This window comes from Adiantum capillus-veneris, chromosome 27, assembly GCF_014529385.1.
Source record: "Adiantum capillus-veneris isolate H3 chromosome 27, ASM1452938v2, whole genome shotgun sequence".
NCBI classification, from domain to species: Eukaryota; Viridiplantae; Streptophyta; class Polypodiopsida; order Polypodiales; family Pteridaceae; genus Adiantum; species Adiantum capillus-veneris.
This window is the reverse complement of record NC_140957.1, coordinates 138,272,800-138,561,157: the sequence shown is the minus strand read 5'-3', so window position 1 is coordinate 138,561,157 and position 288,358 is coordinate 138,272,800. Positions and strand designations below refer to the sequence as shown.

The window sequence follows — 288,358 nt, the reverse complement described above, 5'->3', positions numbered from 1 at the left end:
CAAACCATATGCAATGGAAAGAGATCAATAAAGAAGTGACAAAGGACATGATCAAGACAATATGTCCATGTGAGGACGCAGAGATCAAGAAAGGAAGGTGGAAGGTTTCAAAGTGCAACCATGATGCGATCAAAGATAACGCTGATAGGATTTATTTGGAGGTTTATGGCCATCCCCTGCACAATGCAGATTGTGTACTATATTTTGCAAAAATGTTATATGCTCACTTTGTGTGTTCAGCGACTAGTAGACTTCTCGTCAAAGGAGACAACTGTTGCCACTCATGATTTAAGGGAGAGTTGTGTCACATTCACACGAGATGAGCTAGCATTGATAGTGGAAGACGCCAATCTACAGTTAAAAAGAGAGGAGGATATTTACACAACACAGTTGGCAGAGAAAGATGCATAAATAACACTGCTTTCTATAGCCACCCAGACACCCCAACACTCACAAGTCCGGATGGAGAAAAGCATTCACCGCTTAAGTGAGGACGTTCAAACTCTGACACAGTGAGTGAATCCAACACCTGTACAAGGGACACACATCAGCCACCTTGTCATGCATCCGAAGTTGGTCCCCTCGTCTACTTCAGATGCATCCTCATCTTCCCAATGTCCAGTTTGCTACAAGAATTTTGATGGATGGAGTGGATATTATACATTGACATGTGATCATTATTATCATTTAGTTTGTCTTATTCGTTTGATGCAAAATAGTAGTCGATGTGTAATTTGTTCACAAGATATTCCACAAGGAATATATATTATGTTTGACATGGCAAACAAATATAAATTCAAGCAAGCATGCCCAGATAACCCTAGCACAATTAGAAATCTGTTTGATGAGCAAGATGCTGCTTCAGGGCAACACAATTGAGATCAACAAACTATGTACTATCGCGAATATAAAGCATTATAATTACTCAAAACACATTTGAATACAAGGTCTTTTACAATGGTTTTTGATATTTACTCGTTCTACTCTCAAGCTATATTGAATCACTTGAGTTGTTATCTGGTTCTAAGTCTGAGTGTTGTGGTTCTCCTTGTAATTCAACCTCCACATCTATTATCAAATTCTCTTTTATTTTGTCTACAGTGCATTGAGATACACCAACATTGAACTCTTCTTCATCTTCGTTTTGACAATCATACAACCAGGTTGGCATTTCCTCCTCGTAGCCAGCACTTCAGATGTGATTCAATATCTTTTAGTTGCAAAACATATACACTAATTTTTCTGCTCTGTCTGCTAATAGTCTGTTGCGAATAGTGTTGTGAACATACTTGTACATACTCCAGTTTCTCTCTGAACTTGAGTTTGTTGCACATTGTGCAAGTACTTTCATTGCAAGGGGACGTAAGGTGGATTAATGCTCTCCACCATTCATCATCCACCACTTCCATGCAGGTTGCTCTTTTGCCATTACCTGTACAAAATCATTTTCAAAAGGACCTTCTTTTAATGTAAATGCACTCATTTCTTTGATGAAATCAATTCGGTCCTGAACGTTGGAGTAGAGCGTGTTGACCACACGATAGAAATCGTTTACCACCTCTGTATTGGACATCATATCTAAATTCCAATACTCTGGATTGAGCATGTAAGCAACGCTATGGAGTGGACTATGAGCACTCTTCCACCTTGCATGAAAATACTTAGCCAAGGTTTTTCGCTGTTTGCCAAAGAATGGTAATCACCACTCCTTCTCTACTACAGACTCTTTCAGCTCTTCAGGATTTTCAAGACTCTGTTGGACTGACCACCATGTCATCCACACTTTGCCCAAGTTTGGCGCCCTTTGATCAAGATTGCGGATCGCGAACATAACGGACATCATTACATGGTATGCATCCATTACACTTCTCCACCAAGCAACCTTGTTTACATTGCCACGTAGACATGTAATTTTATCTTTCACTTTTTCTTTCTGCTCAAGCTGCCATTCATCAAAGGCCACGCAATTGAATGTGTCAATCACAACGCATTTATTACGGAGAAGTGATTCCAAGGCATAAAAGTGTGTGTAGAACTGAGTTTCAAAACTGAGTTTCAGCAGGAAGTTTCAACATCACTGACATGTACATCCTATATGAATTGAGCACTCTTTGTCATTTCAAGATAAATTTGTCAAGTTGATGTGCTGTATCAATTATTTTGGCAAACCATGTGGTTTCTTCGCTAGTGTACCAATCTTTCAGCACCAAGTTCAAGCTGTGCGTATTACAACCATTGGCAAAAATGTGTCGAAAGCACTTCTTTATTAATTTACTGGCGTTTTTACAATTCTTTGCGTTGTCCATGACTACTTGAACGACATGTTCATCACCAATTTATTTAATTACATTAATCAAGACCTCAGAAATGTATTTGTCAATTTTAATTGCACCATAACTATCAATCGCCTTTATAAACGTTTCTCACCAACATTACATTAATCAGCGGTCTTCTCTAAACATTTGACCAGCCATCACTCACAATCGTACATCCTGAAAGCGAAATATTCCCAAGTATTATTTTGCCAACACGCTCTTTGACTTCGATGTAACATTTGTCCAAGAAAACATTTCTTATCGTGTGATAAGGAGCTGAAAATCCTGGACCAAACTCATCGATTTTCTTCCAAGTAGCCTTCCAATGATTGTTGTCTACCATGACCAAAGCACTTCCAGTAAAGAATATTGCTTTGGCGAGTGCAATTTGTGCTTCTTCTAGAGACTGCACTCGAAAGCTTTGATGTAATGATTTTTGATGCATTTGACAAAGTCCACCTTCATTGTGACGTTTAAAAGGAACACTACTTGGAATTTCCTCTCCTTGCGCAGGTTGTTCTCCAAGGTTAGTTGGCATCACTACAGGATCTGTGGAGTTAATATCTGGCTCTGGGAACTCTTGACTCGAAGCCACATAGCTTTATCTGTTGTCCTTTGCCACCCTTTTGGCGAGCTCTTCTCTCAAACGCTTTGCAACTGCAGGTGCTTGAGGATGTTCACATTTCTTACAATTGTTTTTAGCGCTACCCAAAAAATGATCCCTAATAGTGGTGCACCACCTGATTTTGTTGTGTGACAAAATTTACATTGCCACTCTATATATCGGCCACATATGCTGTGAGCATAATCTCACTCTTTGCCAGGAGCTTTTTTATTCTTTGGCTTCTTCGTACCACTTGTGCCCACATTTTTCTCCCTTCCTTTTAAATTAAAACTGAAGACAAAAGAATAAGATGTTTAGTTTTTGAAACATTTTTCTTATTTTCAATATATATTATAATTTAAAAACCATTCAATATGAAAGTAACCATGATGCACAATATGAGATTTTCAATGCACGCTAGTCAATCCACATATCGATCACCTATATTGTGAGCAACCACACACATTGCAATGTAATCTATGCATGGCATACTAACTATAACAATGCTATGAATCTCTATATGCAATTATTATTATAATGATTATTTATATATCCACTTTGATTTGCAAACAATAAGACACATCTAATTTCAATTACTACAAAAAAACAAACGAAAGCAATAAAATATATGATTGGTCATATTATGCACTAATAATCTATCGTAATATAATGCACTCTCTGTATAAACCAATTCATGAACTAACGCAAATAAATCTTCAATATAATCACTCAATTGAGGACTACTTGTACTCAGTGAAGGATTGTAGTCCACCCATGCAACCAATCCAATATATAAAAGCTATTTTAACCCAATCAAGGATTATAGCTCTTATATTGTGGAGTGACAAGTGTAAATCAACTCAAATGCAAGACTTCAAGGATCTTTATATGCCCGGTACACTAGTACAGGACATCCGACCCTTGACTATCGACTCATCATTTACATATGCTCATCTTCTAAAACCAGTTACAGTCCTCATTTGGACCAATGGCTTCTTCACAATGAGCATGATTTTCCAAGTTTTTAGTTGTTTTGATTTTGTACCTTTATGTTGTTTAACGAATTAAATTTTTTAGAAGTGGTGACCGAATTAAGAATCACGTTTGGCCCAAAAAAAGGACCTATGACTTTGTAACCTTAGGTCAATTCACAAGGAGATGACTATACCCGGCACTTGGATACACTCCCCAAGGATTTGCCTAGCTAAAAGACCGCGGTTAGCACACTATTTACTATATATAATTACTCCTACTCGGCTTTTTCATTTTCCCGGCGGGCCCACCGGGCTATTGCGTATACCCGGCGGGCTCGCCGGGAAAATGAAAAAGCTCGGAAGGCTAACCGGCTCTATAGGTTTTTGCAGATCAAAATCAAAGTCACGTTAATAATTAACATGATCACGTGATTTTTTTGTGTAAATTCTAGAGTATTGACGTAATCACCCGATCGTGATTACGTCAATGAAATCCCTGGTACTATTCACTAGATATGGACTGCGAATAGAGATTGTCAGTGATCGAGGAACTCATTTCCCCAATGAGGTAATAGAGTATTTGCTTAATGAGTTTATGGTCATCCATAACAAATCAGCTCCCTATCACCCACAAGCAAGCGGACAAGCTAAGCATACGAATAAAATTCTTAGCTCAATGCTGACTAAAGTGGTTAGTTCAGGAAGGACGGACTGGGAAATGAATCTGCATGCTACTCTATGGGCTTATCGAGTTTCATTCAAAACAGCTCTAAATGCTACACCCTTTAACCTTGTTTATGGTCTTGATGCCATATTGCCAATAGAATGTCTATTGTCGACATTAAGGGTAGCACAGAATCTTGACTGGACTGGACATGAATTTTCAGAAAGACTTGAAGATTTGGAAAAGCTAGACGAGCAAAGGCTAACTGCTGTAGCTCACATCTATGCACAAAAGTGTAAACAAAAAACAGTTTTTTTATTCCCACTTAATCACAAAAATCTTCAAGAAAGGGGACTTAGTTTTAGTCTATTCCCTTAAGCAACACATTCCCAAGTTTAAGAAAAAGGGAAACGGACCGTTTATCATTGAAGATGTATCTCCAAGTGGAGCAGTAAAATTATCCACCCTAGATGGTGAACCAATGGCTAATTGGATTAGTGGATGTCATTTAAAGAAATACAATTTGCCACTAACCAATGAATTGCTAGAAAGAATGCATGCAGCCAGGCAAAGAAACATCAAACGAAAACAGCTTATTGATGAAGCCAAAGAGGAAGCTAGGCTTTGGGTAATCAAGCGGAAAGCTACTCTCAAGAATCAACAGATACCGATTCCCATCAACACTTTGGAAATAGATGATCGACAATGGGAATTACCTAAAGATGCAATTTCAATGGATGATGACTGGTTAGATGGAATGGACCTGCGCATCAAAGTACAGATCAACAATCATATCACCAGTGCTTTGGTCGACACATGAGCTAGAGTAAATCCAGTTAGTTATTCCACATACAAGAAGAAGGCAACAAGTCAAGCATTGACGACAGGAATAACGAAAATCAAAGGATGCAACAAGAACCCAACTCCAACATTGGGAGTAGTCAACTTGAACGTGATAGTACATGGATGTTCATGTTCTCATCAGTTTGTATGCTTACCAGATGAACACATGAATGAGACGATGATTCTTGGAATTCTCTGGATGCGCACATACAAAGCAATACCAGATCGGGATACAAATCAGCTAAAGCTATCACCTAGAGGAGGGCAACTAATTGTTCCAATTGCATCAAGCAAGGAGGAATGAAAAAGAACCAATCAACAAACCAAACCACAAAGTCAATCTTCTCCATCCCCTCGACAATCAAATGCTACAAGTAGCATGCAAGGAGTCAGGAAAATTTGGGTGCCAAAAGCACATCTTAAGGATAAGCTGATTCAAATCTGGGTACCTAAAACTTCACTGACAAAACAAAAGAGGGTTCCAAGGGTTAAAACACAGAGACGAGCATCTCTGAGCAAGGAACCTACCATGGAAATGGTTTGGAAGAAAAAGGAGAACTTATATTCTCCACAAACTGTAAAACCAATCAAGCAATGGCAAGTTAAGTCTCAAAAGACTCCACCACACCATGCAGCACCAAGCCGACCAAGCTACCATTGGCGAGAAAAAGCTCGACAACAGTTAAAAGTGCTACCAACAGCTCAAATAGTCATTGTGCTAAAGCATCATGATGGTACAATCAAACAGAGAGCACACAAGCTACAAGACTTGCTCTTTGGAAGCTATCAACAGTAAACCTTGACATCGAAAACCCTTGAGTTAATTACTCAAGACCCAGCTCTTGCACAGCATATTGGTTTGAATTGTATTGATCTTCATATCATGGTAGAGCCAATCACGGATATGCATAGACACAATTGTTCAGCCCATGCACACAATCGTTCCGGAGAACGTCATCTAGGAGGGGTGGAAGGGCATTAAGTACTAAGTAATTAAGGGAAATGTTTGAAGAGGGAGGAAAACGTTTGATGTTAATGTGTGATTTTTTTGCAAAATTACCTAATAATACCCTTATAATTCATCATCAAGGAAAAATTCACAGATAATATCTTCTCGATGAGTGTAAATAGTGTATATACTATCAGAAAATCATCAAAAATAGTCCTTTTTTGGGTATTTTTCATCATTTTTGTTGATAATTAGGCTTAAAGATAGAAAAATCCAACAAAAAACAATAAAGTTTTGGTTTTCAAGGGATTTTCTTAATTATTGGATTTTTACTTTATTTTTTTAGAGCATTTTGCTATTTTCTTTGATTTGTTCAAATAAACAGGTCAAAAATAGCAGGGAAGCTCAGATGGAAAAACGAAAGACACGATGGCAATCAGAAAGACAAGGTGGACAATCACAAATTTTTTTGAATGAAATCAGAAGACAGAAGCGGGAAGCCTAAATTAGGCGACCATGCCTACTTTTGCAAAATTCTTGCAGAATGAGCTACAGGAATCTGATCAGGGAAATTTTTGAGTCTAAATAGATTTCACAGCCTAGTAGGACTAACGGGGGAATCTGGGGAAATTTGGTTCGAGAAGTCCGGGTATAGATATCCAAGGTAGGCTAAAACCACCTCATTTCCACTTGGAGCCTTTGCAGAGAGAGATTTCAGTCTCTTTCGCGCGACTTTTCCGGAGCCCACAGTTGACCATTTTTAGTGCTGTCTCACACGAGACATGAGGGGTAAGTTTTTTACTCGACAATGATCCAATTTGTACGGCCAGTAGCTAGTCTAAAGCCCTGGAAAAAACCCTAGAAAGCGAGCAGTGTACGAAGACCTACGACCTAAAACTGACCATAGCGGCCTGCCAGCTTGACAGATTTGAACCATAGCATGCCCTAACATAATAAAACCTTTCTATACGATCAGATGACCATTCGACTGGAATCGAGGGGGTCCCCAATAGAAAAGTTAGGTTTTTGGCAAATGCCAGAATTGCGACCTGACTCCACAGATGGCTTGCTTATGAGGTCCATATACAATGTATATGATTGGTTTGGTGAAATCCATTAAGCAAAGCCCTCAAAAAGCAAAAAATGACTCGAAGGTTACAAAGCGTCAAATTCGACATACAAGGTCAAACTGACTCCAAATGAGCCAGAATTGGACAGATTGCTTCACGACTATGTTGCGGACAAGTCCAAAGCCTCAAAGTTGACCGATCGACCCAACAGATAGAGTAGTCACAAAAAGCAGGGATTTCAGAGTCATCAAAGCACAAAGTGATGCCGGCATGACCAAACTTGACCAAATTCAATTTAGGACTTGTATTAGGTGTAAGAAACATGTCTAGCTCAAAATTGGTAGGTTTTGCAAATATTTTGTCACTGTTGTAAATAATCGCGATTATTTACTTTTGCATCAGTTTTGCTTGGAAATTGTCACCTTATCTCACCTATCATGTATACACACCTATTATATGCCAAAAATCAAGTATGAGCCAAAATGACCACCCATTACTTGTAAAATTATCAAAAGACGCAAAGAAGTCTTTTCAAGCCAAAATGTGGGTTATGGACAACATATCTTGATCCAAAGCACTTCATGACCATACCCAAGGTCTATACAATGCCTAGAACCAGTTTGTACCAAAAAATGTCAATTTTGGAAGAAAAGTCAATAGTCACGATTATTTGCTTTCTGGTCAAAATTGGGGAATTTTGATATTTTGCCATCATACATCCAAAGTACATGATGTGTTAGGCCCACTAGCCAATTTTGAATCAATTTGGAGCTCAAAATCTCAAATTTCCTTTATATCTACTGTTTCAGAGACCTAAAGCCAAAATCTGGTACCATTTTCACCTTGTGCATCCAAATGAGTCCATATTTCACTCAAAGCATGTATTAGGCATATACTTCAAGCCTATAAAGCCAAGTTTGCAAAAAGTTAAAAATTTTCCTCAGCTGTAAATAATCGCGATTATTTACTTTGGTTGCAAATTTTTGTTTTGACCACACAGTTTTGTTCCTTGCATGATTTTATGCATCTTTGCTTGTTCAAAAATTGATTTGAAGCAAATTGGACCAAATTGTCAGCATTTCAGCCTAAAAGGACATTTCAGAGAAAATTCCAACAAATCTGCTATCTTTGCACTCTATTCACTAAACAGGAGCCATGCAAGCAGCGAAGAGGGCTAAAAAGAAGCTCAACCAAAAGGAGAAACTATAGGAACTGCCCGCTTATTAACTAGACTCCGAGTCAGTCAAAGCAGCAAAGGCATCCTACCTTTCTAGAGAATAGCTAGAAGAGCACCACACTACGGTCTTCACTGGCAGGTTCAAGAGTGAAGAGGGGCATCAGGTGGAGTTGCAACTCCTACCCAAAGAAGTCTATGACGTAGCTGCCAAGCCAAAGACAAAAGAGGCTAACCGCAGGCTGGGGCTCAGGGATTTCTACGAACAAGAGCTTTGCAGACTGGATTTTCAGAAGGCTTATGAGATTTTATCCACCATCAAAGAAGATGGAACCGCACAGGTATCCGACACCCAAGGGAACAAGGTCGAAGTAGTGATCACAAAAGAGATAGTGGCAGAGGCACTCAGACTGCCCACAGAAGGAATGACCATGCGAGTAAGAGACAAGAAAACCGCAGGCACATTTACCAAAGAGATAGCCACGGCTACATTCGCCGATCTTATCCACAAACAGGGGGAAGAGCCAGCCTGTTTGTACCACCAACACTTTCATTTTCTAGAAAAAAAGGCCACCAAGGTACACTACACCAAATCACGCCATGGCCACAACATTCACTCAGGTTCTCAAGTCCACGACAAGGCAACCAGTGGACCATGTGCAGTATGTCTTGACAACCTTGAAGGGCACCAAGAAGGAAGGTAAAATCACGTACTCGGGTGCGCCAGAGGTCTTGACTAGAATAGCATATCATGCCATTGGCATGGCCGACAACCTACTACCTGCCCCCTGATCAAAACACATGGATATTGCAACACAACCCTCTCCAAGAGCTACACGGTCAGGTAAAAGATCATATAAATATGATGAAGAGTCAGCTACTGATAGCTCGCCGGCACGACACAGCAGCGAGAGCTCTGACAATGAAGAAAAGAGAGCTCAGAGAGAAGAGATGAAAATAAAAGCTGTGGCCGCACACCAAGAAGAGCCAGCTCAAAAGCAAGCATGCTTTGAGAGAGAGAAACAGACATACCAGCGCAGTAGACAAGCACAAGGAAAGGACCCAAAAATTGGGTACCTGCTAGACTTCAAGACCCTCGAACAAAGCATCATACAAGAAAAGAGGCGGATGATCCAACAGAGCATTTAGAAAGAATGTACCAAGAGGCTGAAGCTCTAAAGCTGAAGGAGGTAGAAGAAGCTTCTGAGAAAGCCAAGGAGACGAAAGACCAAAGGCAAGCCGAGGAAACGGCTAGACAAGAACAAAGTCATGGATCTCTCCGACCCACCTCACCGCATACAGAACAACAAGACCATCCGATGCCTAGCCCACCACCATCACCTGCGGGCAAAGACACCATAGAATAAGCGAAGCCTAAGAAAGAGATAGAATTTGAGTCCACCAAACCCAACAGAATGTGCACAAGATGCTAACCACCCAGACAGACAAAAAGAAAAAGAAGCCGAGCCGGAACAGGAGAAGGCTACAGAAGATACTCAAAAGCGAGAAGAGGAAAAGGAAAGTGGATATGAACATGAGACTGATAAAGAAGCAGATGCAGAAAAAGAGTCTACCACTGCACATGAGAAAGAACCCAAGTCAGAGAAGGAAGAAAGGCCGGCACCTAAAGAGACAGCAAGGTCTGATCCAACACCATCTACTTCCACTCAACCAGAAACTGTCGAGACATCAAAGCCTCAAGATACCCAAGAAGAAGACCGACCATCTACCTTTACACAAGAACCACCAGCAGTTACGATGCAGCTAGAAGCCACACATGAGGCTGCAGGCACATCCCAGCTAGCAAGACAGGAGGAGTGGCAGTCAAACGACGAGGTAATCGTCCAAGTCTGAATATGCATGGCAGATGCAAGAAATGATGGAGAGACTCCGCTCAGCAGCACTAAACTGTAGCACGAAGGCCAAAGAACTTGAGAGGGTGATCGACGCTCTCCAAGGAGAGTTAGAAGATAGGATGACTGTCATCACTGATCTTCAAAGGTAGGTGAAAGAGCTGAAGGCAGAAGTGGAACATCATCAGTTAGCCAGAGATACGCAACAAAACGAAATGAAGGAGTTAGGTGATCTACTCACCAAATTATCTGATGCCAGCAAAGCAAAAGACGAGCAGCTGACAGAAGTTACGAATGAACTTCTTACAACATCTCTGTCAGCTCAGAAAATTCAGGTGCAATTAGATGTTCCCAATGCTTCTCTGCGGTATTCTAAACAGAGGATCAATGATCATGCAATTTTCTTATGACAAATCAGAGACAATCCAGCCGTGGCCTTAATAAAGGAACCGATAAAGTGTACAAAGCACTCGAGAAGAAAAATAAAGACCTTGAATTGGAATTAAAGCTAGAACAATCACAGCGCAGGGACTGGGCACTGATGCGGGTTCAGAGAGAGGAGGAGCTTCTAAAGGAGATAGCAGAACTAAAGCGAATTAATCAACTCCTGAGAGATGGGAAACCAGACACACAGGAAGAGATAGGAACTTCAGAGCCGCCATAGATAGACACACCCTCGGTCTCGTTTGCTGAGTTTGAGACACAGTCCATAGCAAAGCCGAGTGGTGATGAAGATTTTCAGATTAACATCATGGATGAAGACACAGTGCCAATGGTCCAACTGTCAAAAGCTGAGAAGACGAACTGAAGGAGAAGATCACCTTAGAGGTGGATGAGCAGTGGAAAGCGGAAATGGATTGGGAGTTGAGAGTTTTACACTCTGTCAACGTCACTCGACTCACTCCTAATCAGATCAATGCTCAATGACACCAACAATCCCTGCCGTACCCTCTCATCAAAGTGGAACTATTACAGATGAAATAAAGGCTCTACAAGGATATGCAAGAAGATGACGCAGATAAAGACCACCCAAAGTGGAGGGTAAGCTGGTTGAACAAGAATCCGAGATACCTGATTCTATTCACAAGAGCACCTACATCCCTTCAAAGAGATCCAACCTTCTGTCCTGTACCCAGACTAAGGACATGGCAAGCACATGAAGCACTGCAAAAGAAGAGGCCAACTTGGCTTAACTTCCCCAGGCTGCCAGCTCTAGAGAGAGGACAAGTGACAGAGGAATACATGGTGAAAACCCTAACAGGAACCATGTCTTTCTTTAAGAGTCTGCTAGATCTCTCTTGTGCCATGTTATATAAAATTTGCAGAATGCTTCTCACATGTACACAAGTTTTTAATGAGCATGAGCAAACAGGAGCCCCATGGCTATCATTTTTGGAAGGAAACAAAGGCTTATGCTATGATTTGAGTGGGCAGCCTTCAGAGGAAGTCCTTTACGGATTCTATGCCAGATGTATGTTATTGCCATCAAATAATATGTTGGACTTTGAAGAAGCTTTCTACACTGGATTCTTCACCTGGAGAACGAAGATATTTGCACCGGTGATCAGCAACCTAACATCCAGTTTGTAGGCTACTCAACGGTGGAGCTGAAGAATAAAGTAACAATGCAATTCCTGCAAGTGCCCAACAAAGAAAGAAGAATCAGATACCAGAAAACACTGGATGCACTAAAAGACTGCCTCGCCAGTCGTCAACCCGAAGACTATTTCAGCCCATAAAGATGTGTCAAGGGATGACACGGGCAAGGAGGGGGGGGAATGTTAGCAGCAAGCTAACACAGACAACATTTTTTGGAGTTTTCTTTGTAAAACAATTATCATTTTGATAAATTGGGAATATTGTAACTCCTATTTTCTCGGATAAACTATGTAATTAATGAGCTGGGGCTACAAGCTTCCAGATTGTATCAGCCAGTCATTACCCAGCTTTGGTAGAACTCTAGATTATTAGTTTTGATCACCCAAAAACCTTGGCTAAGGTATAAAATCCAATTTTGTAAGTTTAATACAAGTTTTTGGATAAGAAATACACAGCGTGAGCTAACGATGCTCACTTCTCTCCTTCTCGCACTTCCTACTCCCTCTCCGGTTGTCACATTGCGATTGTGTTTGTTGCATTGCAACCGCAGGTAAGAGCTCTACGCATTGACGCAAGCCATTCACAATATTTCGTAGCTTTTGGCGTCGCCGACCCGCTGCCTTATTTCATCATAACTAGGAATTTACACTTTTAAATCGAAAACTAAGCATAGGCGGGGTATTGGGGCACCATTGCTAAGCATTTAGATGCATTCTGGGTCAAAAACGACTAGGTCAAAAATCCACTGCTATTAATAATCAGGTTTTGGGAACTTGGGCTAAAGTGGGGTTTGAGACCATAGGCATATGTGCTTAGGTCTTATAAACTTTCCTAGAAGTTTCGTTACGTTTGGATGTCATTTGATGCTATAACGGATGTGATTTGCTTGCCGATGAGCGATTGGCTTTTGGTGAATTCAGTCACTTCAGTTGAGTGTAGGCTGAGTTAGATGCGAGTTGTTAGTTGTTTTCCGAGAGATTGACAACCTCTTGTAGCCTCTATGCACTAGCCGAGTCAGCTTCGTCCCATGGTTTGACAAATTAATTGTGGTTCTCGCTAATACTGCAATAAGATAGGATGGTAAGGTTAGACATGCGTCCCACATGACTTGTAGCTTTACCTATGACTATTTTTCTGTGCTGTTCACATTGAATAATCTTAAGTAATCTTTGAATTTTGTGCAAAACCACATTGCACTTTGCTTCTTTATCAAATAGAGCAATGCATCAGACAATTGTTCCATTTTCACTACTGAGTATTACAACAATCCTTGTTGGTGGTACGAGAGGATACTGTTTTTCTAATTGAGATTTTATGATGATCTAGCTAGGTCACTAGGGAAGGTGGTTCAAATGTTAGCATTAGACTAGGGGTTGCCACCTTCAATGTGTTGGCAACATTTTTTTAAAACCTGATATTCTCAAGCTTATCTAGAGTTTTGTTGGGTGGAGTTGAAACAATAGGATCTCATTGTGTATCAATCACCACTTGTGCTTTCGTTGCAACAATTCTTAATTCCACTAAGTTTCTATCATCTCTATCGCGTTCAAGTTAAGGTTAGCCAACTCTTAGTGGTTCAAAGAACAAGTCACTAACAAAAATTGCTTTTTGCATGAACAATTTTTCCACCCAAGCAAGAGAAAATTCCATCTAGAAACACCAAAATCTGATTGGAGAAAGTTTTGTAGACTAAGCACAACATGGACTCAACCCTAGCAAGGAGTTTAAGTCGTGTCAGATCACATCATGCCTGGTAGGAGCAACAGGAAACAAACTATAGCAATGTAACCAATATAGCAAATATTATAGCTGTATGGCTGCAATGGTGACAAGGTATTTTATGTTTATTCAAAAGGTCATAAATACTTGATGAGAACAATAAAAATAACAGTATAGGAGCCAAAATTTTATTAGTAAGAGTGAAGCTCAATCCAGATAATCCCCATATGTTTTAACTTTTAGTGAAGCAAAATATTACAGACTCAAAGGTGAGGTGCAAATAAAGGTTTAGAAAATTGATCTAAACTCTTATTTGGAAATTTGCACAGGTCAAAAAACCATACAGTTGATACAAATGTAGTTTGGTTCATTTTTTTGTGGACTACAGTGGGCAAATATTTAGGTGAGAGCCACAAATTTTAACCTAATGGGTTAATTTAATGCAGACCTTATAAAAAAACCAAGTCAAAGGCAGTATCAAGGTCAAGATATAGCAGTCTATAGCTCAATGTTAAGAATTTTCAACAATGATACCGACAACTTGGTGGACACAAGCTTTCTTCAGAATTCAGATGAGCATTCTGTGCAAGGAAAATTTGAACCTTACAAGGCTCGATATATTGTAATTTTTTATGCCATCACTATGGTTTGACCAGAATGGTTTTGAAAGCTAAAAATGGTTTTGAAAGTCTTTACAAGACAACAAAGGAGGTTTATATCAAAGGTTATGTAAGGAAGGCGGAGAGGAATAATGGTGGATTTCAAGCCCGGTACAAAAAAGCATTCTTTGAGGCAAATGTGGAGTATAAAAAAATGACAAGATATGCATTGGCAATTGTTGACCCTGCATTGGGAGATGAATGGTGGAGGTGGGTTGATCTTGGATCTTGTTCAAATCTATAACAAATGTTCAGAGTGCATGTCTCCATTGACCACTTTCAACTATTGTGCAAGACATTGCACGCAATCAAGTGGACCAATAGACCAAAGTGGATAATGGAGGAAAGATTATACGGGCTGGCTTTTGCACCTCTTCCAACATACAAAAAAAGATTCATCTTGCGCACGATGGCCTCTGGTGATCCAGCATATGTGAAGAGTTTGGACATTCCTCAAAGTGGTGAGTGCATTTGGATTGCCATGTGGATAAACAATCGAGTCATTGAGATAGATTGTTTCAATCTGACATATTCATTGTTTTCATTGTCATTGAGAGTGGTTGAGGATCAAAGTATTCTAGTCTTCCATTATTAAAGAGGCAGAGAATGTTTACAACTTTACCCACAGTATACATTTTCAATCAATGCCTAGGTGAGATGGGTGTGATGAAAAGGGAACACAGTCTGAGGTGAGCAAGGTAGTGGCAGATGCAGGAAAAAGATGTCTTTGAGGTATGTATATTTGATAATAGAGTTCCAATGAAGATCTAAAATGGTCAACTAACAATTTTCTTGCTTGTGTTAGATGGTTGCAGATGCACAAGTTTAACATAAAAGGGGTCAGGAGCTTATAGGCAGTGCTCAAAATTGAAAATCCAGGGAATGTTTTTTACCCAATGTAGATAGCATGCAACTTTAGAAGCGGAGTCTACTAGGATTTTCTAGGGTTCCTTGAGTACGGTGAGCGATACTTCCCTCCAAATGAGGAGAAGGCACACAGCGATGCGGTGAAGGATAGAGCATGTGGAGGTGCACATACATCTATCGTAGCAGAGTCTAGTGTCTAACAGCCTCACTCAAAGGGATTTGACACAACATCTCAGGTCTCAAAGTTATTACCTTCATAATTGCATAGTGCCTGCCTCCATTGTTCGAGTTGGGCTTAAATAACTTTTTTGATAATGCTTTGAAAATGGAGGGGTCTAGGGATGCATCAGGTTCGCCTCGGGTGGCTCATGTAAGAGAGAAATGTGAGTATGTTTGACCAGCATCCAAATCATAAACATTTTTTAATTCACTTAAAAATTAGTGCTTTTCTTAGTGATCAAGAAAGAGAAGTGCAATGTCAGCAAAGGAGGTGATAGACTTTGCAACGAGTTTAGAGATAGAAATATTGCATGTTTTGGACTTGCCTTTGGTTACATACCCGTCATCAAGTAAGAAACAAACCTGAATGAGAGTTGCAAATTGTTTTAGATTCTTGCTTGATTTGTCTGAGATTTTCTGTAGATGGGGTTGGTGACCATATTCAAATTATGCATTTCAGTTTAGACAAAATAGATGATGATTTGACGAATGCCTTGCTAAGCTCTATGAGGCCACACGTCATAGAGAAATGTCTTTGTTTGACGCGTGATGGTTTGGTCATGGATTCAACAATAAATGCTTCCATTCTATTTTTACCAACCAATGCACCTGTGTATGGGCTTTTTGAATCCATTGTGCCAGATTGGAATAGAATGGAAGCATGCAGGTTTGGACAGCTCGCTCGCCTAGCTTTGTCAACAGCAGATGATAAGGGTGTATTTGTGGTTGTGTTCCAGTTAGATAATTATGGAATGGTGTGTGATGTCATTGCTGCTGCTGGATGGCGTGAAGACCACGTAAATGTGGTTGTTTGTAAAACAACGATATGCAAGAATGAAAAAAGGATTGTGGGCAATGTTGGTTTCTGCAATGAGAAAAGAGAACACCTGGACATCCGAGGCAATTGACATACCATCTTACAATGCCTGGTTTGATTCGCTAGAGGAAAGTGATTGGATGAAAGAGGTGGATGGGGCACCTATGCTAGGTACACTTTGACACCATCTCTCTCTGGAAATAAATTTTTCCGTTGTCTTTTACATTCATTTGACATGTAGGTGGTATGGAATGTGAGCATTGGTTACTTTGGCAACTACTTCCACAATACAAAAATGAGAATGACATTGTTGTCCAGTATGGAGGAGACTGTGGAGCATTGGCTTTTGTTAGGAAGCCAGATGGGCCGATTGATGATGATGTTAGTGAGCAACGAGGAATTCGCGGCCAAACAACGCTATGTTCTTGAAATGCAAGCCCATTGGCTTAGAGAGATGCAAGAGCGAGAAAGAAGACCTGTAGATGAGGTAGATCATGCCCTAAAAGCAACATCTCTACTAGAGCCACATCCTAACATTGTGGAGCTAGATCCTCCAGTCATTGACCTAGAGTAGATATTCCAGAGAGCACCTCGCATGGTGTGTGGAGAACTCATTTTTGAGAATCATTGTAAACTGTCACTTTTGATATTCTTTTGAATATAGAAAAAAGGTTTTTCTCAGGTGTTTATACTTGTAATTAGTGAAGGAGCTATAATTTTTTGGTTCTTGTAAACTTATTTGCCTACTGTGCCTTCCATTGATAGACTTCTCTGTTTCTTTGACTCAGTGAAAATTTTGTATTCCAACAAGTCTTCACAATAACTTAGAAACACCTTACTTATCTTTTCTTGGTGATTGAGCATCAGTATTGTGATTCGTCCTGTCTCATCCAGTCTCTCTCTGCCTCTCTTTATCTTCACATTTGTCTTGACAAAACAGCAAGGACGATGTTATTGACACACAAAGGATGCAACATTGGCACTAGATGATGTGTATTTTGCTCGCTTAATTTGTTACGTACTTCTCGCCCCTGCCTCTACCACTCTATAATGATGTCTTGTAATGTGGCGACTCAATTGTAATTGCTGGCGGAGAATCTGGCAGGATTAGGTGGAGGGAGCTTTTTGCATAATATTAGAGAATCCAACAAAAAGTACATAGAGAGCTTTTTTGTTGGATTTTCCAAAACGCTCCTTTTTTATAAAAAAAAACTCCCTCAAAAGCTCACTCAATAAGCTCTCTCGGTTCCCCAACTCCCCTACGATGAGTGCAAGGTCTGGATCACATCATCACTCCCAAGGAGGATTTGTTACCATGAACTGGTGGTGATAATTGTGAGCACACTTGCGACCATGGGGGAAGTTTTCTCCCTCTCTACGAGGTTTTTCCCCTATCTTGTTTATATGCACATAGCCCTAGCACATCACTTATGTTTGTACTTGCACAAGTGATACTACTTCCTATGATGTGTGCCCTTCAAATTCTTCTTCTTCTCCAAGATTTATGCATATTCTTGCAACACTAATTTCAACACATCCATTCATGTAGCATAGATTAGTATGTAAGAAGGTTTTTTTTTTTTTTTTTTTGGGGGGGGGGGGGGTGAGAGAGAGAGAGAGAGAGAGAGAGAGAGAGAGAGATCAACTAATGTTGTGAAGTTATATTTTTGGTGCATTCATATCTCCAAAGGCATTTTCACACCAACTAGATCATATGATAAGAATGTATGGATTGCCTTTAGCTACAATCTTAGTTATTTAAAATAACTTCTTACAAAGGATGAGAGAGAGAGAGAGAGAGAGATGTTATGAGGATGGGCTTTAGCCTATATACCTAAATCAAGAATATAAAGAGATCCCTCTTGTACTCATCTTTTCTAATAGTTTGACAATCAATTTTTAGTTCATTCCACTCTCTTGTTATGTGTAATTATGCTACTCTAATCATGAATGTTGCTTTGCTTACCCTCCTTAACCGAAGAAGTGATATCAAAGCCACAAGAGGGTTAATAAGTTTCTAATATTGAGCTTCATTTATTAAATACAAGATTACCAAGTGCAACTATGTTCTTGTGTACTCGTCCCATGAGCCACTAATTGCCTGCAGAGTGTGTGGTGCATGCGGAGTGCGAGGGAAAAGAATAAAAGACACACAAAGTGGGTGGAGCACATTGAGCATAACAATACCTCACAAATTCTTATTGTATGACTATAAAAAATAAGGTTAGTGATGGATTAATAAGTTAGTGGGCGTCCTGCATGGACTTATCAAATTTATGGTACCACTACCTGGAGCCTTGCTTTAGGCCACCATACAATGCCTTACACAATCTACACACCATTCGACCCTTGTAGGCTTAAACCCTCAGGTTGTTCATGTAGACATCTTCTTCTAGATCCTCATGAAGGAAAGCTGTCTTCACATCCATCTAGACAAGTTCCATGTCCTCAATGGCTACTAGTTTAGGCACAAGATGCAATGTAGTCATCTTGACTACTGGAGAGAAAATCTCCATACCTTTATTCGGTTTGAATCTGTTGGCAACCAATCTAGCCTTAGGATTAGGATCTTTTGTTGTGTATTTCTTCTTATACACCCATTTGCAAGGCAAGGCTTGTTTGCCCTCTGGCAAATTTGTCAGTTCCTAAGTTTCATTTTCCATGATCAAGTCATACTCTGATTGCATTGCTCGCTCCCACTTCATGCTATCCTCCATCTCAATAGCCTCTTGGTAGCAAGCTCGTAGAGAAAATAGGCTCTCCACAGTCAGTGACCAACAAATAGTCTAAACTTGGTTCAAAACCCTAAGGGACACGAGAGACTCGCATAGATCTCTTCATTGCTTGAGTGTTGGACTCTACTTCTCTCTAGAGTACTACTAGTAGTAGGAATGTCATAACAACCTCTCCCTTAAACTCTGGAGGTAAGTTTGCCACAGACAACATGGTTGTGACTCTCTCTTGAGTTTTCATATTCATACGCTCACCAATGTCATTCAGAGCAAGTGTGTATGATGTAGTAAATTGTTGTCTTATGTAGAAATTTTGGAACTCACTGGAGACATACTCTCCCCCATTGTCAATGTGAAGAGCTTCCAATTTCTTCCGCGACGACTGGTTCTCAACCATTGCAATATATTTTTTGGAACGTAGCAAAAACTTTGTCTTTCATCTTAAAGAGGTAGACCCACAATTTTTTAGTAGAGTTATCTATGAATGTTAGGAATTATAATGCCCCCCCAGAGATTTTTGCGACATAGGCCCACATAGATCACTATGTACCATGTCTCGAGGATTCCCAATTAATCGCACAAAATTGTGCTAAAAGCTCTCAGGAATGCCCCACACAATCATACATGAGCACTACATGTGCCGCATAATCTGCACTACAAGGAATGCACAACCTGTCAACAAAACACCTAGAATCTCGCACACACTACTCATCGGTCAGGAAACAGGTCGACCAAAAACCATACACAAAGTGCAACCAGTCGCTTGTGGTCATAAACGCCATCCAAGAGACGAGCTTGATCAAGAGAAAACCACTCCAAAACGGTCCATTGGAGCCGTATGTGTGGCGAAAGCTGGAAAATACGAAACCATCGAAGCTAAAACGCTGTTGAGGGGGGGGGGGGGGGGGTCAAGGAGAAACTTTGGAACGAGTCACTCTGGATGGTGGCTAGAGGAGATGCTGATCTCACTCAATATGTCTCTTTCTAAGCCGGGTTAGGAACCCGGGGATGTTGGGGGTGTCCGTCGAAGCAGAAACGCTCCGAAATGGGCATGTCGGGGGGGGGGGGGGGGGGGGGGGGGGGAATCGATGACGAGGCTACGCTGTAGAAGAGCCAAACTACTCTCTCTTGCTCTTCCTATGTTGAAGCTGAGAAAATTTGCTTGATGTCAACTTCTATCACTGGATAGAAGCACACTAACCTAATAGCCGCCAAATTGGTGACAAAAGCGATGTTGATCCAAAATTTGTGAGCCTATGGTCGAGGCCAATGGTGGGGCCCCAATACCGAGACAATGCCAAAAGCCAATGCCAAGATGAAATCACCACTAGAGGATCGTGTGGATGCCAAGGGAAAACTCGGTCTTACTCGTCCGTGCTTGCACACGCTTGTGTGTGCTCTCTCTCTCTCTCTCTCTCTCTCTCTCTCTCTCTCTCTCTCTCTCTCTCTCTCTCTCTCTCTCTCTCTCTCTCTCTCTCTCTCTCTCTCTCTCTACAGAATGTTTTTATCAAAGAAGGTAGCCCTCACCTACACCCATGGCCACAAGAAAAAAATTCGCTAGCACGTGACTATACGCAGGTGATGATGGGCATACCAGTTGTTATCCATGTCGCAATGAAAAACAAACTGTTCTTCTATAAGTAATTTGTTTTTTTTTACAAACAAAACCATAATAATAATCCTTGGTTTTTAGCCAATCTAACCAGGAGAGTGAGAATCCCCCCATAGCTACTATATATTAAGCCCAGGGGATTCACCATGGAAAAATTACCGCACCATGTAAGTGCAGGGGAGGGGGGTTTGTTTACAAGTTACATAAGTGTATAAGTTAGGGGCAGGCCCCCAATAATTTTTCTCCCAAGCTTAAAAATAAGAGAGGGGGTATCATATTTATGGGGGGGGGGAGGGGGTGGAACCTGACTCGGGTTCATTACTTGTAACGATTGGTCACCGGTGTGCACTAGAACGCAAATTAATGTGGGAAAGTTTTTTATCAGGTCACACAATAAATTTTGCATCAAGATGATCATAGATAAGGGCTTATTTGGAGCACGTGAAGGGTTGATTTACACTAGCTTTGAATGGGTTAGAATTAGATGAGTAGCCAGAGTGCAAGCTGATCGAGCACATAATTTGAAAGTCAAACTAAGACACATTGAGGATACATCTATTTATCACAGTGAAAGTGGTTCCTTAGTACATTGCCACTCACTATGCTACACACTCTTTGACTAGTTTTACTTAGTTAGTTAATGTGAGACCTAAATTTTATATGTAAGATAGGGGTATGATAGTTTTCTGCATTGATTTTTGTATAAGCGTAGATAGGGGGATCATATTCATTAATATGATTCATATATAGGGGTTTTATCAAAGTTGTACGCTTGCACGTGGCGTCCCGTTTTGTATATAGAGTGAATCACCCGAGATATTAAGTTAGTTCCAGATTTCTTCGATGCTTAACCATAGTTTCAAGAGCTTTAAAACGATAATCAAAACTAAATAGGTTTTTAAAAGTACCGACCCTCAAGACATTCTTTAACGAGGTTGGGGAGATTTTACCCCATAGGCGCAAGTCCAAGTTAGCATGAGTCAAATATTCCTATACTAGACATTAGTTTATAAAGGGCTAAAACCCTCTTGAGGAGATAAAGTACCATCCGGTTTATGTTTGCATAAAGTTCAAGCTTGAACTTTATATCATGTACAACTCCTAAAAAGGACCTCTGTAGTATAATAGCGAAAGCAAAACCAATATACATCAGAGCGGCATAGTAATGAACATGATTAGTAGACCGGCCAGAGGAAAATGTTTGGATTTTGCAAACTACACTAATATTAGAATTAAGAAAATACTATTATTCATATTAACAGCACTACCAATATCATAGTCGATATATTTTTTCTAATCATCAGTACCAAATACTTGTTTTTAAGCTGGCTAGTCGAAAAACTAACTCACACCAGCCAATTTCCAACAATACACTCAGCCAATGCGGGTTTGTTCCCTTTATGATGAAAATACAAAAATCGGACAGATAAACAATTTCTTTTATAGTGTAGTCCAAACATGCCATTCTCAGAAAAAATACCTGCCCAGCAAGGCAGGTCATAACATCATCCTAATAATAGCCAGCCAGTATAAGCCAGAAAAACCAGAGACCAGCCGACACTTTTTCCGAGAGTAACCCACATATTCTTCAGAGAGTAACCATCCCATGCTTTTAGTTCCTAGTATGATCCAATCACAGTAAGACCAACTGGGAAGGTTTACTTCCCAGGGATAGGCAATCGGCCAAAACCAAAAAAAAAAGGGGGAGAGCCCATCATAGGCTTAGTAAAAAGGACCATCGAGTACAAAAAATACCATCAGCACTTCATCGAAGTCTACGCACTTATCTAGAGCTACCATTTTTATATTCTTCCACACATCCTCATGTAGGTTAGCAATCATTCCCCTACGCACTGATACAATGACAGTAAGTAAAGGTCAGTTTAGAAATAGCCATGCTTAGGATTTTATAAAGTTGGTGACCCAACCCATTAAAGGCAAGATGCATCAAATATCCATAAGTTACAACCTGTAAGTGGTGATCAACTGGGAAAATAATGTCTGCAAGCCAAAAGCATTCTAGTTTTAAACATCTTAACAAAAACATCACATTATTCGGATATGAGATGCTCAAAAAACCTCAGCCAATTTTCTCATAACTGGCTGTACCATATTAACCATCCAGTGAAACCATATTAATAGTCTCGAGATCTGGCAGCCCTTAGCAACAAAAAAGTTCCTCAATTTCTTCAAGTAAACCAACTAAAACCAACTACCCAGAACCATAGAGTTATTTTAAAGATTCTGTCCAATTAACCAGTGCTTAAACCATTACAATTTATCTAATTTCATTTTAGTCAAACAGTCCAGCTCATCATGTTTTTAAGGCCTCAAGAGAGCCGATTAGATAGTTAACATGTAGACTTGGTGATGAAGAAAACCTCTACAGCAAGGCAGGTCATCACATCAGGCTCATAGAAGCCCAACCAGTACAAGCCAGAAAAACCAGATAGAGATATCATTTTTATATTTTTCCACACATCCTCATGCAGATATGCAATCATTCCACTATGCACTGATAGAATGAGAGTAAGTAAAGGTAGGTATAGAAATAGCCATGCTTAGGTTTTTATAAAGTTGGTGACCAAACCCATTAAAGGCAAGATGCATCCAGTATACATAAGTTACAAACTGTGAGTGGTAATCAACCGGGCACATAATGTTTGCAGGCAAAAAGCATTCTAGTTTTAAATATCTTAACAAAAACATCACATTATTTGGATATGAAATGCTCAAACAAACCTCAACCAATTATTTCATAACCGGTTGTACCACGGTCACCAACCGGTGAAACCACATTAATATTCTCGAGATCTGGCAGCCCTTAGCAACAAGAAAACTTCCTCAATTTCTTCCGGTAAACTAGCTAAAACCAACTTCCCAGAACCATAGAGTTATTAAAAAGTCAGTCTAATTAACCAGTGCTTAAAACATCACAATTTATCTAATTTAAGCACTTTCATTTTAGCCAAACATTCCAGCTCACAATGTTTTTAAGGCTTCAAGAGAGTCGAATAGATAGTTAACCTGTAGACTTGGAGATGAAGACGATTCCACCACCACCTTCTCAATATTTTTCGGCATGTTGAAGTCACAACCGTAAACAAGATTTGAATGCACAAGCAGAAGTTACAGAACATGATGCTAAGAGAGTAAAGTACTCACCTTATGAGGGTTTAATAGATGATGATGCCACTCCGTAGTAGAAGGGACCCAGATTTGGTCAGGTTTTCCCATCATGGAGGTCGCCCTTAAAGAGCCCTATTTCCAAGGATTTCACTCAGCACAAGATCCGGAAGAGAAAAGCCAGCGTCGAGACACACTCGCTACAGCACTCGCCTGCAAACCCTCTCTCCGTATGCAGACGGTAACGTGGGATAGGCAAATACAGAAAAAGCATTGCAGAGGAATACTCAGACGCTACATAAATATCATGCATTTTTAAGGTAAACAATAGGTAAAGACACATTTGTGCCCAATGCAAAAACATAATATCAACAAAAAAAAACATCTCAAAAAAAATCTTTTTAATGAGCCCCACTTATCAATATGGCAGAAGATAGTAATTTTTTTGCAAGGTCGATACGCGGTCCATATAATTCCTTAAGAGGTATAGCCCCTAGCACTGGGTGGACATAAACTACCAATTACCCATAAGACCGATACATCAAATGAGACTATATCAGTAAGCTATCCAATTGGGCAAATTACGAGAGTGGACTTACGCCAATTACAAAGAGGTGAGTTAATGTAATAGAGATGTCAGTTAGTTTGGGTAATTCGTACCCATACCCATTTGGTTCAGGTATCAAAGTAGGTCTATAAAAGACGGGTGTTTTTTTAAAAAGAACTGAGTGCACAGTATCAGTCTTGAGTAACTTTCAAGGAGTTTACAGCCAACAGCTTACTCTGTCATAAGGTGTGTTATACACATTATATGTTATGACTTATAATCAAGATCAAGTTTTAGCCATAACCATTGCACATCTTCAGCAATCAAGTGAGTCTACTAGGAGAACCACACTAATCCATTATGAGGGTCATTTATTTCTGCAATTAGGAACATCTATTACTCAGACTAAGTGGTGGACATATCAGGACAGAGTGACGCGGGTGACCCTTTGGGGTTGAGAGCATTTTAGGAACAATATCCGTCTGACGATGGTAACTGAAGCCATGGGCATGGGGCCACAATATTATTATGTAGAACATTCAATGAAGCGAGGGTTTTCAAAACGGTTATACTTGCTAGCATAGTTTCTTCCACACCATAAGATTTTCTTAGTTATGGACAGCCCCTCAAAGGATACTTTAACAGTACACCACGCACCATGGATTATGGTGTAGTCTTGGCAAACTGTATCTTACCTTTGGCCGAGCGTCCAAACACATGTTATTAATGTGACACCTGGTTGTGTGATCATGTAATGGATGGTTTAATAGAGATGTAGAGGTGAAGAAAGAAAGGGATTTTTTTTAAAAAACCAGCCAGGCTCCAATTTAAGTTGTGAAGCATGAGAAAGGACTCATGTAATTTTGTGAGTGTGTGTGTGTGTGTGTGTGTGTGTGTGTGTGTGTGTGTGCCCACTCATTCCCACGCGCCATATTCTATGATGTAGTAGACCCATAGAATATGGGCCTACTACCTCAAGAAATATTTTTATTAATTTGAGACATTCAATACTCCAGTTAATGTTATTCTAGTTTAAAGAGACTATTCTGTAGGTCAAACTTAAGGCCGGACCAGTTGTGCTCTTTTAACGAATTGCAGATACAAGCAACAAGGTCTTCTCTAGAAAACCCATTATTAATGAACTTGGTAATAAGAGTATTGATTTCTTCATATGCTACAAAACTGTATGACGAGGCAAACATTATAAGAAAAAGCATTCGTAGATAGGTGTGTAATGAATTATTGAAGGGTCTATTGCTTTTCCTTTTTGTAAATTAAGAGGATATGAGTTTGAGATTTTCTCTTTTCCAAAAGAAACAAGTATAAAAATTACCCAAGAATGGGGGAGTCAGAGTAATCTCAATATTCAGGAAGTGAGTCCTAGAAATGACCCATTTATCATGCCATATTACTCTATCAGAGAACGTACGTTCAATATTAAGACAAGGTGGATATATATCTTTAAGTGTAACCTCGAACATGGGATTGTTAAGGCTACACAAGTCATCCATACCTAAACGAATGACCAAAGTGTGTGAGTAACAAAGTACTAGCAGGGTTACTTAACATTTTTAAGAGCCCTTGGTATTCGAAGTGATAAAGATAGAGATTACACATAAGCGGAGAGCACGAAAATCCCATTGGGATCCCTAAAATTTGTTTGTAGCAGGTAGCACCTACTTGGATACAACAATTATTAAGGAGCCAAAAGATATATTTATATAAATCATCCTCTTTAAAGATGAAAGGTGTAAACTTATTAGACTTTTTTACCCAACCTTTATTCATTTTTGTTGAGATACATGTATACCCTAATTTCGCTCTGTGAGAAAAGGCTAACTTTATAAGGATAGATAAAGTATCAAAAATCCCATAAGGTCCTTTTAGAGGAATATTCTCATAACATTGAGTTATGCATGCCGTAAAGATAGAGAAAATGTTTTCTGGGAGGTTAATAGAAACCTCAACAGCGTTTTTTATGATCCAAAATGGGCAACAATCTATATTTTTGAATCGTCTAAGCTCATTATGCTTGATGGTGCAAATTGCTTCAATTTCTAGCAGAATCAAATTTAAACAGTAGGTGATGTCATTCATAATACAAGAAACAGGATATTGGATGCGTCAAAAATCCATCTAAATTTATGCTTATGATTTTTATAAGTTGGGAAGAGTACAAGAATTTTCAGAGAGTTAGGGCAATAACCAAGTCCTGATTAGCCGTACTAAGTGGAGAGGTATTAATTTTAAAAAAATCCATACTATTGAGTCTGGAATAGGCAGACTCAAATGCTAATCTTTTACATATAAAGGAAGCAGTATTCGAGGCTTTATCAAGGCCAATAATGAACCATTTCTCCTTAACGTCAGAAATGGAAGTCTTAATTTTAGGAGTAAGCCAGGTAGTATCAGTACTTAGCCATACTTGCGGCATAAGACTGATCTTTTTCTTTGAGTGTTGAGGTAAGTAGAATGTGAACATCCACTTCCAGTTGGAGTTTTAAGGCCAAGTCGGCCAGGCATTCAAGAAGAGCCAATAAGGCAAGTTGAGGATTTAGTGGAAAAGGAGGAATATGATTCAAGCCTTTACTCAAGAGGCTCCTTACAGGAGAATCATATATGATTTCTAAGTTAGAAGTACAATCATGTAGGCCAAAGTTAGTGAAAATCTTACAAAACTTCGAAAATAGGTGACAAGAGCAGACAGGAACCTCTTCATTATGGAGGAAGTCATTAGAATAAAAAAGATTTTTGATAGGCGGCAAGTACTTCCATCCAAACATCACATCATTTAGTAACAGATTTGATCCAAACACATGTCTAAAACATTCTGTAAAAATAGCTTGGGGAGTAAAGAAATCCAAAATCTTGCTAGTAAACAAGCAATGTGAAAATACTCTATTACAAGCTTCTTCCTTTAGAGGTAGGTAAAGTCTACCCACAGGCGTTCCTTCGTACCTGCAAATTACATATCCAAAAGATTTCTGATTGGTAGGTTTCTACCCTGTCCTCTAACATAACTTCTACCTCTCCCTCTCCCAAAAATAGAATCACTCGAGGAGGGAGTCAAGAAAGAGGTGTAAGAAGCAGACGGAGAGACAAGAGTGTTGGGGTGTTTGGAAACTTGAGTTTCATCATAATCAATATTAGGCTTGATTTTCCCAACCATGCTCTTGATTCATTTATAGCCTCCATAAGTGGTTAGCAATGTGCCACACCCATCACAACCAAGCTCTTAGAGGGTGTAACACATAATCGATATGTACTGAATAAAGGTGATTTGAGCTAAGAGCAGATCCTTAGCTTGTCCACCAAGCCATGAGCAAACGAGGGAAAGATGAAACTCTTATGCTTTGTCAGGAAAGATACTTGGTGTATTGTTGAGGGCGTACCGAATAGCATGGTCAAACCAAATGATGCTCGACTCACAAGCAGCTTTAGGATCTAAAAATCTGCATGCACACTTAAGTTAAGGTCTGAACACATTCCATACTATTTCAGTGTAGTAATCAGCATAATTTTTACTAAAGGTCATCACACCTTTGGTTCTTGCATATAAACCTGTATTCAAACTGCATTTTTTATCATCAAGGAAATTCATATTGAACGGAGCTTTAATCAGATCTCCTTTATCCAAGAGCTGAATCCCTTTAAGAACTTTAAGTTTGCATTCTTTAATAGTGGCAGGTTCCAGGTTGGCAAGGAAGATCCAAGTTTCCATAGAAATGGGTGCAAGAAACCCTTTATTTCGGAACAACCAAATCCTGTGCTCTACACCCAAGGATTCTACTTCAATCTGTCGTGATGGTAAAAAAGGAAAGCCCCTGGAAACTTTTGGCACCATATCCAAAAGGGAAGCTTCACTGAGTGAACAAAGGTCCTTCTGAAATTCTTTTACAGCTTCCAATGCAGTAGCATCTCTACAAAAGAGGATGTTAGGTGGAGGAACTATAGGAGTAGAGGGAGCAGTAACAAAGATGGGACTAAGCCCGCAAAATTTTCTGAGGAGATTGGATAATTCAGAGCCTTTAGAAGAGAAGGAAGCTAAGTCCTGAATATGGGATTTGGAAAGACCAGCCCAATTAGAAGTAAATTCCAGCAGTAGGTTGATACCATCATATTTATTCTTAACGAGAAGAGCGAGAACCTTCACCCATTGGTCAAAAGAAATAAGTTGGACAAGAGACATACTAGAATCCTTCAAGGCATCAAAAATTAAAGCTGAAGCTTCTCTATCTTGTATACATTTCAGCACAAGTAGAGAAGCAAAGGAAAGGGGTTCCATAGGAAGAGTGAACCCTTGCGAAAGGGAAACAATCTGCAAAGACCGCAATTTGAAAGAGCTGAGTAGACCTGAAGATCTTATACATAGTGTAACTTCTTTTTGAATTTTACAGCCCTATGCAGATAAGGCCTAATCCTAACAGAGATATTAGGAAAGATGCTTTCTATCTCTTTAGCAAGTCATAATTTCTTCGAAATCGGATCTCTTTTCTCTGGGTCAGAAGAGACCTTTATTCTTGCAGTGAGAACGAGAATCTTTAGTATAGAATGGAATGGTCGTGCTAGCAACCTTTCACTAGTCAGGTCAAAGGGGACCACTGAGACTGTGTGATAGCACCGCAGCCTACTAGAATATAATAAATTATATTGTAATAGGCGTTTAGAACTAGAACTATGGTCTGAGAGAGAAAAACAAACAAGCCAATCTCTCTTTTGCAGTTATTGTGTGTGTAGCAATTCTAAATATACATATATATATATACTCAAACGAATACTACCTGTTCACATACCAACAATTCTAAGAAAATACAATGGATTTGTACAATAATTTATTTGCAGTTGAAAATAAATTGTGTACAAGGTAATGAAGATAACAAAGTATAACATGGGAAACAGTAATCCCAAAGTTTGGGGTGATGTTGCTTCAAGGTAAGAGATCCGCCCCAAGTTATGTACCATATAGAACAAAATGTTTTTATCAAAGAAGGTAGCCCTCACCTGCACCCATAGCCACAAGAAAACAATTCATTAGCACGTGACTGTACGCAGGTGATGTTGGGCATCCCAATTGTTATCCATGTCGCAATGAAAAAACAAACAGATCTTCTATAAGTAATTTGTTTTTTTTAAACAAACAAAACCATAATAACAATCCTTGGTTTTTAGCCAATCTAACCAGGAGAGTGAGAATCCCCCCATAGCTACTATATATTAAGTTAGTTCCAGATTTATTCGATGCTTAACCATAGTTTCAAGAGCTTTAAAACGATTATCAAAACTATATAGGTTTTTAAAGTACCGACCCTCAACACATTCTTTAACTAGGTTGGGGAGATTTTACCCCATAGGCGCAAATCCAAGTTAGCATGAGTCAAATATTCCTATATTATAGCTAGACATTAGTTTTTAAAGGGCTATAACCCTCTTGAGGAGATAAAGTACCATTCGGTTTATGTTTGCATAAAGTTCGAGCTTGAATTTTATGTCACTTATAACTCCTAAAAAGGACCTCTATAGTATAATAGCGAAAGCAAAACCAATATACATCAGAGGGGCACAGTAATGAACATGATTAGTAGACCAACCAGAGGAAAATGTTTGGATTTTACAAAATACACTAATATTAGAATTAAGAAAATACTATTATCCTTATTAAAAGCTGAATCGCTACCAATGTCATAGTCGACATATTTTTTCTAATCGCCAGTATCAAATACCTGCTTTTAAGCTGGCTAGTCGAAAAAATAACTAACACCAGCCGATTTCCAACAATATACCCAACCAATGCGGGTTTGTTCCCTTTATGATGAAAAAATAGAAATTGGACAGAAAAACAATTGCTTTTACAGACATGCCATTCTCAGAAAAAATACCTGCACAGCAGGGCAGGTCATAACATCATGCTAATAATAGCCAGCCAGTATAAGCCAGAAAAACCAGAGACCAGCTGACACTTTTTCCCATAGTAACCCAAATTTTCTCTAGAGAGTAACCATCCCATGCTTTTAGTTCCTAGTATGATCCAATCACAATAAGACCAGTCGGGAAGGTTTACTTCCCAGGGATAGGCAATCGGCAAAAACCAAAAAAAAGGGGGCAGAGCCCATCATAGTCTTAGTAAGAAGGACCATCGAGTACAAAAAATACCATCAGCACTTCATCGAAGTCTACACACTTAGCTAGAGCTACCATTTTTATATTCTTCCACACATCCTCATGTAGGTATGCAATCATTCCCCTACGCACTGATACAATGACAGTAAGTAAAGGTAAGTTTAGAAATAGCCATGCTTAGGATTTTATAAAGTTGGTGACCTAACCCATTAAAGGCAAGATGCATCAAGTATCCATAAGTTACAACCTGTGAGTGGTGATCAACCGGGCAAATAATGTCTGTAGGCAAAAAGCATTCTACTTTTAAACATCTTAAGAAAAACATCACATTATTCGAATATTAGATGATCAAAAAACCTCAGCCAATTTTTCCATATCTGGCTGTACCATATTAACCATCCAATGAAACCATATTAATAGTCTCGAGATCTGGTAGCCCTTAGCAAAAAAAAAGTTCCTCAATTTCTTCAAGTAAACCAGCTAAAACCAACTACCCAGAACCATAGAGTTATTTTAAAGATTCTATCCAATTAACCAGTGCTTAAACCATTACAATTTATCTAATTTCATTTTAGTCAAACAGTCCAGCTCATCATGTTTTTAAGGCCTCAAGAGAGCCGAATAGATAGTTAACATGTAGACTTGGAGATGAAGACAACCTGTACAGCAGGGCAGGTCATCACATCAGGCTAATAGTAGCCCAGCCAGTACAAGCCAGAAAAAACAGATACCAGTCGACACATTTTCCCAGAGTAACCCACATATTCTCCAAAGAGTAACTATCCCATGTTTCAAGTTCCTAGTATGTTCTAATCCAATCACAGCAAGACCAGTCGGGAAGTGTGCGCTCCTTGCCGCACTGTCGAAGCAAGGGACTTGCCAATACACCGTGTGCGAGCCACAAAAGGCTCCAAGCACACAACAAGCCTAAACTAGCAAGCTCAAGAGAACAAAGGGTGTGTCACTCACCGCTCTACGCTCGCCTTCGTGGTGGATTCCTCGCCGCGATGAAGAAGAAGCTGCAGCCGTGCCGCGCTCAACCGCTTCGCCGCCGTCGTGCCTTCGTAATGCTCGATCGCACACACACTCTCCCTCTCTCTCTCTCTCTCTCTCTCTCACACACACACACACAAGGAGGTGAAGAAGAAGAAGATGGAGATGGAGATGGAGCAAGAGCACTCTTCTATTGCACAAATGAGAGAATGAGTAAAAATTAGGTTTAGTTGGCTTTTATAGGAGCTCACCCCATTCACACTTGGGCGCCCATGCTTAGCCAACTAACCCTAGCATGTTCGTGTTAGAGTGCGCCTCTCATCGGCGATCACTCTTACCCTTTTCCTATTGGTCCGACAAGCCCGGTACCTGACTCTAAATAATACATAATATGGTTACAGTGTCCGTGTGCCGTGAGGGTTAACATGCCCCCCTTCCTGATGTAGATTCCGTCCTCGGAAGCTATTGAGTTGAAGCTTGGTGTGTCCAGGTGGAAGAGCATTTGAGATGAATGTCCTTAGCCTTCTTTAGTCACTGCAAAATCAAACAACATTGGCACAGTAATTGCATTCTCTTAAAAAGCATATGCAGTTTTAGGTAGAAAAATTGATTGGTAAAAGAATGTCAAACAATTTGTTAGCAATGAACATTAAATTGCAATGTAATCAAATGCATAAACAGATGTAAAGGTAGAAAATTAAACAAGTCTGGGGTCTCTAATTTGACGGTCGAAAGGTACTAGAGATCGAATATTAATACCATGGGTAAGCTTCTTAATTTTCTGTGGTCAATTAAGTTGTTTAATCGCGAGAGCCAAGTATTCATGTTCGAGGGCTGACTAGAGGCTATATCTAGAAGACCTTGTAGTTAAGCTACCATAAAAGGAATTTCTCATGAAATCATCGCCTGACTGATTACTTTTTCTTTGATCCCCCAAAGTCTTTTCACATTGATTCAATTATGATGTGTGTGCTTATTTTGTATGCCTTGGGTTTTTTGCTTTTCAAGGAAAAGCGCCCACACTGGGAACGTCTAGGGCTCTAGTACCATAGGCGATACATGTGAGTGAAGTACCAATTTAAGCAGGGATTTCTCTCCCAGCTTAAAATTTTACATTGTGGCACTTTGATTTTTGCTTGTTCATTTTCAGCATTTAAATTTTGTAACTTTGGGGGGTCATATAACACTGTTACCCTCCCCAGGCTCATCACATTAGTAAACTCCCTTTATAATACTTAAGCTAAAGGTCAATAGGGTTAAGCCCACTAGAAAGCCCTAGTACATTTCATACAATGCTGCCTAAATCGGATTAAGAACCTAAGTAACCATTGCTTATTAGGAAGGCATTCCCCATGGTATTAAGAGAAGATTTCTAATATCTAGCTTGGTCAAACTAGCTTAGTCGGACTGCTTGATTTTTACCCCTAAACAAGTGATTATGACAAAACATTACATTGAATTAAATGTTTGGTACTAAGCAAATGCGCTGAATATTATGCTATCAATCACAATCAAAGTAGACAAACATGGATGCAAAAGGATAAGGGCAATGCTAATGGACAAGAAACACCTGTTTGTGTCGATGGTCGCGCTTGATTTGAAGTGTGAACGAGAGAAAGGTTCCATGAAGGTCCAAATCCTATCAATAGCAACACGCTCTTGTACACACTAGGAAACAAAAGGAATACCTCCAGGAGGCACATTAGTGGGAAAAGATAACTTCGCTAATCTCTCAACTCTAAAACAGAAACACTCCTATCGTACTAATCTTACCTACCCTCCATCACTCAAGTGATGAGGATCAAAGGTGTTTTATGGCATAGGTTCTGTTTCACTGTACTAGATGTGACATGTGTAGGTCTGAGTCAATGTTTTGACTTTTAATGTGCATACTCATTTGCTAATTGCTCTTGCTCTTTATTTTATTTTTTTGTGAGTATAAAGCTTTATATGTACATTCCCTAAGATTAGGAGATATAGAGGTCAGGGAAAAAGGTTGAGAGGGAAGCAAGTGAATGATTACTGTCCGCAAACACTCCCCCCTTCCTTGGGTAGATCATACCGTTTGAAATGAGCTTGTCACCCTTTGAAACCAATTGTTCCAGTTGGTAATAGGTGAGGATTTTTTCCATTAGTTTTCTATTACCCTAGGTGCCTCGTCAAGTTGCAACGGTGGTAAGGTACTCTCCCAGGATCGAACTTGAAGTGGTTCATTAGGTGATTCTTGAACGCTGGGAGGTGTGGATTCTTTTGTAGCTTCATGGAGGTCCACTACTATAGATGGAGGCTGTGTAGAAGCTTTTACCTCTATGGATGTATTACATGAGGAGCTAGAAGCTTCATGGGACTCCCCCATTCCTGAGCTAGGTGGAACAAATCGTTCTTTCTTTGGTACCCAAACTAGCTTGGGAGCGGGTGTATAGCATTCTGTGATTTTTTTCTTTCCACGATCATTGATTCGTTTTGGAGCTACGGGATTGGGCTCACTTGGGTCAGGTGTTAGGTAAGAGCACAATCTACGTTTTGGCACCCAGATTTGATCATTTCCTTGATAGTAGCCTTGGGCTTCCAATAGTCGTTTAGGGATCCATCGCAACATTTTCTTACTTTTCTTGGAGCGAGTGGTACGTTTCTTACAAGGCTTCTGTTTTTTAGCACTAGATATGGTCGCTAAAGAAGCTTTAGGGACCCACTTGTATGTTTTCTTCGTTACATTAGGATGAGTCTTGTCGGAAGCGATATGCATTGCTTGTAGCATATTTAAGGGTACATGCATTTCATCCCCCTCAGGTGTTACCCAGGTCGTCCCCCTATTTCCCCAAGTGTCTATGGTTGATGCTAGGTGGACCCAATCCACATTGTCTGATTCCGTCATCCCAGGTAGGATATCCATATAAGGAGAATCTTGGCCAATGTCTGTATCCTTCTTACAAGTGTAACAATATTGTAGTGGGGCCGAGTGAACTGTGGTGTCAGAGCGATGATCAATAATGGTTTTACTCCCTAAGGGGTGTACCTTACCAGTCACCAAATCCACTCTAAGGACAGAGTCTTGGAATTGCAAATAGACATGATTTTTAGACCAATCATGAACCATTTGTGCTTCCCTCATGAATGGTCGTCCTAAAATCATTTCATATGACATAAGGTGTTTAGAGAAATCCATTACAATGAACGTATGTCGTACCTTGTGTTCTAGAACTTTGATCTTAAGATCCTTGAGCATCCCCATAGGTTTGGCTATGGTACCATTTGCCATCTTTACTACAATGTTAGTAACACTGAGGCAGGGTTTTCCCATGGATTCCCAACAATCTTTTGTAACGATGCTAACTCCCACACCACCATCAAGAATTCCCTTTATAGTTAATCCCTTGGTAGTGATGGGTAGGGTCGCATTAGACTCGTCGCCTTCAAAATACTACCCTAATTCGTTAATGGGTACCTCGATCACAGACTCGTGTCCATCTAAGTCAAGTGATTGCACATGATTTTCCTCATCAATCATAATCGAGTCACGCCTATTTGGTTGCGCAAAATGCGGTAATCCCGTTCGTAGCTCTCCGTTAAGGAATGCTCGAAGTGCAAGGAATAACTCAGGATCTCCATACAGCTTTGCTATGATCGTGGTTCGAACCTCAGAAGACATGAAGTCCACTAGTTTGGCAACATTCATTGGCGTTTTGCAGGGTGTAGGTCCTTGACTAGGAACTGGTGAGGATGGAATCTCATATTCCTCAATGGGATCAGGTATTCCTTCGTTAAACATCCTTTCCAACAAGAAGGGTGTATGCTCACTTTCTGATGTCCCGTCCTCACTCCCTTCTTGGATGATACTAGATATGGCTAACGGTCTATGGTTCATGTGGGGTGGATGAACTTGCGTGGGAAACACTGTGTCATGAATTTTGACATGCATGGGTTCTGGTTCTAGTTTCCTTTGAGTCTCCTCCACTAAACCTCTTAGATGTTCACCTGCTCAATCTCGTCTACTGGGTTTGGGTACGTCCCAATCTTCTTTTTACGATTTTTCCCTTTTTGCCCCTGCGGTTTATCTTGGGGGTCTTGGATTGGATTTGGAAACACTTGTGGTGTTTTCAGAGGCTCCTTATGGTTTTCTCTTATTCGGTTTTCATTTGGTTCCATGTTACGGTTTTCTTTGTCGGTCTTTCTCTTTGTGGTATTGGTTCTAGTCTCCATTGTCTCGACTGAATCTGAATCATCCTCGAGGTCATTCATATACACGGGGTCATCTCCTGTTCCTATGTTTGTTTTGGAACTTGGCTTTGAATTTTCCGTATTCTGCGACTTCTTCCTTCGTGTCTTCTTTTTCTTTGCTTGGATAACTGACGCGGTATCTCTCTCTTCGAGGATATGGCCTGGCCCTTGAAGCATGGACCGTGTAATCGCATAAGCGGGTGCGACGGGTGGTATTGGCGATGTCACACTAGCAATTTCGACCAAATTCAGGGGTGTGATTTTAGGCGCATTTGGGTTATAGGGGCATTGGGCAATCAAGTGATCTATGCCACAACGATTACATGTGAGTATTGGCATTGCAGACGTGCTCCCTTGATTCATTTGCATCTGTGCAGCATTCTTTTGCAGCCTAATAGGGCACTCCGCTGCTCGATGTGGTCCACCACACTCGTAGCATTGAAGAGGTGGCCTCCTAGCCTGGGTGTTGATATTTTGACCTCTGGATGCGAGAGCAGCAGCTTGATAAACCGGCTTGACTTGCCCCCAACAATCTTCCATGTAGTATATAGGACACTCTTCCAATGTATCAAGTCCGTAGGCAATACTAGTGTCTATTTCCTCCTCACAGCCATCTGGATAAGCATTTGATGGCTCGCAACCCACTTGGTTCATAGGGGCGACTCTTGGATGCGGGGGCTGCGGTCCTAGCACAGGAGGTGGTAGCGGTGTAGCTTGTACAACATTTTGAGATCTAGGGACCATGTGTTGCGGTAGTTGCTCAACAGGTGGAGTAGGCATCAATACAGGAGCTCGAGGCGCATCCGTCCAGGCTACAGGTGGTCTATTTGCCATCATACGTTTGATCATTAAACAATCCTTAGCTTGGTGACCATACCTACCACATGCGTTGCAAGTTCCATTAAATTTTACTCTAAACGTAGGGCACTCACTAGTGCTATGTGGACCTAAGCAAATGGAACACCATTGTTGCTCCCTTCTTGGATACATGTGACTATTTTGAGGGGGTCGATTATCCTTAAGAGACTCTTGGATTGCCTTGGTGAGGTCTGTCAAGAATGTCTCAAATACCTTTGGCTCATTGGCAATGGGCTTTGCAGTCATGGGTTCATACTCAATGGCTTGTGAGCTAGTGGATCTCGTGTCAGTAGACACCCTCATGCCTGCTATCATCAAGTTGTCCTTTAATTGGATTGCATTGGCAGTGACATCTTCCGAGGTTGTGATACCTCTAATCACTAGTCCATTATAGATTCCTTCATTCCTCAACCCTCGAATGAATCGATCAAGCAGTTGGTTATTGTTGAAGCGCTCATTTACAGGGCAACGAGAGTTTAAGTGCTTTAGACGACTAATGAAGTCTCTTACTGACTCTCCTTCCTTACGTTTGGCCTTCTGTAGCTGAGATGCTACACCCCAAAGCACACCTTCTCGTATGTACTCCTTTAGAAACAACCTTCGAAGGGTAGGGTAGATTGTTTTCTCGTCCACCCTTAGGGTTCTATACCAATCTCCAGCCTTCCCACTTAAGGTCAAGCTTAAGGCATTGCACTTATGTAGTTCGTTGCGTTCCCCTAAGGAATCACATACTTGTTCAAACACTTCAATGTGTTTCCTAGCATCTTCGTCCCCATTGAATTTTTGCGTGAGTTTGGCAATTTGTACTGCCTTACTTCTAGGCTCTCTATCAGATGCATGACGCATATTTTCCGCGATAGATCGACCTATGGTTTGAGCAAACGCTGCCAAGTCACCTATGTGAGGAGGCAGGGCCGGTGGAGGTACTCTTGGAATCATATGTGGGAGAGGAACAGGTACCGGTCTTGGCATATGTGTGGATGATGCAGGATATGGAACATAACCGGGCATAGGTCCACTCGGATAAGGGCTAGGGAGCAGCACTCGAGGAGCATAAACAAGTGGTACAATTGGAGGTGTGGGGGCCATGTGTGCATAAGGGGCTAGAGGCACATATGGTCGAGGCCCCATATTAGGTACTACAACACTAGGTAGTGGCACTGCGCTAACCGTAGATGTCATCGGTACATTCTCTGTCAGGCTTATCCCTGGAGTGAGCACTGTGTTTTCCTTGATAGAGGGTTGAGCCAAGTTAGGGAAGCTAAAGTTTTCGCTCGGAGGCTCAGATTGCATAGAGACCCCAGGTGAAATGAAGTAAGATGGGTCCATGGGGCTCATTAGAGGAGTCTCCATTTGTGATAGAGTAGGCTGTTGAGCCTTGCTCGTATCCAGAAATCTCATGGGGCCAGTTGAGAGTATATTTACCCCTCGGTTTTGCCTTTCTGATTGAATTATGCCATGGATAACATTACAGATCATTTTCTGTTGATCTTCGATGCTCGTGGCACTAGAGGTGGATTGTACAATCTCTATCCATCCTACATGGTAGGCGTGGCCAGAGTGTAGATCCGTCAACACCTCAGTGTGGAGGTCGTATGTCCAATGATCATTAATGAACAATCCTTCTAGAGTCGACGTGTTAACGGTTTCTTGTGAGGTAGAAGCAATGTTGCTCCCCATGGTTTTACTTGTCACCAACGGTACTCTAGAGGGAACTTCTGAAGGAGGCAGCTCAACAGGGCCTTCTTGGTAAGAAGTTGGCAGGATATCCACATGGACACTCTTTGGGGGTGTGGGGTCCACGTGCGATGTGAAAGGAGAGTCCACTTCCCCACCCCCTTCGTGTGCTTCATTTGCATCAGGTTCCGAGCGAGTAGCTCTACCTAATGTTTCCATGAAACGGCTAAACATACTAGTACTAGGCTGTGGAGCTTCGGGAGGTGCATGGCCTTCTCTCTCAGTGTTTTGGGTAGGGTATGCTTCCATGATTTCTGAGTCGGAGGAGGAATCACTAGCGGCTATTTTAGGGTCTTGGGTGGTGCTACCTTGTGTCCCCGCTGAGGGTCTAGAGCTTATCGTGGATGGGTAATGGGTGTCCGTATGAACAGAGGCACCCTCAATATGCTCGTGTTCTAGCACCCGCCCAGAGCGTAAGTGCATGTGCTTCTGATACCCTAAGGTGTCAAAAAGCTGCTCTAGGAGGCCTTGTGACTAGTTTTTAGCGTGTTTTTTGTTTGTTTTTTTGCTAGATTTTTTAGAGCGTGTCGTGGAATGGGCCGTGTGATAGCTCGAAACGAGCGTATCGGTCAGAGGGTCGTGCCGTGCTTTAGAGCCCTCCGTTTGGTCACTCTATGCCCTCGAAATCCCTAAAACTGTCAATTTCCAGTAGGGAACTAGGCCCAAACTAGAAAGTCTAAGGGTGCAAGTGGGAAGAGAAAGGAGGAGAGTGGAGGACTTGTCCCACATGCTCTCATTCTCTCTTGAGGGAGTAGGGTATATATATAAGAGTGAGTCTAGTATGTATCATAAGATTGAGGACTGAGGCCTGGGCTTGGGCCTGGGCTTGGGCTTGGGCAAATGATCCCGATCCCGATCTATCTTTTATACCAACCAACCCGTCCGTTTTAAGAGTCACGTTTTTTATTTTCGAAAAATTTCACCGCCCGCTCACTCGCGTTTTTAATTTCCTTTTTTTTTTCCAGAATTTTTTTTCCCCCAAAATAAATAAATTTTTTTATTTAAAAAAATCACTTTTTTTTCAGATTTTTTTTTTTTGATGCAGAAAATACAGAAATTGAAAGCGCAGAAATTGAAAATGCAGAAATGCAGAAAATTGAAAAAACGCAGAAATGCAAAAAATTGCAGAAATTGAAAACGCAGAAATTGAAAATGCAGAAATGCAGAAAATTGAAAAAACGCAGAAATGCAGAAAATTGCAGAAATTGAAAACGCCGAAATTGAAAATGCAGAAATTGCAGAAATTGCAGAAATTGAAAAAACGCAAGAAATGTAGAAAATTGCAGAAATTGAAAACGCAGAAATTGAAAATGCAGAAATGCAGAAAATTGCAGAAATTGAAAACGCCGAAATTAAAAATGCAGAAATTGCAGAAATTGAAAAAACGCAAGAAATGCAGAAAATTGAAAAAGCACAGACAATAGCAGAAATTGAAACTTGACAAAAAATGCAGAAAACGCAAAAAACAGAAATCTCCACACACTCCTTCCCTGCCTTTCCTATGATAGAAATTGCACCACAAGGAAGCGTAAAGTGCTAACCGAGCTTAGTGTAGGGCATATCCCCGGCAGCGGCGCCAAAAATGTGCGCTCCTTGCCGCACTGTCGAAGCAAGGGACTTGCCAATACATCGTGTGCGAGCCACAAAAGGCTCCAAGCACACAACAAGCCTAAACTAGCAAGCTCAAGAGAACAAAGGGTGTGTCACTCACCGCTCTACGCTCGCCTTCGTGGTGGATTCCTCGCCGCGATGAAGAAGAAGCTGCAGTCGTGCCGCGCTCAACCGCTTCGCCGCCGTCGTGCCTTCGTAATGCTCGATCGCACACACACTCTCCCTCTCTCTCTCTCTCTCTCTCTCTCTCTCACACACACACAAGGAGGTGAAGAAGAAGAAGATGGAGATGGAGATGGAGCAAGAGCACTCTTCTATTGCACAAATGAGAGAATGAGTAAAAATTAGGTTTAGTTGGCTTTTATAGGAGCTCACCCCATTCACACTTGGGCGCCCATGCTTAGCCAACTAACCCTAGCATGTTCGTGTTAGAGTGCGCCTCTCATCGGCGATCACTCTTACCCTTTTCCTATTGGTCCGACAAGCCCGGTACCTGACTCTAAATAATACATAATATGGTTACAGTGTCCGTGTGCCGTGAGGGTTAACAAGAAGGTCTACTTCCCAGGGATAGGCAATCAGCCAAAACCAAAAACAACCCCAGAGACCTTCACAGGCTTAGTAAAAGGACCATCACACATAATAGCGAGTACAAAATATACCATCAACACTTCATCGAAGTCTACACACTTAGCTGGAGATATCATTTTTATATTTTTCCACACATCCTCGTGCAGGTATGCAATCATTCCCCTATGCACTGATACAATGAGAGTAAGTAAAGGTAGGTTTAGAAATAGCCATGCTTAGGTTTTTATAAAGTTGGTGACCAAACCCGTTAATGGCAAGATGCATTCAGTATACATAAGTTACAAATTGTGAGTGGTAATCAACTGGGCACATAATGTTTGCAAGTAAAAAGCATTCTAGTTTTAAACATCTCAACAAAAACATCACATTATTCGGATATGAAATGCTCAAACAAACCTCAACCAATTTTTCCATAACCGACTGTACCACAGCCACCAACTGGCGAAACCACATTAATAGTCTCGAGATCATGTAGACCTTAGCAACAGCAAAAGTTCCTCAATTTCTTCCAGTAAACCAGCTAAAACCAACTTCCCAGAACCATAGAGTTATTAAAAAATCTGTCTAATTAACCAGTGCTTAAAACATTACAATTTATCTAATTTAAGCACTTTCATTTTAGCCAAACAGTCCAGCTCACAATGTTTTTAAGGCTTCAAGAGAGCCGAATAGATAGTTAACCTGTTGACTTGGAGACGAAGACGATTCCACCACCACCTTCTCAATATTTTTTGGCATGTTCAAGTCACAACTGTAAACAAGATTTGAACACACAAGCAGAAGTTACAGAACACGATGCTAAGTGAGTAAAGTACTCACCTTATGAGGGTTTTATAGATGATGATTCCACTCCGTAGTAGAAGGGACCAAGATTCCATCAGGATTTCCCGTCATCGAGGTCGCCCTTAAAGACCCTATTTCTAGGGATTTCACTCAGCACAAGATCCGAAAGAGAAAAGCCAGCGTTGAGACACACTCGCTATAGCACTCGCCTACAAACCCTCTCTCCATATGCAGACGGTAACGTGCGACAGGCAAATATAGAAAAATAATTGCAGAGGAATACTGAGACGCTACATAAGTGTCATGCATTTTTAAGGTAAACAATAGGTAAAGACACATTTGTGCCCAATGCAAAAAGAGGATATAAAAAAAAACATCTCAAAAAAAACCTTTTTAATGAGCCCACTTATCAATATGGCAAAAGATAATAATTCTTTTGCAAGGTCAATACGCAGTCCATATAATTCCTTAAGAGGTATTTCCCCTAGCACTGGGTGGACATAAACTAACAGTTACCCATAAGACCGATACATCAAATGAGACTATATCAGTAAGCTATCCAACTGGGCAAATTATGAGAATGGACATACGCATTGCCATCACAAAGAGGTGAGTTAATGTAATAGAGATGTCAGTTAGTTTGGGTAATTCGTACCCATACCCATTTGGTTCAGGTATCAAAGTAGGTCTATAAAAGACGAGCGTTTTTTTTAAAAAAAAACCGAGTTCACAGTATTAGTCTTGAGTAACATTCAAGGAGTTTACAGCCAATAGATTACTCTGTCATAAGGTGTGTCATACACATTATATATTATGACTTATAATCAAGATCAGGTTTTATCCATAACCATTGCACATCTTCAACAATCAAGTGAGTCTATTAGGAGAACTACACTACTCCGTTATGAGCGTTATTTATTTCCGCAATTAGGAACATATGTTACTCAGACTAAGTGGTGGACATATCACGATAGAGTGGCGCTGGTGACCCTTTGGGGTCGAGAGAACTTTAGGAACAATATCCGTCTGGCGACGGTAACTGAAGCCATGGGCATGGGGCCACAATATTATTATGTAGTACATTCAATGAAGAGAGGGTTTTTAGAATGGTTATACTTGCTAGTGCAGTGTCTTCTGTTGAGATGTCGAGGTCTACATCTTGAGCTGGCATCCACTACGGGTCTTGGCCGCTTACAACATTTACTCACTGGCGCGTTAGGTGACCGACACGGAGGATCTTTGCCAGTGATTCTACAGATGGACTACACTTATAGTGCCAGCCTAGTACGCTTCTAGCGAGTTCACACTTAGTGACCGCATGTACATATGTGCTACTTTTCAGTTTTAGCACTTAGTCATTTTGTACTCTCTTTTCTATGAGAAGAAGAAGAAGCTTTCCATCTCTGTGTGCTATGTGCTTGTCTTGTGTAGCTCTCTTGCATCCTCATTCTTTACATGGTATCAGAGCCTGGTGCAGGCAAGAGAGGCTAAGAGAGCAAGAGCATCACAATCCCTTCGTTCGCAATCCACGAACAGATGCAAGTTTCCGAACAGGTCTCCAAAGTGCAGTACACAGAGATTTACTATACAAGTACAGTGGTTGTATGTATGCTTGATGGTGGACACTCGTTGAGTGTAGAAAGCGTTACAGGTACCACGATAGCAGGTTTAGCAGATTTGCAGGTATTTGTAGATTGCAGTTTTATTGTCTTAGTGCTTCAAGATGTCTGACGGTTTCAGTCAGATTGTTACTGAGAAGCTTGAGAAAAATAACTACCCTGCATGGAAGTTCAGAATAACAAATTTCCTAAAAGGAAAAGGTTATTGGGACTATGTAGAAGGAGACAATGAAAAGGAACCAGAGATTCCCGAGGCAAATGCTACAGCAGAACAAAGGAAAGCTTTGAGGGACTGGCAACAAGGCCAGAGCAAAGTGATGTATTGGCTTTCTATGAGCATCACAGATGGCATGATGGGCTATCTACAGGATGCTGAAACCCCCGCCATTGCATGGAAAAACTTAGGCAGAGTGTTCAAGGTGAACACCAAGGCCAGGAAGCTTCAACTAAAGTCGGAGCTAAATCAGATTAAGAGGAACAACCTCTCCATCAATGATTATGCTTTGAAGATTAAGAGTATCATTGAGGCTCTTGGATCTATTAAAGTCTCAGTGGAAGACGATGACATTGTTCGTGCATGCTTGGATGGTCTAGGAGATGAGTATGTACATTTCAGGTCTTCCATGAATATAAGAGACGACATCCCCGTGTTCCAAGATTTGATTTCTATGCTTATTCTTGAGGAGAAGAACCTTGGTCTTGACACATCTTCTTCTCGTGGCAGAAATAGGTCTGAACAGGCCTTCTATTCTAACTCCAATAGAGGTAGAGGTAGAGGTCGTTTTCGAGGCCCAAGTGGTTGCAGGGGCCAATTTCAAGAAGGTCAATCAAATCAAAACAATACAGGTGGCAGGGGAAACTAGTCTCAAGGCAGGGGGAGTCAAAGAGGTCGTGGTGCAGGATCAAGCAAGCAGCAACATACTACAGATAGCAGAGAATGTTGGACTTGTGGTGAAAGAGGTCACATGTCACGTGACTGTCCAAAGGGAACAGCAAGTGGAAAGAGAGAACAGGGCAACTATGCATCTACTAGCAGAGATGCAGATGACAACAAAAACGAGCGCATGTTTGTTATGCAGCATGTAATGAATACAATGACTGCAGAGAATTCCACCCAAGATTATGTTTGGTATGTGGATTCAGGTGCCTCTAATCACATGACGTCTCGTGGAGAGTGGTTTAGAGATATGCGCAAACCAAATGTGTCAGGCTATGTGCAGACAGGAGATGACACAGCTCACCCCATTGCTCATGTAGGGGACATACCTCTAAATACGAAGAGTGGCAAATCAAAGTACTTAGCAGTTGTACTTCATGTCCCAAACATTACAAAGAATCTTGTTTCTGTTGGAAAAATGGTTGAGCAGGGTTTGCAAGTTCGCTTCAATCCGAATGGCTGTTATGTAGAAGATTTTCAGAATGGCTGTAAGCTGATCACAGAGGGAAAATGTGTGGGCAGAATGTTTACGCTGAATGTAGATATGCCTGAGGTAAAAGTTGCATTATTTGCACAGGGCACAAGTGTTGTGGCTGATGTTGACATTTGGCACAAACGCATTGGCCATGTCAATGAGCAGAGATTGCGCAGCACGCAATCAAAACAGATTGTAAAAGGTTTGCCCAAATTCAAGGTGGATGGTATGCATAAAGTGTGTGCAGCATGCCAGTTTGGAAAACAGTCAAAGGGCTCATTTCCACATGAACGCAATGTATGTAAAAAGCCACTTGAGGTGGTGCACACAGATGTTTGGGGTCCAACCGATACTGCAAGTATACATGGTTGCAGGTATTATGTCTCTTTCATTGATGACCATACAAAGAAAGTATGGGTCTACTTCATGCGTAACAAAAGTGAAGTGTTTGGTCACTTTCAGGACTTCAAAGTCATGATTGAGAAGGAGACAGATATGCAAATCAAGACATTGAGGTCAGATGGAGGGGGAGAGTACTTCTCCAACGATTTTTCAGATTTTCTGCGAATGCATGGTATACGCAGGCAGTTTACATGCAGATATACTCCACAGCAGAATGGGGTCGCAGAAAGGAAAAACAGGCACATTGCAGAGGTTGCACGTACATTGATGAATAAGAAAAACATGCCTCATCATTTCTGGGCTGAAGCTACAAATACAGCTGTGTACATTATGAACAGGACACCTACAGCTGCGGTGCATGATGTAACACCTGAGGAAAAGTTTATAGGTACAAAGCCTGATTTGGCACACTTGAAAGTGTTTGGATGCATAGCTTATGTGCATGTACCAGATGAGTTGCGTAGGAAATTGGATCCTAAAGCAGAGAAATGTATTCTTGTGGGATATTCCCTTGAACAAAAGGGGTACAGGTGCTACAATCCTACTACACGAGAATTACGAGTGAGCAGAGATGTAGTCTTTGATGAGATGAGCAACTGGTACAGTAATGCACATGGCACTATTGGGGCTGATGTAAAAGATGATGTGGTTGTACAAAATGTGAGGCCACAGTCATAGGTTTTGAGTGGACCACAAGAGTCCTCTTCTCGTGGCTCTGTTGAGAAGCCATGGAATGGTAGACTACGTACGCAGGTTACTCCACCAGCAGGTACAGGGAATGTATCACGAAAAGGAAAGGAAAAGGTTGATGAACCTCCCTTTATGGCTGATGCATCATCAGGTTTTTCACATGCAGATGGTTCTGAACAAAGTCTTGATGAGGAATTTGGAATTCCGGCTGTCAGGACACCTGGTGTAAGAAAAGTACAAGAAGATGCTAGAGGGCAAAGGAGTAACCCAGGACCGCGCAGATCTAACAGAGTCAAAAATCCAGTTCAGAAATTGACTTATGATGGGTATCTAGCACATCACCAAGCCTACATGGCTAAGGTGATACAGGATGTGGAGCCCACATGTTTTGAGGATGCAGTTGGAAATGTGCATTGGGATGATGCAATGAATGAAGAGATGGCTGCATTGGAAGCAAACGACACATGGGAGTTGGTGCCATTGCCAAGTGGCAAGAAAGTTATTGGTTGTAAATGGGTGTATAAAACCAAGCATAAGGCTGATGGGAACATTGAGCGTCACAAGGCAAGGCTGGTTGCAAAGGGTTATGCACAGACGTATGGCATAGACTATGAGGAGATCTTTGCTCCAGTGGCAAAGATGACGACTGTGAGAGCTGTCATAGCAGTGGCTGCATCTAGAGGATGGATTATGCATCAAATGGATGTAAAGAATGCCTTCTTGAATGGTGAGTTGCAAGAGGAAGTGTATATGGATCAGCCACTTGGTTATGTCGATCCAGGTTACCCAGATTATGTATGCAGACTTCTCAAAGCTTTGTATGGTTTGAAGCAGGGCTCTAGAGCATGGTATGACAGGATTGCCAAGTATCTTGTCAGTATTGGGTTTAGGAGAGCTCATGCTGATCATTCACTCTATGTACGTGAGAGTGATGTGGGGATTGTGTTCATTACCATATATGTAGATGACCTTATTATTGTGGGTGACAATGCTATGGAGATTGACCATGTGAAGAGTCTTCTCAAACAGGAGTTTGAAATGAAAGATTTGGGCGAGTTGCGCTACTTTCTTGGCATTGAGGTGATCAGGACTCCAGAGGGTGTATGGCTGTCACAGAGACAGTATGCTTTGGACATGTTGTCAAAGTATGGTATGGCTGATTGTAAGCCAATTTCTATTCCCTTGGATGTGAATGCAAAGCTGAGTGCAGAGAAGGGTGATGTTGTTGAGGATGTCAAGATGTACAGGAAGATTGTGGGTAGTCTAATCTACTTGACTATCACGAGGCCAGACTTGAGCTACACAGTAGGCTTGGAGAGTCAATTCATGCAGCTTCCGAGGAAAGCCACATTTGGATGGAGTACGACACACACTTCGGTATGTGCAAGGGACTCTTGACTACGCATTGTTCTATGCAGCAGATGTGCCATTAGCATTGTATGGGTATACAGATGCAGATTGGGCAGGTAGCATTGTTGATAGGAGATCTACAAGTGGCTTCATGTTCTCTTTTGGGAGTGCTTCTGTTACTTGGAGCAGCAAAAAGCAGCCTACGATTGCTTTATCGAGCACAGAGGCCGAGTACAAAGGTGCAGCAGTTGCGGCGTGTGAGGTAGCTTGGCTACGCACATTACTTGAGGACTTGGGAGTACAGGTGGACTAGCAGATTGTCATCCATTGTGACAACCTCAGCAGCATGTAGTTGGCTAGGAACCCAGTGTTCCATGCCAGGACCAAGCACATAGAGGTCCATTACCACTACGTTCGAGAGCAAGTGTTGGCGGGCGACATCGACTTGGTCCACGTCAGCACAGAGGAGCAGATAGCGGATATCTTTACCAAGGCCCTCGGAGTTGAGAAGCTTCGACGTTTTCGGACTATGCTTGGACTCTGCGACTTGTAGAGCTCGAGGGGGAGTGTTGAGATGTCGAGCTCTACATCTTGAGCTGGCATCCACTACGGGTCTTGGCCGCTTACGACATTTACTCATTGGCGCATTAGGTGACCGACACGGAGGATCTCTACCAGTGATTCTACAGCTGGACTACACTTATAGTGCCAGCCTAGTACGCTTCTAGCGAGTTCACACTTAGTGACCGCATGTACGTATGTGCTACTTTTCAGTTTTAGCACTTAGTCATTTTGTACTCTCTTTTTTGTGAGAAGAAGAAGAAGCTTTCCATCTCTGTGTGCTGTGTGCTTGTCTTGTGTAGCTCTCTTGCATCCTCATTCTTTACATCTTCCACACCATAATATTTTTTTGTATCGCAGTTATGGACAGCCCCTCAGAGGATACTTTAACAATACACCACGCACCAAGGAGTATGGTGTAGTCTTGGAAAATCGTATCTTACCTTTGACCGAGCGTTAGAACACATGTTATTATGTGATAGCTGCTTGTGTAATCATGTAATGGATGGTTTAATAGAGATGTAGAGGTGAAGAAAGAAAGGGATTTAAAAAAAAAACTAGCCAGGCTTTTTCTATCCAATTTAAGTGGTGAAGCATGAGAGAGGACTCATGTAATTTTGTGAGTGTGTGTGTGTGTGTGTGTGTGCGCGCGCGCATGTGCGTACACGTAGGCGTATCAATATCAGTACCAATATAGTCCAATAGTAACAGTAAGTACAAGTACTTATACCAGTGTATACATTACCAGTACAATTCCAGTGTTACCAATACTAGTATAGCAATATAGCAGTATCAATACCAGTATAGTCTAGTAGTACCAATAAGTATCAGTACCATTACCAATATATACAATACCAGTACTACTAGTACTAGTATAAGATTATGAGTACCATTAGTAGTAGTACCAATACCAGTACTGCAAGTACCATAGTACCAGTACTCTGTGTGTGTGTGTGTGTGTGTGTGTGTGTGTGTGTGTGTGTGTGTGTGTGTGTGTGTGTGTACCACCCTATCCCGGGCACCATACACAATGAGTTGGCAGTAGGCCCATTGTGTATGGGCCTACTGCCTTGTGAAGTAGATGAGAGTAACAAAAGCTGAGTATAAGGCATTAGCAGAGATGTGCCAAGTCAAAGTGTCCTTGAAGAGGGTAAAATCAGTCTCATCAACACAGTATTTGATATTGTCTTCAAGGAAGACATTACTCCTATAGGAGTTTTAAGGCTTTGGCAGCCAGTTTGAAAAAAGTATGGTTGTCATTCATAGTCTATCAATGATATATTTTATGCTTTTGCTCCTGATCCCAAAGGAATCCTCATATGTGTAGTTTGTTTAAAAGTAACATGTTCTTGAAATCATTAGAAGAGAACTTGTCTAACTCCCTTTGTGAGCAAGTGTCAAGGCGGGAATGTTTTCAATGAATTCAGATAATCCTGCCATGGTTAGGATTTGGACACATTTATCAAACGACATGGTTTGAACCAAAGAGTTGGCTCGATCAGTTAAAGCCCCTGCTAACAATACATATGCCATAGGGTCACGAATGCATCTAAGTACCTAAAGTGATGCTTTAAAAAGAGGCTTCGTAGGAAGCTCTATCCCTTGAGATAGTGCTAAGTTCTGCATAGTCCATAAAAAATTATTTAGAGAAATATACCACCAAAGGTAAGAACTGGTAGCGTCTTCAGCCTTCAACCGACCAGGCGAACCTATCAGGGCCGTGTGAAGAGAGCCCCACCCCTCAAGGATCAGTCCAAGGTAAAATTATCTAGGAAAAACATCTAGGGATTAAAATATAGTAACTAAGTCTTTGAATAGTATCACTACTATTCTTCGTGTTATGTGTGTTTGTGTTCCTATAACAATATAACATATACACCAAAGAATCCTTTCAAATTACAAAAGACACTAGTAACTATGTCAATGAAAAGGTGGTATAATTCCCATTCATAGTACAGAATACTCTTTATACACAAGTGTTGAAATAAAGAGCCAGAAGATATAATAGTCCGCCATCTCCAAGCCAAGGAACTTTGAAAATCATATTTGAGAAGGTAACCCTCACCTGCACCCATGCAAACAACACAACATTTACTTAGCATTGGCATTGTATGCAGGTGATGTATGGGTATCCCACATGTTATAGATGTCACCCAACTAGATTGGTTTCAAAGATAAAAAATAAGAAAGGTCAAGCTAATCATATATTCAGAGATGAAATCATTTACAAGGGGAAAAAACATATGAAGCCCCTTGTGCTTTACAAGCTCTCATGAGATAAAGTTTAGCAGAAGAAGCTATTCAAGTACCTCTACCGGCATATGCATGAGGAATACTCAAAACCATCAAACAATTTTGATAGCATTCCATTTCAATGCCAAAAGTCACTTGAGATTGAGTTGGAGCATCCACCTCCACAATAGCCTGCTTATCCTTGCCCTTTGCCATAGAACTGACACTTAACACTACCCCTTTGCAAGTAAAATCCTCACAGTCCTAATGTACAGACACTTCTCCCAAATACACACACCACCAATGCTAAGTGAGTGGTTAGCCGTGGCTAACACAGGTTACACCGATTATGCATCAAGCAGGAGATATGCTATGGTTGTGCATAATATTTCCTATCCACATTTGTATAAGGTCCTAGGCTCATTGAGAGTTCCAAAGTTGTATATACTAGCTAGAGGGCTCAAACATAAACCCATACTAGAAGGGATTGTGGTGAAAGCCTTTACAAGGAAGCCTTTATGGAAGGAGGCTTCATTCTTGCGTATCCACTCTTGAGGATCCACTTTTGAGAGCTCTCTCTCTCTCTCTCTAGTGTTTACTCTATGGATGGCCTATCCTTGAGCTTAATGACCATGCTTAAGAAGCTAGTACTAATCCATTGTAATTAGAGAAGTTATTCTTAATCTAATCTCTACTTTCTTATTAATCTACTTCTTCTAATCCATTATGTCATGAAGTAGTTTCACCTTTCTCATTATTCTAGATTTGAGTATGTGTGATGACTTCTTACTTATTAACCATTCCTATCCTTCTATGAGCATTTGATTTGCGATATTTAATATCTCTAATTAGGTTGATTAAGTTGGTTCTTAATCTTGTAATTATTGTATGTGTCGTATTGTTTGTTTGTGTGTGGATGGGTTTTATGAAACTCTAGCACCATTCACCTTGTGTGTGTAGCTTTTGATGAAGTGCCTTGATTGGCATGTGGTGATTGGAGAGGCCAACACCAATGCAATTGGTGTGTGTTTATCAACAGTGTGCTTAGAGATTTTAGTCTATGGTAAGGCGGACTTCGGTGGGCTTAATGTGTGCAGGTGATGCTTGATTGATGAAGTGATTAGAGTTAGTGATTAATGATTAATCTATTGCATTGGATGAGCATACTCTTGAATCCTCTCATTCGATACATCCGATGTTCGTGCTTCCATGCCCTAGCCAGGTTGTCAATCCTAGGATTGATTATTTTGTTGGTCTTGGGTTGATTAGGCTATGCTATGATTGCCCCAACATTTGGCACCGTTGCCGGGATAACCTAAGCTAGTGAGTATAGGATGTTTAGCATAGTAATTTCACTACTAATTTCATTGGTTTTGAGTGTGTGTGACTCAATTTTGGTTTGATTTGATGATGTTGTGCAAGTAATTGAAGCTAATTGTTGAGTTATGAATACCCCAAACCCCCAATTGTTGAGTTATGAATACACCAAACCAATGGTCCATTGGAGCCGCATGTGTGGCCAAAGCTGGAAAATGGGAAACCATCAAAGCCAAAACGTTGTCGGGGGGGGGGGGTCGAGGAGACACTTTGGAGCGAGTCACTTTGGATGGTGGCTAGAGGAGATGTTGCTCTTGCTCAATCTGTCTCTTTCTAAGCCGAGTTAGGAAGCTGAGGAGGTTGGGGGTGTTCGTCAAAGCAGAAACGCTCTGCAATGGGCACGTCGGGGGGGGGGAGGGGGGAATGGATGGCAAGGCTACGCTAGAGAAGAGCCAAACTACTCTCTCTTGCTCTGCCCATGTTGAACCTGAGAAAATTTGCACAATGTCAACTTCTATCGTTGGACAGAAGCACGCTAGCCGAATGGCCGACAAATCAATGACAAAAGCGACGCTGATCCAAAATATGTGAGCCGATGTCATAGCCACCTATGGTCGAGGCCGATGGTGGGGACCCAATGCCGAGATAATGCCAAAAGCCAATGCCAATATGAAATTTCCACTAGAGGATCGTATTGATGCCAAGGGAAAACTCCAGCTTACTCGTCCGTGCCTGCACACGCTTGTGTGTATGCACGTGCTCTGTCTCTTCTCTTTACGGCTACGAGAGTTGGCAAGCTCTCTCTCTCTCTCTCTCTCTCTCTCTCTCTCTCTCTCTCTCTCTCTCTCTCTCTCTCTCTATCTATCTATCTATCTATCTATCTATCTCCTCGAGAAGAGGAATCCCTCTTGCTCTCTCTATTATTCTCTGACTTAGAGAGCACTTTGAAAACACGTTTTTTTCTTTTTCTTTGTTAATCTACTCTGTTACATCTTGTGTGTGTGTGTGTGTGTGGGGGGGGGGGGGAGGGATCACACACACCCTTTCTTCTTGTGTTGCTTTTCCTTCTCCTTCCAACTTCCCTTGGAGGAATCCGTTGCTACCCGTGAGCACTTTCCTACTCAGTTGTTGCAGCTCACTCAAATTCTCCAATTTTTCCCAAGCTTTTAATCAACCTGCATATGTTGATTTACCTGGATGGTGTGTGTGTGTGTGTGTGTGTGTGTGTGTGTGTGTGTGTGTGTGTGTGTGTGTGTTCCAATAACAATATAACATATACACCAAAGAATCCTTTCAAATTACAAAAGACACTAGAAACTATGTCAATGAAAAGGTGGTATAATTCCCATTCATAGTACAGAACAGTCTTTATACACAAGTGTTGAAATCAAGAGCCAGAAGATATAATAGTCCACCATCTTCAAGCCGAGGAACTTTGAAAACCATAGTTGATAAGGTAACCCTCACCTGCACCCATGCAAACAACACAACATTTAGTTAGCATTGGCATCGTATGCAGGTGATGTATGGGTATCTCACATGTTATAGATGTCACCCAAGTAGATTGGTTTCAAAGATAAATAATAAGAAAGGTCAAGCTAATCATATATTCAAAGATGAAATCATTTACAAGGGGAAAAAACATATGAAGCCCCTTGTGCTTTACAAGCTCTCATGTGATAAAGTTTAGCAGAAGAAGCTATTCAAGTACCTCTATCGGCATATGCATGAGGAATACTCACAACCATCAAACAGTTCGGACAACAGTCCATTTCAATGCCAAAAGTCACGTGAGATTGAGTTGGAGCAGCCAACTCAACAATAGCCTGCTTATCCTTGCCCTTTGCCATAGATCTGACACTTAACACTACCCCTTTGCAGGTAAAATTCTCATAGTCCTAATGTACAGACACTTCTCCCAAATACACACACTACCAATGCTAAGTGAGTTGTTAGCAGCGGCTAACACATGCTACACCGATTATGCATCAAGCAGGAGATATGCTATGGTTGTGCATAATATTTCCTATCCACATTTGTATAAGGTCTTGGGCTCATTGGGAGTTCCAAAGTTGTATATGCTATCTAGAGGGCTCAAACTAAACCCATAGTAGAAGGGATTGTAGTGAAAACCTTTATAAGGAAGCCTTTATGGAAGGAGGCTTCATTCTTGCGTATCCACTCTTGAGGATCCACTTTTGAGAGCTCTCTCTCTCTCTCTCTCTCTCTCTCTCTCTCTCTCTCTCTCTCTTGAGTGTTCACTCTATGTATGGCCTAACCTTGAGCTTAATGCCCATGCTTAAGAGGCTACTGCTAATCCATTATAATTAGAGAAGTTATTCTTAATCTAATCTCTACTTTCTTCATTAGTCTACTTCTTCTATTCCATTATGTCATGAAGTAGTTTCACCTTTCTCATTATTCTAGATTTGAGTATGTGTGATGACTTCTTACTTATTAACCACTCATATCCTTCTATGAGCATTCGATTTGCGATATTTAATATCTCTAATTAGGTTGATTAAGTTGGTTCTTAATCTTGTAATTATTGTATGTTCCCTATTGTTTGCTTGTGTGTGGATGGGTTTTATGAAACTCTAGCACCATTCACCTTGTGTGTGTAGCTTTTGATGAGGTGTCTGATTGGCATGTGGTGATTGGAGAGACCAACACCAATGCAATTAGTGTGTGTTTATCAAGAGTGTGCTTAGAGATTCTATTCTATGGTAAGGCAAACTTAATGTGTGTAGGTGATGCTTGATTGATGATGTGATTAGAGTTAGTGGTTAATGATTAATCTCTATTGCATTGGATGAGCATACTCTTGAATCCTATCATTTGATACATCCAATGCTCATGCTTCCATGCCCTAGCCGGGTTGCCGATCCTAGGATTGATAATTTTTTTGGTCTTGGGTTGATTATGCTATGCTACGATTGCCCCCAACATTTGGCACCATTGCCACAGATCGATAACCTAAGATAGTGAGTATAGGATGTTTAGCATAGAGTAATTTCACTTCTAATTTCATTGGTTTTGAGTGTGTGTAACTCAATTTTGGTTTGATTTGATGATGTTGTGCAAGTAATTGAAGCTAATTGTTGAGTTATGAATACTCCAAACCCCCAATTTCACTAATTTCATACTAACCCTTACTAATTTTGCTTCATTTCCATGCTAATTGTACTAATTTCATGCTAATTTTTGACTAACTTTGCTAACCTAACCGCTAACATTTGATGTGTATTGTATGTTCAATCCCCTTGTAAGAGGTGGAATCATCTCTGTAATCAAGTTAATTGTGCTAATTTATGCCTAATTTGATGATTTGAATGTTTGATTTTTGGCCTACAATGGTCAATTTTGGAGCCGATTTGATGGTGCACACACTTGTGTGTGCAATGATGCGTCTTCAAGTGGAGCAAAGGAATAGCTTGGAGTGTGACTACGATGTAAGTGCACTCACTTGCTCATGTCAATTCTTGATTGATTAATGTGGTTCAATGTTGCTAATTATTTGCTAAAATAAGGTGTGTAAATCAATTGACCTACACTTTGCACCTAATTTGGTTCACTTGGAATGAAATTGATGTTCAAATTTTGACTAATGAACTTTGTGTGTGTCAAGATAATGCTTAATTCTTATAAAAAATTCATGTGTGTGCATAAAAATCATTGTGTGTGTAATGCACCAAAGAGAGAAAAAACCGTCTGATTTTGCCTGTACCCCTTACTAGATGAAGTGTGTAAAACTTGATATTTCTAGATTCACTCAAGAATAAGCCTATATGTGATTTGGTGGTTCGATTGATGACAATATGGATGAATTGTATGTTTCACCGACTGTACTAAGCATCCCATTGATTAAAGAACTGTAATTGTGAATATGGCCATATTAACCGGCATTAAAAAATTGGGTCTTGAGCTTTATGCCATTAAGGATTCCCAATTATTACCAGACATTTGAATGGTCGCATGTGTTATTGGTGTGCACTAGAATAGACTTATCTTGATTATTAAGTTGTCAAATACTTGAGATAATTCAAATGCGTCATTAATCAAGCTTGTTGAAAATGTAATTCTCCAACTGGTCGTTGGCCCACCAATCCATCCACATTTTTAACATGCCTAAAAATCACATTTCTTATTTGCCTGGCGACTCTACAAGCATTGAGAAGGCCCCCAAATTTTTGCAAGCTCACGCCCTTTGTTTATAACGAATGCAACACACACACACACACACATACTTTTTTCAAAAAGGCCAAGTTGGCTCTCAGGCGTCTCAACACACACACCCCACTTGCGCCATTCTACCCTGTTGACCCGGAGCCTTAAACGCTCTCATGTGAAATCGTGTTTTCCCTGGTCCCGCCATGGCCTCGGCCTTCAAGCAGAGACCCACACACACACAACCCCTTCAATGCGCGCATTTGGTCCAGCTGTCTCTGTCAACTTGCTACAGACCTGATGCTCGCCATTTGATACACACACACACATGAAATCTATTCTCGGCCCCTCCTACGGCCTGCCTTCAAGGCGCATCAAGCGTGTGGCCCCTCCTACGGCCTGCCTTCAAGGCGCATCAAGCGTGTGGCCCCTCCTACGGCCTGCCGATCGTGGCACATCAAGTCACGCACACACACACGTTCTCTCTGGTGCAACTCATGCCGGCTCCAATGCTGGCAGTTTTTCAGCTCTGCCTTGGCGCTTCACACAACCCACACAGACACGTTGTCCCCGTGTGCATACTCAAGCCGTTTTTGTTTCGCTGAGTCAGCGATCTGATTGCAAAATCTTGCCGGCTCCTGGCCCACCCTCTCTCGCTGGCTCTGCCAATGAACCCCTACAATCTCTCTTCATCTCTTGGATTCTTTCCCACTTTTCTCGGATCCCCTGAGCCCTCTCCCTTATTAGTAACCCTCGCTTCCTGCCGAGAGAGTCGTTGACTATCAATGACTCACAGGCAAATTTGTGAAGGCTCATCATACAGTTGCAGGTATATGCTGTTTGGTGTTGATTCTGCACTGTTACAGGTCACTAAACTCCGGGACACAGACACCTACTGCCTTCGATCGACTGAGCCCGACTCTGAATTCACACACATCATACACAAAAGTTTTGAGTCGCATTGAATTGTTGGATACACCGTAAAACAAAGCACACTGCAGTAGCGGATAATTGCACGCTGCAATAGCGCATAGTTGCAGGGCCTTGCATTCCGCTTGTGGTATGTACAAAATCACCCACACACACACTCTTGTCCAGACTGATCAGCCCGCCATTCATCTAGAAAACACATACAGGCACACAATTTACAAACTGGCCCGTTTTCTCGTAGATGCTGGCCCCGCTTTGGCTCGCAAAACACACACACACACACACACACACACACACCCATTCACACAATTCATGATCCCCTTCTACCCTCCGGCTCCATCACCTGTTTGCTATTCAAACTGTAGCCAGAGTAAGAGAAAAATGCATTTAAAAATATAAAAAATAAAAAATAAAAACCCCTTTGAGGAGGGCATTCCCACGTCATGTCCACTTTCAACCCCTAAACAGTGACTTAGCAAGGTATGCATCAATTGAGCCTTCGATCGATCAACAAAAAGTTTGCGTTAGCTCAAAGGAATGGGATTTTTTAGAATGTTGTAATTTTGAAAAAAAAAAAACATCTCAAGGGGGTGATTGCTTGTTTCAAATCTAAAAAATCTCCTTTATGCAAACCCAAATCAAATGTAGATGTTGAAACTCGTTTCTTGACACTCAATTGTGTTATTTTCTCCTTATGTTTTGTCAAAACCAAGTTCAAACATGAGAAAATTTTCCTTAAAAGTCGGAAGTTTGTTGAACGGGCTTGCAATGATCATCTTGCCTTTTGATGCTTGATGTATATGCTGCTTTCATGCTAATGAGCTATTTTGAAGGGAAATCGGTCTATGACTTGAAATCGGGTTGTGATTAACCATTTGAGAGAGTGCAAAATTTGCTTTATCCTAAAACTCTCTCTCTCTCTCTCTCTCTCTCTCTCTCTCTCTCATTTTCTATGTATGCCATATTTGCTAGTTTAAGAGCACGTATGTGGGCATTGATTGTGTGATAATTTCTATGCACAAATGATCGTATTTTGCACTAATGGTTGGCTTGTGCAGAACATGGTTTAGTGCTTGGCTTGATTGACATTATCATTGCATTAAATGAAAAAATATTCTGTGTGACATGCATGGGGTTATGGGGTTTGAGAGCTACATTGGAAGATAAAGTTGATGCCTGGTCGGGACTTTATGCTTGAAAATGACATTGCTTGTACATTTTAGTGCTTGAATTGAATGAAAATCATTGCAAAGCACTAAGATTGAGCTTTTTTGATGGCCAAGAGTGAGCATTAAACTTTTGGGGTTGTGGTTGATCGTGCACTTTTTAGTGCTTATGTTGAATTTCCAAATGCTTAAGAGCACTAATGATTTGAATTGTTTTGAAGAGTTTTGGCAAAGAGGGATTCCATTTGCAAATACATGATGTCACCATTGCAAAATTTGGCTATTTAGAGCCGTTCACTTTCATTCAAGTTGCAGCCATCTCTACCTCATAGATTGCTCTAAAAATTGTAAAATTTCATGTTAGCTAGTTGTTAGCAAACTTTTTTGGAGAGCTTTAAAAATGTAAAATTTGCTATCAAGAGCCACTTCACTTCATTAAAAAGTGCATTATTTCTAGCTCTTGGCTTGTTTTTAATTCCATATTTCAAGTGAGCTAGAAATTAATCAACTTTTGAGATGCATGAGAGGTTGTAAAAATTGTAAATTTGCTTATGTAGAAGAATTTTATCTTTCTCATTTTTGATACGTATGTATACACTTGCTATCAAAGAGCACCATGTGCATAACCAAAGGTACTTTTTTCCCTTTGGCATATTTGGGTATGCAAGACCCTAGCTTTAGGTTTTCATTAATGTTTTTTTGGTGTGCTTTTGGATTTCAATAAAAGGCCTTTGGAGCTTGTGTTTATACTTAGCTTCAATCAGCTTGGATTGAAATAAAAAGATCAAGATACTTCTCTATACAAAGGGGATGCTTGCTCAAGGATGCACAAAGAGCATGAATAGGTGAAATCCTTCCATGATTTTGCTCTTTTGTTTATCTCTCCATTCTCTATGCTTAGCTTAAGTAATTTTTGCTTCTAAGCTATGGTTCTTTCATTTTCAAAAGCTAGGCATCTTAAAGTTTCAACACTTCGCTTTGTGAATATTAACTCATCAAAAAATTACGTTTTATGTGTGCTAATCATAGGTAATTGGCCTTGACCTTAGGTTAATGTAGGTTCATTTCTCATTAGTCCTAGATTCTTAGTGATAGCCTTAATACTCCACTAATTTTTAACATGACCTAGGGCTATGATTAGGCTTTAGTCCCTTAGTCCATTTGCCATTAGCATCTCATGTTGAAAGCAATAAATAAGTGCTAAAAAAAATAAAACAATGAAGCAAAAAAGTGTCAAGAAAAAGTAGCAAAAATTCTACTAAACACATCAATAAAAAATTCCTATGTTATGTTGTGTTTTGTGAGGCCTAGCGCACTAGTGGCACTTGGTAGGCGAGGGGAATCACTTTGGCTCGCTTGGTCAAGGCCCTAAACTGATGCCTTGCTGATAGGGGTTAGTCGTCGCCTTGGTAGGCTAGTAGATTCTTGGAAGACCTTCTTGAGCGTTCAAGAAGCCAAGAGTTGTACCTAGACTTGCCTTGGGGTGGTAGCCTTGTATTGTGCTTTACTTTTTCAATGAATGAACAAACACAAAACTTCCATGAGCTTCAAAAAGCTATAATGTACTAATATATTAGGAGCTTTTAATAGCCCGTAGACATGATAGGATTGAATGATTTATTAAGATTGGTCACATAGTTTTTAGGCTAGTAGGTTTATGAACTTGCAATAGCATAGGGTCATAATTGATTGCTTGTGTTTCATGCATAAAACTGAAATTTCAAGTGGTTTAATCTTCACGATAGTCTAGGTGTTTTTTTTGCTTTGGGTTGTTTAGTTTTTTACTATGATTCACCCATCTTTTAGAAGCAAAAAATTCACTTGGCATGATTGTTCATTGTACTTCATGTTTTTCATCCTTGTTGGTCTTTGATGCTCATTACTTGTTCTTATGTTTTGCAACTCAACCTTTCTTCCATGGACTTGCTTTCTACCATGTCACCGTGTTTTGTTTCACCGACACACGAGGACGTGCACCAAATTAGGAAGGGGGGAATGTTAGCAGCGGCTAACACATGCTACACCGATTATGCATCAAGGAGGAGATATGCTATGGTTGTGCATAATATTTCCTATCCACATTTGTATAAGGTCTTGGACTCATTGGGAGTTCCAAAGTTGTATATACTAGCTAGAGGGCTCAAACTTAAACCCATAGTAGAAGGGATTGTGGTGAAATCCTTTATAAGGAAGCCTTTATGCAAGGAGGTTTCATTCTTGAGTATCCACTCTTGAGGATCCACTTTTGAGAGCTCTCTTTCTCTCTCTTGAGTGTTCACTCTATGGATGGCATAGCCTTGAGCTTAATGCCCATGCTTAAGAGGCTAGTGCTAATCCATTGTAATTAGAGAAGTTATTCTTAATCTAATCTCTACTTTCTTCATTAGTCTACTTCTTCTATTCCATTATGTCATGAAGTAGTTTCACCTTTCTCATTATTCTAGATTTGAGTATGTGTGATGACTTCTTACTTATTAACCACTCCTATCCTTCTATGAGCATTCGGTTTGTGATATTTAACATCTCTAATTAGGTTGATTAAGTTGGTTCTTAATCTTGTAATTAGTGTATGTGCCCTATTGTTTGCTTGTGTGGAGATGGGTTTTATGAAACTCTAGCACCATTCACCTTGTGTGTGTAGCTTTTGATGAAGTGCCTTGATTGGCATGTGGTGATTGGAGAGGCCAACACCAATGCAATTAGTGTGTGCTTAGAGATTATAGGCTATGGTAAGTCAGACTTTAGTGGGCTTAATGTGTGTAGGTGATGCTTGATTGATGATGTGCTTAGAGTTAGTGATTAATTACTAATCTCTATTGCATTGGATGAGCATACTCTTGAATCCTTTCATTTGATACATCCAATGCTCGTGCTTCCATGCCCTAGCCGGGTTGTCGATCCTAGGATTGATAATTTTGTTCATCTTGGGTTGATTAGGCTATTCTACAATTGTCCCCAACATGAGCATGTAAAGCTCACCTTTTATTCGGGTTTGGAGCAAGTGGCCACCTTCCTTCTTAGCCGTATGGCAGGCCCGGCTTCAAGAGGGGGATGGTGCAGCAGCGCCGCCATGGAGAGAGAGAGAGAGAGAGAGAGAGAGAGAGAGAGAGAGAGAGAGAGAGAGAGAGAGAGAGAGAGAGAGAGAGAGAGAGAGAGCAGTATCACAGACCCGTCAGGAGGGAGCCACCTTGCTATTAAGTAGAAGACGACATCATTTATAGAGCCGGGTAACTTGCCCATAACCTATTTAGTATCTAAGGGTTAGGTACCATTAAGGTACTAGCTTACAAAAATTATGTAGTGGATTTAAGCGAGTTATTTACTAAAGGTACCCCAAGCCAACAATCCCAACAAAAATATACCACGGAAATAGAAACACGCTATAAACAACCATATGTACACATGTGTGTGTGTGTGTGTGTGTGCGTACCAATACCAGTATCAGTATAGTCCAGTAGTACCAGTAACAGTACTAATATATACAGTACCAGTACAACTCTAGTATTACCAGTACTAATATAGCAATATCAGTACCAGTAGTGTATAGTGCAGTATCAGTACCAGTATAGTTTAGCAGTATCGATAAGTACCAGTATATAAAGTACCAATACAACACCATTACTACCAATACTAGTATAGCAGTATCAATACGAGTAGTAGTAGTATCAGTACCAATACTCTGTGTGTGTGTGTGTATGTGTGTGTGTGTGTGTGTACCCGCTCTATTGCAGTATTGCAGACTGTCAAGAGGGAGCCACCACACTACTAAGCAGAAGATGACATCATTTACAGAGCTGGGTAACCTGCCCATAACCCATTTAGTATCTAAGGGTTGAGTACCATTAAGGTACTACTTCACAAAAATTACGTAGTGAATTTAAGCGAGTTATTCACTAAAGCAATACGCTATAAACAGCCATATGTGTGTGTATGTGTGCGTGCACGCGTGCGTACCAATATCAGTACCAGTATAGTCCAGTAGTAACAATAAATACGAGTACATGTACCAGTATATATAGTACTAGTACAACTCCAGTGTTACCAGTACTAGTATAGCAGTATTAGTATCAATAGTGTATAGTGTTAGTATCAGTACCAGTATAGTTTAGTAGTACCAATAAGTATCAACCAGTACTATACAGTACTAGTACAACACCAATACTACCAGTACTAGTATAGCAGTATAACAGTATCAGTACTAGTAGTGGTACTACCAATACCATTACTTTGTGTGTGTGTGTGTGTGTGTGTGTGTGTGTGTGTGTGTGTGTGTGTGTGTGTGTGTGTGTGTGTGTGTGTGTGCTACACACACACACGCTTGGTCACCTCTTCTGGCTGTGATTGCTTCACCCATCTACAAATACCTACACCTGAGCTACTAACATAGCTAATGACTAGTTTTGTCTTATAGGGGGCTTTCAAAGACAAATAATAAGAAAAGTAAAGCTAACCATAACATATATTCAGAGATGGTTTCGTTTACAAGGGGTTGCAGGGAAACCATATGGAGCCCCTTTTGATTTTCAAGGTCTCATGAGATAAGACCGAAGACGAGTTTTATGGGGCATTTTAGCCCCAAAGTTTTAATTGAACTCATCCTTTCAAATTACAAAGGACACTAGAAACTATGTCAATGAAAAGGTGGTATAATTCCCATTCATAGTATAGAACAGTCTTTATACACAGGTATTAAAATCAAGAGCCGAAAGATATAAAAGTCCCCCATCTTCAAGGAACATTGAAAACCATAGTTGAGAAGGTAACCTGAAGGGGATCGGGGAGCACCACAGACGGAGAGTAAGAGAGAGAGAAGGAGACACACGCACGATGTGGGTGGGGAGACTCAAAAGAGTGAGCAGCCCCCTATACACTTATGCTATGTATAAGGTATACAAGTCAGTGGGCGCCCAAACTCTGGGCGGCCGGGCAAGGCACAGACGCCTATACCCCAACAACCTCCCACTTAAAGGCGACTGTGCCTTTAAGCAAGGGAACCTAGTCTAAAGACTACAAAAGGCGAGAGAAAACAGCTCTCAACCGATGCCCACTGGCTGGCTGTGATCATGTGCATCCGGCTGTCCTGCTCCCGTGTAAGTCCATACACCACCAGACATACCGCACACGTACTGCAAGTATGTACGCAATACCTGCATATCTCCCTCGTGCACTATGCCATCATCAGTCAACAAACGACTGACAACCCCAACTGCAAATGCTCCCACTGCAGCTGCGATATCCGGTCTCAAGATCAACATCTCATACATGAGACCACCGAATGCCGATGCAATGCTAGCGGGCCCTGCTAGCTCTACGGAGCATGCATCAACATATATATCCCTGGCAATAGGCATCTCTGACTGACAAGGCGTGTCAGCCACATGCATCTCCTGACTGTCCGCAAAAGACGCATCAACCTGTCGTGCAACCTCAGAGCAAACCAGCTGCTCTAGGTGTCTGCTGGAAGACATATCCTGCACAACTATATCCCCATGCTCACTGTCGAGCATAGAAAGGAATGACTGCATAATCGCTGACATCTCAGTCTCCTCTGCAATCATCCACTGCAAACATGACCACTCAATCTGCTGTGACTCACTAGAGCTCTCATGCTCTAACTCCGTATGCATAGACTCTTGCACAACGATTTCCTGTCGTGACTCACTAGAGCAAGACCGCTCTACCTGTCTATCCTGCATAGAAGCATCTCGCACAACTGACTCTCTGCTTTGCTCAGTCACTAGCAAAGCATGCATGTCTGACTCTGTCACCTCTCTGTGTGACTGCTCAAGTCGTGCCCCAACTGTGTGCACAACGAGCTCACTACTCTGCACTCCATGCAAAGCATCCTGCAACCCACAAGCAAAAGAGACTCACCTGCTCTTTCGCTCTCTACCTGGTTGCGTGATCACACAGACAACACCGTCTCTCTCGTGATCCACATGCAATGGGTAACCTGTACCACTCCTGGCACCTCTCGCAATCACTAGCGAACCCAAATGCATCACAAAATCTTGCTCTCGTAGCGAAATCTGACATCCACTATCCCGTAACTGTCTGACTGAGATCAAATCCCGTCTCAGATCTGGCACATAACGCACATGACGCAGGGTAAATCTCATACCACTGGGCAAGGACAAACATACGTCTCCTGCACCCTCAATGTCATACACAACACCATCAGCCATGTGCACACAACCAAGTCTCCCACTAGAAAACATGCTAAACCACTCATGATGCAACGTGACATGGAAAGTAGCATCTGAATCTAGTAACCACTGTGAAGACAATGTGCAATCCGATATGCAATCCGTAGACATAAGATCGTCTGAAGATAAGCTAGATGTAAATGTGACATCGCCGTCACAAGCATACTCAGTAACCACCGTACTGATCTCACTAGCATCTGTCATGCCCAAATCTGCATCACGCATCTGTCGCCTCCGTTGTCTCAAACGCCTGAAACATCGACGCCTAATGTGCCCTCTATGTCCACAATGCCAACATGTCAAGTCTCTATGCCGTCGAGACTTGCGTGTGGGACCAATCTCTCCCATGGACATAGAAGTGGGACTAGACTCCCCTGTAGACATGGATGTCGCGTACATAGCATGTAAACTCTGTCATAAAGCATGAGTTGTAGTCTCCCTTGAGACCTGCCATTAAACAGACTCAACCAGATGCAAACAAATCGTAGACATGGCTAACTCATCAAGATCCTGCCAATCATCATCACGCATAGAATTGGGCTTCGCCGATAAACCATGCAAGGGTTTATCCTGCCCCAAATCCGCCAATGCAACAAGCATATGTTCCTTCCAAGCAACAAATCTACACCATCAAACTGTGTCAGACCATAACGTTGGAAGTCAAATGAAAAATCAGCCATAATGCTCGCAAAAGAGCAATCAACAATGAGTAGCAAATGTCAACCAAATCAGCCCTAAACTGGCTCGAATCGCATCAACAAAAGTCTGCAAATATGGCTCAAAACCTGATGCAAAGTTGCACCAATAACCGTGCAAAACCTTGCACAAAATCACAAGTCAATATGACTCAATCGCGCATAAATATCTGACAAAATTTTGGCAGAGTCTCCTTTGTAACTGGAGCAAAATCTCAACAGTAAACCTCAAAGAGACAATAATATATGCCACAATGGCCAATCCGGGAATAAACTCGACCGGAATCACCTCACAAAGTCATACATATGAGCATACCCGCTCTTGTCGGAGTACCACTCAAATAATCTTAGCCATATACAAATACACAAATCCATATATGGCATACATAAACCGCCAAGACCATGGCAACATAGCTCACTCTCGCATGAGTGGCTCTCTGGACAAATGCATATCCAAAAACCTATGTACACCTATGAATTTGCTGGTTGCTGTAGAAAATACTTCGTGTGTGTGAGATATACCAAAAACAGTGTTTTTGGGACCCGAAAGTGCACAAATAAACCTGCTGCTATACCTGCTGTAATTCAAAGCATAATTTCAGCAAATAGACATCACCATCGCATCCGGAGCGTGTGAAAACCCTGACCTAGACTCCTGGATCATGTAGATCTGACTCTCTATGACGGAGCTACGCAAAAAACTGCGTTTTAGAGCCCGATATGGCAAAAACGAGCTGCACACAATCTTGAACCTGCTCCTGCTCCACTCTGCATGATGCAAGGTCCTCTCAATGCAAGATCCAACGCAAGAGCTCTGCCACAACAGCATCCAAGCACTCGAATGTCAAGCTCTCCTCCGCCGAGCACTTCTCTAACGAGCTCCATTGAGCTCAAAAGCTCCTCTCACCAAGGAAGCGGCAACCGCCTCCTCGACCAAGCTTGACCACACCAAGCTCCTAAGCTCCAAAGACAATTCTCCTCAAGCTAAAATCGCTCTCCGTGAAACTCCGCGATCGAACTCCACCGTCGAGAGCGAGCGAGCTATCGCCTCGAAGCTCTCAAAGCCATCGTGCTCTCCGCCGTCACCATAGCTCTGATACCAATTGAAGGGGATCGGGAAGCACCACAGACGGAGAGTGAGAGAGAGAGAAGGAGACACACGCACGATGTGGGTGGGGAGACTCAAAAGAGTGAGCAGCCCCCTATACACTTATGCTATGTATAAGGTATACAAGTCAGTGGGCGCCCAGACTCTAGGCGGCCGGGCAAGGCACAGACGCCTATACCCCAACATAACCCTCACCTAAAGGTCAGAAGAAGTAGCCAACTATTCCCATAACAGTCATATATCGACTTAGTATAGTCAAGAACATGCATGAGTTCTATACTGCTTTAGTGTTAGTACTAGTATTGGCAGTACTAGTACTGGTAGCAATGGAACTGGTAGTATTGGTATACTGGTACTGATACACCAAAGAATCCTTTCAAATTACAAAATGTTGGGGTATAAAGCCCAATGTGGTCGCCCAGGTAAGTGGGCGGACCGCCAGGTATGTACACATATTCTTTTGTAAAAACCTAATAAGAACTCACTATGCTCTACACATTACAGTAGAGCGAGTTCACCATATCGTCATGCTCTTCTTCTCGCACTCTCTCTCTCGCGTCGCACTTCCGCTCGTACTCCTTCAACTGGTATCAGAGCTCAGATCGAGGCTCGGGGCAGCGCTGTAGGAGGCTAGAGTCACCAACTCAGATCGGAGTGAAATTCGACAGGCGAAGACACGGCCCCAAATCTCGTGGACGTACCTAAAGGGCTCGGTGTTGTCAGAATTTCATTCTGAAGTCATCTCGGCCACCGTTTGGCTTCGACAAAGGTCTACGCAGGTCATTTTCGACTACGTGGTCTCGGCGGGTGCAGATCCGACTCTGCAAATTTGGGGTTTTCGGCCTACGACTGCAGGTGCTGAGGATATCGACACTCCCAGAGTGTTGATTTGTGGCTGTCTACACATCGAAGGACGGCTCACAGTTCTTGGAGGCGTGTCACATACGACACGGGCGCATCTACACACAGACTGTAGGCGACATCCACTAGTTCATCAGGTAGCTTGTGTTTGCTGCTTGATATTCCAGATTTCATCCTAACATTGCAGGTACTTCCACATGGGATGTATTGTCAGAGATGATGTATGTTTGTTGAGGGTTTGTTGGCTGTGAGTCACGCAGCAAACAACCGCCGCAGCGGTTACAGCAGACAGTGGGAAATTTGTGGATGTATGACTTTGTGGGAAGTCTATGTACTGTCAGATTTACTGCAGCCTTTGTTGAGGGTCGAGTGAGGTTTTATTGAGCTGGGGGATTCTCGAATGTTGAGATCCTTTCGATGATACAAGTCTTGGAGCGATCCCTCGAGCACCCTTAGATAGGCAGCTAGGATGTATTGACTGTGAGTTAGACAGTTGGGATTGCATCTTTGCTTTACTGCCGTTGAGGCATTGTCACAGTCTATGCTTACAGGACAGTGAGAGACAGTATAGGTGCAGGACAGGTTTACCCGTAGCTTACAGAGACAGTGTTTTTTGAGCTGTTTTTTGGTTTGTTTTTAGTACACCAGACCCATTTTACAAAGGAGACTCTGCCGAAATTTATGCAGAATCTGAAGCTTTCTTGGTTCATTTGACAGGTTGATATTGGTTCAGAGGTCAGTTTACAGGGGAAACTCTGCCGAATTTTTCCCAGGAAAGTAAACCACTGTGAAGCGTAGCTATGGCTGGATCACAGGACACTGCTCTTTACAATATCAAGAAGCTGGATGCAACCAATTTCCCATTGTGGAAGAAGCAGATTTGGCACGTGTTGGTACAAAAGAAGCAGATAAAACCTATAAAGCTCAAGGGGATAAAACCAAAAGATATGGACGAAGATGAATGGAGCGAAATGGATGAATTGGCACTTTCTACCATTATGCTGACTTTGGCAGAAAGCGTTTACTTCAATGTAGCAGACGAGATGTTGGCTTATCAAGCATGGTTAAAGCTGAGTGATCTTTATGAGAAGCAAAGTGCAGCTTCACAGGTATACTGGCTTAAGAAGCTTGTTGACTTGAAGATGAAAGAAGGGACACCTATGTCCAATCATCTGAATGAATTCAACACAATCTATAGTTAGTTGTCAGCTCAAGGTGTCAAGTTTGATGAACCTGTTAGAGCTATGTTCCTGTTGATCACATTGCCGGAAAGTTGGGACACTTTTTGCACAGCTTTGAGTAATTCTGCACCTCCAGATGGTTTGAACATAGCAGGTGTAGAAGGAAGTCTGCTTACTGAAGAAACCAATAGAAAGACAATGGACAAAGGCAAAGGAGCAGCCTTAGTTGTCAGGGGAAGGACCAATGAAAAGTACAAAGGTGGAAAGAGGAATCAGTCTCGTAGCAAGTCCCGCAGTGCTAAAGGCAAGAGTGACATAGAATGCTACCATTGTGGCAAGAAGGGTCACATGAAAAGAGACTGCAGAGAATGGAAAGCAGAAAAAGGCAAAGAGAAAGCTGAAGACCATGGTGAGAAGAACAAGTCCTCAGTGAAGATTCAAGAAATAAATGTGACAAACACTGTTGCAGAGGATGACAGTCTAGTGTCAGGAGACATCTACTTCTTGAAGAATACAATGGACTCAGCTCTTCTTACAGCATCTGATGGAAATGCACTGAGTGACTGCATTATAGACTCAGGGGCATCACTTCATGTGTCTCCAAACAAGGAGTGGTTTACCTCTTATGTGACCACTAAAGATCATGTTCGGCTAGGCAATGGGCAGACATGTGAGATCTTAGGTGTTGGAGATATTCAATTGAAGTTTCAGAATGGCTCTTCTTTCACGCTGAAGAATGTGAGACATGTTCCCGCAATTACAAAGATCTTGATCAGCACAGGTTTACTTGATGATGATGGCTACGTCACCACTTTTGGACATAACATGTGGAAGATATCCAAGGGTTCTATGACAGTAGCACATGGAGTAAAGTCTGGAGGACTTTACATGATTTATGTATCAAATGTCTCTAAAAATGTAATCAATGTAACCGAGCAGCCGAACGTTTCTTTGTGGCATAGCCGGTTAGGACATATGTCCAAGAAGGGAATGGAAATCTTGTCTCGTTCTGGTTATTTGCCTGGCTTTTCATTTAATGATTTTGAATTTTGTGAACATTGTCTGTATGGTAAGCAAACACAGCAGCCACATAAGCATAGAAGCAGTAGAAGAGATACACAGTTGGCACTTGTTCATAGTGATTTGTGTGGACCTATGCCTAACCTATCTCTAGGGGGAGCTTCTTACTTTATGACATTTATAGATGATTACTCGAGGAAAGTATGGGTTTACTTTCTCAAGCACAAGGATGAAGCGTTTAGTGTTTTCAAAACGTTTGTGACACTTGTGGAGAATCAGAGTGGCAAGAAGCTTAAATGCTTACGCACTGACAATGGTGGAGAGTATGTTTCAAAGGCCTTTCAGGACTTTTGTGAGTCAAAAGGTATAAAACGTGAACTTACTACTCCTTACAATCCTCCTCAAAATGGTGTTGCTGAGAGGATGAATAGGACCATACAAGAGAAGGTCAGAAGTATGTTGTCTAATGCACAGCTGCCAAATGGGTTTTGGGCTGAAGCTGTATCAACAGCTGTTCATCTTGTAAATAGATCTCCTAGCAAGGTTTTGCAGAAGGATTCAGTGCCAGAGATGGTATGGTCAGGCAAGGTGCCCTCATAAAAGCATCTCAGAGTCTTTGGCTATGAGGCATATACTCACGTTCCAAAGGAATTTAGGAACAAACTTGAGCCAAAGAGTAGAAAGTGCATCTTTCTAGGCTATGGTAATTCTGGTGAGATGGGGTACAAACTTTGGGATCCCGAATCCAGAAAGGTTGTCCACAGCAATGATGTTCACTTTAATGAATCCAAATATCATTCTAAACCAGAGAGGGTTGAGGAGATTAGAAGAGTTGTCTTCCAAGAAGATGGACCTGCACGTGCAAGACAAAATGTCAGGGCTCAAGAGGAGCAAGGACAGGATAGAGTGGAACCACATGTTGTGGTTGAGCCTGAGCCACCTATTGTGCGTAGATCTGGACGTGTCATGCGACCTCCTGATAGGTTTGTTCCATCTATAAACTATGTCATGTTGACTGATTGCAATGAGCCTTCATGTTACAAGGAAGCAGTGCAAATGAAGGACTCCGGGAATTGGCAATTGGCCATGCAGTCAGAGATGACAGCTCTGCATAAAAACAAGACATGGAAGCTAGTTAAATTACCACAGGGCAAAAAGGCTCTACCTTGTAAATGGGTTTACAGGTATAAGATCACCGCTCATGATAATCAGCCAAAGTACAAAGCAAGGCTTGTTGCCAAGGGCTTTAAGCAAGAACAAGGCATTGACTTTGATGAAGTCTTCTCTCCGGTGGTCAAGATGACTACATTGAGATGCTTTCTTGCATTGGTTGCCATATTAGATTTGGTGTTGCACCAAATGGATGTCAAGACAGCGTTCTTGCATGGTGATTTAGATGTGGAAATTTACATGCAGCAGCCAGAAGGGTTTGTTGAGAAAGGCAAGGAAGATTGGGTATGCTAGTTGTTAAAGAGTCTTTATGGCTTAAAACAATCACCGAGGGCATGGTACCATAAATTCCACAAGTTTATGCTTTCTCAAGGCTACAAACGTAGTGAGTTCGATCACTGTCTATATACAAAGAAGGATCAGGATGGCAGTTGGATGATCCTTATTTTGTATGTGGATGACATGTTGATTGCTGGCAAGCACTTGGAAGAAATTTCAGCTTTGAAGTCAAAGATGGCAAAATCGTTTGACATGAAAGACATGGGTGAGGCAAGTCATATACTTGGTATGCGCATTGAGAGAGACAGATCAAAGAAGTTGATTTGGTTATCTCAAACAGAGTATATTGACAAGGTTTTGCAACGTTTCAATATGGAGAAGGGAAAGGCATTGAGTGTTCCATTGCCACCATATGTGAAACTTAGCAAACAAGATTGTCCTGTGTCTGAGGAAGAACAGGCTGAAATGGATAAGATTCCATATGCGTCTGCAGTGGGTAGTTTGATGTATGCAATGATTGCTACTCGCCCAGACATTGCATTTGCAGTGGGAGTAGTAGGTCGATACATGTCAAACCCAGGCAAGAAACATTGGGAGGCAGTGAAAGGAATATTGAGATACCTGAAAGCTACAAAGAGTATGCGTATATGCTATGGGAGTCAGGAGCTAAGTGTAAAGGGTTTTACAGACTCAGATTATGCAGGTGACTTAGACAACCGAAGGTCTACATCAGGGTATGTCTTTACATTGGCTGGTGGAGCAGTATCGTGGCGTTCTAGATTACAAGATTGTGTTACTCAGTCTACTATAGAGGCTGAATATGTTGCAGCATCAGAGGCATGCAAAGAATCAATTTGGCTTAATCGACTAGTAACAGATTTGGGAATATTGTTATATTGTGATAGTCAAAGTGCTATACAATTGGCTCGCAATCCAGTTTATCACTCAAAGACAAAGCATGTGGATGTGAAGTATCATTTCATCAGGGAAATGCTCGAGGATAAGCAACTTCAGCTTGTCAAAGTTCACACCACAGAAAATCCTGCTGATCTACTTACAAAAGGACTTCCCTCAGAGAGCTTTGCGCATTTTCGCAAGCAGTTAGGTGTAGGGTAGTACATCACTTCTCTACATCTCTTGTATATTAGCTTGTATAGTAGCTTCTCTCACACTTAAAGTACCACATTGGACTTTAAGTGGGAGGTTGTTGGGGTATAAAGCCCAATGTGGTCGCCCAGGTAAGTGGGCGGACCGCCAGGTATGTACACATATTCTTTTGTAAAAACCTAATAAGAACTCACTATGCTCTACACATTACAGTAGAGCGAGTTCACCATATCGTCGTGCTCTTCTTCTCGCACTCTCTCTCTCCCATCGCACTTCCTCTCGTACTCCTTCACAAAAGACACTAGAAACTATGTCAATGAAAAGGTGTTATAATTCCCATTCATAGTACAAAACCGTCACAAGTACTAAAATCAAGAGCCTGAAGATATAAAAGTCTGTCCTCTTCAAGCCAAGGAGCATTGAAAACCATAGTTGAGAAGGTAACCCTTACCTAAGGGTCAGAAGAAGTAGCCAACTACTCCCATAACAGTCATACATCAACTTAGTATATTCAAGAACATGCATGAGTTTTACTACCATATCAAAGGTGAATCACAACACAACCAAGCAGCTCAGACAGTAATCCATATTGGAGACAAATTCACATGAGATTGAGTCGGAGCAGCTAGCTCCACAATAGCTTGCTTGTCTTTGCCTTTTGCCATAGAGCCAACAACACACACTCTTGCGAGTTAAATCCTCACACTCTCAAGTTACGGACAGCCTTTCACTAGTATACACACACACACACACACACACACACACACACACACACACACACACACACACACACACACACACACACACACACACACACACACACCATAGACGCACACCTGTACCAATGCTAAGTGAGCATGGAAGCTCACCTTTTATAGACTTTGGTGCCAATAGCCACATTCCATTCATAGCAGCAAGGCGGGTCCGTCTTCAAGAGGGGGAGAACCAATAGTGCCGCCCTCGTACACACACACACACACACACACACACACACACACACACAGAAAGATATGTTGTAGAGCATATGCCGCAGGAGGGAGCCACCGCATCATCAAGCATATGAGGACACATTATACAGAGTCAGTCCACAGCTCGTCAAAAACCCATTATCTTCCTTAACTCACTAGGTGTTAGGTACAATGTATTACTCAACCACCACAAATTTTCTATGAATAATTTCACCTTGTAAATACAAACCCCCTTTTTTTAACAAGAGATTTCCTAGGTCAATACAAGATATCGAGGCTAATCCCCAGTTAATTACACTGAGGCCATGGCAACAAGCCACTTATATCCAGAAGGATTTTAATCCTTGTATTAACAACATCATGTGTGCGTGCGTGCGTGTGCGTGTGTGTGTGTGTGTGTGTGTGTGTGCACGCGCTACACACACATATACACACACACACTTGGTCATCTCTTCTAGCTATGATTGCTTCATCCAGTTATAAATACCTACACTTGAGCTATTGATATAGCTAATGACTAGTTTTGTCGTATAGGGGGCTACTGTATGTCTATGTCTTGGAATAATTATGTTGGAAGTATAATAAATATGATGAGTATATGGCCTTACCTCCCTTGTGTTTAACCTCTTCCTATACTGACTTTGCTTAGTTGGAAGGTTTAGAAAAATATGCCTATTAGTGATTGATGGTTACATTGTGTGGAGTAACATATACACATATCTTTTGGCAGTATACCTTACTGATCTCATTATCCTCAATTGGGAAAATGTGGCTTAATAATGGCCTACTCTTTACCTGGAAACTCCTGCCTCAAACCTCTAAATAACAATACCTCTAGATTACAGTACTAATTATACTTTATCTCTTATTATTAAACTACAATGCTTAGTTTTATGCATACCCTCCCAATAGCTATTACCCTTCCTACAATGGCTTGGCTTTAGTAGGGATTGGGTGTCACGGTGACTTGGTTTGATCTACCCAGACATTTCTTGGTCACTCCATCTAGCTATGAATGTTTCACCCAGCTACAAACACTTGCACCTGAGGGGGATGTCAACTTGACTTGGTTTGTATCTCAACAATACATTTTTTGTGTTATTTAACTTTTAGCCTAGATTATCTAGCCTATATGCACCTGATGGAAATCCCTAAACTATATTGGATGATATTACCAGTAGGCCTAAATATATCATACTGATGTACACTAGGTGGAACTCTTTATACATGAACCTTGGAGCTTATTGGCAGGTGGGAAATAACCCCTTTGATGGTTTAAAATGATGTGGTATGGTGGGTACATAACCCTAAAAAAATGGGTTATTTAAAATCGGGGGCGTTTTGGGTACACTCTCTTAAGAGTTGGTTCTAATCCCTAGTGTGAAATGAATGGCACTATTGTTTGTCTTGCTATTGCTCTGCATCGTTTCCTATTCTCACTTTCTCTATCTCCCCTACACCTTGGCCTTAGAGACAGGCTGGCGTGGTGATGGTGTGGCACGGCCTGACCACCGGGCTGCTTTGCGGATTTTATGTGCTGGAAACGTCGCCTTCCATATTCGACCGATGGAACTGCTATATTAAGGTGAGGGTGGCTCATCCCCCTCACTTAGAATTGCTTTAAAAGTAAGTGTGTGTGTGTGTGTGTGTGTGTGTGTGTGTGTGATGGAGAGGTTTAGCTATGTGTTCTCTTACCGCTTTACTATTACACTGCAAGTTCTGGTGGGTTGTGGGTGTGCATTGCTTCTTGATCTTAAAACATTACACCTTGGTGATTAAAGAGCAAGGCTCTTCTTCTTAGGTCGGTACCATATCTTTTGATTAATCATCTGTACTCTGTCGTAACTGGTTTATTTTCAATACATAGAAGTTTTGAACTATGGCAATTACTGTTATTTATATAGATATATATATATATATATATTATTGTGCTTGGTATGAGCGGGCTGTCACCTGATTTTTCTGTTAAAATAGGTTTTTTACCTCTTCCACGAGACTGATTAAGCAAATTGCTAGCTCCTTCTCATTGGTTCTGATTGAAGGATCGTTGCTCACCAAATTGTATGCTCAATGTGGTTGCTCTATTTAATCAAACATTTTGTATATATACTAGTATAAACCTCTGAAATGTTGGCACTTAAAAGTACCTAGTGCTAGGAAAAGCATGACATGATTAATGATGGGCGGCTGGCCGTCCAGTCGTGGGTAGAGGTGTAATGCCTTTACCCCAACACTGGACTCAAGTCAACAATGACCATCAAGACATTTGATGGTTATGACGTCAAGAACAATCTCAACTAATGGAGACTCAACTAGATTGAGCTCCTCAATCTTCATACTGCTCTTAGGACGGTCAGATTTCACAATGGATTTATTCTTTTCACGTTGCTATATGCAACAATCTTTCTTTAAATGGCCTTTCTTGTGGCAATGATAGCATTCCACATTTTGCAGGTCACGCCCATGACTCTTGCTACGCGCATTCTTGCGATCTTATGATTGATGGCGACTATGACCATGACCTCTTTGCCTTTGATGACCACCACTAGCCATACATGCATCACCATGCCCACTAGTATCAAGAGTCTAACGTATAATCTCTTTCTTGAGCAGAGAATTAGTAACATCACAAAAAACAAAATTGCTCTTAATGGCAGTGTTAACCATCTCCCACGATGCAGGCAAAAAACATAGCAAGAAAATGGCTATTTCATCACCAAAATTGAGTCCCTTAAATGTAAGCTGCGAAAACAAGCTATTGAACTCATTCAAGTGTGAACTGACACTACTATTGCCCACTTTCACATTCATACGCATGAGATTTTTCATAAGAAAAACTTTGTTCGAGGCATTCTTCCCATCCCAAGGTGAGCATAACGACTCCCATAATTCCTTTGCAGTAGTGGTTGTATCCATAATTGTAAAGAAGATAGACTCACCAAGATGCAAGCGAATGGTCAACATAAGCATCAAGCTCCTCCCACTAATCATCAGTGTAAACACCCTTTTTGTGGTCTTTCAATGGCGCTATAAGGTCCTTATTGACCAAGATATCAAAAGCATACACTGCTTCCAATTCATGATGTTTGTGTCATCAAAATTCTTGATATATTACCCTTCTTTCTAAGAAGGTTTATCTATAAGTGACAAGAGAAAATGCAAGAGAGTGATAATAGGAAATTTATGGTGAAATTTCTACAAAAATTTTGAGACAGTCTCCTCTATATTGAAATCAAAATCTCAAGTAAAACTCAATAAATCAATGCATGAACCACAAAAAGGAGTGATGACAGCTCATCAACTGGCATATATTTCTCAAAAGAATTCTTGAAAGACTACCAACTTGGCATCCAAGCACCTATACTCTTCTATACTTATCCTATGGCGAGGCCACGAGGGGGGATCGTAGCAACCTAATCCATCTTGCATTGGGTAACCCAACCTCGAGTGTTTGGCTTCAAAAAACCTTGAAATTATGGAGTAAAACTCTCTCAATAGAGTCCACAACACAAACTTTGTGCTAATATACACATAATCCATACGCATAAAACTCCCAAAATGATGCAAAACCTGTGTCAATTTCCGTAGACCCTGTGAGTGTAAGAGAACTATGGATCTGGAGATATGGAGAACATAATCTCAAAAGTAAGCCACAAGTGTATACATCATTCCCAAAACGCATATGACACAACCAAATTTGCTCTCAAAACGCATAGAGAGTGCAATACATTTGTGTATGCAAAAAGTAACTATCCCTGATAAGTAAACTCCACCTATAAAGTTGTCCACAAAATCTATGCCTTGACTAGAATAAAGATCTCATTTGAAACTCCAACGCTAAAACCACCTTTGATGTTGATGCAGAAAAATCCGCCTCCAAGCAATGTGCTCAAGAAAATAGTCCCTCAAGAGACTTTGTAAGAGAAAAAGGTACACTCACAATGCAATATTGCATCGTGGTAGCCCTCAAACATACCCTGGCACTCTCTCACTGCTGTCAAAGAGCGTGTGTGTATGTCAAAACAGAGCGTAGGGGTGTCGATACGAAGAATACCTACAAGTGTGATGTTGATGTTGTATGATGATTGTGAGTGGTAGATAGTAAATGGCGAGGACAAGAGAGATGTTGAAGATCAATGGGGTGCAAGGAGATTGATTGCCAAAAAACCAAATCGATATTGTAAGTTGAAAAGCATCGAGAGTCGAATCCAATATTGAAAATGTCAATTGAAAACTACCTTTTGTTGTGCTGCTCAATTGTTGTGCTGCTCAAATGGAGATTTTGAGACATAAATAGCTTCGAAAGGGGGGTAAAATCGCAAGACGTCTGCTAGAAATACTCCCGGCATGACACAGAAGCTATAGCAACAATTGGAATCAAAATTCGGTCCAAAATTGCATGCACGCGGACCAAAATTTTAGCTCTCTCTCTCTCTCTCTCACACACACACACACACACACACATGCATGCTTTGAGCTCTCCACACGCTGCTCTGAGCTATGATACCATTTGTAGAGTGCGTGGTGCATGTGGAGTGCGAGGGAGAAGAAGAGCAGACATAGAGATTGGGTGGAGCACAGTGAGGATAACGATACCTCATAGCTCCTTATTCTATTGACTAAAAAGAATAGGGTTAGTGAAGTTAGTGGGCATCAGGCCAGGTGGCCCAAACTCCAACATTGCCTTGGTTAGATTTGATAAGTACATGATTTGGTGTTCCTTAGTGTGTGAGTGCGAGTGTGTGTGTGTGTGTGTGTGTGTGTGTAGCCCTTCATCACTTTTGCACAATACATCCTTGATTAATCCATTGAATTCTCTTCTAATAATGCTACTGGATGCATTTCAATTGTCAATGAGTGGATTACAAGTTGGATTAATCAAGGGGTAATTAGCTCTTGATTAGATGTGGTTTACGCTTTTTTGGTAATTTTTTCGATCATCTTTCCCTTCACAACAAATCAACTATCCTTGAGCCACAATTTGTGTTCATTTGCCTAACCAAGAACTCTTTGATTTTCACTTGTTTTTGAGCTAATAAGCTCTAAAACAATAGATCATTTGCCTAATTACACTTGCTTATTTTAGGTGTGTTTATGCTTGTGTTAGAGAAAAATCCTAGAGCTACAACTAAACAAAGCAAAGTAAGCCTAAACATTCAATTATACAAGTTAACCATGGACAAGAAAGAAGACATTGCTAGCTTTGTCAATAGGCTCAAGAGCACTGCCACTCAGCTTACATACATAAAATGTGATGCGTTGGGCGATGACAAAGTTGCGATTCTTCTAGGAGCTCTACCCAACCAACATCACACATTCCTCTTCAAGGGGAGGAGTCTATCTAGTCGCCTCATCCAAAACAATGGAGTGGAAAGGTAGGACACATTTCCAAAGACTCTTACAAGAGTAACTATTATACCACTGTGGAAAGACAAGTCATCAATCTATTAGATGTTTCTACAAAAATCAACCAAAGAAGATCACCAAACACAACAAGAAGCACGTTCCACTATGTTCGTAAACCTATATCCTATTGCATTATGTAGACCTTGAATTTGTAGGAGTTCCATCTCTTGCCTTAATTTTGTTGGCTTAAATAAAACTTTGAACTCCTCTCAAACCCCCCCTTATTTTGCGAAAAAAGAAATTACAAATTCATGTCTTTACCTTTTCAATCTCCTTGTACAAAATGTTGAAATAATTCCAAGGCTATTTATGAAAATGGAAGCTTTGTTTCTTTTAAAGCAAAAAACAAGGGGCACTTCCACTAATGCAAATTCCATTCTCTATTAGGGTGCCCTAGTGAATGAGTGTGGAAGGACTTTTACAACCAATTGAGGTTTCTTTTTTATCTACATTTTACCCATTTTGGGGTAATTGCCCATTTTTTACGAGCCAAAATGTGAGTTATCCTTCAAAAACTTAAGGCCAAAAAGCTAATAAAATCTCACGAATTTGTAGGGATAGGGAATGGTCCTGAAGTGATTATTCCCCGTAATAAGTTTGGCCTCATGGTGACAGACAGAGGTCGGGAGCCATGTGGGAGCACTTATTACAGGGAATGGTCACTTCAGGACCTCACGACCGTTAATGATCTAGGGTGAGGGGGACATGCTTGTTTTGAAATTCCGTGTGCTGATGTGTCAGGCACCCGCTAAATTTCCTTTGGTGATGTGTACATAGGTTTAAATTCTTTGAGCTACTGTAGCAAGCTCAAATAGATTTTCCATTGCTGATGTGTCAAGCCTATAGTTGATGTGTTTGAATCTGATTTTTTGTTAACGAGTTAGCAGGTGTTCAGGTCAGAACAATGAAACCAGTGGCATGCTAGATCATCTCTGCAAACTTCTAACCACGGTTCTGGGCATAATCTTGCTGCCTCTGTCTAATCGAGGAGCATTAAAGGTAAGAGACATCGATGGCGGAACATCAATACATGAGGACCAAAGTAGGTGGGCTACTTGGACTTGGGTGGCACGTTGGGTTGGCAGATACGACAGGCTGTGGAATCGTCCTTTACTGAATCCTCTCTCTCTCTCTCTCTCTCTCATGCGCACACACACACACAACACTACTGGTCCGCATACCTTGTGCTCCTCCTACCTTGCACGTAAACGCTTTGCTGCTTGCTCCTGCTCTTGTTCTCGCGATGGCAGAGGTTTTCTTCAGCAAGCGCACAAACTAGCGCTAATTTTAACAACCATGGCTATTTTTATCACAGGTCGAAAGAGAATATGAAAATAGCCCCAAAAAGCCTAAAAAATGTGTACCCAATTTCATGTTGAGATAGGCACATCCTTCTTCAGTGACTATGGGAAACACCTCTAGATGTGCATACTATTTGCTATTGGCATTTGTCCTATGAATTGTAAGCTTCTAAGAAGGGCTATATGGAGAGTTATCAGTCGGATAGTCACTCTAGCTTTATGCATAAATAAAGCCCAAGCCTTTGCTGTACATACACTATGCAAAAGTATTATTACTAGTCTTTTTGTGTATTGAGTCCACTTTTTCAAAAGTGTGTGTATTCTCTCTCTAACTGTCTAAACTATGGCTGCCTTCACCTTCAAGCCACCTTGAGCTTATTGCCTTCAAGCCCAACATTTCATAGGTAGCACGCCTATACTTCCTGCAAGCAGGCAGTGCCAACAATGTGCTCCTTGACATTCTGATTGATGATGTGTCATGCATCCAAGGGTTGGACGCTTTATTCCTCCATGTAATATCTAGAAGATGGACGACTAAGATCTCCCTTGGAATAATCAACCAATAATCAACCTTGCAATAGGTTTGTTTCCTCCATGAAAACAACTCAATAATATGAATGCGGAATTTTAGTTACCCCAAAATGGTTAAGCAATGTTATGGCCAGGTTGAATCACGATAATCAACCTTGCAATAGGTTTGTTTCCTCCATTGAAACAACTCAATAATATGAATTTGGAATTTTAGTTACCCAAAATGGTTAAGCAATGTTATGGCCAGGTTGAATCACGATATGATGTCTTCAACATTAGGATACGTTACCAGCTGACTTTAAGCAAGCTGCCAGACGTAGTTGCCTGGCGAACAGATCAATCGCAGAGCAATCATGGTGGTTCATGACGTGGTGGTAGAGCACGAAAACACTGCTCATCAGCTAGAGTTTGATTCTGACGATGGCCTCGAGGTGCTCAAGTTCCAGTTGTTCTCTCTCACCATGGTTTCACCAGAGAATCAGATCGTAAGCTGACTCATCCTTTGTGCACGCGGAGAGAGAGAGAGAGAGAGAGAGAGAGAGAAAGAAAGAAAGAAAGAAAGATTTTTAACGTCTATGTCAGGCCGAAATCGGCCTATGAGACAAATCAAATGTACATTGTGTGTATGTCATCCGTCTATCGGAAAGACAAATGAAACAAAATTGATTCAAAACTGAGCTGAAAGTAGGTAGTGGAGTATCTGAGGAGGGATGGAGCTCTATCTCTAGGGGTATATGCATGTCTGTATGCTCAAGGTAGTACAATCATGAGAATGCATCAAGCTATCTAGCTCCATCCTGTACTAATGGGGGGGTGTAAGATGTGGTACATGGGTGGGTCTGGTGCCAAGGCTACCCGGATGAAAGCTGTCGGGTCAGCCCTCATCTGAGCCACTCGCTCCTCAGTGGCACGGCGCTCCCGGGCTCGGATCTCCTCGATCTGTCGGTGGTGGGAGCTCGCGCCCCTGTAGCCTGTGACTCGTGGTCGTCGTCTAGCTCGGTTCACCTCCACCTGTGGGAGTGTCACTCCCCTCTGAGTGTCTGGTGAGGGGGGGGCGGAAATCCTCTGAAAGAAGTCTGTGAGCTGCGACTGTCTCCCCTCTGTCTGTGTAGCTGTGTGTGGCTGTAGTAGTGTGTCCCGATGGCTCTGTATCTCTAGTAAGAAACGTCCGAGCTGTCTCTGATCTCGAGATTCCATGATCTCTCGAAGAGTGGGCTGTCCTCTAAATAGGGCCTCATACCTGCCTCTGATCTCAGTGTATGCTCTGCATCTACATACAAAGTGCTCCTCACTCTCCACCTCCTCTGTGCAGGCTCTGCAGATTCGCTCCCCCCTCGGAACACCAGTATGTCTCCCGATCTCAATCTCTAACCTGTGTGAAGCCACTCTCAGCTGACCAATCGCCACCCGTGAGCTATGTGGCATATATGTGTCCATGTAGCGTGGTCTCTGTATGAACCCCCCAGACAATATGGTGAGAAACTGGTCTCTGTAATCTGACATCCTCGTCCCCAAGCTAGGTGCCGCCCAGACTCTCCTAGTGTATAGCTGCCACAGATCCTGTCTCAGTACCAAGTTCCTCTCACTGCGAGAGAGGTGAACATATGGTGAGTGGGGGTCGTACTGGAATGGTGGTAGGCTCTCCATGTCAAGACCGTGTCCCTCAAACCATGCTCTGACCTGTGAGTACCATGCTCTCTCATGTCCACTCTCTGATAGCTGTATAGCTGCCTCAAATGCTCTACGGGTAAGTCTGTCAGGAGGTAGCTCTCTCATCCTCTGGATGAAGCAAACTGTCTGGAATAGTGCCTCTACAACCATAGGTGGTGTGGCGAGCTCGGCTCTAATAATGTCGTGTGGCACTGTCTTCTTGCTGCGGAGCAAGCGTGAGATCATATATACCTGTGGTCTCTCAAGTTGTGTCCACTGGTCAGCTGTCAATCCTGGTGCCCATACTGCCGCCGAGTACATCAAGGCCGGGGTGACTAAGGTGTCGAAAAGCCACCCCTTCGTGCGGGGCTCCTGAAAGTGTGCCTGGTGGCACCTCCGCTCTAGCATGGCCAGAGCTGCATATCCTCGGGTGAGCCTGTCAACAGCAGCCTGCCTCATAGTGAAGGGTCCTGGTAGGCTGGTGAATGTGATGCCAAGGTAGACATAGGAGGTGACTACATCAACCTGTCCTCCTGCTGCTGTGAAGGTGGCGGCGCTCCTCACTGCACTGGATGTGTGAAAGATCATAACCTTGGTTTTGCCAAGGTTCACAGTCAACCCCCTGTGTGTGCTGAATTCGTCCAAGGCCTCAAGATGGCGTTGCAAGCCCTCGGGTGACTCTGAAATCAACACAATATCATCAGCATATAACATGATGTGGACCGGAGTACCTGCCAAGTCGCTCCCCTCTCCCCCTGCTCGTAGTATGTAGTCGGAGATCTCGTCGATGTATAGCCCAAAGAGTGTCGGGGAGAGTGGGCATCCTTGCTTAACACCAATGGTGCTAGCAATGGTCTCTGAAAAACCGCCTGGGCAACGAACCCGACCCGTCACCCTCTCATATAGAGCATATATGGCCCAAATCATCTCTGTTGGTACCCCAATGCTGTGAAGGCGCTGGAAGAGTCTCTCGCGTGGGACTGTGTCAAAGGCCTTGCGGAAGTCCACAAAGCAGCAGTAAAGCCTCTTCTTCCGCGCCTTTGCCCCATCAATGAGGCAGCGCAGAACGAAGATGTGGTCAATGGTGGAGAAAGCTCGTCTGAAACCTGCTTGGCCTGGAGCTCGTAAACCCTCGATCTCTGCGTAGCAGCTGAGCTGTGCCTCAAGTACTGCTCCATATAGCTTGGCCATCGTGTGGCCAATCATGATAGTCCTGTAGTTCCCTGGGTCCAGGGTGTCGCCAGATTTGTGGATAGGCACTATGGTGTGCTGTGTCCACTCCTCTGGGAAGCCCTCCCCTATAGCCCGGTTGAAGACATGTGCAATCAACGGGGCTATAGTGGAGGCCGCATAAATGATGTGCTCACTCTGTAATCCAGTATGGTCAGCTGATCGTCTGTGCTGCATGCGGCGTATGGCCCTCTCTACCATCTCTGCCGTAAAGAAGGAGGAGCACGTGGGGCGAGGCTCGTGTGGTTGTGGAATAGGAGGCTGCCCTGGCACTTCATAAAGTCGCTCTGCATAATCATGCCATATCTGTGGATCCTCAATAGCTGTAGTCGGACGTGGCTCGCGTAGGGTGCGCCATGCCGTCGCGCTATCCATGCTCATGAATAGGCGGTATAGCTCAAGCTCCTGTGCCTCTTCGAATGCTCGCCGCTTTTGGCGTGTCAGCGTCTTCATATGCCGTCTGGCCTCTCTCTCTGTGATCTCTCCTAAGGCTCGTCGTGCCTGGAGGCGTCGGTATAGCTCTCTGCACTCATCATCATACCAGCGGTTCTGAGGCATAGCCCCGGGGGGGGGAGTGCGTCCTGTGTGAGTGGTGTGTGGAAAAGAGCTAATAGCTGAAGTGTGGAGAACGGAAGAGATATGTGATGTGAGAACTGAGAGTGGTGTGGATGGGTGGAGGAGACATAGGCCATGTTCGACCTTGGCCGAGTAAATAGAGGCTAACTCATGTGTGAAATGGATGGTGGTGTGTGGAGTGCGTGTTGTGGAGCTGTGTGTGATGGTATCTCCGGTGATAGAGAAAGAGAGGTATGTGTGGTCGGCTCCGATGGGTATGGGTGGAATGGTGAAGGATGTGATAAGGTGTGTAGCCTCCCTGGGTCCCAGAATATAGAGAGAGAGAGAGAGAGCGCTATGCAGGAAAAAGGTCAAAAGGCCAAAATGACCTATGAGACCAAGCTAATACAATCTTGGTGGATCTAATACAATGTCTGGGTACAAAAATAAAATGAAGTAAATTGAAAAACTAAAATCTTAACTGCTAGATGTGAACTAGGCAGCTAGCTGGAGTTGTGTAGGATATGGGGGAGGGGGGGGGGGGGTTGAAAGTAGTGACTGGGGGCTAATACAACACAATGTGGGTGTGTGTGTGGGAATATAATGGGTGAAAGCTGATACAAAGGCTGATACAAGATGAGCAGGATGTACAATCCTCAAAAGAGCTAAATCCTAGGAGATCCATCATCGGTCGTTGGCGGATCTCATCAATCTCCTCCATGGTGATTCAATACAATAGATGCCTAGTGAATAGAGAGAGAGAAGTTGGCAACTCAATAACTCCAGGTGGTGATTCAATACAATAGATGCCTAGTGAATGGAGAGAGAGAAGTTGGCAACTCAATAACTCCAGATGGTGATTCAATACAATAGATGCCTAGTGAATGGATCATGGCCACACATATAAAGTGTGTCAATCGTAGATCGGGCAAAACCTCTCAAAACACTCAACACAATGTATCCATAACGAGGAAATGGACAACCTAGGATTCCTATTAGGAGGGTTAAAGGGTGGCCCGCAACCAAGGGCATATGTGCACAAGTGAAAGTCGGTAAGCAAGAATGAACCCCCCCCCCCCCCAAAACACCAATAGATGTTGAGAATTTGTGGAGGAAAATACGAGAGTCTTAACAAATCTAAAGAACCAAAATGAGCACCAAGCCACAAAACAATGAACCATCCGGTGCCAAGTGAAGATGACCAAAGGGGAGGTTGTACTGATCAAGTCACACACGGAAGCGGGAAATAATTCTCAGAAAAAAGTAACAAGTCGTGAAATAGATGAAACGGAAGTGCAAAAGACTTTTCAGGTCTTTTGTACAGAAACAAGTAGAACCCTGTAACTTGTCCAATATATCATCGATCCTGGGTATTGGGAGCCTGTTCTTTATGGTGATTTTATTGAGAGCCCTGTAGTCATTGCACATTCTTCAAGATCCATCTTTCTTTAGAAGTAAAAGCACCGGCGAACAAAACGGTGAAGCACTAGGTTGAATCAATCCTTTTTCCAACAAATGTTTTACTTGGTTCATAATCTCTTCATTTTGGGCTCTGCTTACTCTGTAAGGTGCCCGATTCTGTGGCGTACTTCTTGGAATCAATCAATCGTGTGATCTTCAGGACGTCGAGGAGGGAACTCCCTTGGTAAGCCTTCTAAGAAGCAGTCAGCTTGAGCTTGCAAAAATTCTTGTCGTTCCTTCTCAAGGTCGGACAAATTTGACATTTTCTTGTCATCTATCTCATTTAAGAAGATCGAGTAAACTAACATACTGGATCTCATTAATTTAGAAATGGCTAAAGCCGATACAAGTGGGACTGACTCGCCCTTCAATTTTACATCAAGTACTATCTCTCTATCCTTTTCATTCTTCAAAGTTGCTTTCCTTGTCCTGTAGTCGACCACCACATTGTTCTTGTGGAACCAAGGGATTCCTAACAGGACGTCATGCTCTTCCAAAGGCATGATATAGAAGTCCTCGTGCCCCAAATACCCCTGACAATGCAACCGAAGTTTGCCTATGGCAGGTGTAATGGCAACATCCCGTCCGGGTGTCGCTAGAACTGCCTCAGCCAGTGGTCCCATTTCCTCTGGCGTAATCCCAAGTCGAGCCGCCAATTCAGGCGAAATGAAGTTGGCCTTGGCTCCTCCATCGAAGAAGATAAGTGCTTCTTGATCTCCTGCTTTGCCCCACGCTCTGTAGAGCTTTGTACTTTCATCCATTTGCTAAGGGTCGGTCCCCACAAAATCTGCTACTAGTCCAGCTTTTGTCTTTCCCTTCTTTGCTCGATCTTCTGCTGCTCTTTAACTCTCAGGCTTGTCCTCTGGCTGTTCTTTTGGTGCCTTGTTACTGCACCTGGCTAAAACATGCCCATGTTCTCCACAACTGTAACATTTACCCTCCTTAAAGGCTTCGGCTCGTTACTTTGTCGACAGTCGAGGGCTTGAAGGTTTCTTCTTTTGTTGTTTTCCCTCCCTTTTGTTACTGTTGTTTGTATCTTATCTGGTGCGAGCTGTAACTAATCTATCTGTGGGGTACGTAAGAGTGCCCCCATGCATTGCAAACCCTTGCTTTGCATGTCCCATCAATTGTTGCATGGACTCCGACTGCTGTAGCAGACAATAATCTTGTACCTCTTTTGGTAGACCACAACAAAATCACTCTATTTACTGCTTGAACCTATTTTTCTTGAAAGAAGAGGCCGGTAAGAAGGTGTCCCAAAATCTCTGACAGTATCGCTTGGTCATCCTTACATGATTCCAAGCGGTGATCACATCATGTTCGTATTCTTGAGTGAGCCATGAGGAAGTAAACACTCTCTTGAACTGAAGCCACTTTGTTGGTGCCTCCCTCCGTAGAAGTATGGTAGACCACCAAGTCTGAGTGTTCCCCTTGAGGTAGGATGCTGCCCTCCGGACCTTGAAGTGCTCAAAATAGTGTTCTCCGAAGTATGCAATATCAAACTGTTGAATGAAAGAGAGGGCTTTGTGGGTATTGTTGAAGCCAGAAAAAGTGTCAAACCTTATTGCTTGCCTGTCCTCCTTAAAGTCTTTAGGTTTCTTCTTCCTATCTACGAGAAAATCATATTGGTTCGCTTCGTAAAATTGCTTCCTCTTTGCAAACATTGGCTCATCAGACTCTGAACTGTTCTAGGGAGAGGAATCCTCGTCTGAACCGTCAAAGGGTTTTCTGGATCTTTTATGGGGTCGACTCTTCTTTGCCTTCTTCTTGCCTCTGCCATGTCTCTGGATCTTTCTCCTCTTCTGACTCTTTTTTCCCTCGTCATTGGACTCGGAGGTCGAAGAACTGTCAGAGCTATTAGAAGAAGAAGAGGAAGAATTGAAATCATCCTCAAATCGAATTTGTTTCTTCGCCTTCTTGGCGTTTTCAAAAGTAGATCTCTAACCCAAGTAGCCTGGATGGTCTGCTGCTCGACTCTGCTTTCTAGGCCACTTCTTGGTCTTCATGAGTCTGCTGACTCGTCGTTCAATTGCTTCTTCAAACTCATCCTTTGAATGCACCTTCTGGGCAGGAGACCTAGGTGCAGTCGACTTCTTCAGTGCCGAATTCAGAGGTGATATGATGACGGAACGCCATCTGGAATACTGTGGATCTTTGGATTACCGAAGCATCTGCTAGGCACAAACGTCAACCTGTTGCTGCCGCTGCGCAGCTAGTGTGGATGGAGTTTGTTGTTTATTGATTAGCGTGGGCATCCATGATGGGTTCGTGATATGTGGGGCAATTGCATGATTTCTGCAATTTCTAGGGTCACACCTTTTTTCAGGGCTTGCCGACAGATCCGGTCTTCCGCCTTACTCTCTTCGGTTAAAGACCAAGCACTCTAGAGACGATCCCAGAAGCAGATCACCATTGGATTTCTGCCAGCAAGAGATAGTTTTCACCACAATATGCAGCATCACGCTTTGGACCATGTGGAAGGCTCGATGTGCCCACATTCTGGGCTCACAGTCCTCCCCTATGTCCATCATTTTGACAGCCATCTGCACAGAGCTGCTCCATACTCTTCACAGTTAGAGGGATTCTTTAGCCGGCCCCTCTGCTATCGCCAACTCCCTCCTCCTTGATCGCCACCTGCTGCCCTTCCTCTTCTAAGGGTTTTTTTCAGCATCTGACTTTGCGTTTTTGCAGGAGGGCAGTCCCTTTGGATCTGCGTTTTTTCCCTGCATTAGCTTTTTCAGCCAGCAGAAGGCCTGGCGTTTTTCTTTTGCACGAGGCAGTCTTCTTTTGACCAGTGTTTTTAAAAAAAAACCTTCAGCCCTCTATTTGCTTGCCGATCTTGGACAGCCGGGCCCCGCTCCTTGCCCCTTGGTCTTCCCACAAAGAAGCTGAACAGTTGTGACTATTGCCGGCGATTTCCCGATCACTTACCTGCTGATTTTCAGCCTGTTTTGGTGCATTTACAGCCCTCACCTTACCTTCTCGGCATCCAATGTTCATCATGTGGTGTTTTTTGCTCAAACCCCTGCGTTCTCGCGGTGTTTCAAGCTCTCTTTTGCTGCGATTTCAGGTCTGGACAGCACCTCGACTTTGCTTCATCGGCATCCCTTCAGGTTTCCCTTGCCTCTCCCGTCACTTACCCTCTACTTCGCGGTCTTTTGGCGTTCTATCCGGTGTGTTTTTCCGATCCTATCCTCACCTTTGTTTCTGATTTTACACACGAGACTTCTCTGCTGATTTTTTTCCTGTATCTATGGCAACACTCCCAACCATGCCCATCTTTCCTCTCGGCGAAAAGCTTGACGACTCCAACTTTGTCGTCTGGAAGATGAAGATCATGATGATGCTTATGCAGTTTGACCTTTGGGACTGGCTTATCGATACTGCCAATGCCGCGTGTGTCCTGGCCTTGCTCCTGCATTTGGTGCTCCTACATTGACATCATCAGCTACCACTTCTTCTGTAGTTATGTGCTGGCTCCTCATCTACTTCTTCTCATGGTACTGCTTCTGGCGGATCAGGTACTGTGGTTACACAGGCTATGGGGATCAGTGGAATCTGAACCATTGCAGAGTTTACTCTTTCTTACTCATCAACTGTGCGGATAGCATGTTGATGTCTTTATGCTCTCACACCACTACACATGGGGTATGGGGTTTCCTTTGCAACATGTACGAGGCGAAGACACCCGAAAGGATCCTGGCTCTAGAAAAAACTTTGATGGACTTACAGGTCTCGTCATTTCCAACTATCCAGGACTTCATATCCCGCATGCTTTTGCTCCGTGATGAGCTAGCAGGAGTATTTTTAGAAAGCACACCGTACTTATTTAAACCATACGATATAATCAAATTACATTGTAGTTTCCGGTACGAAACTGTACCGTACTTTACCGTACGACCGTACAGGGACAATGCTGTGAATCTAGATACATGTCATCAGATAGACCTCTACTAGCGGGATAGAGTTTCTTCTACGATCTGTAGCATCAATCTTTGGACCATGTGGAAGTCTCGCTGTGCTCACATTTTGGGCTCACTTTTTGTCCTACATCTACCACTTTGCCACTATTTGGATTGAGCTGCTACATACTCTTTGCAGCCAGTGGGTCCTGGGATACTTCAACTGGCTTCTCCAGGGCAACGGAGTGGCATAGATACTCCTTTCTTACATGGGCGAGATCTTCTGTTCTTTTCAGTTTGGACCATGGTCATGTCACATGGCATTATGCATCCCCCAGTGCTTCATTTTGCATTCCTCATACAAGCCACCTTGATGCATACATAGCCCTGACATTGTTATCCTTGTTTTGTATATCCTCTAGATTATAGGCTATTGAGCATCTCGAGAGGACTCTTTTTATAGAGTAAACAACTACTTTTTGAGAGAGAGAGAGAGAAAGAAAGAAAGGAAGATTTTTTAACGTCCATAAAAGGCCGAAATCGGCCTATGAGACAAATCAAAGTACATGAGGTGGATGTCTGTGTATTCGTAAAGGATAAAAGGTACAAAAGTAAAAGTGACTATCCTGTATAATGACTGGGGGAGGAGGGAGGTGATACAAGGGTGGGGGTGGAGCTCCAAAACGGAGGAAAGGATGCAATCCTACATGCTGGGGTAGATACAATCATGAGAAGAAATGCTATCCTATCTCTAGCTCCATCCAGTACCATAATCAAGGTGTAATACATAATGCATGGGCGGGTAGGGTGTGAACAATCCGCCTAAGATGGCGGCTGGATCTGCAAAAGCCCGGATGCGTCTCTCCTCCAGAGATCTATAGTAGTGCTCCTAGATCTCTTGGATCTCTCTCTGGTGTAGGTGAGGTGCCCTACGTCCATGTGTTGGGCGTCTGCGAGCTCGGACCTCCTCAGCCTGTTGTAGAGTCACTCCTCTCTGGATGGTCGGAAGTGGTGATGCTGCTATGTTCCTCTGAAAAAATTCTGAGCTGTGTCTGGCGCTCATCTCTCACAGCTGATGTTGCCTGGAGGAGGGAGTCCCGATGCTGCTGTGCCTCTAGGAGGAAGCGACCGAACTGTCATTGGTCTCTGGACTAAAAAATCTGATGTAGAGTGGGCTGATCTGCAAACAAGGTCGGATATCTACCTCTCATCTCCTCATATGCTCTACATCTGCATGCATAATGCTCCTCGCTCTCAATCTCGGCTGTGCAAAGTTTGCATATCCTCTCTGCTCTGGGGAGATGTGAAGCTCTCCTTGCCTCAATCTCTAGCTGTTGTGATGATACTCTGAGCTGTCCGATGGCGACCCGTGCTCTATGTGGCATGTAGATATCCATGTATCTTGGTCTTTGGATGAACTGCTAGAATGGTCAGGAAGCAGTCTCTGTAGTACTACCTCTTCGTGGGAAGAGGCTCTCTGGGTGTGATCCATGTCTCCCTGATGTATAGTTGCCAGAGATCCTGTTTGAGAACTCGATTCCTCTCGGTGTGTGAGAGGCGTATATGAGGGAAGTCAGGATCATACAGAAAAGGAGGCGGATCTGTGATGTCCAAGCCATGGGATGTAAACCACTCTCTGACCTGTGAGTACCATGCCCTCGTGTCCCCCTCCTGATGAAGCTGTATTGATGCCTCAAAAGCTGTGCGGGTGAGTCTGCCTGGTGGGAGCTCTCGCATGCGCTGGATGAGGCAAACTGTCTGAAAGAGGTCCTCTACTAGCATCGGTGGTGCAACTAACTGTGCTCTGATGATGTCATGTGGTACTGAGGTTTTACTGTGGAGAAAACGAGAGATCATGATGATCTGTGGGCGCTCTATTTGTGCCCAGAGAGATGCTGATAGCCCTGGTGGAATAAAAGAAACTAACTTCAAAGCTCTCATGACTCATGAGAGTTACATGTTACAATGGTAGAATCACCATGTGCATAAACGTGACTAGATGTTCATAAGTATCAAGTTCATGTCTTTGAAAGAGAGGGTGGACCCTTGAAATCTCTGATGATAACTTTTCCTCCTCTATAGACTGCCCACTTGCCTTGCTTCTTTGCTTCCTTGCTTCCTTGCTTCTGAGCTTTGCCAGTTCCCCGGCTCTGTTCTTCAATTGTAGTGGTGTCAACTCATCAGAAATCCACAAGATGTGCCTTGTAGTGATTTAGTCTGCTTCATTACCTTGATCTTATCATCCATGTCATAATATCAAACTATGGCCTGTTTCCCCTTAATTTGGATGTCAGTGGGATCACCAAGGTCGATAAAAGGTACCACTTTTTCAAGTCTTTCCTTAATAATGTCTACATCCAAGATGTATCCCTCAAGCTGCTCGTCTGTGTTGGTACCTACTGACCAACCTTCTGGCAAAACCCCAATTCCAACATAATTTTCCAGGCTTTTGGCCCTTTCATTTTCTTTCAGAACTGATAGTACTTCGCCGACAAAATTCTCAGATTTTACGTGAGTTTTCTGTAATTTCTGAGTTGCTTCTTGGGACGCTTCTTGAATCTCGTGCTTGTTCTTGATGTCCTGCAATTGAGAGAGAGAGAGAGAGAGAGAGAGAGAGAGAGAGAGAGAGAGAGATCCACTTTTTGCCAAATTCTGAAACCTTTCTTATAATACTAGATCCTTGACAATGGTTCAAAGAGACCAATTGCGAATGATGTGGATTTGCTTGACAAGCTTGAATCCGGCAGCAGCATGTGCACACTCATGCTGATAGATGAGGCTGCAGAGGGGGCTCACAAAGCAGTCCTTACAGAAATGGAGAAGGCAGATGAAGAACTGGCTCGATTGTTGCAGGCATGTCTGTTCATATTGTAGGCTTGATTGATAATGGCTAGTTCCTAAAAGGGTTTGGAAGTAAAAAAAGTTGGAAGCTTTCTTTTAAATAAAAAATTTCTTGTAAGGATCAGTTGCTTGATAACGTGTGTGTGTGTGTGTGTGTTTTGTGCAATCGTGTGTATTATCTTGTACATAGCTTGAGAATATGCATGACCTTAATTCAAGAGAAAGACCATTGTATATGCCCTCACCATCTGTTCCAAGCCTCAATTGTAGAGAACCAAGGTAAACCATTTGCAATGTTGTCCCACATGCACCTTTGACCTTCCTAAAGGACCACCAAAAACAGATGAACACTAAGGGCTTTCAGCTTATAGGAAGGCCTGGCACAGAGCTGTGCCTTAAAGAGTAGTTGCCCTTGGGAAGCCCATGGGAGGGATCACCCTTGTGCTGGCGTATCAAATACTATTCCATTGGGTACAATCTGAAAACCTTTTACGTCTGGTCGTCACAGGCTGCCAAGAATCAGCACTGCTGAGGCTTGCAGCAGCATCAAGGCCCAAGGGATCGTTTCCTTGGGTGGGAAAAGTGACTGTATACTGTGTACAAAAGAGAGCTCTGAAGTCGGCCGATGCTCAATGGCCTATCACCTAGAGGATTGTTGACTGTTTGTGTCTTGGTCAGGGCTATTTTCAGCTCCTTACTATTTCCTATTGCATGCAATGGCATTGTCTCAATGCTAGAAAAAGAAGAACGGGTAGGTTTCTGTGTGAGCTTTCAAGACCCCTCGTTGCTTTTGCCACTGCCATGCTAGTACGTCGAGTGCGAGTCGATGCGCTGTCGGGTAATATGTGCCGTACTTAATTGCCGCTAATTGCTTTCATATGTTGCGCATAATTGCCTTTACCCTATCTGCGTAACTGCCTGCCCCTAATTTTATTTGCGGAACAGCGTGCTCCTAATTTGGTCCCTTAATTAGGTACTTTAGGGCTTCTATGTGCTGCGCATAAATTTTTTTAGGGTTATCTCCATAGTTGTAGTACAAGGGTTCTTCTCTTGCAGCCAACAATGCAGCCATTTGCACTTGGAACAACCACGGGTAAATTTCTACCCACACAGAGAGAGAGAGAGAGAGAGAGAGAGAGAGAGAGAGAGAGAGAGAGAGAGAGAGAGAGAGAGAGAGAGAGAGAGTATCGTTGCACTAAAACTTGATCACAAAGCAAACATGACCTAGAAAAATGAGATTAGAGTTTCGTTCAATGTAGCTTGGATAATCCACCACAACACATCACAATATAAGCCAGCCCCCAATCAGTGTCTTAAGGCCAAGGGAGTCCTGTCTACCTTCTCAAACTCTTAAGAGAGAGAGAGAGAGAGAGAGAGAGAGAGAGAGAGAGAGAGAGAGAAATGAAATGTTATATTAACGTCTTCAAAAGGCCAAAGTGACCTATGAGACCAGAAAGTTACAATGTGGTGGATCTGATACAAAGTCAGAGTAACAAGATGACAAAATGACACAGAGAGAGAGAGAGAGAGAGAGAGAGAGAGAGAGAGAGAGAGAGAGAGAGAGAGAGAGAGAGAGAGAGAGAGAGAGAGAAATGAAATGAAATGTTATATTAACGTCTTCAAAAGGCCAAAGTGACCTATGAGACCAGAAAGTTACAATGCGGTGTATCTGATACAAAGTCAGAATAACAAAATAAATTAAACTAGGATAACAAAATATAAATACTGCGGGACCCTAAACTAAGCAGTACAATGTGAAGACAATATGGGAGGGGAGTAGAGATCCATCTTCATCTGCACTCTGGACGACGAAAGAGTATGGCTTGAATCCTTTGCCGTAGCCTCCTTCGAAACTGTGTAGCTCCTCTTCTCCATCGGGGTCGTCTAGATCTCCCTAGCTCCAATGCTCGGTCTATGAGAATGCCAGTAGTGCGGGTAGACCTCTCCACCGTTGGCTGCTCCTCTGTCTGTTCTTCTGGGTGTAGAATATCTAGTGTAAAGAAATCTGTGATCTGTCTCTGGGGATGTCTCTCTTCAGCTCTCCTCAGTAAAGTTTCTCTATGCCTGTGTAACTCAAGTAGATATAGCCCAAGACATCTTTGATCCTCATAACTCATGACCCTAGATAGAGGCCCAAAACCTTCTCTGAATAGACAATGAAAACACATTGTGCAATGACATATGTAATGTACTTCTGTCTCTGGTTCTAGATGGCATAAGCGGCATATCCTGCTATCTGCTGGTGTCCCTCTGAATCTGCCAGTCTCAATCTCGAGCTGATGTGAGGACGTGCGTATCTGGCCAATGGCACAACGCAAACCATGCGAAAGATGCGTGTCCATATAGCTAGGTCGAATCACAAACCCATCCCCCGTGAGGTGGAGAAGATGCTCTCTATAGAAAGCCATCTTCGTGCCCAACTCCTGTAACGGCTCTATCCATGTCCTCCTCGTGTCCAGCTGGATCAGATCCTGACGAATGAATCTATTAATCTCTACCCATGTCAGAGACCTCAAGGGTGCCTGTAGAGAGTATTGAAAAGGAGGCAACCTGTCCATGGTGAAACCATGTGTCTGAAACCATGAGGCCATCTGTGCATACCAGCATGATGTATCCCCATTAAGAGCTAATTGTCTGGAGGACTCTAGAGCCACCTTGGCATATCTGTCTCTGGTAGTATCCCACAGACTGTGTACAAAGGAGACTGATCTGGTAAGCGCCTCAATCTCCATAGGGGGGGCAGCTAATTCCGCTCGAATGATATCATGCGGTACGGAAACCTTGGCTCTAATCAGCCGAGAGATCATAGATACCAGGGGATTCTCCATACGCCTCCAACCATCCTGGCCTATAGAAGGTCCCCAAACCTGCACCCCATATAACAAAGTAGAGGCAACCAAAGTATCAAAGAGCCATAACTTTGTCCTAGGTTCTTGGAACTAAACCTGCGAACACATCCTCTCCATTCCTCCCAGAGCCGCCCCAACTCTAGTTAGTCTAGTCTCTGTTGCTCTTCTCAAAGAAAATCTCGGCCCTGTAAAGATTATCCCCAGGTAGGTGTATGCATCTGTATACTTCACAATCTTCTGACCATATTTGAAAGTAGGTACTGATCTCCTGACCCTTTGCGGTGTGGTGTTAAACACCATAACCTTGGTTTTACCTAGGTTTACACACAGTCCACTATCCTCAGCAAAACTGCGTAGTGCATCCAAACGTCGTAGTGCATCCAAATGTCGTTGCATACCTTCTGGTGAGTCAGATATCAGCACAATATCATCAGCATATAGCAACAATGGGATCCGCGTCCCTGCCAACTGGGCACCTCTGTCACCCTCTCTGTCAATGTAATCGGATACCTCATCAACATACATACCAAATAGAGTAGGAGACAATGGGCAGCCCTGTTTCACTCCAATAGTAGAGTGAACTAAATCAGATACCCCTTCCGGAGTGCGTACATGTCCCACCATTGATTTGTACAAAGCCATAATCCCCCAAATCACCTCTATGGGCACCCCCATCTCTTGCAGTCTGCGCATCAATCGAGCTCTTGGTACCATGTCAAATGCTTTGCGAAAATCCACAAAGCTACAATAGATCCGTCTCCCATGTGCTCTGCCCTCCTCAATGATGGCCCTGAGTGTCAGAATATGATCAAGGGTGGAGAAACCCCTCCTGAAGCCGGCCTGACCCTTTGCTCGTACACCCTCGCCCTCTGCCCAATTACTCAAGTGTTGCTCCAGAATAGATGCATACAATCGTGCCAATGTGTGTCCAACCATAATAGTGCGGTAGTTCCCAGGCTCTATAGGGTCACCAGCCTTGAAGATGGGCACAATATTAGACAACCTCCAAGTCTTAGGTAATCCCTCACACATGGCACGATTGAACAACACTGCGAGAACCTCCATCAGCATATCCCTGGCATGTATAAAGTGCTCCGCTACTAGACCGTCATGATCATATGCCTTCCCGGTCCTCATCCTGTCAATGGCCCTTTGTACCATCTCAGGTGTAAAGAAAGTGCTCGTAGCTGGGCAAGGCTTGGTAGGGTCTGGAAGGGGTTCCTGTCCAGGAACCGTATTTAATGATGTCGCATATTGGCCCCACACATCAGGTGAAGTAATCACTGGTGGAGGGGAGTGCTCATGGAAGAGTCGCCATGCCTCTCCTGAGTCCCTACTCAAGAACATCTGATATAAGTCTCGCTCCATCTGAGCCAGGTATGCTCGCTTCTTCCGTCGCACAAGGCGTCGGAAAGCAATCCGAGATTGTCTGTAAGTGATGACTCCTAAAAGAAGATCCCTATGAAGCTGGGCTCTTATCTCTGTGCACTCCTCATCATACCAACTATTCTGGGGCATGCTCCCAGAATGTCGTCTCTTGCCCGGCTGAGTGTGTGGGTATGCCACTAATGCAGCCCCATGCAGTGTCTCAGTCAGTAGAGTGGTGCACTCCTCCACTGAGAGGCTTGTACCATTTGTGCCAGCTGTGCCTTCCAATAGACGGTCCCAGATCTCCTCTATATAAACGAAATCAGTCTCTGGTGTAAATGTATAGCGGGTGTGTGACCTGCCTCCCGATGTCTGGGTTGTACTATACTGAAATTTAACGGACAGTGTCAAGAGAGCATGATCCACTGCTATGCCCACTGGCCTGGCTCCCACTGTGAAATCCTGAATGCAAGGGACAAAGCTCGGTTGTGTCATAACATAATCCACTGTACTGGCCCCATGTCTGTGTGGAAAGCATGTGAAACCGGCTGCTTCCGGAAATTGCTGTAAGCCATTAAGTATGGCTAATCCATGTGTAGTCGTCATTTCCATGAGGTATCTCCCATACTCCGTTTGCTCTCTGTCATCTGAGCATCTGTCAAGTCCCAACTCACCCACATCCAGCTCCCTAAGCATCTCATCTGAAGTGGGGAGAGCTCTCATAGTACGCTTCCCCTCGTTGGAAGAAAAGAAGGAATTCTTGAGGAAGAGGCCTACTCTCAAAAAGACAGGTATTTTCCTCGGGGATGACCTGACTCTCTCACAGCTCGCACATATGAGAGAGGTAATGCCAGAGATTACAGCGGCAAGGGAGAAGGGAAAGATAGCCTTTTACAAAGATGGACGGGTGGTGATTTTAGAGCGGCACACTGCATGACGGTGCGAGACCTATGGGACCACACTGAAGATGGCTACCTGGAATTGTAATGGGTCTATGAGGTTGGACGTGGGTGCATTTGAGGACAGTTTCAAAGACAAGGATATTTATTGTATTCTTCTCAGAGACTCATCAAGCCCCTGGACAGGTAATGCCACCTGTGATGGGATACAGATGGGAGACAGCTCACAAGACAAATGCGAGATCTGAGCTTGGGAGTAGAGGTTCAGGAGGAGTAGCAGTGCTATTTAGAGAGGAACTACAACCATTACTGCATATTGTACGAAGAGATGATCATGCTAGATATATGTGGGTGAAACTGAGAGCTGACACAGGTTGATTCCTATATATTGCCATATGTTACTTTCCTCCCAATACATCCGTGTATGCTGCATCCAGAGGGCAGTTGCCTTTCTCTATTCTAGATGATGACATATGGGAGTTTTCTAGGGATGGTGATATCATTCTCCTAGGGGACTTCAATGCCCGAATGGGCAACTCGCAGACAGTCTTCCGTGCCGTCACTTTTCTTACCTACCCTCCATGCCTTTGTGTGCAAAGGCTTCTCCATCCCCATCATGGATGTAAGGCTTGTGACCTCTTTCTCCACATTGTTTATGTCCTTGAGACCGGCCACTCTCACATGTAGTGATCGCATCCGCCTTCTTTGTTCCTCTTCGAGGGTCATGTTGATAAGTGTCGGTGTACAAGGGGTTTCTTGACCTTTCCCTTTCTTGGCGACCTCAATCTATTTTTCGGCCTCGTCCGCCTTTTTTTGTGTCCTTGTTGTCATCTCCGCCCATGAAGATGTCTTTGCCACACTCAGTTTCTCTTCCTCTGTGATCATCCTAACCTGTTCCTTGATTTCCTTGATTTCATCTATTACCGAGGGCTGAAATTCTCCTTCCTCTAGTCCACTGCTTACTCTATCCGCAAGCTCCTGTTTAAGGGTAGAGACTTCTTTTTTGAGTGTCCGTATCTCGGCGTTTGGGTTCTCCTGTTTGAGGGCTGAGACTTCTTCTTTGAGTGTCTGTATTTCTGCGTTAAGGCTCTCTTTCTCCTTCTTCCATTGTGCGCCTTCATTGAAGACTATCTGAAGGAGGTTGACCTTCTCCTTCCACCATCCTTCCATCTCTGTTTTCCACTCCTTCATTTCCCTCTCCATCTGCGCCATCCGCTTGTTTGTGAGCATGAATGTTGCCTTTTCATGCGACTTGCAAACAGGTGAGACATTGACGGCTTCCGTGTCCTGTGCCGGGTCCTGTGCAGGGGAGATTGCTTCCATGTTTTGTTGTTCAAGAGATGTATCGGGCTCACTTACTCGCGGCCTATGCAACCAGTAAGTGGTAAATAGTCTACGAGAGAGGAGTAACTCACCTCAACTCGGGAGCCAACACCGCTCTACCAAAAAAGAGTACAATGGGGTTCGGAGCACCACGGCTCACCCTTCCACTGGTGTACAAAAGTGTGGGCTCGAGTCCCACTCGAGAGACCAACCGAATCCTCAAAATGGCTCGACACTCTGGCTCAGCTGAGGCCAGGTGGAGGATACAGTTAACCACAACCCCTTGAGGGTGCAATACACTATCAACCCGCTGCGGGCACTTGTCTCCGACATACAACGCGTAGCCCCACCAGGAGTGAGCAAGCTCGCGTATCCAATAGCTACCCCTCAGGGTGCGCAGCATAACCCACTGCTCAAAACAAGAGATGCAGCCCAGCCGGGTCTGCTCCCAACGCTGCCCCTATACTGGCAAAATAGACGCACGCGGCCCCCTGCAGGGTTAGCTCGCAGCCCTGATGTTCCAGCTGCTCACAGCCCCCACAGTGGGAAAGGCCTGCTGCCTGCGTACCTGCGACCTGTCTTGCTGAGAGAGAGAGAGAGAGAGAGAGAGAGAGAGAGAGAGAGAGAGAGAGAGAGAGAGAGAGAGAGAAGCAATACCTGCTGCTATTGTGCACAGTGGAGAGACCTGCTGCTGTTGGGCACAGGCGAAAAGACCTTTTTAGGACAGGTTTAGACTGTGCAGAGACAGCTGGTCCACGTCTGCGCCATTTCCACAGTCAATAGAGCCTGGGTGCTGTTGCTTGCTGCTGCATACGACCCTTGGTTGCTGCCTTGTATCTGCCCGCACAATTATTTGCTGCATTAGTGTAGGCTTTTTACGCACTTTAACAACAGGCGTACATGAGCAGGTGCAAGTGGGCAGCGCGCTGGTGAGCAGGTGCAGGTGAGTAGCAGAGGGTGAACGTGAGCAAGTGTAGAGGGCGAGCAGGTAGCAGCACGTCACGACCAGGTGATGGCTGGTAGCAGCACATCACGAGCAGGTACAATGTCACGAGCAGAGAGAGAGACTGCAGGTGCAAGTGGGCAGCGCGCTGGTGAGCAGGTGCAAGTGAGTAGCAGAGGGCGAACGTGAGCAAGTGTAGAGGGCGAGCAGGTAGCAGCACGTCACGACCAGGTGATGGCTGGTAGCAGCACATCACGAGCAGGTACAATGTCACGAGCAGAGAGAGAGACTGCAGGTGCTGTCAGAATCTTGTTCACCTTCTCTGCTGCAGGTCGCCTGGGCAGAATGGCAGCCAGAGCAGGTCGCGCAGAGGGTTGCACTCAGTAGCACGTCACAAGCAGAGCGAGAGAGAGAGATTTTATTATCGTCCTCTGAGGTCAAATATGACCTATGGGACCAAAGTTACATGTGATGTAGTATGTGTATGGCTGATGAGTGACTATGGATGCTCCAAAATTGTGGTGATGAGAGTCGCAATGGAGAGCCCACACTTTGGCTGGGAGAGGAAAGTGTGTAGGTCTAAGTTATGGCTGAAAATGTGAGAGACGCAAGTTCGGATGTGACCAAAAGCTGAGCACTCTAGTAGTGTGTGGTACTCAGACTCTCGAACTTGCAGTGAGCATAATGTGCACAGTCGATTTGACTCTTCTCCATTGCCCCAACGCCCTACCTCGCATCGAAGGAAATAGGAGCTAAGCCGAATGGCTGCAATAGTGCGTATCGCCGACAAGGGGATAGGCTCAAGCATGTAACTGTGAGTACGGTTTCCTCTTTCAGCGAAGAACATGGTTTTGTAGTTGGGGGCAATATGGGTGGTGTAATGTATGAAGCGTGACCCACCTGATTTCTCCCAAGCCGTAATACATTGGCGTTGTAGAAAAGCTTCATTCACTTGGGAGTCAATTGAAGCATCATGTACCAAGTGTAATGCATCCCATCTCCCAAACCACTTCTTTATGTCTTGCATCCATCCCGTGCTCAAGATCTCGCTTTTATGTGTCTTTTGAACTTTTTTGCTTGCTTCCCATGCAATTGTAGGAAGTCGATGTGAGGGGTTTTGACGCATCTTTATCATGTACTCCACAACCCTTTCCATACCCTTAACCTCAATTGGAAGACATCCTGACTCAAGAAGTAGGAGGATATATGGTGTTTGTGTCTTCCCTTGGAGAAAGTTTGTGAGAAAACGCTTTTGAACATTCTCAAACTCTTTCCAAGTAGACTTTGAGATGCTCCCGCCACACTTCAACTCCATAAAGAAGAACCGGTGTCACCAATGCATCAAAAAGATACTTCTTGAGAACCCAACACTTGATGTTTCCCCCATTACACATGTTCTCAAATGCATAATATGCTCTCTTTTCCGCTTCCAAACGACGCATAGCACATTCATGCCACTTGTGATTGGACGGAACCTCAAGGCGAAGGTACTTAAAGCTCTCAACAACTCCAAGTGTCTCATTGTTGTACACAATGCATGGCTTCTCCTTATGGTTGGTTTTCACAAGCATAACCTGTCTTGGATTCGTTCACAATCAGCCCACTATGGAAGCAAAAGTTCTCAAGGACAACCATAAGCTTTTGTGCATCTTCTAAAGTGTGTGCTAGAAGCACTACATCATCCGCATACAACAAAAGCATGATTACCTCATTGCAAATAGTGACCTCTTCAATGCCTTCTTCTTGCATACAGTCAAGTACCATTTGTTCCAGTTGATCGATGCATAGACCAAAGAGAGTTGGTGACAACGAACATCAATAGTGCTTACAAAAATTTCTGAAATTTTTCTTTGCATGCGCAATTGACAAATCACCTTCTCATAAATTCAAGAAACCACAAGTATAAACTCACTTGGCACTTGGAGTTCTTCCATCCTTCTCCACTAATTGTTACTTGGAATCATATAAAAGGCTTTTTTAAAGTCCACAAAACAACAATACAATCGCTTGCCTTTCAATTGACTTTCCTCCATGAGAACACGAAGAGTGACAAGATGATCAATGGTGCTATGGCATCGACGAAAACCCGCTTGTCCCAATGCACGCTTGTCATTATCTTCAGCCCAGTCACTCAATTTCATCTCCATTATGCACCCAAACAACTTTCCTATAAGAGACCCAATCATTATAGTCCGGTAGTTGTTTACATTCTTTACATCCCCTCCTTTATGCAAAGGCTTAACCCAATTAGTACTCTAATCATAAAGCATACCATGTTGAAGTGCAAGGTTGAACATCTGAGCACACCCTCGACCATGGTGAAAAAAGGCCCAGGACACCAGAGTCGAAGGAAAGCCTCTCTGCGCTCCCGCATGCGATCGGAGCTGCCTTGGAGTCTCTCGAAATGTCCTCTAAGAGTATGGATCAGCTCTAGCCAAGATCCCGAACAGTCTCTGCTGGTGGTACAGGGCGAGCTTCGAAGATGCGGTAGCAGCGGGCCCGCCAGACGAACCAGAGTGTCAGGCCGCTGATGAGCTCCCAACACTCCTCTCTCTCACTGCACCACCCTTGTGGAGTAAGCTCTATAGCAGGCTAGAGTGTAGGTCGACCCCCCCTGCATCACTATCATCCTGCTGGTGGAGGATAGCTCAAACTGAAGTGCCGGGCCCATGAGAGTAGACCAAGCAGTTGCCCCCTAAGTGTCCTGCGGAGCTGTGGAAAGAGCTGGCATCGATCGAAGAACACGAAGCCACACCTGCTGTGCCAAAGGACAGTCCCAAAGACAGTGACGCTGACTCTCCACAAGATGGTCAGCTGCACATGTGGCCGATAGACCAGTGTGTACAAGCCAGCTTCCAACTGCTGTAGCTCGGTGTGCAACCAGCCACTGGAACAAAGTGACTCACCTCGGCTGTCTGGAGTTCCACAACGTCTCCCAAAAAGTTGCCAAGAACTCAGTTGTGAGACCCTCCTCATGTCAATGAGGTGCTGCAGCAGGACGAGCCTCTCTCTGCATTGCTAGGATGTGACGTCCCAGTCGAACAATGTACTGAAAGAAAGGGACACCTGGATGGTCTACTGAGGAGAAAGGGTCCCTCCAAAGCCACTATCCAGGATCCCACTGTACTCGTGCCAGTGGACAACTCTCCCAAGCCCACAGTCTCCAGTGGCCAGTCTCAAAAACTGCTGGGTCGGGATCTATGACACAAGTCCTCCCACAGATGCCCACCAGTCGGATCCTCTGAAAACAACACTGTCACGTGTGGGGCTTCTACTGTAACTCGGTGTAAGCGTCCCTCACCTTGCAGCTCGAAGAACAGGGAGGGTACAGTCTCTGAGCAAGCCCGAACTGAGATGAGAACCTCCAGTCGTGTGAAGGCTCCCATCCATCTGGGCGCTGCTGACTCGAGACTTGAGAGGTGTGAGCCACTCAGCTGGTACTGCCTCTGAGATGTCCTGTCACATGCTCTGCACTCCTCTCATGCCATGTAGCTGAATGCCCCGAAGCTCCTCTAACAAGCCTGAAAATTGTAGCCAGTTACCTAAAGAGCGTGCTGGACCCTCTACCATGGGACCCTAGGAAACATGAGGCCGACTACCAACCAAGTGGCCTCTCTGAGTGCTAACCATGGGGTTCCAAACAAGGGGCTGTCTCAGGTGCTCCTCCGTGCAAATTGTCTTTCTCCAGTTGATGAGTGCACCTGATGCACAACAAAAAGTCTCAAGAGCCTGCTCACACCTGTGAAGGTTGGCCTCCTGGCCATCCAAGTACAAGGCTGAGTCATCTGCAAACTCAGCGTCCAGTAGCTCATCTCCCCGAATAGGGAGCGCTAAGCCACGTAAACCAATCTGCTGTGAAACCAAAAACGTGCTCATCGCCTCACCATAGAACAGAAAGAGAAAGGGGGCAAGAGGGCAGCCCTGTCTGATCGAACACGTGTGTAGCAGGCTACAATGTCACTTTCATAGGACACACAGTTAGTACAGTTGGCCAAGGCTGGTTCACATTGGACAGGACGGACTCTCTTGGCTGGGCAGTGACACGAGGCAGGGGATACGGACGGTGGTCTAGTGGACATCGCGGCCAAGTCACCACCACTCAGTTACCACTCAATTGGGGATAGATTTAGATGGCTGACATTTATGAGCCATTGGTGGCTCTTTATGGTTGTACATATGAGTAGCAGCTGTTGGGTCATCGGAGCATCTTCTAGAGATATGGTCCAGCGTCGTCGTCGTCTAGGGTAGTGAGTCTATACACAACACGTCTTCACCATCCCTGCACATCTGAGCCTCGACACCCCATTGTACCTGAGAGTCCTGAGCTGGAGCTGAGTGTGTTGCCACGCCAAAGTTTGTATCAGTTCATTGAGATAGTCGAGTCATTTGTTGTGGTTTGCTGCTGTTGTGTCTTTGTGAGCTCAGTTGTTGTCTATTGTTTCTTGTTTTCAGTTTGTTTTGAGTGAGATTGTCACACACATTGCACCGAGGAGCACCCACTATAGAGAGCACGACACACTCTGCGCTACAGGTGCTCTCATTTTGGCGATCACGGTGGGACCTCAACTGAAGTCTCACTCTCTGTTGAGAATACAAACAGTGAAGCTAGTGGTTTTTACCTAGCTTCATCTACCTTGCCTTGCACTATGTGGTCTGCTGGTCTGGTCTCCTCTCGCCTTGGTCCAACTGGTCTAGTCCTCTCTCGCCCTAGTCCTCTCTCACCTTGGTGCAACCAGCCCTCGTCCCTGGACTAGTCTTCCTCGACCCTCGTCTAGTCCTCCTCGACCCTGGTCTAGTCCTCCTCGTCCCTGGTCCAGCCTGGGTCTATAGTCACTTAACGTCTAGTAGAGTCTAGACATGTCTTTAGCCAGTTTAAGGTTTTCTTGCCCAAAGCTTGGTTGGATTGGTGGTCGCTGCATGACACATACAAGGCGGTCAGTCGAGCGTCAAAGCGAACTACTGAGTCCTCTGAAGTACTACAACAGAAGACGACCCTTGGTACCTAGTAGAAGTTCATCAACCTCATCTCCCATACCTCCACATACGACATCACCCATTCCTCCATCCGGTTCCACATCTTCCAGATCACCTTCCCTAGTAAAGCTCTCTCCTATTCTGTAACAGCAGGCTATTGAGCAACAAGCTCCTGAGCAAGGGGCCATGGAGGCGTTGGCTAGTGTTTTGGCCAAGGTAAAGATCAAGTTCCCTACCTTCAAAGGACTCTCTTCATAAGATGTTGACGACCATGCAAGGAGGTTTGTATCTCTCTGTAGGGGTCGTGGTCTTAATAGAGAAGATGCTTATTTGGTACTCTTTCCATCTACCTTGGATGGCTTAGCAGACAAATGGTACAGCCAGTTTGCAGAGAACCATTTTGCAACTTGGGCAGCCTTAAGACAATAGTTCTGTGCAGCATTTAGGCCAGGTGACTACCAGGAGAAGGTTTTGGATGAGTTGGCCAACATGGTGCTCCAGCCAGAGGAGACTTTTGCAGAACTTATGACTAAACCCAAGTCTCTGGTTGCCAAGCTTCCCCAGCAACCCGATGAATTTATGGTCAAGAAGTGGGTGGAGAAGGCGCTTCTCAGCAAAAACTCTGAGAGAGTCTCCGACCCGACACCACTTTGGAGGAGTTCATCGCAGCTGCTACTAGAATAGAGGGGGCTAGGAAGCTGTTCAACAACTCCCCTCACATAGAGACCCCCTCTGTGTTTTCGGAAAGTCCTGCTGATCCATTGACTTCTTTACGTAGAGAACTTGAAGCCGCTCTTCAAGAGGAGAAATCAATCTCTCTTTGACAGGAGAAACCACCACATCTTGAGGCTTTGGATCAAATCAAGAGAGAGCTAGAAGAGCTTTTGTCTCAGCAGGAGACTAAGGCTATGGTATGGTGCAGCTCGTGTCGCTCTCCAGGACATCCTCCACAGGACTGTCCCCTTCGGGCTTATTGCCACTTCTGCGAAAAGTCGGGGCATGAAGACAAGGATTGCTACTATATCAAGGGATTGCGGAAAATACAACAAAATCTAGGTCCTTCTCTTCAACAAGGGATAGCACCTGCATCCAACATGGTTTAACCCTATGGCCATCAAAACCGGATGCCACCTCTGCTGACAACACCTCCTATGCAAGCTATGCAAGGTATGCACAACAACTTTGCATCCCCCAGCTTTTATCATGCTAGTACTCCTTCAGTCCCCCAAAGCTTCTACACTTCAGCATTCGGCCCAATGCAGCAAGGGCCGAGACCACCTCGCCCCTCCAATAGGCCAATTTTGTGCTACAGGTGCGGGGAGTATGGACATTATCAAATCAAATGTCCGTTGCCTGAAGGGTCCCCTCCTTGCCGACACTGCCCTGAAGCTAAGGATCACTATAGTAAGGACTGCCCAAAACAATGTGCTTCCACATCTGCAACCACAAGCCAGAACCAGCAGGAGTTTACATTCCCAAAGGTTAACCTCATCACAGTAAGCACCATTCCATAGGCCCCGCCTGCCACTCTTGTAGTCGCCTCTCGCGACGGGTTGAAGTAGGTGGAAGAGCCGGCTGGGGTGCTCACACGGGCACAGAGAAGTTGCTCTTGGTCTCAGCCTCCCTGGCGGTCCAATTTTTTCATCTCCAGTCACACAAAGGAGTCAAACTCCATTAGTAGTTGACAAACCGGCAGGTAGTGCCAAGAGACAACCTACCTCTCTTCTATCAGATGTTGATGGTGCTTTCATGGAAGCAGTAGAGGACTTGCAGAAGCTTAAGATACCAGAGCAAGATCTGAGCAAAAGAGAGAAACCTATAGCAGAGTCTATCTTGAAAAACACCTTTTAGCAAGTGTCACAGTACGGCAGGCGTCGACTTGATGCAAATTTCCGAAGTGACACCCTTTCCACCATCCAGTCTCTGTATCCTGGTGCAGGACCTAGTGGCGGACACCTACCTGTGCAGCCCTTGGAGTCCTACATGATTTCATATCCAGCTGCTCCCCTCACCGACTACAAAAGTCCTCGTCTCACTGTGTCTATTCTTCGGCATCAATTCTCAGGTGTCATAGTGGATGGTGGATCTGGGGTCAATCTAATGCCAGAATTTACTATGTTGGCCTTAAGTCTGGCCTTACGTCTGCAGCCTACCCGTTCTGCTCCATTCACTGTTACATTGGTAGAACAGAGGACAGTCTATCCTGTGGGCATAGTAGAGAAGGTGCCTCTGATGGTACAAGACTTCACATTTAGCTTGGATTTTGTGGTGGTCAGTCTTCCTCAGGTGGAGGGAGGATTTCCTTTGCTTATTGGTAGACCATGGTTGCGGCATACTAAGGCACTTCATGATTGGGGAAACGACGCCATGTGGATACATACTCTTGGCTCCCCCATGCAACCAATTGGGCTCGAAGGGGTATGGATCCAGTGGTTCATCACAGCTCATTGTAAGTACAGTCCAACCTCGACCCTGAGCAACCCATCCCACCTGAGGGGTCTGACGAAGACCTGCTCTGCAGTGGTTGGAAGCTACCACCTCGATCCCATGCTATGTGGTCTCTATTCAAACCCCACCTGTGCCGGTAAGACTCTCTCTCCGAGCTCCTCAGGTGGACACCAGTGTCCCAAGCCCTACAACTGAAAATGTGTCAGTCGAAGAAGTAAGCGTGTTAGTCCCTGATTCCCATGATTCAAGTGTTCCTCTGATGGAAGCCGTCGGCCTTGGTGAACCTATAACATGTTGGAAAGAGGGCTATGGAGGGTGACGTTTGAGAGAGCCATGGCGAGCTTGGAGATGGATGCAGCTGCAAAGAACGAGAGAGAGAGAGAGAGCGACTCAGCTTGAACAAAATTTCACGACTGCTATTGTTATTAGCCTTACAAAGTATATAAAGCTACAAAAAGCCATGCAAACTTGAGTCTCTACTGCATGCCTATAAGAGGCTTTTCCCACGGGCTGACCGACAAGGGCTTGAACCCAACAATCCCCCCCTCAAGCCCGAACTAGACAAGCAACTCATGATACCTCGAGTTTTTGGTGTACTCGTCAACCGTGAGTTTTAGGTTCTCTCACAACCAAGGATTTACGGTGTATCCTTAACCTGGTGCTAAATCAGTAAACCCCACCCCCCCCCCCCCCCCCCCCCCCCCCCCCCCTTGAACAGATAGGGTGTAGGTCAAAATAAGTTAGCTACCAAAATGGAGTTTTTGGTTCACTTCCAAACCTTGGGTTTATGGTGTACCCAGTAACCTCATGAGAGTGCAACAAAAAAAAAGGGTTGAGAACTGATAAAAATTGGGAGGTCTTACCACTTATCTTTGCGGCATTGTCTATAACCCGTACAACTTATCATGGCAATAGTTGAAAATTTATAAGCTAAAATAAGGCTTTGATTGAAAAATGTGACGGTTTTGACAATAGACAAAATTTGACAAATTTGTGATAACATAAAGACAATCTGGTACTAGAGAACATTACTCTGTAATACTGCTTCAACAAATTCAAGCAGAAACTGGCATCTATTGTCCAAATAGCTTTCACGATGCACAGTCCATCTACACATTGTGAATCCACTTCATCCGAGCCACAACTTGATTGTACTGGCCAGCCACCAGCAAGCATAGGCAACCTATTGAAATAGTGCTCCACCATAGCCTCAGCCATCAAGACTGTATCAATTGATTCTTCCAAAACATTTTGGTCATACCCTTCGGAAAACCCCGATACACGTGAGTCACACAAACCTAAAGTAGAGGACATTTTCTTTCTTTGCTTGGATTCTGTTGGCATGATTGCATTGCAAGACAACTCACCTATAAAAGCAACCACTGATTTTGGCAGGCTACACACGGATGAGGCCGAGCGTGAATAGACTCGTGGGAACAATGGCTTGTAGAGGAAATAAGGTTAATTGGGTGTGAATCGGGTTTAAAAAAAACAATGACGAGCTCTTTGTTTGACTGCAGACGCCGACAACGCAGACGACAGAGGTTGGAGGATGCGCAACGGGTTGAGAAGGCGGAAAGAGCAAGTGTTTTAGTGTCGATGGCAAATTCTGCTTGCAGCGCCTGTAGGTATGCCGCTTAAGTGCTTGAAGATCCTCGCCTGCAACGCTTAGCAACACCACCAAGTTCCTCACGTTTTGAGAAGCGGCCTGTCTGCGAGAAGTGGCCTGTCTGCCTGCGAGCGCCAAGCCTATGCTGCCAAAATTCCCACAAGGCTCTGTCTTGCCTGTCGTAAGAAAAGCGCCGGCCCTGGGCTACCTATTGAGAAGTTGACCAAGTTAATTGGCTAATCATCCACGAGTTTCTATCTTCTTCACGATCTCCTTCTCACAGCAAGTCTCCCTAGAACGGAACCAGCAGCTCTGATACCAGTTGTTGGAAAGAGGGCTATGGAGGGTGACGTCTGAGAGAGCCATGGCGAGCTTGGAGATGGATGCAGCTGCAAAGAACGAGAGAGAGAGAGAGAGAGAGAGAGAGAGAGAGAGAGAGAGAGAGAGAGAGAGAGAGAGAGAGAGAGAGAGAGAGAGACTGAGCTTGAACAAAATTGCACGCATTGCTATTGTTATTAATCATTGTATATAAGCCTTACAAAGTATATAAAGCTACAAAAACTTAAAAGCCATGCAAACTTGAGTCTCTACTGCATGCCTATAAGAGGCTTTTCCCACGGGCTGACCGACAAGGGCTTGAACCCAACATAACACATCATCAAAGAGGGAAGAAATCTCCTCTGCATGAACTCGCCAATGATTCCCCCCTTCCTCTAACATCTCCCAGGTCAGACGTTCCGTCCCCTCAAAAGCACTCGGCTGTGTCTGTGTCTGAAGATTTACCCTTCGATGAGCTTCCACCAGGATGATTACAAGAAGAGTATGCAGAGTTTCCAATTGATCAAACACCAGCCCATGATGTCTCGAAGCTCCAAGAGGCAACTCGATTCTCAACTTCCGAAGTACCCTCCCGAGTTACATCTCCTGACCCGGTCAAAGAAGTCAACCCGGGTGACCCTGACAACCCTCAGCACGTCCTATTAGCAGCCTGGTTATGGGAGCATCTTGTATTACTTGATCAGGTAGTTTCTTTTATACACTCTTTTAAAGATGTTTTTGCTTGGTCCTACAAGGATTTGGAAGGGATCCCACGAGAATTGGGTGTCGACACTATCCCTCTGGTTGAACGGGCTAAGCCTGTAGAGGCCGAGCTTACAAGCTCAACCCAAAGTATGATAGAGGGTGTCCAGTCAAAGCTCGAAAAAATGCAAGAGGCAGGGATCATTGTACCTGTGGAGCACTCTGAGTGGTTATCACCCATGGTGATAGCGCCTAAGAGGTAGTCCAATAATCCGTGTGTGCGTAGATTACCGCGCTCTGAACAAGGTAACGGTTTCCCCACACCTTTCACTGAGCGTGTGCTAGAAGATGTAGCAGGGCATGTATTGTACAATTTCATGGATGGGTTCAGTGGATACAATCAATTGGGCATCTGTCCAGATGATCAGCTTAAAACGGCCTTCATGACTCCTTGGGGTATTTTTATCTACACTAGAATGTCGTTTGGATTGAAAAACGCTCCACCTTCCTTCAATCGAGCAGTATATCTCATATTCTGTCCTTTACTTACGAATCATCTTCGCATCTTCATGGACGATTTTTTGACCTTCTCATGTGCTCAATGTTCAACCCTAGTGGAAAATCTAGAGGAGCACCTCGCTCAGCTCGCTGCTGTTTTCCTCAGGTGCAGAGAGGCACGCCTAAAGCTCAATCCTAACAAATGTCATTTTTTGGCACTGAGGGCACACTGCTAGGCCATGTGGTGTCTGCTTAAGGTTTAGCACCTGACGCAAAGAAGATCGTGCCCATCTTGAAGTTACCACCTCCCATCAACCCGAAAGGTGTTCAAAGCTTTGTAGGCCAAAAAGCTATCATCGCAGGTTTATACGAATGTATGCACAGGTGGCTCAATCATTGACCCGACTCACTAGTGCTACTGTACCCTTTAAATGGTCAAACCCTGAGGCTGAAGCATTTGAATACCTCAAAAAGCGCTTAACTGAAGCACCTATTTTACTGGCTCCAGATTGGTCTGTCACGTGACACATCCCAACCCTATGTGTCCGTGGACAAGCTACACCATAGCAGGGTTTTCGTCAAAGTCCAGTCAAGTTAGATTAGGAGTGATCTGGCACTTTTGTGAGTATTCGTAGACCGTGCATGCCCAGTCACTCAGTGTAGGTGCATATCCTCTGGTTGCATAAGCACAAGCATAAGCATTTCCATCAGATTCCATCAGATTCCATCAGAGTCAGTTTGGGGATTTTTCAGATGACTTTATCCCATTTTTCTCTATTTTTGACATTTTTTCACTTATTTATTAAGCGACTTTTGTTGGGTAGTCAGTAGGGCAAATTGGGTAAGTTAATTTATAAGCAAACCCAAGTTAGCACAATTTGGCAGATGAGCAGAGAGCACAATAGGCTTTTCCCAAGCAGCAGGTGTTCCTTCCCTCTCAACACGAACCTCCCCATTCCCTTGGCGAGGCCAATCACTCATGCTAGCGTTTTTCATCCTAGAGCGCTTCCCCCTTGCCGGTGTTTACCAGATAGCCATCGCCATACTTGGTGCTGCCTAGCGTTTCCACCATTGCCAGGATCGCCAGCAAAGAGACCAGATCAGCGTTTTTGTCACAGTTCAGGCCAGCGTTTTTGCAGCCCTTACAAACCTGCTGAGTGGCAGCGTTTTCAGCAGCCTGTTGACACCCAAAACACAACCTAAGTGCAGTGAAAAGGCAGCGTTTTATTCTCAGAATTTCAGCCCTGAACCCGCAGCAGAAACCCAGATCCCCTTCAGCGTTTTTCATCCAGGATTCAGCCCGACAAAAACAGTCCAATTTCAGCCACAAGAAAGATCCCAGATTCAGCCTAAGTTGCCGCCGTCTTCATCGTCATCGGCATAGTCCATTGCATTAGCATTTGTACGCATTTGCACAATCAAATAGACCACTCTTGCCGACGAGAGTGGGGCCTTCGGAGGAGGGTTTTACAACCCCTCGGTGTCGTATCTCTTCTCTCTCCTTCTCTCAGTCTCATTCATTTGCACGCACTAGATCCACTCACTTTGTTCGTGATCACCACACTCTCTATAAGACGGAAAGCTCCCTCTTTCCCTAAGAACTAAAAGGAACCTTGAGCAATAAAGATCACTAATCTTGAGAAAATACAACATTCATTCCGCTGCACCTTACATTGGTATCAGAGCTTTGGAAGTGTTTTGCATTACTCAAGGAAAGAACCACAAGAATTTTTTTTGCTTGTTGCTATCGCACGAACCCAAGTTTACTTGGGCGTGGCGATTCTTAATCGTGTTTTGTTGAAGAGTGACAGGAATCCCAAGAAAGAAGGGCTTGTCCAGCCTCCCCTTGTGTCTCTTTTCACTCATTGAGAGCGGACCGTGCACTTAGCGGCTGGCCAATCGACGTGAGGTGGGAAAAAGCAACCTTGGTGTGAGCGCAAGGCCGCCAAGGGGTGCGCCCGCAGAAAAGGGTAGAACTCGGGTGAAGAGAAGATCTTTCTCCAACGTGATTTGCACGCACAAGAAACCCTCAAGAGCCTCAAGAACCCTCGATTCTCACGAATCAAGGACCTCAAGAACCTCAAGACCCTCAAGAACCAAGTTCCTCGCGAGCTTAAGACCCCAAGATCATAGTGCATGGTCGTCACCCGAAGCGGCATAGATACTTTGCCTTCAGGTGATGAGCATGAGAGAGGCGACGAAGGATTCTCCCGACCAGGAGGTTTTTCCAACCCTCCCCCTTCGCCATCTACGCCAGACCCTATGGAGGCAATGATGAAGCAAATGATGGCCATGATGGATCGACAAGACGACAAGCGCCTTGCTCAGGAGCGTGAGCGCATGGCTCTTGCCGCAAAACAAGAAGAAAATCGACTTGCTTTCGAACGCGAACGCGATGAACGCGAGGCTCAAAGGGAGATTTGTCATCAAGAGTTTATTTCCCACATCCTAGCCTCGAAGACCGAACCACCTAAAGATCGTGGAAGTTCGTCAAGTGGCGCAAGCCACGACGCGGATTCCAACCATTCAGTTACAGAAAAGTTGACTTTCAGTAAGTATGACGGTAAGATGGATGCTACAGTTATTCATTCTTGGTTGCATCAATTTAATGCTTATTTTACGACAACTAATAAAACAGGAAATAGCAAAGTTTTGACGGCAGCTATGTACCTTGCTGGTGATGCCATCAATTGGTACCGTGCATGGCAAGAGGCACAGCTAGCCGCGCACCTAGAGGCAGCCGACGATTTCACGCCCCTCTCTTTTAGTTGGGCTGATTTCCAAGACAAGCTCAAGGCGCGGTTTATGCCACCTCAGTATCTTGCACGCTTGAAAGAGGATTGACGTAATCTCAAGCAACACGGTATGCCGGTCATGTCTTTTTCTAACCGTGTTTTGCAGCTAGGCACTCAACTACGCAAGTTGGATGATGAGCGCAAAGAGGCTTTTCTCTTTGGGTTAGACGAATACATCAAGTTTGATGTTGAAGTCTTTGACCCCGCGGATCTCAACAAGGCGGTAGCAATCGCTCTCGCCCAGGAGATGAAGCACAACAAGGGAAAGCCTAAGGAGAACAAGTCTTCTCAAGGGACATCTCAGAATTCTCAGAACACACAGAATAGTAAGAACGGTAATTCTAGCCCTTCTTCCTCTAATTCCTCGGAAAAGAACTCTCTCAATGAATCTAAGGGTAAAGCTAAAGTACCTGCAAAACCTAAGCTAACCCCTGATGAAAAAGCTTCTCAAGGAATTGTAGGAGGATATATCACGGCTGAAGAACAAGTGATTTATGCTAAAGAAGGTAGATGTTTTCAATGTCACATTAAGGGTCACATTAAGAAAAACTGTCCTAAGACAGTCGCACCTAAAGAACCAAAGGCACCTGCCACTACCACAAACTCTGTCACAACACAACCTTCATCTTCGCATGACTCTGACACACACATTGATGAATCTCTCATGAAGTGTTATGGTCATGTAAAAGGACAACGTTTTATCATATTGTTTGATCCAGGTAGTATGCATGATGTGATTAGTCCCCCTCTTGTTGAGAGAGTCCGCCTAGAGGTTAGTCAGAAATCTCCTATCGAGGTTTCTGGCTTCGCTTCCGGTATGGACTCTCTCATTACGACGGAGTGTCTTGGTGTGATGTTTACCGTTCAGCAAGCTTCTTTTAGTCGGAAATTTCTTGTGTCTCCTCTCTCAGGATGTGATATGATTTTGGGCATGAAGTGGTTTCGTGAACTGAACCCTCTTGTTGATTGGGAGGCCCTAACTCTCACTTTGCATGCCAAAACAGATTCCCTCCTCATCATTCGTGCTGAGGAGGGCTTGCATTCTTTGCCTCTCATCTCGCATGTGCAGGTAAAGCGTGAATTACGACGAGGAGCACAAGCGGCATTCATATATGCTGCCCCGGTTTCCCAGAGCATTCAGGCTCCAGGTAAGTATTCGGAGTTGTTTACAAAATTTAAACATCTCTTTTTGCAGGATGATCTTCCACCTCGGCTTCCATTGGAGCGACCGGAGGACCATCGCATCGAGCTTGTGGAGAGAGTGCAGCCGGTCAGTAAGGCTCCCTACCGTTTGAACAAGTCATAGGAGGAAGAGTTAGAGCGACAACTCACGGAGTTGGTGGCCAGAGGATTCATACGTCCTAGTGTAAGTCCTTTTGCTGCCCCTATTTTGTTCGTTCGCAAGAAGGATGGTTCGTCTCGTTTGTGTGTTGATTACAGGGCATTGAACAAGATGACCGTCAAAAACAAGTTTCCGATGCCCCGCATTGAGTATATCTTGGATAGGCTCAATGGGGCAAAGGTTTTTAGCAAGGTCGATCTCAAAAGTGGATACCATCAGGTACGGGTATTCAAAGGCGACATTTTCAAGACCGCCTTTCGCACCGAGTGAGGGCAATGGGAGTATATTGTTATGTCTTTTGGATTGACAGGAGTCGTGGGTACATCCAACCGTCTCATGGTAGGTTGTTTCGGCGACATGGTGGGTGTATGTGTGTTCATCTTTTTAGATGATATTCTCATTTTTTCTGCATCGTGGGAACAACATGCAAGAAATGTTGAAAGGGTATTAACTCGTTTGGATGAGTGTCAGTTGTACATTGCAGCTAAGAAGTTTGAATTTTTTCTTACTGAAGTCACTTATCTGGGTTATATCATTTCTGCAGAAGGCGTCAAGCTAGACCCCACGAAAGTGGAACAGGTTCGTAATTGGGATTTGCCCAAAACTGCATATGATGTGCGTTCTTTTCTTGGTTTATGTCAAGCATATAGTTCGCACATAGAGAACTTCGCACGCATGGCAAGGGCGAAGCCCCAAAGACATGGAAAACTCTACGAGTTTCCAACATGAAGCAATTCCTTGTTGCAAGCGATGCAAAGGATATAGTGCTTACCAAATGGTGGAGTTTGAAGTTGCTCTCCAATGAGCCTATCCATAAATATGTTGACAAGTTTTGGGGTTTACATCTCAAGGCTACTGTCTTTCAAAAGATAGACTTTGCCGAGCAAAAGCAACAATTTTGTGTGGGATTACCTGAAGAAATGATCGAGTACATGTCTACCGCAACGGCCTGCTACTATCACCAAAGTAATCCACCACACTATGGTTACTTTGCGCATCAATTTCTAATAAGGGGCTAAAAGAAATGCCAAGCCCATGGAAAACAAAGATCAAAATGATGCAAAGGGGAAGAACAATGCTCAAAGTTCTTCCCAAGGAAATTCCAACAACAACAACAACAATCGGTCCAAGGAGAAGGGAGTTCACAAAGGTAAAAATAAACCTGCACCTACGACTGATGTTTTGAAAGGGGTAAACACTCGCCGTTAGCGCGTAGACTTGCCCGAGGCAGCCATTGAGGCTTTCGCAGCTCTCAAGGTTGCGGTGACAGAAGCACCGTGTCTTATCCTTGCCTCTTGGGATGACCCCTTTGAGGTATGGACGGATGCGAGCAATGTCGCCATAGGCGCTGTGCTCCAGCAGCATGGTCGCCCGGTAGCTTTCCTTAGCCGGAAGCTCGATAGTGCGGAAAAGAATTATTCAGTTTATGATAAAGAACTTTTGTCTGTCATTCACTCTCTTAAGCATTGGAAGCATTTTTTGTATGGTGGTTTGATTGAGTATGTGCCTGGAAAAGCTAACCCTGTTGCAGATGCGTTGAGTCGCAAAGGACAGATTTTGTCTCTTGAGTCAAGAACCACATTTTCTATACAGGGTGAGTCTTTCGACAGCATGAAGAATCAATATGCAGATTCGGAATTTGGTAAGTATTGGTTGCAGGCTCTTGCTTCCCAAGGGCCCAGTAACTATCTCATTCGTGATGGATTGTTATTTTTTCGTCAGCGTCTATGTGTGTTGCCCTCTCTTAGGCCAGCCATATTGCATGATGTACATGACTCTCTCACGGGTGGGCACAGGGATATGAACACCACATTGGAAAAGATTTGAACGATTTTTCTATTGGCCTAAAATGCGAAAAGATGTGTTTAGTTATGTCACACATTGCACTATTTGTCAAAAAGGGAAAGCTCCTCGGGGTAAGCAGCAAGGCCTCTTGCTTCCGCTGCCTATTTCTGAGGGACCTTTCCAGGATATCTCTATGGATTTTGTGACTAACTTACCACCAAGTCAGTATTCAAGGAACACTCAATGTTTAACTATTGTTGATCGTTTCAGCAAATTTTGCATGTTGATTCCTTGTAAGGCCACAATTACTGCACAGGATGTTGCACGATTGTTCATAAAGCATTGGTACCCCCTCTGTGGTTTGCCAAAGTCCATTGTTTCAGATAGAGATGTTAAGTTTACGTCCAACTTTTGGCGTGCACTTTTTGAAAATTTTGGCACAAAGTTGAATTTTTCATCCGCTTTTCATCCACAGTCAGATGGTCAAACGGAAATTTATAATCAGTTAGCTTTTGATGTGTTGAAGTCTTATGTTCATGATCAGTAGTCTCAATGGGAGCTCTATCTCCCATTGGTACAGGCTATTCTCAATGATTCCTTCTCTTCTGCTATTGGTCGAACTCCGTATGAGGCAGCTTTTGGCCGCCGATTCCAGTCATTGTTGACTCGATCGGTAAGTCAAATGCCTGATGCCAATGCTGAGAGTCAGTCATTGGATGAGATTTCTGAGAGTGTGAAGCTTCGGCTAAGCAAGGCTCAAGAATCTTATTCTCGACAGGCTAACAAGCATCGTCAGGAGGTCTCGATTAAGGAGGAGATTGGGTGTGTCTATGGATTATGAAACAGCGTCTTAAGCAAGTTGGAAAGAAATGTCCTAAATTATCTTTTCGTATGTACGGTCCTTTTCCAGTCATCAAAAAGGTTAATGAGGTTTCAATGAAATTAAAGTTGCCTAACTCATGGTCAATGCACAACGTTTTCCATGTTTCTTGGTTGAAAGTGTTTCAGGGGACACCTCCAAAGGACGTTTCGGAAGAAGAAGAGCCAGAGATCATCGATGAAGCAAAGGTCATGGAGCCGGAGCAAGTCTTGTTGCATCGGTTTCGCCATGGTTCGAAGAAACAAGTACGACAGTATTTTTTGAAGTTCAAAGATCGAGGAACCCATGAAGCGGTGTGGGTAGACGAGGAGTTCTTCAAGGATTATCCAGAGTTGTTGGCAGACTACAAGGAAGCCATGCAGCTTGGTACCAGTACCTCACTTTAAAAAGGAGGGGATGTCACGTGACACATCCCAACCCTATGTGTCCGTGGACAAGCTACACCATAGCAGGGTTTCTGTCAAAGTCCAGTCAAGTTAGATTAGGAGTGATCTGGCACTTTTGTGAGTCTATTCGTAGACCGTGCATGCCCAGTCACTCAGTGTAGGTGCATATCCTCTGGTTGCATAAGCACAAGCATAAGCATTTCCATCAGATTCCATCAGAGTCAGTTTGGGGATTTTTCAGATGACTTTATCCCATTTTTCCCTATTTTTGACATTTTTTCACTTATTTATTAAGTGACTTTTGTTGGGTAGTCAGTAGGGCAAATTGGGTAAGTTAATTTATAAGCAAACCCAAGTTAGCACAATTTGGCAGATGAGCAGAGCACAACAGGCTTTTCCCAAGCAGCAGGTGTTCCCTCCCTCTCAGCAAGAACCTCCCCATTCCCTTGGCGAGGCCAATCACTCATGCTAGCGTTTTTCATCCTAGAGCGCTTCCCCCTTGCCGGTGTTTACCAGATAGCCATCGCCATACTTGGTGCTGCCTAGCGTTTCCACCATTGCCAGGATCGCCAGCAAACAGACCAGATCAGCGTTTTTGTCACAGTTCAGGCCAGCGTTTTTGTAGCCCTTACAAACCTGCTATGTGGCAGCGTTTTCAGCAGCCTGTCGACACCCAAAACACAACCTAAGTGCAGTGAAAAGGCAGCGTTTTATTCTCAGAATTTCAGCCCCGCAGCAGAAACCCAGATCCCCTTCAACGTTTTTCATCCAGGATTCAGCCCGACAAAAACAGTCCAATTTCAGCCACAGAAAGATCCGAGATTCAGCCTAAGTTGCCGCCGTCTTCATCGTCATCGGCATAGTCCATTGCATTAGCATTTGTACGCATTTGCACAATCAAATAGACCACTCTCGTCGACGAGAGTGGGGCCTTCGGAGGAGGGTTTTACAACCCCTCGGTGTCGTATCTCTTCTCTCTCCATCTATCAGTCTCATTCATTTGCACGCACTAGATCCACTCACTTTGTTCGTGATCACCACACTCTCTATAAGACGGAAAGCTCCCTCTTTCCCTAAGAACTAAAAGGAACCTTGAGCAGTAAAGATCACTAATCTTGAGAAAATACAACATTCATTCTGCTGCACCTTACAGGTCTCTCCCTTTTCATGTGCATACTGATGCCAGTCAACTGGCTGTGTGGGCTGTGCTGACTCAGCCTAGTAAGGAGTACAACCTGGATCGCCCTGTTCATTATGCAAGTCGCCTGCTCACCAAAGCAAAGCGCAACTACGGCACCACAGAAAGGGAAGGTTTGGCTATGGTGTATTCTTTACAGAAGTTGTCATTACTTGCTAGGGGTTCACTTCACTATCATGACGGATCATTATGCGCTACACTATCTTTTGAATAAACCCCAAGTTGTAGGAAGAGTCTGGAGGTGGCTACTTATATTCCAGGAATTCGATTTCGAAGTAGTTCTTAGTCCAGGCAAGCGGACACTATCATCACGGATCATCATGCGCTACGCTATCTTTTGAATAAACCCCAAGTTGTAGGAAGAGTCTGGAGGTGGCTACTGATATTCCAGGAATTCGATTTTGAAGTAGTTCTTAGTACAGGCAAGCGGCATGTCATGGCCGACCATCTCTCTCGCATACATACAGGTGAGCCCGATACTGGGGTTGATGATGACTTTCCGGATAGTCATCTCTTTAAGGTCGACACGACCGAGAATGGTATGGAGATGTGTTACATCTGCTCTCTACTGGCCTATATCCTGAGAATGCTTCTCCCTTGCAAAAAAGAAGACTCTTGCTGAAATCTAGACCCTTCTCTTTGATTGGCGGACAACTCTACAAATCTGGGCCAGATGGTGTGCTGCGCAGGTGCGTCTCCCCTCATGAAGTAGAACACATTCTGGAGGATGAACACACTGGTCCTACAGGTGGCCACTACCCTGGTCACATCACAACGCAAAAAATCTTACAGACCGGCTTATGGTGGCCCTATATATTTAGAGATGCTATTGCTCATATCAAGATTTGTGATGTCTGTTAGGGATGTGTGCCCAAGCCTAGCAAGCAATACAATTGCCCTCTGCAGGTATTTATGGCGTGGTTGCCCTTTGAGCGATGGGACTTGGACTTTGCTGGTCCAGTTAATCCACTTGCTCAACCCGGCAATGGTAAGTATCTCCTGGTAGCAACGGATTATGCAACCAAGTGGGCCGAAGTGGTGGCTACCAACGACTATACAACCGCCACTGCCGCAAAATTTTTGTATAAAAATAGTTTTTGCAGGTTTGGGTGCCCTTTGGAAATCACCAGTGATTGAGGTAGTCATTTCGTCAACGACCTGATCTCCACACTCCTCAGGAACTACAAGATTTTTTATCGCAAATCTTGCTCTTACTATCCTAGAGCAAATGTGCAAGCTGAGAGCACTAACAAAGTGCTAATCGCGCTTCTCAGGAAAGCTTGTCACCTGCATCCAACTTGTTGGGCTCAGGCTATCCTCGGCACAGTTTGGGCGTATCGCACCTCCTTGAAGGCAACCACTAACTACACCCCATTCCAGCTAGCTTTCGGTCTAGAAGCAATTGCACCATATGAGTTCAACTCAGGTTCAACAAGAGTGGGAAGTGTTCACGTCACAGCGGGATTTGCTTCCGCAAACCTCTTTCGTCTCTCAATGTTGGAAGAAAGCAGGATGCTAGCTTCACATGCTCTCCAAGTTCAGCTCTCGTTGGATTGATCTTTAATTTTTGATATTGTTCCTAACACATGCAAACCTGCTCTGCTGTATCTCCCTTCCCCTCTATCTCTTGGTGATTTCTCACACACACATATCTAGTTCCTTGCCTTTCTGGTGCGATCTCTTTCGTAACACTCCTTCAATATTCACTTCTGTTGCCATACTCTTTTCTTTGCTCTTTCCCTCTCTCTCACACGTACATACAAGTTTGCTCGAAGGTGGGAATGGTTGCTCTAACCTTTCTGATCGACCAGATCCTAGATAAAGGAAGCAAGCAATTTTTTATGGGCAGCACATTACAACTTCCTTTCTCTCCTTTCCCTCTAGTGCACTATGCTGCAGTACATCACAACTTCCTTTCTCCTTTCTCACTGGCGCACTATGCCTTTTTCTCCTCACCACCCCTCTCTAATGCATCACTTCCTTTCTTCTCTCTCTCTGGTGCACTATGCCTTTTGCTCCTCACCACCCCTCTCTAGCCAAATCCCGTTGCCCCTACCCTCAACTCCCTTGCCTTATCCCCCTTCCATCGTTCCCTGTACTCTAGCCCTTCAACACCCCTACCTCGCCCACCCTCTAATTCCCCCCTCGCCCATATCCAACTAATCCCCCCTAATCCCCTCGCCCTACCCCGCCCTACTCTCTAAAATCCTCCTCGCCCCTACCCTATACTCCCTCGCCCCTACCCTCTTAAAAACCCCCCCTCGCCCCTACCCTCTAGACCCCCCCACGCCCCTATCCTAATCTCCCTCGCCCTACCCACTAAAAACCCCCTTGGCCCCTACCCTCTACTGCTCTCGCCCCTATCCACTAAAAACCCCCTCGCCCCTACCCTCTACCCCCCTCGCCCCTATCCACTACAAACCCCCCTCGCCCCTACCCTCTAGAACCCACCCTCGTCCCTACCCTCTAAACCCCTCTCGCCCCTGCCCACTAAAACCCTCTCACCCCTACCAACTAAAAACCCTCTCCCCTACCCAACTATTTCCCCTCTCGCCCCTGCCCACTAAAACCCTCTCGCCCCTACCCAATCTACGCAACTATTTCCCCTCCCCTCGCCCCTACCCAACTACCTCCCCCTCGCCCCTTCCCAACTATTCCCCCTCGCACCTACCCAACCTATTCCCCTCGCCCCTACTCAACTATTCCCCCCTAACCCTTCCCAATTTTTCCCTCTCGGCCCCTCTCTAATAACCCTCGCCCCTATCCTAAGGCCATCGCCCCTACCCTAACCAAACCCCCTTCGCCCCTCCCTCAGTCTATCATGCCTCTCTTCACCTACAGGTCTACAAAGTGATTCTATTCACGGACAGATCTCAACCTTCGCAGACAGACGTGTTTCAGCTTTTCATCTCAGGCTTTTCGGGCAGATTTTCATCTCACACTTTTCAGTCAGTCAGATCCTATTTCAGCACAAAAAGAAAAGCAAAGAAAATAGATCAATTCAATTCAAGATGGCCGGTACAAGCAAGAAGGCTCGGAAGAAAGCTTTGTCTCGACAGAGACCTACTGAAACACCTCGAAGTTCTATAGAAGAAGATATAGAAACTTCCAACCATGGCCTCACGGATCTATCTTCCATTGATCACAGTGATGAGAGTTACAGAGCTACTGACTCTGGCTCTACTTCTAACTCGAACTCAGAGTCTTCTAGCCAACAGGAAGATGATGAACAGGAAGATGATGTGAAAAAGAAAAAGAAGAAGGCAATCACGCAGGTGCTGAGCCATCAAATTCCTCGGCCTCCTTCTTCCAAAAACTCAAACCAAATTCACTTTGAACTTCCATCTGCAGCATCCTCATCCGTCTCTTCGAGAAGTTTTATCAAAAGATCAGCTACATACGCTAGGTCTGTCAGCATTAGCAGAGGCCGATCTGCCTTCTGATATTCCCATGGATATGGTGCATGAGGTTCTCAAGTTTTTTCCCAAAGTAAGAGGGCACCTGTCACAAGGCGGGCACCACGTGCCAATAGAAAAGAATAGACTGAACAGACTTCTAGCACTTCATTAACAACTGAACTGAAAGAGAGAGAGACGACACGCGACACGGAGTGGCGGAATTCCACCCCAGAGAGTATTGGTCCCAAACCTTGGCGCCCCTTTTGGTATTTCTTTATATTGTATCAACACAGTACAAGCCGGTACTCCAAACTCTGCACCTTCTCCAAGAAGCATGCCAGAGAATGAGCTCTAACCTCATATTTAAAGGCCCTTGGCCTAAAAAGCAATTACAGTGAAAAGCCTTCAAAACTCACAAGCTCCTGGTCCAAAAAGCAATGCCAAAAGCTGCCAGCTTTTCGTAAATTGCGCCGGTGTCCGTACAACAGCCATGTGTCAGTCCGCCACGTAAGCAAATGAGGGTTAGGGTTAGGGTTTTTGATTTTAGGGTTAGGGTTTCAACAAAATTAGGATTTTTGAGAGAATTAGTGTTTCTGATTTTAGGGTTAGGGTTTCAACAGAATTAGGGTTTCGGGCAACCACGTCATCACTTTGTGCCACTTGGGGCCCCATCGGACGGGTCCCCATAAGTTCGTAGGACTTCTTCTTTTGTTACTGATTCTTCTTAGGGTTTAGGCCCCTCGGCCGGCATCTGCAAGTTGACTCCATTCTTTAGGGCTTTGACACGACAGCAGTTTGTTGCATCTCCCATTCTTGAAAGAGAGTAATCGTCCGCGATTACAGCATATCTGCAAAACAACTCAAATTAGCTCAAAAAATTTTCGGAGGGACATTTCGAGGGACAATCAGTTTGTTCTTTTTATTAAGGAGTTAGCTTCTCCTTTCTGCTCTTTTGATCAAGGAGTTAGCTTCTCCTTTCTTCCAGATCGGAAGTCTTGATATTCTGGCGTAGTAAAATTAGCCATCACACCTAGACCGTACTGATCTTCCACGGGTGTCTTGATGCACTTAAAATTACATACCGAGGCAATCTCATCCAATTAGGAATATTCAGTGGTTGGCACATCACAATGCAACACAAATGCTTACATATGCAAGTTACAAGGCATAGAAACATAAAGCTGCCGATGAACACTCCTCCCGCATAACCTAACAAGGTCCGGGCCGGGAGATATTCAACGACTCCCTCATCACTCCTCCCGCATAACCTAAAAAGGTCCAGGTCGGGAGATATAGAATACTCCCCCTGCAAATAACCACAAGGGTCCGGGCCATGTATGAAGAAGCATTCTCAAAGATCATTTCTCACTTCTCCAGCCGGGAGTAAAATCACCAATCATTGAAACCAGTATCAAACCAGAGTCAAATAATTCAAATCGGCACCAAAACAGGTTCAAAACAGATACCATCCATTTCAAACAAATTCCAAATAGGATCACCAAACAAGATCAAACAGAACTCAAACTTAAAAAGGAATCTCGACATTAGTCGAGCTCGAAAAGTCGACTGACTTTCCATCGTGAAACCTGCACCAAAAATTAGGGTTAGGTTCCTTCCATGGGGTCGTAGCTGAGCACAGCATGGTTCATCAGCTCTTGGACAGACTGTGTTTCTTTGGCGGCGATGGTAGTCCCAAGAGATAGCAATCACACCGAACCTCCAAGGTCATCTGCTTGTGAAGAGACATCTACTGAGAGATGTCGAGAAATTTCAAGTTATAATCTGCTAGGGTTTCCATGGTAAGCATTTCAGGATACCCCACTCTGCCAGAAGTTGCACTCTGAAGGAAGATGTCAGAAACCATATAACTTGCAAATTTTTTTTTTTCCTCGAAAGCTTGCCAAGTACTTGGAGTATGCTGCTTGGTAGCTGTAGACATCAACATTTGCATGGCACTGCTTCTGAGAAAAACAGTGACTTGAAACAAATCTGGATCCTTCTCTTGCAAGTGATCTTAATTGGCTTATGCCCTGTAAGACATGAGCGGTGAAGACGGGAGCGCGCCTGATGCGCGTTGAAGTAAGGGTGGGAGTGGCTAATAAGTCCAGGTTGGAGGGCGAAGATACTTCGAATAAAATCTGTCTGCGCTTTTGTAGGACCGGTATGCTTTCAGAAAAGCACATGCCTGATGCTCTGATACCACTGTCACAAGGCGGGCACCACGTGCCAATAGAAAAGAACAGATTGAACAGACTTTTAGCACTTCATTAACAACTGAACTGAAAGAGAGAGACGACACGCGACACGGAGTGGCGGAATTCCACCCCAGAGAGTATTGGCCCCAAACCTTGGCGCCCCTTTTGGTATTTCTTTATATTGCATCAACATAGTACAAGCCGGTACTCCAAACTGTGCACCTTCTCCAGGAAGCATGCCAGAGAATGAGCCCTAACCTCATATTTAAAGGCCCTTGGCCTAAAAAGCAATTACAGTGAAAAGCCTTCAAACTCACAAGCTCCTGGTCCAAAAAGCAATGCCAAAAGCTGCCAGCTTTTCGTAAATCGTGCTGGTGTCCGTACAGCAGCCACGTGTCAGTCCACCACGTCGGCAAATCAGGGTTAGGGTTAAGGTTTCTGATTTTAGGGTTAGGGTTTCAGCAGAATTAGGGTTTTGGGCAGCCACGTCATCACTTTGTGACATTTGGGGCCCCATCGGACGGGTCCCCATAAGTTCGTAGGAGTTGTTCTTCTGTTACTGGTTCTTCTTAGGGTTTAGGCCCCTCGGCCGACATCTGCAAGTTGACTCCATTCTTCATGGCTTTGACACGTCAGCAGTTTGTTGCAGCACCCACTGACTGCTACACGCATTGGTCACGCTTTGGGGATGACAACTTTTCCTGCAGTAAAACCGGCTACGAGAACCTATTCACATCTTTCGAAAGATGCGACCATTGAGGCATGCAAAGAGCTACTTAGTACTAGTCATGCTGACTATGCAAGAAATAAAAAGCTCTATGCCATTTTCAAGTACTACTTTTTGGTCAGAGTTGCTAAAGTAAGCAAGGGCAGATGTGTCGTGCCTACTATATTCTCGCACTGCGAAGGCCTATTCTGCCTCATCCACACCATCCTATGTGGCTTTCATCAAATTCTATTTACCTCTTTACAGTCGTGGGCAAAAAGACTCAGAGCTCAGGTGCAATCTAGCTTTCAATGCTTTGCAGCTCCCATGTTGGCCTGGATCACTAACATACCTGTTAGTCCTATGGATGTGGGTGCGGATATGCGGCGTAAAAGCTCTAAGGCAAAAGCGAAAGATATTGAACAGACAATGGATCTACCTGGGAAGCCTAAGAAAAAGAGGGCGAAGGTAGTGAAGGACACAATAGAATCTTTAATATCACTGCCAGTTTCGGAAAGCCGGCAGCTTCGAGTGAAGCAACCTGTTCAACGTTTTTCGCATACTGCCGCTACTGGTTCGATGGTAAGTTCAGGCGCTGCAGATCACACTATGCATATCACAGCTGTGGCTTCTATAGTGTGTTCCTCTCTCTACTGCTGCTATTTTTAATCCTACCACAGTGACTAGCTCCCAAGCCCCAGTGGGAGTTGCTTCTTCTCTTATGCCTAGTCCTGCTGTAACCACTCCCACCGTCTCTACTCCGCCATAGAGGCATGCTCCCAGTACACCACCACGAGCAGTGTCACCAGCTGTACCACTTGCTAGCTCTCTTCACCCTGACACTGTTATAGGACATTCCACAATGTCGGACTCTACATCACTTTTTCGGCTATCTGAGGATATACTGTAGGAGCCCAGGCAAGCCATTGCCACCATTGAGCTTGGAACAGAGCGGTTGGCAGCTACACAACAGCGTCATGCAGCTACTTACGCAGCTGTGGAGGGATCTCTGCGAGTCGCTGACAGTGCCATCGCTGATCGGGATGCTACTATTTTCGCACTCCAACAGGCCTTGAAGTTAAAGTCTCAAGTGATTAATGACCTTCAAACTCAGGTACAAGGATTTAGAGAACTGCTCTTACATGAAAATAGGGCAACCCAACCTACTATAATGAGTATGGGGTATGGATGGACCGGAGAAGGTACACGAGTGCAAAATACAGCAACGGGTCCTTCTCAGCAATTTATGGGACTCTACCCACATACTCCAGTTCAGTACTACAATCAACAGTATCCTCAGGGGTTTCAGGTATCACCATTGCCTCAGATGCATAACGTTACTTGCTGCGACGGTATTGCTGGAGCACACTGCCATGGCTGTGTTACTCGACGTCCTCAATACACTACAGGACAGGTGCTACTCTCTGCCCAGCAGCAGGTGGCTGGTCCCTTCCCAGGTGGCCCAATTACAGAGAGCTCACATACAGTAGGGCCCCACCATTGATTCGATGACTCCACCTTCAAAGACTGATGCTTCGGGTGGTGTGGCGACTAATCTCTCTTGGGTGACTGGGCAGTTTTTTATAATGACAGTGATGGGCAGTAGGATTTCTTTGGGGTCGATTAGCAGTTTCAGTTGTTTCTCTCACTGAGACGGTGAGTGGTCTTGTGGCGGGCACTTGTAGCAGGCTACACTGTCACTTTCACAGAACACACAGTTAGTACAGTTGGTTGAGGCTGGTTCACACTGGACTGGACAGACTCTCTTGACTGGGTAGTGACACGTGGCAGGGGGATACGTACGGTGGTCTGATGGCCAGGTCACCACCACTCAGTTACCACTCAGTTGGGGATAGATTTAGATGGCTGACATTTATGAGCCGTTGGTGGCTCTTTATGGTTATACATATGAGTAGCAGTTGTTGGGTCATCGGAGCATCTTCTAGAGGTATGGTCCAGCGTCATCGTTGTCTAGGATAGTGAGTCTATACACAGCATGTCTTCACCATCCCTGCACATCTGAGCCTCGACACCCCATTGTACCTGATAGTCCTGGGCTGGAGCTGAGTGTGCTGCCATGCCAGAGTCTGTATCAGTTCTTTGAGATAGTCGAGTGATTTGTTGTGGTCTACTGCTGTTGTCTCTTTGTGAGCTCAGTTGTTGTCTATTGTTTCTTGTTTTCAGTCTGTTTTGAGTGAGATTGTCACGCACATTGCACTGAGGAGCACCCACTGTAGAGAGCACGACACACTATCTGCACTACAGTGTGAGCATGAAACGATCACCTCTACCTCCTGACAAAAGTACTTGACTATGTGCCCGTCTGTACAAAGCTGACACCCCTATGATCCAAGCATCTGAGAAGCCCATCCTGCGTAGAGTACCCTCCAAAAAGTCCCAGTCAACTCTGTCGTAGGCTTCACCAGATCCTCACCACGGAGCAGCGCAAGGGCAGAAGCCTCCCAAAAAGGAAAGATGTTGTCAAGGAGACTATGCTCCTTGATAAAACCTGCCTGTGTCCCATGTATAATGCTCTCTAGACGTGGGGCGCCACTGTCAAATCTCATCCAAGTAGCCACCCTCCTTTGGAATGAGGTAAATCAGGCTCTCACTCATGCTGTAAGGCATCTCTCCTGTGTGCAGGATGAACCGAAAAGCAGTGCAGAGATCTGAGCCAAGCAAGTCCCAGTACTCCAAGAAAAGGCTGGGAGTCAAGCCATCCTCATCTGGACAACTACCACGGGGGAGTGCCCTACGAGCCGTGTGTAGCTCCTCTAGCTTAAGAGGCAGCTCAAGCCTCTGGCGCATTTCCTCGGTCACTATACAAGGCATTTGTGCCCACACTTGCTCTCTGCATGCATCCTGATGCTCTGACTGAGGTTCTGACTGAGGCTCTGCAGACAGTAGATCACGGTAGAAGTCAGTAGCAACTGCACGCATGTCCTCTGGCTCTAAAGCAACTGACCCGTCGGGCCTCCTCAACTGGCTGACCTTGGCATGAGTATGCCCGAGTCCCACTGCCTCAAAGAAAGCGCCTGTCACTCTCTCACCCACCTAGGTCCACTGAGATGCCTGTCGATGGAAAGCAAACTCGTGGCGCCTCTCCTCTGTGCTCACGAGGTCCTACTAAGTATGCTGTAACTGCTCCTCCATCCAAGGACTGTCTGGATGCTGCTCCTGCATCCTCTACAAGGAAGCAACGCCCCGTCGGAGACGCTGATCCTCTCTCGCTGCAACCACAGGTGAGCCGAAGACTTCTGAAGAAAGAGTCGACTAAGCTGAGCAAGTCCTGAGGCCACTCTGTCAGCAGGAGAATCTTGCATGTCTAAGCTCTCTGTCCAAAGAGCCTCCACTCGCTCTCTAAGCGTTGAGTCCAGCAAGACCCTCTCTGGGATGCGTAACATTGTGCTCCCCCTCCTCTGCTTATCAGTCACTGTGAGGATCACTGGTGCATGGTCCGAAAAGGAAGTCCCTGCCAGAATGCCAACTGTCCCACCCAAGTCACAGAAGTGGTCACTAGTGTAGAAGCGATCTATCCGAGATAGATTCACGCCTCCCACTCTGCGGTCCGAACGAGATAAGGCCAGGCTGCCCGGGGGCCTCACAAAGCTAGAATGTTGCCACATTAGAAACCCGTAGTCATACAAAACCTCTCCCAAGCTGCCAGCTCAACTCCATGCACAGTAGTATGGCTACCACCAATCCTGTTAGAGGGTTCCTCCAACATGTTGAAGTCACCCCCTACGCACCATTGCTCTGCCTGCGGCAGAGACTCAACAATCTGAGACCAAAACTGTGCGCGTGCACTTGCCACATTGGGCGCATAGATGTGCAGGAAGCCCACGAGAAAACCCTGAACCTGCTTAGTGATCCACTGAGCCCTGCCTGGCACAATAATCCCTCTGCCCACAATGGCCTATTGCAAAGAATCCGCAATAGTCATACATACCCCACCCTGGATGCCTCTAGGTCCAAATGCAGCTGACCAAAAAGTCTCATATCGTTTACGCAAAAGCTGACCACAACGTCTAATGCGGCTCACACAGATGATGCTCCTGTAGCATAAGAATGTCAATCTCTCCTCCCACAAGGCATCAGTGAAGCTCCTGACGCAGTCGGCCCCTCTGACGCTGAAACTGAGGCCCACCTAATCCCTGTACGTTCCATGAGACGATCCTCATGGGGAGTGAGAGAGAACTGATGTTGCCGCAACAGCTAACCGTGCTATCTTCGAGGCAGGCTTGGATGGGGAGTAATCCGCATCCAAGCGCCCTCGAGATAGGCGTGACTGCAAAGAGTGTCTAGCCCAAGCCCAAGTAGACCGAGCCGTGCGTAAAGCAACCTTCTCTGTCCAGGAGTCCTCATGTATGTGTACATAGCATGGCGGGATCTGTGTGTCAGCAAAAAAGTGAACCACAATGTGTCTACATCCTGTTGCGTCTGGAGGTGTCACAATAAACTTGGCCAATGGCCAAAGAGTCTGAAGCAAGTCTGTAACCTCTAGGTCTCCCATGTGATGAGAGAACTCTAGGGCCTGTGTCTGCAACCACTCCAACACTGAGTCTATAGTCCACTCAACATGGTCCCTGCCGCATAGGGGAAAAGAGAAGCCAACTGCTGAGTCGAAGGCCTCTATCCCCCTAGCTGCAAGGAACAATACATGAACTTTGAAGCAGGCTGCCTCAAGGTTTGGTGATGGGTCACCGAGAAACCGTGTAAAGTCGTAGGCAAAGAAACCCAACGACGTTGAATGTCAAAGCTCGTGAGACCACGAGGAATTGCTGCAAAGGGAGACGTCTGCACTAGAAGAGGGGGTCTCAAGAAAGGTTGTCCCTCTCTCGCCAAGCGATTCGTGGCAAAGGTGTTGCCAAGAGATCTCCTAGCAGCCGAGGAAGGCCCAGCCCCCTGGGACGGCTACGGGACTGGAGGAGGTGAGAGAGCAGGGGGAGAAGGGGGGCGATGGGGATCGGCAAAGGTAGGAGGGTGAGATGGAGAGGCAGAGGGAGGAGGAGGAAGAGGGGGGGCCGGGGGCGGAAGAGGGGGGGAACTTGGGGTGAGGTGGAGGCTTGAGCAGGGACCTCGTCCTGCTGAAGAGGGTCGAATCGGTTCCCCGTGGGAACCCACTGTTGCTGGGCAAGAGCTTGAGGACCACTCTGAGTGCCAGGCTGGCGCGATGGCCCTTGCCGACATCGAACACGAACTTGCTGCCAGCCCTCCTTCGCTTTAGCCCCAGGCTTGGAGGGTGGCTCTGCCTGCATACTGTGAGACTCTGCTTGCTGTTGCTGGCCAGCCCTTGAGGGTTGGGGCTTGACCTGTGGTGTAGGTCGGGGTCTTCTCTTTGGACAGGCCTTCGCAAGATGGTCCATCTGTTGACAAATGAAACATTGATTCGGGAGGCCCGAATACTCCACGCTGTGTCGGAACCAACCTCCACTCACTCGAGGAAGTAGGATGACGTTCGGGGGAGAGTGGTTGTCCGTAACCAGAACACGTACTGAGGGAATGCCGGCCGCCTTGGCAGCTACTGAGGTTGCCGTGCGAGGTGTCTCCAGGATAGTTCCAATCTCTGAGCCTATCCTGGACAAAAGTGGTAGGTACTCCCTCGTCAAACCAGGAAAGCAGACGGAGATGGGAAGGTCTGCCTCCTCTACCGGAACATCTGAAGTTTGGTCAAAACCATGTCTCCATTGTCGAAAGTGGGCTTGAACTGCTCGGATGGTCAAGGGGCTCATCGCGATGACATTGGACGCCATCTCGGAGGTCTCAAACTCTATCTAATAGTAGCCGCGTCTGAGGAACTGAACGTCCAAGATCTTGCCCACCTTTGCGAGAAGGCGGGCCTTGAGAAGATCCTGCAGCTCTCCGTTGCTGGGTCTGGTGTCGAGAATCTTGCAGATGACTGAAGTCGCTTGCAGGCGTTCCACCTCTGCGGCTAGGCTCGCTTGCTTTGTCGGTGAGAGAGCAAGTCGAATGGTGGGCTCAACGGGGTCGGGCGAGGGAACTTCATTGGAGTCCCTCTGTGGCGGAGCTTGAGCCTCCATCTGTGTCTGCTGCTGTGAAGAAAAGGCGGAGAAGCGTCGACGAACTCGGAAACTCCTGCTACGTCGAGGGTGCTGGCGAGGCCTGACAAGCAAGAATGGAGAGGTGACGGCTAAAGGCAGTGTGCAGGCGGGCGGGCCAGTGGGCAAGCAGGCGGGCAGGGCAGTGGCTGGGGACGCGGGTGGGCAGCGGGCAGGGCGACAGGCGGGGTTGGGTAGTGGGCAGCGGGCAGGGCAGTGGCTGGGGACGGGCGGGCAGGGCGACGGGCGGGGTTGGGTAGCGGGCAGCGGGCTGTGGCTGCCCATGGACCACGCCCTCCCTTTACCATAGGACCACATTTTGTTACTTTCGTACTTGTGTACTTTTGTCCTTTCCCGATAGATGGAGGACACACGCATGTACATTTGATTTGTCTCATAGGCCGACTTTGGCCTCTAATAGACATAAAACGATCTTCTCTCTCTCTCTCTCTCTCTCTCTCTCTCTCTCTCTCTCTCTCTCTCGAAGAATCCTCCTCGGTTCATCTCTCTCGAGTCTCCCTACTATACATGGAGGGGACATTATTGGGCCTCCAGGACTGTGTTTTTGTGGGGTAAAGCATGACGTATGGAAGTTGGATGCTCTTGGAGAGTAGAGCATCTAGAGCATAGATAGCAGACAGATGGTTGTGAGAGGTAGGCATATGTACTAGAAGATCAGACGCAAAGAGAGCTAGGAGGTGGGAAGCAAAGTCAAGGAGGAGAGGCAATAGTGGCAGTCAAAGACTTCTTAGGTCTCATAGGTTTACACACGCTGGGATCCTGTTCCCCATGATCTACCTATCCAGACATCTTCTTCAGCAGCTATACCACCTACTTCACGAGGGCGTGATAAGGCTCCTGGGAGTGTCGTAAATACATGTATTTCAGACAGAGATGAGATTCCTCTTGGTGTGCTCAGGACATAGTACGGGAACATTTTAAACCTCTTGGACTTTCTGCAAATGTATATGTTATTGGGCTTTGATCGGCCAAAAAAGATTCAAATTGGGATTTGGAACCAACAAAGCTTCAAGAAACCAAGGGCAATTAATGGAAGTGAGCGGAGTCAAAATTCTTGAGATGTAAAAATTAAAATACCACAATTTTTAACTTCTCACCTGGCAAAACACATTTGTGCATTTGAGTAGACCTGAAAACAATTGTACTAGTGAAAAAGTGGTGGTGAAGTGCATAGACTTGTAGCAAGATTTAACAACTTCAAGACAAAATATGATCACCTGTACAGAGAGGGAGAGGAGCAGGGTTTACCTCAGGAGTGGTGGCCCCTAAGGTAGGCACCCTACCGGGATTTCTTTGATTATAAGTTCTTCCTTGGGTAACAACTATCCCTGCAAACTAGGAGAACTCAAATGAGTTGGGTCTGTTACATATTGAGTGCTAATCTCTCTTTTATCTCTTCATTGGTGACAAGCAATCTTTGAAAGACAGAATTCTACAAAAATGTTAGAAATCTAAAATGTATCTCCATGTAGGTGAAAGCTGGTGTATGCAATTCTGCAAAAAGCATCTGCGTAGGATTGCTGCCACATTAATTTCATTTTCTGTGTCAGCTCTGGCTGCCACATTACAACCTTCGCATCAGTGGAGTCAGCCACATCATCGCTGGCTGCCTTCATCTGACTTGCCACATCACACTGATAGTTCCTACTTTCCATTTACCCATCACCCACAGAGACATGGAGTTACAAGATAATCATCAGACCTCCTTTTTCTGTGACGTATATTTTATGGTTATGTAAGTGCTGAGGTTCAATTTAGTACTTCAGTATACCTAGTTGAGTTGTTATAGGCCCATTAACAGGCAAGGTCCCCAAACCTAATCGACTATTTACAGTCGATACTTCCGTCTTAATTTTTATCCAAGGTACAACTGTTTTGGCTTCAGCTGCCTTCATCTTCTTAACCTTGTATCCAGTTGCAAAGACTTCTTGGAAGGTCAAGGGTCATGGGACAAGGGTCAGACCATAGGTGGCCGAGTGGTTATAGACTCTAGGGCAAGGCCCTGCCAAATGGACGGCATGCATGCAAGGGAGCACTTTTTAAGTTCATGGCCGGGACGTTAGTTGTATGCAGGTCTCACCCTTGTACTATGACCCTTGTCCTGACACTTCTTTTGAAGGTTGTGTTGCAGATAAGTGAATTGGTTGCCGACTCTGTATAGACTGTGTCTTGAAGTTATGTGTTTGTTTTACTTATGCTGTAATCCAAGGCAGCTCTAGTATGTGAACTTCAAACCCTTGTGTTCAGTTAAAGATGCAAGGTTTAAAATTTGTCGTTATTGCATCTTTCTTTTTCCATTGTTGCAACAATCACATGGACTGCTGTGGCCATAGTCATTCACATTTTTCAGGTGTCAATTTATCTATCTGTTTAAAACATCACAAAGATGACACTTCTTACTTCTAAGAATTGTGACAGGCTGAGGAGGAGACTCTATTTTTACAGCAACAGTCAAATCAAGATGGTCAACGTGTGTTTGCTTCTAGATTAGAGGGGTACATGCGCCAAGTTCTACAGGTATTCCTTATTGAAATAAAAACTTTACTACTACTACTGTTTGCTACAGCTTGTTGATGGCCTCTTTTGTTGCACCAGTATGAGGATCCTTCACGTCAAGCAAAAGCTCGTGGGACAGTACGACTTGATGAACTTGAAGAAAAAGCTGTAGTAGCTCTTGCAAAGGTTTGTTTGAGATTGTATGTAAAAACCGAGAGTGGGTTTCATAGGGGTTTCAATCTGGCAAGTTCTTTTTTCTTTTGAACCAAAATTGAAGGGACTAAAATGTCTTTCGATCAACTGTTGGCCTATTCTAGAATTTGATTTTACTAGGCCCTAGTTTGTTATGCAAGTTCAAGAGCTGTCTCGTAACTTATTGTAGCAGGACAAGTATGTCGTGCTGTCTAATGTGGGTGCCCCTCAATGCTATGTGCAAGAAATCTCACTCCAAAAAGAATAAACACTATATAGCATAGTTACCCGGAACAGCAAATTGGAACGGGAAATGGGGAACGGCAACAGGCATGAAATGCCATTCCCTGTTTCGGATACTCACGTCTGAAACAGTCGGAACGGAGATTTGGAACGGGAAGTTGGAATGGGAACGGGGAACAGAGACCTGAAAATGGCCATCCCCCGTAACTATGCTATATAGCAATGGAACAACAGAGCAAACTCAAATGAGTCAACATTAGACTCCAAACACAATGGAACTTGACTAACTCATGAACCAGTACAGACGCTGGCTGGCAGCACACTCAGCTCCAAGCCCAGGACTCAAGGGTACAATGGGGGTGTCGAGGCCCTATCTGTGCAAGGAGAGTGCAAGTGTGCAAGTGCTAGACCGAACACAAGACTCGAGACTCTAGACTCATAAAGTATGATGCCTACGATGACTATAACCAACTAAGCATTTATACAACCATGAAGAGCAGAAAATGACTAACAAAATATCCTTGACAGTCCAACTACGTCTATCTCCGAACTGTGGTGGCAGTGAACTGGCCACGGTGTCTCCTAGACTACCACTCCGTGTTTGCCACGTGTCACTACCCATACGAGAGTCCACCCAATGTGAAGCCAAGACCAAGTGTAACTGCCTGTCTAGTGCAAGTGACATGCCTTTTCATTGGAAGAGTCTCCCCACATTGTGATGTAGCCCTCTCTAGCAAGGGCTTTTGTAGCTGTAGCGCGGATAATGTGTCGTGCTCTCTACAATGGGTGGTCCTCAGTGCAACGTGCGTGACAATCTCACTCAAACAGACTGAAAAGAAAGGAAACAATAGACATCAACCGAGCTCACAAAGACACAACAACAGTCCAGAACATATGACTCGACTATCTCAAAGAACTGATACAGACTCTGGCGTGGCAGCACACTTAGCTCCAGCCCAGGACTCACAGGCACAATGGGGGTGTCGAGGCTCAGATGTGCCCGGATGGTGAAGACGTGCTCTGTGTATAGACTCACTCTAGAAGACTATGTCCAAATAATCCTGACCAAAACGCTACTACTCATATATACAACCATAAAGAGCCACCAACAGCTCATAAATGACAGCACCTAAGTGTATCCCCACTGGGTGGCGGTGGTGACCTGGCCACGATGTCCACTAAACCACCGTATCCCTGCCACATGTCGCTGGTCAGCGAGTGCGTCTAGTGTGAACCGACCAGACCAAAGACCATCTGTAAAGTCCAAACTGTACTAACTGTCCTGTGAAAGTGACACTGTAGCCTGCTACAGGTTGCCCGCCACAAGACCGCTTCCCGTCCCGGAGAGCGGAACTGAAGAATTGAAAGATTGGCAATCTACTGTTGGTGGTCGGATGATGGAGGAGGAGGAGGAGGCTGGTAGAAAGGTGGGTAAGGAGATGGAGGCCATGTGTATGGTGGGGGGTAGTGGCCATGAGGAGGGTACATTGGATATGGAGTGGCCACCCCATGAGCAGCAGCAGACTGAGTAGGGTGAGTAGGTGGGATAGGTGGAAACCCAGGAAAAGACGAGTAGGTTGAGATGGTGGAACAGGTGGTTGGAATCCAGGGAAGCTGTAGAAGTGCTGAGGGAAAGAGGTGGAGTGGGAGGGGGAGGCCATAGAGGGACCATGAAACTGTGATGAAGCCGATCCTGCTGGCTTAGACTCCATAGTGGTAGGATTTGTTTTCTCAGCTGCTTGAGAATCCCCTGAATGGGCTTTGGAAACATCCGTCTGTATCTGTGTTGCCATAGCAGGAACTTGCGTAGAAACCGGGGCTGTAGCTGTAGCTGTCTGTGAATGGCTACAGCTTGGTATTTGGCTCATGAGGGACACACTGTATGTACCACAGGAGAGAGGTCCTGAAGTGTGGCCATATCATTTGCCTCTTTTAACTGTATATGTTGAGTGCGGACAATATGTTTGAGATCCACTACCTGTTGAGTGAGAACCTTTATGCCACAAAACGGGAGCGTACACGAGCACTTAGAAATCTGAAAAATAAAATACTTTGCAAATGTGAGAGAAGGGAGAAGATCGACACAGTATTGGGGACCAGAAGATGGGCTAGTCTCCCCCGTCAAGAGTATTCTTTATTCAGGGAGAGTTCATATACAAGCACAAGAATCCGAGGAAACCCCTCCGTTCGGTAATCTTAGATCCGAAGGTCGTTCTTTTCCCGTGAAGGACTTAGGCACGAAGCCGTACTTTCCCGTAAGGGACTTAGGCGCGAAGCCGTACTTCCCGTGAGGGACTTCCCGTGAGGGAGGATTCCTGCAAAAACAACCACACAAAGCAATAGCTCGCAATGTGTATCAACAAATTATACCTGTAGCTCCTTGCTCGGAAAAGCGACCTCCGTACTCCGTCGTCACACGAACACTCGCTGAATTTCCTTCGCAATGACTGCTCCAAATTCTAGCGCTAACTCCTCCTACTGCTCCTGGCGTGTGTAAAACTGGAACGCTAACTGCCCTTTTATAGGCCCTTGCACCCGGCGGGAATAGGAGCCGAAAAGCAAAAGCCTAGCGCCCCTAGCGAGAGGAGAGAGAGAGATCGCTGAATTCAGCCAGCCTTGCGTAGGCTTTTTTTTGTAGAGTTTTAAACTAGGGTTTTTAGAGCATTGCTTTTTTTTATTATAAGAGGGCTGGTCACTTAAAAGTGACCGGCCACTTTATAAAATAAAGTCTGAACTTGTTTAAACTTTAAAAACTCACTCAGTTAGTGAAAACAATGCTACACGAACACATTCCAGGCATCCCCGGGTGCAGAACACGGGCACAGATGCAATGCAGACACAGACTCCTCGCGGGAAAGCATTTGCCCTCCCGCGAAAGTTCGTGCTTTTCGTAAAAAGCTTCTTTGAACCCATCTTTATTCTTGTGCTTGCGTTCTTACGCGTATTTTCTTACTCAGTTCGGATTTCCTCCTCAGCCTACGGAATGCCCCCTTTTTGATGCACCCGTCACCCATCATGTGATGCATCAGGGGCACTCGTAACCCGACCCTTTCCACCGAACTTACGGAAACTCCTTCGCGATGTTTACCGTCACCCATCAAATGACACATCAGAGTTGTCCGTTCTTGATGGCGCTTCCTGTAGCTACAATCTTTTAACAGTTCTTAGTGTACACAATAAAATATCCTAGAGAAAGAAATTAATCATTAAAAATTAGAAAATAGTCCAATTAGCAACATCCCTCTGGCTGCTAAACAGTTGACCTCAACTGTAGTGCTTGAACATATACCTCCAGTATCTCGGGATAAGCTACTAATTCCTCCTGCGTCATCCACTAAGCATCTAGATTCGAATAGTTCTTAAACTTAACCAAATACTTCCGTGTTATTTTTCCGGACTTAAGGGACCGCTCCTGATGACTTACTATCTGTTCCGGTTGGAGTATTTCTTCTGTTTCCTCAACCTTAGGAGGTTCCTCAGCACTAGGCTGACTCGGAGGCGGTCCCACATACGGCCAGAGTAAACTCACATGGAAAGCATTATGGATCCTCCAATTAGGCGGTAGCTCTAATCGGAAGGTGACATCATTCACTTGCTCAGTGATCTTAAATGGCCCATAATAACGGGTAGAAAGTTTTACCACCTTCCCCTTATGAGACGCTTGTTTCTTAAGTCTTGCCTTCTCAAACTTGAGTAAGACTAACTGTCCGACTGTTAAGTCTAGATTCCTCCTGTGCTTGTCTGCAGCTTTCTTATGCTTTTCCTGAGAGCGTAGAATAGCTCTCCTAACTTGCCCGTAGGCTGTGTCCAAATCCCGGACAAATTTATATGCAAAGATCTTATCCTTAGTTAAAAGGATCGGTGGAAGCAAAGGCTTACCATAGAGAATCTCAAAAGGTGCTTTCCCCGTCGATGAGTGTATGGTATTGTTATACGCATACTCGACAAGAGGCAAATATTTCTCCCAGTCAGATTGCCGGTCTGACACATAAGCTTTTAACATATCCAATACTGTGGAATTGGCTATCTCACTTTGCCCGTCCGTTTGAGGATGGTAGGCAGATGAAAAATTCAACTTCGTACCAAGATTATCCATCAAGGCACGCCAAAAATTTCTGGTCATGCGAGGATCTCGATCACTCACAATAGACTTTGGCATTCCATGATGCTTAAAGATCTGTGCCAGAAAAACCCTAGACATATGATCTGCTTTGATCGTTTTCTTGACTGGTATAAAGTGTGCTTGCTTGCTAAACCTGTCCACAATGGTCCATATCGCGTCATTTCCAGTCTGAGTTCTAGGGAGGTCCATGATGAAGTCCATGGCAATACTTTCCCAAGGTTCATTAGGCACAGGCAATGGTTGTAGCAACCCAGGCGTCTTATGCCGATCATACTTCACTTTTTGGCAAACCAAGCATTCCCTGACATACTTATCAATGTCTGCTTTAAGGCTAGGCCAAAAGAAAGATCTTTCCATTGCTAAGTTCGTAGGGAGAATACCCCGATGACCCGCATAAGGCGAAGCGTGTGCTTCATCCATGATCTTCTTTCTTAATGGTTCCGCCACACATATGGCCTGATGGTGGTAGAGATAACCGTCCCGAATGGAATAGGGAAACTCATTCTCTCCACGATGTAGCTTTCCCCAAACGGTGGAGAAGTCTGGATCATTCGGATACAAATCCGGTAGTGCTTCTAATTCTTGGTGATACACCGAAGTGATAGCGTTCACCCTTGGCCGCCTAGACAATGCGTCCGCGACCACATTCTTACTCCCAGCCGTGTGAAGGATCTGGAAGTGAAACATAGACAAAAAGTTTGCCCATCTCATTTGCTTCTCAGATAGTTTCCTTTGCGTAAGAAAATACCGCAAACTCTGGTGATCAGTCTTGATCACAAAATCCGCTCCTAGAAGATAGTGCTTCTAGTTGGATAAGGCATGAATCACAGCCGTGAGTTCCTTTTCGTAGATTGATGCATTCAACTCTGTATCCTTGAGCCGTCTGCTTTCGTAGGCCACTGCATGGCCTTCTTGGTTTAACATTGCTCCGATGCAATCTCCTGACGCATCGCAGTGAACCTCAAATGGTTTCCTTAAGTCAGGCACTATCAAAATAGGTCCATGGCTTAGCAAGTACTTGAGCCGATCAAAAGCTCCTTGTTGTCTCGATCCCCATCTGAAAGGAATCTTCTTCTTTGTCAAATCATGAAGTGGTCCTGCTACATGGGCAAATCCTCGGACAAACCTTCGATAATACGAACATAATCCCAGGAAGCTACGTACATCATGTACCGTAGTGGGAATAGGCCAATCTTCTACCACTCGGATCTTGGCAGGATCCATACTCACTTGATTGTGAGAGACTATATGGCCGAGATAGTGTATCTCTGAGAGAAAGAACTCGCTCTTCTTTGCATTCACATGCAACTCATGCTTTCACAATTCTTGAAACACTAGGTCCAAGTGCTTCCGATGTTCCTCTTCTGACTTAGAGAAGATGAGTATGTCGTCAAAGAATACTCCCGTAAAAGCTCGATACGGGCTGGAAATGCGGTCCATCATGCGATTGAATGTCGCAGGAGCATTGGTCAAGCCGAAAGGCATTACCAAAAATTCATATAGTCCAAAGGTTGTGCGGAAAGCAGTCTTATGGACATCCTCATGGGCGATCCGTATCTGATGATACCCACTCTTTAAGTCTATGCGACTAAAGACACTTGCACCCTGCAACTTATCAAGTATAACATCAATCCGAGGGATCAGAAAGCGATTCTTGACCGTGATCTTGTTTAAAGACCTATAGTCTATGCACATTCAAAACGTGCCATCTTTCTTCTGCACCAGTAGAACTGGAGAGCAATAGGGTGAAGCACTTGGCCGTACTAACCCTTTCTCTAGAAGCTCGTTGACTTGCTTCAAAATTTCCTCTTGCTGAGCAAGACTCACCCGATAAGGGGGTTGATTGGGAGGCGAGCTACCCGGTATGAGATCTATGCGGTGATCTTCCGGGCGTACTGGAGGTAGTTCATCAGGGAGTGTTTCTGTGAAACAATCTTTGTACTTTTCAATAAATTGAAAACGCTTAATTTCCAGACTAGAGAGTGAATCCCCACTAGTTTTATCCTTCTCACGTGCAAAAATCAAGTAAGCAGAAACACACTTCTTCATTTCTTTCTTAATGGAGATATGACTTACAATTGGGAATTGCCAATCTCCTACATCAGCATGAATCTTTATTTTCTTACCCCCATGATCAAAAGTGAGGGTCTTTTCCACATAATCAGGGACAGGTGTCATGTGGAAGCGCCATGGCATACCCAAGATGATATCACATCCCTCGATGGGTGCCATCAGAAATGATTCGCGGTCCTTGTACTCGCCAATCCGAAGATTGAGCTGTGGCACAAACGTTCTGCAGTATCCAGGGAGATGAAGTTATCCATGGATCCTGGATCATAAAGAATCAGTACTCGCTGGTTGTTCAAAGACCCCCAGCCCTTCAGAAGCTGATGCTTCCCTTTCTCCGTTTCTGTGTTTCCTTGAACATCTGGAATTGAGTTCGAGCTTGGTGGAGCGGGTTCCTTGCTTGCTTTATCTTGCCTCGTAGAGGCTTGTTCTTGCCGTTGCTGCTTTAGAGGGCAGTCCGGCTTCATATGTCCTTTCTCTCCACAGTAGAAGCATCTTCCTTCCTCTCTGAAGGTTTGGAGTTGAGTAGGAGAGAGATACTTAGTTCGCTTGCCATTGCCCTCTGGCTTTTTAGAATGATCATGGTCCCTAGATGGAGGACGTTGTCTTCCTTGGCCCCCTTGGTCATCGTAGACCCCTCTGTCTCGCACGGTAAGTGCTATGCTCCATTTTTCTGGGCGTCCCAGTCGAGTGCAAATCCTCAGCAATGATTGCTGACTCCATCATCCTCTGAAGAGTGTCATGCGGATACACTTTCATACTCTTTCGAAGCTGCGGTTGGAGACCCGCTTCGAACTTTCGTTTCTTTTCCTCGTCGGCAATCTTCATGAAGGGAGTGACCTTCAGAAGAACCGACCAATACTTGTCCACATAGGTCGTGACTCTCTCATGTTCCTTCTGGGCGAGCCAGTCCCATTCCTTCCGTATGTCCTGGGGTGGAAGAAACTGTTCATAAAATTCAGATTTGAATCTCTCCCAAGTTCTGGCCTGAGAACCTTCCAGAATCTTGGCTAACCACCAATTACTGGCCATTTCCTTGAGGTGCATCCCCACATGGCGCAATTTGGATCTTTCTGTGAAGTGCCCATTTGTAAAGGTGACTTCAAACTGTTTGATGAAGGACAGTGCTTTGGATATATCTCTCCGTCCGTTGTAGGTTTCGAACTTGATGTCCTTGTCACCCGATTTGAAGACTCTCATGCGATGTTGAGACTTGCGACCATGCTTCTTGAATCGAGGCTTATCTTCAGGTTGATGTAGGGTAGTAGTAGTAGCGGCTTCCTTCTTCTGGCGAGAAGATTGAGAAGTAGAAGTATAATCAGGGGAGTAAGATGGAGATGAAATAGAGATGTCCTTGCTCTCGTCTAGCAAAGAGAGCGCTTTTTCCTGGCCTTTCCTTGGAGTAGGCCGTTCATTCCGATCGGAACATCCTTTGTGCACCTCGGCATGTTCTTCTTCTCTTTCTTCCTGTGGTCTGATGCCAACAGTGTGGTCTGGATGCCCGGCTGCATCGGTTCCATTCGTTCTCTTCATTCCGCCCAAGAGCTTTTGGACATCTGGCAATAGTAAGATTTGTTGCAAATCCGCAAGCTGAGCTCGCACTTGTTGAAGCTCCTCTTCAACGCTTCTCCCTTGGCTCGACATGGTTCTTCCCGTTCTTCCCGGAATGGTCCTTCTTTGCAGAGAAAGAGAGGAGTCCGAGCTTTGATACCACTGTCACAAAACGGGAGCGTACACGAGCACTTAGAAATCTGAAAAATAAAATACTTTGCAAATGTGAGAGAAGGGAGAAGATCGACACAGTATCGGGGACCAGAAGATGGGTGGTCCCCCCCCGTCAAGAGTATTCTTTATTCAGGGAGAGTTCATATACAAGCACAAGAATCCGAGGAAACCCCTCCGTTTGGTAATCTTAGACCCGAAGGTCGTTCTTTTCCCGTGAAGGACTTAGGCACGAAGCCGTACTTTCCCGTAAGGGACTTAGGCGCGAAGCCGTACTTCCCGTGAGGGAGGATTCCTGCAAAAACAACCACACAAAGCAATAGCTCGCAATGCGTATCAACAAATTATACCTGTAGCTCCTTGCTCGGAAAAGCGACCTCCGTACTCAGTCGTAACACGAACACTTGCTGAATTTCCTTCGCAATGACTGCTCCAAATTCTCAGCGCTAACTCCTCCTGCTGCTCCTGGCGTGTGTAAAACTGGAACGCTAACTGCCCTTTTATAGGCCCTTGCACCCGGCGGGAATAGGAGCCGAAAAGCAAAAGCCTAGCGCCCCTAGCGAGAGGAGAGAGAGAGATCGCTGAATTCAGCCAGCCTTGCGTAGGCTTTTTTTTGTAGAGTTTTAAACTAGGGTTTTTAGAGCATTGCTTTTTTTTATTATAAGAGGGCTGGTCACTTAAAAGTGACCGGCCACTTTATAAAATAAAGTCTGAACTTGTTTAAACTTTAAAAACTCACTCAGTTAGTGAAAACAATGCTACACGAACACATTCCAGGCATCCCCGGGTGCAGAACACGGGCACAGATGCAATGCAGACACAGACTCCTCGCGGGAAAGCATTTGCCCTCCCGCGAAAGTTCGTGCTTTTCGTAAAAAGCTTCTTTGAACCCATCTTTATTCTTGTGCTTGCGTTCTTACGCGTATTTTCTTACTCAGTTCGGATTTCCTCCTCAGCCTACGGAATGCCCCCTTTCTGATGCACCCGTCACCGATCATGTGACGCATCAGGGGCACTCGTAACCCGGCCCTTACCACCGAACTTACGGAAACTCCTTTGCGATGTTTACCGTCACCCATCAAATGACACATCAGAGTTGTCCATTCTTGATGGCGCTTCCTGTAGCTACAATCTTTTAATAGTTCTTAGTGTACACAATAAAATATCCTAGAGAAAGAAATTAATCAATAAAAAATAGAAAATAGTCCAATTAGCAACACTTTATGCGATCTTGAGCCTGAGCAATTAACATGTCCCTATCCATTGCTCGTTGAAGATGGCTGCGCACTTCCCTTTGCATACTGTCATAGACAGCGCGATGCAGACCGTTGGTACCTTGCAATGAGAGGGCTGCATCCATAATCGTCGAAATGGCTCTTTTGTCCGCATCTAAAAGTCTATTGGCTTGAGGCGCAAAATTGGCAAACATGTTAGGTTGCCCACATGTGGGTGTCCCAGAGCTAGATGCCCCTGCAGTATCAGTAGGTGCCCCTGCACTAAGAGTAGTACGTGGTGCTGCCGACACAAATGGAGGTTGTGTTTTGGTGCCTGCAACACTACTCACAAGAGGTGGTGTGAAAGTAGAGGTGGCCACATAAGTAGTCATGCCCACTCTTGGTGTTGCAGTATTGACGTCAGAGATTTTGACCTGTGATTCAGAGAAGGGTAGTATTGCTAGCTGCTCAGTCGAATCTTTTTGTACTTTTGCCCTCTTGCGCAAGGTGCCTTTCCCTTTGGCCATTTTGGAACGGCCTTATTCTTGTTCTTTGGCTTCATTTTGCAGGGTGAGAACAGCGGTTGCATCTCCCTTTTGCTGCATAATTTGCACTACCCAATACATAATAGGGGCTGCATAGCAATTGAACCTCTCCGCTTTCCGTTTACGTTGAGTCGGAAATTGCTTTGCCCTGTCCTGTAGCGCTCTAAACAGCAGACGGTGAAACGGATACGGCAGGCGGTGGTAGAGACAAAAAAAAGCATCGCATATGCCTGGAGAACCTGGAGAAGATGGAACTACTGCTCTTTCCAGTGCGCGTAGTAAAAAATAATACTGTAAAATTGAATACCGCTGCTGACTACTGTGATAGTCTGCATGTGAGTGCAGCAACAGTTCCTGGCATGCATTTGCAGTGTCTTCTGGGGAGAGATTCGAGAAGGTTTTGGTGGCGGGCAAAGGTGCCAACACATTCAATATTCCCATAGCCTGTCCGATATGCTCCACTGTAAGTGTAATTCCATTTAGCTTTGGAAAAGTAAGCAAGAGGGCACTTAGCTTGGCACTGGACCTTGTGCAGGACAAATGGGCCTGAGCCAAATTTTGGGGACCCAGGTGTATCATTTGCTGCTGAGAGAACACATCTTTGAGTGCCGGGTTTGGCGCCTGTAAATGATAGATCATTAGTAAGGGTACCTTCGAGATGGCACCAGAAGGGCGAGGCACCTGGAGAGTGGTGACCTTGCCAGCAGTGACTGATTGGGGTGAATCTTCCTCAGAAGATTCTCCTGAAAGTTGCTCTGAACTAGGAGTATAGTTTGATTTATTATCAGAGCTATCCCCAGAGGAGGCGGAGAACTCTTCCTCGGACTGTAGGTGCGGCTCTTGATTCCTAGTACGAACCGTCTTGATACAATATACCCGAGAATCTGCAACTGATGAATTCTTAAAAACCTGTATTCTTAAGTCCTCACTGTAGCAAGAGCAAGGTCGAGATCAAGCTGCCGTTATCAAGGAGCACGGAGAGATAGGAACGCCGGAGAGAGAGAGGAACACCTGGAGATGGATGAGGAACGCTTGGCGATGGCCAGAGATGTTGGCGATGGAAACTGACGGAAGGCAGAACCAACGCTTGAATTTATAGATGTTATCTGATTTTTCTTTTTGCTTTTCGCTGGGCAGTGCTTTTCGCAGGGAAAATTAAAGCATTTTAAGTATGCTTTAGCGCATTATTTGGCTTGCTTTAGGCGGTGGAAGCCACGGGCGAGGGTAGCGGGGAAAGGCGAGGCGAGATGGCCAGGCCCGGAGGGCGAGGGCGATGGGAAGAGGGCGAGAGTGAGGAGATAGGGGAGGGCGAGAGGCGAGGGCGAGGGAAGGTTCAAGGGCGAGGGGCGAGGGGAGAGGGTAAGGGCGAGGGCGAGGAGATAGGGGGAGGGCGAGAGGCTAGGGTGAGAGGAGGGGCAAGGGCGAGGACGAGGGGAGGGGCAAGGGCGAGGGGTGAGGGGAGAGGGTAAGGGCGAGGGCGAGGGCGAGGGGAGGGGCGAGGGGCGAGGGGAGAGGGTAAGGGAGAGGAGCGAGGGTTGAGAGGAGAGGGCAAGGGCGAGGGTTGGTGGCGAGGGTCAGGGAAGCAAGGCTTCAGGGCGAGGTCACATGAATATTTTCGAGGCAATCAGAAGCAAATTGAGTGAGTGAGAGGACATCAGAAGCACCAAACAGGCAAAGGGACTAGCAAAGCAAGAGCAGGGAAGATTCCCGGAATCGAAGATCATCTAACCCCTCTGAAAGAATCCGTGGTAGATAAAACGCGGAGTAATATTGCTAGTGACCATGGTACCTTCATAAATACCCAATTCAAGAACACTAAGGCTTACATGCATAGCAAAAGAACTTAGTGTCACTTGAGACACTATAGATCAACAGAATTTTGTGCTTTGTAAAAGGGCATGAGTCGGGTTGAGCTAGTGGGTAGGTTAAGCCCAAGACTAGAATCATTCTTACAGACAGAAGAGGGGTTACATAGGATACAGACAGAGAGTGAAGACGGAGAGTGAAGGAGAGGGTTTTCCCAATTCTAGAATCAAGCCCATTGAACACAACAGAGTCAGCAGAAGGAGAGCTGTATAAGGAGAGGGTGTATGAGATAGGATGAAAAAGAACAGCAGGGATGTCGAAGATAGTGATATAGAAGATATTTAAGGGTTCAGGAGTCGGCGAAGATCAACAGTTGATTTTAGACCGTTGATCGTCAGCTTCAGCATGATAGCATTTGATCCTAGATCCATTGACTAAAGGCAGCGGAACTCCTTCAAGGGTGGCTAATTGTACAGCCCCGTGGGGTAGAATCTCCATCACCTTATATGGTCCTTGCCATGCTGGGACCAACTTCTTTGCTTTTTTCAGATACTTAGCTTGATAAAGTAGCACCAGTGCTCCTTGTGTTATTTGCGGCTTTCTGAGATGGCGATCATGCCAGGCTTTGCGACGAAGCTGCTCTGCTTCAAGAGCCAAAGAAGCCAAACTTCAGCTTTCATCCAGAAGGAAAAGACGAGAGACAGATGCCGACCCCAAATCTCCATTGGCACGCAGACTGCCGACTCGTGGAGATCCTGAGTTGAATTCGAAGGGTGCTATCGCTTCCAAAGCGAAAGCTAATTGAAATGGGGTGTGATTGGTTGTGGCTTTGAAAGAAGTTCGATATGCCCAAAGGGTGCCGTGGATAGCTTGAGCCCAAGTCGAAGGATGAAGATGACATGCTTTCCGCAGAAGTGCTTTCAGAACCTTATTAGCGCTCTCGGCCTGCCCGTTTGCTCTAGGGTAATAGGAACAAGATTTTCGGTGAAAAATCTTGCAGTGGGCAAGCAAGGTTGAAATCGTTTCATTCACAAAGTGACTATTCCTATCACTGGTGATTTCCAAGGGACATCCAAACCTGCACAAAATATTTCCGTAGAGAAACTTGGCTACCGTAGTGCCAGTGCAATTCGTTGTTGCCAGTACCTCTGCTCCATTTGTTGCATAATCTGTAGCCACTAAGGGATACTTTCGATTACCTGGTTGGGCGGAGGGAGTAATTGGACCTACAAAATCAATGCCCCATCTCTCAAAGGGCTGCCATGCCATCGAGACCTGCAGAGGACGGTTTGACTGCTTGCTTGGTTTAGGGCCACAACGCTGACACACATCACATACTTTTACATAGGCAATTGCATCTCGAAAAATATAGGGCCACCATAAGCCACACTGGAGAATCTTCTGGGCATTAATATGACCAGGGTAATGGCCACCACTGGGACCACTGTGGGCATCCTCCAAAATATACTCGACTTCATTAGGGGAGACACACAGCCTCAGAACACCATCCTGTCCTGACTTGTATAGCTGGACCCCAATCAGAGTCAATGGCCTAGACTTCAACAACAGTCGTCTCTTCTGTAGTGGAGAAGTGTTCTCTGAGTACACGCCGGTAGAAAGCAGATGCAAAACATCGCCGTACCATTCCGGAGTGGTATCCACCTTAAAGAGACTGCTATCTGGGAAATCGTCAGCAACCCCCGTTGCTTCTTCACCCGTGTGAATGCGAGAGAGGTGGTCGGTAAGGACATGATGTTTGTCAGGCCTGAGTACCACTTCGAAATCAAATTCTTGAAATAAGAGTAGCCATCGCCATACTCGACCTGCAACTTGCGGCTTGTTGAGCAGATGGGCATGGTGATCAGTAATATTGTGAAGTGGACCCCTAATAAATAATGCCGAAATTTTTGCAGAGCATACACAATAGCCAAACCTTCCCTTTCTGTGGTGCTATAGTTGCGCTCTGCCTTGGTGAGTAGACGACTTGCATAGTGAACAGGGCGATCCAGGTTGTACTCCTTACTAGGCTGAGTCGGCACAACCCCCATAGCCAGTTGACTGGCATCAATATGCACATGAAAAGGGAGAGACCAATTTGGAGCCACTAGGATAGGCGCTTCAGTGAGGCGTTTTTTGAGGTATGCAAAAGCTTCAGTCTTTGCATTCGACCATTGAAAGGGAACAGTAGCACTGGTTAGGCGGGTTAGGGGTTGAGCCACCTGTGCATACATGCATATAAACTGGCGATGATAGCCTGTATGGCCTACAAAGCTTTGCACCCCTTTTGGGTTGATGGGAGGTTGTAACTTTAAGATTGCCACGATTTTCTCTGGGTCAGGCGCTAAGCCTTTAGCAGATACCACATGGCCTAGAAGTGTGCCCTCAGTGACCAAAAAATGACATTTGTTAGGATTTAGCTTTAGGCGTGCCTCTCGGCATCTGAGGAAGACAACAGAGAGTTGAGCGAGGTGTTCCTCTAGATTTTCCACTAGGGTTGAACATTGAGCACCTGAGAAGGTCGAAAAATCGTCCATGAAGATGCGAAGATGATATGTAAGCAGAGGACAAAAGATGAGATATACCGTCCAATTGAAAGGAGGTAGAGAGTTTTTCAACCCAAAGACATTCTAGTGTATATAAAAATACCCCAGGGAGTCACAAAGGCCGTTTTCAGCTCATCACCTGGATGGATGCCCAACTGATTGTATCCACTAAATCCATCCATGAAACTGTACAATACATGCCCTTCTACATCTTCAAGTACACGCTCAGTGAAAGGTGTGGGGAAACCATCTGGGATAGTTACCTTATTCAGAGCGCAGTAATCTACGCACACACGGATTTTATTGGACTGCTTCTTAGGAGCTATCACCATGGGTGATAACCACTCAGAGTGCTCCATAGGTACAATGATCCCTGCCTCTTGCATTTTTTCTAACTCTGACTTGACCGCCTCAGCATACTTCCGGTTGAGCTTGTAAGCTCGGCCTCTTACAGGCTTAGCCCCTTCAACCAGAGGTACAGTGTGGACACCCAATTCTGGTGGGATCCCCTCCAAATCCTTGTAGGACCAGGCAAAAACATCTTTAAAAGAGTGTATAAAAGAGACTACCTGATTGAGTAACGCGGGACGCTCCCATAACCAAGCTGCTAAGAGTAGGTGCTGAGGGTTGTTAGGATCTCTCAGGTTGACTTCTTTGACCGGGTCAGGAGGTGTAGCTGGAGAGGGTGCTTTTGAAGATGAGAAGTGAGTTGCCTCTTGGAGCTTCAAGACATCATGTGCTGGTGTTTGATCGATTGGAAACTCCGCATACTCTTCTTGTAACCATCCTGGTGGAAGCTCCTTGAAAGGTAAATCTTCAGACCCAGACATAACAGAGTGCTTTTGAAGGGGCGGGGTGTCCCACTTGGGAGATGTTAGAGGAAGGGGGAGATCTTTGGCGAGTTCATGCAGAGGAGATTTCTTCCCCCTTCGGTGATGTGTTATAGGTTCCCCGAGGCCGACGGCTTCCATCGGAGGATCATTTGAATCATGAGAATTTGGGGTAGACACACTTACTTCTTCGACTGGTCCACTGTCTGCTGTAGGACTTGGGACATTTGTGTCCGCCTGAGGAGTTGGGAGAGAGAGTGTTACCGGCATAGGTGAGTTTTGAATAGAGACCACATAGCATGGCAGCAGGTCTTCGTCAGACCCGTCAGGTGGATGGGCTGCTGAAGGTCGGGGTTGGACTTTACTGACAATGAGCTTTGATAAGCCACTGGATCCATCCCTCCTTCGAGCCGGATTGGTTGCATTGGGGAGCCAGGAGTATGTATCCACATGGCGTGTTTCCCTAATCATGAAGTGCCTTAGTATGCCGCAACCATGGTCTACCAATCAGCAAAGGAAATCCTAAGCTAAATGTGAAGTCTTGTACCCTCAAAGGCACCTTCTCTACTATGCCCACAGGGTAGACTGTCCTCGGTTCTGCCAATGTAACAGTGAATGGAGCAGGGCGGGTAGGCTGCAGACCTAAGGTCGACATAGTAAATTGTGGCAGTAGATTGATCCCAGATCCACCATCCACTATGATGCTGAGAATTGATGCCCAAGAATAGATACAGTGAGACGAGGACTTTTGTAGTCGGTGAGGGGAGCAGCTGGATATAAAATCATGTAGGACTCCAAGGGCTGCACAGGTAGGTGCCCGCCACTAGGCCCTATACCAGGGTACAGAGACTGAATTATTGAGAGGGTGTCACTTCTTTGGGTTGCATCTAGGTGGAGCATCTCATAAAGGGACAGTTGTTGAAAGGTGTTCTTCAAGATTGCTTCCGTTGTGGGGTTAGCTCTTAATATCTGGGCCTCCTCGGAAACTTTGACCCGTTGCAAGTCAGCCACTGCTGCGAGGAAGGCTCCATCAATGTCCGAAAGCATAGAGATTGGCCTATTCTTTTCACCACTTAAGGGTTCGACAGTTTGATCAGGTTGCGGTAGTGATGGACGAGATGGTCCTGTTGGCAAGCTTAAACCCAGGGCTGCTCTTTGTGCCCGAGTGAGCACGCCAGCGGGCTCTGCCACTTGTTGTGGCCGAACTGTATCTGTAGCAGGTGCTGGTTGAGGGGTGGTGTTCACTGTGATTAGATTGATCTTCGGGAATGTGAACTCTTGTTGGTTTTGAGTCGGGCATGAAGATGAGGATGCCCTTTGCTTAGGACAATCCTTACTGTAGTGGTTCTTAGACTCCGGACAATGTCTGCAAGGAGGAGACTCTTCAGATAAAGGGCACTTACTTTGGTAATGCTTATATTCACCGCATCTGTAGCATAAGATTGGCCGATTAGACGGACGAAACGGGGGACGAGGTAGTCGCTGCTGTTGTTGCTGCATGGAGCTGGAGACTGAGGCGTAGAAGCTTTGGGGAACCGAGGGAGTACTAGCATGATAAAAGCTGGGGGATGCAAAGTTGTTGTGCATACCTTGCTGCATAGGAGGTGTTGTCAGCAGAGGTGGCAACGGGTTTTGATGGCCATCGGGTGAGACCATGTTGGATGTAGGTGCTAGCCCTTGTTGAAGAGAAGGACCTAGACTTTGTTGTATTTGCCGCAATCCTTTGATATAGTAACAATCCTTGTCTTCGTGCCCGGATTTTTCGCAGAAGTGGCAATAAGCTCGAAGGGGACAATCTTGTGGAGGATGTCCTGGAGAGCGATAAGAGCTGCACCATACCATAGCTTTAGTCTCCTGCTGAGACCAAAGCTCTTCTAGCTCTCTCTTGATTTGATCCAAAGCCTCAAGATGCGATGGTTTCTCTTGTCTAAGAGAGATTGATTTCTCTTCTTGGAGAGCGCGTTGTAGTTTTAGGGCTTCAAGTTCTCTGCGCATAGAAGTCAATGGATCAACAGGACTACTTTCCGAGAACACAGAGGGAGTCTCTATGTGAGGGGAGTTGTTGAACAACTTCCTAGCCCCCTCTATCCTAGTAGCAGTTGCGATGAATTCCTCTATAGTGGCGTCGGGTCGGAGGCTCTCTCGGAGTTTTTGCTGAGAGGTTTTGGGGAGCGCCTTCTCCACCCACTTCTTAACCATGAATTCACCGGGTTGCTAGGGAAGCTTGGCAACCAGAGACTTGGTTCTAGTCATAAGCTTTGCAAAAGTCTCCTCTGGTTGGAGCACCATGTTGGCCAACTCATCCAACACTTTCTCTTGGTAGTCACTTGGCCTGAAAGCTGCATAGAACTGTTGTCTTAAGGCTGCCCAAGTTGCAAAATGGTTCTCTGCAAACTGGTTGTACCATTTGTCTGCTAAGCCGTCTAAGGTGGATGGAAAAAGTACCAAATAAGCATCTTCTCTGTTAAGACCATGACCCCTACAGAGAGATACGAACCTCCTTGCATAGTCGTCAACATCTTCTGAAGCGAGTCCTTTGAAGGTGAGGAACTTGATGTTTACATTGGCCAACACACTAGCCAACGCCTCCATGGCTCCTTGCTGAGCCTGTTGCTCAATAGCTTGGTGTAGCAGAATAGGGGAGAGCTTTACCGGAGAAGGTGATCTGGAAGATGTGGAACCCGATGAAGGGATGGGGGATGTCGTATGTGGAGGTATGGGTGATGAGGTTAATGGACTTCTACTAGGTACCAAAGGTCGTCTTCTCTTATAGTACTGCAGAGGGCTCAGTAGTGCGCTTTGACGCTCGACTGACCGCCTTGTATGTGTCCTGCAGTGACCACCAATCCAACCAAGCTTTGGGCAAGAAGACCCTTAACTGTGGGCTGAACAACACAGCTCTAGACCAGCACAAGTGAGGATAGTGACTAGACCACCTGGTCCAGGACCAGTGACTAGACCACCTAGTTGGACCACGACGAGGAGGACTCGACCAGCGCGAGGAGGACTGGACCAGGACAAGCAGGGACTAGACCAAGACCCGGGACGAGGACGAGGACTGGTTGGACCAGGGTGAGAGAGGACTAGACCAGCAGATTATCTACACAATGCAAGCAAGTGGGCGAAGCTAGGTAATAACCAACTAGCTTCACGATTTGTATCTCAACAAAGAGTGAGACTTCATTTGAGGTCCCATCGTGATCGCCAAAATTAGAGCACCTGTAGCGCGGATAATGTGTCGTGCTCTCTACAGTGGGTGGTCCTCAGTGCAATGTGCGTGACCATCTCACTCAAACAGACTGAAAAGAAAGGAAACAATAGACATCAACTGAGCTCACAAAGACACAACAACAGACCAGAACATATGACTCGACTATCTCAAAGAACTGATACAGACTCTGGCATGGCAGCACACTGAGCTCCAGCCCAGGACTCACAGGTACAATTGGGGTGTCGAGGCTCAGATGTGTCAGGATGGTGAAGACGTGTTTTGTGTATAGACTCACTCTAGACGACTACGTCCAGATAATCCTGACCAAAACGCTACTACTCATATATACAACCATATAGAGCCACCAACGGCTCATAAATGACAGCACCTAAGTCTATCCCCACTGGGTGGCGGTTGTGACCTGGCCACGATGTCTACTAAACCACCGTATCCCTGCCACGTGTGGCTGCCCAACGAGTCCGTCTAGTGTGAACCGACCAGACCAAAGACCAACTGTAAAGTCCAAACTGTACTAACTGTGCTGTGAAAGTGACACTGTAGCCTGCTACAGGAGCCCATTGGGCTGTTTTCTTAGCTAATGGAAGGATCTTTTTCTTTTAAGAAAAAAAAAAGAGTTCCTTGTGAGGGATTTGCTGGCGAACATCGCCATGGCTGTGTCAATCAACCGCCTCAGTACAGTTTGGGATAGGTGCTTCCATCTGCTGCTCAGCATGTGGCTGCTCCTTTCACATAGGGCCACTTTGTAGAGAGCAGGGTGCAACCGCCTATAGTCCAGCAGGCTCCCATGATGGATCTTATGGCTCCAATTGGTACCTGTCGCTTCGAGTGCGGTAAAGCGATCTCCGTACTCCAACATCACGTGATCACTTGCTGTTCTTTGGCGGCAATGCCTCCTCTTGCTTGCGTCGGAAAATCTGTCTCAAGAGTGAGGGTGTGTGGTGCTTTTATAGGCCGTGGACCTTGGCAGGAATAGCTGGTGACTATTCGGCAACAATAGTTGTCAGGTGCAGCGGAAGAGAATAAGGATTTTGCTTGGATCTAGTACTCCGCACACAAACACAAGGGACACTTTACTTCACTTGAAGGTGTCGTCGTCAAGATAGGGATTGCGATGACGATGACTGTCGATGACGACGATGGGTTGATTTGCAACTGCCGAGTCGTGCGAGGGTTGAGAATTCAAAACGCTGGCTGATCTGGGCTTGAATTGCAAAACGCTGCTGTCTTGGCTGAAAACTGAAAACGCCAGGTTGATCTACTGCTGGTTGGTCAATGCGGCGAGGAACTGCAACGGGGAGTTGCGGTCCGGCGAAGCTAAAGGCTGAAAACTGAAAACGCTGGGCTGAACTGCTGAGAAATGCTTAGGGATCCTACTGAGGTGCTGCGTATCTGTTGTGGTGCCTACCTCCGTTTGTCCTTGGCTCTTCTGCTTCTATTGAGTGCCCAATGGTTTCTTTTATGGATCTTTAGCAAATTGCCCCACTAACTTTTCCAACAAGTCACTTATTAATAAATAAGTGAAAAATGTGTACTTTGGCAAAAAGGGTTCTATGCTTTGGCAAATGCTCATGTTGAAATGATTGTACTGTGCAAGAGAGGGTATGCAACTATGACCGGCTTGGGCATGCACGTCCTGCTAGAGGCTCACAAAGTGCCAGGCTCAGTCCTAAGCTAGGCTATGATTGATGCTAAACCATGGGAGAAGCGTGTCCACGTGGCGCAAGTGAAGTGCGCACGTGACAATAGTTGTCAGTGGGGGCGCCAGAAAGGCAAGAGGAAGAGAGTGCTGGTGGAAGCCTGTAGAGAGAGGAGAGAGAGTTTGTGCTGCCAATAGAGAGATCGCTTCCTCTTTTTATTTCAGCCTGGTGAGTTAGCGCTGCCTTTTTTACTAATCCTTGCTTTATTTTTAAGTAACAAAGTGTGAACCTAGACAAAACTCAATAAAACTGAGAGAGCTGAAAATTGATGCTACAGAGTCACATGCTAGGCGTCCCCGACTGCAGTTCTCAGGCATAGTTTCAATGCAAACAAAGATTACGTGCAGGAAAACATCTGCACTTTCCGGAAAACCCTTAAAAGTATTCTGCTTTTTAGAAAAAGCTTCTCAGAACCCATCTTTATTCTTGTGCTTGCATCTTTACGTATATTCCTTTTTCCAGTTCGGATGTTTTTTTTTTCCCAAGAAAAAGATCCTTCCATTAGTTAAATAAAACTGCCCATAGGGCTACAACCACCTCGACTAGAGAGGCCTACATCAACAACAAGGGGAGACTCTCCAAGTGAGAAGACACAATATATATAATGGGGGCTAAATCACGAGATGGAAGGAGGAAAGAGCCACAGAGGTGGTCGGTAGTGCCAGTTAGGTGCACCCTCGACCATGTTGAAGAAAGGTCCTAGGCGCTAGAGTCATAGGAAAGGCTCTCTGCGCTTTCACATGCGGTCTGAGCTGTCGTGGAGTCTCTTGAACTGGTCCCTGAGAGTGTGAATCAACTCCAATCAAAAATCACGAACAGTCTATGTCGGTGGGACAGAGCGAGCCTTGAAGATGCGGAAACAGTGGGCTCCCCAAATGAACCAAAGTGTCAGGCCATAGACGAGCTCCCAACATACCTTTCTCTCACTGCACCACTTTTGGGTAAGCTCTGTGGCAAGCTGAAGTGTAGGTCGACTACCCTGGATCACTATCATCCTTTTGGTGGAAGCCAACTCAAAATGGAGCGCAGGGCCCGCGAGAGTGGTCCAGGCTGCAACACCCCAAGTGTACCGTCAAGTTGTGGAAAGAGCCGGCATTAGCCGAAGAACCCGAAGCCAAACGTGTTGTGCCATGGGGCAGTCCCACAGACAATGTCTTTGACTCTCCAAAGAATGGCCACAAGCTGCACAGGGTGCCGAAAAGCCACTGTGTACTAGCCAACTCCAAACTGGTGTAGCTCTGTGTGCAACTAACCATTGGAACAAAGTGACTCCCCTCGGCTTTCCGGAGTCCCACAGTCGCTCCCAGAAACTTGACAAGAACTCAACTGTGAGACCCTCCTCTTGCCAATGAAGTTTTGCAGCAGGGCGAGCCTCTCTCCGTGCTGCCAGCACGTGGTGCCCCAGACAAGTTGTGTTTGAAAGAAGGGGATCCCAGGGTGAACGGCTGAGGAGTGAAAGCGCGAAGCAGAAGGTACCGGTAGGTGCGAGTCGCAATGTAGTGCAGGATTGGGGCAAGAAGCAGGAGGCGGAGTGCAGGAGAGGGAGCGCTAGGGATCGAAGCAGGGAGAGAGAGAGAGAGCTCACGTTTTTGGGGAAACTCAATAAGTGAGTTTTGGGGAAAACTCCTCCAACCTCCTTCTCAGACCAACTTTGTGCATCTCTGTAAAATCCCCTTGATGGAAGGGCTCCAAGGGCCTCCTACATGAGGCACTCGAGCTCGAATCCAGTGAATCAACAACTCCTTCCAGGGCTCCTCCCCTGGAAGTAGTCCTTTGACCACAAACTTCCCAAGAAGGGCTCTGCTCTGCTGTGCTGAGTCGATGATCCCCAACCCCCCTGAGAACATGGTAAGGTGATGACCTGCCAAGCTGCTTTGGCCCGGGCTAGCTCGGTGTCACGCCCTGACCAAAGAAAATTCATGATCAACCTCTCAAGCTGGCTGATACAGGAGCTCGAGAAGATCCAACAAGAAGTGATGTACCACATAGTAGCCAACAGCACCTAGTTGGCCACTACAACTCTGCCTGCCAAAGAGAGCCCTGTCAAACTCCAATGCAACAAGTTCTTCCTAATGGACAGGAGGAGGGGAGCAGTCTGCTGCTCAGGGGACAAGTCGAGGCCAACCTGACAACCCAGACAGTGAACTGGAGTCCCTGGGGGTATCCACCTGAAACCCTCACCTCGCGACCAATCAGTCGTAGGAGCATTGCCAACCCAAAAAGCTACTGTCTTTCTCTAGTTGATCCTGGCTCTCCAAGTACAAGACTGAGTCGTCGGCAAACTCAGTGTCCAGTAGCTCGTCTCCCCTAATAGGAAGCTCTAAGCCACTCAAGCCAACCTGCTGTGAAGTCAAAAATCTACTCATCGCCTCAGCATAGAACAAAAAGTGGAAGGGGGCTAGAGGGCAACCCTGTCTGACCAAGTGTGTGAGCATGAAGCGCTCTCCTCTTCCCCTTGCCAAGAACACCTGACTCTGCGCACACCCTTGATCCAAGCATCTGAGAAACCCAGCTTGCGTAGAGTGCCCTCCAAGAAGTCCGAGTCAACTCCGTTGTAAGCCTTCTCAAAATCGAGGAGAGGAGCACTGCCAACCTAGAAAGCTACTGTCTTTCTCCAGTTGATCCTGGCCCTCCAAGTACAAGGCTGAGTCGTCGGCAAACTCAGCATCCAGTAGCTCGTCTCCCCTAATAGGAAGCTCTAAGCCTCGCAAGCCAACCTGCTGTGAAGTCAAAAATCTGCTCATCGCCTTAGCATAGAACAGAAAGAGGAAGGGGGCTAGAGGGCAACCTTGTTTGACCGAGCGTGTGAGCATGAAGCGCTTCCCTCTTCTCCCTGGCAAGAGCAAACCTGACTATGCGCACGCCTGTAGAGAGTTTACACACCTCTGATGCAAGCATCTGAGAAACCCATCCTGCGTAGAGTGCCCTCCTAGAAGTCCCGTGTCACGATTGTGACTTGTTACACTCTTCTTGATTCATTACAGATGCAGATGCGAAGTGTGACCAACCCGGGAGGACTCTTGTTCTCAAATGGTCACAACCCTTCGCTCAAAAGTGATACCTCTTCACCAACAGCCACACTCCTTCGACGACTAGTCATGCCCCTTGACCAATGGTTGCGGCTCTTCATCGAATGGATGTGTCCATTCGCCTAAAGACATGTCTATTCGCCTAAAGGATGTGTCTCTTCGTGAAAGGTCATACCTTTTCATATGTACCTGCTCGTCTCCTATATAAGGAGCCCTTGTATCACACTATCAATTAATCAAACACAGAGTCTTCTGAGTCTTGTTTCTGAGTTCAATTCGAGTTTTTTAAGTCTTAATCATGAGTTTAAGTTTTTAATTAAGGATTAGTACCTAGAATCCTTACAGTGGTATCAGAGCAAAATCTATTCCGGGACCCGAAGGTTGTGAGCCTCTCACCCTTGCCGCTACACGCTATCCTCTCCCGGAGTTGAATGGAAACAGCAGAAAGATGGAATACACATAGACAAGTATGAGGTAATCCGAAACCCTCTATTCTAAATACATAAATAAATAAAGAGAAGGAGATGTGTGTATGTGGCATACCATCTGAATTTCTCGACGTATGCGTCTTCATTGAGTGGTGTCTCTTCGCGTCAAAGGGTAGCACCTCTTCATCGGCTGGCACCCTTCCGAATCTCTGGACAGTGTAGATGAAAACAATACCTCTTCATGAATAGGTGCCAATTGTGGCATGCACCTCTCCGAAGGGTTGCACCTCTAGCGCTCACGTCTTGCCCGGTGTAGCATCCTGCGCTCACCTCTTGCTGATGAAGGGTTGTAGCCTTATGATTACGCAGCCAGCGATTGGGTTTTTTACGCTAGTGGTCAATTTATTAAGCCATTGTTAAATTGGACGGCCACTTTAAATTTGGCCGGACCAATTTAATCCAAAGTGTGAAAATCTCAAGGCGGGTACCCCTTCACAAAAAAATAAAAAAATGAAACCCAGCAGATGTTACGTAAGCTGCAAATGCAGCTTACGTAATGCTGCAAATGGCGCTGGCCATTTCTGTGCTCTCCCCTCTCACTCAGCATAAGCGTTGGCCATTTGGGTCCTCTCCCGCCCACTTCCCGCGCGCAGTATACCCTCTTGCTATGGCCGACGAGCACCAGTGGGCAGATTTCCCTTACATCTCGTACATAGACGAGATTCCCGAAGTGGTCTTGCCGGCGTACCCTTCCCGGCACCCGAAATCATCATCATTCCCGATACCCCGAAACCGGAACCGAAACCCGCACACGAACTGAAAGTGATCATAATTCGAAATTCCCCAAGTCCAGAACTTGCACCTGTTTTAGAAGAGATACCTGTTCGCGAACTTGTTTCGGCACCCACACCTGCTCCCGTTCCTGCACTACAGGCAGTAGTTTTGCCTCGGAACTATTTGGTGTATGTCACATATCGCCACAACTCTCGATTCCAGGTCTGGGTGATGTGGCACATATTTGTTACGTGCAACCTCTTCATTTGCCACATTTCGAGCACATTCTGGGGCGGTACCCTCACTTGGCCTATTCTTTGACGGAGTGCTGAGTCGATACAGTGAACGATATCATCTCACAGTAGCCTCTAGTTCGGGTTCACAGCGAACTGCAGCTTCCGGATTCTACACCTTTGACCCTAGACGACACACCTCCTATTGACGAGGTCAAAGATATAGAAGATTTTGACCTTGGAGCAGATTTGCTGGAGGAGTTCGACGCAGCATCAGCAATAGATTCCCCGTTTTACGGCCGCCACACTTCTCCAGCCTCTCCAAGATATTCCCTCTGAGCTGTCAAAATGTCAGAGGCATGCATTGCTCCTGTTCCACCCGACGATCAGATAGCCATTCTTAGAGAGCAGATGTTCGTCCTCCAGGAGGCCCTTTCCATTGGTCTTGCGTCGATGACATCCCGTTGGATGTCTTACAGGCATTTTCCTCTTGGAGGACCCAGCTAGCTACACATTCGGTAAACACATTAGTAGCTGTCTTTATTTCTGCTAATGGCGTTGCAATAGATCACAGGTCTTGTGTGAGTATTTGGTACCAAATACGTTCCTTGCATGGGAAACTTATGTGGGCGGTCAACCAAAATTTCGTATTGAATCTTCAACTAGCTTTTCTCAGAATATTCAATGGGCACAAGAACAAACTACTCAGGGGAATATTATAATAGGGCGTATCTCATTGCAAGAGAAGTACGTGAAAGACATTCAACAAGTCAGAGAGGAAGCCAATGAGAAGACGAAAGCAACTAAATGACGAGATGTCAAAGCTTATTAAAAAGGCAGTGCATCAAAAAATGGAGCAAGAGCATCGTTTAGACAATTATGTTCATCTGCAACGCACTGCACGTAATATGCGCCGGCGAATCGATCATCTCACACACATTCCATTGGGCTATCACATTCGCTATCCCAGATGTGCGTTTGTTTTTGGGACTTGCCAATTTCTATCATACCAAGATGCACAGGTTCTCGGATATTGCAGCTCCTTTGACTGAGCTTACCAAGCAAGATAAACTTCAATGGTCTGAAGAAGCAGAACAATCGTTCAAAGCTCTTAAACATGCCTTGACGACAACTCCAGTCTTGGCTATTGCAGATCCCACTCAACCTTTTGAGGTAATGACACATGCGTCAGATCGTGCTTTTGGAGTTGTTCTTATGTAGAATGAGGGTGTCATTGCTTTTGATAGCCGCAAATTTTCAGCCATTCAAATGAGATACCCAGTTTATGACAAGAAATTCTTGGCCATTGTTCATGCTTATCGCACTTGGAAACACTATCTTCTTGGCGCAGATTCCGTTGTTCAGACAGATCATCAATCATTAACATACATTTTTACTCAACCAGTGATGAATCCTTGTCAAGGATGATGGGTTGAGTTCTTGGCAAATTTTTATATGATTATTCAATATGTGCCAGGCCTTGCAAATGCAATTGTAGATGCCTTAAGCCACATGCCTCGCGCTACCAACTTTGCCATTTCTGGTGTGCAGATGGAAATACCTGCTTGTTTCAAGTATGAGTATTTGACAGATAGAGATTTTGGAGACGCATTTCAAGCTCTTAATCCTCTACTCCTACTACTGCAGAGATGAATATGTTTGCAGCTTACACCATTGTTGATGACTTGCTCTATTACAATAATCGCATTTGTGTTCCTCACAATGCGCCATTGAGGAAGATTTTGATCCAAGAACATCATAAAGTCCCTTTTGTTGCTCACCCAGGCATCAACAAGACATACAGATTGTTGTCCACAACATATTTTTGGCCACAGATGCAGCAAGATATTATCAAGTTTGTCAAAGCTTGTCGTTCTTGTCAAAAAACGAAGGCTTCTCGACAACTTCCTCAAGGTTTACTTCAACCTTTACGAGTACCTCTAGAAAGATAGGAAAGTATCAGCATGGATTTTATCACTACTTTGTCTCGTTCCCAAAAAGGCAATGCACAGATTCTCGTATTGTCACGTGACACATCCAACCCTATGTGTGCGTGGACAAGCTACAACATGACAAGGGTTCAGTCAGTCCAGTCAGCTAGCTTAGGAAGTGTTCTGTCACTTTTGTGAGTCTTTTTCGCAGATCCAGGGTTTACCTTTACGGTGAGGACCGGAAGTCTTCGGTCCCTCCACCCCTCCTTTTAAGGGTTGCGTAAGCGGAGCAACAACTTTGGAGTAATCGTTGTTAAACTTGCAAAAGAATCTAGTAAAGTCTTAAAAGGACTTTATTTGGCGCACATTCTTCCAAATGGGCCAATTTCGCACTTTATCGAACTTTTTAGGGTCAAAGCGAATTGCATCGCGAGTGATAATATGACCCAAATTCAGAAGCTCTTTCTTGAAGAATTCACAGTTAGAGCCCTAGCATAAAGCTTCTCTGTTCTCAGTACCTCGAGAACAGCTCGTAAATGCGCCAAATGCTTAGACAAACTCCGGCTGTAAATGAAGATGTCATCGAGAAATACAACAACGAAGTTGCCTAGAAACGGCCTCAGCAGATCGTTCATCATTTGTTGAAACGTAGCTGGAGCATTGGTCAATCCAAAAGGCAAGATCAAAAATTCATAGTGACTATAACGTGTATGGAAACTTGTTTTGGGAACATCCTCCAGTTTCATTCGTATTTGGTGATAGCCTGATCGCAGGTCTATCATCGTAAAATACAACGTCCCATGGAGCCGATCTATCAGATCGTCCATATGCGGGAGCGGATACTTGTTCTTGATAGTAGGCTCATTCAAGTCCTACAAATCCACGCAAAAGTGCATGGTGTTATCCTTCTTTCGAGAAAGTAGCACTGTCACTCCCCACGGGGATTTACTTTGCCGAACAAAACCTCCATCGAGATAATTTTTCAACTGCGGTTGAATCTCGTCCTCCTCGGTTTTACTAAACCGATAGGGTTGCTTTGAGAAAAAGCTGACTACCAGTCACCAACTCAATGCCATGATCTACTCCTCTCGAAGGCGGAGGTAGATCATCAGCAAAAACATCCTTGAAATCAATCATGATTTCTCAGGTAAGTTGGGATTCGTCGGAATCCCGAAGTTCAACAAAAGAACATGAAACGTTTTTACGAAATCCAGTGGCAGAAGTATCAAGTAATAATGAATCAAACCAAGGAGATGGTACATATTGATAAAAGTCAACATCAGAAGACTTTATATCCAAACATTTCCAAAGCAATGGCGAAACAATAAACATGGATCATATAGATAAAAGTCCACATCGGAAGACTTGATATCTTAAACATTGCAAGAGTAGTGACAATTGACATTACCAAAAGGATATGTACAAGCATTTACAAGAGAAATACGTAACTGTGGCATGTCTGTCCACATAAATAAAAAACTATGTACATAGTCTATGCACAAGGAAAACTATAAATTCTCTTTGTAAGTAGCTGCTCAAGCTCAAAATCCAAAAGTATTTGGTTCTATATCCATGTTCATATCACGAGCCACTTCAAGCGATTCTCACAGTCACTACCCCGCATCTGCAGGTGCAGCATCTGTAACAATTTTGCATCCACAAAATTGTATAAGTTTTTATTATCAAGGACGATAGTCGCATCGTGGCTGTCGCTCATGCAGAAGAGCTTACTTAAACAAAACACTTTGGTGTCACATTTGCAATTAGTGCATGGAATGTGCGCTAAAATAGTAAATTTCAAACTGAGCTTACCAAAAATCTTGATATTAGTTGTAGGAAAGGCTAGCAGTGGATGGGTGGGTATATTATTACTTTCTTCTCTTATCTTGTAGAGCATCGTGGCCTTAGCTACAACATCTTGGAGCTTTACCTTTGAGTAATGCCTAACGGTACTCCTCATGTTATACCTGTGGACAACATGTTCCGAGTCCAAGGCAGAGGGATTCCTTGAAGGCGGTAGTATATTGGTCAAATGACATTGTTTTCATCAACAGGCTTTGAAGCCTAGCGTATGGCTTCAACCGATCCTTTCTAGCGAAGTGATCGAAGAACTTCGCACTGAATTCAACCCACGTCGTAGGTTTTTCTGTCATGTTAAACCACCAAATGAGTGCGGCACCTCTCAAGTACCGAGGAAGCATCTGCATTCTTTATGCATCTGATTTTTCATGGAGATCAACATAAGTTGTCCATTGGCGAAGCCAATTATTGATTGCAAACTCTGTACTCTCTCTCCTCGCTAGAGAATTCAGTAATTCGTCCAACCTATGGACGCACATTATCGGCAATTTGCATCGGTAATTGTCGAATTTTAAATCCGCTCGCAAAAAATGGCACAGCCGTCGGCTGAGCTATGTTTTTGGGAGCAAAAATACAAGTATCAAAAGGCCATGTAAAGCCTCTTGAGATAACAAACATTAATGTTTATACTCCATGAAAATGGCGCACGAAAACAGAAAATAATTTCTTAGAATCAAAACCGGAGGACTCCATTGTGGGAAACCCAGAGAAATATCAAGATTCGACTAAATTCCGGTTTTTCGCATCGCAAAAGGATGAAATTCCACATTCGATCGTGTCAATGGGAGCGTGCTGAGGTGTGCAGGTGATGGCAGGGGCGTGTGAGCGCGAACAGATGAGAGAGAGGAGCGGTGGGAGAGAAGCAGGAGAGTTAAAAAAAAGAGTTCTCTGCAGATTTTTTCAATCTCTGTAAGTGACCTTATTAACAGATTCAGGCTTCACACCTTTGAAAAATAAAAACCCAAGGTGTCCTGCCACCCTTAATAAAAAGGGTCACTTAATTAAACAGAAAACACTTCATAACGTGAAAAGACCAGCGCAAGGCTGTTGCGTCCTCAGTGTACGGACGCGTAGAGAGGCGTAGAAAGAAAAAAATTGTCGAGCACGTGCTCTTTGGTGCCCAACACACACTACACAACCTACTTGAACGCCAGCGCAATCTTTTGTCTATGTTGGAAAGCCAACACTAGCTCTTTCTCTTTCTTGTCGTCCTCTGAACACTCAAAGCTACCACAGATCTCTCTCTCTCTCTCTCTCTCTCTCTCTCTCTCTCTCTCTCTCTCTCTCCGCGTGCTTCACTCAGAGGAAGAGGAGTTTACAGAGAAAGATCAAAGATGATACTGTATGCTGAATTTTAAACTAAAATCAGCAATTTAATAAGAAATTTACTGATTTCCGTCGAAAATCAACAAAATTAATGAAAAAGCTCTCATTTTTAGCATTTCCCCTTGCTAATTTGTTATAAAAAATCGGCAACCAAGCATTAATTTTCACCTGCAAACATGCTTTCGAGAAGAAAAATAAGTAATTTCAACAATTAATAATGAAAAATTAGACCAAATCAAGGTTATCCGACTGAAACCTATCCATAGGTGTGCACATGGTTCTTCTTGCAGCCAAGCCGGTTCTGATACCATGAAACAAACACGCGGAGTGGATTTCTTGACTACACGGACTGCCTACAGACAACCACCCGACCATAGCCACCATCTGGCAGCACCCCCTTGCTGGGGCTAGCGTCCAAGGACGTAGGCTTGCACCTGTAAGACTGAGCGTCCCATACTACCCGGCCTCACCTCCTCGAGGTGACCTCATGCACTCCTAGCCTCACGCGCTAACCACTGGCACTCTGCCACTGGGGGTTGGTAACTACAAATGAGAGCTCGGCCTCCCTTTTATAATAATGGCCGGCCACACTGGCTAGGCTCACACTACGTCCGCCCGACACTGAATGCCCATCCCGACGGCGTCTAGGCTAGATCCCTTCTCTTGTAAGCGGGACATAACATTTTGCTACTTGAGCAAAGCCTCGGCCGATAATAGGAACACAATCCCAAAAAGCTACGTACATCATGTACTGTAGTGGGAGTTGGCCAATCTTGTACCACCTGGATCTTTGCAGGATCCATACTCACTTGGTTGTGAGAGACTATATGGCCGAGATAGTGTATCTCTGTGAGACAGTACTCACTTTTCTTTGCATTCACATGCAACTCATGTTTTTGCAAATTTTCAAACACTATGCTCAAGTGGTTCCAATGTTCTTCCTCGGTCTTCGAAAAGACAAGTATGTCATCAAAGAATACTTCTGGAAAAGCTCAGTGTGGGCTGAAAATTTGATCCATCATTCGATTGAATTTTCAGGAGCATTGGTCAAGTCGAAAGGCATTACCAAAAAGGTAGTCTTATGGACATCGTCAGGGACTATGCGTATCTGATGATACCCGCTCTTTTAGTCGATGGGACTAAATATGCTTGCATCCTGCAACTTATGGAGAATATCATCAATCCGAGGAATTGGAATGTGATTCTTGATAGTGATCTTATATAGAGATCTGTAGTCTATGACATTCAAAGTGTGCCATCTTTCTTCTGCATTAGTATGACTTGAGAGAAGTAGGGCGAAGTACTTGGTTGTACTAGACCTTTTTCTAGAAGCTCGTTGACTTGCTTCAAAATTTCCTTTCATTGAGCAAGACTTACCCTATAAGGGGGTTGGTTTGGGAGAGAGCTGCCCCATATGAGATCAATGCGATGATCTTCCATACGTTCCGGAGGTAGCTTATCTGGCAGAGTATCCTTTTACTTTTCAAAAAATTGAAAACGTTTAATTTCCAAACTAGAGAGCAAACCCTCATTTGTTTCATCTTTTTCTCGTGTGAGAATCAAGTAAGCAGAAACGCACTTCTTTATTTCCCTTTTAATGGAGATATGGCTTACAAAAGGGAATAGCCAATCCCTTGCATCAACAAAAATTTTGAAGTTCTTTCTCTCATGCTCAAAAGCGAGGGTCTTTTCTACATAATCTGGGATTGGTTGCATATGGTAGTGCCATGGCATACCCAAGATGATATCACATCCCTGGATGGGTACCATCAGGAATGATTTGCGGTCCTTGTACTCACCAATCGGAAGTTTTAGCTGTCCTTACATGGGAGTTGCATTGGTGGTCAACCCCTCGAATGCCGATCCACAAGTGACCGGAGTCCCAAGCTGAGCCAGTGTGAGGCCCAAGCGTTCTGCAGATTCAAGTGAGATGAAGTTCTCCGTTGATCCAGGGTCATAGAGGATCAACACCCGCTGGTTATTCACAGATCCCCAACCTTTGAGGAGTTGACTCTTTTTCTATTTCCGTATTTCCCTGCATATCAGGAATAGAATTCGAGCTCGGTGGAGCAGGTTCTTTCTTCGATTGTTCCTTATTTGAAGATGCTTGTTCCTGCCGTTGCTGCTGACTAGGGCAGTTGCTCTTCATGTGTCGTTTCTCACCACAATAGAAGCACCTTCCTTGCTTTTTGAAGGTTTGTACTTGATTTGGAGTGAGATACTTGAGCCGTTTGCCGGTTAGCTCTAGCTTCTTAGGCTGATCCGAGTCCTCGGGGGGACACTTTGCCTAGCTCATCATAGCCATCATAAACCGCTCGCTGGGTTGCACGGTGCGTGCCATGTTCCATCCGTCCGGAGGTAACAGTGGAGTGTAGATCCTTGGCAATGATTGCCGACTCCATCATCCGCTTAAGGGTATCGTGGGGGTACACTCTCATGCTCTTCCGAAGTGGTGGTTGAAGCAGAGTTACCCGGAACGTGAAACGGGAATGGGGATGAGCCCCTCTCGGAACGGGGAATGGCCAAGGGCCCAGAACGGGGAACGACCAAGGGCCCAGAATGGGAGGCTTAAAAAACACCTAAATAATGGAATTTTTAACATGGTGTGGTTAAATAATAAATGCAGGTAATAATAGAGTCCTTTGACTACTACTACTAACAAATGACCCTATTTGAAGGTTGTTTCAACCTACTATAGCTGGAGAGGGAGAGAGCTTGGAAGTTGAGACTTGAGAGGGAGCTTGAGCCTTGAGAGGGAGAGACCTTGAGATCTTGAATGGAGACGTGAAGAGGTGGGGGAGCGTTGCTATAAGTGGAAAGGGGAGGGGGAAAGTAAGGGTCTTTTTAAAATGATGGTGTTTTTTGCCATATTGAGAAAAAATGGCCCCTACCGTTCTAGAACTGCTCTGCCCGTTTCGAAACGGACCGTTTTGGTGATAGACTGGCACCCGGAACGTATGGCCGTTTCGGAACGTTCCTTCCACCTTCGAGTGTCCTGAACGCTGTTCCGACGTTCCCTGGCCAATAAAGGACGTTCCCCGGTAACACTGGGTTGAAGGCCTGCTTCGAACTTCCGCATCCTTTCCTCCTCGGAAATCTTCATGAGAGACGTAACTTTCAGAAGAACTGACCAATACTTGTCAACATAAGCCGTGACTTTCTCATGTTCCTTCTGGGCAAGCTAGTCCCATTCCTTCTGAATGTCCTTCTCGAAGTCAAGCGGAAGAAGATGTTCATAAAATTCAGTTTTGAATTGAGCCCACGTTCTGGCTTGTGTACCTTCCAGAAGCTTGGCTAACCACGAGTTGCTTGCCGTCTCTTTGTGGTGCATCCCAACATGGATTTTTCGGTGAAGTTCATGTTGGCTAAAGCAACTATACCTGTCGTATGAAGTGGTACCGCATATCTATGTGTTTGGTACACGCATGAAACATGGCTTTTTTGGCTAAATGGACAGCACTCTGGCTATCACAACCCAACACGGGTGTATGAGCAGGCATGCCAAGTTCTTTTGTAAGTTTGCCCAACCAAATGGCCTCTTTTGAAGCCTCTGTGGCTGAAATATATTCAGCCTCAGTAGTACTCAATGCCACAATTTTCTGTAACCTAGAACACCAAGAGACTGCACTACCAGCAATGGCAAATACATATCTACTGGTAGATTTCCTGGTATCCATATCACCTGCCATGTCTGCATCACAATATCCCTGCAGCTTTAAGTCACTTTTGCCATAACAGATACACTTTGATTGTGTACCTTTCAAATATCTCAGAATGCATTTGATAGCTTCCCAATGCGCTTGGCCAGGATTCGACATGTATCGACTAACAACTGCCACTGCATAAGCAATGTCGGGACGAGTGGCAACCATAGCATACATAAGAGAACCACAAGCTGATGCATAAGGGATTCCCTTCATTGCGTTCAATGCCACCTCATCCTTTGGGCAATGTGCTTTGCTAAGCTTAGTGTATGGAGGTAAAGGTACCCCAAGAGACTTAGCATCAGCCATTTTAAATCTGTCAAGTACTTTTGCAACGTACCTTTCTTGAGATACAAACAACAATTTCATCTTTCTATCTCTTTTAATACGCATGCCCAAAATATGCTCTACATCACCCAAATCCTTCATAGCAAATGCTGAATTTAGCTTACGTTTCAGAGCATCAAGACTAGTCTTATGTTTCCCGGCAAGCAGCATGTCATCAACATAGAGAACAAGTATGATGGGACTACCATCTTCATCCCTTTTCGTATCCAAACAATGATCTGCATGGCTGCGCTTAAAGCCTTGAGACAGCATAAAAGTGTCAAACTTCTTATACCACTATCGTGATGATTGTCTCAAACCATACAGAGCCCTTTTCAGTTTGCATACAAGTTCCTCGCGTGTAGGAACTACAAAACCTTCAGGTTGTTTCATGTATATCTCCTCTTCAATGTCACCATGCAAAAACGCTGTCTTTACATCCATTTGATTCAATTCCAAATCAAGCACGACAACGAGAGCAAAAAGGACACGTAAAGTTGTAAGCTTTACAACAAGAGAAAATATTTCTTGAAAATCAATTCTTTCTTTCTGTGCATATCCTTTTGCAACCAATCTTGCCTTGTACTTGGGTTTTTCATCCACTATCTTAATCTTGTATACCCATTTGTTAGGAAGAGCCTTTCTCCCTTTAGGCAATGGCACAAGATCCCAAGTATCATTTGCATACAAGGATTTCATTTCCTCTTGCATCGCAAGCTCCCACTTACTGCTTGACTCACATGATTTGGCCTCTTTATATGTAAGAGGTTCACCCTCATCTGTCAACATTACATAATCCAAAGAGGGGTTAAATCTCTGCGGTTGCCTTCTCAAACAAGTTGACCTGCGTACCCAATGATCTACATTCTCAGGCAACGGTTCTACATCATAAGCCAACTCATTTTCAACTCTATCATGCTGCTGTCCATCTTCATTAGGAGCATCAAAATCATGTCCTTCCTCTTCCGGCTCAAGGTTAACCGATTGATTATCAATTTCAGCTTGGGGTAATGCATCATGAGGCTCTTTTTCAACATCAATGGGTGGCACGAAAGGCTGAAATCTGACTGTTTTCTTGTCAGCATTAGATTTTGTAGCATTCTTAAGCAATTTTGCCTCATTGAACACTACATCTCGGCTGGGTATTACCTTTCTAAACTGTGGTAACCACACTCTATAGCCCATTTCACCTTCTTCCCCATAACCTAGGAAGACTCCTTTAATGGACTTCATATCAAGCTTTGTTCTCAAGTCATTGCATACATGAACAAAAGCTCGCAGCCAAATACTCTCAAATGATCATAAGAGGCAGGTTTGCCAGACCAAACCTCCTCTGGAATGTCATTTTTCAGCGTACTATTAGGAGAGCGATTGCAAATTAGGAGAGCGATTGCAAATATGAACTGCAGTTTTCAATGCCTCCCCCTAAAACTCTTGGGAAAGATTAGCGGTGGACAACATGCAACGCACTCTCTCGCATAAAGTACGATTATACCTCTGAGCCACACCATTAGAAGACGGATTATAAGGGGCTGTCAACTCCCGTTTAATCCCATTTTCAGCACAAAAACGCTGAAATTCAGCAGATACATACTCTCCTCCATTATCAGACTTGAGACATTTAAGCTTAGTACTCTTTTGCGTAGTGACAAAAGCATGAAACTTCTTAAAAGCATTAAAAGTATCACTCTTACTTTTCAACAAATGCACCCATCCTTTCCAAGTATGGTCATCAATGAATGTAACAAAATACAATGGGTGAATCTGGGCTTATCCTGGATTCATCTAGGTATACAATGCACCACCAAAAAACTTAACATTATAGTTACACGGGGACAGGGATGGGTCTCGGGGACGGGGACGTGGCAAGACAAGGGACGGGGGACGGGTCAGGGGACGCACTTTGAAAAACACTCATTCTATACTAGACAACACTAGGAGCACAAGATTGCAAAGAAAAAGTGGGGTTTGTACTCATAAATACCAAAATATAATATGCGGTAAGAACGTGGCGAGCACGCGCCGCACATGTTGACGCGATGATCAATCATCATACTCAAAGGGGAAAAAGTAATGATGTACAAGTGAAGAGTGGGTTAGAAGAGTCTGGTGGGAGACATGGCATATAGCTCAAGACTCTAAAAAGCCTAAAAAAAGGGTGTAGGGTCCCCTGTCCGCGTCCCGCTTGCAAGTGTCACTGGGGACCCGCGTCCTAGGACGCGTCCTCTCTACGTCCCATGTGAGGGACCCGTCCCCATCGCGTCCCCCCGTCCCGTCCCGCGTCCTCGCGTCCCTCGTTGCGTCCCTACCAAAAAGAGCCACATCCCCGGGTCCCCTGTTTCTATGCTTAACAGGCATAGTGCATACATCGGAGTGAATAAGATCGAGAGGATTAGCTTTGCGAGAGACACCAGAGTAATAAGAAGATTTCTTTTGCTTTCCATAAAGACAATCGTTACAAAAATCCAAGTTTTTGCCTTTTACATCAACCCTCTTCAGAGAGGAAAGCACATCGATACCCTTTTGGCTCATATGGCCAAGTCTCTTATGCCACAATTCAGTGTGTGAAGCAACTTCAACATCAGCAAGAAACTTGCCAGGCAAAGCTTTGCATCGAAGATAGTATAAAGTATCTCTTTTAGACCCTTTTGCAACAAGCATACAGCCCTTAAGCAACTTCCATGAACCCCCAGTAAAGATGGTAGTATAACCATGTGCACCTAACTGGCCAACAGATAACAAACTTTTCTTAATGCCTGGTGCAAACTTGACATCATTTAACACAAGCTCTTGACCATTGTTAAGAGCCAAACGCAACGTACCCATTCCCTCAATATTGCAAGCAAAATTATCACCAAGGTACACCTTGCCATAATTGCCTGCAGCATATATAGCAAAACACTCCAAAGATGGAGTCACATGGAATGAAGCACCAGAATCCACTATCCATGATTGGGATAGGCCATCATTAGCACTGAGCAATGCATCAATGACATCTTTCTTCGAGATAAGCATGTCTTCTGCATTAAATATCACCAAATCTGAGCGGCATGAAGCTGCAACCAAAATTTCCTCAACGTCTAACAACTCCTCAATGACCACACTAGAGGATACATTTGCATTCTCAGCATCCCTGGAGGAATCACCTGCTGACTTTTCCCCTTTCTTCTCATCTTCCTTCTTCTTATCTTGCGTTTCCTTCTTCCTTTCCTGCTCTTTCTTGAAATACCTGCAATCGGGTTTCTTGTGACCCTCTCTGCCACCTTGATAACAAGTGACATCCTTATCCTTTGTCTTGCTCTTACTTCTATTTTGAGTCCTGTTGCCCGCATCACGCTTTTGATTTCTACCTCTTGTATTGTAGGCATAACTGCCACCTTCCCCACTAGACTTGCATCTAATCTCTTCATTGAGAATAGACCCTCTCACACCGTCATACGTGAGGGTGGGACTGTTGCTCAAGGAGACAACAAAGGTTTTCTAAGTATCTGGCAATGTCATAAGCAAGAAAATAGCTTTCAGCTTATTATCGAATCGCTGAAGCCCACTGTCCTGCAATTGACTCAACACACCTGTGAAAGCACTCAAATGCTCAGAAGCTGACTTCGAGTCATCGAGCTGCATATTCACCAACTTTCACATCAAATGCACCTGGTTCACAGGCGTTGTGTTTTCATAATTGGACTTTAGCTTTTGCCATATATTGCATAAGAAGAGTCCAAACGCTTGATGTCCGTCAAAATGTCATCATTGATAGCCATTTTGATGTAGGCCATAGCCTTCTCATTCAACCTGGCCCACTCTTCGTCAGACAAACCTGGCGGCTTATTCTCTTCCAATGCATCTTCATAATCCTTTAAGAAAAGGATACCTTGCATGCGTTCTTGCCAGAGGTCGAAGCCTTGACCATACCGTTTGATTTCCATCAAACTTTTCGTGTCAGATACGGAAGAGGAGGAAGCCATTTTAACTTGACCACAAGTGTGTATACAAGAGAGATGCAATAGGCTGAAAATTTCACAAATAGGAGCAACCACAAGACTTTGTATACGATAGACCACAATTTCTTTACATGAAACTGTCCAAATCTGAAATTTCAGCTGAAAAGTGCAATTTCAAGCACCTGTACTCAGCTTTTCACTCAATTTGTTGCGACAAACATCAATACATGTGATCCCACAACTTTGATACACCTGCGTATTGCTGTTTTGACATGTTATAACCTGTAAATCACCTGTTTTGACCTAAAAACAGTCTGTTTTGGCAGTTTTGGTGACCTTTTCAACTCCGGAAGCAAGGGGCTTCGCGATGGAAGCGAAATTGATCGCGGGAGAGCAATTTTAACTCGCTGTCCAGCAGACTGCGCAGGGCTGTTTTGAAACCCTAGGGCTTTGATGCCAGTTGAAAGCGCGAAGCAGAAGGTACCAGTAGGTGCGCGTTGCGATGTAGTGCAGGATTTGGGCAAGAAGCAGGAGGCGTAGTGCAGTAGAGAGGAAGCGCTAGGGATCGAAGCAGAGAGAGAGAGAGAGCTTACGTTTTTGGGGAAAACTCAATAAGTGAGTTTTGGGTTTTCCCACTTTTATTATAAGTGACTTTAAAAAAATGTGTCCAGGTTCAATATGAACTTGGTATTGAACCTGCACAAAGTATAAAAATGTACAAAAAGGGGTTATTTAGGCCTTTAACCCAACATCTATTGTGTGGGTTGTGCGATACTTGAACTTCATAAAGGTTTGCAACGCTTGCTTCTATGGGCCGCACCAAAGCGACAAAGTCATCTGTGGCTCTGTCAATGCTTCAACTTCGTGTATAGTTATGCGTCTACCTTCTTCAAGAATCACCGAGGATGAAAATTCTTGCAACCACTTCCAACACAACAACATGAACATACCCATGCTATGTAAAGTGACTAGAAAAATTCTAGTCTTCCTTAAAGACTATGCATGCAATGCATAGTTACAGGGGACGGGGGGGACGGGCCCTAGGGCCGGGGGACGGCCGTAACTGGGCCGGGGACGCCAAGGGACGGACGGAAAACGGGCCGGACGGGCGGGTCGCAGGGGGGATGGACCGGGGATGGCCGGGTCCGGACCAGGGTCGGACGGACCGGACGGGGACGGCAGGGGTCGGCCGGGGTCGGATTCAAAAAAATGGCCGTTTTTGACCGTTTGCAACGGCTCTGTGCAGCCCCAACTGCCATATTTTTTAAGCCTTGGCCCTTGGGAGGCTATAAAAGGCTCCCTTGGGCCTCTTAATACTCATAGTCTCAATGCTCAATGCTCATTCCATTTCCCTCAAGCTCAAGGCTCAAGCTCATTTCATTTCCCTCAAGCTCAAGGCTCAAGTTTGAACTTTGAAGCTCTCCTCTCCCTCTTCTACCCACTTTGAAGCTCTCCTTTACTCTCTCTCCACACAAGCTCTCCTCTAACCCTTCTAACTTCTAAGCTCTACTCTCTCGAGTCTCTCCACCATCATGTCATCTCAAGCCAACTCCACTTCTCAAGCCGCTTCTTCTCGAAGGAGGCCCGCCGTGCAAACGTGGTCGTGGTGGGATGAAGTCGACTTTAGCTCGCGTGGCAAAGGTGGCGGTGCAAGACCATGGTTGTGCAAGCTATGTCCATACAAGAGATCGGGTGGTTCAAACAAAGTGCGAGCCCATCTTCTTCATGAACCCGGTCACGAGGTGAAGTTTTGCCCTCATGTAGCTCCTGAGAAGAGGTTGGATCTTCTTGAGAAACTCACGGTGTATGAGGTTGCGGAAGCGGCCAAGAGGGGCCGTTTTGTTGCTGTTGATCCCTCCGCCACGGCGACACCGCGAGAGCAAAGGGAAGCCAACCTTGACGACATCTCTCGAACCTTCAAGAGCCATGGATCTACACCGTCCTCTTCCCTTCCGCATCGCCAAACCACTCTCAACGAAAATTGGAATCCTAAATTGAAGGAAGAGGTAGATAGGTCGGTTGCCCGATTCTTCTTCCACGACCACATTGCCTTCCATGCTTCGTGGTGAGTTTCCCTTGGCATATGCACATTGCTATCTTCCATTTTGTATTCATAATGGGTTATAATTTCTCGACTCTCCATACTAACGCAACATGCTCTATTTTGTATGGATAGGTCTCCATACTTTCGAACCATGGTTACGAAAATAGGGGAATATGGCTCCTCTTATGTGCCACCTTCATCGGAGAGGCTTCGCACCACCCTCCTTGACAAAGAGAAGCTTGCCGTGGAGCAAGCGGCCCAAGCAACAAAGGATTTGTGGGAGACCAATGGCGTCTCTCTTCTTGTAGATGGATTGAGCGACACCCGCAAGCGGTCCATCCACGGGGTGGTGGCCTACTCTCGGGGGGAGATGTACTTTGTGGAGTCACATGATGCATCCGATAGTGGCAAGGCCGCCGAGATGCTTGCTGCGGAGTGGACAAGCACCATAGAGATCACCGGCCCGGAGAATGTCCTTTGTATGGTTGCAGATGGAGAGGCGTCAAATAGGGCAGCCGGAGCTATCATTGAGGGCATGTATCCCAGCATCCATGTCACATTTTGCATGGCGCATTGCCTCAATAACCTCCTCAAGGACATATGGAACTTGTCATGGATTTCACCCACCATTGGTGACGCCTCTCGAATTGTCTCCTTTGTGCTCAACCATCAAAAAGTGCGCCATGAATTCTCAAAGAGGAGCCACTTGTCTTTGCTCAAATATTCAGAGACAAGATTTGCATTCAATTGGCTTATGCTAGGCCGCTTGTCTACATGTGGCGGAGCCTTAAGGGCCCTCTTTCTCAGTGATGAGTTCCAGGCCATGCCGGAGTCTACATCAGCAGTAGGATTGAAATGCCGAGAATGGGCCGACGACGCCGCTTGGTGGGAGGAGGTGAAGACTCTTGACGCCATGGTCAAGCCTATTCTACACCTACTTCGAGTGGTGGATGGCTTGCAGCCATGCATTGGCAAAGTCTACGAAGCCATGGATCGGATGATAGAGGCACTTGAGAAGCTTGTGCCTGACCCTTTTCAGTATGCGGAGATTCATGGCTTGTGTGAGTCGAGGTGGAATGGATACTACTCTCCACTTCATGCGGCAGCTTATGTGCTTGACCCTGAGTTTCAAGGAAGGCGTCAAGAGACCGACAAGGAGGTGAGCAAAGGATGGCGGCTTGCATTGGAGCGCCTTGAGCCTAGCAGTGACATTAGGCGCAAGATTAGAGACGAGCTACTCAACTACAAGCAAAAGAAGGGCTCCTATGGATGTGTAGATGCACAGCTTGATCGCAACAAGATTGGCTCGGTTTTGTGGTGGGAGGACTATGGAGGAGATGGCCCACATTTGCAGCGCTTGGCTGTTCGTGTCCTTAGCCAAGCATGTACCACTAGTTGCTTGGAGCAACTATGGAGTGTGTACAGCCACATTGCCTCTAAGAAGAGGAATCGCCTTGGCGTTCAGAGGGCCAATGATTTGGTGTTTGTGAGCGCTAACTTACGCATGCTTGCCAAGAGCGTCACACACAAGGTAGATCCTTTCACTGAGTGGGAGATGGCACAAGAGAATCCATCTATGGCCGATACTCTTTTGGAGGAGCTAGAGGAGGATTTCGAGCCTCAATGCGAGCCTCCCGAGCTGGAGCCCTCATACGTTGCTGACGACCTCGACTACGACGACGATGTGGAGATTCAGCAGGCGAGCACTTCTTGAGTTTGATGATCATTGATCACTCGACTCTCGAGTCTAGACTCTTGAGTATACGACTCTACCTACTACATAGCCCTTTGTACTTTTTGTTATCCTTGAGGCCTCAGGCTTGTCCTAAGTCCTTTAGGCTTTTTGACTCTTGAGCCCTTGTGGCATGCACTTCTCATTTTGTATCCATCGATCATCGATGTTTTATTAGCACATTTCAGCCTATATGACTCGTGTTCTTTGGTCTATTTAGTGTAAATTTATGGTCAAAGTGATGCTCTATGTGTGTGGCATGTGTGTAGGTCAAAAAATGCCAAAAAAACTCTTTTTTTTTTTTTGCCGTTCCGACCCCCGTCCCTGTTTCCTGACTTTTGCCGTCCCGACCCCGTTCCCGACCCCGACCCGCCGTCCCATGTAACTATGATGCAATGTAGATGAACATATAGACGGAGTGTCAAACCGTTCATCAAACACACACAAACAATGGAATTGAACTTGTCTTTCTGCTTTAAATCTATCAACTGTGGCAAATCACAATGGAAATGCTGATGCTTGATGCTCAATCCTTCTTGTGCTCTTTCAGATATTGTGTCATGCCAAGGAAGAGACATGGAATGTGAAATCCTTGGGTGCAAACATTTCATCTTTTCATGTGTGATCCGCATACATCCGTGCTCATTCATGAGTGAATCGTGTTTATCGTACCATATGGCATGCCTATGAAAAGGGATCACATAAGGACGGTGACTGAAATACAGGAAACCATCACGAATGAAACACTCGAACAATGCGTGCTGACTAATCATGCGTACACATAATACTTCTGTGGGGGTTCTTGGGATCTTGACTCGACAGCCAAGATCGGTTCTTTGTAATTGATCGAATGTGCAATGAGGTTAGCTTCACTAGAAAAAGCATCAACTAAATCATCATCCTTGTGAACAATCACATCTTTATCGTGCAATTCATCATGCTTGAACAATCACATCTTGATAATGCAAATCATGCGTATCATGCTTTGGAGAAGAAACGATGAGAGAGTCTCCTTCTCCTGATTCTTTTCAATCTTCGCCTGCACATTACAAATGAGAGATGAAGAATGAACAACTTGCTCCCCATGAATGACAATGGGAGAGTCACTTTTGGCATTGAAAGTGAAAGTATTGGCTACCCAATCAATGAGAGGGTTATGCTAACGAAACCATTGAATGCCTAAAAGCATATCACATCCTAAAAGACGAGATACTACAAATTTTCTGTGGAAGGATGCTTGTTGAACAATGAACAACACATCAAGGCATTCTTCTGTAATGAGAGAGTCCATACCGGGAGCGAAGCCCGACACCTCGAAAGGAGATGTCTTTGCGAACCTCCAAGCGAGCGCTTTCGACAAGAGAGGGACTAATCACATCATGCATACTACCAGAATCAAACAAGACCACCATGTGTTGACCATTCACATGACCATAACACTTCATGAGAGACTCATCAATGGGAGGATCATGAGAAACTTGGGACACACTCGTGTTCTCATTTATGGCATTAACAGAGGATGTGGTTTCTGTGGGTTCTTTAGATTCGCTAGATTCCATCTTAGGACATGTTCTTTTTATGTGACCCTTGATGTGACAATGATAACATCGACCTTCCTTAGAATAAATGCTTTGTTCTTTTGACGTGATGTATCCTCCTAAAATTCCTTATGTGGCTTTTTCATCTGGGGTGAGCTTAGGTTTAGCAATTGTGTTAGCTTTACCCTTAGATTCATTTTGTGAGTTCTTTTCTGAGAGACTAGATGAAGATTGGTTAGAAGACTTACCATTCTTATCGTTCTTACTGTTCTGAGGGTTGTGAGAAGTCTGAGTGGTACTTTGAGACGACTTGTTCTCCTTAGGCTTTCCCTTGTTGTGCTTCATCTCCTGTGCGAGAGCAATCACTACCGCCTTGTTGAGATCTACAGGGTCGAGGACTTCGACATCAAACCTGATATAGTCGTCCAACCCAAAAATAAAAGCTTCTTTGCGCTTCGTATCCGATTTCCCGTAATTGGGTGCAAGCTGCAAAACACGGTTAGAAAAAGACATGATTGGAGTACCATTTTGCTTAAGATTACGCCATTCTTCTTTTAATCACGCTAGGTACTGAGGTGGCAAGACGCGCCTTGAGCTTGTCTTGGAAGTCGGCCCGACTGAAAGAAAGGGGCACGCTGACCTCGGCTTCCTCTAGGTGGGCGGCCAATTGCTCCTCTTGCCATGCTTGATACCAATTAATGGCATCACCGGCAAGATACATGGCTGCCGTCCAAACTTTGCTATTCCTTGTCTTCTTAGTTGTCGCAAAATACGCACTAAATTGATGCAACCAAGAATGAATAACATTAGCATCCATCTTATCGTCATACTTACTGGATGTCAACTTCTCGGTGACGGGGTTGTTGGAGTGCGAATCTATAACAAACTGCTGACGTGTCAAAGCCTAAAGAATGGAGCCAACTTACAGATGTGGCCGAGGGGCCTAAATCCTAAGAAGGACAAGTAATAGAAGAAGTCCTACCAATTATGGGGACCCCATTCGATGGGGCCCCAAGTGACATAAAGGAAGAAAATAAAGCAGGATCCCGACACATGCCAAAAACTGATGATGTGGCAGATTTTCAAAAATTGCGCTGGCATGATGGCGTGGCAGGTTGTACGGATTTTCGCGTTTTGCACTGGCTGATGATGTGGTAGGCTATACGGATTTCCGTAAATTACGTTGGTAGTTGTTGGCATTGCTTTTTGGACCAGAAGCTTTTGAGTTTCAAAGGCTTTTTACTGTAACTGCTTTTCAGGCCAAGGGTCTTCAAATATGAGGTTAGGGCTCATTCTCTGGCATGCTTCCTGGAGAAGGTGCAGAGTCTGGAGTACCGGCTTGTACTATGTTGATGCAATAGAAAGAAATACCGAAAGGGGCGCCAAGGTTTGGGGCCAATACTCTCTCTGGTGGAATTCCGCCACTCCGTCTCGCGTGTCGTCTCTCTCTTTTTCAGTTCAGTTGTTATTGAAGTGCTAAAAGTTTGTTCAGTCTGTTCTTTTCTATTGGCACGTGGTGCCCGTCTTGTGACAGTGGTATCAGAGCATCAGGCGCGTGGTCTGTTCAGTCTGTTCTTTTCTATCGGCACGTAGTGCTCGTCTTGTGACAGAATCTCGGCTTGCGCCACTTGATGAACCACCAACTTCTTTGACCGGCTCCGGTTTCGAGGTGAATACCTGTAGGACCAACTCTTGCATGTGTTGGTCTCTCTGCACCTCATGCTCTAACTCCAAGGCGGCTCGTCTATCTTCGGCCGCCAAGCGTGGTTGCTCACGCTCACGCTCCGAAGGCTAACTGTCTTTCTTCGTGCTCGCGTTCCAATTGTGCCTTTCTTTCTTCGCGCTCCCGCTCCAAGGTGGCGCGTTGCGCTTCTTGTTGTAACATCATGTCGATCATCGTCTTGACCAAAGCCTCCATAGGATTTGGTACAATCCTTGGCGTAGATGGGGAAAGGGAAGGGTGAAACCGGCCCGTGGTGGGGCGGTAGGCGTTGGCTTTCACCCGAAATTCTTTACTTTAGACACACACACAGAGCACTTTGCAAAGGAGACCTGTAACGGGAATTAACACTTAATCACACACAGCTCGGAAGCTAGAATGCTCCGAGCAGACACCGACAACCTGTAGGCCCCAAAATTGGCGCCCCTTTCGGTATTTCTTTATTCTTTAAGAGGGTAAATTACAAAGTAGAGTCCTAGGAATTCTTTACCTGTATCCCTCTAGATACTACATGATTTGGCCAAATTTCGGTAGCATAACAACCCCAAAACTTGCGCGAAACCAATTCCCCTGCTGGATCTCACTTGCACTGGCATAAACCCTCCGATTCTTGCCCAAAAACAGTAAATTCAGCATGCTGTATTTACTGGCTTTTGCCGTGTTTTCAGCTCCAAACAGTCCCCTAACTGTCCTCTGCTAGTGGGGCACTATTCCCAATGGTTCTCGCATCCGTATGGCTGAAAAACAGTCAATTTACAGCGCATACACAGCGCTGAAAACGCACCTGTACGGTGAGGTTATGACCCTCACCGGTGCCTGTTTGGAGTAGCAGCTAGCTACCCCTGTTCCTGCTCAAGGAGGCTCTTGCCTCAGCATAAAAGCATGAACCCACACAGCTGTACATCAGTCAAATGAAGAGCCCTCTTGTGTGGCATCACATAACTGCAGGTAGGGGGGAGAGAGAGCAGTGTGTAGTGTGCAGGTCATCACTCCTAACACCACTGTACATGAGAGGGAAAGAAAGCACTCCATAGCTCTTAACCTGCGACGACAGGTTCTCAATGAAGCATCCCCCAAGCATAAATCGAGCGCCCCCTCTGCTGCCCTTGACTTGTAATGCATCTGTGAACAAATAGATGCAAAAAGGGGAAGATTTCCATGGCTGCCAAAACCTGCGTATCGTTGGAAACGTAGCAAAACAGCCCTGTAAACACACATCTGATGCCTTCCAATGCTGAAAATGAGCTCCTTGGACCTAGGCAAAGTCATGTGAAGCTCAAAAATGAAGAGAAATGGCTGAAAATCAGCGTTATCAGCCTCCAAAACTGCTCCAAAGAGTCAGTACGAGTTCTCTTCTCCCAAACTTGGTAATTGGCCAAAAAGTGGCACTTGGCACTCGTACATGCGATTTCCCGCATTGAGCTTCCTGCTTAAAAATCTCTCAACAAGTGCATCAGTTGACTTTGCAGCAGAGTAATAAAATGTTCCTCTTGTCATTCTGAAGCTAATGACGCGAACAAATTTCATGGCCCAAAATAGCAGTTCCCTAAATTTTAGGAGATGCTTCCGTTGGGCTCCCATTGGTCATCTGACCATCTAGCCTCATTGGGACTTCATCCAAAAGTGCAATGTGGCCCAAATGTCGGATACTTTCTGTTGGTGATCCCACCTTGACTTTATGCCTTTATTGAGTTCACTTCCTAAGTATCCACCAACTTGCTAAGTGCGACGGGGGGACCTGTATGATCTTGCTCTGAGCCTAGACATCCTCTTACTGTACGAATTTCAGTGCCGACCAACTTTCCATCTGCGGGTGAAACTACCGTTCACGTTGGCCATACAATGTTCGACCATTTGCAACTTAAAAAAAGAGGGTCTCAAAAATTAAACAAAAATCATTGGAAAGAAACCAACAACTAAGGTTAGCAGTTGCCACGTCCTCGTGACATACCCCCCTCTTGAAATCGCAAACGTCCTCGATTGCATACCATAAATACATGCCACTGATGATCTTGTGTTGTCAGCACTCTTTTATCATCGCATTTATCCGCAAGAAAGACTGTGAAAACATGTGTACAAATGACTTAATGAGACCTTCATACTTTTGTCAAACTGTACACTGCTATTGCACTGAATCCATGAGTACATTGATGTGCTAGCTCTATCATTACCCCTCCTTTACAGACATTGGGTTGGGGCATATGTAGGCTGTAACCCAAAGGCTCAAGGTAAAGCTGCAATATATCTGGTGACTCTGACAGTTCATGCTCTTCTATCCACTTTGCATCCATAGGTGGATAGTTCTTGAACTTCACCACATAGCATCTTGCAACCTATCCCTTAACTTTTTACCTGTGCAAGAGGCTCTTGCCTCTGCAAACGAGCATAATTCCACAACATTGACGTACCACCCACGACCATGCAAGCTCAAATTTCAAGATGATTTACCAATGCGTCATAGAATCCAAGCAATCGCCTCAGAGAATTCGCAAGCAGCATATCACCTGGCAGACCCACATCACTCCCGCAGGAGATCTAGTGGCCAATCTACCACCGTGAGACCTCTCCCTATCTCATCTTGGTTCATACTTGCAAACCATAAAAACGCAACAGAAAATCAGCCCCTATTTGACAACTTTTTGGTAGGGCGTACATGCGGAATTTCATGTGTGTCCTTTGAAGAGGAACCCTCTTCCACATTGTCCTTCCCTTTGTCGGCCATAGTGTAATCCCGCGTTCCTGTACTCTGTGTCTATACCCAAAACAACCGAGGCTCACTCTTTGGGGAAAAATTGATTGATATCCCGGCGATGGAACCATGAAACCGGTCCGTGCTGGGGCGGTAGGCGTTGGCTTTCACCCGAAATTCTTTACTTTAGACACACACACAGAGCACTTTGCAAAGGAGACCTGTAACGGGAATTAACACTTAATCACACAGCTCGGAAGCTAGAATGCTCCGAGCAGACACCGACAACCTGTAGGCCCCAAAATTGGCGCCCCTTTCGGTATTTCTTTATTCCTTAAGAGGGTAAATTACAAAGTAGAGTCCTGGGAATCCTTTACCTGTATCCCTCTAGATACTACATGATTTGGCCAAATTTCGGCAGCATAACAACCCCAAAACTTGTGCGAAACCAATTCCCGTGCTGGATCTCACTTGCACTGGCATAAACCCTCTGATTCCTACCCAAAAACAGTAAATTCAGCATGCTGTATTTACTGGTTTTTGCCCTGTTTTCAGCCCCAAACAGTCCCCTAACTGTCCTCTGCTAGTGGGGCACTATTCCCAATGGTTCTCGCATCCGTATGGCTGAAAAACAGTCAATTTACAGCGCATACACAGCGTTGAAAACGCACCTGTACGGTGAGGTTATGACCCTCACCGGTGCCTGCTTTGGAGTAGCAGCTAGTTACCCCTGTCCCTGCTCATGGAGGCTCTTGCCTCAGCACAAAAGCATGAACCCACACAGCTGTACATCAATCAAATGAAGAGCCCTCTTGTGGGGCATCACATAACTACACGTAGGGGGGAGAGAGAGAGCAGTGTGTAGCGTACAGGTCATTACTCCTAGCACCACACTGTACATGAGAGGGAAAGAAAGCACTCCATAGCTCTTAACCTGCGACGACAGGTTCTCAATGAAGCATCCCCCAAGCATAAATCGAGCGCCCCCTCTGCTGCCCTTGACCTGTAATGCATCTGTGAACAAATAGATGCATCTGTGAACAAATAGATGCAAAAAGGGGAAGATTTCCATAGCTGCCAAAACCTGCGTATCGCTGGAAACGTAGCAAAACAGCCTTGTAAACACGCATCTGATGCCTTCCAATGCTGAAAATGAGCTCCTTGGACCTAGGCAAAATCATGTGAAGCTCAAAAATGAAGAGAAATGGTTGAAAATCAGCGTTATCAGCCTCCAAAACTGCTCCAAAGAGTTAGTTACGAGTTCTCTTCTCCCAAACTGGGTAAATTGGCCAAAAAGTGGCACTTGGCACTCGTACATGCAATTTCCCGCATTGAGCGTCCTGCTTAAAAATCTCTCAACAAGTGCATCAGTTGACTTTGCAGCAGAGTAATAAAATGTTCCCCTTGTCATTCTGAAGCTAATGACACGAACAAATTTCATGGCCCAAAATAGCAGTTCCCTAAATTTTAGGAGATGCTTCCGTTGGGCTCCCATTGGTCATCTGACCATCTAGCCTCATTGGGACCGCATCCAAAAGTGCAATGTGGCCCAACTGTCGGATACTTTCTGTTGGTGATCCCACCTTGACTTTATGCCTTTATTGACTTCACTTCCTAGTATCCACAACTTGCTAAGTGCGACGGGGGGACCTGTATGATCTTGCTCTGAGCCTAGACATCCTCTTACTGTACGAATTTCAGTGCCGACCAACTTTCCATCTGCGGGTGAAACTACCGTTCACATTGTCCATACAATGTCCGACCATTTGGAACTTAAAAAAAGAGGGTCTCAAAAATTAAACAAAAATCATTGGAAAGAAACCAACAACTAAGGTTAGCAGTTGCCAGGTCCTCGTGACAAAGGGTCGGAAAAACCTCCTGGTGGGGAAAATTCTTCTTCGCCACTTCCATGCTCACCACCTCCATGCGAAGTATCCATTCCGCTTCGGGTGATGACCATACACTGAAGCCTTGGGTTCTTAAGTTCACGAGGAACTTGGGTTCTTCAGGTTCTTGAGGTTCTTTCTTTAGCTTGCAATCTGTGTGAGAGAAGAATCGTCTCTTACCCGAGCTCTTCTCTTTCCCGCGGGCGCATCCCTTGGTGGCCTTGCGGTCACACCAAGGTTGTTTTTTCCCACCTCACGTCGATTGGCCGGCCGCGAAGTGCACAGTCTGCTCTCAATGAGTGAAAAGAGAAACAAGGGGAGGTTGGACAAGCCCTTCTTTCTTGGGTTTCTTGTCACTCTTCAAAAACACGATTAGGAATCGACACGCCCAAGTGGACTTGGGTTACGTGTGACCGCAACAAGCAAAAATAATTTCTTGTGGCTCTTTTCTTGAGTGATACAAAACACTGCCAAAGCTCTAATGCCAATGTAAGGAGCGGATGTGAATGTTGAACTTTGCTTAAGATGAGTGCTCCGAACTGTGGTCAAGGGTTCCTTTTCACTACGGAAGGGAGAACATTCTGTTTCTTTAGTGAGAGAGTGCAAATAATCACAAACAAAGTGGTAAACACTGTGAATGAAGGTGCTGAGACTGAGAGATAGAGAGAGAAGAATACGACACCAGAATGTTGTCAAACCCTCCTCCTAAGGCCCCACTCTCTATGGCAAGAGCGGTCTACTATTGATTGCACAAATCTCTACAATGCAATGGACTTGCCGATGATGTCGACGACGATGAGGACGACGACGAGATGGGTTGAAATCTGAAAACGCTATGAGCTGAAATCTGCAAATCTTGTATCTGCTGAATTTAGACTCTATATTGGTGACGACGGCAATGATGATGATGCGACGACGATGCGCTGAAAATGCAGATGCTGAAATCTGCGAATAGCGGGTTGAATCTGCAAACTCTGGCTGATTTGACTGTGCTGCGAGGATCTGTTGCAGGAAGGTGGGATCTGCGAGGTTTGGGGCTGCGGTATGGAGTCTTAAGTGCTGAAAAATGTAAAATGCTGATGCAATGAATGGTTCCGTCGTCGGAAACTGCAAACACTAGGGCTGATCTGTTGTTCCCAAACGCTAGGGCGGAAATCGGTATCTGCTGTAGCAAACGCTAGGAGATGTGCAAACGCCAGGCTGATCTGCAACTTGCAAAACACTGGGGCTGATCTGCAGTTGATGAAAACGCCAAGCTGATTCTGATGGCTGAAAACGCTAGGAGTTCCGCTTTGGGGGGGGTCTTGGTGAGAAGGTGCACTCTTAGACTTGTGGTTTCTGTTGCCTCTTATGCCAGAAAACATTAGCGCTAGCTTTTCTTATATAGCTGCTTGGTCCAGTTTCCCAACAAAGTCACTTATTAATAATAAAGGAAAAATGGCTAAAATAGGGAAAAAGGATCTGTGCACTGTAAAAATGCTCATGCTGGCTACTGACTGTAATCTGATGATCATGCTGTGTGCAACCAGAGGATATGCATCTACTCTAAGTGTCTGGACATGCATGGTCTGCGAACAGACGCACAAAAGTGCCAGAACACTTCCTAAGCTAGGCTGATTGAACCCTTGTCATTAAGTAGCTTGTCCACATGCACATAGGGTTAGATGTGCACGTGACAGAAATACAACAACGAAGTTGCCTAGAAATGGTCTTAGCAGATCATTCATCTTTTGCTGAAACGTAGTCGGAGCATTGGTTAAAGCAAAAGGCAAGACCAAAAACTCATAACGACGATAATGCGTATGAAAGCATGTTTTAGGAACATCTTCCTGTTTGATCCGTATCTGGTGATAGCTTGATTGCAAGTCTATCTTCGTAAAATACAGCGATCCATGGAGCCGATCTATAAGATCGTCCATGCGTGAGAGCAGATACTTATTCTTGACGGTGAGCTTATTTAACCCCTTGTAATCCACGCAAAAGCGCATAGTGTTATCCTTCTTTCGAGAAAGTAACACTGGCGCTCCCCATAAGGATTTACTTGGCCGAACAAAACCCCTGTCGAGGTAATCTTTCAGTTGCCGTTGAATCTCGTCCTCCTCGGTTTTACTAAACCGATAGGGTTGCTTTGAGAAGGGCTGACTACCAGCCACCAACTCACTGCCATGATCTACTCCTATCGATGGTGGCAAGCCAGGAGGTAGATTATTAGGAAAAACATCCTTGAAATCAGTCATGATTTCTCGGATAAGATTGGATTCGTTGGAATTTCCAAGTTCAATAGAAGAACATGAAACATTTTTACGAAATTCAGTGACAAGTACCAAGCACTAATGAATCAAACCAAGCAGATGGTACACATTGATAAAAGTCAACAACAGAAGACTTTGTATCTATATACATTTTCAAAGCAGTAACAATTGGTATTGCAAAACCATTATTTATAGAAATCTGATTAAAAAGCGAAACAGATACATGAGGCATGTCTTGTTTAACAAAAACAAGAGAGTGATGTACATATTCTACATACAATGAATCCTGTCTATCATAAAACCATGGAATTCCTAAAATAACATTTGCTCTATTGAGGTTCATGATGTGGAAATCCAGGTTCTCTTTGTAATCAGCTAGCTTGAGCGACAAATCTGGAACCATCTGATTCCGTATATCCGTTTCCTCGCCATCTTCACGCGATGCTCATGGTCACTGTCCCGCATCCGCAGGCCCAGTTTCTGCACCAATTTTGCATCCACAAAATTCTGTGAGCTTCCATTATCAAGGAGCACCGTTACGTCGTGACCATTGATCTTTCTAGGGAAACGGAGAAGATCGTGCTTATCAAACACTGTGGTGCTAAAAGTACAGTTAGTGCATGAACTGTGCGCTAAATGATGGATTTCAACTAGAATGACACTAGAGTTACATGAGATCTCGTGAATCCGAAGGACGACCCTGCGGTTTCTTGGTCTTCTTTTTGGGGCAATCCTTGATTTGGTGACCTGTCTGGACACATCCGAAGCAAGCCCCCTTCTTCACTGCATCAGCAATTGAAGCATTTTCGGCTTTCTTCTTCCCCTGAGAAGGTCTCGGCGGTGATTTGGACTTTTGTTGGAATCGAGCTCGCTTCCTCGAAGTGCCCTCACCGGATTGATGGTATGAACTTCTTTTCTTCTCATAATTCGCTCCGTTTTTCAAATGGAACGTCCTAGCCTTTGCCACTGCATCCTCGACGCCAGTCGGGGCTTTGTCCTTGATTAAGGGTCCTTGATTAAGGCCCAATGGTAATCTTCATGTAATCCCAGCAATTACATGTGCACAGCAAGCCACATCCGAAGCAAGCTCCCTTCTTCACTGCATCAACAATTGAAGCATTTTTGGCTTTCTTCTTCCCGTGAGAAGGTCTTGGCGGTGATTTGGACTTTTGCTGGGATCGAGGTCGCTTCCTCGAAGCGCTCTCACCGGATTGATGGTATGAACTTCTTTTCTTCTCATAATTCGCTCTGTTTTTCAAATGGAACGTCCTAGCCTTTGCCAGTGCATCCTCGATGCTAGTCGGGGCTTTGTCCTTGATTAAGGGTCCTTGATCAAGGCCCAACGGTAATCTTCATGTAATCCCAGCAGGTACATGTGCACAGCGTGCATGGAATCCACCTTGCAAAAAGTGAGCGCTTCTTTGAAAGCCGTTGTGTACTTATCAAAAGACAGAGCTTTCATCGAAGGACTTTGCAATTTGGTGTAAGATTTTAAGGATCCATTTTGGCGAAACCCTTCTTGAATTTCACACAAAAGTCCACCCATGTCGTAGGCTTCTCTGTCACATCACGAGACGAGGTAAGCGCCTAGCTGCGCAAATAAAGAGGAATCGTATGAATCCTCTGTTCGTCTTGCTCCCCATGGAGGTCAAAATACGTGGTCCACTGTTGAAGCCAGTTATTTACTGCCAGTTCCGTGCATTCCTTCTCTTCTCCTGAGAAATTTGTGCTTTTGTACGGAATCGTGGTAGTTGGACCACCTTGTGAACGCCCAAAAGCAGCAACCTGCGTCCGCAGTTGCTAGAGATGGGTTTCGCCCTCGGAAATACGCGCGGTCGTCGACTGAGCCATGTTTTCCAAATCGGTACGCCGGGAATTAAGCCCTTACACGGCCCCTTCAAGAGAGGCCAAGCGAATGTTCGTCTGAATGTTGGCTTTTTCCAGAGCGGTAACACGTTGGTCGAAGCTCTCAAAAGTGCTTGTGATTCATGTGTATAGAGCATGCGTGAACGGAATTTGAATGTTACCTACCGCATCATCACGTTGCGCATCCGAGCTGGAGGAATCCATGGCGAAATGTGTGAAAAACTGAAAATTTCACGCGAAACTGAACCTTTTTTGCACTTTTCGGTCGTGAAAAGTTGAACTTCGAGGATCTCTACGCGTGAGCGTTAGTGTCCAAAGGCAAGCAGACGATGGTGGGAGCGTGGGAGCGCGAGCAGGTGAGAGAGGGAGGGCTCGGGAGAGAAGCAGAGAACATTAAAAGTGAATTCTTTGTAAAAAACTTACTCTCTGTAAGTGGGTTTTATGAACCAACAGGTTTCACACTTACCTTTTTAAAAAGTCAAGGTGTCCACATTTAAAAGGACCTGGTCATTGAATAAGTTAAAAGACAACTTATCTTGTAGCGTTAAAAAAAAAACGCCCAGGGCTGGAAAGAAGCAACAAAAAAAAAATATCCGAGCAGGGACGCACGTAGAGAAAGAAAGTATAACGCATGGCAAATCCGCCCCCGCTTGCGTGTGTGTGCGGGCTTGTGCCAAGCACGCGATTACTTGCCCACGCTAGAGCCAATTCAATCCTCCACGCTGGAAAAAAAACTCGCTACTGCTTTGCCTTTCCACGCTTGCAGAGAAAGTGTTTTGTAGGAAATCCCTGCGACACTCTCTCTCTCTCTCTCTCACTCTCTCTCTCTCTCGCCATGCTTGCCCGCCATCGTTCTCGCCAGCCTTGCCCCATCGCGCAGCCCCTACACCCCTTGTAGCTGCCCACGCGCCACCCCTGTGCAGGCCTGCGTTGCAACTGTCTCACCCGCTGCAGCCGTTTCACCCTCTGCACGCGCCACTGTTGCTGCTACAGCACCCGCTGTGGCTAACCTGCTACGACTGCACATTGCCAATGCTGTAGCACTTGCCGCGCTGCCTCACTGTTGCAGCATTGCCAACTGTACCAGGCCCGCTGCCGCCAACCACACACAGACAAACACACACACACCACATCCCCCCTCTCCACACTTTTTTTTTGTAAATCTGTTTTAATTAATTTACTTGTGGGAAACCTCAAGGCGAGGAAAACCCACCAAAAAGATCATATACAAAGGGAAGAACTCTGAAGTGCTCTGCGATACAAAAGCACTAAAAACAAACATAGAAGAGCTGCAAGGTTTCTAGGGATAAGTCCCCAATGTCAAAGGCAAAATGTAATGATTGCCTCAGCGAAAAGTTGAACGATGGAAAAGGATCTGCATCATGCTAGTGAAACATGCGGAGATTGCGACGGTGCCATAGGGACCATAGCGACCAAAATCTGACCCATGCGAAGAAAATGGCAAATTGCTTGTGGGAATGCGTCAGAATGCCAAAAAGCCAGAATCGTTTGTGGAAGACCGCCAAGGGAAATCGAAGGTGCATACAAGTAGAAATGCGACGAAGGAAATCCCTGGTGCAGCGAGACTCCCAAAGCAGATGTCTTACAGTCTCATCAACAGCGGAGCAACCGACGCAACGAGAGGAGCTAATGCGGTGCGCCGCAAGGAGTGCTCCAACTGGAAGAACTCCCAGCAAACAATGCCAAAGAAACAAACGCTCTTAAGAGGCAAGCGAGACTTCCAGATTGCAGTAATAGCTTGCCTCCACCATTGATCGGATTTTTGTAAATCCCAGAGCGCATTACAATGATCAGCCAGCCAAGAGTCCTGCATGAGAGAAGCATAGATATGGCGAGCAGAAATCGCATCCAAAGAAGAGTCCCATAAATTCCAATCCGGCATATGGCATCCACCCGCCAGCGGCGGAATAGGGAGAAAAACATCCAGCATATGCCGAAGCAAGCTCCAAATCTGACGGTAATGTAGGCCTAACGCAAAGTGTGCTGCGGCTTGAGAAAAGGTAAGAAAATTCCCAGATAAATCCACCACATCATCAACCGTGCGTATGCCACGACCAGAGAGGAAGTAGGCTTGACGAGGCGACTGATCAACCAGGGTAAAAGAAAACGCCTTGCTCCAATGAATGCTTTCCAAACACAACGAATTCCCATCTGCTTGCTGCCGACCATCTTGCCAAACACAGTCTCCCAAAGGGAAGTCTACGAATGACCAAAGGCAGGAGTGGCAACATGTCGACATAGATCAACAACCATAATTGTCCATAGCTGAGACTGCGATGCAAGAGTGGGCAATAACATAGCCTTCCTTGGCAATGCATGGCGGCGAAGTTCCAAAATATTCAGCCCTTCAGGATGCTTTGGAGTGCAAAGTTTCTCCATTGCTAACAAGCGGAGGCCTTTCTTATGAGGACTGGTGCGCCACAAGTGAGATACAATAGTAGACATAAGCAATGAGAGGCGGGAGCGAGGCCCAATGCAGCAACGGCAAGTAAAACTGAACATATGCCATCATGATACTTTGCACTATACGAAGTCGAACATGCAGCGGCCATGTAGACAGTCTCCAATAGTGCAATTTTACATTCAAGCGTTGCATGATCCAATCTATTTGTTGCGTATTACTAACTTGCCAACCGATAGGATATCCTAAATGCCTGACCACCACATGTGGATCGAGAATCTCGCCAGGCCACAAAAGATGATGCCAATCACAAACAGCAAGAGACAAGAGTTTAGATTTCTGAAAGTTAATTAACCTTAAGGCCTGCTGCCAAGCCAAATGTATCCAGTGCCTGCATAATTTTGCGCACATCATCCTGGTTGTTACGAGGCATGGACAACGAATCGTCAGCATAGGCCTGGTCCTGCGAAGTCTTTCCCATTGGGTAACTTCAGGCCATGAAGACGACCGAGCGAAGTCAAGTGATCCAAGTACAATAAGAGAGGGTGAGTGGCAATGGCATACAACAAGGCGCTAAGCGGGCAACCCTGTCTGACATAGCATCCAAGAGGCCAAGGTTTTGTCAGCTCTCCATCAAGGAGGCCTGAACATGTACTGCGAGCATACAAGAAGTAAACGATGTTGACCATCTATGGGCCAAAGCCAAGGGCCGGCATGGTAGCAGCAATGAAATCCCATTGAACCGTATCGAAAGCCTTTTCAATGTCTACCTGCATTACTAGAACATCCTGCTGGGTATATTAGGCATATTCCATTCCAATCAATACATTAGCCAGATTATCCAAAATCTGGCGACGAGGAATAAAGCCATATTGCATGGAATGGATATCAGCCATAAGAGGTTCCTTGATACGATTCACAATGATCTTAGCCAAAATTTTATAGATCACGGGCATAAGAGAAATTGGCCGCCAATGCGAGAACTACTCACAAAGCACTTGTTTAGGCAGCAACTTCAATGAACCCTCTTTCCAAGACATTGGCAAATCGTGTTTCATCCACGCAACGTTCATCATATACAGTAAAGGTTCCTAGAAAGAGAAAATTCCACAGTGAGCCCATCCCAACCAGGCGAACGCCATCTTTCGAGAGCAAGCAAAGCTGAGTGGAATTCATTCTCTGTAAGAGCCGCCTCCATGGCCAAAGCATCCTGAGGCAAGACAATTGAATGCACTGTAGATAACAAAAGTTGACGTGCATAAAGAATTGCGGCGGAGGCCACGGGGGGAGCGGGAAAAACAGTCCTAAAATGGGACACCATGGTATCCGCAAGCTCACGCTTCGAAGCTGTCCAATCTCCTGGTCGAAACATAAACCGCTTAATAGTTTGAGAGGCCCTTGAATGATGCAAGTGCTTAAAAACCTGCTTGGAGGCACATCCCTTGTCTACAAACACTCGATGACGAGCACGAGTTTTCCATTTATCCAATTTTCGTTTTTCATTATGCAGCAGACACACCCGGGCCTGACAAAGGGCCGTGGATTCAGTTTCCGACAACAAACGTGTCACCTAAGAGTTGGAGTTGTTGATACATATGCTTAGCATCCTCAACATCATCTCGTAATTGAAACATGTAATGCTTGCCATAGTCCTGAATTACACTCTGCACACGCACAACAAAGTGAATCCAGGAAACATCAGGTTCAAGATGCATTTGGGCAACCAAAGGGGGAATAGCAATAGCCTCATAGATCATCTCACGAAATGCCTCGTGCGAAAGATATGCATTGTTGATGTGCAACAGACGCTTCTTAGAAAGAGACTGATCGTAATGTAGTTGTTACCACAGGAGCATGATCAGATAAAAGCAAAGAACGGTTTATGCTCATTTCGCACACAAACTCATCAAATTGTTGCATGCCAAGGACATACCACCGATCTAATCTTGCATGATAGGCAAAAAAAGCATTATGCTGAAATGTATACCCCGAAACATCAAGATGCAAGAGGGTCCACAGATCCAACATCCGTGTACATGCCACAAGATATGTCCAGGCTTGCAATTGTATGCTTAACATTTGAGAATGTCCTATGGTGTTATCAGATGAAGACGGCGCATTGTTGAAATCACCACAAAGCAACGCATTAGAAAGCCATGGATAAGAAGATATCTCACGCCACAAAATAGCTCGTTGTCCTGAGATCGTGTGCGCATAAACACCACCAAATTCATAAATCTGACCATTGATCGTGCATTGGACCACCATCCAACGACCTGTTGGATCATTATACGCTAGAACTTGCTGCAACTCATGCCTAACCATAATGAGAACACCCGAAAAGCCCAATGAACCAGCATATGCTATCCAGTATCCCGCAAAATATGAGCATTGCCCATCATAATCAGGTTGATTATGCTCTTGCAAAACCACAATGTCAGCCTTACATGTATGTATATAGTGCCAGGTTAGTCTCCACTTATTACATAACCCACACACATTATATGAAATGCATTTTACACAACTATGCATCCAAGAGATAAGTACACCAACATCAACAGCCCGCGACTCAACCACAATGTTTTGCATACCTGTCTCAGAGGCAACTAAGTTTTCAGATGCTTGAAAAGTTCCTTGAACCACTGCATCCTTGTAAGAGTGCACCCCCTCTCCACACACACACACACACACACACATTCACACTCACATTTAGCCACAGACATATCCACACAATCACAACCACATTTATTCTCATTCTCAACAATGACGAAGGGAGTGAGCGAGGAAGAAGTGGGGAAGGAGATGAGCAAACTTGACGACAAGATTAAGGAATACTAGAAGTCATTGGATACCACTCTAAACACCATTATCCACCGGATCTCCATACTCGAGAAGGAAGGGGAGACCTATATCAAAGAGAGGGAAGCACGGAAGAAAGAGAAGGAGAGATGGGAGATGGAGAAGGAGCAAGAGAAGGAAGAATGGCAGAAGAAACAAGAGGAATGGGCCAAAGAAAGAGAAGACATGAGGGAGTAAATTGAGCTCCTCAAAGCCTCGATTGCATCCCTCACCCCCGAAGAAGGCGAGGTGCACACGGACACGAAGGAAGCCCTCTCAAAGAAGAACTCACCAAAGCTTTGACTGCTAGCATAGAGGACAAGTTGGAAGCTACTAGAAATGGGTGGGTCGAAGTAGTCAAGAAGAACATCAAGAAGGAGGCAAGAGAGGAGGAAGTCCTCATTATGCACACTACCCTTGAGGAAGAGAAGATGAGACAAGCCCGACGCCTCAACATTCGCGTCACGGGCATTTTAGAAAAAGAAGGTCTCACCCCCAAGCTTGATGGAAAGGCTTTATGCAAGAAACTTGGATGCAAGGAAAGAGGAATCACCCCCTTTCCTCAAAGCTTGGAGAGCGGATAAAGATCTCACAAGGAAGAGGGCCCTCATCCTACACTTTTCCTCCGAAGAAGCACGGTCTACTTTCCTTCGCAAGAGGGTGATCTTGAGAGGGCTTGATGGACCACCTATCTACCTAGACGACGATCTCACACCAATGCAATTGACAAACCGACGCGCATGCACGCCTAGAGTACACCAAGCTCGCAAGGAGGGGAAGAGGGCTTCATATAGAGATGGCCGAGTCATCATTGATGGCAAGGCGGTAGCATAGGGACTCGTGGACACTCTACGAGGAGATACATATGGCAGTTTGGAACTGCAACGGCTCTCTATGTGCACACCAAGGGAGACTAGCAGAGGTGATGCATGGTAGAGACATCATTCTACTCACAGAGACACACGAGAGCTCAGAGAGAGGTCTACCCTGAGTACAGGACTATCAATGGGAGTGTACACACAGGAAGTGTACACGGCAAAACACCTCCAAAGGATCTCCAGAGGATCTAATGGAGTAGTAGTCCTCTATCACTGCTCACTTCATAGCAGGATACAGATAGTAACACGCGATTCAGAAGCACGCTACATGTGGATACGGATTGAGCTTTTTGAGGAGCACATCCTCTACATCGCCATATGCTACTTTGCACCTAGCGGCTCTAGGTTTGCACAGACAGATGGAGGAGAGACAAATGAGGTCCACACACACGGAGGAGAAGAGGAGGATTCACACTCACCATATGCATGTCTCAAGGAGGAGATCATGGAGTACTCTAGACTGGGTGAAGTCTTCTTCACGCGGGATTCAACGCCAGGACACAGAGTAGACAGTGTGATATTTACGACTTAGATGACCCATAGCTACTCTCCACCATGGAGGACACAGGGGCAGAGAGGATCTCTAGAGATACCACCACACCCACACCATATGGGAGACACCTACTTCGCTTGGGATCAGAGCACCGTCTTGTTATTTATAACGGGATGGGGCAATGGCCATCATCCGGCGGCGTGACTTGTATACCACCATCAGTAGCCAGCGGAGGTAGCACAATTGATTACATCATCGACTCCAGAGAGGCAGCCCATTTGCTCACATCTCTCATCATCCCACCACTACCTATTGGGGCTGACACGCATATCTCGCCTTATCTCTCACTGACTCACCCACCTCACATACACCACCTACATCCACACCACACACCACTATACACTTCACACATGAGCTAGGCTCTAGCCAGAGTTTATTTATCACATGTATATGAGGGGATCTGACACACCACTCTCTACACTCACTAGCCAACTCTCCGCAGTCCTACACACCTCGGCCCTCGACTGCTTTCCCCACACTACCCATAGTGGCCGACCCCCACGCTCTGGGACGATACCCCAGAACCGATGGTACAACGGGGAGTGCAGAGATCTATACAGACAGCTACGGGCTCGATGAGCCTTAGAGGAGAGCACTGAGAGCGAGGCCAGGCGACAGATGAAGGCCATCACACGTTGTAAACGGCGGGCCTTCGAGGAGGCGCAGGAGCTTGAGTTATACCACCTTCTCATTAGTACCGATTCTACCACAGCATGGAGGATTCTCAGAGAACCACGCCCCACCACCCTCCTCGAGGACCCCTAGATTTGGCATGATTATGTCGAGCACTTATACTAGATACGTGGGCAGCCACTGATCCCAACACCATCTGATCCTCGACCTACCACCTCGACTTTCTTCACATCTGGCATGGTGGAGAGGGCCATCCGACGCCTTCAGCATGGCTGCTCAGCAGATCACACTGGACTACAAAGTGAGCACCTAATATATGCAGCAGACACTCTCTCCCTTGATAGCACGTCTCTTCAACCGCGCTCTGGTTGAGGGACTACCAGAGGAGTGGACTATGCACACCATCGTACCTATCCACAAATCTGGCGACACCCTAGACCTAGGGAACTACAAGACTATCATGATTGGTCACACATTGGCCAAATTGTATGGGGCAGTTCTTGAGGTAGAGCTTAGCACACATGCAGAGGCAGCAGGGGTATGCGCACCAGGACAGGCAGGCTTTCGACGCACTTTCTCGACTATCGACCACATCTTCGTTCTTCGTTGCGTGATCGATGGAGCGAAAGCACGGAAGATGAGACTCTATTGCTGCTTTGTGGATTTCCGCAAGGCTTTTGGCACTATCCCTAGAGAGAGGCTCTTTCAGGGCGTTCAGGAGCTACAAATACCATCTGAGATGATATGGGCCATTCATTCTTTGTATGCACAGGTCTTTGGTAGAGTGCGATGCCAAGGTGGACTATCGGATTCCATTGCTAGCACCATTGGGGTGAAGCAAGGATGCCCCCTCTCCCTGACTCTATTTGGTCTCTACATCGACGAGATATCAGATAACATTCTACGAGCAGGCGGAGCGGGATCAGACTTGGTAGGTATACCAGTCCATATTATGCTCTATGCTGATGATATCATTCTAGTTTCTGAGACACAGGAAGGACTACAGAGCCACCTACCAGCCTTGGATGATTTCTGCGCACATTGAGGGTTCACAGTGAACCTTGGCAAGACCAAGGTCATGATCTTCCACACCTCCAGGACAGTTCGGAGCAAAGCTCAGAGCGACGCATTCGAGCTTTTGCAGATCCAACTGCCATCTTACGCGGATTGTTCACACCCTATCCACCCATGCATTATGTATTACATCCTGACTATGGGACTAGATGGAGCTAGAGATAGGATAGCATCTCATTATTGTACCTACCGCAGGATATAGGTATACATCTTTCCCCAGTTTTGGGGCTCCCCCCCAACCCTTGTATCACTTACCTCCTCCCCCAGTCATTACAAAGGATAGCTTACTTTTACTTTTGCACAGAGGACACCCACCTCATGTACTTTGATTTGTCTCATAGGCCGACTTAGGCCTTTTTATAGACGTTACAAAATCTCTCTCTCTCTCTCTCTCTCTCTCTCTCTCTCTCTCTCTCTGCCTGCGCGTCGTCTACTGCACTCCCTCTCTCTGCCTGCGCGCAGCGCGCAGCCCTGCCTTCACATGGCCCTGCACACCATCAGGCCATGACAATCTACTGCTCGCGCAAGACTCCATGAGCTGCCTGCTGCTCGCCACTGCTCCCGCCACTGCTCTTGCCACAGTCCTTGATAGCCCAGCACCCCTGCGCAGCATTGCTGTGGAGCACACCTGCCGCCATTGCCCCCGCCAGCCCTGTTACACTGCGCAGCACTGCCGTGGACACCTGTGCGCAACATTGCAGCAAGGGTGAACCCCATATGAATGAGTGAACCAGTCAACCTGCGGGTTTCAAGAAGTGGTTTCTCCGTGCGATCGTCACCGACAAGAAACATGCCAAATGCAAAGGATAAACAAACACCCCCATCCAAGATGGATACAGGTACAGGTACAAATACAGGGACAGGTAAAGACATAGGTGCAGGAACCGAGAAATCGGTGCTATGCTCGATGCAAGACATTTGGGGTTTTATCTCATCCTTACAGGAAATGGTGATGAAGCAGGGTGAAGACATCAAAAATCTTGCACTAAAGAACCCGGAATTGGAGCACACAATCCAAATACAGAATCTGAAAATGCAACATCAAGATGAGAAAATTCAGGCCCTGCAAGATGCATTAAACAAACAGGTCTCCAATGTGCAAGACGCTCTAGCTACACACGACGAGAAGCTTGCACACATCATTGATAATGCAACAGGAAATACGACCTCCTGGGCACATGTAGTAAGAAGTACTCCAAATGCCATTCCGCAGACACATGAGACGTATGCAAATGTAGATGACAAAGAGTATAATGAGCGAGAGAAACACAGTATGAATATTGTGATCCGAGGCATACCCGAATCTGACAATGAGAAAGTACTCATGTTGAATGCAGAGGTCACGGACCTCCTTGCAAACACATTTGGCATGCATGATGTAGTGGTGTATGGGGCACACCGTGTGGGTAAGTAGAGACCTGAGCACAATCCCGCAATTGTATGCACAATGTTGGATGCACGTAAAAGAGCCATCATACTCGAAAATGCTCGCATTTATCTAAGGGACAGCCCAATTTACATCAGTGAAGACAGGACACCCGCGAAACAAAAGGAAAGAAGACAGGCATATGCAGAATGAATGAAAAAGAACACCACCCCCACAGGGGCAACACCACCAGAAGCATGACAGGGGGAAACCCATGGGACCACGAACATACACGTCACAAGTTGGAATTGCCGAGGTTTCCCTTGGCACAAAGGGGAAGGATTGACAGAGGTTCTACCACAAGCAGACATACTTTTTCTACTTGAAACGTGGGAACAAGACACATGTAGACTGCCAAGTATTCCAGGATATATTACACACTCGGTTTGGTGGCCTGGTACTAAGATGCGCAGGCAAGGTGGTGTTGTTATAATGTACAAGGAGGAAATGCAAAATCAGGTTAAGATATGCAAGATAGATGAACACAAACGATACATATGGGCTGAGATTTGTACATCTGGGAGATCGATGTTCATTGCGGGATGCTACATCCCACATCGGGAATCCCCGTTCTATGATTTGCATAATCTCTCCAAGAATGACCCTTTTGCCGACCTATATACAGATATTGCAACCTACACACCACAGGGGGCAGTGATGATACTCGGGGATCTTAATGCTCGCATAGCCAACATACAGGTTCAATTGGTTGACTACTCAACCCATCCCGCCGACAAAGATGGCGATCTTGTATTAGATGCAATATGGGATAGATGCTCATGCGATCACCTCATGAATGAACAAGGTTCGGCTTTGATATCCATGATGAATTCTATGCAACTTGTAGTCATGAATGGCACCAAGAAATTTGCAAGCTCCGGAACATACACATGCTATACATCAAACCATGGAAGAAGCACTAATGACTAAGCGTTAGTTAGCCACAATGCATTGGATTTAATTGGACACTTTAAAATTGGGGCTCAATCACCGAACTCGGACCATACTCCAATTCATGTATGTCTAGACCTCCCACACATGCCTACACAACGCATCCAAAAGGCGACAAGTTGGGCATATCGAATGCAAGCCACAAAGAAATTCGATTATGCCACCTTTCTGGACAGCCTATTGAGTAGCCAATGCATGTCCCAAAACATTTCAGAAAATTGGGCTACCTTTCGTCAAGCAATAGAAGAGGCTGCAGAGGTCACTATGGGACGATCTAAAAGAAATCACCAACAAGTGAAAGGTCTCCCTCATAACCCATGGTTTGATGCAGAATGTAAAGCAGCCAAACGCAAGTTAAAGTGCTTCAATAAGTCCACGAAGGAGTGGGAAAGTGCAACCAAGGAATACAGGATGCTGAAAAGGAAAAAGAGAAGGATGCATCAACTTTTGAAGGAGGAGCAAGAGGTGATCAGATTTAAGAAAGAGCCCAAGAAAGCATGGCGCAACATGAAAGGAAAAAAGGAGGATATAATGGGAAATTTCAGCATGGACGAAATGTATGTATATGCACAAACACTCTATGCTCCCACCGATGCTCAAATAATGATGAATGCTGAAATTCAGGTTGACACTAAGGAACCTATAACTTTTGCAGCGGCTTTGAGAGGTTTGAAAAAACTAGCCACTGGGAAAGCCTCTGACATTTTGCACTTCAACTCCGAAATGCTGAAATGGTCGGGCAATGAAGCCAAGAAATGGATACATTGCATGATGAATCAACCTATCCACCAAGGCATGCCTGAAGATTGGCAAGAGAATTGGGTCAAAGCTTTGTTTAAAGGCGGAGACCGTAACCTACTCACGAATTACCGCACCATCATGGTGGGCTCTTGCATGGAAAAACTTTTTGGGAGCCTGATAGAAAAGGATATTAGCACATGGGCTGAAAATAGTGGAAAGAGGGCTCTCGGTCAAGCAGGTTTTAGAGCAAAACATAGTACCATAGATCACTTGATTACAATCCGGATTATGATGGGAAACTATGTACTGTTGTTTTGTGGACTTTAAGAAAGCGTTTGATACGGTACCTTGTCATGGGTTATGGTCCCGCATGGAGACCATTAGGGTTCCCATACACTTGAGGGTTGCGGTGGCACGCCTTTACCATGCGGTTCGATGTAAACTGAAAATGCAAACAGGCTTCTCCAAAGAGTTCTTTAGCACAATAGGGGTCAAACAAGGATGTCCTCTGTCCCCAACATTATTTGGGCTATGCATAGATGAGCTTGAGGACTCCCCAACATTATTTGGGCTATGCATAGATGAGCTTGAGGACTTTATCTGCCAAACGACGCAAGATAATGGAGATGCACCAAACATAGGTCTCATTACTTTGCTACTCCTCATTTATGCTGATGATGTGGTTCTTTTAGTGCATAGCATGTCTTTCTTGCAAAAACTTTTGGATGCGGTACATACTTTCTGCGAAGCCACAGGACTTTCAGTGAATGTCACGAAAACAAAATGTATGGCGATTTGTACACACAAATCAAAGGATCAGCCCGCCCTTATGTATGATGGGCAAGAGATTCAAGCAGTGGACAACTTTAAATACTTGGGCATCATTATACCCTCGAATCATAGATGGGGGCAATGTGCAAAAACAAGAATTGAAGCAGGACAAGCAAGGTATTACGAGTTTGAAAACATGTGCAAACAAAGCGTCACTAGAAGGTGGGAAATACAGTCCATGGCTTTCAATGCGTGCGTGGCCCAAACGCTTTTGTATGGGGTAGAGGTATGGGGACCAAGTATTCCGGCCAACACATGGAATGACATTGAGAAAATTCAGAAAAAGTTCTTATGTAGACATATGGGGATAAAAACCACAACACCATACTCAGTGATGCTATTGGAGACTAGACAACGACCATTGGAAATGCTTGCCTTGCAAAGAATGCATAGATATCTCTTGAAGGTGAAGCTGAAGCCTCATAACCGTTTGCCTCACATAGCATGGGAGGTAGGATGTAAGCCGCAAAAGAACCACACAAGCAAGTTTCTCACCTCTAGCCTTGTTGAGGACATCAAGAAATGGTTCTCTAAATGGAATGTGGGAGCACATGTGGACATGCATGTAGAGGCAGGTACTGAGCATGAGCACGAGCTGAATTTTGAACTACAATTACTTGAGGCCCTCCACAGCAAATGGAAGAATGCAATGCACAGGTCCAAGTTTGAATACTATTGCAAGCACATAAACACGAGATACTGGGAAGAGTACAAGACCAGGGAAACCCAAATACATATCAGGACACCCATGTCTTACCGTGCGAGACGGGCCATCACCTTGATGCGGACAAGATCACACATGCTCAAAAGTGAAACGGGAGGATGGCTGAATATTGATGCAAACATGAGGAAATGCACTCAATGCAACTTGAACTCATTGGAAAATGAGGCACATGTAACCCTTGAATGTCCAGCATATGCACACATTCGGGTCGACTTTCCCCAACTTATTCAAGGATGTACTACATTTGAGGAGCTTCTCTCAAGAACACATCCCTCTCCAGTAGCACTAGGCATCTATCTTGCCAAAGTGCTAGAACATCACACCACACTCACAAACAAAATCACCACAGAATCATGACACGTCCCCTCCTTCACATGGGAAGGGGGGAGTCTCATATATGAGATTTTGGGTCCCATGGGTCATTTTGCCCCCCGAGGACGTAAATACATCATCATCATCATCATCTCTACGTGTCGCGTAGAGGAAGAGGTTACAGAGAGAGATGACTGCTTGCTGAGTTTCAATTTAAAATCAGTAATTCAATGAAATATTCACTAATTTCCGTCGAAATCAATAAATTTATTTAAAAACTTGCAATTTTCAGCACTTCCGCTTGCCAAATCGCTGATTTTTGTCAAAAATCAGCAAAAGAGTGCCTATTGTCACCTGCAAAAACACAAACGAGAAGAAAAAACAAGCAATTTCAGCGATTAATTACTAAAAATTACTGTTCCGGACTTGAACCCATCAGTAGGTCTACACACGGTCCTTCGTGCAGCCAAGCCGGCTCTGATACCATGAAACGAATGCGAAGTGGATCTCCTGGCTACACAGACTACCTACAGACACGCGTCGGACGAACCACCCAACCATAGCCTACCATCCGGCAGCTCCCCGTGCTGGGGCCAACGTCCGAGGGAGTAGGCGTGCACCTATAAGACCGAGTGTCCCATACCACCTGGCTCACCTTCTCGAGGTGACCTCGCGCACTCCTAGCCTCATGGGCTAACCACTGGCACTCTGCCAGTGGGGGTCGATAACTGCAAATGAGGCCTTGGCCTCCCTTTTATAATAATGGCTAGCCACATTGGCCAGTTTCACACTACGTTCACCCAGACACTGGACGCCCATCCCGACGGCGTCTAGGCTAGATCCCCTCTCCCATAAGTAGGACATAACATGCAGTTATCCTTCTTGAACTTGGGCTTCTCTTTAGTATTATGTAGTGAAGTAGTAGGAGTTTTCTTCTATGGAGAAGACTTAGATATTGTATGAGAAGTAGAAGTAGTAGTATAATCTGGAGAGTATGATGGAAAAGAGATAGAGACATCCTCTCTTTTGTTAACCAGAGAAAGTTCTTTTTCTTGGCCCTTGCTCTTGGAAGGCCGTTTGTCACAGGCTTGGGCACCCCAAGTCTAGAATCTATCGCAACATGAGAGAGAGATTCATTGAAAATACTTCACAATTTAATTCACAGCTCAATTCGAGACAACACGGCCCAGCGTAGTTCCGTGCCCAGAGGTATTGGTCCCAAAACTTGGCGCCGCTTTTGGTATTCCTTTATTATATTAAATCTTGAGCAAAGTACAACTCCCGTAGGGGAGCTCTGCTCTCAGACTCCGCGTCCAGATGGTCTGAGAAGTGAGGCCCCTAAGGGTCCTTTTATTCTCACAGGGGATGCCAAAAGCAGAGCCCAAAAGCAGTTAAACTCAAAAGCAAAGTAATCCCAAAAGCAACTTGGTCCAAAAACTACAAAAAGGAGTCGGCGCAATTTACGGAAATTCCCTACAGTTTTCAGCGCGATTTACAGGATTGTACGTATAGTCTGTCACGTCAGCATGTCAGTGCAAAATTTGTGGATTCCGTACTGCTTGCCACATCAGCCTGCCACGTTAGCCATACTGACCGGGTGGTCATGCCACATCATCACTTTGTGACATACCCCTCTCTTGTAAGAATTGTAATCGCCCTCGATTACACCTACAAAACAGACAGAGGCTATAAACCAGTTCAGTAGACACTGACTCTAAGTACCGACGCACTAGACGACACCAATCTAGCACTTGTACAAAGACAACAATCACACCACATCAAATCACATTCACATCACATAGAATATAGGACCGTGATTCTTGGCGACTTATTTAGCAATCGCATCTAGACCCGCACCGGACCTCACTGATGTCGATTTAACTAATCCCATATCACGATCACGTCCATAGATTCTGAGACAGAAATGATGTAGTCATTTGGTCAATTATTCCACTCAAGCACTATCGTGTGCGAGTAATCATTTTCGGGTATCCCATGTCGAAGTAAAGTCATTCGGCAGAATACTGTCAGCCCATTAGTATCCTTGAAACCCAAAGGGAAATTAACGAATTTATTCCATCGAGGTAATCTGTGACAAAGAAGTGGAGTAACTCCCCTCTTGTGCAGTCCTGCCTGCACCAGATTCAACCTGCTGATCTGTGGGAACTCTTGGAATAGTCATAGCTAGACCAAAAGCGTCGATGTGGAGTTTCAAATGTGAGGAGTATTTGCTAGGTCCTCCTCAATCCAATTCGCATTCAATGCCAGATGGTTCTTAACTAAGAACCACCGTTCACTTAACCTTTCTCTTTCCCGTCTTGGAAAGTCAATATCTATTCCTAACGAGTATCTTCTCGCTCTTTTTCAATTTAGGTTTTCATCCGGGAGCTATCTCCGCTCCAAAGTCATCATCATTATCTCATCATGTTATATTTATATGCTCACAAATAACAGGTTCTTCATACCACATTGGTTTCATCCAAAAATTCAAAATCTTCTTCCGGAAAGTCTTATTTCATAAATTCATACAGCAAAATAATGCTAATTCATCCATAATGGTCTATCTAAAATCTGTCCTGGAACGAGTATTTCTTCGTCCCGTTGTATTTTCATTCTGTCAGTCACCCTCATTTTTGTGCCTTGTTGGGGCACCGTGCAGGGATATGTCCTTGTTCTCTACATTCAATTTGTCGTCTGTTTCTGTTCTTAGTGGTCGAAGCTTCATCTGATGGGTAAGTCAAGTTACCCGAATGCATAGAGAATCCCCGCTTAGCATATCCCATCAATTGTTGAATGGACTCTGACTTCTTCTCAAAACAGTAGTCTCAAATTTCTTTGTGAAGTCCACAACAAAACCTCTCAATGTGCTCCTTAAAATTGATCTTCTGGGAAGAAGAGTTCACAAGGAAAATATCCCAAAATCTTTCACGATAATCATCCAAAGTGTCACCTCTGATCATCCGAAGGTGGTTCCAATCGGTCCTCACATCTCGTTCATACTCTTGAGAGAGCCATGAATAAATAAAGAGTTTCTTGAATTTTAGCCTTTCGGCCGGTGCTTCTTTTCGTAACAAAAGAGTGGACCACCATGCCCGTGCATTGCCTTTCAGAATGGATGCTGCCCGTCTAATCTTGGAGTGCTTTGTATAGCGGCCTCCAGAAAATGTTATGTCAAACTGTTGGATAAAGGCTAAAGCCTTAGGAGCATCTCCAAACCTTGAAAGATTTTAAACTTTACTGCTTGTCCACCCTCTTTGAATTCCTTGGCCTTCTAAGTTCTAGCCCTTGTCGTCGCTCGTTGTTTCTTGCCCTTTCTGTCCTGATCACTCGAGTAGGAAAAGGATGAGCTATCCGAGCTGTGAAAAGAAGATGAGGATGAACTGGACAATGCTTCGAAGCGTACACTCTTCTTCTGTTTTCTTGCTTTCTCAATAGAGGATTTTCGGCCTTAGTAACCAGGGAAGTCAATTCCCTTGTTACGTTTCTTCAATTGCTTCTCCTTTGACCCAAATAGTTGGTTGACTCGTTTTTCGACAATGTCCTCTCATCTTTAGTAAACATGCTTGGGACATGAGGTTTCTTGATTGCCGGTTTTATTGACGACTCCATGGCTTTCTGCCAAGGAGAGTGCACTTCATCCATCTAGTGCTCGGTTGTGGATCCTTGGCAAATTGAAGCATCTGCTTTGCGCACTCGTCAACTTGCTGTTGACGTTTCATCTCCATGAGTTGATACTGCGAAGGCCGAGGTGGCCCGTACTCGTTCTTTGCTAATCCACTTGAATTTTCTGTATCACCTCCTGTTTAAAGGTGGCAGATAGAGTCGTTTGATTCTTTTCGGAATCCGTATGTGCCGCAAGATTTAGGATTAGATTTCCGGTATAAGAGAAATCGGCTGTGCTCTGATATTGTCACTGGCTTGGGCACCCCAAGTTTAGAATTTGCCGCGACACGAGAGAGAGATTCACTGAAAATACTTCACAACTTAAATCACAGTTCAATTCGAGACGACACACCTCGGTGTAGTTACGTGCCCAAAGGAATTGGTCCCAAAACCTAGCGCCCCTTTCGATATTTCTTGATTATAATTATCTTGAGCAAAGTACAACTCCCATAGGGGACCTCCGCTCTCAGACTCCGCGTCCAGATGCTCTGAGAAGTGAGGCCCTCTAAGGGTCCTTTTATTCTTACAAGGGATGCCAAAAGCAAAGCCCAAAAGCAAAGCCCAAAAGCAATTAAACTCAAAAGAAAAGTAATCCCTAAAGCAACTTGGTCCAAAAACTGCAAAAAGCAATCAGTGCAATTTGCGAAAATTCCGTACAGCTATCAACGTGATTTACGAGACCGTCCGTACAATCTGCCACGTCAGCATGTCAGCGCAAAACCCAGGGATTCCTCTACCGCCTGCCATATCAGCCATCCTGACATGGTGGTCATGCCATGTCATCGTTTTGTGACAGCGTTTGTCCTGATCTAGAGATCCCTTGTGCGCTTAGGCACCTCTTTGCGCATCTTCTTCCTACGCGTTGCTACCACCGGCAATATTTTCTTGACGTCCATCGGCATCTGTTCCTTGCGGCTTGTTGATTCCGTCCAAAACCTTTTGGACAGCCGGCAGTGAGATAAACTACTGCAATTCCGTGAATTGAACGCGTACTTGCTGAAGTTCGTCTTCAACGGTTCTTTCGTGGCTCATCATGGTTCTTCCCGTTCCTTCTCGGAATTGTTCTCCTTTGCAGAGAAAGAGAGGAATCCGAGCTCTAATACCATTGTCACAAACGGGAGCGCACACGAATAATCAACAAGCTGAAAATGAATAAATTTCCAACTCAAAAGAGACGAGGGAGAAGATCGACATAGTATTGGGACCAGAAGATGGGATCCCCCCCCCCCCCCCTCCCTTCCCAAAGAGAATCTTTTTTAGGGAGAATCTTTTTACAAACACAAGAACTAAAGTAACCCCTCCATTCTGAAACTTCAGACTCGATGGTCAATTTCCTTCCCGTGGGGGAAATTCCCGAGAGGCGAGCTCTCAATTCTGTGTTCGTCTGTACCTAGAGCGTGTAGCTCTACAGACCGTTCCTGATTCTGTTTCCATAATCTTTGAGCATAGGCCGAGGCCTCCTCGCTCCTTCTCCGTGATGGAGTACCTACAAAAGCAAAAACACAAAACAACTCGAATTGCGAATTCACAATTGGTATCTGTCGCTCCGAGTGCGGGAAAGGGATCTGTGTACTCCAACATCACGCAATCACTTGTAGTTCTTTGGAGGTAGAGCCTCCTCTTGCTTGTGTTGGCAAATCTGTCTAAGTGGGGGCGCTAGAAAGGCAAGAGGAAGAGAGAGTGTTGGTGGCAGCTTGTAGAGAGCAGAGAAAAAGTTTGCGCTGCCAAGAGAGAGGTCGCTTCCTTTTTTTAATTTCAGCCAAATGAGTTAGAGTTGGCCTTTTTTTAATTAATCCTTGCTTTATTTTTAAGTCGGTAGCCGATCACTTTTTTTTTAGAAATGTGAACTTGGATAGAACTCAATAAAGCTGAGTGAGCTGAAAATTGATGCTACACAGTCACATTCTAGGCGTCCCCTGATGCAGTTCTCAGGCACAGATGCAATGCAAATACGGATTCCTCATGGAAAAGCATTTGCTCTTCCTGAAAAACACTTAAAAATATTTTGCTTTTTAGAAAAAGCTTCTCGGAACCCATCTTTATTTTTGTGCTTGCATCTTTACGCGTATTCCTTTTTCCAGTTTGGTTTTCGTGCTAGATCAATGGAATATTTCCTTTCCGATTTCGTCACCCATCACGTGATGCATCAAGAACATCTGTTTTCCGGTCCCTCCTACGGAACTAATGGTACAACCCCTTAATGTCACCCACTATATGACACATTTGAGTTGTACGTTCCTGATGGCTTTTAATAATTCTAGTAGATCTATAGTTCCTAACCTTACGGTTCAAGTGCACACAATTAAATTTCCTAATTTCAATAAATAGAAATTACTCAGAAAAATAAGAAAATAGTCCATTTAGCAACAATAGCATGGCTGCCCCCAATCCTATCCAAGGGGTCCTCAAGCATGTTGTAGTCCCCCGTCAATGCATCATTGCTCTGCATGAGGCAAAGACTCCACAATATGTGACCAAACTCAGCCCGTGCACTTGCATGGTTGGGCGCATAGATGTACTGACCCAATGTACTGACCCAACCCACTGGGCCCTAAGAGGCACAATGATTCCTCTGTCCATAATGGCGTTCTGCCATGAGTTTGCACTAGTCATACATACACCTCCCTGAATGCGTCCAACCTCAAAAGAAGCTGACCAAAATGTCTCATAGTGGCCATGCAAGATCTGTCCACAACACCGAATACGGCTCTCACAAAGGTGATGCTCCTGCAACATAAGAATATTTACCGTGCCACCCACAAGGCATCTCTGAAGCTCTTGTCTCAATCGACCCCTCTGGCGTAGAAATCGGGGTCCACCAAGCCCCTACACATTTGATGAGACAATCCTCATGGGGCGAGTGAGAAAACGGATGTTGCTAGAGCAGCCAACCTCACAATCTTCTTGGATGGGGAGTAATCCACATCCGAACAACCTTGAGAAAGATGCGTTTGAAGTATCTATTCCATCCATGCCCAAGACGAGCGTGCATTTTGTAGGGCTATATCGTGTGTCCAAGTGTCCTCATGTACATATACATAGCAAGTCACACTCTGGGTGTCGGCAAAGAAGTACACCACAATGTGCCTACAGCCAGCCATATCAGGCGGTGTCACAAAGAACTTGGCCAATGGCCAAAGGGTCTATTGCAAGTTTGTCACTCCCAAGTCCCTCCTGTGGTGAGAGAACTCAAGAGCCTGGACATGGAGCAAGTCTAGCACTGTGTGCATAGTCCACTATGTGTGATCCTTGCCACTTCGCGGAAAAGAGAAACCAACTGCTGTGTCTAAGGCCTTTGTACCCCTCGTTGCCAGAAAAAGAACATGTACTCTGAAATCAGTTGTTTCGAGGTCAAGAGACTGATCGCCAAGAAACCGAGTGAAGCCATAGTCAAAGAAGTCCCATCGTCCGCGAAGGTCGAAGCTGGTCAGCCCACTTGTAGGTTTCTACAGTGTTGCTGGCATAGTCATAGGGGACGCCCTTTGGGCTTCCCGTCCCCGCTTGCTGTCCCGCCCTCTTTTTTACACTAAAAATCCATTTGGGCCCTGTCCCTTGTCTCCACTCCTCGGAACGCATCCCTTCTGGCTATGGTTGTTGGCCTATCGTGGGTCAGCCACCAAGGGGTACCTGTATTGTGAACCTGTCCTTGATGGCGACCACCATGTACTTGTTGCCAGCCATCGGTTGAGTGGTCACCTATCTCTGAAGAAGTGCCAACCTGTATGCCTTGGGACTTGTTTGCTGTGTCAGACTAGCCTTGGGAGACTGAGTATGTGGTGCAACTTGGGTTCTCATGCAAGGACAGGCCTTCACAAGATGGCCCGTCTACTTGCATATGATGCACTAGTTCAGGAGTGTCGAATACTCCACACTCAGGTGGAACTAGCCACCACTCAATCTAGGGAGGACTACCTGCGGGGGGGTCTCGGTGTCAAGAATTAGAACGCGTATTGTAGGTATACTTGCTGCCTTGGCAGCGACTGAAGCTGCTATGCGCAGAGTCTCCAAGACTGTCCCAATCTCAGAGCCAATCATGGATAAGAGCGGGAGGTACCTCTCCTCAGGCCAGGAAAGGAGACGGAAATGGCACATATTCTTCCTCGACAAAAACATCAGAAGCTGGGTCAAAACCATGGCGCCACTGTCGAAAATGAGCCCGGACTGCACGGATGGCTAGCCGGCTACTCGAAATGACCTTGGAAGCCATCTCGGGGTTCTCGAACTCGATCTGGTAGTAACCACGCCCGAGGAACAGATCAATAATCTTTCCCACCTCTGCAAGAAGGCGAGTCTGGAGGAGACCGCCTACCTCAACTCTGCTTGGTCAAGTGTCAATAATCTTTTTTTTTCCAAGAAAAAGATCCTTCCATTAGTTAAGAAAACTGCCCATAAGGCTACAATCACCCCTACGAGAGAGGGCTACATCTACCATAGGGGAGACTCTCCCAATGAAGAAAACAACATATGTACAATGTGGGCTAAATCAAGAGGTGGGAGGAGGGAAGAACCACACAGGTGGACGGTAGTGCCATCTAGGATCACCCCGGACCATGGTGAAGAAAGGCCCAAGGCGTGAGAGTCGTAGGAACGCCTCTCTGCGCTCCCGCATGCGGTCGGAGCTGCCTTGAATTCTCTCGAGCTCTCCCCTGAGAGTATGGATCAACTCCAGCCAAAAGTCCCGAATAGTCTCCGTTGGTGAGACAAGGCGAGCCTGGCAGATGGGGAAGCAACGGACCCGCCAAATGAACAAGAGTGTCAGGCCACAGACAAGCTCCCAACACACCTCTCTCTCACTGCACCACTCCTGTGGGGTAAGCTCTGTAGCAAACTGGAGTGTAGGTCGACCCCCCTGATCACTATCATCCTTTTGGTGGAAGATAGCTCAAACTATAGTGCAGGGCCCGTGAGGGTGGACCAAGCAATTTCCCCCCAAATGTACCCGAAGACAAACCTACTATGCCATAGGCCCGTCCCACAGATAGTGACGTTGATTCTCCAAAGGATGGTCACAAGTTGCGCATGCTGCCGAAAGGCCACTATGTACTAGCAAGCTCGCTGCTCTCCATTGCTGTTGCTTTGTGTGCAACGAGCCACTAGAACAAAGTTAACTCACCGCGGCTGTCTGGAGTCCCACAACCTCGCCCAAAAGGCTGACAAGAACTCAACTGTGAGACCCTCCTCCTGCCAATGAAGTGTTGCAGCAAGATGAGCCTCTCCGTTCTGCCAGAATGTGACGCCCCAGTCGAACAATGTACTGAAAGAAAGGGACCCCTGGTTGGTCTGTTGAAGAGAAAGGGTCCCTCCAAAACCACTCTCTAGAATCCCACTGCACTCATGCCAAATGGCAGCGCTCCCAAACCCAAAGCCTCCAGTGGCGTGTCTCAAGAGCTGCTGGGTGAAGAGATATGACACAAGTCCTCCCACACATGCCCACTACTCGTATCCTCTGAAAGCAGCACTTTGCAACTTGTGGAGCCTCTAGTAAGACTCTGTGTAGTCGATCATCGCCCTTGCTCTCGAAGAACATTGTGGGTACAATCTCTGAGCAAGCGCAAACTGCAATGAGGACCTCGTGAAGGCCCCCATCTGTTTGGGAGCTGCTATCTCTAGAGGAGTGAGCTTCTCAGATGGTAAAGCCTCTGTGATGTTTTAGCACATGCTCTGCACCCCTCTCATACTCTGCAGCTGGATGCTGTGGATCTCCTCTAGCAAACCTGAGAACTGACGCCAGTCGCCTAGAGTGCGTGTTGGACCCTCTGCCATGGGGCCCCCAAGAAACATGAGGCCTACTACCAACCAAGTGGCGTCTTTGAGAGCTGACCATGGGGTTGCAAACAGGGGCTGTCTCAAGCACTCCTCCATGCAAGTGGGCTAGTGTTGCTCCAGGCCACTCCGCAGTTGCTCCCAAGAGCGAAGTAGGCTCGGAGCAAAACGATCCTCCAGTCTCCTGCTCAGACCAATTGTGCGCATCTTTGTAAAGATCCATATGATGTAAGGTCTCCAAGGGCCTCGTGCATGAGGCACTCGAGCTCTAAGCCGCTAAAACAAAAACTCCTTCCAGGGCTCCTCCCCTGGAAGCTGTCCTCTGACAACAAATTTTCCAAGAAGGGCTCTACTCTGCTGTGCTAGGTCTATGATCCCGAACCGCCCTTGAGAACATGGTAGAGTGATGACCTTCCTGGCTACTTTGGCCCGAGCTAGCTGGGTGTCGCGCCTTGACCAAAGAAAGTCCCATATCAGGCTCACTAATTGATTGATGCAGGAGCTGGAAAAGATCCAACAAGATGTATTGTACCACATAGTAGCCAACAACACCCGATTGGCCATCACAACTCTGTCTGCCAAAGAGAGACGTGCCGAACTCCAATGTAGCAACTTCCTGCTGATGGACAAGAGGAGGGGAGCAATCTACTGCTCTGGAGACAAGTCCAGGCCAACCTGACAACCCAAGTAGTGAAGTGCAATCCCTGGGGGAATCCATCTAAAACCCTCACCGGGCAACCAATCAGGCGTAGGAGCACTACCAACCCAGTAAGCCACCGTCTTCCTCCAGTTCATCAATGCGCCTGATGTACAACAAAATGTCTCTAGAGCCTGCTCACACCTGTGCAGGTTGGCCTCCTGGTCCTCCACGTACAAAGCTAAGTCGTTGGCAAACTCAGTATTCAGTAGCTCATCGCCCCAAATAGGGAGCGCTAAGACACCCAGACCAACGTGCTGTGAAACCAAGAATCTTCTCATCGCCTCAGCATTGAACAGAAAGAGGAAAGGGGCTAGAGGGCAACCCTATCTGACCGAACGTGTGAGCATGAACTGGTCCTGTCTACCTCCTGCCAAAAGCACCTGGCTGTGTGCACGTCTATAGAGAGCTGACACACCTCTAATCCAAGCGTCTAGGAAACCCATCCTACGTAGAGTGCCCTCCAAGGAGTCCCAATCAACTTTGTCGTAAGCCTTCTCAAAATCGAGAAGTATCACCAGATCCTCACCTCGGAGGCGCGCGAGGGTAGACGCCTCCCAAAAAGTGAAGATGTTGTCAAGGATACTGCGCTCCTTGACAAAAGCTGTCTGGGTCCCATGTATAATGCTCTCTAGAGAGTGGCTGAATCCTCAAACTCAGAACCTTGGCTAGAATTTTGTCCTCACTCATGCTGTCAGGCATCTCTCCTATGTGCAAGATGTATTGAAAAGCTCTACAAAGATCTGAGCCAAGCCAGTCCCAGTACTCCAAGAAAAAACAGGGAGTCAAACCATCCTCCCGAGGACAACTACCTCGGGGAAGTGCTCTGAGGGCCTCATGGAGTTCCTCTAGCTGTAGAGGCCGCTGAAGCCTCTGGCGCATCTCCTCTGTCACAAGACAAGGCATTTGTGCCCAAACCTGCTCTCTACATGTATCTTGATGCTCTGACTAGCGCTCTGCTTACAGCAGGTCACGATAAAAGTCAGTAGCAACTGCACGCATATCCTGTGGCTTTGAAGCAATTGACCCGTCAGGTCTCCTCAAATGGCTGACACTGGTGTGCGCATGACGGGGTCCCACTGTCTCAAAGAACGTCGTAGTCATTTTGTCACCCACCTGGGTCCACTGAGACGCCTGTCGATGGAAAGCAAGCTCATGGCGTCAGCGACAGAGCAAGTCGGATGGTGGGCTCTGCAGGGTCGGGCGAGGGGGCTTCTTGAGAGTCCCTTTCGGGTGGAGCATTAGCCTCCATGTGTGTCTGCTGCTGTGATGGAAAGGGACCGAGTGAAGACAACCCTTTGAGAAGCACCAGCGAGTAATATCAAAGAATCATCATTGTCGAGGCGAAGCAAAGTGAGGCCGGGGGGGGGGGTAGGGTAAAAGACCATTGTACTGTGCTGGCCAGCGGGGTGGCGGGCTGAGGAGTGCAGGCAGCAGCGGGAGGCAGCACGGGGGGCAGCAGGTGAAAGGGGGATGCAGCGCAGGGGTCAGAAGGGGATGGGCAGGGCAGCGCGAGAGCGGGAGGGTGGGCAGCGCAGGGGGGATGAAGGGCAGGCGAGGCACAGCAGGCAGCGAGCGCTTAATCGAGGTGTCGATAATCTTGCAGATGATAGCGGTAGCATGGAGGCGCTCCACCTCTGTTGCAAGGCTCGCTTGCTTTGTCGGCGATAGAGCAAGTCGTATGGTGGTGTTTGTAGGATCGGACGAGGGGGCTTCGTCTGAGTTCATCTGGGGTGGTGCATGAGCCTCCATTTGTGTCTGGTGCTGTGGACGTGGAGGACGGGACGACAATGAAGAAGGCAAGTCAAAACGAAAAAGCCCGTTTCGACTGTCAACAGAAAGAAGGGGGGGGGATGCGGCAGCACCAGGGCAAAAGGGGGGTGAGCAGGGCAGCGCGAGGGTGGGGTGAAGGCGAAACACAGCAGCAGTGAGCTCAGCGAGATCAGGTCTTGTCTCTTACTTGCGAAGTGGTTAAGTAGCTTTGGGGTTCTGCATCTCTATGGGAGTGTCGTAGATTTTGGCATTACACAGAAATACTTCAAAATTAAAAAAGGAGGGACAAGCAATGCCCATGAGCGGTACTGACTGAATCCACATATATTTTTAATATTGGTTGAGATCAAGGCTTCAAAGTAACATTTTTAAACTTTGAAAGAGTGTTATCTTCCACACAAACCAGCATGCTTGCCACGTTCGAGTTGTGCACATAACTCTACGGTTTTTATCGAATGTTAGCTCATCCTTTCCTAGTCAAAGTTTTATTTTGGCTTTTTCCTTCCCAAATTGAAACAAAAAATGTTTTCGACTACAGTTTCAGATGCAGCATAGCTAATGTAATGATGCTCTTCCATTCTTAATACTGCATATGATTTTTAATATTTTTCTTATGCATCATTCTGTTTGTTTATGTAATAAAACAAAGTCGGCGTGCCTTTCTTCATGTATAAACAAGAAATACATTTTCTGATGGGCTTCTTTTGTTGGGACCAAGAGTTTTAACATGGAGCTATTGATCAGACTATGTTTTACTATCACCAAATGTGAACTAGAGAGAACCCAATATACAGTTGTTTCTCAAGGTAGAATGCATGCACACTGGTTTTGACTGTTTACGGAAGAACATTAAACTGTAAAGCAATTGCATGAGAGTTGGGAAGTGAAGTTGGTTGAGGATGATGCATGTTAGGATTAGTGTTGATTGGTAACTATAGCCCTTTCCCAGTATGTTATAAACGTCAATCTCATCCATGACTCTTTCTTCACTAGGATGGAAAGAGAAATCCAACCAACGAAGAGATCGAGCACTGCATTCTCTTCCAGCTGCTTCTGTGGTTCAAAAAGTCCTTCAGGTAGACTGTCTTTTTGTGCTGTAAATATAAAATCTTGAAAGCTTAGTCTCACAGCGGGTCGTTGTAGTGTTTTTATGAGTTTTAGGTATTGTCGTTCATTCACATCAAAATATAGGTTTTCAGCTTCTATCCTTTAAAAGATTACTTCTGTGCCTGGTCTTGAGTTGTGATTTAGCTTTCTTCTGGTTTTAGCTTGCTTGTTTTTGAACTGGCGGGTTGGTTGTGTAGACATGCTCCAATTAACACTGATCACTTGCTATTAGTCCCGTCAACTCATGAGGGCTGACTGGTTGGGGATACTGAATCGAAGGCAATTAATCCGTATCTAAACCACGTTAGATGTACACTGTGATGCCACCCAAGCTTCTCTGTGATTTGATTCAGATCCATCTCCTAATCCTATGTATAAAACTGGCAAACAAGAACAGGTCCTCCATCACGGCAGGCACCATTGAGTAGACTCTTCCGCCTATTTCGTGGGGGATTGATGGTTCTACTTTACTCATCAAATATCACACCTTTACTTGGATTTCACGGTGTTTGACAAACGCAACGCCCAAAAGCATCCAACCTTCAACTGCAATACCACAAAACACTCCTCGAATCTTTTCAAGAAACTGCAACACCAAATAGATGTATTCCTTTGAAAATCTACAAGCCCATCCCCACCTAAAAAATTATAGCTTAAAGAGGGAAAGACCTGTTAAGACACGGATTTACAGCACACACCAACCAATGCATCTCACAACAACAGTTTTCTAGTCCACCATTTCAATATAGCATGTTTCCATCAATTCATAAATACGCATAACTAAATCTTTCTACATATACATGTCTCTGTAAATTCATACATACTGGGCTTGATGGACTGGATACCAGCCCTTGAGGCTTGTAGCTTGATGTCTGCTCTCTACGTTCGTTTATGTGTGAGTATGGCTTGTGTCATGTCATGTGTGCAAATGGATCCGGTGAGGGACTAACATTGGTATCAGACCTTCCCGCTCGTACATACATCACGGCACCGTGCAAAAAGCCGCTAGAGCTCATGGGGGCGTGATGATCGTGTCCGACAGGTTCTTTGCACTCTTGCATTGGGTGCGACGGCAGCGACAAACAGCCCGCGCTGGCTGGTAACCTTTCTTAGCACATGCTTTATTACACCCTACATTTCAAAAATAAGAGGCAAAGTAAGTGACCACCCAAGTTTTGGTCATATTTTCAAGACGATCCGAGGACAACATGCACAAACGGGTCTTTATTTTTGGAAAACCATTTGCCAGAAATTATCAGTGAATTTGGTAGGGCCAAAGTACGGTGTATGCCAGGGTGTCCGGCATTGGGACCATCATAATACTCAACAAAAGCTTCTTGCAGATATCCTCATCAATGGGCACACGCACTTTGCCTTGCTTGAAATGTAATTTACCATGAATGGAATACTTTTCCACTACCTTTCTCTTTGTAGCCAACCGATGGGCTTTGGGACCACCATTGCTCTCGGGGCTACAAAATCCTTCTTGGACTTGTCACCAAATCTCACCAAAGTGAGGATATGTGTGCAACGCCGTTTGAGAGAGAGATAGAAATTTATTGAGATTTAAGTACAGGAAAGAACATTCACCTTTGAGATCCTACTAAGAGCGTCGGCTACTACATTGGTAGGGCGCTTATGGTAGTGTATCTCAAAATTGAACTCTTGCATGAGTTTGGTTCACCTTGCCTAGCGGACTCAAAGGTCAGGCTGATCACAGGGATATTTCGATGAATGGTGAGTTCTCCATACCACGAAGGGGGTGCGAGAAAGGAATGACGCCAACTTTTCAAAGCATGGACGCCTACCAACACTTCCTTATCCTGTGTGGAGTAACAGGACTACGTGTTTGTGAGTCAAGGTAGACTCGAACGTACGTATTGGTCCCATCCGTATGGTATGTGCGTATAGGTACACCCACCCCACGGTCAGGTTCCTTCTCAAACCTGATTGTCCCTATGAATTTTTCTAGGTGGGACTAGGTTTTTTTCAACCCTTTTACTAGAGTTTAAAGCCGACTTTAGTATGGAGCATAAATCATAATCAAGGAGTCTCTGCAGAGAGTGCAAACGACCGAACACCGGTTTAAGGTTTAGGATTTAGGGTGTAGTCTTGGCAATGACCATTGATCAATTGTCACTTTGTGGCATTGTAATTTGAAATATTATAAACTATAATCAAGGAATCTTTGCAGAGAGTGCAAACGACCGAACACCGGTTTAGGGTTTAGGGTGTAGTCTTGGCAATGATCCGACATGCCGTGTTCTCTCTCTCTCTCTCTCTCTCTCTCTCTCTCTCTCTCTCTCTCTCTCCTTCCTTCATAGCAGCTACGGTACGGGACAGGATGTTTAATACGCAGTGTGCAATACGCGTACTAGACGTATTTTTGAGAATTAAAAATAAAGTACGTCAACAATTTTAGATATGATACTTTAACAAGGACAAATGAAGCGGGTCATGCACCTCCTCAATGACTCATCAATGTTTAGCCATAGCATACATAAACAAGCACCACAAAGCTCTAAACACACTTGATCAACTAGGAAAAGACATACGTTTGAGCAAAAAAAAGCTAGAATAGAAAACATTTTTTTTTTCCGAGAAAAAGATCCTTCTATTAGTTAATGAAAACTGCCCATAGGGCTACAACCACCTCTGCAAGAGAGGGCTACAACAAGCATGATGGGGAGACTCTCCCAATGAAAAAACAACATATATACAATGAGGCTAAATCAAGAGATGGGAGGAGGGAAGAGCCACACAGGTGGACAGTAGTGCCATCTGAGCACCCCTTGGACTATGGTGTAGAAAGGCCCAGGGCGCCAGAGTCGAAGAAAAGCCTCGCGGCGCTCCCGCATGTGGTCGGAGCTGCCTTGTAGTCCCTCAAGCTGTCCTCTGAGAGTATGGATCAGCTCTAGCCAAAAGTCACGAACAGTCTCTGCTGGTGGCACAGGGCGAGCCTCAAAGATGCGGAAACAGCGGGCCCGCCAGATGAACCAAAGTGTCGGGCCACTGATGAGCTCCCAACACTCCTCTCTCTCACTGCACCACTCTTGTGGAGTAAGCTCTGTAGCAGGTTGGAGTGTAGGACGCCCCCCCTGTATCACTATTATCCTGCTGGTGGAAGATAGCTCAAACTGAAGTGCCGGGCCCGTGAGGGTGGACCAAGCCGCTGCCCCCCAAGTGTATTGTCGAGCCGTGGAGAGAGCAGGCATCAGCCGAGGAACTCGTAGCCACACCTGCTGGGCCGAGGGACAGTCCCAAAGACAGTGACGCTGACTCTCCACCAAATGGTCACATGCTGCACATGTGGCCGAGAGACCACTATGCACTAGCCAGCTCCCTACTGTTGTGGCTCTATGTGCGACCAGCCAGTGGAACAAGGTGACTCGCCTCGGCTGTCTGGAGTCCCACAACCTCTCCCAAAAGTCTGCCAAGAACTCGACTGTGAGACCCTCCTCCTGCCAATGACGAGCTGCAGCGGGGAGGGCCTCTCTCTGTGCTGCTAGTATATGACGTCCCAGTCGAACAGTGTACTGAATGAAAGGGACTCCTAGGTGGTTTGCAGAAGAGAAGGGGTCCCTCCATAGCCACTCACCAGGATCCCACTGTACTCGTGCCAGCGGACAACACTCCCAAGCCCATAGCCTCCAGTGTCCTGTCTCAAGAACTGCTGGGTCAGGGTCTATGACGCAGGTCCTCCCACAGATGCCCACTTCTCGGATCCTCTGAAAACAGCACTCTGCTACCTGCAACTCGCTGTAGTCGTCCCCCACCCTGAAGCTCGAAGAACAGGGCTGAGACAGACTTTGAGCAGGCCCTGACTGAAATGAGAACCTCCAGTCGTGTGAAGGCTCCCATCCACCGGGATGCTACTGGCTCGAGAGGCGTGAGCCACTCACCTGGAACTGACTCTGTGATGTCCTGACACATGCTCTGCACCCCTCTCATGCCCTGTAGTAGCTGGAAACCCTGCACCTCCTCTGACAAACCTGTGAACTCTAGCCAGTCACCTAGAGAGCGCGCTCGACCTGTTTTGCCATGGGACCCCAAGAAACATGAGGCCGACTACCAACCAAGTGGCCTCTCTGAGTGCTAACCATGGGGTTCCAGACGAGGGGCTGCCGTAGTAGGCGCTCCTCCGTGCATGTCGGCTGTCTCTGCTCCAGGCCACGCCGTAAGAGCTCCCAAGATCGAAGCAAACTCACAGCGAAGCGGTCCTCCAGTCTCCTGCTCAAACTGCTCAATCTGTAAAGATCCATCTGGTCGAAGGTTGCCAAGGGCCTCCTGACTGAGGCACCCTGGCACGAAGCCTCTACAGCAAGAACTCCTTCCAGGGCTCCTCTCCTGGAAGAAGTCCTCTGACTACAAACTTCCCAAGAAGGGCTCTGCTCTGCTGTGCTGGATCAATGATCCCAAGCCCTCCCTGAGAACAAGAAAGTGTGATGACCGACCAAGCCACCTTGGCTCGGGCAATCTGAGTGTCACTACCTGACCAAAGGAAGTTCTTGATCAGCCTCTCTACGTGGCTGATACAAGAACTCGAGAAGATCCAGCAAGAAGTGATGTACCACATAGTCGCCAACAACACCTGGTTGGCAACTACTACTCTACCAGCCAGCGAAAGTCGTGTTGAGCTCCAATGTAACAGCTTTCTCCTAATGGACAGGAGAAGAGAAGCAATGTGCTGCTCGGGGGACAAGTCCAAACCAACCTGACAACCCAAGTGCCGAACTGCAGTCCCTAGGGGAATCCACCTGAAACCCTCTCCTGGCATCCAATCTGGCACAGGAGCACTACCAACCGAGAAAGCCACTGTCTTTCTCCAGTTGATCAGTGCGCCCGATGCACAACAGAAGGTCTCCAAAGCCTGCTCACATCTGTGTAGATTGGCCTCCTAGCCCTCTAAGTACAAGGTTAAATCATCGGCAAACTCAACGTCTAGTAGCTCGTCTCCCCGAATAGGGAGTGCTAAGCCCCGCAGACCAACCTGCTATGACACCAAAAATCTGCTCATTGCCTCCGCATAGAACAGAAAGAGAAAGGGGGCAAGAGGACAACCCTGTCTGACCGAGCGTGTGAGCATGAAGCGCTCACCTCTACCTTTTGCCAAAAGCACCTGATTGTGAGCCTGTCTGTACAAAGCTGACACCCCTCTAATCCAAGCATCTGAGAAGCCCATCCTGCGTAGAGTGCCCTCTAGAAAGTCCCAGTCAACTCTGTCGTATGCCTTCTCAAAATCGAGAAGTAGAATCACAAGGTCCTCCCCACGGAGCTGGCCAGGGCAGAAGCCTCCCAGAAAGTGAAGATGTTGTCAAGGATACTGCGTTCCTTGACAAACCCTGTCTGAGTCCCATGTATAAGGCTCTCCAAAAGTGGCTGAATCCTCAAACTCAGAGCCTTGGCAAGAATTTTGTAGGCTGAGTTGAGGATGGTGATGGGGCGCCACTGCCGAATCTCATCCAAGGAGCCACCCTCCTTCGGAATGAGGAAGATCAGGCCCTCACTCATGCTATCAGGCATCACTCGTGTGTGCAAAATGTACTGAAAGGCACTACAAAGATCTAGGCCAAGCAGGTCCCAGTACTCCAAGAAAAAGCTGGGAGTCAACCCATCCTCACCTGGAAAGCTACCACGAGGAAGGGCCCTAAGAGCCGTGTGCAGCTCCTCAAGCTAAAGTGGCATCTCTAGCCTCTGGCGCATCTCCTCTGTCACAAGACAAGGCATCTATGCCCAAACCTGCTCCCTGCATGCATCCTACCGTTGTGACTAGGGCTCAGCTGACAGTAACTCACGGTAAAAGTCAGTAGCAACTGCACGTATATCCTCGGGCTCACAAGCAATTGACCCATCGGGTCTCCTCAACTGATTGACCTTGGCATGCGAGTGCCGAGGTCCCACTGTCTCAAAAAAAGCCCCAGTCACTCTGTCACCCACCTGAGTCCACTGAGATGCCTATTGGTGGAAGGCAAACTCATGACGCCTCTCCTCTGTGCTAGCAAGCTCCTGTCGAGCCTACTGTAACTGCTCCTCCTCTCTCGCTGCAGCCCGGCGAGCCAGTGACTCCTGAAGAAAAAAGTGGCTCAGCTGAGCTAGGCCTAAAGCCACTCTGTCTGCAGGTGGAACCTGGCTGTCCATGCCCTCTGTCCAGAGAGCCTCTACCCTCTCTCTGAGTGCTGAGTCCAACAAGACCCGCTCTGGGATGCGAAGCATCGTGCTCCCACTCCTCTGCCTGTCTGCCACTGTGAGGATCACTGGTGCATGGTCCGAGAAGGATGTCCCTGTCAGGATGCCCACTGATCCCCCCAAGTGACTGAAGTGGTCACTAGTGTAGAAGCGATCTATCCGCGATAGATTCACTCCTCCCACTCTGCGGTCCGATCTAGAGAAGGCAAGACTGTATGGAGACCTCACAAAGCCAGAGTGCTGCCATGTATCTGAGACCCTCAAAGTCATACATAACCTCTCCCAAGCTGCTAACCCGACTCCATGCACACTAGCATGGCTGCCTCCAATCCTGTCAGAAGTGTCCTCCAACATGTTGAAGTCCCCTCCTACACACCAATGGTCGGCCTGCGGCAAAGACTCAACAATCTGTGACCAAAACTCTGCACGAGCACACGCCACATTGGGCGCATAGATGTTCAAGAAGCCCACAAGGCCACCCTGAACCTGCATAGTAATCCACTGAGCCTTGCCCGGCACAATAATCCCTCTGCCCACAATGGCCTACTGCAATGAATCCGCAATAGTCATACATACCCCACCCTGGATGCCTCTAGGTCAAAAAGCAGCTGACCAAAAGGTATCATATCGTCCACGCAAAATCTGACCACATCGCCGAATGCGGCTCACACAGATGGTGCTCCTGAAGCATAAGGAGATCAATCTCTCCTCCCACAAGGAAACGCTGAAGCTCCTGACGCAATCGGCCCTGCTGTCGTTGAAACTGGGGCCCACCTAGTCCCTGCACGTTCCATGAGACGATCCTCATGGTGAGCGAAAGAGAACAGATGCTGTCGCAACAGCAAGATGTGCATCTTTGAGACTGGCTTGGATGGGGAGTAATCCGCATTCGAGCATCCTCTAGATAGGCGAGACTGCAGTGAGTGCCTAGCCCAAGCCCAAGCAGAGTGAGCCGTGCGTAAAGCAACCTCCTCTGTCCAGGAGTCCTCATGAATGTATACATAGCAAGGCAAACACTGCGTATCCGCAAAGAAGTACACCACAATGTGCCTACATCCTGCTGTGTCTGGGGGTGTCACCGCAAACTTGGCCAATGGCCACAAAATCTGCAGCAAATCTGTAACTCCAAGTTCTCCCATGTGATGAGAGAACTAGAGAACCTGTGTATGCAACCATCCCAACACTGAGTCGAGGGACCACTCTATCTCGGCCCTACCACAGAGGGGGAAGGAGAAACCAATTGCTGAGTCCAAGGCCTCTGTCCCCCTAGCAGCGAGGAACAAAGCATGGACCCTGAAGCAAGCTGCCTCGTGGTCTGCTGCGGAATTGCCGAGAAAGCGAGGGAACCCGTAGTCGAAGAAGTCCTAGCGTCGTCGGAGGTCATTGCTCGTCAAACCACGAGGGATAGCTGCAAGGGAAGATGTCTGAATCTGCAGAGGGGGCCGTAAGAAGGGCTGACCCTCTCTCGCTAGGCGACTCGTGGCAAAAGCGCTGCCAAGAGATCTCCTAGCCGCCGGAGAGGGACCAGTCTCCTGAGTCGACTGTGGAACTGGAGCAGCAGGGGGGGGGGGGGGGGGAGAAGGAGCTGGGGGGAGCGGAGGAGAAGAGAGGCGGGATGGGGCAACAGAGGAAGAGGGGCGAGGTGGAGAGGCGACGGGAGCAGGCGGGGGGGGGGGGGGATGAGGAGGAGGAGGGGAACTCTGAGGGGGAAGCGGCTGCCGAGGGTGAAGCGGAGGTGGAGGCTGTTGTAGGGGACTCCTCCTGCTCAAGAGGACCAAAGCGGTTCCCCGTGGGAACCCATTGCTGCTGAGTAGGCACCTAGGGGCCACTCTGAGTGCCAGGCTGTCGCTGTGGCCCCTGGCGTCGACAGCCACGGGCCTACTGCCACTTCTCCTCCGTTGGAGCCCCAGGCTCGAAGGGTGGCTTTGAATCTGTGCGCTGTGCCGGTGACTGTGGCTGCGGCCCAGCCATGGCAGGCTGGGGCTGAAGCTGTGGTGCAGGTCGCAGCCTCCTCCGTGGATAGGCCTTCGCTAGGTGGCCCATCTGTCGGCAAATGAAGCACTGGTTCGGGAGGCCCAAGTACTCCACACTCTGTCTAAACCAACCCCCACTCACCCGAGGCAGAAGGATGACCTTCGGGAGTGTGTGGGTATCTCTGACCAAAACTCGAACTGAGGGGATGCCAGCCGCCTTGGCAGCTACTGATGCTGCCGTATGAGGTGTCTCCAAGACAGTCCCGATGGCGGAGCCAATCCTGGAAAGAAGCGGTAGGTACTCCCTCCGTAAACCCGGAAAGCAGACTGAGATGGGGATGTCTGCCTCCTCTACTAGAACATCCGAAGTCGGGTCAAAACCATGTCGCCACTGTCGAAAGATGGGTTGCTAATGAGATCATTGTCCGCATGGTAGTTGTGCGGGTAGTAGGAGCAAGAAGTGAATGCCAGGCATTGTGCAACCTTAGCCACAAGTCTCGCCTTGTGCTCTCAATGGACTCGTCAACTTTGTTTTGTCTTGAAGATCCATCTGGTCCCAATGGCTTTCCCCTTCATAGGCTGGGCAATTGTTACAGACTTGGACGTCTCAAGTCGAAAATCGGACACGACACACGAGAGAGAATCACTTAAAACACTTCACAGCTTTATCACACATTTTAGAATAGAGTCCACACGGCCCGGCATAGTACCGTGCCCAGAGGTATTGGCCCCAAAATCTGGCGTCTCTTTCGGTATTTATTTTTATATTAATACTCGAGCAAGTTACAACCCCGCGGGACCTTTGCTCTCAGACTCTACGTCTAGATGCTCTTCAGAGTGAGGCCCCAAGGGCTCTATTTATTTTTACAAGGGATGCCCCAAAATCATCTGGTCCAAAAACTACCCCCAAAAGCAGCCAACGCAAATTGGAGAAATCTATATAGTTGTCTACGTCGACATGTCAGTGAATTTTCGAGGGTTGTCGGTATTGCCACGTCATCATCAGTCTCTACTGCCACATCATCAGTCTGTGATAGCAACCAACTTTTAAGTGTCGTCGAGCTCTCTTGCATCCGACTATGAATGCATGGCACTCGTCCAAGAGTCATTCTCAAGGGCTTTTTCCACTAAAGAAGGCTCAACGTGTGCAGACTAAATCCGCAAGATAAGGGCAAAGTTCATGAATTAATTCCCCAAAAAAATAGGCCTCTTGCCTTTGAGGCGTTCTTAGCGTCAAGGTTGCCCAAGCTCTAGCGGGGGTGGTAACTTTGTAACTCCTGACGAGGATATTGTCTAGTAGAGACAACCTGATTGTGCTTTTGAAGTACCCTCAATAGAGTCCTCAGCATCATCGGAATCATCGCCTGAAGTTACATGATCCTGGGAGTATATTGGATGTTCGATAGGTGAAGCTGGCGTAGGAATAGCTGCTGTACAAATAGGTGTAGCAAGTGGAGATGATGGAGGAGGTAAACGAGAAGATGGCACAGGAATGGTCCATGGAGATGCCCCCCTTGGAAGTAGCAATGAAGGTCTTGTCAAATACTACATCACAACTAGCTGTTGTCACAAACTTGGGCACCCCAAGTCTAGAATTTGTTGCGACACGAGAGAGAGATTCACTTAAAATACTTCACAAGTTTGAAATCACAATTCAATTTGGTCGACACGGCCCAACGTAATTCCGTGCCTAGAGAGATTGGCCCCAAAGACTTGCGCCCCGTTCGGTATTTCTTTCTTGATCAAAGTACAACTCCCGTGGGTCCTCGGCTCTCAGGCTCTGTGTCTAGATGCTTTGAAGAGTGAGGCCCTTGGGCCCTTTTTATTCTTACAAGTGATGCTAAAAGCAGAGCCCGAAAAGCCATAAACTCAAAAGCAATGAGTCCCGAAAGAAATTGGTCCTCAAAATCTACCAAAAAGCATCAATGTAAGTTGCACAAATCTGTACAGGCTGCCACGTCATCGGCCATCACAAAAAGTGGGATTCCGTACAGTTTGCCACGTCAGCCTGCGAGCGCATTTTGCTAGGGTCCGTACTATTGCCATGTGGCATTTCTGCCGAAGGGTCACTCTATGTGTGTGTGTGTGTGTCCAGGCAGGGTTGCCACGTCATCATTTTGTGATATACCCCCCTCTTGAAATAATTGTATTCGCCCTCGATTACGCTTGCAAAATCAGACATAAGCCATACATAAACCAGTTCAGTAGACATTGACTCTAAGTACCGATGCACTAGATGACACAATCTAGCACTTGTACTAAGACGACAGTCACGTCACATCACTTCACATGACATCACATGACAGATCAAATCAATCACAAAAAAATTCATTCCAAATCTCAGACCATGACTGCCAACAACGTATTTAGTAATCGCATCTAGATCCATCGCGGACCTTACTGATGTCGAATTAACTAATTATTATTGCGATCATGTCTATAGAGATTTTCCACTCAAGCACTATTTTGTGTGAGTAATCATTTTGAGGGATCCCAATCCATCACTAAGTTCATACTAAACAAAGTGGTCCAATCATTCAATTCCAGCTGTGTGGCCATCTCATCCCACAGGAACTCTGGATGCGCGCACGACAGTTCCATTGAATCGGTCGTGATTCAATTATCAGGTTTATTCGGGAGTTGTCGTTGCTCCAAAATCATCATCGTCTCATTCTTAATCCTGTTACTTGCCTTTCAAATAGTAGGTTCTTCCATTAGTTCCATTCAAAATTCATGATACTTATCGTTGTCAGGTTAATTCTGGAGCAGTCATTGCTCCAAATTCGTCATCCATTATCATTGATTTCACTTGTTATCTGCACACATCTAGCAAATTCTTCCAAAGAACATTAGTCTCATAAATCAGAATCATCTTCGGAAATTCCTATTTCAAAGTTCTTCATTCACACACTTAGTTCATACTGAACACAGTGTTTCAATCATCTAGTCATCTCATCCGTCCATAAGTCTTGATGCACCTAGATCCCTGTGTAGCCACCTCATCCCGCAGGAACTCCTGATGCGCTCACCACAGTATCCAGTCATCTCATTCATATGGGAATCTTGATGCACTAGAATCATTCATCATACGTCATCCGTTTATTCAAATTCATCATTCTTATCTTGAATCGATGGATCCATTCTTGAGCTTCCGTCGCTCCCGCTCTCACCATGTCATCCTCGATTTCACCTGCAAGATAAGCAAGGAGATGGCTCACCTCGTTGCAAAAGAGTGGATTTCCAGCTCCATGCTTCCCAATCCATACAGATACGAGTTCCTCGCTCCTATTTCCGGTTATCTGTCACAAACAACCAGATTGTCAGTACATCGGTATCCCCTTTTAGTGTCCTTTCCAGTATTTGGTTCATCTTCTGGTCAACAGTTCTGTTCGAGCTCTTCCTTCTAGTAAGGCTTCCGCTTTTTTGCACTCGTCTGTTCTTTCAGCTTTACATACCGTCCTGGAGAGGAGACTCAATGGCCTCACGCCATCTCGAGGGAATCTCATCAATCGGATAATTCTTCAGGTTTGTCACAAATTGCGGGTTTGTGGGGTACTTGATCAATCTTTTCACACGTGTCAACCTGCAGTTGACGTAATTCCGTGCCCAAAGAGATTGGCCCCAATGACTGGCGCCCCTTTCAATATTTCTTTCTTGATAAGTACAACTCCCGTGGGTCCTCAGCTCTCAGGCTCTACGTCTGCATGCTTTCAAGAGTGAGGCTGTTGCGCCCATTTTATTCTTACATGGGATGCCAAAAGCAGAGCCTCAAAAGCCATAAACTCAAAAGCAACAAGTCTTAAAAGCAACTAGTCCTCAAAATCTACCAAAAAGCATCAGCATAAGTTGCGGAAATCCGTACAGTCTGCCACGCCATCAACCAGCGCAAAAAGCAAGATTCCGTACAGCTTGCCACATTTGCTTGCCAACGCGTTTTGCAGGGGTCCATACTACTACCACGTGGCATTTCTGATGCAGGGTCACTATGTGTGTCTCCAGGTAGGGTTGCCACGTCATCATTTTGTGACAGCTGTAGTGGACTTGGCATCAGGATCATGAATCTGGAATCCATTGGACTCCTAACAATAGCCAACAAAGATCATCCTCTTGGACTCGGGATTGGCAAGAGTCCAACAAAGATCATCCTCGTCAACTTAGGATCCAACATTGACATGTGCCAAATGAGGTACGAACTAAGTTGGATCCAAAAGCTGAAAAATGTGTGTTTATTGGCTATTCCCTTAGGCAGAAAGGGTATAAGCAAATAGAGACACCAGGACCAAATACATGCAAAATCATGCAAATAAGCTCACCTCCTTCAGGAGAAGTGCCAAGACAAGTCTGCTAGCAAGCATGGGCCAAATGACTTGTCTTCCGTGTACATGTGCATAGTAAGCGCAATTTTCAAATTAATTATAGTAGAGCGCACACATCATGACATCACCCATGTATGCGCATATGCAGAACACATACAAGGAAAAAAGATTTTAAAATTTGTATAACAATGTGAGAGACCGAAGCTGCACTGCAACACTCGGTGCATTTGAGAGGCAATGTGCATATATATAATTCTAGGCCACGTACCAAACTATGGCTTCTTGATACTACAATTATTTCAGGAACAAGCCTTTACCAATGATGAGCCTTAAAGGGAGTATTATGATGGATGGGAGCACGTGCAAAGACAATTGTCATGACGACATCATGTATGATGAGGGAGAGCCAGGCTCCCTCATGTCAGATACCTATTAGAGCTATTATTGAATGCCATAGGAGGAAGATTCCTAGCATCTCAATAATGTAGAGATTCTTTTGAGAGTGATACTGTGAGAGAGCTCTTCCGCTTGATACCTTGTATTTGGGGTTATCGATCCACTTTTAGACAGGCGGTGATGTTATTTTTTCGTGTTGATGACTACCATGAGTCTATACCTTGCACATTCCTATCAAGTGAATAAGGGCTTATCTTGGATTCATCTAGATATTTGTTAGAGTAGGCAGTGACCAGCTTTTTAGCTTTAGGCGTGTTTTTCTATCTCCCTTTTTTGAGAGATTCATTTTTATTGTATGCATCATTCTGGTCTCATAGACTCAATGCGGTCTTGCGTTCCTTCTCCTTTCTTTCTATCTATTAATCTTTGCCTTGATCTCTACGTCTTATCAAAGGCCAGAGAACACTTACTAAGTAAGAAGTATGTAGAAAATTTATTGTGCTACTCTTTTCTTTGAGCATCTCGAATCAAAGTATCAATATCACCTTCTTTGTCATAGAAGCAGTTGGTTATGTCTCCTAAACAGAGGCTATTGATTAGATGGTTTCGAGGGCCGTGATTTGTGACTCTTTAAATGCATTATATTTAATAGGTAAAAAGGGCCTGTTACTGTTGTCCCGCCTCCCCCCCCCCCCCCCCCTTGTTTCATTCGTTGCCACCTTTCCCCCTGGAGGCGTCTTTTGACCCGCTCCGACGGCTTTGGATTTGTGACATTCGTGACATTGCTTGTCGGGGCTTTTGCAGAGGGACATCTCCTATCGCATCTCGTTCCTCCACAGCAACAAACATAGATGGAGGCTCATGCTCCACCGTAGAGGGACTCTCAAGAAGCCCCCTCACCGGACCCTCCAAAGTCCACCATCCAACTTGCTCTTTCGCCGGCAGAGCAAGGGAGCCTTGCAGCAGAGGTCGAGCACCGCTAGGCGACCTCCATCATCTGCAAGATCATCGGCACCCGACCTAGCAAAGAAGAGGTGTGTGATCTCCTCCAGGACCACCTTTTAGTAGTGATGGGCAGGCAAGATCCTCGACGTTCAGCCTCTTAGATGTGGCTACCACCACATAGAGTTTGAGACCGCCGAGATGGCATCCAAGGTCATCGCAATGAGCCCCTTGGCCATCCGAGCAGTTCGAGCTCATTTTCGACAGTGGCGCCATGGTTTCGACCCAGCTACCGATGTTCTTGTGGAGGAGGCAGACCTTCCCATCTCAGTCTGCTTCCTCGGCCTGAGGAGAGAGTACCTTCTGCTCTTGTCCACGATTGACTCAGAGATTGGGACCATCCTCGAGACACCTCGCATGCCAGCCTCTGTAGTTGCCAATGCAGCTGGCATACCCATAGTACGTGTTTTGGTTCGGGACAGACACACCCTCTCGAAGGTCATTCTACTATCTCAGGTGAGTGGTGGTTGGCTCCGCCATAGCGTGGAGTATTCGGGCCTCTTGAATCAGTGCTTCATTTGTCGATAGATGGGCCATCTTGCAAAGGCCTGTCCAAGGAGGAGGCCCCAACCTTCACGTCGGACTCAGCCTCAACCTCCTAAGGTTGGCCAGCATCAGCAGACAGAATCACAAGGTACTCAGACAGATTTACCCTCCGAGCGTGGGGCCTAGTCAGAGGAGGGCTAGCAGCAGGTCTGTGGTCGGCGTCGATAGGAGCCTAGCCCTCCGGGTGGTCGCCAGCAGGCTCCAGGCCAGCAACAACGGATTCCCACAGGGAACCGTTTCGACCCTTTTCAGCAGGACAAGGCCCCAGCTCCACCCTCCACCTCAGCCTCACCATCGACAGCCCCTCCTCCCCCGAATCCTCCTCCGCCCCACCCCCCCCTCCCCCCCCCGCCTCCCTCCATCCTCTTCCTCACCTACCCCCTTCCTCTCCGCGGCTCCCCCCCCTTACCCCTCTTCCCTCCATCCCCTCCCACTAGCCCCCCTACTTCCACATCTGCTCTCGCTTCTACCCCACAGCCGGCCCATGGGGCAGGACCTTCCTCGACTACTAGGAGATCTCTTGGCAGCGTATTTTCCACGAGTCGCTTGGTGAGAGAGGGAGAGCCTTTCTTGCGAACCCCCCTTCTGGTGCAGACGTCTCCATTTGCAGCAGTTCCTCGTGGACTGAGGAGCTTCAACATTCGTCGTAGGTGGGACTTCTTTGCCTACGACTTCACACGGTTTCTCGGCGACTCTTCACCAGACTTTGAGGCGGCTTGTTTCAAAGTTCCTGTATTGTTCCTTGAAACTAGAGGGATAGAGGCCCTGGACACAGCGATTGGCTTCTCTTTTCCCTTATGTGGCAGTGACCAGTCTAAGTGGACTCTGGACTCGGTGATGGATTGGCTGCAGGCACAAGTCCTTGAGTTCTCTTACCACACGGGAGACCTAGGTTACAGATTTGGTACAGACTTTGTGACCGTTGCCCAAGTTCTCAGTGACACCTCCAGACACGGCAGAATGTAGACACATTGTGATACAATTCTTTGCTGATACACAGAGCTCACCATGCTATCTATACATACATGAGGACTCCTGGACAAATGAGGTTGCCCTACGTATGGCATGCTCTTCTTGCGCCTGGGCTAGTTAGTCTTTGCGGTCACGCCTATCTCGAGGACGCTCGGATGAGGATTATTCCCCATCGAAGCCAACCTCGAAGATCGCACAGTTAGCTGTTGTTGTAGCATCGGTTCTTTCTCGTAGTCCATGAGGATTGTCTCATGGAACCAGTGTAACCACGAAATGTTTCAGACCCGAAACGTTTCACCCTAGGCTAAGGCCTCACTGAAACGTATGACCAAAACGCCAATTTTATGTATATATAGAGTTATGTATAGACAAAATAGATGTTCACATTGCAATGAGTAGAGACACATGCTATGCTAACCTTAAAATAGCATATACATAATAAATAAACAACATTTTAATGGCCAAATTATCGAAAGGGATTTTTTTACAGGCGTTTCTCTCCAAGCGTTTCACTTTGCAGGTGAAATGTTTCACCCGTTTTGCATTTCGCGTTTTGCAGTTAAGCTGTACGGAACGTGCAGAATTTAGGTGGGCCCCAGTTTCAACGCCAATAGGATCGATTGCGGCAAGAGCTTCAGCGATGCCTTGTGGGCGGAGAGATTGATCTTCTTATGCTGCAGGAGCATCATCTTTGTGAGAGCCGCATTAGACGATGTGGTCAACTTTTGCGTGGTCGATATGAGACATTTTGGTCACCTGCATTTGGACCTGGTGGTATCTAGGGAGGGGTATGTATGACTATTGCGGACTCTTGGCAGCAAGCCATTGTGGGCAGAGGTATTATTGTGCCTAGCAAGGCTCAGTGGATCACTATGCAGGTTCAGGGTTGCCTCTTGGGCTTCCTGAACATCTATGCACCCAATGTGGGAAGTGCACGTGCAGAGTTTTGGTCTCACATTGTAGAGTCTCTGCCGCATGCAGAGCAATGGTGCATTGGGGGTGATTGCAACATGCTGGAGGACCTCTTTGACAGGATTGGAGGTAGCCATGCTATTGTGCACGGGGCTGAGTTGCCAGCTTGGGAGAAGCTATGTATGACCTTGAGGGTTTCAGATGTATAGCAGCGCTCTGGCTTTGTGAGGCCCCCAGACAGCTTGGCCTTCTCTCGCTTGGACCACAGAGTAGGAGGAGTGAATCTATCTCGGATAGATCGCTTCTATGCCAGTGACCACATATGTGACATGGGTGGGTCTGTTTGCATTTTGGCTGGGACATTTTTTCAGACCATGCACTAGTGATCCTCACTGTGACAGATAGACAGAGGAGGGGGAGCACACATAGTTACAAGGAATGGCCATTTGCAGGTCCTCGTTCCCATCCCAATTTCCCGTTCTCTGTTTCAAACGTATGGGAAACAGGGAATGGCATTTCATGCATGTTGCTGTTCCCCGTTTCCTGTTCCGATTTCCCACCCCGGGTAACTATGGGAGCATGATGCTACACATCCCTGAGAGGATCTTGTTGGACCCAGAGTTCAGAGAGCGAGTGGTGGCTCTTTAGAGAGAGGTCTTGGACACGTAGGTCTCCCCTGCTAACAGAGTGGCCTTTGGATTTGCTTAGCTTAGTGGCTTCTTCTTCTTCTTCCTGGCTGTACTGATAGAGAAGGAGAAGCGTCTTCGATGAGGCGTTGCTTCCTTGCAAAGGATGCAGGAACAGGACCCAGAAAGTCCTTGGTTGGAGGAGCAGTTGCAACAGGCTCGTCAGGAGCTAGCCAGCATAGAGGAGAGGCGCCATGAGTTTGCTTTCCATCGACAGGCGTCTTAGTGGACCCAGGTGGGTGATAGAGTGATTGGGGCGTTCTTTGAGACAGTGGGACCTTGTCATGCGCACACCAGTGTTAGCCATTTGAGGAGACCCGACCGATAAAGAGCTTCAGAGCCAGAGGATATGCGTGCATTTGCTACTGACTTTTACTGTGACCTGCTGTCAGCAGAGCCTCAGTCAGTGCGTCAAGATGCATGCAGAGAGCAGGTTTGGGCACAAATGCCTTGTCTTGTGACTTGTGCCGGAGGCTTGAGCTTCCTCTTCAGCTAGAGGAGTTCCATGAGGCCCTCAGAGCATTTCCCCGAGGTAGTTGTCCCGGTGAGGATGGTTTTGACTCCCAGTTTTTTCTTAGAGTATTGGGACTTGCTTGGCTCAGACCTTTAAGTTTGCATCTCTTTTCAGTACATCTTGCACAAAGGAGAGATGCCTAACAGCATGAGTGAGGGCTTCATCTACCTCATTCCCAAGGAGGGTGGTTCCTTGGATGAGATTCGGCAGAGGCGGTCCATCACCATCCTCAACTTAGCCTACAAAATTTTAGCCAAGGCTCTGAGTTTGAGGATTCAGCCAGTTCTAGAGAGCATTATACATGGGACACAGATAGGTTTTGTCAAGGAGCGTAGTATCCTTGAGACCATCTTCGCTTTTTGGAAGGCGTTTTCTCTCGCGCGCCTGCGAGGTGAGGATCTGGTGATACTTCTTCTCGATTTCAAGAAGGCTTACGACAAAGTTGACTGGGACTTTTTAAAGGGCACTCTACACAGGATGGGTTTCTCAGATGCTTGGATCAGAGGTGTGTCAGCTCTCTACAGATGTGCACACAGTCAGTTGCTTTTGGCAGGAGGTAGAGGGGACGAGTTCATGCTCACACCCTCGGTCAGATAGGGTTGCCCTCTAGCCCCCTTCCTCTCTCTATTCTATTCTGAGGCAAGAGCAGATTCTTGGTTTCACAGCAGGTTGGTCTGCGTGGCTCAGCGCTCCCTATTCGGGGCGATGAGCTACTGGATGTTGAGTTTGCCGATGACTCAGTTTTGTACTTGGAGGGCTAGGAGGCCAACCTGCAAAGGTGTGAGCAGGCTCTAGAGAGGTTTTGTTGTGCATCAGGTGCACTCATCAACTGAAGGAAGAAAGTGGATTTCTGGGTTGGTAGTGCTCTTATGCCTGATTGGTTGCCAGGTGAGGGCTGTAGATGGATTCCCCTAGGGACTACAGTTCGCTACTTGGGCTGTCAGGTTGACTTGGACTTGTCTCTTGAGCAGCAGATTCCTCCCCTCCTGTCCTTCAGGAGGAAGTTGCTACATTGAAGTTCGGGATGTCTCTCTTTGGCAGGCAGAGTAGTAGTGGCCAACTAGGTGTTGTTGGCTACTATGTGGTACATTACATCTTGTTGGATCTTTTCGAGCTCCTGTATCAGCCAATTAGAGAGGTTGATCAGGAACTTTCTTCGGTCAGGGCACGACACCCAGCTAGTCCGGGCCAAAGTAGCCTGGCAGGTCATCACTCTACCATGTTCTCAAGGGGGGTTGCGGATTATAGACCCAGCACAGTAGAGCAGAGCCCTTCTTGGGAAGTTTGTTGTCAGAGGACTGCTTCCAGGGCAGGAGCCTTGGAAGAAGTTTTTGCTTCAGCGGCTTAGAGCTAGAGTGCCTCAGACTGGAGGCCCTTGGAGACCTTCCACCAGATGGATTTTCACAGAGATGCGCAGAGTTGGCCAGAGCAAGAGACTGGAGGACCGTTTTGCTGCGAGCCTACTTTACTCTTGGGAGCAGCTGCGGAGTGACCTGGAGTAGCACCAGCCCCCTTGCACGGAGGAGCGCTTGAGACAGCCCCTTGTTTGGAACCCCATGCTCAGCACTCAGAGAGGCCACTTGGTTGGTAGTAGGCCTCATGTTTCTTGGGGTCCCATGGCAGAGGGTCCAACACGCACTTTAGGCAATTGGCTTCAGTTCTCAGGTTTGTCATAGGAGATACACAGCATCCAGGTGCAAGGTATAAGAGGGGTGCAGGGGTGCAGAGCATGTGCTAGGACTTCACAGAGGCTTTACGAGCTGAGTAGCTCACTCCTCTAGAGACAGTAGCTCGCAGATGTATGGGAGCCTTCATACGACTGGATGTCCTCATTGCAGTTTGCGCTTCTCAGAGATTGTACCCTCCATGTTCTTTGAGATCCAGGGCGAGGGTCGACTACACAGTCTCACTAGAGGCTCCATACGAGTAGTGGGCATCTGTTGGAGGACTTGTGTCATAGATCACCATGACCCCTCTTGAGACACGCCATTGGAGGCTTTGGGTTTGGGAGAGCTGCCCTCTGGCACGAGTGCAGTGGGATTATGGAGAGTGGTTTTGGAGGGACCCTTTCTCTTCAGCCGACCACCCAAGGGTCCCTTTGTTTCAGTACACTATTCGACTAGGGCGTCACATTCTGGCAGAACGGAGAGGCTCGTCCTGCTACAGCACTTCATTAGCAGGAGGAGGGTCTCACAGTTGACTTCTTGTCAGCCTTTTGGGCGAGGTTGTGGGACTTCAAACACCCACGGAGAGTTACTTTGTTCTAGTGGCTCATTGCACACAGAGCTACAACAGTGGGGAGCTCGCTGGTACATAGTGGCCTTTCGGCACCATGTGCAGCTTATGACCATCCTTTGGAGAGTCAGCGTCACTGTCTATGGGACTGCCCTATGGCACAACTGGTTTGGCTTCTGGTCCTTCAGTTGATGCCAGCTCTTTCCATAGCGTGACAGTACACTTGGGGGGCAGCTGCTTGGTCCACCCTCACGGGCCCTGCACTACATTTTGAGGTATCTTCCACTAGCAGGATGATAGTGATACAAGGGGGTCGACCGACACTCCAACCTGCTACAGAGCTTATGTCACAAACAGGTGGCGTAGCATGATAGTGTAGCAGACCGGACATTCACACACCTTCCCTTGACCGGAATGGATTTGAAATGCTGACGTGGTTGGCTGTATGGTAGCCTCGGAAATTGCGGAAGACTTGCCACGTGGCAGCTGTACGGACGCCCTCAAAACGTGACGCAATTTGTGGCTGCCTGGCTCAGCGTCTGGCTGTACGGATTTTTGCGTTTTGCGCTGACTGTTGACGTGGCAATTGTACGGAATTCCGGATTTCACGCTGGCAGCTTTTTGGCTTTGCTTTTGGACCAGATGCTTTTGAGTTTGAAGGCTTTTTACTGTAAACTGCTTTTGGGGCCTAGGGCCTTTAAATATGAGGTTAGGGCTCATTCTCTGGCATGCTTCCTTGAGAAGGTGCAGAGTCTGGAGTACCAGCTTGTACAGTGTTGATGCAATATAAAGAAATACCCAAAGGGGCGCCAAGGTTTGGAGCCAATACTCTCTGGGGTGGAATTCCGCCACTCCGTGTGACGTGTTGTCTCTCTCTCTCTCTCTCTCTCTCTCTCTCTCTCTCTCTCTCTCTCTCTCTCTCTCTCTCTCTCTCTCTCTCTCTCTCTCTCTCTCTCTCTCTCTCTCTCAGTTCAGTTGTTATTGAAGTGCTAAAAGTCTGTTTCAGTGTGTTCTTTTCTATTGGCACGTGGTTCCCGTCTTGTGACAGTGGTATCAGAGCATCAAGCGTGTGCTTTTCTGAAAGTATACCGGTCCCACAAAAGAGCAGACAGAGCTTTATTCGAGGTATCTTTGCCCTCCAACCCGGACTTATTAGCCACTCCCACCCTTACTTCATCGCGCATCTCGCGCGCTCCCATCTTCACCGCTCATGTCTTACAGGGCATAAGCCATAAAGATCACTTACAAGAGAAGGATCCAAGATTTGTTTCGAGGCAGTGCTTTTCTCAGAGGCAGTGCTATGTAGATGTTGATAGCTATCAAGCAGCATACTCCCAAGTACTTGTCAAGCTTTCAAGAAAATTTTTGCCCGAAGTTATATGGTTTCTGACATCTTCCTTCGGAGTGCAACTTCTGGCAGAGTGGGGTATTTGTAGCGCGGATAATGTGTCGTGCTCTCTACAGTGGGTGGTCAGCAGTGCAATGTGCGTGACAATCTCACTCAAACAGACTGAAAAGAAAGGAAACAATAAACATCCACAAAGCTCACAAAGACACAACAGCAGACTAGAACATATGACTCGACTATCTCAAAGACTGATACAGACTCTGGCGTGGCAGCACACTCAGCTCCAGCCCAGGACTCACAGGTACAATGGGGGTGTCGAGGCTCCGATGTGCAGGGATGGTGAATCAATGCTCTGTGTATAGACTCACTGCTCTCGACGACGATGCTGGACCAAAGGTGAAGAAGATCATCCCGATGACCAACCGCTACTACTCATATGTAACACCATAAAGAGCCACCAACGGCTCATAAATGTCAGCCATGTGGTAACCTGGCCACGATGTCCACTAGACCACCGTCGGTACCCTGCCACGTGTCACTCCCCAGCCCAAAGGGTCCGTCCAGTGTGAAACAGCCTAGACCAACTGTATTAACTGTGTTCTGTAAAGGTGACATTGTAGCCAACTACAGGTTGCCCGCCACAAGACCGCTCATCGTCTCGGTGAGAGGAAATACTAAAAAAACTCAAAAGTTTTGTTAAAAACACTGCACTGCTTGCAATCGCCTTAAGCTTCTAACTAGGCAGGAACCCCAGTATGTATGATTGCATAGCCTGGTCCATGTTTGCAGTTGCAGATGAACCTTGCCACACTGTTTGCAACAACACTCATCTTGAAAAGATGGAAGGGTATCCACTGGTGTGAGAATGTGTGGGGGAGTTGAACTTGATGGAATGCTAAGACCGGGAGCGGCTCTCTGGGCCCGGGTGAGGACGCCGGATGGCTCCTCTGCCAACTGCGGCGGCTTATTTTGAGGGGTAACCACGTGGGTAGAAGGGGGCGGCTGAGAAACGGTGCTCACTGCTATCAAATTGAGCTTGCTTAAGGCAAACTCATTTTGGCTTTGACTTGAGTTCGAAGCCGTGGATGCACAAAGTTTAGGGCAATCCTTATTGTAGTGATCCTTCGTTTCAGGGCAATGACGGCAAGGAGGGGACCCTTCTGGCAGGGGGCATTTGCTTTGGTAATGCCCATATTCCCCGCATCTGTAGCACAAAATGGGCCGATTCAAAGGGCGAGGTGGTCCTTGCTCCTGGTACATTGAGTTGGAGGTGGAGGCATAGAAGCTTTGAGGTGATGAGGGAGCATGGGTATGATAAAAGCTCTGAGAGGGAAAAGTGCTTTGCATACCTTGCATAGGAGGGGCTGTCAGCAAAGGTGGCATATGGTGTGGATGGCCACAGGGAGAAACCATGTTGGATGCAGGTGCTGGCCCTTGCTGAAGAGAAGGACCAAGACTTTGCTGTATTTGTCACAATCCTTTGAGGTAGTAGCAATCCTTGTCCTCATGTCCAGATTTTTCACAGAAGTAGCAGTAAACCCGAAGGGGGCATTCCTTTGGAGGGTTCCGTGGAGAGCGGCATGAGCTACACCAAACCGTAGCCTTAGTCTCTTGCTGACACTTGAGCTCTTCTAGCTCGCGCTTAATCTGTTCGAATGCCTCGTGATGTAGAGGCTTCTCTTGTCTAAAAGAGAAGGACCTCTCCTCTTGAAGAGCTCGCTGTAACTTTAGGGCTTCCAATTCCCTGCGTAAAGAAGTTAAAGGATGAGGACTTTCCAAAAACACAGAGGGGGTCTCTATGTGAGGGGGGTTTGTGAACAGCTTCCTGGCCCCCTCTATCCTCGTAGCAGCTGCGATGAACTCTTCTAGAGTGGCATCGGGTAGGAGACTCTCTCATAGTTTTTGCTGAGAACTTTTGGGAAGCGCCTTCTGTACCCACTTCTTAACCATAAATTCACCTGGTTGCTAGGGAAGCTTGGCAACCAAAGACTTAGTTTTCGTCATAAGTTCTGCAAAAGTCTCCTCTAGCTGGAGCACCATGTTGGCCAACTCATCCAACACCTTCTCTTGGTAGTCAGCTGGCCTGAAAGCTGCACAGATCTTAAGGCTGCCCAAGTTGCAAAATGTTTCTCTGCAAACTGACTGTACCATTTGTCTGCTAAGCCATCCAAGGTGGATGGAAAGAGTACCAAATAAGCATCTTCCCTGTTAAGACCCCGACCCCTACAGAGAGATACAAACCTCCTTGCATGGTTGTCAGCATCTTCTGAAGAGAGTCCTTTGAATGTAGGGAACTTGATGTTTACCTTAGCCAAAACGCTAGCCAACGGCTCCATGGCCCCTTGCTGAGCCTGTTGCTCAATAGCCTGCTGTAGCAGAATAGGAGAGAGCTTTACTGGAGAAGGTGATCTGGAAGATGTGGAACCGGAGGGAGGAATGGGTGATGTCGTATGTGGAGGTATGGTTGATGAGGTTGATGGACTTCTAATAGGTTCCAAGGGTCGTCTTCTGTTGTAGTACTTCAGAGGACTCAGTAGTGCGCTTTGACGCTCGACTGACCTCCTTGTATGGGTCATGCAACGACCACCAAACCAACCAAGATTTTGGGCAAGAAAACCTTGAATTGGCTGAAGACTGGTCTAGACTCTACTAGACCAGGCAAGTGACTAGACTGGGCTGGACCAGGGATGAGGAGGACTAGACCAGGCTGGACTAGGGACGAGGAAGACTAGACCAGGGCTAGAGATGACTAGACCAGTTGGCCCAGGCGAGAGGAGATCAGTGCAAGGCAAGGTAGGCGAAGCTAGATAGACCCAACTAGCTTCAAATCTCAAAGTGAGATTTCAGTTGAGGTCCCACCGTGATCGCAAATGAGAGCACCTGTAGCGCGGATAATGTGTCCTACTCTCTACAGTGGGTGGTCCTCAGTGCAATGTGCGTGACAATCTCACTCAAACAGACTGAAAAGAAAGGAAACAATAAACATCCACAGAGCTCACAAAGACACAACAGTAGACCAGAACATATGACTCGACTATCTCAAAGACTGATACAGACTCTGGCGTGGTAGCACACTCAGCTCCAGCCCAAGACTCACAGGTACAATGGGGGTGTCGAGGCTCCGATGTGCAGGGATGGTGAATCAGTGCCCTGTGTATAGACTCACTGCTCTCGACGACGATGCCGGACCAAAGGTGAAGATCATCCCGATGACCAACCGCTACTACTCATATGTAACACCATAAAGAGCCACCAACGGCTCATAAATGTCAGCCATGTGGTGACCTGGCCATGATGTCCACTAGAGCACCGTCGGTACCCTGCCACGTGTCATTCCCTAGCCCAAAGGGTCCGTTCAGTGTGAAACAGCCTAGACCAATTGTACTAACCGTGTCCTGTGAAAGTGACATTGCAGCCTGCTATAGTAGCTTGAAATGCTTGCCATGGAAACCCTAGCAGATTATAACTTGAAATTTCTCAATATCTCACAGTAGATGTCTCTTCACGAGCAAATGACGTTGGAGGTCCAGTACGATTGCTCTCTTGGGACTATCATCACCACCAAAGAAACACTCTTTGTCCAAGAGCTGATGGACCATGTTGTGCTCGGCCACGACCCTATGGAACGAACCTAACTCTAATTTTTGGTGCAGGTTTCAAGATGGAAAGTCATTCGACTTTTCGAGCTCGACTGCTGTGGAGATTGCTTTTCAAGTTTGAAATCTATTTGAGAACTTGTTTGGTGATCCTGTTTCGAATTTGTTTGAAATGGATGGTATCTGTTTTGGACCTGTCTTTGTGCCGATTTGAAATGTTGACTCTGTTTTTAAATACTGCTTTCAATGATTGGTGATTTTATTCCCGGGTGGAGAAGTGAGAAATACTGTTTTGGTATTGTTTGAACCTCGGAACAACGCAGGCCGATGCCTGGGGAGCGTTTCGTTGTATGCTAGAAAACCTCCGAACGACGTAGGCCGATGCCTGGGGAGCGTTTCGTTGTATGCTAGAAAACCTCCGAACGACATAGGCCGATGCCTGGGGAGCGTTTGGTTGTATGCTTGAACCTCCAAGCGACACAGACTACGGTCTGGGGAGCGTTTGGTTGTACAATCCTCTGAGCTCATGACCCGGACCTTTTTTGGTTATTTGTGGGGGGAGTGACGAGGTAGTCGTTGAGTAGCTTCACACCGCAGACCGTTTGTCTCGGGGGAGTGCTTATCGGCGCTGTTTGTTGTGTCTTGTAACATGCATATGTAAGCATTTATTTGTGTTGCATTGTGATGTGCCAACTACTGAATATTCCTAATTGGATGAGATTGCATGGGTATGTAATTTTAGTGCATCAAGACACCCGTGGAAGATCGGTACGGTCTAGGTGTGATGGCTAATTTTACTATGCCGGAATATCAAGAGTTCTGATCTGGACGAAAGGAGAAGCTAACTCCTTGCTCAAAAGAGCCGAAAGGAGAAGCTAGCTCCTTGATCAAATGAGCCGAAAGAAGAAGCTAACCCCTTAACAAAAAGAGCAAACTGATTGTCCCTTGGAAATTTTTTGAGCTAACTTGAGTTGTTTTGCAGATATGCTGTAATCGTTGACAATTACTCTCTTTCAAGAAGGGGAGATGTCACAAACTGCTTACGTGTCAAAGCCTAAAGAATGGAGCCAACTTACAAATGTCGACCGAGGGGCCTAAACCCTAAGAAGAACAAGTAACAGAAGAAGAAGTCCTACCAACTTATGGGGACCCCGTCCGATGGGGCCCCAAGTGACATAAAAGGAAAATAAAGCAGGACCCACACACACCCCCAAGAAATTGCGCAAACTGATGACGTGGCAGATTTTCAAAAATTGCGCTGGCATGATGACGTGGCAAGCTGTACGGATCTCCGCGTTTTGCGCTGACTGTTGACGTGGCAGCTGTACAGATTTTCGGATTTTATGCTGGCGTCTTTTTGGCTTTGCTTTTGGACCAGATGCTTTTGAGTGTGAAGGCTTTTTACTGTAAACTACTTTTGGGTCCTAGGGCCTTTAAATATGAGGTTAGGGCTCATTCTCTGGCATGGTTCCTAGTGAAGGTGCAGAGTCTGGAGTACCGGCTTGTATTGTGTTGATGCAATATAAACAAACATCGAAAGGGACGCCAAGGTTTGGGGCCAATACTCTCTGGTTCTTTTCTAGTTCTTTTGTACCCAGACATGGTATTAGATTCACTATTTTGTAACTGATTGGTCTCATAGGTCATTTTGGCCTTTTGAAGACGTTAATATAACATTTCATTTCATTTCATTTCTGGGGTGGAATTCCGCCACTCCGTGTCACGTGTTCTCTCTCTCTCTCTCTCTCTCTCTCTCTCTCTCTCTCTCTCTCTCTCTCTCTCTCTCTCTCCCCCCCCTAGTTCAGTTGTTATTGAAGTGCTAAAAGTCTGTCAGTCTGTTCTTTTCTATTGGCACGTGGTGCCCGTCTTGTGACAACTCGAGCGAAGAAGACAGAAAAGGCAAAAAGCGAAGCAAAAAGCAAAGGTTCGGAAAGGGCAATAAAAAGGCAAAGAAGCTTAAATCTCACCCCGTGGTTGATAGTTCTACAGAGAACTCGTCTTCAGATAGTTCGGACTCTGGCGACAGCAGCTTTTACGCAAAGAAGAAGAATCTATACTATGCATGAAGCACAAAGGGATTCCGGCTGACACGTGGCAAAAAATGCGATGTCCGACTGGAATCTCCTGAAGTTGCCTCCTGCCTGCGCTCACATTCGACACTGTTTTCACCTCCAAGGACCCATGGGCTCCACGCTGAACCTTGAGCGTTATATCCCACTCTTTTCCTTTTGATAGGGTCAAGCTGAGTCAGTACAGCATGCAGCAACCCGTGAGCACATCGCATGAATAAAATTGCTCCTCTCTCTCTCTCTCTCTCTCTCTCTCTCTCTCTCTCTCTCTCTCTCTCTCTCTCTCTCTCTCTCTCTCTCTCTCTCTCTCTCTCGCTCGCTCTCTCTCTCTAAACACACACACAGACACACGTACAACGCATGAATAAACACTTACAGAGTATTGCTCCTCTCTCTCTCTCTCTCTAAACACGCACACACGTACGTGCAGAAACAATGATGAGCATTGGGCTCTGTGGCGTTTATGGGATGTTTCTCTCTCCAGTGTTCAGGAAAAATGTGTCTCAGCTTCATATCGTGCCGTTTTTAATTTCAAAAAATGCCGGTTGAAGGCAAGGGGAAAGGGAGAAATTCCACCCCAAAATAGAGAAACATAGTAAAAACCTTAAAAAAGAAGGTATTTTTAAAATTTTCCTCTTGGCAAATTCAAGGAATGGAATTATGTTTGGAAAAATGATTTTTCTGGACCACTCTCTCTCCACAGATTCCACACACACACACATGTATGCGGAAATAGTAACGAGTATTGGTAAATAGTCTGATGTTTGGAATGAGTAGTCAGGACTAAGAACAGGGATATTCTTGAGATAGTTTGGATGCGGAGGCTCAGATGAATGTAGTAGTACGAACATCTCTCTTTCTCTCTTTTTGGACGTCGATTGCAACAACTAGGCACAATGCTGCTCTCTCTCTCTAATGTTGCATGGGTGGCAGATTCTCCTTCGTGAGAAAGTTTTAAGTGTACCCTTTTTTTCTTTGGTTGAAAAGAAATGCCAAGATTTCAATCGTATCACCACCAGGGTTTAATGGTTCGAACTTCGGATCAATCAACCCTCCAAATTCCTCCAAATTTGACACCTTCCATCCCACAAGAATGACCAATAGCACCTTCTCTCTCTCTCTCTCTCTCTCTCTCTCTCTCTCTCTCTCTCTCTCTCTCTCTCTCTCTCTTTTGTGGGTGCATCCCCATTTCGGGAGACAGAGTTGAGCGACCTGCTCCAGAAGAGACATGCGTGTCTTTTTCTTCTCAAATAGAAAAAGCAACGTGCATCGTGTACTATATTTTTAATCGGCTCAAATCCAGCTAGATTCTAAGCTTGCCTTGAAGAAAATTGGTCAAACTTTGTAAGTATTAGTATTACTGTAAATACAAGCAAATGCTTCAAATTTTGACAAAGAAACCACGAGAGTTTTACATGTGCCCTTATTTTCTTCGCTTAGGAAAAATGTTTCTGTGGCAAGGGGTTGGCAACACCCTTCTCGATCCTTCTTGCTATACCCCCCTCTTTGTTGAACTCTTCACTCCCATAGAGCATGATAAAGGTCCTTTTACTATACCTATAGCAACAATGTCATGTATTATCTAATACTATCTATACTACTTTTCACCAGGCTCATCCGCTAGGACTTGACTCAGCTAGACACCAGGAGGACATGGATACAACCAGCACAGGAGCTGGGCACGAAGATGGCTTTCTACAGAGAGCATCTCCTCCAGCTTACGGTTGATGGCTTTGTGACGAGGCTGAGATACATGGACACCCACTTGTCTCATGGGATACGATGTGCTATCGGCCAGATACGTACATCTTCACACCAGCTGCGGATCGAGACTAGGAGATACAGCAGAGTACCAGCAGAGGCCAGGACATGCCCCCTGTGTGACATCGAGCCAGAGACAGAGTTGCACTACACATGCCACTGCCCCGTCTACTATGAGATACGAGGCCGCTTCCATTGCTTGTTCAGAGAGGGCTTTGGACCATTCTCCAGAGTCATGCAGTACAAGGATCAGAGATGCTTGGGCTTGTTTTTGCTCGAGCTACGCAGACACAGAGAGAGCCTGATGAGAGGAGAGGCTAGCTAGTCCCAGAGACAGATCACAGATTTCTTTAGAGCTGTCACTGGACACCCGGAGGAGTTACTACCACAGCAGAGCTTGTCGTCTCACACCAGAGGCACACTGATCGACCGAGCGACTGAGCTTGGAAGATCCAGACGCCCACGACTGCGGAGGACTACACAACATCAACGGAGGCTGCATCAGAGGATTCGGATCACTTTGGCTCGACATGCACGACGCCCGGTCAGACTACTGACCATGGAGGAGATTGATGAGATCCGCCAGCGACCGATGCTGGATCTCTTGTGATCTAGATATCCCAGCTAGCTGTTGTTCACACCTAGTAGTTTAGGATTCCATAGTATTTTATTGTGGCATTTTTCATTTCATTTTTGTCTTTGTTGTCATCTTGTTACTTTGACTCTGACTTTGTATCAGATCCACCACATTGTAACTTTCTGGTCTCATAGGTCACTTTGGCCTTTTGAAGACGTTAATATAACATTTCATTTCTCTCTCTCTCTCTCTCTCTCTCTCTCTCTCTCTCTCTCTCTCACACACACACACACACACACACACACACACACACACACACCCCACGAAGCAGATCTTCTTGCCATCTATACTATAGATGAAGAGGAGAGGAATTCAGGCAGCCAGGTGTCAGCATAAGCTTCATTCAAAATTCAAGCCAGTGTGCCTTGTGCCCTGTGCTCTGCACGACGTGAAACAGTGGACAGGCGAGAGCACAGAGACACTTAGAGAGAGAGAGAGAGAGAGAGCCTCAGCCCAGTGCTTTGACGCAGAGAGAGAGAGAGAGAGAATCGTGACAGCGTGAGCCTCAGCTTCAGCACACATAGTGTGGAACCCGATGACGAGGGCGATGATGATGAAGCAGGCCCCAAGGCCGGCGGCGGTCAAGTTTGCTCACTCAGGTGGGTTGCAATTCGCAAGTCCCTGCGCTAAGAGAGAGAACCCTACCGGTGTCGTCTTGAGAGAGAGAGAGAGAGAGAGAGAGAGAGAGAGAGAGAGAGAGAGAGAGAGAGAGAGAATCGTGACAATGCTTTGATGGAGAGACAGAGAGAGAGAGCCTCAGGCCAGCACTTTGACACGGGGAGAGAGAGAGAGAGAGAGCTATGCAGCCTGCTCCTTTCCTTGAATTTTTCCAGACATACAAAATTCCTTTCCTTGAATTTGCCAAGATGAATTTCTTTAAAATTACATTGTTTTATGGGGTTTTATGCTAATTTTCTCTATTTTGAAGCAGAATTTCTCCTTTTGTGCTTGCCCTCCACCGTCATTTTTGAAATTGAAAACAGCACGATATTAGACACATTTTTTCCCGAACATTGCCTCCGTTCAATAGGTTGTTTTGATTTTCCAACCGGCTCAAGGCTGAGTTGAGGCACACTTTTCCTCTACAGTGTCAATGACAATGACATTGTCACAAAAAGAGAGAGAGAGAGAGAGAGAGAGAGAGAGAGAGAGAGAGAGAGAGAGAGAGAGAGATTGTGTTCCCCATGGAGAGGAATTGATGGTGACCATTGCTATCACAAAAACCATTTTCCCAAACATATAAAATTCCTTTTCTTAAATTTGTCAAGAGGAAAAATTTAAAAGTAAGGTCATTTTTTCAAAATTTTACACTATTTTTCTTTATTTTGGGGCAGAATTTCTTTATGCTTGCCTTCAACCAGCATTTTTGAAATTGAAGACGGCACGATATTAAGCTTTGACACATTTTTCCTAAACATTGTATCGTAGTAATTAGGCGGGATGACCTGCATTCCGTAGTGGAGCGGGGGAGGCGACTTGAGGGAAGCAAACTTAGGACTCGAGGAGGACAATTGAGGTCAGTGCTACTCGAGCATGACCATAGAAGTCCTGTCTTTGAGCGGAAAGGCTGCTCTCATCAGACCTTGCATCAGACAACGTCCCTTCTTTCAATGCGAAAGCTGCTATGAGGTTAGCATCCCGCCTTTCAGTGCGAAAGCTGCTCTGAGGTCAGCATCCCTTTAGTGACGAGGGCAATGATGAGGAAGATGACGCTGCTGGTGATGATGATGCAGATGAGGACCCAATTCTTGCAAAGCTCCGAAGAGTTGAATAATTCCACCTGCTCAATCATACTTTATCCAATGGCAATCACCCATTGGTTTAGAATTTTGCTATGCTTAGCTAAGTTTCTGCCCAAAGACGCTTTAGGAGCCAGGTTTTTCGGTTCTAGCTCATCATAGCAAACATAGGCTATTGGGCCATGGCTATGCTGGTAGACACACACACACACACACACACACACACACACACACACACACACACACACACACACACATAGAGTGAGTGCCACTAAACGTAGCAAGTCGTGACTATAAACACGTGCGCACACTTACGGGTCCATGTTCGTGATAGATGCGAAGCAAGTTGTGAACTGGGTTGCTGTTGGAGGATATCGAGTTTGGACTTTGCAAAAGTTGTACACATGTTCCAGATTGTTACCTGCTGAATGGGGATGGCAATGGGCATGGGAAATGATCGAACACAATTGCACTGCATGGCATATAGATGAAGAGTCGGATACAATTTACATTAGGTTGCTTGATCCTTATTTAATTCCCAATCTTAGGCTCCTGGTCTTAAAGCAAGAGCTTGGGTTCATTCGTCATTACAAATTTACTTGAGTTGGATCCAAAAAATAGATTTAAGAGAAGTATGTCGAGCTCCAGCTCTATAGCTTGATCCTGTTGAAATAGCACGACTAAGAGTGGTATGTAGATATTTAATTGAAAAGCTACAAAATCAATTTTGGTTTGAAATCTCTCTTTATTGATGTGCTTTTGTGTAATTAATCTCTCTCTCTCTCTCTCTCTCTCTCTCTCTCTCTCTCTCTCTCTCTCTCTCTCTCTCTCTCTCTCTCTCTCATTGAAGGTAGAGAGAGAAAGGACAATCAGTATGAAATGTTTGCAAGCATAAGTGAAAATGCACAATAATTCGCACGATAATCTTCTCCCTCTCTCTCTCTCTCTCTCCCAACATGGAGTGGAATAAATCGACATTTGACATCATGTAAACAAGTATCACTAAGTTAATTTAATTTGTGTCATAGTAAGAGCGAGCGAGACCCGCCGGTAGGCGGGTCGCGCAAGCTAGTTTTTATAAAGCCAACCAGTATGAATTTCTGGAAGATAAAAGCAAGAAAGTCCGAGAGTTTAGAGAAGGTGGACAATCAATTAAATTTGACACGTTTTCTAGATATCGAGATGCTTCGAAAGCTTTCGCTTTCATACAGCAGTTTGATATAGCTTTCTCTGGAGGGCGTTACTCAGAGCACTCCAAGAGTCCGAGGGCTGCTTCTTACTTCCCAGGAAATGTTCGCACTTGGTGGTCCGCGCGTCTATTGAACAAGACAGCGCCAGTTAAATGGCTGAAATTTAAAAGGCTTTTTATTTCTTTTTGGCTGACTCGAGAGTATGAACGTGACATACGAACTGCTTGGAACCATCTTCGGATGACCAAGAAGGATACAGTGGACGCTTATTGCGAGAGATTCTAGAGCTCTTTTCTACCAGCCTCTTCATTTAAGAAGATCTCGTTCAAAGAACAAATTGAGCGGTTTACCTTGGGTCTTTCTACAGAGATCCGAGATCACTGCTTAGAACAAAAGTCAGCTTCCATTCAAGAGCTGATGAGTCATCCGAAACGGGGTTTTGCCATTAACTTAGGCAGTTTGACCTACCCCACATATGAGATCATGACGCAAAGAACTGAACAAACTTCGGGAAATGAAATTAGAAAGAAGAAGAGCACCCCAGAAATGAAAGAAAAGGATGCACGACCCCAGCTCACTCGTCGAGAGAGGATCAGCTATATCAAAGAGGGAAAGTGTTTTGAATGCGGGGAAACTCCGCATATCTTCGCGAAGTGCCCTAACAAGGCAACGAATGAATAGGATGAAGAAAGGCTAGAAAGTTCCAAAGCAGTTGAGGGACGTGGCAGAAAAGGCAGATAAAAAGCAGAACTGGTACCACATTGCGTGGAGCTTGAACCGAATCAAATGACAAACTTCGCCGCTTTTAGGGCAAAGTGAAGGATCAGGAAGCCCTCTTTTCTTTGATGAAGGAGCCAAGGCCAACTTCTTTTCACTTAGAATTGGCAGCTCGATTTGGAATTACGCCCGACAGGTTGAGGCCACAGGCGGAGGTAGTTTGAGTGGCACCCGGATGGGATGTTGCCATTACACCTATCATTGGCAAACTTCGTTTGCAATGATAGGGGTGTTTAGGGCACGAGGATTTCTACGTAATTTCCTTAGGAGATTGTGACGTCCTACTCGAAATCCCTTGGTACCACAAGAACAACGCCGTGGTTGACTACAAGGGCCAAGAAAGAGACTTTGACAAAAGAAGGGTTCAGAGATTGTACTTAATGAACTTCAGTTTCTTTACTCACTTTTTTTTGGGAGAGAACTGAACGATGAATGAAGGTCGAATATGTTCTGACCTGAACAAAGAATGCCAAGATTTTTCTCCACACTCATGCCGATTGCTTTTCAGAGAGCCTACCAGGCGAGTTACCACCAGCTCGTCTTGAGGATCATACCATTGATCTGATACTTGGAATCACACCACTGAACCGGCCACCTTATCGTGTGAGCCGAGCCCAGAGATACACCTGTTCGGGACACATTGTCTCAGCAGCAGGAGTGCATATGGACCCGGCCAAGATAGAGATTAGCCGTGATTGGCCCGATTTGAAGAATGTCCATGAAGTTGAAAGCTTCTTGGGCTTATGTTCTTACTACCGGCGGTTCATCAGAAAGTTTGCAGAGGTTGTTTATCCCTTTGCATGGTCGACATAGAAAGGAGTCCTTTTCTCGTGGGGATCCACAAAAGTGACTGCCTTTCAGGAATCGAAATAAAATTTGACTATAGGACCAGTTTTTGACTTTGCCGGATTTGCAAAAGTTGGTTGAAGTATATTGTGATACTTGTGGTCGTAGTTTCGATGCGGTCTTAATGCAAGAAGGCCAATGTCATTGCCTATGAGAGCCGATTGTTTTCAAGGCCGGAATTGACAGTAGAGATACGTGAGAAAGAGCTTTTGGCGGCTATCCATGCTCTTACTCAGTGGCGAATTACCTACTCGGAGCCAATTTTACTGTTTTCACAGATGGTTGGAGTGTACGCTACTTCTTGTCACAAAAGCAGCGATCGAAAAAGCAGATACGGTGAGCAAACATCTTGTCACAGTTTACTTCCGGATTGTCCATGTGCAGGGATAGAAGAAATTGGTGGCAGATACTTTGTCCCAGAAGCCTTTGGTTCTGGCTATTTCCGTGACACATCATAGAATCTTCGAGGATATGGTCAGTTAGTACGCCACAGATACAGATTTTGCAGATGTATTCAGTTGAATACAGAATGTGGAGGTAGTAGCGGATTGTTTCATTCGGGATGGCTACTTGATGAAGAAAACCATGTTGTGTGTTACACAGCCGTTGAGGGAAAAGGTTCTAACCGAATGCCACTGTCCGCCTTTTACGGGTCACTGCGGCATTGCTACCACCTTGAAAGGGGTAGAGAGATACTTCTTTTGGCCGAGACTCAAGAAGGATGTGGACAGGTTTGTGCACAGTTGCTTGATATGCCAGAAGGTCAAATTTGAAAGGCATAAAGCACAGGGATTGTTACAGCCTTTACCCATACCCACCCACCCCTGGGAAAGTATTGCAATGGATTTAATTTTTGATCTCCCGAGAACACAGTGTGGGCACGATTGTTTATTGCCCAGATCTTCAGATTACATGGCATGCCTGAGACGATTGTCTCCGACAGGGACCCCAGGTTCACGAGTTTGTTTTGGACGGCTATTTGGGAGAACATAGGCACGTGGTTGCAGCTCTTGTCATTGTTCCACCCGCAGACTGACGGGCAATCAGAGATTGCTAATTCAATGGTATTGGATTTCTCTTCTTCGTTGAATCAGAAGACTACTTGGGAAGGGTTTCCACCTTTGGTGGAATATGGCTACAGAAACACGATTAACTCTTTGATGGGGAAGGTGCCATTTGAGATTATTGAATTTTCTACGAAGGTTTCACCCTTCCTTAGCACGAAATGTAAGGATTTTCTTTGAAGCCAACCAGTTCTCAAGGGACTTGGACTTGGTTCGGAAGGCTTTCGAGAAATCTCAGAAAAAGGCAGCAGATCGACTTTGTCGTGATTTGAAATTGAAGGAGAACTATTGGGTGCTCTTACTTTTTGGGAAGGCACACCCGAGAAAGAACAAGGGAAAGGAGCGGCTTCTTTGAAAGCTTAGCATGAGATAGTGTGGACCTTTCCAGATTTTTCGAAAAGATAAATGATGTCTCCTTTGGATTGAAGCTGCCAGAATACTTGGAGGATTCACAATGTTTTTCATGCGAGTCTCTTGAAGCCTTTTGAAGGCGATGTGCCTCATGATGAGCAACCCGAAATGGATGAAAACGACCAGATACTCGTCCCAAAACAGAAATTGGCACATAAAGAACAAGGGTAAAGTGAGAAGGCGGTTCTTGGTTAAATTCAAGAACTATCCTACATTGGATGCGAAGTGGATGGAGGAGGAGGACCTAGCAAATACTCCTGAGATTGTGAAACTTTACCTTGAAGCTTTTGGTTTAGCATAGTCTATTCCAAATGGAACCCCGAATTTAGCTTGGCCGGATATCTGGTGCATTGGGTATGCACAAGAGGGGAGTTACTCCGCTCCTTTGTCAACAAATGCCTCGATTTTTGATACTAGAGTCACTGATGTCTCTTTGAGCTTCAGGGATACTGAGAGCTGACAGTATTCTGCTGTATGACTTTATGAACTGGAATTCTCGAACATGATACTGACTTGTTCTTGACTTGTTTAAGTGCAGGAACTGATAGACGAAATGACTGTAGCATTTCGGTCTGAATGACCTCGATAGACATGGTTGCAATAGGGATTAGTCAATTGGGCATCTATGAGGTTTTGAGTGGATCCAGATGCGATTGCTAATTGCATTGTCGATAAATCATGGTCTGAGATCCGGGTGAAAGTTGAATGTGATTTGTCATGTGATGTCTTGTGATGTCAAGTGATGTCCTGTGATGTCGTGTGATGTGACTGTCGATTGGTACATGTGCTAGATGTGTATTCCTAGTGTGTCGGTACTAACAGTCAGTGTCTGCTAAGACAGTTTATGGCCTCTGACTCTTTTGCAGGCGTAATCAAGGGCGATTACAATGCTTTCAAGAGGGGGGTATGTCACAAACAGGTGACATGGCATGATAGGGTAGCAGACCGGACATTCACACACCCTCCCTTGACTGAATGGATTTGAAATGCTGACGTGGCTGGCTGTACGGCAGCCCCGGAAATTGCGGAAGACTTGCCACGTGGCAGCTGTACGGACGCCTGCAAAATGCGGCGCAATTTGCGGCAGCTTGGCTCAGCTTCTGGCAGCGTGGGATTCTACGCAAGGAGTTAGAGAGAGAGAGAGCTTTGATTTAAAAGCTTTGCTTTATTGCCAAGTATGGCTTGAGAGAGAAGATTGAACTGCTTTATTTTTACAAAGCTTTTTATTTTCAGCTTTTTGGGGCTCTGCTTTTAGCATCCCTTGTAAACTCTTTAAATAAGTAGTTTGGGCTCTCACTTCTCAGAGCATCTAGACACAAAGTATAAGAGTGAGTCCCGACTACTCGCTTGTACTTTTGAGTTGCAGATTAATACAAAAAGAAATACCGGAAGGGGCGCCAGTCTTTGGGGCCAATATCTATAGGCACGGAACTGTGCCGGGCCAGTGTCGAATCAATTGTGAACTGTGAACTATTTTGAAGTGAATTCTTGTGGTGTCGTGGTAGAATCTCGACTTGGAGTGTCCAAGTCTGTTATAGCTTACCCCACAGGAGTGGTGCAGTGAGAGAGAGCTGTATCGACAGCTCCTGTGTGACTTGACACTCTGGTTCATTTGGCGGGCCCGTTGCTTCCGCATCCTCCAAGCTCGCCTTTTCCCACCAGCGGAGACTGTTCAGGACTTTTGGCTGGAGTTGATCCATACTCTCAAGGGACAGTTCGAGAGACTTCAGGGCAGCTCCGACCGCATATGGGAGCGTAGAGAGACATTCCTAGGACTGTGGCGCCCTAGGCCTTTCTTCACTATGGTCAGGGGCGAGCCCAGATGGCACTACCATCCACCTGTGTGGCTTTTCCCTTGTCCCATCTCTTGATTTAGCTTTCATTGTACATATTCTGTTTTCATTGGGAGAGTCTCCCGTTATGGTTGATGTAGCCCCCTTTAGTAGAGGTGGTTGTAGCCCTATGGGCAGTTTTATGAACTAATGGAAGGATCTTTTTCTCGGAAAAAAAAAGAGGTAAAAAGTACTTGACGTAAAAGAAGCCACATAAGGAATGTGTCTTTAGGCATTCCTAGGAGCTTCAAAGTTGAAGCTACGAGAAACAGGACAGAAATGAAGAATGACTGTGAGGAATGGAGCCTTGATAAAGAATGGTAGCATTATGATTGAAGAAAGGACACAAATGGGCTTAAGGTCAACTGGAAAATGGTCAGGGAAAAGCTTTAATGAACTCAATAGTCCTAGATTGAAACTACTGCATGCAAAACAAATTCTGCTATTTGTGGAGAAGAAAAACTATGCTAGGTGATGTTTATGAGTACAACCTTCACATCACAGCTAGCAAGCGACTGCATAAGAAACTGACTAAAGTCCATGTGAGTGCTACTTGCTTTGAAGTAGTGATGCAGTGAATCTGCTTCAGGGGAACAACGTACAATATCTGTGGATCAAATAGACATTATCATAGAAGTTGTTCCCTCTGCTTAATTAACATTCGTTTGAAAAATGGGTTGTAGCATGCTGGATTGTCTTTACTAAAGTTAGTGTAGTTATGAAAAGTTGATTCTTCTTCCTGTGAGACTTCAAAATCTTTTAAATTCAAATCAGGTGGGTAACTTCACCACCCTGTTTTCTCTGTGGAGCAAACACCGATGCAATTGCGATGGGAAATCCTACTCACGAAGAGCTGCAGTTTGGTGGAGACCGCGTGGAACTCTTTAGGTAACCTTTAGCTCCTCTATCTTCTAGTGTGGGGCAACAGCAGTAATGTTTTAATCAATCTGGTCCTCTGAAGTTGCTGCTTGTGGTCCTATATTACAACAGGTGTAGAAAGTGCTATTCAACAACCCGATTCCCTCGCTACAATGACACAATGAAGGTTAGCATTGGTTTCCTACTAACTTCTCAACAATCTGAATAACCGTGCATTAGATTTCTTCTGCCTAGTTAGACTAACAAAGTTCTATCTCAGCTTTTAGAGACCCGAAGTGGTCGCTGTGGAGAGTGGGCAAATTGTTTTACCATGTACTGTAGAGCATTTGGCTATCAAGTGCGCCTGGTATGTAATGCAAGGATTCTGATGTTTTATCCTTAAAAAGAGCTGTTGGTGCTATGTAAGTATCATGCCTAGGTTTTCTCTTGGACGTAGGTTCTGGACTTTACCGATCATTTGTGGACAGAATGCTTCTCAAAGTTTCTTGGCAGGTACCGGATTGCATTGGACTCTGTGTGTGACAACTATCACTTATAATAGATGTGCAGGGTTGATTGAAATCCGGCAAATGTTATTTACTAGGGCTTGGTAGGCATTACTGCTCTTAACGTGTTCGAACGGCAGAGCTCGGTCCTATGATACAAATCAATGTATATTTGTGTTGCATCCTGTGTCATCCCAAAGGATAAAAAGCTGAACTGAGAATAAAGACTAGCTAAAGCTAACTGATGAGTGGTGATCATGATGGATAGAGGGTCTAAGGGCTCAGAGTGCAGAACTATACACAAAGGGTGTACAAGCATGATATGAACTTTAGCTAGCACCTTCATGTGCTATATTGGGGATGTTATACTATATACATCTGATCTGAGTTGAGCCGGCGGGCCCTCTTAAGTCTCGTGGTGGAGTTGATCTTTGATCTCTGTCATCCCTCGCAGGTAGAGACGGGGTGTCCGAAGACCAGGTGCTCTCTGTCTCTTTTTTGCCCTGAGTGTCTCTACTCTCTGGAGGGTAACTCCTTTCTATGTGGAGGCCAAAGGTGTGGATCTCTGAATCTCCAAAGGTGCGGTGATCCGTGTTTGACACCTCCCGCCTATTGCTGTCTGGGCGTGTAGTGAGATCTATCTGTGTTGCTGAATTGCCAGTATGATCTAGGATAGTAGGACAGTAGAGTTTGCGTCTTCTGATTGTCCATCAGTTTGTGGATGAAACGAAGATGAGAGCTTTAGCGTAGTGCCCATGTTCTCAAACAATGCCTTCTAGAAAAGACTCGTCATACATGGATCCCTGTCACTAACAATTGACCGAGGCAGCCCGTGATATTTAAAGATATTGCTCATGAATATCTTGACCATGTGTTCTGGCTTTATCTTCTTCTTGTGTTCTTGGAAGATCAAAGATAAAGTCCATCGCTATGCTTTCCCATGGCCTATCAAGGATTGGCAATGGCTGCAACAATCCCGGTTGCTTTTGCCTATCAAATTTGACTTTTTGGCATACTAAGCATGATCTTGCAAATGTGTCAACGTCTTGACGTAAAGCTGGCCAACAGAAAAATGCCTCAACCCCTTTCATTGTCACATCAATTCCACAATGACCAGCATATGGTGGAGCATGACTTCTCATCAAAATCTTCGGCCTTAAGTGTTTAGTAATGCATAACTTTCCATGCATCATGAGAAAGTCATTCTTAAGCATATAGTGCTCATGATGCTGCCCACCAACAAGCTGATTATAGATCCTTGAAAAATCTCAATCTTCAGCATATTGTGTCTTCATTTCGTCTAGTTCACAAGGGTACAGACTTGACACTGTTGAAATTTGGGGCTTTCATGACAACGCATCAGCCACCACATTCTCTTTCCCGTGCCACACGCACAATTTGAAAATGGAACATTGACAAGCATGTGTTTCTCAGAAAACTTCGTTTGTGTGAGAAAATATCGCAAGGTTTGATGATCTATTTGGACAACAAAATCAGCCCCTAGCAGATAGTGTTTCCAATTAGTGAGAGTGTGTATTATTGCCAGCAATTCTTTCGCATAAACTTGCCAGTTCCTTCCGGTCTTCAAAAGAATTCTACTCTCATATGCGACTACTCGGCCATTTTGCATTAGAACTGCACCAAGACTGTGGCCACATGCATCACACTGAACCACAAAAGGTTTTGAAATATCTGGCAAAATGATTACCGGATCTGAACTTTCGAGTGTTTGAAGGCTAGAATTTCCTTTGTTGTCCACTTGAAAGTAACTCCTTTCCCTTGTAGTGCATGTAGTGGAGAAGCAATCTCAGCAAAATTTCGGATGAACCTTCTGTAGTAGGAACATAAGCCTAGAAAGCTTCGAATGTCATCTACGGACTTCAAGTCTGGCCATGACCTAATTGCTTCCACTTTGGCGAGATCCATGTGTACCCCATCCTTCAAAACAATGTGCCCAAGGAAGTGAATCTCTTCCAAAAAGAATTCACTCTTCTTCGCATTAATGAGTAGCATGTTCTTGCGTAATTCATTGAAAATTGCGGTCAAGTGATCCCTATGTTTCTCTTTAGACCTTGAGTAGACAATGATGTCATCAAAGAAGGTACCCACGTAGTTTCAATGTGTCCATCATTCTACTAAATAAGGCAGGAGAAGTTGTGAGACCGAATGGCATGACAAGAAACTCATAGAGACCAAATGTTGTCCTGAACGCAGTCTTATGGACATCTTCTGGCCTAATGTGTATCTGGTGGTACCCACTCTCTAGGTCTATCCTTGTAAACAGTGACGCTCCCTCAAGCCGATCAAGGATTTCATCTATCCTCGGTATGGGAAACCTGTTCTTGATGGTATTCTTATTCAAGGTGTGATAGTCAATGCACATGAACCATCCTTCTTCTACACTAGGAGTACAGGCAAACAAAAAGGGAATGAATTGGACTTAATCATCCTTTTCTCTAAAATCTCGTTGACCTGACTCATAATCTCTTTCTGTTGGGCTGCACTTACCCTGTATGGTGGTCTATTCGGTGGACTAGAACCTAGCACAAGATCCATGGTATGATCCTCAGGTCTCTCAGGAGGTAACTCCCTTGGCAAAGAGTCTGAAAAACAATCACTGAAACCACTCAGAAAAGTTGACTTGTCTTTATCTAAGGTAGACAAATTAGATACAACTTCAGGTACTTCTTTTGCAAAGATCAAATACGCAGAAAGATGATTCTTTATTACAGATGAAATAGCAGAAACAAAAACAATTGGAATAGACTCGCCTTGTAAGGTTTACATCAAGGCCATGAGTCTTTCCTCTATGTACTAGGGTAATCTTTTTGTTGTAAGTATCCACCATAGCATGCAACCTGTAACACCATGGGATACCCAATAACACATCATAGCCCTCAAGTGGCATAATATGAAACTCTTCAGCATCCACATAACTCTGAACGTGTATACGAAGCTTCCCAAAAATGGGAGTAACAGGCTTTGAATGACTTGGGCATGCCAAACCTGCTTCACCTGTCATACCCATTTCCTCTACACGAATGCCCGACTTTGATGCCAATTTTGGTGATATGAAATTTGCATGGGTTCTTGGATCAAATAAAACCATCATTGTCTGGTCTCTAACTTGCCCCAAGCTCTGCACAATTCCGTAGCATCTATGTTTGGCTGGTCACCTACCAAATCTGGGACAAGTCATGCACTAGGCTTTGGGGACCTAGACTTTGTTGTATTTTCCGTAATCCCTTGATATAGTAGCAATCCTTGTCTTCATTCCCAGACTTTTCGCAGAAGTGGCAATAGGTCCGAAGGGGACAGTCTTGTGGAGGGTGTTTTGGAGAGCGACATGAGCTGCACCATACCATAGCCTTAGTCTCCTATTGAGACCTAAGCTCTTCTAGCTCTCTCTTGATTTGATCCAAAGCGTCATGATGGGGGGGTTTCTCCTGTCTGAGAGAGATTGATTTCTCCTCTTGAAGAGCGCGTTGTAGTTATAGGGCTTCAAGTTCCTTGCGTAAAGAAGTCAAAGGGTCAGATGGACTCTCCAAGAGTACAGAGGCAGTCTCTACCTGAGAAGAGTCGGTAAACAGCTTCCTTGCCCTCTCTATCCTAGTAGCAGCGGCAAAAACTCCTCCAAGGTAGCATCAGGTCGGAGATTCTCTCTCAGGTTTTGCTGAGAAGTCTTTGGAACAGCCTTCGGAAGCTTGGCGACCAGAGACTTTGTTCAGGTCATGAGTTCTGCAAAAGTCTCTTTGGGCTGAAGCATTAGGTTGGCCAACTCATCTAGAACCCTTTCTTGGAAGTCCCCTGGTTTGAAAGCTTCACAAAACTGTTATCGTAAAGCTGCCCAAGTTGAAAAGTGGTTCTCTTCAAACTGACTATACCATTTGTCTGCCAAACCATCCAATGCTGATGGAAACAACACCAAATAAGCATCTTCTCTATTTAGACTACGACCTCTATAGAGAGATACAAACCTCCTTGCATGGTCGTCTGCATCTTCTGAGGAGAGTCCCTTGAAAGTAGGAAACTTGATGTTTACCTTGGCCAAGACACTGGTCAACGCCTCCATGGCCGCTTGCTCAAGAGCCCGTTGCTCAATAGCTTGCAGTAACAAAATGGGAAAGAGCTTTACTGAGGAAGGTGACTTGGAAGATGTAGAACTGGATTGGAGGAATGGATGATGCCGTATGTGGAGGTATGGGTGATGAGGTTGGTGGACTTTTACTAGGTACCAAGGGTTGACGTCTTTTGTTGTAGTGCTTCAGAGGACTCAGTAGTGCGCTTTGACGCTCTAATGACCGCCTTATCTGTGTCATGCAGTGACCACAAACCCAACCAAGCTTTGGCAAGAAGACTTTTAACTGGCTGAACATAGGTCTAGACTCTACTAGACCAGGGCAAGTGACTAGACCACCTGACTGGACCAGGGACGAGGAAGGACTATACCCGGACGAGAGCTTGCTTGGACCAAGCGAGAGAGGACCAGACCAGCAGGGCGAGAGACTAGGTCAGCTAGAGTAAGCTGTCTAGGGTGAAACTGGACCAGACCAGCAGGCTGCACTGGACCAGGGACGAGGAAGGACTATACCCGGACAAGAGCTTGCTTGGACCAAGCGAGAGAGGACCAGACCAACAGGGTGAGAGACTAGGTCAGCTAGAGTAAGCTGTCTAGGGTGAAACTGGACCAGACCAGCAGGCTGCACTGGCCAAGCGAAGTAGGTGAGGCTAGGTAAAACCCAGCTAGCTCCTCGATTAGTACCTCAATAGAGAGTGAAACTTCAGTTGAAGTCCCACTGGGTGTGCCAAAAATGAGAGCACCTATAGCGCGGATAGTGTGTCGTGCTCTCTACAGTTGGTGCTCCTCAGTGCAATGTGCGTGACATCTCACTCAAAACAGAATGAAAACAAAGGAAACAATAGATAACAGGTGACCAACAGAGAGACACAGCAAAACATATGGACTCGACTATCTCAAAGAACCGATACAGACTATGGCGTGGAAGCACACTCAGCTCTAGCCCAGAACTCATGGGTACAATGGGGGTGTCGAGGCTCAGATGTGCAGGGATGGTACAGACGTGATGTGTCTAGACTCGCTACCCTAGACGACGACACTAGACCATATATCAAGAAGATGATAATCCCGAACCAACAGCTAGTACTCACATGTACAATCATAAAGAGCCACCAACGGCTCATAAATGTCAGCCATCTAAGTCTATCCCAAACTGGTGGTGACCTGGCCACGATGTTCACTAGACCACCATCCGTATCCTTGCCACGTGTCACTGTCCTGCCCAGAGAGTCCATCCAGTGTGAACCGGACCACACCAACTGTACTAACTGTGTGTCTTGTGGAAGTGACACTGTAGCCTGCTACAGTGAACTACCCAATGTGGTCCCATTATTTTTGGCTTTAGGTATTTATTTTACTTATTTGTCAAAGTCTAGGTAGGGAAATTCATTGAGGTTGCTAACCCCTTGCCTCCATTGTATACACATTCAGTTATTCATTGCCAAGGTTGCCGACTTATATGCAGATATTGCAACCTACACACCAAAGGGGGCAGTGATGATACTCGGGGATCTTAATGCTCGCATAGCCAACATATAGGTTCAATTGGTTGACTACTCAATCCATCCCGCAGACAAAGATGGCGATCTTGTATTAGATGCAATGTGGGATAGATGCTCATGCGATCACCTCATGAATGAACAAGGTTCGGCTTTGAAATCTATGATGAATTCTATGCAACTTGTAGTCATGAATGGCACCAAGAAATTTGCAAGCTCCGGAGCATACACATGCTATACATCAAACCATGAGAGAAGCACTAATGATTATGCGTTAGTTAGCCACAATGCATTGGATTTAATTGGACACTTTAAAATTGGTGCTCGGTCACCGAACTCGGACCATTCTCCAATTCATGTATGTCTAGACCTCCCACACATACCTACACAACGCCTCCAAAAGGCGACAAGTTGGGCATATCGAATGCAAGTTACAAAGAAATTTGATTATGCCACTTTTCTGGACAGCCTATTGATTAGTAGACAATGTATATCCCAGAACATTTCAGAAAATTGGGCTACATTTCGTCAAGCAATAGAAGAGGCAGCGGAGGTCACTATGGGGCGATCTAAAACAGACCAAGAACAATTGAAGGGTCTCCCTCATAACCCATGGTTTGATGAAGAGTGTAAAGCAGCCAAAGGCAAGCTAAAGTGCTTCAATAAGTCCACGAAGGAGTGGGAAAATGCAGCCAAGGAATACAGAATGCTGAAAAGGAAAAAGAGAAGGATGCATGAACTTTTGAAGGAGGAGCAAGAGGTGATTCAATTTAAGAAAGAACCCAAGAAAGCATGGCGCAACATGAAAGGTAAAAAGGAGGATATACTGGGAAATTTCAGCATGGACGAAATGTATGTATATGCACAAACACTCCACCGATGCTCAAATAATGATGAATGCTAAAATTCAGGTTGACACTAAGGAACCTATAACTTTGCAGTGGCTATGAGAGGTTTGAAAAAACTAGCCGCTGGGAAAGCCTATGACATTTTGCGCTTCAACTCCGAAATGCTGAAACGGTCGGGTAATGAAGCTAAGAAATGGATACATTGCATGATGAATCAAGCTATTCACCAAGGTATGCCTGAAGATTGGCAAGAGAATTGGGTCAAATCTTTGTTTAAAGGAGGAGACCGTAACCTACTCACGAACTACCGCACCATCATGGTGGGTTCTTGCATGGCAAAACTTTTTGGGAGTCTGATAGAAAAAGATATTAGCACCACAAAAGCAAGTTTCTCACCTCTAGCCTTGTTGAGGACATCAGGAGGTTCTCTAACTGGAATGTGGGAGCATATGTGGACATGCATGTAGAGGAAGGTACCGAGCATGAGCACGAGCTGAATTTTGAACTACAATTACTTGAGGCCCTTCATAGCAAATGGAAGAATGCAATGCACAGGTCCAAGTTTGAATACTATTGCAAGCACATAAACACACGATACTGGGAAGAATACAAAACCGGGGAAACCCAAATACATATCAGGACACCCATGTCCTACCGTGCGAGACAGGCCATCACCTTGATGCGGACAAGATCACACATGCTCAAAACTGAAACGGGAGGATGGCTGAATATTGATGCAAACATGAGGAGATGCACTCAATGCAACTTGAATTCATTGGAAAATGAGGCACATGTAACCCTTGAATGTCCAGCATATGCGCAGATTCGGGTCGACTTTGCTCAACTTATTCAAGGATGTACTACATTTGAGGAGCTTCTCCCAAGAACACATCCCCCTCCAGTAGCACTAGGCATCTATCTTGCCAAAGTGCTAGAATATCACACCACACTCACAAACAAGATCACCACCCAATCATGACACGCCCCCTCATTCACATGGGAAGGGGAAAGTCTCATATATGAGATTTTGGGTCCTATGGGTCATTCTGGCACCTCCAGGACGTAAAGACATCATCATCATCATCATCTCTTTGGACCACTCTCTAGAATCATGGGGTATAAGGACCAGAGATGTCTGGGACTGTTTTTGCTCGAGTTGCGCAGACACAGAGAGAACTTGATGAGAGGAGAGGCTAGCCAGTCTCAGAGACAGATCACAGACTTCTTTAGAGCGGACACTAGGCAGCCAGAGGAGCAGCTACCACAGCAGAGCTCACATTCTACCAAAGAAACGCTGATCGATCGAGCGACCGAGCTAGGGAGATCTAGACGCCCACGATTGCGGAGGACTACACAGCATTGACGGACGCTGCATCAGAGGATTCGGATCACTTTGGCCCGACGTGCTTAACGCACTACTGACCATGGAGGAGATTGATGAGATCCGCCAGCGATCGATGATGGATCTCTTGTGATTTAGCCCTTTTGAAGATTGTACACCGTGCTCATCTTCTTTGTATCAGCTCTTCCCTATAATATCCCCACACACACACCCACATTGTGTTGTATTAGCCCTTAGTCACTACTTTCACCCCCCTACTCATATCCTACTCAGCCTTTGTATCAGCTCTTCCCTATAATATCCCCACACACACACACCCACATTGTGTTGTATTAGCCCTCAGTCACTACTTTCACCCCCCTACTCATATCCTACACAGTTCAAGCTAGCTGCTTAGTTCACATCTAGCAGTTTAGAATTCTTTAGTACCCCTTTTTTCAGTACCTTTTATTTTTGGTACTCCGACATTCTATCAGATTCACCGCATTGTAACTTTTTGGTCTCATGGGTCATTTTGGCCCTTTGAAGACGTTAATATAACATTTTCATGTCATCTCTCTCTCTCTCTCTCTCTCTCTCTCTCTCTCTCTCTCTCTCTCTCTCTCTCACACACACACACACACACACACACACACACATACTCACATCCTCACATCAGCTCGAGATTGAGACTGGTAGATTCAGAGGGATACCAGTAGACAACAGGATATGCCGCTTATGCCAGCTCGAGCCAGAGACAGAGCTACGTTACATATGTCATTGCACAGTGTACTATGAGATTCGGGGCCGTTTCCATTGCTAATTCAGAGAGGGTTTTGGTCCTTTCTCTAGGGTCGTTAGTTATGAGGATCAAAGATGTCTTGGGCTATATCTACTTGAGTTACACAAATATAGAGACACTTTACTAGGGAGAGCTAGAGAGAGACAGTCCCAGAGATAGTTTACAGATTTCTTTTCACTAAATATGGGACAGCTAGAGGAGCAGCCATCACTGCAGAGCTCAGCCCACACTCATTCGACCACTACCGGCACTCTCATTGACCGAGCACTGGAGCTACGGAAATCCAGACGGCCACGATTCAGGAGAGGGGCTACACAGCATCGACGGAGACTACAGCAGAGGATTCGAGCCATACTCTCTCGACATCTAGAGTGCAGATAAGGATGGATTCTAGTAGTAGTAGTATTTTTGTTCTAGTCTTTTTGTAACCAGACATGGTATCAGATTCACAATTTTGTAACAGTTTGGTCTCATAGGTCATTTTGGCCTTTTGAAGACGTTAATATAACATAACCTCTCTCTCTCTCCTCTCTCTCTCTCTCTCTCTCTCTCTCTATATATATATATATATTATATATATATATTATGAGACACCTCAGAGGAGATGTTGAGAGAGCTAGATACCATGGATATGGGGCTTGACAGAGATTCATAGGATGAGGAGCACACTGAGTATGGATGATACTTGATAGATATGGAAACTATGCATGGATTAGCCATTTTGAATGGCTTACAGAGATTCCCCGCAGCGAGAGGTTTTACATGCTTTCCATACAAACATGTAGCCAATACAGTGGACTATGTTATGGCTCAGCCGAGCTTTATCTCTAGTATCCAGGACCTCACAGTTGGACCCAAACCTGTTGGGGTGGCAGTAGATCATGCCCTTATGACAGTGACCATCTCTTTACAGTTTAGTACAGTACACATGCCACGGACAGTAGCTCCTACTCGCTACACCTTTACCCGGGAGACGACTCTGTCTACTTAGACGGGATCTTTAGACGCATGTGCACTGAGGAGCCAGGGTGACCTCTTGGGGAAGGTACTTCTATATCGACTCAAACATTGCATGATGCAGCAGCAGAGGCATACCCACACACCCAGCCTGGACAGAGACGACGTTGTGGGAGCATGCCCGAGAATAGCTAGTATGATGAGGAGTGCCGTGAGACGAGAGCCAGACTTCAGAGGGAGGTGCGTTTGGGAGATATCACCCATAGATAGTCATAGATGGCCTTTCGACGCTTGGTGCGCCGGAAGAAGAGGGAATTTTTGGCTCGACTAGAGCAGGATATATATCAGCTTTTCTTGAGTCAGGACTCAAGTGAGGCATGGCAACTCTTCCATGAGCATTCACCTCCTCTTGCCACTGCCATGTCCACGCACATGTACTTTTTTCACCGCTGAGATGGTGAAGAAGGCCATTGATAGGATGAGCACTGGGAGAGCATATGATCATGATGGCTTAGTTGTTGAGCATTTTTTACATACCAGAGGTTTGCTTGCACAGCTTCTAGCAGTGATGTTCAATCGTGCCATGTGTGAGGGCCTGCCTGATACTTGGAGTTTATCTACTATTGTACCTATCTTCAAGACGAGATCCTATGGAGCTTGGGAATTATCGCACTATCATGATTGGACACAAGCTGCTGCTCATGAATGGATGCATACAACCGTGCCAGTGGGGAGGGGTTACGTGCAGTTGGACAGGCAGGATTCAGGAGAGGTTTCTCTACTCTTGATCACATTCTGACACTCAGGGCTATTATTGAGGAGGGCAGAGTACATGGGAGACGGATCTATTGCAGCTTTGTGGACTTCCGCAAAGCATTTGATACAGTTCCTAGAGCTAGACTAATGCGCTGGGAGTACCCACAAACCTTATTTGGGGATCATGGCATTATACAGATCAATAGGGGGGCATGTACGCACTCCAGATGGGTTGTCTGCTTTAGTTCACTCTACTATCGGGGTGAAGCAGGGCTGCTCACTCTCTCCTACCTTATTTGGTATGTATGTGGATGAGGTTTCTGAGTATATTGACAGAGATGGTGATAGAGGTGCACAATTGGCAGGGACATGGATTCCACTCTTGTTATATGCTTATGATTTTGTGTTGATCTCTGACTCACCAAGAGGGGATGCAGTGTCATCTGGATGGTTTACATAGATTTGCACATGACAGTGGTTTGTCTGTTAACCTTGGCAAAACCAAGCTTCTAGTGTTCAACACCACCCCACAATGGATCAGGAGATAAGCACCTACATTTACATATGGCGAGGAGCCAGTGGAGTATACAGATGCTTATACCTATCTTGGGGTGGTCTTTAGTGGGCCAATATTTTCATTGAGGAGAGCAGCAGAGACTAGATTGACCAGAGCTTATGAAGCATTGGGGGGATTGGACAGAATGTGTTCACAGATTCAGTTTCAGGAGCCCAGTCTTAGCTACCTGATTAGCTCGCATTTAGCTTTAGACTTAGCATTCAGCTTTTTAGTTTTCAGTTCCTTTTATTTTGGTAATCAGACATTGTATCAGATACATCAGGTTGTAACTTTGTAGTCTCATAGGTCACTTTGGCCTTTTGAAGACGTTAATAGAACATTTCATTTCATTTCATTTCTCTCTCTCGTGCTCACTCTCCTTGGTCTCTGCACTTCCGCATCATCGACTTTGACAGGGATCACATGTTCTAGTGTTGAGGGTTTTGGGAGGTTCTTTTGATTTGGTTTTTGGTGCTGATTTGTGTGAAGAGCACTATTGGGAGACATTGCTAAAGAGGTACCCTTTATTCAAACCATTTAAGTTAGCTAAATCTCCACAATGTTTAAGAATTTCCTCCTTTTCTTACTTTGTCTTTGAAGAAAAGGAAACCCGAGAGCTGTAGCATACACTTATGATTGGCCATTCCATTTGTGCAGCTTTCTGTTTCTCACTTTTGTTGAGTGTCAGCCTTACATGAGCAAAGTCGGCATCATAGCATCTTAATCGAACTCTACAAGTAGCCTCAGGCTTTATATCCTCTATAATGTGTACAGTTTTATTCAGGTGGGTGCACTTGGATCCTTGCGAAGGTGCTTTTGACAAGCCTTTACTATATGAACACGGGTACACTTTCTTATGCTACTGTATTTTGACAGGTTGGGCATGTGCAATGTGTGTTCGTGCTTGCCTGTAGATGAGGGCATACACATTCATTTGTTTTCCCTACTATACAAATATACAGACACTGGGAGGTCGGCTTTATGTGTTTTGTCACTTTTTTCAGATGGAAGAAGAAATTGACTTATATCATTGCTTTCTCTAAAGACGGAGTCTTTGATGTGACAAAACGATATACCAAACACTGGGAAGAGGTAGATGCAAATTGATTTGTTGCAAAAATAGGCAAGTTATCTTCCAACAGCAGACAAAGATTTTGCTAAGGTATACATGGTTTGTGGGGTATTTGATTATAAAGGTGCGACTTCGACGAACCCTTACTTCTGAAGAGAATGTTGGTAATGTGGTCTCTGATTTAACATCCCAACTAAGGCATACATATTCACAAGAAGTTTTGGAGCAACTGAGGCTACGGGATGTGGAAGAGGCTGTCGAGCTCTGCAGGTTTCAGGAAGAAGATAAAACTGTTTCAGACGCATTGCCTGGTAGGCTCACTGGTTCAAAAGAGTGGCGAGAAGCTCGGGGTGAGCTGGGCAGCTCAACTGTGGCCGTGCACACTACATGCCCCAAGCGGCCTTGTGTAGATCATTTTGTTTCCCAGGTTTTCCTGGCTCTTGGAGAACTTGATGTAACATGCTTGAAGGGTCCATCAATGCTAAGAGGCACACTTGAAGATTTGCTGAGTACATTAAAAAAGCTGCAAAATGCTCCTTACAAATCAAGGCAAGCTCGGTTCAGCTTGAATTCAGCACACATATCTCCATTGCTAGAAAAATTTGTAGAAACTAACAGTCTGAAGCAGTTGACGAAAGCACTTGGATTGATTGTTACACAAGAAAGTCATAATGATGAATTGGTGTTAAGCACTCAAACCCCTGTTGACACAGCTTTGGCTCTTCCAGTGGCAATAGAGAATTTAGAGAACATAATCGATTCTGCAATAAGCAGAGAGGACTCAGACACATTACTAAAGCAACTTGCATTGTTTGCCAAAAATGAGAGACTGTCCGGTACTTCAGCTGAAGCAAGTGGTGAGGCACCACCTCTTGGCATTGTAAGTTTAAGGACAGCTGTTATTGACTGTTTATATTTGTGATCTCGCTTTTTTAATGTTTGTGACATTTTTTTACTCAAGGCAAGTTCAGCTTTTGATGGTCTGCAGTCCACAAAATGGGAGGAGCCAGAGGGTGCTAAAGGTAATCAAATTATAAGTGCTATATCTTCTTCCGATTTATGACTTTTTACATGTCAAACATAATGAAATTTTTCCCCCCCAAGAAAAGGATCCTTCTCTTAGTTAATAAAACTGCCCATTGGGCTACAAATTGCCCCAACAAGAGGGGAGCCTACATCAGCATGAGGGGAGACTCTCCCAATGAAAAAATGAGATATGTACAATGACAGCTAAAGATTTGGGAGGAGGAAACAACCACGCAGGTGACGGGGTAGTGCCATCTAGGAGCCCCATGGACCATGGTGTAAAAAGGCCCTGGATGCCAAAGTCGTAGAAAAGCCTCGCAGCACTCCCGATGGTTGGAGCTGACATGCAGCCTCTCGAACTGACCTCGGAAGTGTGTTGATCAGCTCCAGTCATATATCTTGTACAGTCTCCACCGGTGGGATGGGGCGGGCGTCCAAGATGCGGAAGCAATGGGCTCTCTAAATGAACCAGAGAGTCAGGCTGCAAATAAGCTCTGATCAAAGCTCTCTATTACTGCTCCAGTCCTAGGGCGTAAACTCTGTGACAGACTGGAGTGTGGGCCGGCCCTCGTGTATCACAATCATCATGCTAGCTGAGGCAGCTCAAAACGAAGTGCTGGGCCCGTGAGGGTGGACCAAACAGCAGCACCCCAAGTGTACTGATTAGCTAACGACAGGGCTGGCATCAGCCGTAGAATCCGAAGCCAAACCTGTTGCGCCATGGGGCAGTCCCATACACAATGCCTCTAAGACTCAAAGTGGGTGGTCACATGGGGCACAGCCCGCCGGATGGCCGCTGGAGACCAACCAACTCCCCTCTACGATAGCGCAATGGGCGGCAAGCCACTGGAACATGGTAACTCACCTCGGTTGTCTGTTGTCCCACAAGCGCTCCCAAAATTCTATTAGGAACTTAGCTACCAGTCACCTGCTGCAGCAGGGCGAGCCTCTCTCCAAGCAGACAGAATGTGGCGCCCCAGTCGGGTGTTGTGTATTGGAAAAAAGGGATCCCTGGTGATCAGTTGAAGAAAAAGGTTCCCACCAAAACCACTCCCCAGGGTCCCACTGCACTCACGATAGACGGCGACTCTCCCAAGCCCAGAGCCTCCAATGTCTAGTCTCAAGATCTGTCGGGTCAGGATCAAGTACACATATCGTCCTTCTGATGCCCAGAACTTGAATCCGCCAAAAGCAAGACTCTGCTACCTCTGGTGCCTCAGTAGCAACACTATGGAGGCGACCCTCTCGTTGAACCTCAAAGAACATGCCAAGGCCTGAGTCGGAACAAGCCCAAACTGCAATGAGGACCTCAAGGTGAGTAAAGGCCCCCATCCAGCTGGGAGCCGCCGGCTCGAAAGGCGTGTCATTCTGCTGGTATAGCCTCGATGATGTCCTGACACATGCTCTGTACCCCCCTCATGCCACGCAGTTGGATGCTCTGACTCTCCTAAGGAAGTGCTGTAAATTGCAACCAGTCTCCCAGGGTGCGGGTTGGACCCTCTGCCATGGGACCGCATCAGACATGGGATCTAGCCAACCATGTGACCTCGCTACGTACTACCAACAGGTTCCATGTAAGAGGCTGTCTCAAGCGTTTCTCAATGCATGTGGGTTGGTGTTGCTCAAGTCCCCCTTCAGCTGCTCCCAAGACCGAAGCAAGCTCAACGCGAAACGGTCCTCCCATCTTCTGATCAGGCCCATTCTGCGCATCTCCGTGAAAATCCAACGAGTGGAGGTGTTCCAAGGGCCACCCATCCGTGGAACTCAGCCTCTGATCTGGTGTAGCAAGAGCTCTTTCCATGGCTCCTCCCCTGGAAGAAGACTCCTGACAATGAGCTTCCCAAGGAGGGCTCCAATTTGTCGTGTTGGATCAATGATACCTAGCCCCCCCAAGAGCAAGATAAGGTGATGACCTGCCAGGAGACTTTTGCCCGAGCGGACTGCGTGCCTCTCTCTGTCCACAGATTGTTTCCAATCAGCCTCTCTAGCTGGCTGATACAAGAACTCCAGAAGATCCAGCAAGATGTGATGTACCACATGGTAGCCAAAAGCACATGTTTGGCCACAACAGCCCTGCCAGCAAGAGAAAGCCTCGCCGAGCTCCAATGTAAGAGCTTCCTCCTGATGGCTAGGAGGAGGGGGCAGTCTGCTGCTTTGGTGACAAGTCCAAGCCAACCTGGCAGCCCAAGTAGCGAACGGGCGTCCTTGAAGGGATCCAACGAAAGCCCTCTCCAGGCATCCAGTTAGACGTGCGAGCATCACCAACCCAAAAAGCAACTGTCTTTCGCCAGTTGTCAATGCTCCCGATGCACAAAAAACACCTCCAAAGCCTGCTCACACCTGTGCAAATTGGCCTCACAGCCCTCCAAAAACATGTCTGAGTCATCAGCAAACTCAGCGTCCAGAACCTCCTCTTCCCGAATGGGTAACTGTAGGCCACGCAAGCCAACCTCGTGTGAGGCCAAAAATCTGCTTTTCGCCTCTGCGTAGAAAAGGAAGGGGGTAAGAGGGCAGCCCTGCCGTATTGAGCGCGTAAGCATGAAGCATTCCCCTCGACCTCTTGCGAGCAACACCTGACTGTGAGCACACCTGTAGAGACTCGAGAGCAGACACCCTCTCATCATGCATCTGAAAAGCCCATCCTGCGCAAAGTGCCCTCCAAGAAGTCCCAGTCAACTCTGTCGTAGGCCTTCTCGAAGTCGAGGAGCACCACAAGATCCTCTCCTCGCTGGCAGACGAGGGCAGTCGCCTCCCAAAAGGTGAAGATGTTGTCAAGGATACTACGCTCCTTGACAAAGCCCATCTAAGTCTCATATATGACGCTCTCAAGTAGTGGCTGAATTCTCAAACTCAGAGCCTTTGCAAAAATTTTGTAGGCTGAGTTGAGAATGATGATGGGACGCCACTGCCAAATCTCATCAAGAGATCCCCCCTCCTTGGGGATGAGGTAGATCAAACCCTCGCTCATGCTATCAAGCATCTTCCCAGTGTGTAAAATGTGCTGGTATGCACTACATAGGTCTTGTCCAAGCACCTCCAAGTACTCCAAGAAAAAGCTGGGAGTAAAACCATTCTCTACTGGGCAACCACCACGAGGGAGTGCTCTGAGAGCCTCCTGAAGCTCCTCTGGTAGGAGAGGGCTCTCAAGCATTTGTCGCATCTCCTCAATGACGAGGCAAGGCATCTATGCCCACACCTGGTCTCTTGATGCATCCCTACGCTCTCTCTGCAGCTCAATTGAGAGCAGCTCTTGGTAAAAGTCAATAGCTACTGCCCACATGTCCGCAGGCTCTGTGGCAACCGTTCCATCCTCTCTCCTCAACTGGCGACATCGAAAGAGGAAGTTGTGCGCGTTGGGGCACCACGTCGCTGCCATGGCTCCCGTGCTTGCACTAGCGAGCACTTTTCCCTTCTACCAAGCTTGCACAATCTCTTGCACGTGCACACAATAATAATATATATGCAGACATCAACTCATGTGTGTTGAGCTCTACGTACTTGAATTTCTAAGTGATTGAAAAGTATAGACTCACGTTAGCATGACAGCGATGATGTCAGACAGGGATTGGGCTCAAGAGGCCAGGGAGCCCAGAATGCAAAGCACGAGATCATCACACAAGCTGAGCTCGATCCGTGCTCGTCACCATCATCGTGCAACAGCAGCTGCAACTCGTGATCATCATTATAATGGCGAGGGCCCACTATCTCAAAAGCCTCTCTAGTAACTTTGTCACCCACCTGGGTCCACTGAGATGCATGTCGGTGGTAGGGAACTCATGGGGCTGCTCCTCAATGGTGATCAGCTCCTGTCGAGCCTGTATCTGGTCCTCCATCCGGGGACTACCAACTTAGGGGTCCGCCTGCTTACTTCTCTCTTGGCTTGTCATGGCTTCTTTCCGTATCTTCCCAAAGTCGTCCTTTACAAAGAAAGAGAGGAGACCGTGCTTTGATACCACTGTCACAAACAGGAGTGCATAACAACATAAAATATACTCGAATAAATAGAATTTATCACTCAATATTGAAACCAATTGATATAGAGAGAAAGAGTGAGAAGATAGACACAGAACCGGGGACCAGAAGATGGGTTGGTCCCCCCCCTCCCCTTAAGAATATCTTTATTACTGGGGAGTAGTCTATACAAGCTCTTGAACCAAACGTATTACCACGTTCGTTCTAGAATGAGACCCGATGGTAGTCGGAAGCCTCAGCTTCCTATTCCTAGGGCAAGACCCTATTCCAAGGAACTTTTGTCCCTTATTCTAAATCCTTGAGAACCAAGGTTCTCGCCTCTCGATCTCATCTTCCAAACTAAGGGCATGGCATCCCTACAACTCTTTTCCAACTCTGTTTCCAACAACCTCTCTCAGATCCGTGGATCTACTCCCAAACTCAAGGTACAAAACCCTTGGACTGATCTAGCTCTAGTTCCTTAGAGCGCTTTTGTAACAGATTGGGTACCCCAAGTTAGAAATCTGGCACGACACACGAGAGAATCACTTAAAACACTTCACAAACTTGATCCAAGTTTAAGTAGAGTCGACACGGCTCGGCCCAGGGCCTCTCAAAAGCAGTACATGAAAAGCTTCAAACTCAAAAGCTGCCAGCGAAAAACGCGGAAATCCGTACGTTGTGCCACGTTAGCAGTCTAGCGTGATTTGTAGCGTCCGTACAGCTTGCCAGGTCAGCGAGCCAACGCGTTCTATTTTGCTTGTGTCCTTTGGCCCCGTCAGAATGGGACCTATAAGTTGGAACAACTTAGAGTTGTGTTCGGGTAGTGCCACGTCATCACTTTGTGGCATATCCCCCTCTTGAAAGAATTATAATCGTCCTCGATTACACGTGCAAAATCAGACATAAGCCATAAACCAGTTCAATAGACATTGACTCTTGAGTATCGACGCACTAGACGACACAAGTCTAGCATTTGCACAAAGACAGTAGTCATTGAACATTCACATCACATTCAAATCATATCACATAAAAATCTATCAAGATCTAGGACCATGATTCCTAGCAACGTGTTTAGCAATAGTATCTAGATCCACACCGGACCTCACTGATGTCAGATTAACTAAGTCTTACTACGATCATGTCCATAGAACCTCAAGACTAAAATGTTGTAGTCATTTTGTCTTTCAAACCTGCACTCAAACATAATTAGATGAGAGCACACATAAATCGGATTCATTTTCGGGAATTCCCATTTCAAAGTTCTTCATTCATAAAGTCATACAGCAGAATACTGTCAGCACATCAGTATCCCTGAAATCGAAAGGGAAATCAGTGACTTCATTCCATCTTGGTAATCTGTGACAAAGGAGCGGAGTGACTTTCCTCTTGTGTAGTCCCGTTAGCACGAGATTCAACCTTGCTGATCCGCGGGATCTATCGGAATAGTCACCGCTAGACCGAAAGCCTCAAGGTAAGGATATATGAGGAGTATCTAGTAGGTCCTCCTCCTCCATTCACTTCACATCTAATGTCGGATAGCTCTTGACTAGAACCGCCGTTCACTTTACTTTTTTTTCCTTTCTTGGCAAAAGCCGTTTCCATAACTATATCATACTGATTTGCTCAAAAATCTTATCCGGATCTGGGGAATTCTTTGATCTATCAGTTGATTCCCTTTTCGTTTCTTTCCTTGTGCCCTAGGACCTATGGGTAGCTTCGCTAGCTTCCCCTGTCCATTGGCACGTCAGTCTCAATCATCGGAACCCTGAGACGCACTATCATCTGATTGTTCTTTGGGTGCCTTTTTGGGGCATCGTGCGGATATATGTCCTTGTTCTCCACAGTCAAAGCACTTCTTCGCTTTGAGGTACTCAGATTTCTGTTCCTCTATCAGTCAGGGACGAGTATCCTCTATCATTCGTCGAATTTTGTCCGGTCCTTGTTGTCAAAAGTTGGTCAGTTGGATAAGTCAGATTACCCAAATGCATAGCAAACCCTTGCTTGGCATGTCCCATCAGTTGCTGGATGGACTCGGACTTCTATAATAAGAAGTAATTGCGTATCTCTTTGGGAAGTCCACAGCAGAATCGCTCGATTTGCTACTTAAAGGAGATCTTTTTAAACGAAGAGGCAAGTAGAAAAACATCCCAAAATCTCTCACAATAAATATCCAGAGTATCTCCCTTGGCCATCCGAAGATGATTCCAAGCAGTAATCACATCATGTTCGTACTCTTGAGTGAGCCACGAGGGAAAAAAAATTCGCTTGAACTTTAGCCACTTTGTCGGTGCTTCTTTTCGTAACAGAAGAGTGGACCACCATGTGCGTGCATTTCCTTTCAAATAGGATGCTGCCCTCCTAATCTTGGAGTGCTTTGAGTAGCGGCCTCCAAAAAAAGCTATATCAAACTGTTAGATAATAGAGAGGGCCTTGTGAGTATCTCGAAAGCCTAAAAAGGTATCAAATTTTAGTGCTTGTCCACCCTCCTTGAATTCTTTGGTCTTCTTGCTCTTATCCTCGAGAAAATCATATTGATTGGCTCTATAGAAGTGTTTCCTCTTTGAATAAAACATCTGGTCATTAGAGTCTGAACTCTCAGAAGAGGATGAATCCACCTCAGAACTGTCAGAGGTTTTCCGAGATCTTTAATGGGAATTGCTCTTCTTAGCCTTCTTCTTGTCCTTACTGTGTATCTGAGTCTTTCTTCGTTTCCTGCTCTTTCGGTCCTCATCACTTGAATCAGAGGAGTTGTCTGAACTGTCAGAAGAGGATGAGGATGAACTAGAAACACCCTCAAAACTTACGTGCTTCTTTGTTTTTCGTGCATTGGAAAAAGAAGACTGACGACCCAAATAACCAAAGTAGTCTGCTCCTCGGTTGCATCTCTTTGAATGCTTCGCGGTCCACAAAAGTTGGTTGACTCGTCTTTCGACAACGTCGTCAAGTTCATCTTCGGTTAACATCCGTAGAACGGGAGCTTTCTTTAAAGTTGACTTTAAGGGTGAATGGATGGCAGTACGCCATCAGGAATGCATCTCGTCAATCGGGTGTCGGGTCAAAAATTTCGCGTATTGGGGATCCTTCAAATACTGGAGCCTTTCCTTAGCACAAGAGCATCAATTTGTTGTTGACGTTGCATCTCCATTCGTTCATACTCCGTGTGTTGTGGTGGCCCGTACTCTTTGTCTGGTCGTCCATTAGAATATCCCACGCTTTCACCCGATCCAGAGTTGTCGGGTGGGTTCGTCTGATTCTTGCGAGATTCGTTACCTGAATCCATGTGTGTCGCAGTAAAAGGGATCGGATTTTCCCGATGGAAGGAAAAATTGATTGTGCTCTAATACCACTTTAACAGACTTGGGCACCCCAAGTCAGAAATCTGGCACGGCACACGAGAGAATCACTTAAAACACTTCACAAACTTTATCAAAGTTTAAGTAGAGTCACCACGGCCCAGTATAGTTCCGTGCCTAGAGGTATTGGCTCCAAAAATCTGGTGCCCCTTTCGGTATTTATTTTTATATTAATGCCTGAGCAAAATACAAAGTCCGAGGGTCCTCTCTGCTCAACTGCTCGTCGACAAGTCTGAGAGAAAGAGTGGCCCTAATGTCACGAGGACGTGGCGAGTGCTAACCTTAGTTGTTGGTTTCTTTCCAATGATTTTTATTTAATTTTTGGGACCCTCTTTTTGAAGTTGCAAATGGTCGTACATTGTACGGCCAGTGTGAAACGGTCGACGGTCGAGAGTTTCACTGGCAGACGGGAAGGGCAGGTCGCCTCGAGATGGTTGGCCAGTCGGCATTGGAATCCGAGCAGTAAAAAGGTGTCTAGGCTTAGTTCAAAGTCATTTAGGCCCCTCGCTACACTTATAAGTTGGTGGGTACTAGGAAATTAACTCAAAAGAGGCATAAGGGACACATGGCGGCTCCATATGCACTTGCCAAGTCTGCAAGAAGACGGGGCATCCATTTCAAGAGAGGGGGCTGATTTTTGCTCTTTAGTGTGCTACAGTGTGTGTGTGAGTAGTGGGTGCAGGTGATCACAGCTTTAATGGAAAGCTTGCCTTCTCTCTTGCTCTATGTAGCGCGACGATTTGCTCTCGTGCATCTCTCTCCCCTTTGCACATATGGTAATGCCCCACTAGTTGGGCTTCTCAGATGACCATGTACAGTTCTGGGGGTTTTATGCACGTTTGCCAAAGCAAGAGCCTTTTGTACAGGAACCGGATTAGCTAATTGCTAATCCCCTTCAGGTGCACATAGTTTCTTCGTGAAGGAATGCAAAAACAGAGAGTTTTCTCGCGTAAAAACTCGTCCGATTTACAGGGAAACTGTCCCATTGCGTGCGGGAGCGTCTGACACACGCGTAGACGTGTTTGCTCCGCCCAAAACGATCCAAAACAGAAAATTACAGCCTGCTGTGTTTTTCTGCAGGTTTAGGGTTTCGCACCTAGACTGCAGGACATTACCAGGGGAGCCTTGGGAAAGCCGTGGGACGCTTAAACAGGGCTTTAGGCACCTGACAGTGACAAAACAGGGAATTACAGCACGCTAAAATTGACTGCAGCTCACTGGAAAGCTTCCATACCGCAAGGGAAAGTGACCTTGATGTGTACTTTTGACGTACAGGGATTTTTGCGTCGTTATGTTGACAAAATTGGGTCAAATACCTGCAATTACAGCCATGGAAAAGTTTGGACAGCTTGGTGAGGGTTAAGTGAAAGCGTTCAGATCATTTATTTGCAAAGGAGCCTCGGGAAAGCATTGGGTGCATGTACATGACACTTTAGAAAGATTTCCCGTGAGGAATCTCGTCTAATTCAAGGGACAAGTGACCCTACAAGTGTGAGAGCTCGAGGGCTATCCACAGAAGTGATTGGCACGCGAATCGGAGCGCAAAATAGAGAATTCAAGGTGCTGTAGTTTCTCGCCAGGTTTGTAAAGTGCTCCAAAGTGCGTGGAAAGTCGCTGTGTACTTGAAATTTTGTCCGTGGAGACTTCTACTGTGGTTATGTTGCCGAAATCGGGTTAGAGTAGGGAAATTTTAGCCCAATAAAAGTGGGTCAGCTTATAGACGTTTACAGGTTTTTCTTAAGTGTAATAAGAATAAAGAAATACCGAAAGGGGCGCCAGTCTTGGGGCCAACAGGGTGTCGTTGTCTGCTTGGTAGCACTCTAGCTGCCACGCCGTGGTTTGTTTTGAAACGTAAATCCAGTCACAGGTTTATTCGTGAAGTTCCTTTGTGTCGTAAAGTTTAAATAAAGATCGGGTGAAAGCTAAAGTCTACCGCCCTACAGGCCGGTTTCACCCTAGATACATATTTAAAGGCCCATGGCCTCTCAAAAGCAGTACATGAAAAACTTCAAACTCAAAAGCTTCTTTGGCCCAAAAGCTGCCAGTGAAAAACGCAGAAATTCGCCACATCATCAGTCCAACATGATTTGTGGCATCCGTACAGCTTGTCAGGCCAATGAGCCAACGCGTTTTATTTTTGTTGTGTCCCTTTGGCCCCATCGGAATGGGACCTATAAGTTGGAACAACTTAGGGTTGTGTCTGGGTAGTGCCACGTCATCACTTTGTGACAGCTTTTCTCTTGCAGAGGCGCATGCCTTTCTTTGCTCCTACTCCCTTGCGAAGAGGAAGTATTCTTGCAAACAAACACTCAAAGATCAAAACGCGAAAAACATTACCTTTGAAGTCTCGGCACTCGAAACACAGCTCGGTTCTCGAAAACAATTTCCCAGAAGAGATCTCTTCACAGAGAATCTTCTCTTCCAATCCTACACAACAGAGGAGGTGTGTTCTCGGGTTCCTTCTCGTAAATCAGCCTCGTCTACAACTGAAAATAGACAAAAACAGCAACTCGTCGCGATGGAAACGCTCTCCGTATGCACTTGTTCGCAATGGACTCGCCTACTTGGTCTTGGTGTCATCTCGTGCACTTGGGGCAGTGGTGGGGGTGACCGGTGGCGTCATCTTCACCGCGGAAATCTGCGGCAGCCTCCTCCTTTCATCTAGCACTAATTGTTTTTTTCTTCTGAGAGGAGAGAGTCCTACCAGCAGGAATAGTGCAGATAGGGAGGCGCCACAGAGAGAGAGAGAGAGAGAGAGAGAGAGAGAGATCATGGGCAGCAAGGAGAGGAAGCGCTGGTTTTGTTTGTGCCCTTTTTTAAGGGGTGGTTGTCCACTTATTAAGTGGGCAGCCAGTCTATTTTAAAAATGGTCTAAACCTGTTAAAAACTCAATAAAGCCTTATAAGCTGAAAACAATTCTTATACAATCACAACCCAGGCGTCCTTAGATGCAGTCTCATGCACGGATGCAATGCTAATATAGACCTCTTCACGGAAAAGCATTTGCTTTCCCGAAAAGCAACCCGCTTCTCAAAAAAGCATCTGTTTTTCCTCGAAGTTTCCATTGAACCCATCTTCATTCAAGTGCTTGCTCATTCTTGTGCACAATTCTAACACAGTTCAGAATTTCCTCCTGACTATGGAATATTATCTTTCAAATGCCCCCATCACCCACCCTGTGACGCATCGAGAATACCCCATCACCTAGTCCTTTCTCACCAAACTTACGGTACAATCTCCTTCGCGATGCTCTAACCCATCCTATGATGCATCAGAGTTGTCGGTTCCTGGATGGTCGAATACTTCTTCCCAATGCTCCTTGTCACCCATCCGTTCCGACGCATCAGAAGTACTCGTTCTTGGTGGCCTTAACAGATATCCCCGTTCACAGTGCCCCGTCATTACTTTGAATGACGCACTAGAAATATATGTACTCGGATGTCTTCAACAAGAAAAACCCTCTCACTCCTATTTCCAATAATTCATTTATTATTATTTTTTCCTTGAGTCTCAAGCGAGAAAACCCTCTCAATTATAAATCCAAGATTTCATTTAGAATTATTTTTCCTTCAGATAAAGCCAATTTAGGTGGGTCGGTGCATCCGTAATTCCAACATTCATTGCCCAATTGGTTGGCTCAAAGCTCGCTCTCTCTCTCTCTCTCTCTCTCTCTCTCTCTCTCTCTCTCTCTCTCTCTCTCTCTCTCTCTCTCTCTCTCTCTCTCTCTCTCTCTCTCACACACACACACACACATAGGCAACTCAATACCTCAAGAGATAGAATGATAGAACATGACACAAAAAATCCACAAAACCGGGAATAAATAATAAAATGTGCAAAATGTCTAGTGCAAACCCTATATGTGCCTAGAATTCCTACCTGAAGGATGGAAGGGCGGGCGGGCAACCAACTACCAAGGGCGTGTTGGCTCATGAGAAAAGCCGTAAGCAAGAGTGAAAGAATCTGGAAGGTGAGCATAAAGCTCTAACACCGCCCCTCAACAACAGATACAAAGAAGCTACAAAGAAAAATGTTGGATTCTTGAAAATATATGGAGAGCCAAAATGAGCACCAAGCCAGAAACGACGAACTGCCCAATGCCAAGAGATTGCATTAACCAAGTCAACACAGACAGTGAAAATAATGGCCAAAAAGCAAACTGTCGTAGAAAAAGAGATGAAATGGAAGTGCCAAAGACGAGTGTATCATAGCCCATTAGCTAATGGTAAAGCAAGCGAAGAGAGGCCAAGAAGTGGCACCTCCCTGAAGGAAGACACGTTGACCAAGGGAGAAAGGGTGTCGAGGTCGAGAAGAAACCGGGGCAAATGAAGATGCTAAAGGGAAATGCCACTAATGATAAGTCGGTTGAGGCATCAGGAGCAGCAAAGGTTGAAACTCTCTCGGTCTCAAAAGAACCATTACCATCTGCATCTATACAACATTCCACCATAGTTTTTCCATACGTCAATCACACATCGGATGCACACGGGTACGGCAGTACGGAATAAGTACGGATCAGACCACCTGAAATTCCACATGTCAGTCTTAGGATGCTACATAGTAATTGTAGAAATACTATACTACACCACCATGTTTAAAACTTTATAGACAGACAAAAGTTAAAACTTAAGACCATAGAAATTTTAGAAATTAAAAGTGGACTCTGGAGAGAATCAAGATGGTGCCTCAGACCTCTAAGTAATGATTCATAAAGTAACCTCCAAACAAAAAGGAGTCAGGAGTCAGGACTATAGAAGCAGGCCAAAAACATTCAGGAGTGTAGTCTCTTGAAGGCTGAAACCAAAACATAAGTAGAGAGGCGAGACTAGAGGCTTAGAATCTAAACTGTAGACTCTAGAGTCAACAGTGAACAATGAACACCATACGGCATAAGTAAATGTCCAAAACCATGGTCCAGACTCCATAAACAGGCGGCCAGGCACAGTGAGCTCCAACTCTCACCACAGCTCACATCCTCATCGTCATAAGCAGCATCATCCTCGTCCTTGTCCTCGTCCTCATCCTCATCACCACCAATTGAGCATGATGCTCCAATATGACTGGTACCAGCAATGAAAATAGGCTCTATCGCATTTGTAGTACTCTTTGCAATGGCCTCTTGAATCTCTTGCAAGGCAAGCAAGCGGTCCTCATCTTTTTTCTTATTGAGCATTTCCAATGTGACCTCCATTCTCTCATAGCCGCGCTCTTTGATTTTGGATATGAGCCTAAGTTCGTGTGTATGTACACAAGCTTCTCTGTATGAGATGGGAGTAGTAGCCTATTTCTTCTCTTGGTATGAATAAGAGAGAAGGTGCTCCAATTTCTCACATGGAGAGGCACATGTCCCTTGCAAAAGCACTCTCAAAGCAAGAGCTTACAAAGCGGGTGTGCAAGCCCCAAAAGTTTCCCACCATTTCACTTCCTCTTGCATCCTCAATGCATCTTTTGCAATTGGATGAGCAAATGACTTGCTTTCAGCTTTATAAATGTCAAGCTCATCAATTAGGGTGCCTTGCAAGGTCAAATCACCCTTGGTGTACCTGTCCAAGAATGTCATCCATCCTTCATGCACCTCGCCATCACTTTCTTGCCCTCTTCCTCGCCATATGGGATGCAACATGTATCCAACAGCATGGAACGGTGTGTGCAACATAATCCATCTTGCAATGCATAGATCCCTAATCTCTCTCATCCTTGCAAATCAATGCCTTGCATGTTCTCAATTTGTTCTACCATGTGATCTGTAAGCTCGTACATAAGTCCCATCGTGGCTCCTTCCCTATCAGCCAAACGGAGAATTTTCAAAATCGGAGCACACATTTTCAAGATCAGCCTTGCCTCTTGCCAAAAGGATGCATTAAACACAATGTTCGAGACCTCGGTAGCCTTTTCGGTCTTGGATCTCTTCATCTTCACAAATTTGTCATCCATCATAAGCTTGCGCATACCTTGTATGCATCTCTCATCCACAAGATTCACCAACATAATAAAGTAGTACGCAAATCAAGTGGTTGACGACTTGACCAAGTCCTTCTTGCTAAGTTGTCGAAACAATGCCAACACAGTAGACTTTCTTGTCACAAATGTGACAATCTTTGTTGCATCCTCAAGCACTTTTGCAACCCAACCAAGGACTTTTGCAACCCAACCAATCTGTCCAATGTCCTCAAACAAAAGGTCCAAGCAATGGTAAGCACATCTGGTAAAAAAAAATGTGTTTCCACTCCCTTTCAATCATCTCCCCAACACCAACACAATTGATTGCATTGTCCATGCATACCTGCACAACATTTGCTGGGCCAATCTCTCTGATAATTGAGATGCTTAAAAATGAATTCCGATCCCCAGATGTGTCTACAGCTTTCAAAAACACCGACCCATGAATAGAGCATGCAAGAAAGTTAATGATAGGCCTGCGCCTAGTGTCAGACCATCCATCACACACAATAGAGCATCCGTATCTTTTCCATTTCTCGCGCACACCCATGATCTCAGTCTTTACGCATTTGACCTCCTCATTCAATTCTATGGTGCGCAAAGCATGATAAGAGGGGGGAACATACGAAGGACCTGCTTGTCCAATAGCTTTCACCATTTGCAAAAAGTAAGGGCTCCTAATTTTCCATGTAGGAACATCCTCAGCATAAAAAAACCTGCGCAAGGCTTGGTCTGCTTGCTTCCGTGCTTGCAAGCCAAATGAACTTGCCAAACCCCCTTGAGGAACCTTTCTCTTTTTGCTTGAGGACCCCACATTGGACTTGGAAGAGCCCACTTACATTAGTTGTTCCCTTAGCATGCGTACTCATTGAAGCACCTCCTTGAGCTTAAGAGGCGTCTCCTTCCAAATCATTGACCAGTGCATCTACAAAAGCAGCTCTGTCTTCTCCCTTTGGCCTTGCATCTGCATGCGATCTTGTGACAATCTCTACAACATCGGTTGGGGCCTCATCACATGGGCCTCCCACACCATTACCAGCAATGTCCAAAATATGTGCACGGATACGCAAAGGACCACCGTCCCATGAATGCCCATAAAAATTACATTTGCAAGTCCATTTTCCTTTTGGGAGGCACTTCACTTGCTGCACATATTGCCACTCGGGACGCTTGGTTCGGCCCATCTGCAAACTTGCAAAGAATCCGGCTTGGAAGATGGTGCAACGAGCTTGAGTCTTGGAGTGCTGAGATGCTCTGTGTGTTGGTAGGAGAAGTTGAAGGCAGGAGAGAGTACGACCCGAGGGCGGAGACTCGAGAGGATGGGCTGGCTGCTGCCCAAATTTCACATCACACGCTCTCTGAGTCTCTGCAATCTCTGCATAGAGTGTGCAGACACATTCGCCTGAAGACTATACGAGTGCGCAGCCAAAAAATTGCAACCGAAAATTTTTTGCCCCAAAATTTTTGCCACGCTGGCTGGAGGTACGAAAAATGCATCCGTACTTGATCCATACCCGTACCCGTACGGCAGTACGGCTGGCCAATCGTACACGAACGAAAAAAACTATGATTCACACCATCTCCAATAACATCTAGCTATTGTATGTCCATGTCTTCCACAAAACGTACAGCTAACATCAGGTTGATTATGATGGGTAGCAGTGTCAGGCTGTCCTTGCTGAGTAATAGCTCCACCACCACGAGCTGCTAAAGCGGTGTTCCCTGCAACAGGATGAGGGGAATCTTGATCCTCAAGATGTTGACAAAACTGCTGCAAAGTAGGTAGAAGATTCTCCCAAGTGGTAACACGAGTAGTGGAAACAAGAGCTGGTAAAGAGAGTCATATAGCAAGGCATAGTTTTTTCTGGACCCGTCCAATTGGGGAACTTTACTACCGGACCCATCAGAGTTCGATTGAAGTATGATTGTATTTTTCAAACTTTCCCAACGATTTAAAAAAACCACCATCTACTGTGAGACTTACTCATGATCATTATTGGTGTGTACAATGATAAATAATCTTGGATTGACCAAAATTTTAAAGTTTCTATGGTGTTTTGCTGCATTACGGTTTTGTGCTCCTCTTCATTGTTTCAAGTGTCATATGTAGTCTATTTTTAGTCTGCCATATAGAATCCTCGAGGGGTCTGATCCATATTTATTCCAAACTTCCATACCCGCCTGAGTCCGACTTATGGTTGAGGTATGGAAAAACTATGCTGTGAGGGAAACTTGGCCAAAAGTCGAGTGGCCTTGTCCTCTGAGGTGATCACCTTGCCACAAACAGAAAGCCCATCTTGAAGCAGTTGCACAAGAAATAACAGTCTGAAGAGAAGGAAGTTGCAAGTGTTGCAATTTAAGCAGTCTTCTAAAGAGCAAGGATCTGAGTGTGGGGCCGAAAGTTGACATAACTGCAAGGAAAAAGTAAGTACACTAACAAAGAAACTTGAAGTCTCACGAAGTAGAAACACAGAGTCAAAGGAGATCTGGAAGCCGTCCATTGTGGCTCTCATTGTATGATATTTCCCTTTGAGCTTCTTGCATCTTTGGGGGAATCTCCTTGTAGCTCTTTGGGCATTTGATTAACTGTCAGAAGGATCGTTTTTCTTGGAGAAAATATATTCCAAGCCTAGGGAATAGTTGCAGGTTTGCTGTAATCATCAGCAGCAGCCTTTATGAAATGCATGAACCCAATCAAATGCTTTCCTGAAGTCATTCACGCTACATATAATCAGCATGAGAAAATGATTATTTTGATAGACCAGTAGGAAAAGTTCTTCTAGTGTTGGCAATTACAAGCCCAATATCTCAGAATGCATTTATGACGTTCAGTTCATCTGACCTTTTTGAAGGTTGTTGGTTGACTTACTACATGCCAAGCAACAGTGAAGTTCAACTCCAGTTTTATGAGGTGATAGCTGCCAACGACTGTCCTGAACGGGACCCAAAAGATTGGTAAGACAGCACCTGTTGATCTTGGCTATTATTACTTTGGACATTAGATCATGTAGAGATTGTGTATCCATTGAAGGACTCTGGAGGGAAGCGACGACGGTGGTTGCACCTGGACTCTACTTGATACTCAAATGTCACAGCTTTTCGGCAAGCGATTTGAGAGAAAGTGCTATGAGGTGTCTCTGGACAAGAAAATGTATTGTAATGCTTTGAGGTAACCATATTTGTTCTGTTTCTAGTAGTTATAAAATGTCAATTGTATTGCCCAAACGAATTTTTGTCTCTCCTCAGGCTGCAGTTTCAGGCTGTGCGTGATTCTTCATCACAATCTCGCCTTCAACTATCTTGTGTGAATTTCTACAAGACAAAGCAGCCTGCATAATTGATGGGTTTTCTGCGAAGCCCAATAAGCAGCAGTAATATGCATATCTGATGAGTGTGGATACAGCCCTCCTGTTGAAGCATCAACATCAGAAGGTTTCCATATTGCTGTTTTCATTATAAAGCACCCCATACACCTGCTAGTATTACTGAGTGCTATTTACACAGTCATCATCTTGAAACTCACAACTCCATGACTCTAAGCTGCCTTATAACTTCAGCAATCAAATGAACATCTCGGGGTGCAGTTGCTAATAAGCTGTGGGGTTAAACTTTGCCCTATATTCCATGATACCCTATTGTGGGTAAGGGTTTCCCAATCGCTTAAGCTATTCTTTGTATCGCTTATCATTAAATATATCAAGTTCTAAGGGAGTTATCCCAAATTATACTGCTACGCCAATTGAAAAAGGCTCTAAAATTACATGCCTAAGTGAGCGTGCGTGCGTGTGTCCGTGTGTGTGTGTGCACGTGCGCGCTCGATATAATTATATCACTTATCCATAAAAGAGCACTTTTACATGTTCAAAAAACGCATCTCTCCCGACCTTAAAACAGGGAGTACAAAACATCTTTTGTATTTTAAATTCTAATTTTCCTATACATCAAAAACTCAACATTACAAAAGTAGGTGGCATTGATCTTTATCTTCAATTTTTTTTCTTTTTTTTTTAAAGTACAAGAACTTTGAAACCCACGCACACCCTATGTACAACAGCCTCACAGGTAGGGAGAGAGGCATCCCATCACACTCACACACCCGCATATGGGAACACTCCCTAAGGATTTGGAACATGTCTTCAGGTCGCCAAGGGGGGATTGAACCCAAGACCTTAAGCACAGAGGCTGTGACTCTACCAACTGAGCTAGCACCCGTCGACATTTTATCTTCAATATTGTTACCCTAAGCGTGTTCAGGAAAAGATAGAAATGAGACTTGAGTTCATGTAAACAAAATAGTCGAGCAATCAATTTTGTGTACATAAGCTATAAACAGGACATACTATTCTATTTTCAAAGTGTATTCACTAAAAGAAATTTTGTTTCACGTGAAGAGAGAGAACCTATAAAATTGAACATAACTTTGAGCCATTTTGTCAATTCCAATAAAGCGTACCTAATTGCCCCATTACAACACAAAAATAGCATTTATAATTTCATTTACATAATTTTTTGGTGGCAAGTTTGTATTCTTGATAGATTATACATGACAAATTTTTGAAAAGCATTTTGTTTAATGATAACCAATAAAATATGTGTGTCCTTTGTGTTAACCAATAGGATCATTTTGGATTATAGTTTTATAGTAACATTGAATCAATTCTTTGTTATAAGCTTTGAAAAGTCAAAGGATATCCCCTTGTCAAAAAAACTGAATTTTTTTGCTTGCTACGTTTAGTAGGTGTAAAAGCTAAGTTTTAAAGGTCTTTTTATTTTCATTGTAATTATCTATTACCAAGGATTTCCAAACTTGAGAAAGAGGTTTTTATGAATTGTAGTTATAAGACCTTTGTGAATTTTTCGAGTAAATAGCTTAAATTTTCATTTAAATTTTAAATTTTAAACTTACAATCAATTGCGAAGTATAATGCTCATGTTTTTATGACTCATATGCTAACTCCTTAATAAGTAGCACTTTAAGAAATTATATTTAGCTTCATAAATTAAGTCTAAAAAGTTGGAAGGAAAAGGGAACACTTTAGTGTCTATTTATAGAACTAGTGTTAAAGCTTTGTAAGCCAATATGATACAATGTATTAATGGCTTTTGTGAACATTGTACTTCGAGTTTTGAGGCTTTGTAGGCCATTATTTTAACATTTGTCATATGTTTCAATTGAAAGACATCTTTATTGAAATTCAAATTGGTAACTCCTACATCATAAAGCCGATCATTTAAAAGACAATAATGATTGTGTAGGAAGTCCAACATAGACAAATTACTCACCACCTAACACGTGATTACCTCCTTAGAGCATTTATTGACAATGGACATAAACATCCCACTTTGATAAAGTGTATTCAAGAGTCATTGTCATGCTAACTCAAGAAACCTAAGGTACCCTTGTGTTTTTATGTGTGTGTTTTTTATAGAATTATATTATTTGTCCACAAAAGAGCACTTTTACATGTTCAAAAGACACATGACCCTTGGTCTCAAAGCAATGAGTACAAATTTTCTTTTGTACTTTAAAGTAAGAATAACAAGTGCATTTAAGTTTGCTTATATGTCAAGAACTTGAAATTACAAAAACTAGATATCGTTAGTCCTCATCTTCAAAGTTGAACAACAGCTACCTTAAGTGCATTTAAGTAAAGATAGAACTCTCCCTTTCATTCATGTAAGCAAAAATAATTAAGTGATTAGTTTTTCATAGATTTAACAAACATCATTGAGCTTATCAGTTGTTATCTATGTCAAACTTAAAAACACTTAAACTTACTACTATCTTAAGCAATACAAGGATTTTATGATTTAGAGTGTTAGGTATAACTATAGCCCATGAAGAGGCAATGAAAAGTTTCCAACATTTTTTCAAGTTTGCTTTGTATTCATCTTCCTTCATATAAACTTGAAAACATGTATTGCAACAATAAGAAAGTCAGACATGTCCACCTGTCGGAATCCACAACTCTCATATTTTTATCCAAGAAAAAAATGGTTTTTTTTCCAAAACTTTTGAGTTTAAAATGTTAATAAACGTATGTATGACATTTTGTTAAGATGTGTTTTTGTGTGTGCATGTTATGAATGCATGGGTGTTACATGAATGTTAAATATAAGTATGAGTATGGGTGTGTATGTACGTGTATGCATGCACATGCACACGCTTTCAAACACCATATTCAATGAGGTAGTGGCTCACTAAGTATGGACCCAAGAAGAAAAAATAGGTTTTTTTTCAAAAAAATGAGTTTAAAATGTTGATACTATATATATATATATATATATATATATATATATAGAGAGAGAGAGAGAGAGAGAGAGAGAGAGAGAGAGAGAGAGAGAGAGATAATTTGAACAATTTAAAAAAAGTGATTATAGAGCATGAAGAGAGGATTTGAATATGATTAAGAGATTATATAATCAACCTCTTAAATTCTATTTGAACACACAAAAACACACTATTTTTTTGATCCATTTATATAGGCAATGGAGAGAAAGAAATCAACTTTGTATGCTCCCCTAAATTTTGTTTCTATGTGTAAGAGACGTCATTCTTTTTTGGCCAAAAAAGTACTGATTTACCTTATTCTTTACTAAAAAGGTACTAAATATGTAAAATCTTAAGAAATTCCATGCTTCCATTGCTTTCCTTGCATGTACAATTAGCCCTAGGGTGTGCTTACAATCATTTACATGTAATATTAGCTTCCTTATTTTAGCTCTTACATTGCATAGTTTTAGCCTACTATTGCATAGTGCTAGGCTTGTGTGGATTGTATATACACACATTGCAATGTTTTAAATTATTATTCTGTAGTGTAAGGCTTATGTAGTTGACTTGTGCACACACAAAACTATGCTTCTTGTAATGTCTATATGGTCCCGATCACCTGCATGGCCACATACACGGCTAGACGCAAGGTTAGATTTGTGGCTACAAGTGCAGCCACAAGCATCTCTCCTCTAGTGCAGTAACATGTGCGGGGTGTCGTACTTACCAAAATGGCATTACCATCTCAGTGCCCAAAGGTAACCACCATGTGATTAGCACATGGCCTTATGCACACACACCACACCGACCATCCTGACAGACAGCAACGTGCATCTATCATGCACTGTGACTACGCACTAGTGCCTACATGACCATGCACCCATCTGCTCTCTCTCTCTCTCTCTCTCTCTCTAAAAAGACCATATCTTTGGAAAATCCAAAGTTACAACATACCAATCAATCATTTCATGTCGATTAGAGCCCTCCTAACAAACTTATCAAATCATCAAGCCAAATCCCTTGGATACGCCATATCCCTTGGACATACGATACACTATTACTTTTTGCAGTTGTATATTGTGCATGGTTATGGTTAATGCACATTGCCACCATGCATTATGCTTGGTAAATCATGTTGAAAAGGGGGGGGAAATAGACTATTAAAACATTTGGCCATACTCTTTGTATACTCTTTGAAATTACCCTCTGTAAACTCTCCTCTATCATCATTATACCCTGATGAAGTAAGCTCTATGCTCTTTTGTCAGGCAAGCCCTTCCCTACGTCGAAAGCATCGCTGGACGAATAGGATTAGTGTAAAGAAAATAGACTGGATAAACCCATTGTAAAAATGTTGTTGTAAATGTGAAAAATAACTCTTGATGCTAAAATGCTTTCTTTTGGTTTGTGTTTTCTTTATTCATGAACCCTAACTCCATTTCCCCACTAGCGAACTTAAACCCTAATTAGGGTATTTTAGTCCACTTGCATCTTGACCGAAAAATATTTTTCCAACAACGTATTGTGTCCTTGTTTGGGACCGATCGCCTAGGAGAAATTGTAGCATCCCCTCACCCTTTCATTCTTCCCCCATTCATGCAACATTCATATCTTTATTTTGATTTGAATTAACATGGGATGCTTTGCTGTAGCATGGACCTCCAAGAAGTAGTGAATGGCCGCTAGAGGATGCTCAATGATTTCTCGTAGAAAAGATACCATCATCTTACACTGTGTGGGTAGAGGACAACGTCCTTTACATCGACTACATTACCTTTGTGAACATGGAGGAAAGAAGGACCTACACTACATTTCCATCTACCCCACCTTAGTAGAGTGGATATTGGAGGCCTACCTATTCAACTCTCAAGAGTCCTCCACCTGCTACTATAGTAGGCGGTTGAAGACACTACAAGTTGCTCATTTTAAAGAGGTAAGACAAGTGTTCCAAGCTTTGGGAGATCTTCCATATACCATAGATTAGTAATTCTAGCCATTAGTCGAGCCACTCATCTACAAAGTTCCAATCCCACCTAACATAGGAGCTTGCACACACATTCCAACACCTCTTGTATGGCCCAACTTCACTCATATTTTGATTGAGGAAGATGAGGAGCACGTAGCTTAGTTTTTGTATATCTCATTTCATTTCAGCATTTGTAACTTTTCCATCTAAGTCAAAAATTAAAAATAAAACATCTCTAACATGATTGGACCAAAGACATCACCCTTTGAGTACCCGATTTTCTCCCACTTCTAGGCAATCCATTCACATTATCATTAGCACCAAATTCTTATTTCAACAAAGTATTCGACATTTGTTTGGTGAGTCCTCTTTAGTAGCCATAAACGCCTTTGTAGCACCTTTCATTTTGCCTATGATTAAGTACAAGATAACATTTGACGTCTACATTTTTATCCTGTACTGATCCATCTGTTGTGAGATATTTCGTGAGTTTTAGCATCACTATGGCTGCATTTTTTCCGGAATTCCTTGGGCAAACATACAAAAATGCGTGGGAATTCCTAGAATCTGGAGATGGCACATCTAATTTTCGGGAGGGATTTTAATGAGCTGAAGCTTAGGGCTTTCCCTCTTATGCTAAAGGAAGAGGCATGGATGTGGTATGATAGTGTACCCCTAGCCATTAGGGAGGATTGGGATGTCCTTACATAGACTTTCTTAGTTCATTTTGGACGGGGGGATTTTCCGGAAGGAGTATGGAAGTTACTCCTTCGACATTGCCAGGTGAGCCTCTCAGATTTTACTCACTCTATGAGTCAAAATTCTAAGACCTATGGAGTAGATGGACTAGATCCCTAGCAGAGGGTGAGATGGCCCCCACTTTCCTTAAGCAGGACAGATTTATAGTTGGCCTTTATGCCCCGTTGAGAGAAAAAGTAGAAGCCAAATTCCCACCCTCATTTGAGGAGGCCATTTCATAGAGATAAAAGTTGGTCCTCGTGATGGTGTGCTCGTGTAGCGCGGATAATGTGTCGTGCTCTCTACAGTGGGTGGTACTCAGTGCAGTGTGCGTGACAATCTCACTCAAACAGACTGAATCTCCCTCACACAGACTGAACAGAAAGAACAATAGACGTCAACAGAGCTCACAGAGACACAATAGCAGACCAGAACATATGACTCGACTATCTCAAAGACTGATACAGACTCTGGCGTGGCAGCACACTCAGCTCCAGCCCAGGACTCACAGGTACAATGGGGGTGGCGAGGCTCAGATGTGCCAGGATGGTGAAGACGTGCTCTGTGTAAAGACCCACTCTAGACGACTACGTACAAGATAATGCCACTAGCCCAAAACGACTACTCATATGTACAATCATCAAGAGCCACCAACAGCTCATAAAGAACATCATCTAAGTTTATCCCCACTGGGTGGCGGTGGTGACCTGGCCACGATGTCCACTAGACCACCTGCCACGTGTCTCTACCCAACGAGTCCGTCTAATGTGAACCAACCAAACCAAAGACCAACTGAAAGTGAAAGTGGCACTGTAAGCAGGCTACAGGTTGCCCGCCACAAGACCGTTGCCCGTCCCAGAGAGAGGAACTGAAGAACTGAAATATCGGTGATCTATTGTTGGTGGTCGGATGATGAAGGAGGAGGAGGAGGCTGATAGAAAGGTGGGTAAGGAGATGGAGGCCAAGTGTATGGTGAGGGGTAGTGGCCATGAGGAGGGTACATCGGGTATGGAGTAGCCACCCCATGAGCAGCAGGCTGCGTCTGGTGAGGGTGAGTAGGTGGAGCTGGTGGAAACCTAGGAAAAGATTGGGCAGGCTGCGAGGGTGGAACATGTTGTTGGAATCCAGGGAAGCCGTAGAAGTGCTGAGAAAAGGATGGGGACTGGGAGGGGGAGGCCATAGAGGGACCATGAAATTGTGATGAGACAGATCTTGTTGGCTTAGACTCCATCTTGGTAGGATTTTCTTTCTCTGCTATTTGAGAATCCCCTGAATGTGCTTTGGAAACGTTCGTCTGTGTCTGTATCTGTGTTGCCATAGCAGGAACTTGCGGAGAAACCGGGGTTGTAGTTGTAGTTGTAGCTGTAGCTGGAACTGCCTGTGAAATGGCTACAACTTGGTATTTTGCACAAGAGGGACACAGTGTATGTACCACAGGAGAGAGGTCCTGAACTGCTGCGGTCATATCATTTGCCTCTTTTAACTGTTTTTGCTGAGTGTGGATAATATGTTTGAGGTCCACTACCTGTTGAGTTAAGATTCTTATGCGATCTTGAGCTGTAGCAATGAAATTGTCCCTATCCATCGCTCGTTGAAGATGAGCCTGCATTTCCCTTGTCATACCGTCATAGCAAGCACGATGCAGACCGTTGGTATCTTGCAATGAGAGGGCTACATTGATAATCGCCGAAATGGCTCTTCTTTCCGCCTCTAAAAGTCTATCGACCTGAGGCGCAAAAGTATCATATATGTCATGCTTGTCAGATGTAGGTGTCCCAGAGCTAGATGCCCCTGCAGTATCCTTAGGTGCCCCTGAATTATCCTGAGGTGCCCCTGCACTAAGAGTAGTACGTGGTGCTGGCGACACAACTGGAGGTTGTGTTTTAGTGACTGCAACACTACTCACAAGAGGTGGTGTGAAAGTTGAGGTGGCCACAGAAGTAGACATAAGCACTGTTGGTGTTGTAGAATGGACGTCGAGATTTAGCTGTGATTCTGAGAAGGGTAGTGTTGCTAGCTGCTCAGATGAATCTTTTTGTACCTTTGCCTTCTTGCGCAAGATGCATTTCCCTTTGGCCATTTTGGAACGGTCTTGCTCTTTTGGATCATCTTGAAGGGTGAGAACTGCTTTTGCATCTGTCTTTTGCTGCGTAATCTGCACTAGCCAATACATAATAGGGACTGCATAGCAATTGAACCTTTCCGCTTTCCCTTTACGCTGAGTCCAAAAACGCTTTGCCCTGTCCTGTAGCGCTTTAAATAGCAGATGGTGAAATGGATATGGCAGGCAGTGGTAGAGACAAAAAAAAGCGTCGTAGATTGTTGGAGAACCCGGAGAAGATGGAACCCCTGTTCTTTCCGGTGCGCGCAGTAAAAAATAATACTGTAACACTGAATACATCTGCTAACTCCTGTGATAGTCTGGATGTGAGTCCAGCAAAAGTTCCTGACAAGCATTTGAAGTTTCTTCTGGTGAGAGATTCGAGAAGGTTTTGGTTGCGTGCAGAGGTACCAGCAAAGTCAATATTCCCATAGCCTGTCCGATATCATCCACTGTAAGTGTAGTACCATTCAGCTTTGGAAAAGTGAGCAAGAGGGAAGTTAGCTTGGCAGTAGAGATATTGCAAGACAAATCGGCCTGAGCCAAATTTTGAAGACCCAAGTGCATCATTTGCTGCTGAGAGAACACATCCTTGAATGCTGGATTAGGAGCCTGTAAATGATATATCATTACTAAAGGTACCTTGGAGAGGGCACCAGACTGGCGAGGCACCTGGAGAGTGGTGACCCTGTCACAGCAGTGACTGATTGGGGTGAATCTTCCTGTGAAGATTCTTCTGAAATGTGCTCTGAACTAGGAGTATAGTCTGATTAATTGTCAGAGCTATCCCCAGAGGCAAAGGACTCTTCCTCTGATTGCAGATGCTTTTCTCTATTCCTAGTACGAACCATCTTACTAAACTGTGCCGGGGACTTCCATTGAAAAACTGGAGTAGCAGGGCGCAGGAGCTTTGGAGGCACCTGGCGATGGGAAGAGTATGGAGTCCAGATTACGCTTGGAGCTTCTGGTATAAAGAAGATGGAGGCTGATTTTCGTTTAAATTGAAGCTCAAGCCAGGTCTTTGCTTTTCGGATCGTTGCTTTTTTTCTTTCTTTCTTTCTTTTTCTTCTTTTTTTATGTGGATTGCCTTTGGCGCAGCGTTGG

General features: G+C 45.2%; 1 protein-coding gene across 1 annotated transcript; it reads left to right on the top strand.

Moving 5' to 3' along the window:
* The first annotated feature begins 79,177 nt into the window (after nt 1–79,177).
* On the top strand, nt 79,178–279,905 carry PNG1 (peptide-N-glycanase 1). Its single transcript, XM_086503384.1, has 16 exons — nt 79,178–79,415; nt 90,405–90,581; nt 131,684–131,782; nt 131,861–131,947; nt 211,528–211,610; nt 249,424–249,537; nt 249,640–249,694; nt 249,788–249,874; nt 249,965–250,020; nt 261,615–261,674; nt 261,835–261,922; nt 262,027–262,782; nt 262,864–262,924; nt 279,028–279,130; nt 279,207–279,344; nt 279,422–279,905. The coding sequence occupies exons 1-16, from the start codon at nt 79,284–79,286 to the stop codon at nt 279,510–279,512; spliced, it is 2,187 nt and encodes a 728-aa protein (XP_086359510.1). The 5' UTR covers nt 79,178–79,283; the 3' UTR covers nt 279,513–279,905.
* The last annotated feature ends 8,453 nt before the right edge of the window (nt 279,906–288,358 follow it).

Coding starts and splice junctions, on each gene's coding strand:
- PNG1 (XM_086503384.1), top strand. CDS start 79,284: ATGGTGGTTCATGACGTGGTGGTAGAGCACGAAAACACTGCTCATCAG. Junction 131,948..211,527: donor CTGTAGTAGCTCTTGCAAAG/GTTTGTTTGAGA, acceptor TTTCTTCACTAG/GATGGAAAGAGAAATCCAAC. Junction 249,695..249,787: donor GCTACAATGACACAATGAAG/GTTAGCATTGGT, acceptor GTTCTATCTCAG/CTTTTAGAGACCCGAAGTGG.